Source organism: Numida meleagris, chromosome 1 (assembly GCF_002078875.1).
Source record: "Numida meleagris isolate 19003 breed g44 Domestic line chromosome 1, NumMel1.0, whole genome shotgun sequence".
Taxonomy (NCBI): Eukaryota; Metazoa; Chordata; class Aves; order Galliformes; family Numididae; genus Numida; species Numida meleagris.
The window spans coordinates 135,569,085-135,857,442 of record NC_034409.1 but is presented as its reverse complement, the minus strand read 5'-3'; the positions used below and the strand labels follow the sequence as shown (position 1 = coordinate 135,857,442).

Genomic DNA, 288,358 nt, shown 5'->3' with positions numbered 1-288,358 from the left:
TGAAAGGCGCTGAACATCATCATCACATCCTAGAAGGCTACCTAACACTGAGAGCAGTTCTTCACCCTTACAGGACTTATGCACTGTAATTAAAAAAGTAATTGCACTAATAAGGCGAAGCTTTATAAAACATGCATCGCAGCTTAATGAACCAGGATTGTATATTACATTTCTTGTGAGGATTTGTCCTACCTATTCCTGTTTCCAGTTCTGACTTTGCTCATCTTTATGCACTGCTGGAATGAATGCAAACATGAGCTCTTCCCACCTTTCTGATTTTCAAATTTTCTTTATGGAAAACCTGCTGGAAACTTACTTCCCCACTCCTCCTTCTCACCTTAAAACTGAGAAGTAAGAGAAGCACATTAAGACTCCAGGAAGCTAAAAACAGGCATCTCAGAGTGGAAAAAACAAGGCAGATATTACCACAACATCAGCAGCACCCACTTTAGTACTAGTAATTCTACATTTGGTTAGAGGAACATATTCTGGAAACAGCAAAAGGGCCAGGTACTCAAACAATAAATAAGAAAATTCTTGATAGTCCAAGACAACACAAATTAAAATATTCAAATGGAACAGCATTCCACAGCCAAATACCACAAGACAATTGGGAAAGCAAAAGAAATTCCCAAATTACTATTAGACTTCCCATTCTACAATATAGCATGCACAGAATAGGCATTAAATTAATTCATTTTAAATATGGCATGCAGCTGCCGTAACTTTTCTGAATATATAGAGATGCTTAATTAAGCAAATAAGAGTCTCCCCTCAGCAACTGCTGCTGCCAAGCTGATGTGCTGATTTTGGGGTGGTTTGCCAAACTTATAGGTTCAGATTTTCATATTTATTCCATTCACAATACCTGAGTACCCAGGAGAACACATATTTCTGGCCCTGCATACCCTGTGGTTTTTGCTAGGGGGAAGACAGTCAGAAATACATACATGGTCTGACACGGAGCAGATGATGACTGCTACTGATGCTAACTCTGGCCCATTGCTAGTGACACCTAAACAACCTGACATAAAACCTCCTTTACACAAATGCTAACACTGAGACAGCATGAGTTTGAAAACTAATCCTCAGCAAAATCGTATTTCTGCACTATCCCCAGTGCTGTCCTTGCATCTTTCTCGCTGCTGTTAAGTAAGCAAGCATTAACAAGAATTTAACAACTTCAGACCTAAGTCCTCTGTAGCCTTTTCACATCAGCTTGTTGACACTATTACCCAGCAGGACAACTAAGTAAGTATACTGTGGTTTGGGGTTTTCTTTGTTAAACTCCAATTGAAAATGTTCAGGTTAGCCATCAGAAGATCACGAATGTGAGTAGGTGAAGCTTTCACCATAGGAAGACTTTAAAATCACATTAATGTCTAGTTAAATCTTCACCCAGCACAAATCCATTCAGCTGGATCTGCATCTCAGGTAGTCCCAAACTGCACTGGCAGGGAGCAATGCAAGGATGTAAGTTCAGTCCCCCAGCTTCTCTCTGGGGTCTCTTAGTGGCTACGCTGGTTTCACTTGATCCATTTTTTCCAAAGCAGCATATGCAGTAGCTTTTAACCGTATTTGCAGTTTGCTTCACTGAGCTTCTGGTCTTGGATTTGGGCATTTGAGGTTCACAGCCTCCACACCATTAGATAAACACTATCCGAAATAGGAAGAAATAGAAAGAGATGACTTCTTCCTTGTCGGGGAGATGAACTGTAGAAGTTCACGTCTTCCAGCCCTATTTCTCTATTATTCTGTATTTGAGAGACTGGGGCTAGGACTGGGGCTAGTCCTGAAGCTAGGACTGTTCCCTCACATTTCTCCTCAGTAATCCATCCTGCAAGGAAGCAAACATTCAGCCAAGACACCGTCTTTCACAGCACACATCCTTACCAGCAGATACGCCAAATCAGGAGCTTGTGGTCTCCCTCCTGAGACGACAAGCACACAGCACACCACAGACACAAGCAGAGCTATGCAGCTGTAACAAAGAAACAAGACAAGGCTGGTCAAACCTAAGAAACAGGTTGATACTTAAAAATGGTCACCACTGGTCAGTTACCACATACTTCAGTCAAGCAAAAATGACTTTTTTTTTTTTTTTAAAAAGTCATTTCATTTTCCAGGAGGAAGAGTTGTCATTCTTTTTACTGTACTCTGTGCTCATGAGGCCTCACCTGGAGTACTGTCTCCAGATGCAGAGTCCTCAGTACAGGAGAGACACAGACCTATTGAAGAACATCCAGAGGAGGGCCACAAAAATGATCCAAGGGATAGAACACTTCTCCTGTGAGGACAGGCTGAGAGCTGGGGCTTTTCAGTCTGGAAAAAAAAGGCCTGACAGCAGCCTTTCCATATCTATAGGGGAGCAAGAAGAAAGAAAGGGACAGACTCTTTAGCTGGGTCCACAGTGACAGAACAAGGGGAGAAGGTTTCAAACAAAAAGAGGGAAGATTTAGGTTAGATATAAGGAAAAAAATCTTTTACAGTGAGGGTGATGAGGCACTGGAACAGGTTGCCCAGAGATGTGGTGGATGCCCCATCCCTGAAGACTTTCAAGGCCAGGCTGGATCAGGCCGTGGACAACCTGATCTAGCTGTGGATGTCCCTGTTCATTGCAGGGGAGCTGGAATAGATGACCTTCTATGGTCCCTTCCAACTCTAAGGATTCTATGGTTCTATGATTCTAATGACCACTAACATTGCATTACTGGATACAGCACCTTGTTCTGGGACAGATTTATTTCGGATTGAGTCTGCATCAGAACACACCCCATTTTCATGAGAGAACACAGTGCTGTAGCTTAACCCATAGCTGTTTGCCTGCCAGTTGAGCAGGAGGCACACACAAGGCAGCACATTGTGCTTTAAAGATTTCTTACCCCTTACCAGGCTAGGCATCATAAAATATTTATAGACTACTTTGGGTGGCGTTTCACTGCTTATACCATATGGTTAGTGAACTATTCAACGCTCAGAATGACAATAAAGAGGTTACATATGAACGCACTGTGTAGCAAATAGCCCACAATCTCCTAAAATAAGCACAGCTTGCTTGCTCCTTCAGCCTGGTTCTGCAGCACTAAGCACCTCTACATAATGCAAGGATGCAGGTGGGTCAAACGTCTACTCCCAGGTAATATTCCATTTCCATTCACAGATACTTGTGCACATACTTTCCTGCACACCAAGAGGAGAACAGAGCCTGAAGGGTGGGAGTTCTTTAATACAGTGTATACTGAAAGAGTAAGGGAAGCAAGGCAGCTACAGATCCTCTCCCCAGGCACTGTATCGTTCTTAGGTATAGGCATTACCATATGATGATGTGGCACTTAAAACCAGAAAATTCCTAGTAGTATACAAAGGAAAAAAATAAGAAGAGAGTCTGACCTCCGGAATAATTTAATTCATTCTGAAAGAAGACAGTCACCATTATGGAAAAATTCCCTTAAATAATTTTTACTAGTATACAATCACAAACTAGCAAGGAAACTTGAGAAAGATGTATAGGTTCAGGACACGCTGTAACTCATCTCTGCTGCACCACCATACATTCCTTCTTGCATATGTGGTCCAGCAAAGCAGGACAGCCATGTTGTACATAAGATTAGCTTTGCAGGGAAAGACAGGCAGCGCAGACAGACACAGGAGGACAGAAGAAAGTGCCAACTAGCAGAACAGACAAAGTCTTCTATCTTCCTTGTAGAAGAAACTGTCCACCATATTGAGCTCCTACTATGGGTAGCCAATCCAGAGAAAAGGATGATCTTTTAGGAGCTACTACAATATTTAGGATCCTAAAGCAGCTCATTGGATCAGCTATACAGGAGTAAACCATTTAGGATAATCCCATCTATATCCAACAATGAACTGCGGCCAAATGAGAGGGCTGTAAGTTTGCTTTGACTAAAGCTGGCCAGGCACCAGTTTTGCCCTACAGCTTCAGCATAAGCAGGGCAAGCAGTGCTCCAGATCATTCTCCCTACTTTTTCTTTGTATCACTTGACTAGAAATTCTGCAACCTATTCAGGTTTGACGGTTGTTTTACTTGATTGTTTGTTTTGCCTACACTTTCAACTATTAGTATGTAATTCTACATACAGAAGATCTGCATATTGTTCTTCTTGTTTCCCTTCCCACTTTCTGCCTGTTCAGAGCTTGAAGACAGCACCTTTTGCATTAAATCATGACCAGGCCCATTAACATTAGGAAACCATCCCCATTAAAGCAGCAATATATTGATATGCAAACGCTCCACTCCCAGAAGCTTTTTTCCAACACTTCATTACCATTTTTCACTGCTGAACCATTATATCCTCCCAAAGCGGGTTTTTATTGTTCAGTTTCCTCACTCTACCATTACTGACACAACAAAAGGAGGGGCAATTGCAGATAAATCAGCCAAACTTCCCATTGGGCTCCCTTCTGCACCACTGCCATCTGTGCCTGCCACCACGCGTGCTTCACCACAATAACGCACAGGTTGTTGGCAATGGTTTTGTGGCTGTCCCAGCCCGGTACCTCCACTGTCTGCCTTTGGATGCACATACGCAAGGGAGAGATTTGTTCCAAATAAGCTGAAGGTGCACAGCTGATGCCCTTCTCCTCGCTGCTCATCACCTGGTCCTTACCGTGCGATTTACAAACTACAGACTTCAAGACCTGAAAGGCAACGTGTCATGTTTTCAATAGTCTGCTTACTCCCAGAAATACTCCCCTGACATAAGATAATCAGATTAAACCATTTCTTTGGCAAAGAATAACATTTCCAAAGAAACAAAAAAGCAGGAAGCTTAAATCACAAACAAGGTTAGGAATATGTGATCGTTTCCTTGGACTAAATTAACGTTGGCAAAGGACAGAATGAAATATTGATCCATGTTTCTGAATTAGCTTTCTGAGCTTCGCAATCACCTTTTCATAGCTGTGAACACAGCACAGCAGAAAAAACTGATCATCACTCATTTCACAAGCTGAGCCACATGATCGTTAATGGTTGAGTTGTTAATTAAAAATGGTAGCAGAATCCCAGATTAGTCCCATCTTTATAAGAACACCATTAATAAACCTGTTTTTCAATTTAGGAAACATCATCTCTGCGTACAGTAGCCACTGTGATATTCCTACAGTACTTCATTCATTACCTTGACAGGTTGCATCACTTAGGCCATCCACAGGAATATATTTCAGCAGCTTACAAATGCTGTCTGTGTTTCCATACAGAAACCTCACATGCACAATGTCTCCTTTAAGTCTTACATCACCGTTTTTGTAAACCAGCGGGCACAAAAACAAACCCACGAACAACACACTCACAATAGGTTTTCTAATTTATTATTTGGCACCAAACAGACAGACTGTTTAGCTAAGGAATTCTCATCTTGTTATTCTATTTTTTTTACCAGTCAGATTTCAGTGCATGTAAAATGAAAAAAAAATTTTTCCACAAACATTCAACCGGAAAACAAATCAGGGTCCAGTACATCTGTGTCCTCAATCCTCCAAAATTCTATGTTACAATACAAACATAAGCATGTAGAACATAGTGCAATAGCTTATTTATTATTTTTGATTTACCATGCAATGCATCAGTAACATTGACATGACCTAGCCCTATCTTCTCTCAAGTATGGTATCCCAAGGTGAACACTTTCTCTTTCGAAACACAGACAGCCAGTGTCACTGGGAAGAATGCTCTCCTCAGAGAAGCCTCAGAAAACTGGTAGCTGAGAGGGGATTCCTTTTGAAAGTTTCCATATCTATTAATCAATGTGACCAGCACTCACGAACTATATACATATGCAAATGTATGCATACATATATACACACACACATACACACACACACCTCCCATCCTTCAAAATTAAAAAAAAATATTAACTCAGGGACAGAAACCACAAATGTACAATGAATAAATGACCAGCACACCAAAATGCTGACGTAGCAATACCGCTAAAATACGAGGGCTGCTCTGAAAGTAAAGCCTCCCATTTTATTATGTTATTCCATGGTGTCATCCCATGGCAGACCGTGGTGGTATAGCAGTAGAGGTTGAACCTCCCTGCCAATATCCCACTACAGATGGTAGCAGAGGGGCAGACTGACACAATGGTGCCTGATACTGAAGTGCATATGAAACAAATGTGTGTCATTGAATTCCTCCATGCAGAAAAAATGGCACCCACTGACATTCATCGACACTTGCTGAATGTTTATGCAGACCAAACAGTGGATGTGAGCACAGTGAGACGGTGAGTGGTCTGTTTCAGCAGCTCACCTTCACCGGTGCAGATTTCTATGAGCATGACTCTTGTTCATTACTAGTGAAAATGCATAGCTAAGGTGGTGACTACGCTGAAAAACAGCATTTTGTAGTTGAGAATTTGCTCTGTCAAATAATGTTACAATGCTCTTTGCATGTGTTATAATTTCCATGAAAATAAACAGGAGGCATTTCACTCAGAGCAACCTATTGAAACCTGCCTTCACTAGACAGAGTCATCAATGGAAGTGTAAAATAGTCTTTTTGGCTAATATTCAATCAGCCTTCAACTATGAATTGCTAATAACTGTGAATAATAAATTAATTCCAAGACTGAAGTATACAAACATAGAGAAGACTGATGGATGGTTGCTAAGAGGCCTGTTTCAGAAACAGGAAATAATCTTAAACATTTTTTTAATCCACTATTGCAAATCTTTAATGAAAACTTCACTATTTCCTATTTTAAGTATACAGAAAAGGAAGATTTAGCAAATAGTGACAAGAGCAAAGAGTGAGAACCAAGTGAAGAACAGACAAGATTCTTCTTCTGTACACTGTTTTTAAGGAGATGCAACTGATCTCCTTTCAGTGTTTGTCCGATGTGTATTCTTCACACAAACAAGTCAGTTATTTTACAGAAAGCCCTCGCTATTTTAAAATTTTTGCCTCCATTTCTGAGAACAAAATTTCTCATTCCCTCAAAAATATATGACCAAAATCCTGTCTTTAAGAACTTCTGGTATGACAGCTTTGGTCATGATGGGATATCTTATCTATAAAAAAAAATTCTTGTTTCTTCAGGACTCATAACATTTTACCACCCCTCCCCAAGCCTATCTCAATAAGTTACACATCAGTCCTCTTACACCACCAAAACACATCACAAGAGAAAAAGGTCTCTAAGCATTAATCAACAGTTCCCTCACACAGAGATCTAAACGTGAATTAAGTAAAACTAAAATGAGACACTTGGGAAGCAGAAGGAAGGAACCTGTCTTTATGCTATATGCGTACAATGCAGCGCTTCTGCTTTTAAAACAATCTTTACTGAACCCAATTTTAAACTAAATATAAGCTTTGGAAGTCTACGGGCAAGAAAATACACAAATTCAGTGTACTTCCACAGAATTTTCAACTATATGCATTAGAGAAAAAATGGAAAATCCACAGAAATAGTATTAGAGTAAATAGACTTTTGAGATCATCCCTTTGCTTCTAGAACTTGGTATAACAGCATTCATTTACAGTGGAGCTAAATCAAATTACACCAGGAACAGTGTACATCACTGTAATTTTGCTGACACTTGCATCCAACGTGAGAACGAATGGCTTAATCCCATCACGAACAGAATCCTGTACAGTTTTAAGTGCTGGCCAGAAAGCCTGGAAGAAATTGAGAGAGCTGTGACAACGAGCCAGAGCCATACAAGTTTGAAAGAGAGTTGTGTACGCTCTGTTTGTAATTGCTCACATGAATTTTGTCCATTCTTGTACCTATAGCAGCAAAAGGTCTCAGTAGAGCAGTAGTCTGAGTAGAGATCTAAGATAGTACAGGGCAATTTTTGTGTACACAATGGGGAAAAGGCTGGACCAGGGAGAGATTTGGCTATTTGGACATTAATGTCTGCAATCTGGAGTACTAATACCTGCATGAAAAGAAAAACTTTACTTCAGTTGCAAAGGTATTGCCACAGAATTCAATTCGGCAGTTCATTCTATTTTTAATGGATTTTGCTTGCTATTTTCTATCACGTAGTAGGTTATAAAACAGTTCACATGGTTGTTTTGCAAAAATTAACAGCATTATTATGTTTCAGTGCTTGCAATTAAAACAGGGAATATTTCCATACCACTACAATATATGCTATTAAATGATATACTAAAGTCTTCTTTGTGCTTAGAGAGGAGAATAACCAGGATACTGAAGAGACCTTATTTAAAGAGGGAAAGCCTTTGCTTCTTTTGAATTACTTTAAATATACAATTTTCTTTGTTAAGGAGATACTGAATAAATTATACCAGTTAATGTGTTTTTTAGAAGGATTCAATATCAGATATTCACAGACAACATAATAGAGTAAATCAAGATCAACGTGATGTCCCACAAAGGATTAACAATTAAGTCTAAGCTGCAATACGCACAAAAACAGCAGATTGCAGAAAAAATTCTGACTGCATAGCTGAGGTTCCCATTTGCTTTGAAACCATTAGAGAAAATGCCTCAAAAGGCAGAATGCATCAAGCAAAATGCATCTTGTTTTCCAAAATAATGTTTTAATGCTGTAATTTCTCACAAAATTGATATGTATAGTAACACATCAAAAGGATAAAGATGCATTAAACACACATCCATGGAGATACAAGAGTATTGCAGTTTGACTAGCTGTGATGCCATAGAAGACAGATACTAGTTCACCTATACAGGGTGCAATTAGGAAGGAAGATTCAGGATTATCTCCATTGCAAATACAGCCACTGTGCAACTTACGTTGCCAATCAATATAATTTTGTCCTCAATAAATGAAATTTTTATCACATAATTATATTTTTAAATACATTTAGTCTTACTATTCTCCAAGTACTTAAAATAATTTTATTCCATTTTGAATTAAGCATGATCACAAACTGGTAGAATTAATACTTTACAAGGAAAGTCCAAGAGTTTAATGACTGCATATTAGCATGGGCTCAGTGCTTCTAATACTGCCTGAAAAGGAGTAAAAGGAAAAATGTGTATTCATTTCAGTGTAGTGTTTTCTTAAATATTGCAGACCGTGAACCTTAACATTTAATAGATATTCTTCATCTGAAAGTTCATCTGTAGACTGTGGAATTTTATATTTATGTCTTGGTAGTCCGTAGATTATTGTCTACATTATTGTGGCAGGTTGACTTTGGCTAGCCGGCAGATGCCCACCCAGTTGCTCTGTCACTCCCACCGAACAGAGCATGGAGGGAGAATAAGGTGGAAAAAATCACAAGTCTAGATACAAGAAGACCTGTTACTATCACTGCCAAAACAGACTTGACTTACGGAAATGTAATTTGACTCATGGCCAATTTAGATGGAGCGGGATAGTGAGAAACAGTGACAAATCCAAACCATCTTCCTCTGACCTCTCCACTCTTCCCAGGCCCAGCATCACTCCTCCAGTTGCAGTTCTTCTACTTCCCCTGCTGCACTCCAAGCAGTGCAGGGGGATTGGGAACTGTGGTTGTGGTCAGTCCATAACAGTTCCCTGCTGCTGCTCCTTCCTGCTCGCACTGGGTACTGTACTGGGGTCACCAAAGCTGGTTGTAACTCACTGTGTCCCGCATGGGGCAGACTCCATCCTCATATCACAGATGCCACCCACACGGCCCCACTGCTACCAAACCTTGCCACCTACAACCAGTGTAATTATTTACTGACACACAGGTTGTTTCAATATAACATACCAAAGTATTCAATTCCTCAGTCTCCCATAGTAAGAACTTATAGTAAACTGCAGCTGTTTGGCTTTAAGAAATAAATTAAGTTCTTCCATGAAGAACCTCCAAGGAAATTCCCAGTGTGACTGTGTACAGGTTGTCCCAGGTGCAACAAAATTCACAAAGTTTTAAAAACAATAAAGAGTTCCACAAGCTTTGATGTTAGAGTGCATTCTAAGGCAACCGAGCTCTACACCATGCTTGAATGTAGTACAGAATTGAATAGTTCAGCTGGAAGGGACTTTCAGAGATCACTGAGCCCAACTGCCTGACCACTTCAGGGCTAACGAGAAGTTCCTGCATGTTACTGAGGTCGTTATCCAAATGTCTCTTGAATAACGGCAGGCACAGAGCATCAGCTACATCTGCAGGAAGCCTGTTCCACTGGCTGACCACCTTCATGGCAAAGAAATGTTTTCCAGTACCCAGTCTGACCCTACCTTGGCACGGCTTTGTGCCATTTCCATGTGTCTTGACATCAGTTCCCAGGAGCACAGCCCAGCACTTCCCTCTGCTTCCCCTCCTCAGGGAGCAATGAGATCATGTCTTGGCCTCCTCTTCTTCAGACTGTACAGCCCAATGTCCTCAGCCTCTTCCCACAGGCCATGCCTCCCAGCCCTTTTATGTTTACAGTCAATACACAAATTGGAATAAAGGCCTTGAAGAAACATTTTTATTTACACAGTAAACAAAATGCATATGAAATATAAAAATAGATTAACATATTCATTGTGGAGCTCTAAATTTGATACATAAATTCATTAGGGAAGCAATAAACACATTGTATAAATTAATTACTTTGTGGTTATCCTCATTAAATGCTACTTAATGAGTTAATAAGCTTGAAAAGCAATGACAAATTGCTAATGTAGAGGATTTTTCTTTTTTTTAAAAAGAAAAGCATCACATTGACGGAATGCTGCAGTTCTGGATAGAAACAAATAAAATTTAGGACAGCTGGTCATTTTATCTTATAAAATTCACTAACAAGTACATTTCCATACAGAATTTGGAAATGCAGACTTTACAAAATTCAACTGCAGAAGAGATTCTTGCTAAAGTTTAAGAACCACCTACTACTTTAAAAAATATATATTTGTAACACAGGATGACTTCAAGATTCTTTAGAAATGTTAGGTTCTGCTAAATAAAAATGATAGATACATACATACATACATACATGGTCACTCCAAAAGTAATGCCTTCTGTTTCCATGGAAACCACAACCACTACAAAGAGCGCAGTACCACTATCTGATAGAGCACATTCTCAGCCACAAAACACTATTTTTGAACATAGTCACCACCATTAGCACTGCATTTCACTAGCAACGAACAAGAGTCTGCATGCCACGCTCATGGAAATCCGTACCAGCAGAGGTGACCCACTGTTGCTGTCACCACTGCTGAAATACAACACCCACCACCTCACTGCGCTCACATCCACTGTTTGGTCTCCATAAACATTCAGCAAGCATCAATGCGTGTCAGTGGGTGCCATTTTTTTCTGCATGGAGGAATTCAGTGACACACCTTTGCTTCATACGCACTTCCATGTCAGACACCATTCTGTCATAGTGCCCCTCTGCTGCCATCTGTCACACAACAACAAAATGTAACGGAATACTGGCAGGGAGGTTCAGCCTCTACTGCCATACCACCAACATCTACCTTTGTAGATATGCATAGACAGACACACAAAAATATATAGCAATGCTTGATAATTATGAACAAGCTTTCGTGACTTTAATGTCTGAGTATGACAAACACGCAGGCACATTGTCAGAGTTAGGAATTGGGAAGTTACATCCCAGAGGCTGAGCAGCACTGGCGGAAGGCATACCCAGCACCAATAAATACTTTAATTTTTGTGATGGAGTATAAGCATCCCAGAATCGGCTAAGCTCTATCATTAGCATGCTACGGGAGACTGAAATGGTGGCCCTGCTTGTCATGTCACAGGTGTACACTGCTTACGCTTTCATCTTGTAGAGCACACAGGCTGAAAGAGGTGTTGGTCTCTGTTAAAATTTAAACACAGAAAAAAGCCACATAAATATGTTTTTCACTTGCTCTCTTTCCATGCCATAATATATATATATGCGATAGAAGATGGCATGCTGCATCCCACAGTACATTAGTCATACTGATATTACAAATACCTTCACTCTAAATTAAAATATAGCCCGAACACATCTTAAATACCAGCCACATCAGTGCATTAACTAAGCATGGTTCAGTGAATGCATCAATTTGCAGTTCTCTCACCTTCCCAGGACACATACAATTTGCAGTGAAACTACCAGTGTAACCTTGAATAAAATATTTAAGACAATCTTGGATTATTACACGCTCAAACAATTCCTTAGAAAAGCTCAGGATATTAATCCAAATTTCCACACCCCTTAATCTGACTGTTAACTCCTTAAAACTAATTTACACCAACAAAATCTAACTTTCCTTTGCAGGAACATATTAAAAAAAAAAAAAACCTGAAGCAGTTTCCAGCATCCTCCATCATGACCACTAAGATCTCTATATGAGCTGACAGCATGAGAACTCTTTTTAAACAAAATTCAGAAGAGGTCAGTTAAGTATCAAGGAATGCTACTGTGTTAATCTTGCATCACCTAAGCTGGGCTGCATTGCTACAACAGCAGTATTAAGTCCACCAATGAAAAAAATTCTTAAAGTACACAAGAAGGCACATGCTGATAGAGAACAGCTACCAGCAATTCTTTCTTTCAGATAAATAACCCCGCAGCTATTGTTTCATCAAACCTTGAGTTCTTTTAAAACCTAACTATTCTGTAAACGTAACCGTGTCCATCAATCACATAGTCTTTAGACATTTTCAATTGATTTTGATCACTTAAGGCAAACTCACAAAGGATTTGAAAGCCACAACACAACTAAATGCCATCTCTATGACTGGATCAAAACATCTATTAAACAAATGAAGACATCCTCATGTCCTCAGCACTTCTGTGCTGAGATTTTGCTAAGAAGACCGCTAATGAGAATAGCTCTACTCTACTCAACATTGTTCAAGAGGCAGTAACAAATTGTCCCTAGGTGGTTTGTAAAGTTACAGCAGGAAGAGTCACGTTGCTTAAGGGGGCTATGGAGAGGAGGAGAAAGAAAAAAAAAATCTTTGATCCCAGGCTAATTACTGAGATAACAGCAATAAACGACACTAGAAAAAAAATATTTAACGTGGAACAAGACTAACCATTTATCTCAGTTACTGTTATTCTCTGATAGGCACTCATTCATGCCCTAATTTTCAGTAGTCATTCTAATACTCTGAAAGAATCATTTTGAAAAGGAATTTAAGTGCAGTTTGAGGCAGAAGAGCCACAATCAGTCACTGCCTGCATTTTCAAAAAAACAGACAGGAGAGTCACAAAATGAAGGATGGGTGGTGCGGGCTGAGATTGGTTTTCTTTCTCTTTTCCTTTAATGCATCTTATCTTATTATCTCACTTCTGAACCATTATGCCTGTGGAAGGGAAGAGGAAAGGTCATCAGTAGCCAGTGGCAGCACCAGCTGGGAGCTCAAAATGGCACTTGCAGTTTTCAGCTGTCAGATGCTGCCTGAAATTTAACAAGTGCCAATAAGGAATGATCTGCAAGCAAATCTGTAGCTTTTTTTTAAGCTATCAAGGATAAATGAAGGGTTCTGAGAGCAATTTGAAGGCTATTATATTATTACACTTCTACACAAAGTATTTCAATTTATTCAGTTTCAGTGGTTTCCAGGTTAGCACAACTCCCACCTACATCCCATACTTAAATACCAAAGCGGAAGTGCATTGTATTATGCCTGATCTGCTCCCTGTTAAAATTCCCTGATCTCTTTTCCCTCTTTTTTTTTTTTTGTGAGTATACTTCATAGATAAAATGAAACCAAATAAGATTGGTCATTTTTATTTACTCTTACGAGTGGTAACGTGAATTGCTCTTATCTACTAACAATGATTAAGCAAAGAATGCTGCAACAATACAGTGAAGATGTAGAAAGCAACACAACTACACTAATGCTTTCTAGCCCCATCTACACAATGTTTTTGATTCAACCCCACGCTTTTTGTCTATGACTGTATTTTTGGTGACCTAGACCTGCCTTTCCCAAGCAGCAAGCTCCGCCCATGTCTAAACTCAGATGGAATTCACAGACATGCTCCCAGCCTATCAACAGGATGAAAAAAGGAAACAGCTTCGTCCACAGCTGCAAGTTCAGCAAATGCACTGCAACAGCAGCCACAACATTGCTGCCCTTCCTTTGGAAGATGATCAGCTAATATTTAAACACAGACATAGAAAGACATTTGGGCCCAACCCTTAGGCATTCCCAAATGCCAATCCATTTAAGAATACAAGTAACCTTTCAGAATACACAAAGCCAGCCTACCAGTGCCACAGGACTCTTCCACCATACACAAGATGTCCCTGGCCCCGGCACAAAAGGGGACAGCACATTAAATCAAGAGCAAAGGGACGTCTACCATGGAGATGAATGACCTGCAGTTTTCAACTGGGTGTACGTTTCTATGATTTCCAGACCAGATAAACCACTGCAAACAGCTCCAGCATACTGCCACAGCCCAACATCCTCACAAACCAGGGAGACCACATCTAACTGCCATGCCAGGTCACTGTTTCATGAAGGGCTGTGCTGTGCCCATACATGGTTTGACATATCCACAGACAACCTCAAGGGAGCAAGTGGCTTTATCCTGTAGACTAGCTTTACCCTTCCCTCCCTCTGCTCCCAGTTTGTCTTGAGTAAAATTCCTTCCCGCTCAATGGCACTGAACTGACTTCTCTAAAATCCTACGTATTTTATTTAAATCACAGTTTTTTTTAAATATTAAGATTAGCTAGTCTAATGACCACTTACTATATACAGCAGAAATCCAGAAACTGAATTATTCTTAGCTAATGAAACTCCTCTGACTTAAATTATATTTGCTATCTCATTTGTCCCTGTGGACACAGCCTAATTTCCCCCTGCTCTTCTCACATCTGATAGACGTAAAGCTTTTGTGGGGCAAGGACTGTCATTTATTATATGTCTAAATGAGACCTAGGCCACAGAAGCCTGAAGGCTTTGAAATGTTACTACAATAGCAAATAATGAGGACAGTTGACTGTTCTTTCTAGTGGATAAGACTTGCAGTAGCTATATTCTAAGCTAATAAGGAGAAAGTTTGAAAGTAGTATTCTCCATTCTTGGAAAACTGTATAAGAAAAATAGCAGAAAGAACAGAAATAGAAAGCCTAGATAGGAGTTACACTAACAAACAAGCACACGAATAAAAACCATTCAACCTATTAACCTATAAAAACTAAGTCTCTGGGGATGACAGTTGCCACAAATCAGCTTGGCTTCCTCAGCCTTTATTCACTGGGATGGGATCTCCCACCCTGATGAACAGCCTACTGTACACTAGAGCACTCTGCAGCTCCTGTGTGCTGTTCGTGCCAATATTTCCATTCACAGGCGGCTAAAGATTAAGTCCGTAATTGTAGAAAAGATCATTAAATACCAAAGCCTCACTTGATACAGAATTGGAGTCCGTGATGCCATCACCATCCCCTGACCCCTCTGCGCAGTAAGCTACAGCCACCATTGGGCTCTTCACAAGAATTGCTTGCACCAAAATCCAGCTAGGTTTGACACTTGGGAGCACTTCCAAGTTCTTTCTATCACAGGCATGAGGGGGCAGTTAAGGGCAGAAGACCTCCCAGGAGAGCACTAGAGAAATGTCACAAGCAGAGGAAGCCGGAGACTTGGCAGGGCCTGTATCCATACTGCTTGTCCAGAGCAGGCCTTGCAGCAAATTAGGCAGCCAACAATGCCTTTTTCTCCCCCGTCCCTCTTCAGAAGGAACTACTTCACTATCTCTAGTAGGGATACTGAATTAATTAGCATATGTGCACTGCAAACAATCAGGAAACTTGAACCCGATACTAAATGAAAACCAAAGTATTTGACACTAAAACATTCAGTGTGAAAGAGTGAAAGGGGTCAAGAAAGTACTGGGCCACTTGATGTCCAAAAGCAGTGTCTGTGGTAGGAAGTGGAAGCAGAGAAGAGTAGCTTGCAGTGTTTTTTGTATCCCTTCCTTTCTATGGCTGTGTTGGCACGCAGGGATGTAGACTAGCATGTCCTGCTGGGAAAGGAAGAGATGTGACAGGACTGAGGAATCACCAGCGCAGGGCAGGATCTTGCACTCTAGACTCCTACTGCCTTTTCGCTAAATGCACATCCACACTCAAGCATTCCCCAAGCACAAAGCGGGCCTGCTGAAAAGTGAACCCTTTTGTTGTACAAAAACAAGCAAAAGATTAGTTTAAAAGCCTGCTACAACTGTTGTGCATTGAAGACAAGTGACAAGGTTTTAGGCTTAATTGCTTTATCAGTCCAATAAGGGAATAAGATATTCTCAGCTTGTGAGCTTGTTTGTTTCTTTTTCAGCTACATCAATTAAATTAATAAACAGATCTCTCTCTACAGACCTTATTTATACTGTATTACTCCAGACTGGTTACAAAGCTCCCTGTCTCTAAACACATTAATACCTAGCATTTAAAGAAACAAAATGATTAGGTTTTAGTTCAGCAAAGTATGCATTGCCTTCCAGACCTAAGAATTCATCATATTTATGAATTTCTGACAAGGGCAAGCCTACTTACCGAAAGCAAGAGAACACCTGAGAGACCTTTTATGGAAGTGAAACTTCTAGGAGCACCTACTTGATGGCCAGGATATCTTTTGCCAGGTTCTCTGCCCATCTGAACCATACATCATAGACTAACTGGAATCCAGCTACAAGGACAGCTTTATCCTTCTAAGGCCACAGAACATTTTAGAGTAGGCTTACAGCTGCTCCAAGTTGCACCTTTCTATCTATATATATGAAAGGCTGCCTTGGCTGCTATAAACTATGAGAGCCCATGGCCAGTACATCTCGATTATACTCTGAGTTCTTCTCACACTTCAAAGGCCAAAGATAACTGTGGTAGAAAGCAATTCAAGAATGACTCCTGCACTAGTTATATCTGCATTATATCTGAATAGAATCTGATCCTATAAATGAGAACTTCAAAAGCCAGTCATTTGGGTTGTGGTGACTGACTGTATTAAGTTTCTGTAAACGTTTGGCTCATCTCTTTACCATTATGTAAAATTAGAACAAATATTACTATTTCCTTTTAGACATTACATTCAGAACCTTGTCACAGAAATAAAGCTCTCTAGAAACACTGGAAATTAGTGGTTCTGGTTTCCTTAAGGGTATATTTTCCATAAGATGTCTTACTCCAGTGCTAATTACAAAATTAGCAAGAAGCTTACGAGTAATTAGACTGGGGTGTTAAATCACTAATGTTCCTTAAATAAAACTCCTAATTAGGACATGGTGCATATATATCTACAAGCTAGATCTGACAAACTGCCCGAACTGTCCTTTTTTGCTAACGTCTAGGACACCGTGAGGGAAAGGAAAGGCACCCGCAGGACCCTACTCAGGAAGGAGTTCTCGTTTGACTCGTGCAGGTACAAGCAAGGATTCCTCTGCACACACACTCCGGCTCCAAAACAGACAGAAATGGCAGACAGCATCATGGCCATACACTCACATACCAGAGGGTCATTCATCTCTGTCTTTCAATTGCTTAGGAAGCCTGGGCACTTGGCTCTTATTACGTTTCCGTGATGGCATTTAGTTGCTGATACCATAAAGACATAGAACCATCAACACTACCTGGTCCTCTCTCCTCCTCCATGGTATTTCTCAGACTAAGATAAATCTAGTAGGATAGATGGGTTTTTTTATTACATCCAATAAAGCAGCACTTGATACAAAGGCATCTCACTTGAGAATTGATCCACAGTTAACTACCACAGTACAAACAGCAACAGTTGTAACTACTTTACAGTCTATTTAGCTGAGACATATTTAACTGCTTCCAAAAAAAACACCTGTATTGACATTCCACACATCCTGAAGACAGCCTTCCCAAACATTATGCATTTTATTCTAGTCTCAGATGAAATCATCTGTGATCACAGAAAAGCAGATGCACAGATTTTTTTTTTTAAGATATCAGAAGAAAAAAAAAAACAACTGTTCATTAAAAAAAGCTTTTCACCAATTTATTTCCACTTAACATCGCTGCGTGTGACAAATGAGCTTCTGATTCTATCGAACATTTTGCTCCTACTTTGACATCGACCATCATAAAACTAATTGTGTCTTCTGAACCATAAGCAGTATCTGTCACCTGGATTTTGCCATCTGATGTTGTACTAATTGCAATGTACAGTTGCATGCATCCCTTGCATCACACTTCTGGGACAGAGGGAGCTTCCAGTATCTCACTAGGACTGAAGTCACACTGCTCAACCACTTTTGGGCAAATTTCTGAGCAGCCACTCCTCACTGCCAGACACATCCACATGTCAAAGGCAGCTGCGCCATGGGCACCTAGCCATTGTCACTGCTGGGGAAAACAATGCTTGAAGTGAGGTGCGGAGCAACATCCAAACTAGATAACTGTCAGCTGTTTTTTGGAAAGATTTATATTTCCTCTTTCTCCAACCAGCTCCATTGAGAGCAGCCCAAAACCATCACCAAAATCAGCGTGGTTACCACAGTGCCTATATGCAAGTCAACACGGGTGTCAGCCCCACGCTGCTCCCCCTCTTTCTGAGGCCACTGAAGCTCTGATTTGAAATCATCACCACACATATGCAATTTCAGAAAGGGACAAGCCAGTGTCAGCCTAGCTGGAAACAAGCAGCTGCTTCCCTCTGTGTGACCCAAATCTCCCAGTTATTTCAACTACCCTGAAGATATTTACCTGCGAGACCGCATTGTTGGGATTTTTTTTTCAGTTTATAATTTAACATCCCTTTTTGTTTAACACTACAGTAATTAACCCAGCAAAAACTGAGTATTTGCTGCATCCACTAGAAATAAACCACAATCACACTCTTCCTACAGCCCTAAGAATTCATACAGCACAAAAGACTGCTGATGGTTTTAAACATTACTCTTCTCCTACCGCAACTTCTAGCAACCTCAATTATTTTCCAGTGGATACACCCAGCCCCCTCTACTCAAATATTCATTAACACTGGAGATGACCAGAGATATTCTGCCTGAAGCAGGGCACTTCGTCAGAAAGTGCAAGTTCTGCTGACACAAAAGCCTTTCTCAGAATGGTACGGCAAATCATTTTTGGGAAAAACAAAGCACAGTAACACAATGGCCACGTTTCAGCTAAATCACCTGGTAGCTGAGACAAAGGTTCGCCACAAGCAAAATTTGAATCCTGGTCCTGCAAAGCTTTCTAAGGCTGTTTCCCAGTCCCAAGAGGAACTACGGTCTCTAAAGGTGCACCACAGACCTTTCCAAGGTCTCAAATATTCCAGGGAAGAGAATATCATAACCAAACACATGTCACACTTACATTAACAGGTTTAGGGAGTAGGGGTAGCAGTATCTTACAGTAAAACATTTAGGGAGAAGGAGCAAAAATCAAAATGTGTAACCGAACCCTCCTCTTCTGTGTGCACAGTAAGACTGACCATGAATCAGAACACAATATATTAAAAATTACTTGACAAAAAGGCTGTGTCAATAGCAATATATATATTGCTGGGGATGTTTTTGTTTTTTTTTCTTTTTATTGTGTAGCATGTCTCTAAGGAGCTAAATGAATTAATAGCTAGACTTGGCAGCACATGAAACCTTAGGGAAAATTAACAGATCTAAGTGCAAGGGCTAAAGTTAACTGTTTGCCAGGAATGCTTTTGCATTGTATTGATAATTTTTATGTCTTCTCCTCCCCTCCCCCTTCAGGAAGATGCAGCAAACTGTACTTCATATGAAACTGGCAGAGTCTTAAACCAGCAGGCTTGGCCCACAAAATGGCAAGTGTCTCCAGCAGCTGTTATTGTTGACAACATGTGACAACATGGTATTTCCAGATACCATCAACAGCATCCCCAATTATTGCTAATTTTGTGCAGGATTACAGCATTTTCCTCTGTTCATTAGCTACAATTATCTTGGTAACAGCAGCAGAAAGAAGATGAAGTGGAAAAAAGAAAAGAATAAGTGGAAAAATGCTCACAAACACCTGGATGAAAAGATCATTCACATTTGAAGAACATTTTTTGCTACATCTTGCAATTAAACAAAAACTGTGGTGCACATCTGTTTTAAACTGGGTTTTTAAGCACATTTTCTATGAAATAACCGATCAAATCATACTCTGAAATAACCTGTTGGTTGAACAACCAGGTGAGACGAAACTGTAACCAACCTTGTTAGAGTGTCCCACTTATTACAGGCGCTCATTTCACGATCGTTTTGTTAGTTTCCATGTCAAAGCTCAGAGATCATTCCCCTCCAAAAGAGTTAAAATGTGGTTGAAGCTGTCATTCAGTCAAAAACGTTTTAAGATGGCTTTAACCTAGATGGTTATTTTCCTTGGTATGACACCCTACATAAGCATGGTATTTTATAGATACTTTCAAGCAAAGATCTGAATTTAGCACTCAAATGTTGTTTTACAGGAGTGCTTGCCAAGTGCTTTTCATCTCATTATGCTGGTTTGAAATAATGGCACTACTTAAAGTAACATCATGCTAGCATAAAACGCAAGAGTGATTTCAAAGCAGCACAATAAACCACTGTTCCATGATGGTCAGTTGCCTCAACCAACATTACAAATTCCAAACCACTCAAGCTCCATTTAATTCCTACTGTCCAATTTAAAAATATACTATGCCCAAGACACACTTACTGAAATCAATTTGTATGCTACACCCAGTTGGAAGTATTTTGATCTCTCAATTAGAAGATTTTGATCATTTCTCACTTTCCACATAAAACACATGTTCTGCGTACTGTACTTCAAACCCTATTGCTACTGCTTGCTACACTAGTCAATAATCAAGAGATTGAGCTCTCAATGAACAAACATTATAACAGACACAATATACAAAGCCAGTTTCAGCCTGGAAAGTTTCAGTTCTGGTATAACCTGTGTAACACCAGACAAATTGCTTCCCCTCTGTTCCTTCCTCTTACAAATTGCTTGCTGTACCTATGTCATCCCTCCAGGCCATGGACTGGCTTTCTCTTTGTATAATGTGATTTACAGCTGGGATTTCTTGAATGCTACTGTAACACAAAATCACTTTAACAGTTCAGAGCTCTGCTCCACCAATCACCCTAATCCCAGCCTTTACTGGTGCTGTTAATGGCATCCCTGCTGCTCCCCAACAATAGTCCAGCCAAGAGAACTTGTCCCATCGCTCTGAACCTTCTGTACATATGCACATTCTTCCTCCCCCTTGGGCCACATCTCATGCACTGGCAACAAAGTCTAAACTTATTTTATACTCAGCAAAGGTGATGGTTTTTCATCCAAAAAAAACATTCCTAAAGTAAAGTACTGCCTAAAAGGTTACTGCATCAGCACTGCCTGCTCCATTTTGGTTTAAAACACTGATGACAGTGAGTGTAGCCAGCACAACTCTTGGAGAGTGCTCCAGAGGAGAACATGGTCTCATAAAGATGAGGGAGTAGAAGAGAAGGGACCAGGTCCGCCTGAGCTTCCACCCAGAATCCAGCCCTGCCCAGAGTCCCAGGCTGGGGCCTCAATCACCTCTGCCCACTGCAAGGGCTGACACTGGCCTTGGCAGCACAGGTCTTCCTCTTAGAACAAGAAGTGCAAAAGTTTCCCACAGCAAAAAAATTCACAGCGCAAACATATAAATCACATCACCCTCCTCTTCTTCCTGGACGACCCTGACATGGCATCTTACAGAGGGAAGGAGGGTAGGGCCATTTTCCCTCAACGCAACCCCCCATAGCCAGCACTCCCCGCACCTTGAGGACGGGGCTCCAACGGATGCAGCCCCAACCCCCAGTGACCGCAGCTGGGGCGAGGGGCCCCAGCCCGGCACGGGACCTACCTGGTGGAAGCGAGCCCGGAACCCAGCACTGCCCCTAAACTCCCTTCGGAAGGCACGTTTCCTCAAATCCCTGCGATGGAACCGACTGACGCTACCGACGAGAATCGGTGTCGATGAAGAAACCCCCGCCCCACTGCCCGCCGGCCCCGACGCGCGAGGGAGGGCTCCCCCAGCCCGGGACCCCTCGCCCCCCGCCCGCACTGGGGCAGGGCTGGCGCCGGGCTGGCGGGGCGTGCGCGCACAGAAAATAAATACAGACACAAATAAATAAACGTTAAAAGAAAATAGGAAAAAAAAAAAAAAAGGAAGGGGAAAGAGAAAAAAAAAAAGAAAGAAATGAGGGGAAAAAAGAAAAAAAAAAAGGAGAAAAAAAAGAGCATGCACACACCAACCACACTCGCGCAAAATCACCTCCCCAGCCGTGCCTCCTTCACAGGGACTGTGCTCCCCAGCTTGGCACTCACCTCAGGGGAACGCAGCCGAGGCGCAACCGCCTCTCCTCCAACAGCGCTTCCACTTTCTCTCCGGGTCTTCCTTTGCAGCACCGTGTGCCCGGCCCCTCCCGTGCCGCTCCGTGCCCTCTCTCCCGGCTGCCACTCGCCGCCGCCTCCCCGCGGTGCTCGGCCACAGGAGCGGGCGGGAGCGGCCCCTCAGCGCCCCGCCCCGGTACCTGCCCGGAGCCCCCGCCCCTCTGAGCCCCTCTCTCTGTGCTCGGAATGGACCCGACTCAGCGTGTCGCGTCTCCGCTTTTTCCTTTTCGCTTCTTTAATTTTTTTTAATTATTTTCCCCAAGTTCATTGTCTGCCCGTCTCCGTCAGCACGCTGCCTGAGGGAGGGGGGCAGGGAGGCTGTTTGGGTTGGAGGAGCCCCGGTGGAGTTGAGCGCCAACAAAGAGCTGCTCGGATTCCCCGCTGGCACCTAATGCCCAACAAAAGGGAAACGCTGAGAATGTCGTAATTATCCCCCCGTGTGATGGAGGCAAAAACAACACTTGGTACGAGGTTTGGAGTTTGATGATAAATGGCAGCGGGCATGCGTCTGTTCCTGCCCCGGTGCTGTAAGCAGCTCACTCGCCCTGCTGCTTGTGTGCTGTGTGTGTGCTGGCACCAGAGGCAGAAAGCTTGCAAACAGCATAAAGGCAGCGCAGCCATAAGTCCCTGAGGACAGAGCAGCCTTTTGCTGGCTGGTGGAATGGTGAAACTGGTGTGAAGGTACGTCACCCACAGGTGAGAGCCCTGCTTAACTCCTGGCTAAAGTACCTATACATCTGTGCAGTCATTTTCCAGGGTTACCTAAAGCCCAGGTGTAAGTTTACTCTTCATTTGTCATAAACGGTGCTCACAGGGTGATGGCACGCCTGGAGGTGGGCAGTGTGAGCACCCTGTCCCCCTGTAAAGCTCAGTTGTGACCCTGCCTGCAGATTCACTCAAGATTTTTAGAGAAGCCTGATGTGCTGGTCACACACCTGACCACAGCTCAAGCTTCACACGGAGTTTTAGAGCCCCACCACCTGAATATTTGATGTCCCTGTAGTCAGGTTAAATACACAGTTCACATGAATCCTCATGGGGGGAGGGTGCTCTGCCCTGTGCCTGGGAGCTGGAGGCACTGCGCAGTGGGAGTCAAGGGGTCACAAGGCCTGAAAGAAGGAAACAAGGAGAGCCCAGTCTCTAGCTGCACGCTGGGAGGCTTGGTTAGGAAGTATGCTTCCAGGACAGTCTCTGTGTTGGTGGTGTTCATTACAGGCAGTAGAGCAGAGACCCACATCCAGCTGGATGTTCTACGTGGTGTCCTCTGGCTCCTTGACAGTACTTATGGCTACCTTTGTCCTAGCAGGCCTCAGTGGGACTTGGGACCACACCAAACATGGATTAGAATAGAATCCTAGAATCATTAAGATTGGAAAAGACCTCTGAGATCATTCAGTCCAACCGCCAGCCCATCCCCACCATGCCCACTAACCACGTCCCTCAGTGTCACACCCACACACAGTTCTTGGACACCTCCAGGGATGGTGACTCCACCCCTTCCCTGGGCAGCCTGTGCCAGTGCCTCACAGCTCTTTCTGAGAAGATATTTTTCCTAATATCCAGCCTGAACCTCCCCTGGCACAACTTGAGGCCATTCCCTCTTGTCCTGTCACTGGCACTTTCCCAGAGAGCAGACTGAAACCTTGGGCAGGGAGTGCTGAGGAAGGCCTGCAGTGGCTCTATGGCTTGTTGGGCAAACACTCTAAATAATCAGCTACTATGCAAAAGGCAGGTAACTTCCTTCCTGTGCTTGATAAGCAACTTTCAGGCATAAGATCTGTCATTTCCTATTGATTTCCACTCAGTCCAGAAAGACCGATGCCTTGGTGGAAAGGATCTCCTGGCAGCCTTTCATGGTGCCTCTTTCCTTTGGCTGGCCAAGTAATGTAGGCTTTCACTCTGAGGTCACCTTCCCTGCTTTGGGGGCTGGGCATCTAAAATGGAAACAAAGCAATAGCTGTATAAGCTCTCCAAGGTCAGGCACACCACCTCCGTATCTTTCTGTAGTTCATTTTATTTGACAGTACCCTGTCTGACCCATTAGATTATCACTTCAAAGCAGTCATATCAAGCCAAACAGAAAACATTCTTGGTGTTCCTGCAAACAGCAACTTTTTAAAGTTTATTTACCAAGCTAATTGTGCTGAAAGTCATGGAGGAGGCTCAGGTGAGACAAAGGGTAGAGGAAAATCCCTGCCGGCTGAAAGGCTTTCTCGCAAGTGAGAAAGCTGAAAAAGTTACAAAAAAATCAGAGCGAAATGAATGGGTAATTCACTTGTGGTTCTTGGGAGAATAGAAACTAGTACTGATAAGGAAAAAAAAAATACAACATACATGCATCTTGACACTTGCTGGTGTCTAGGAGCCTTGAGCAAAGCACGGAAAAGCTGAGATCATAATAGAGACCCCAGCGGAGAGCTGGCTTGCTGCTGTCACAAAGGGCTTGGAGCTACCTGCTGTCCTAAAGGTGGCAGTCCTGCTCCTGACGCTTCCTCTGTTGGAGCAAATAATGGAGCAAACCTGATAGAAAACCAACGTTTTTTCATGGCTACTTTTATCTTCTTGGACAGGGCCTGAGCGTCGGCACTGGGCAGCTGAGAAAGGAGCAGAGAGCAGCTGCAGTGCTGGGGCAGGGGCTGGGGACGGCTCTTTGGGCAGCCACAGGTCTGACTGAGCCATCCTGCAAAGTTCCCCTCTGGGGGAAGAGCTCAGGAGAGAGCATCTTAAATCTTGTTCCTCCTGTGTATGCTATGTAACTTGCACGGCAGAAATGGACTGTTAGAGGAGGAGGGACTCTGCTCCTAGTTAGGACACCAGCAGGCAGAGGGAAGACCTCATGCATGCCTGAGGAGCTGTAGAAAAGTTTTATATGACTTTAGAACAAAAGTATTAACTTGGAGTGAAAGCTTTGTAAGAGTGAGGCGAGATGAAGCAGTGGTGTTAAGCGCATTTTTTCAAGCTCCCGTCTGAAGAGACGTGAGGTGAGCACTATTCCCGGTCTGTGCGCAGTCTCCCGCGGAGGCGCTTTGGCGGAGTGGATGAAACCTTTAGAAGAACGTGGGGGTGGGGCTGAAGCAGTGGCGGGAGTGTGGGTGTTTCCGTAGTGTAGTGGTTATCACGTTCGCCTCACACGCGAAAGGTCCCTGGTTCGAAACCAGGCGGAAACATTATTTTAGCCTCAAGTGTTGTGGCTGAGCTTAGACAATCCTAGCTGTGTGTACAGACGGGGAGAACACTTTGCCAGCAGCCCTGCGGAAAAGGAGAAGGACTTGGGGGAATTAAAAACCGGACGGGAGCCCGGCGGTGTGCACTTGCAGCTGAGAGGGCCAACCATGTCCTGGGCTGCATCAGCAGAGGAGTGGCCAGCAGGGAGAGGGAGTTGATTCTGCCTGTCTGCTCTGTCCTTGTGAGGCCCCATCCGGAGTACTGTGTCTAGGGCTGGAGCACCCAGTGCAAGAAAGGTGTGGAGATGTACGAGCGGGTCCAGAGGAGGGCCATGAAGGCGATCAGAGGGATGGAGCACCTCTCCTATGAAGACAGACACGGCAGCTGGGCTTGTTCAGCCTGGAGAAGAAAAGGATTCAGGAAGACATAATTGTGGCCCTCCACTTCTTTAAGGGAGATTATAAATAGGAGGGAAACGAACTTTATACGTGATGATCTGATAGTGATCATACAAGGGAGAATGGCTTTGAACAAAAAGAGGGGAATTTTAGATTAGATGTTCAGAAAGAGTTTTTTACTCAGAGGGTGGTGAGGCCCTGGCACAGGCTGCCCAGAGAAGCTGTGGTGCCCCATCCCTGGAGGCATTCAAACCCAGGTTGGTTGGGGCCCTGGGCAGCCTGAGCTGGTGGGGGCAGCCCTGCCCACGGCAGGGGTTGGGGCTGGGTGGGCTTTGAGGCCCCTTCCAACCCAAACCATTCTGTGATTCTATGATTCTATGAAATGTATATTCCTTCTTTCATTTATAGTTATGAATCTAAATTACTATTATAACCTGCAAAGAAATTATTGCTGCTTGCCACTCTCTTCGAGCATGTCATTATATATCCATTCGGAATTAGAAGGAATTTGAAATTATTTTGAGCTGTCAATCAGCTCCTTTCTGTAACCTGCTACTAGTGGGAAATTCCAGTGTGGGTACACCAAGAAACTTTCCAAGTAAAAGAGTAGAGACTATCTAGAAGAAGCAATGGAAATCCCTATGGTATGAGCATTACCAAAATGCCAAGCATGCAATGGAATACTCTTCAATGCAGCTGAGATATTGTAGTGTGATGGGAAGAGGAACAGAAACTCTGCGGTTTTTCTGAGGCTGCCTCCTATGTTCAAGCGGATCATCTTTCAGTTCTTCACCCTTTTTTATTTTTATTTTCTCCAAATCAAGTCACATAAAGATGATGTCAACACTACACTATCCTCAGGATATGTTCAACCTGCATATTTCTTTTAGACTTTACATTTTTTTCTGGGGAAATATAGTTTCAACTACGAGAGCTGGAGAGAGAGGGTACAACATTGCCTCTTCTTGTCCCCAACTGCTATGGCACATACTATGTAGACGTGTTGGCTGCTTTTTAACAGAACAGTCACTTGTCGAAGAAAAACTTGTGTAGTTTGACAGCTTAAAGCTTAGGTAGGAGGTATGAATCATTGCCTGAAAGCTGGGAGACAGTAGGTTGTTATGAATTGCAAGGGGTGAAGTGAGGACAGCAACAGGTTTCTAGACAGAACTGCAGCAATGTCAGAAAGGAAAACTGGGGAAGCTGGGTCAGAGAAGACTGGAGTCAGGGAAAGGAAGGTGCCAAAAATACCTAGTTTTCTAATTTTTAAGGCATTTCACTTCAGCTTTATAGACACATAGGCTCAGGTTATGTCAAAGAAAATTATCTGATAGATAAGGAAGTCATCTACCATGGCCATGGAGATGTTAGGTGATGCAAAAATATGAGAAGAAAGTGACCTGGAATAAGTGCGTCAAAGGATTGCACTATACTGCTTGCTATAGAACACCCACATTAAAGACCTTTATTTTTTAAGAAGTTACAAAGCATCACAAAAATATCAGGAGAAAAGAGAACAGAGAAAAAGGAAAGGGAATGGAAAAGGAGCTTTCCTTTCAGAACGGAAAACATCTTTATACATAACCAGTACACAACGGCCCGACTTCCTTGGTTCTGGTGAATAAATGTCCTTGCTGAAGTTATCCACCAAGGTTAATGAAACATTATGAAAGGAAGTCAAGGAGGAAAAAAATTGTATCCATTCAAGTGTATATGAATTTCACAGTATTTTTGTGCCTGTCACTTCTAATTATCCTCATCAATGCTTATTTTTCAGATAAGACAATGAAGAGCTCACATTGCTTTCTTTCTCCAGCTCTGTTAGCTAAGTTCATCAATAAGAACTTGTTTTCTAGATAAAAATTCCATATGCTAATGCGGAGACTCATATATCATTTTCTATTCTGACAGTAAACTAATTACCTTTATTAGGTCTTTCTAATACTGGTACAAATAAGGCAAATTAAAAAGGAAGTATCAAAATTTATCTAATGTTATATTCAAAGGTTTCCTCTTTCACTGCTATGGATTTTCTGTTTGTCTAGGTGCATTCTGTACAGTGGATCAAATGCTAAGCTTGGGCAAATTGACAAAGCCATAGATTTCTATCCATGGGTTTGTATTAATCAAGGTCCATAGTGTTTTAATATGCCACATATCTTCATGACATTTAGTTTGGGGAAGTACGAGACTGGAAATACTGGAGCAGCTACTAACCTCTGAATAACACCACTACTGATGTAAATTTATGACTCCACAAGGGCCCATCACAACAATAAAACTACTGATTGTTGATGTGTTAATCGAGGATTGGATTACCAAGAGCTTCAGCTGCTTCATGATGGCTCAATTTTAAATAATGAATTAGTTGCCTTCAGCTTCTACAGAGGAAAATATGTTATGTCGGTAGAAGTAAACATTCAGAAAACTTATATTTAGGCATTCTATAAACTTGTGTCTGAAATACTCGTTTCAGGCAACTGTGCCATATATTCTTACAGTTTACTTCTCTGTGTGAGTGCTTTACGGACTGGGGTCAGACACACAAAATTCATTATTTTAGGATTAAAAACACTAGTTTCATGACTGTTGTACCAACATAAGGCAGGGGGATATCTGTATTTAGTTGTGTTTTGTATACCTATATTTTGTTCTGTTACATCTGAATAGAGTGAGGCTTCATTTATTTTAAATTCTTAATGAATCATTTTTATAAACTTGTATTTGGGGAAGGACTTTTTATTCATTGGAATCCCAACCAGTTCCTTAATACTGCCAGTTCAAAACCTACTTTTGACAGGAAAAGCTTTCTCAAAGGAAGAGTGTGCAGCAGCGCAATCAGATTATCGGAGCTTACACTTACTATGTATTCAGTAAACTATAGTAAATAAGAATGTCCTTATCCTACCAGAGTTTCTAAGTGGACATTGTCTTTAGTTAAAATGAGACGATCTATTCTGCATTATTCCAATGAGGACTAATCCCCAGCCTGAGTAAGGCAGAGCCCTAAGATGACTGTTTGTGATATGCCAAGCAAATGCCCCATATACTTCTTGTTCTCCGTGGGTCATCCATCTGATTTTTTACTTCAATTCTCCCACTCTACAAAGGTTTTACTTACATTCTGCTCAGAAAAGGGAGTGTTTTTTAGTGTCTTAAGAAGGCTGTGGGTTCAAATTGTGATTTCATGGGCCTCTCGGAAATGCTGAATCTTTAAAAATAATATTCTTTTCTTACATCCTCTAAGCAGTTTAATACTATCTATAAATGCTTTCAGACAAAAAATGTCATGATCCTTACTCATAGAAATTTAACTCTCATCACTTGCTACAGAACCTTTCATTTTATTACTGATAAGCATATTATTTTGTAATGAAAATATCGTACAGCATTGCAAACATGAGCCCCAATGAAGCAGTGTACTCAGCAAAAGAATCCATCTCAAATCATTGGCTGTATCTGTGCTCTCCTGCTGCATGGCATGTGGCAGCACTCTGTAGGTCACATTCCTCAAATGTTTACATTGCTTAGTTGGAGGCTTTTTCTGGGCCACGCTCTTGGAAAAACATGGCGGAAATGCCAAAAATTCATAACCCTTTCCATGCCCTGCATAGTTCAGGCAAACCACATCACTGCTGTGCCCCAAGTGCTCCAGCACGGATTCCCCAAAGCCATTTACAATGACTGTTCTGAGGCAAAGGAAGATAGCTGAGTCAATCGGTCAGATAAAACTGAATTAAGATACCTGCAACAAAACTAAAGATGGGAGAGAAAGTGTGATTGTCTCAACAAGAGATGGAAGAGGTGAGGATGTGTGGTACTTCAGAGGAACTTGACGCCTTGCATGCAATCAGAAGGGAAGGAGAAGAACAGAGGGGAGCAGGAGAAAGAAGGGAAGAGGGTGGAGGACAAAAACCTCTCCAGAGAAGGTAATGATGATTAAACATTCTATACCTCCATATAACTTAAGACTAACCCCTATTATCATGGATAAACAAATAAGGACCTCATTATTCAGGGCTACAGAATCAACCCTGCCATACCCCTCCTTTCTGCAAACAACCCACATCCTGGGGAGTCACATCTGAGCCATATCAGAATATCACAACAGTGATATTCTCCCACTCCACAGGAAAAATCAGCCTGGCTGTCTCTAACTTGTTGATCACTGTCCATAGGTACATTGCCTGAAAGTTGTCTGTAGTTTAGTCAATAGCTTAAGAGCTGCTAGACCTTCACAGTTTGGTAGCAGGGTGAAATTCCCAAGAGTTTCGTGGGGCTGATCATTTACTACATCCAACAAACAAAGATTTGATCTTTTGGATCCAGTGTCCTCTGGGTTAGGCTAAAGGACTGGAGATAAGGGTGTTTGTTTCTTAGACCAATCTGCTGATTCCATAACCTCAGAGGGTCTTTAGGTGTATCTAACTGAATAGGCTGACTCTCAAAAGTGTCAGTTATTATTTACTCAAGTGAATATCGGCCCATTTTATTTAAGAAAACTTTTTTTTAAATAGAGATCTAGCCCAATATTTATCCAATTGCTAAAGACAAATTTGTCCTAATTTCTGATAAATACTTTTTTCTAACTTTAATTGAAAACTTATTCTGAAAATAAATGATTTGCTAACCCCTTTTACATTCGTAAAAGCTGGAAATACTCCAGCTATCAATAACAAAATTGGTATTTTACCAGTTATTTTATGTAAGGGAATGCCTTTTACTTCATTTTTTACCTAGAAAATACAAATAGAACATATTCTCGTTTGAATTAACCTTTCACTACAGAAAAGTTTGAACTCAGGGAATTGGTGAATTCCTCAGATGACTTAGTAGCCATAATAAAATATAACCTTTCCATTAGTTTTTCTAGATCTCTGACTTGGCAAATAGCAAAATAATCCTTATTCAAATTGTTTAGTAGTGGAATTAAAACAGCAGTGACAAGGCTGGGAAGTTCATACATTGATTTATTTATATTTTTACACATTTACAAAATCCAGGATTTGTTTTAAAGTGATAAAGATATATACCAAACACCAGTGTAGCAGTGTTGAAATTTAAATTAGCAAATTAATATTCACTTGAAATGTATGGTTCAAATGAAATGACCTGAATTTACAAATTCAGAAGGAGTTATTGGAATCAGCAGAGAAACTATTAATGAAAAAATGATTTCTTGTCATTGTAGCTCAGACTAACTCATTTCAGCTTCCAAACTATGCTCAGGTGTTCACAGCCACCTATCTAAAAATCTCTTTACCAGTATGTTAAAAAGCTAGAGTTTAAACTGAGCAAGTTTGCTGTGCACCATTTTTCAATTCCTTTTAAATAAAAAGAAGAAGCTTTTGCCAGTGTTGCCAATCACCTGCTCATTATGATAGCCTTGACAAAATCACCCAGGAGCAGAGATCTCTTGCATTTCCCCTTGCACCAGCAGAGTAGAGGGTATCCATCTCAGACCATGCAGCATGTGTAGTAATCCTAATGAACTTTCTCATTCATTTCAGCAAGGTACTATTTCAAATACTTGATGCCATCATTATTGTTTCAATGAAACAGGCTGAGAAATTAATTCATTTATAGAGACATACGCAACACATGTGGTGTGTCACTCTTGTTGTTGATGAGTTTTGTCTGAGGAAGACTGAACAGTTTTTCATTCAACCTAAGAAGAGCCAAGCATTAATCAACCAGGGACGAAAGTGACTGCAGGGAGCTCAGGAGATACGTTCAAACTCTGTGAGATAGAAGTTAGCCCAAACAGTATGGTGTTGTGTTGAAAGCCTTCACTGTCCCTTACAAGGAGGTTATATCATATACAGAATTTTAGTTGTGGATGGAGCTTGGCAGAATGCTACCTCCTTCCAAGTTAGCTTCTGAAAAAAAGCTGTGTATTAACATGCTGTAGAGGACTTTCTTTGGAAATAATTTCAGCACAGATTTTTGAATTTTGCAACAAGACATTCTTAGCATACTTGACCCTGGCTGAAGAATCTAAACTGGCAAGTTCTCTGCTTCACGTGTAGAATAGAGTCTTAGAGCAGAAATACATGGAACAAAGCAGAAGACAGAACAGGTGAAACAATAGTGTGCCAGCCGGTGAGAAATGTGTATTTCAAATCCCACATCTATTTCAAGAAGACCTCTTGCAGGTAGGATTTCTTTGACTACAGAATATTTGTTAGACCTAATGCCCAATGTTCCAGGCCTAACAGGGTTCATAAAGAAAGACTGGGCTGTGGAATAAGGAAGATAGATTATAGAAGTTACTTTGAAAAACTTGTCCCTGAGTCAGAAGTAGACTCTGCTACTCTTTGCACTCTAGCATCATATTCTACTCTACTTAATGCCAGCTTGCACAAATGGCAATAGGACTAAAATAAGCTATAATAAAATAGAAAGACTAGTGCATCCACTGAATAAAATTTGCGTGGAAAATGGGAAGTTCAAGTGTCCACATCTAGACAAGTCTGTAAATTAGAAAATAAAGTAGGTCTGTGTATTTCAGTGGGTATTTTGAAAGACTCTGTTAAAAAAAATATAGCAGAAGTGTTTCATGGAATAGAGTCACAGCGTCCATCCTTTATTTTGTGATCTACTGGAAATTAGTTGAGGAGTATCCCAGATCCCACAGTTTAGATGTAATCAAGTACAAAGAGAAAGAAGACTCTCAGATTTCAATAGAAATAAGCTGTCTATTTCTGAATTTATTCTAAGGCCTAATTGGAACACCCTGGTTCATAGGATGTGTCCATTAGTGACACCATCTTATGCTCTCTGGATAGGTTAGGGTATGGACCAAAACACAAGGTCTGCTCCTTTTAAGTCTGACTAACGGTTAATACCAGCAGATTTAGTCTTAGAGGCGGAGACAGCAAACGTTACACAGACCTATATAGAAAAGTATGGTAAAATTTATGCAGCCTCTAGTAAGGCTATGCTGGGTGGGACTTCCACAAATACAGAAGAACCAATCTTTAGCAAGTTCATTTCCATGCCACTCCTTTCTCCCCTTATTTTAGTCATACTCTTTGTAGCAAGAGTAGTTTTCTTTTTCTTATCTGCCCCTTCAGGCCTTGGCGCAGATATTCTTCCTCTCCCATGTGTATGGATGTATGAAAACAGGATGGGAAAAGTTTTGAGATGAAGTCCTATTGCCTTCCCTTCCTTGACCTGGAACTGATGAAGAGCCCTTTGCTATCACACACACACCTCCCACTGCTGTACACAAGAAATTAAGCTCATAGACAAAGGAATTATAGAAGGTATAAAAGCTTCTAGGCTATATGTAACTCCAGGTAAGGTTTGCCTTCTACAGTTTGAAGCTATTCTGACTCCAATCAAAAGGAAATGCTCAGTTTTCATTGTGCAAGAGGAAAATGCCCAATTTTCTGCTACCACTTTAATAACAGAATATCAGTAGAATATGTACAATGAAAATCCTGTTCAAACTTTATGTAATAATCTTCATAAAGATACTTAAAAGACAAATGGTTAATATTGTACAATACTAATTATCAGCAATGATGAAGAATGGGTTAAATCCAAGAAAACATAAATATAAAAAAAGCTAAATTATTGTTCCTTAAATAAGGCAGGTTTAGCTGGAATGCTGAGGTTTAAAAAAAAGAAAGTGGTGGAGGCGCCTCCTCCAGCTTACTCTTTGTCAGAATTATTCTAGGCAAATATGATATTCTAGCTTTTTCTTTAGCAGTAGTAAATAAATTAAGTACATGTAGGTGTATATCTCAGATGTACTTACCTATGTATCTCCAGGGACCTGGTGAGATGAAGGGGTTAAATCATGTTTAACCAGAATGTATACTTGGTCTTCTTTAGCTCGCTGGAACTTGTTAGCACTTTGAGGACCAATTCACTAAGAATGAATAATGCCATGAATGACATCAGCTTCCGCCAACATGCAAAAGGTTACTATGGTAATGGAGAAAGTTTTTCACAGTACAAAACAAGCACCATACTTGATATATTAGCCAGCCAAAGAAAGCAGTCACATATAAGGTACAGCATCTTTCTAATGAATAGCCATTTATGCAGCATGCATGTTAGCAATTCTGCTGAGTTCCTCTGAACATCAAACTGTTGGCAGTTACATTGAAAAACTTGGCAGATTTACAAAAGTGTTAACATTTTGTTTTCAGCAGCTTGTTTTTTTTTACTCTTGGAGCTCATATCTTCAGCATATTCACAGAGTCTTTAGCCAATGCCAACTAGGACAGTCTCCGATGTGAGCTTAAATGTACTGTATACGCGCACTAAGAAGGCAGGATGTACAAACCATGCAAGTGACTCAAAATAGACTTTTTTTTTTGGTGGCAGAAGAGCAGATGGGTTCTTTGTTAGGTGGCCTTTTCTTTATTATTTGCTGAGCACCTTTTCCATAAGAGTCTAATCCACAAAACAATGCAGCATCTTTAGAACAATGCAAAGCCCAGAATATCTCAAAACCTTCAGATCATATCAGTGCACTGCACACAAACGAACACACACACATATATGAAGAAATATCCAACATAGATAGATAGATATATTTACTGGATCAAAGCCAACACAAAGCAAACTGCAATAGTATCTTCAAAAAAAAAAAAACCAAATCATTCAAAAGTGAAGCCAGATTTCCTTCTACTTACGCTTCTCAGAAGAAAAACAGTGATTTTTTGTTTTAGATATGGTCCCATCAACTCCTTTCTAATCGGCAAAGCAGTTGTTGCAGGGGATGGTGAGGGAATGGGGGAAAGGGAGGATCTGCAAGCAGCTACAGACCACTCATTCTCAGAGCCTGCTGACAGATAGCTCTGGGTTTGGCTTCTCTGGAGTTTTTTTGTACACCTTGTGCCAAGGGACTTGGATAACTACTGAACTGAACTTCTCCACAGCACTTCTCTGCTCCTTCACTGCGTTTCTCTTGCCAAGAGAGAAGGAACAAATGAAAAGCAAAGGAATATATTTAGAGTGAATGAACCTTCTTGAAGTACAACATCCCCACGTTCCAGAAGTAAGGGGTAATTTATCCTGGACTATGTTTTCTGTGTCACCTATGTAGTACATTTTGGCTGGAGATGCTGCCAGAAATATGTATTTAATATTCTGCCAAAATTAAATTTCACTGCCCAAGTCTTTCTTGGTACGATTGTCCCATCCTTCAGCCTGCCATCATTTTGATAGGCATGAGAGACTGTTCCAACTCCACACTTGCATTTCTCATCAATCTTTCAGGACGGATTTAAAAACTGATTTTAAACATAAAACACCACAGCTTTGATGATTTTTTTCAGTATAAATTATTTTCACCCTAATGTCAGAAACAGCAGAACATTTTTTTTGTTCTGAAATCTGAAACCTGTCAGCTCTGCATTTTCCGCTACAGAATTTTCTAAGGCATATTCTATACTGGATATCTGAGCTGCATATTTTGAGAGAGTATTTTTGGTAGTGTTTTTACAATGTAATTTCTCCTCTGTTTTCTCATCTGTTACAATGTTAGTTGATATGTTGATAGTGAGGGTTTTTTGCTTCAAATGTTGGCAAAATGGTAAACGGGAGGTGGGAAAAAAAAAGCAGAAAAACTTTCCTTTTTGTTTGAAATGCTGTTCCTATTTTTTTTATTTTTTATTTTTTTTACAGTTTTGCTCTATCCTTTCTAAGGTATTTAATGCTTAACTGCCATTCTGTAAATGCAAAGATGCAGCAGTTCCAAGAACAGATACCCAATTTACGACAAACTGTCAACCACAAGAATTTTTAAAAAAAATCATATCGTTTCTTCCTTTGTCTCTTCACAACATCACAGCTTTCGGTGTGTTTCTACCTTCTATCCACCCACTGAGCTTGCATGAATTTCTTAGAGCTGTTGTACTCTCATTACCCCAGTAATAAAAGGAAAGCACTTAACTTGTAGAACCTGTAGTCTAGATGAGCTCCATGCAGAGTTTTATCTTTCTCTACATAAAAGATTGGTATGTAAAAAAAACCAATCAAGTACACTGTGTTGCAATCTGAAAATGGAGGACATTGCAGCACAGCATACTTGTCAGCCTGAGAGAGGATCGTAGACTCACAGGATGGCTGAGGTTAGCAGAGACCTCTGGGTCCATCGGGTCCAAGCCCTGCTCCAGCAGGGACACCCAGAGCAGGGTGCTGGGTCTGTAGGGTCAGCAGGCTAGCAGCCCATTTTCCTCTTTCTTTATTGTATGCTAGAAGGCAAGGGCTAACTATATTGAAGCACTCCAGTAAAAATCAGAGATGATCATTTGGAAAGTACTGTTCCACACAGCTTATACAACTTGCTTGCATTTTGACTGCTATTATTATGTTTGGCCAGTCCTCTTGTGTCTCAGGCAGGGGCAAAACCAAGTTTCTTCTCTGTAGAAAACTATTTAATGCCTCTGTGTTAACACTATCTCCAAATCAGCTGTAGCTTTCCCTGAAGAAAACAGTGCCCTTTAACGTACTGCCACCACATAACATCGCTGAGGGGACCTGACTGGGCCTGTTAAGCTTGTTAGATGATGAACTGAGCACAACCTTTGATCTACAAATTCTTCACGTAGATTTCGGTTTCAGTGGAATCCCTGTTGAGCTGTAAATTGCGTTTTATGGGCAGACACAACAGAATCAAGATTCTAAATTTAATGCTTCCCAAGATCCAGTAGGTTAAGCATAAAGATCTAGGGAATTACAAATGCAGCATCTGGCACTGAAAATGCTTATCAGCCAAACACAGTATTGTGAAATATAAGTTATTTTATCATTTCTCTGTTATTCAGATAATGCTCACAATAATTTTAGTTTCACTCAGTCACTACTGCATTTTTCTATTTTATTTATACCAAAAGAAACAAGACAAAATAATAATTCAAGCTTAAGAAGCATTCAGATGATGAACACAGAGAACTCCTCGCACTCTCCATCATCCTTCCCTGCCATGTTGGTTACTGTCAGTACTATTTGCAATAGCTAGTTTTCTGGCTTAGTGCCTAAAATGCAGTTTTTCTTACCCTAATTCTAAACCTTGTTTTTTTTCAGTCTAATCTAAGTTAGGGTTGCTGCTAAAATGAAGGTGTTTCAGAATTTCATTACATTAGAACTCTTAGAACAATAAATCTTATAAAGAAAGCTGTGTTTTTAAAAAGATAAATTAAAATACTGTCTGATGTAGAAAGTTGTGAGTGTATTACCAAGAGCTGCTTTAACATCTTACAGCATTTAATAAGACAAGTTCAAAACAGCATGACTCCATCTCTACAGTAACAGAATTCAAATGAATGAGCAGAGGAAGTAATAGTACCAAATACCGCATCATTTCGACTTGTTCTCTCATCAGCTTTGCCAACATGAATTATTTATGTTGGCTGAGCAAGTAGAATCAGTCTCATTCACTGCTAAGCACAGGTGACAAAATGTAACAGTGATAATGATGATGATCTCTCATTGCCCTCAGCTATTTTTCTACCCCTTTCAGTCTCAAACACATATTTTTGAGTCTGTTCCTGCTTCATTTCCATAGCATAAGACATTAGAAAAAGTGGCTTAATAGATTTTTTGGGTGCTGGAAATCCTGGGACAGTTTAATTCAGCCAGCTGAGGCCACCACAGTTTTCTCAGCCCTCAGCTCTCTCATAGCTAAATAAACAGGCCTTTAATGATTGGAGAACTTGGTGTTAGGTAGCTTGGACACTGCTCTAAGCTAGCTAGGGAACTTACTATCTTAGGCCTGGAATTTTGGAATGACTTGAAGTTGTCTATTGACTTGGAGCTCTGTTATCATTCGCCTGCAAGCACATGCTTTACGTCTGCTATCCTGCTGCTTATGGCCTCGCCATTGTATTTAAGACCTCAATGTCACAAAGAAATTCACACACTTTCACTTACTCTTGTTATTGTATTTCTGCATCTCATTCCTTCTGCTCACAGTCTCATCTTTCCATCCTAACCCAACAAATGCAACTGCACCTTTGAGCCATACACACAAACACGTACAGACCTCAGGTGTGACTGCCCCACTTTTGAACCCACTTTTCTAGTTAAATCACTTCACAAATGAAATGACATTAGATGAACAAGATGTCATGTAAATGAATATCTGGAGAGAAGGAGAGACAACAGACACTGGCTGTGACATATCACAGTATTTCAGACAGTTTGTGCCTCCAGCAGGAGACAAATCATTGTATATTAGGGCATCAGAGAGCAAAGGAAAGATGAATGGGGGAATAAGTCTCTCCATGTGACCAGCTGTCACAAAACCATGACACCAGTCCTTGTCTTCTAAGTACTGCACAGTAGCTAATGGATGCACAATACACTTTGAGGGACAGCTAGGCAAGGAGCAGAACTTTGAATGAACTCAAGAAAGGAGAAATGAGAGATGCAGAACAGACAGTGAGACATAGGCTGGAGAAGAGCAGTGGTTGGGAAGGAGAATGGGACCTGTCCTTCTCACGAACCATCAGGAAGCAAATCCTGATCTTTCCATTAGATTCACAGAATCATTAAGGTTGGAAAAGATCTCTAAGATCATCTAGTCCAACCATCCACCTACCACCAATGTTGCCCACTAAACCATGTCCCTTAGTACCACATCTACGTGGTTTTTGAACACCTCCAGGGACAGTGACTCCACCACCTCTCTGGGCAGCCTGTGTCAGTGCCTGACCACTCTTTCAGAAGAGAAGGGTTAATGTAGCATTCCCTTTCATAAGATGATTGAGCTTCATTCACAGCATGGCTCACAAGATTTCACAGTCTGACTCCAGAACTTAATTAAGCACATAACAAACCGCTGCCAAATCTATGCCAGTTAGGGTTGCCTGCATTCACATCAGGACGTCTGTGTGTTCCCATCTGGAAGAGTTTCTTACACATTTGCACCCAATCCAGAAGAACCTCTGCAATGAGACTGGACTAAAATCAAAGGTGAATTTTAAAAACAGTATTAAAAACAGTAGTAAGCATTTTCCAAGGGTAGCTTCAGGAGTGTGCGATATACCAGAGGTAAAGGAAAGAAAAGGAGGAGGCCAAACTGAACATCTCCAGAGAGGGGGCAGAAGTGACAGGACAGAACATTTTTTGAGGGTGATGGTTAGTAGCTGGTTTAACATTCAGGACAGTCTGTGGTACAGCATGCAAGAACCTTAAAATGATAGCAGAACATTTTTTGTCTGTTAATATACTACTGAGCACTGCTACTAGGTGCATAGCCACTGTTATGTGCACATAAAAAGGGATATATTTGTCCTGGTAGAACATTAAGGTCTGATTAGACCCTCTGGGGCTACCGCATTCCAAACAGTTAATCAGATCTGTAGTACCCAAATTGGTGAGGAAGGCTACAGACAGTAAAACTGGGAGGTTTTTGGCCTGCAAGGAGGCGGAGGTCAACATGAACTCGGGAGACCTGTTAGCAGGCCACCCATTAACAAGGATTTCACCATTAATTATTTCCTCTCAATACAAGACTGATGCAAGCAATAAAGAGCAGCTAACAGGGTTTAATGAGTTTATTACATAAATGTAGATAAACTATTCGTGCTGTATTTGCATGTATTTAGAATAATTTAAAAAGTTGAACGCATCAGATTTGGAAAAGATAAGGGTAGATAGAAAAAAATAGTTTAAACATACAAAGATGTGACAGAATTAGCATCAGAGATTTAAGACTCTGACATTCCATATTAACACATCTTCATTGTATTAACACTGCTAAAATGAATAGCTATGCTATTTGCAGTGGCTTTAACTAAAAAGAATGATCATGTTAGCTCAGTCCCTGTGAATAATGTATGAGGCTGAATTCAACTTATTCACCTCATCTTGCATTCAGACTAAAAACCTACAAAATAAAGGGCTATATTTAGCATTAAGTAACAATTTCTTGTTTTAACTTCCACATCATTGCTTCTGTGCAGTTAGAGATTGGTTGGAAAATTGCATATAGAGTGGTTTTCCATTTGTTAGAATTTTCAGACTTGATCTCCATGTCAGATAGAGGCCAGTCTAGGATTTTTTCTATTTTTCCCATTTAAATCTTTTAGACTCTCAATGCATTTTTAATAGGCCATAGAAGAATCAATTAAATCTTGTTATTTGGATGCATTACAGGGTTATGCTCTTGTGGGTATCTAGCCAGTGTTAATTAACCAAGGAAGAAAGCATTTTGCACTTTAAAATTGTGTAAAATGCTATGTTCACAAATTAAGGATTTCACACAGCTGAAAATGAAAAGACATTAATGATAGCAGCACACTGGTGAGTTATGACTTCCAGCTGAAGAAAATTATGTGGAAAAGAAGACTTCATTATCAGCTCTATTTAAATCAACCTATTTTCATCATTTTATTCTCTAAAAGAAAATTATACTCCATAATCACTTTGAACACCTTAACAAACCGGGTCAGTAATGACCTTGAAGGAATAAAATCATCCCCTCTCCTGTAGCAGGTAGATAGGTTCCTAAGGAAAATACCATGAGGCTCTGAGGAATCTTCCTAGTTCTGTTGTTTACAAAATTAACTACTGCCTCTGTTCAGAATGGGCTTACAAAGCAACTATCCAAAAGGAAAGAACCGTAGAATCATTTGAGATGGAAGGGACCCTTAAAGGCCATCTAGTCCAACCCTCCTGCAATGAACAGGGACACCTACAGCTAGATCACATTGCTCAGAGCCGCGACCAGCCTGACCTTGAACACCTCCAGCGATGGGGCATTCACCACCTCTCTGAGCAACTCATGCCAGTGCCTCATCCCCCTTACTGTAAAAAACTTATATCCATCTAAAATCTCCCCTCTTTTAGTCTGGCACCATTTCCCGTTGTCCTATCACAACAGATCCTGCTAAAGTTTGAAGGTGGTCAGTACCAGAATAGAGGACAACAAGGTCATTTCATCCCTTTGCTCTTCACTATTTTCCCAGACAGCATTAAAGGGAGACAACAACAGAGTCCTGCAATCAGACAGCTTGGAGAAGATAGGGCTGACTGGAATAGCTGATAGTCACCTGTGTCTGCAAAGGTATTGGACAGTGGTAAAAGAACAGAAAGACATCCTCATAGCAACCCAGGAGGCACGGGGGCAGCCAGACAGCAATAAGCAGGGAGAATGGAGCTGGATGACAGAACAGACCTAAAGGCGGAGAATCAGTGGCAATGTAGACAGGTGTCAGCCCAGCAGAATCACAGCAGGACATCCTCACCCTCTCTGCTTTTCTACTGCTGAGGAACAGCAACTCCTGACTCATCTCTCCTGGAGAGGAATGAGAGGCTTACATGGTTTTCTGACTTTGTTTGCTCATTAACACTTTATGCAATTAATTACTTGCAGATTACTTTAGACAGGCTCCATTGTATCAAAAATCAGTTCATTCAAGGCGATGCTTAAGGCAGCAAATAGCTGTTAGAAGTGGAGTTTAGATCAGAAAACACTCAACAAATCTTGTTTTGCCTTTAAATTTATGTTTGAATTCAGTCCTCAGCAACCCTTGTTTCTCAGTGTAGCCTTTGAGAAAAGATCCTTTTGGGCAGAGCAGTATCGTGAAACAGCTCCCCTCTGCGCTAATATGACAGGTTTCTCCTTGTCCTGCAATTACCAAAGAACAACAGTATCTTCCTGGAACAACTGATGTTCATTAAGGGATCCTATCATTCATCGAGCACAAGCAGTTGGCTAAGGCAAGCCCTGTCTGAGGGAACAAATACATCCTCTGTATTCCTAAGGAGTCAAGGCACATGTTGTCACGTCTCAGTAAGGAGCTGGATAAATATTGTAAAATATTTTTTCAGTAGAGCAGATGTTCAGACTACACTGACACCTAGTAACAAACTCAGACCCCCTGAGGCAAGAATCTTTATTTACAGCGGAATTTAATTATTTCTGAAAGTGCAAGCAACGTGCTACCTGAGGCAAGGGATAATATTTCTTTACATTTGTTAAAAGCGCTAAACCAAAATCACATAGAGGCCCATCCTTCCCTCATATTTAGCTTCATTTTCCGAAAAACAGAAAATGGCAGCAAGTAGTTAACATCATTTATTTCATGAATAATAAGCTGATTTAGCACAGAAAAATATAAATTGCAAGCATTTTAAAAGTTTTTTTTTTTAAAGCTATCACTCTCATCTAGATCATCTCTGATAGTATTTTGTTTTGATTAGCACATAGACTTTCATCTGAAAAGAGCCTCCAAAATAGGCTGAGATAAGGCATTTAACTAAATGGCAGGTGTCTTGCTCTTTATTGGGGAACAACACAAAACAGCTCCAGGACAACTCCCAGGACTTTCCCTGATGATAATTTCCAAAGAACAATTACAGGATTGTTATGATCTTCATTGCAGCCTGCTATCTTTCAAGCACTGTTCACTGGAAAAAAGAATCCTTGAATCACTTTGAAATATTACTGGCATGAAACCACTTGGGTGGAGAAGGTGTTAAGCCTAACATCCCAAAGTTTTTATCAACTCTGAGCACTGAGCCTACACGCTGCTGTTGAGTCAAATTTTTGTGGCTTTCTTCTCCTAGCACAGAGATAACCTATGGATTGTAAGACTCTCTGTAAAATAGTGGTTTTCGTAAGAGTGATAGGGAGCGTGGGCATTAGTACACCATAAATACAGGATAATTCTTAGTGAGGTCAACTTACCAGAAAAAGCAGCAGAAAATGTGCATGAATTCGTGATCCTGAAAGTAATGAGGTGACAATCTGTAGGAGAATGTAACCTAAACCCCAGTCTAGAGAGCCAATACAGTAGATGCAACATTGTTTAAAAAAAAATGTGTAGGGGTTGCAAAGTTAATAAAGCCAAGTGAAGAATAAAGGATATGAAAAATGAAGTTTAAAGACATCAGTTCCCCATTAAAAGATTAAGGGCAGATTAAGCCAGCTCGTACACTGAACATTAATTTATTTTACTGGAAACTCTGCCCTTGCTTCCTATACTTTGCACACTGATCTGTTCATCCTAACAGGGAACTACCCACCACTACTACTCCAGCTAAGATCTTCTGGATTTTTACTTTTATTTATGTGTAGCAGGAAAAAAAATGCAAATTCACATCTTCCCAGTGACTAAGTGCACTATTTATACCTCCTTAATCTTACAGAGAAATTCCTGCAAGAGTTCAAATACAAGGCAGAAGCTGCCTTCATAGAAGATCTCGCCAGAAGCTGTATTAATATGCATTTTGGCACATTAGTTTCTACATTAAGAGCATTTACGCCATTCAAACAATCTCACTAGCATCAAGCCTTTGGCTGTCAAAGAAAAAGATCCTGCAGAAGGCAGATAAGCCCCACCAAGGCCCTTATTTGTAAACACAGTACAGCTGCCAAGTGCCTCCGAATACTCTTAGGTTACCTGGTCACGTAGCTGGGAGCAGAATGTAGAACAGACTTTGTCAGCTTGCAAACAGAATGCATGTCTCCCAGTCTGCAACAAATCTTGCAAATAGTATAAATGGATAAAGATAAGGTGCTATTCAAATCCTGCGGATTTCACATAACATGTTTACTGTTTTACAGCTATAAAAATCAAAATGTTGTTGAGGGCAACATTTTCTTTCCTACCTTCTCCACCCACTTATCTTTCATTTTGGACTATATATATTATTAATCAGGATTTTTTTTTTAATAAATTGAACAAATCCAAACATTTACAACCTCGGATATTGGTCAAACTCATTCTTGCAATTCACAATTTTTTCTAACTCAAAAATACAGAATTCAGGCAGCCAAGGAAGAAACAAATATATATATTAATGTATAATAAATATATATAATAAATATATTTATCACTATTGCCCTGTATAAAGGACAGAATACTGAGGAAAAGAGGACTAAAGCTAAGCATTTTCTGGATGTCAGAAAGGCAACATATCTTGGTAACATAAATCTATGTATTTTTCTCTTTAAAAGTGTATATATTAGGATGAGGTATGTGCTGATGATCAGGACATGTGAGCGAAAGGAGTGACAGAGCTCATGATAACTGCAGGAGAGAAGAACATCACCCTGGCTTTTCTATTCATTGCTCTACCTCTGACTAGCCTGATAGCTTTTAATATCACATCCTCTATACTCCAGCTTATTTTCTTTATCAGGAGTACAAATTCTGCTCTGTTAAACACATTTGTTGAAAGCATCTCATTTTCAGCGACTTCTTTCTCCCAAGTGTGACAGTAAATTTCACATCTTCAGTGAGTGTGATCATGCTTTCACACTAAGCCTTCACAAACTGCCCTCAGCGTGAGCCATTCTGCTCCAATTCTCTCAAGCTACCTCTCCAGGCACATTTTACTTTCTACAACAGTGCACCGTGTCATCCTGAAAGCTGTGCAACGAGTTTGTGGGAGGGACGGGCCCAGTGAAGAACCATATGGCATAACGTCCCATTCCTTCAGGATGGTTTTAAGCTCTGGCCCAGAAAAGATAAGTGGTGAAATAAACGTAAGCATTATTTTTGACACAGTTTCATGTTCCTACAGAGTACAGCAAATTGTATAAACATTGTGTAGCAAGGAAGATTTGTAACCTGTATATGTGGTTTGTGTGGTAGGTTCATCCTAGCCAATACCCGCTCAGAGACTCACTCCTCCCCTTCTCCTGCAGAATACAAAGGAGACAGAAGCAATGCAGCAGCCATAATAGTGACCATTTAATTGGGAAAGTAAAAGCTGTATGTGTAAGCCACAAATAATAAAGAATGAATTCACTATTTTCCATTGGCTGGCAAATGTCCAACCAATTCCTAGAAAGTAGGGCCTCAAGCACAAGTAGTGCTTCCCGCGCTCCATGCCCCCTCAGAACAGTGGATAGCTTGGTTGAGGTCCCTCAGGATAGGAAAAGCCATGTGTTGGATTGTTGGGTGTCAAGACTGGCTTTAGCTGGGTCCCTGCCTCAAGCTTAGAGTTCACCAACACAGAGACTCTTCTTCCCCTGCTCCTATGATGGTGCTGACAGAGACTTGATAGTCACAGGTCAAGTCCCAAAAACAGTGCTAGGAGCTGCTGGGTCTCATTGGGGTTGGGAAGGCATATTTTGTGTCAAGGGACACACCAGTTCAATGAGATGACATGCCATAAGGTTTTACCTTCAACCCCAATGGTCAAAACTGTCTCCCACTCAATTTCCAAAAGGCCAGTACACTGCATGTGGGGAAGTGGTTGGGAGGGGACATTGCCTTGACAGAGAACTCCGACTGACCAAAGTGATGCTGTGTGGCATCTGCTCAGCAGGAAAAGCTCAGGGAAAAGAGAAAGAAGAGGAGATGTTCATGGTTATGGCATGGAAGGAATGAAAGAAGGTAGTTTCATAATGAAGATGAATCAGCAACAGACTAGCACACTAAAGCATGCATTTCTCTGTTTAGGCCATAGGATTTTATTACATACCTTTTGCGTTCTTGACAGCTTTTAGGTCAGTGAAAAGTCCCTTTGATAAGTTTCATTAAAGCATCACCACAGGAGTATGAAAGGTTATGTTCTGCCATCAGAATGACAAATGTCTCTTCTCCCTCCTTAACCTTTGAATCAATCTGCGCAGCGCAAAATAAGCATGTCAGCTTTGTGCCTGTAAGCACTTCTTATCTTGCTGCTGTTTGTAGCTGGTGAAAGTCATGGCAGCTACCACATCTAATTTGGAAACCAATTCCAAAAGCTAATCTGTATCTTCTCTGCAAGAAAATATTTCTAACAGGTTGAAATCATTAAAATGTGTTTCTTAAAAGATAGATATTTCAGTTTCCTTCAACAAACTCATTTTCTGGTTCTTAACAATCTTCTTGGGTGAATGTGTGCTGGGAACAAGAAAATCAATATCCTTCTTGAATATTTTGAATGTTCTTAATTTTGATTTTAGTCAATTAATACATAAGGAGAAAATTAATGGAATTAAATACTTATTTCTAGGACAAATTAGAACAACTAAAGTGGCACGCAAGTCACCATGAGAAGATTTTAACACATAACCTCTGATAGCATGCTTCAGGCACCTTTGCAATACTCAAATTACTTTCCTTTTTTCCCCCCACCTGTTTTCTTTTTCATTTAACTAAAATCTCTTATGAGTAATCTTTACAGGGGTGGGGGGGGAACTCTTAATTCCCTTTCAGCAGGAGGCAAGGTCGAAGAGGTGTTCATGGGCCCTCACCATCTACCAGTGAAAGCCAGGATCTTGGGTTCATCTGTTCAGACACAAGTGAGCTGAGTAGAACTATTGGTGGACTACACAGAAAACGAGATCAGGAAACTTCACTGAAACACTCTAGCTTAGTGACTTGGCTCATGCCCCACGGAATATCTGCTGCTGGTTCCTAGCCCCATCCTTACCACCCTGCTGTTGCAGTCAGCACACCGGCTGCTGATTTTGCTGGTGTTGCAGCCTCCTGCTTTTTGCAGTTACAGCATCTCTAGTGCTCAGGAAGAAGTCGGAAGACTATCACAAGCCTGCAAACATTTGGGGCCTGGTTCCCTATTACCTTTGCCCGGTATCTCATGTGGAGTAGAAATCATTAAAATCACAAAAGCAGAACGAGTGTAAAGCCAGAATATATTGTTGTGAACGACTTGAACTAAAAACTGATCTTTCAGTTACACACGGAAACTCGCATTTCAAAAAGGAAAGGTGGCTCATCAGCAAAATCTCCTCATTAAAATAACTTTTAAACACTTGTAATCACAACATCTCATGAAAATCAAAACTGAATCCAATAAAGGAGTTTGTTGGGGTTTTTAAACATGAAATAATTAAATTGCTCTGAAGTAATTCAGATTGTATTATGTTCCGTAATCACCAGCAGGAAAGAACAAACCACAGACACTGAGTTATGGTCTGGAGGAGTTGGCAGGTCTTGTGGAGGAGAGCTAATATGGGGTGACACAAAGTCCTCTCCAGACTCTGCAATGGAAGTTTGTCACAACTCATCCAACATAGATCTCTTGGCATATCATCCTCTCTCACCCTTTAGATTTTTATCTGCTAATTTATTCCTTTAAAATGTCACCTGTTCATTCATGGAAACAGCAGGCACATGATCTATATTAATGATATTAATTAAATGGTTGTAGCATAAATAGGGAGAAACAAGTATTGCAAATATTTTTTCTACTTTTCTTTGGTAGGATTCAGTTTGACAGAGGGCAGATGGTGCTGGAAATGAGTGAAATATAATTTCCTTGTTATGTAGAATGAGATGAAGGGTAATAGACAGCCACAGATCTATGTCTTTCTTTTCACTGAAAGCACTCGTAAAACATTAAAATTTTCAATTTGCTGAAATATCAGCATTTTCTTAAAAGCATCTGTCATTTCAAAAGATATCTGGGGACTTCTCTGGTAGAGTCGCCAACTAATTCATTGTAACACATGGCTTTGTGTGTCACCTCAGTGCTCTCTCTGGGATTTCCTCTCTGATTACACCTTAGTTTCCTGCAGGGAAGAAAGACTTCCTGAGCTGTAGCCATAGGATTCTCATAGTTTTGAGATAATTGATTGGTTTTCACACAACATCTAACTATAAGAAATACAGAAGTATTTCTATTACAATTGATATTTTCAAATAGAAAAAAATCAGTGGTGCTCTATCTAGAGAAAAGTGTGCTTAAACACTGACACAAAATTCTAGATAAAGCCTTCCCATTGCTGTGTGATTTTTACTGAAAGCATTTTGTTCAACATAGCTGGGATTCACTTAAAATTTAAAAAAATAGGAAAAGGTTCCTCATAACATAAATTAACTAATTTTTGCATGCAAAACTCACTTTGTTCTTGGGTTTAAATAGGAGGACCTGTTAACCTGCTTCTCAGCAGTACAGAAAATTAATCCACCCGATTTAAATAAGGCAGTAGTAAATGAAAGGCTTTCCTGTAGATTCATCACCCTCCCACATCCCTTCAGCAGACAAACAGATACTTACATATAAATAGCAGAATGTGGAGGATGCTAATGCTGCCTGAGACCAGAATGCATTTAGAAACCTATTAACTACCAATCTATTTTTCTGTATTTAGTGAAAGCTGCTTAATCTTTTCCTTAAGTTTCAAATGAACAAACGACAGCATGAGCTTTGAGACAGTGTGGATTCCTTTTGCACCTCTTGACCAAATAAAAATATAGGTATTTAACAAGGAAAAAAAAGAAACAGGAAAAGATAGAGGTAAAGGGAAATACTTGAAAAGGGACTTGCAACCTACAACGGCAGTGAGAATGCTCTTGATAATGACCCATAGCACTACAACAACACTTAATCATACAGGTTGGAAACAACCTCTAAAGTCATCTAGTCCAACTGTCAGCTCATCACCCCCTCGCCCACTAACCATGTCCCTCAGTGTCACATCCACACATTTCCTGAACAGCTGTGCGGAGAGTCCTGAGAGAACAGGGACTGGGAAATCTGGCACAGCACTCTACCTACAGAAGAGAATGACAAAGCTGCTTTTAACTACACTGGAGCCAGGCTGTTGTCCTGGTGTCTTCCAGCACAGCTCTACTATAAGTCTCCCATGAGGCTGCAATTAATTTTTTTTTTTTTATCTGTGCCTGTTCTTTTATTTGTTGGAAATTTTTGACCAAGAAAAATAATTTGTGGAAGAGCATTTATTTTTACCCAGTCTTCAATCATTATCTAGCTATCTAGATCTCAACAGGCGTCTCATCTGGTCATGCTAAACAAATGGAGTCCTTCCTGCTGAGTTTTATTAATTTCCAGTGAAACAAAAGTAATGATACTTGCCTGCCTTTGTAATGCAATTTCAGATCTGCAAATGGAAGTTTAACATCAAAAGCTAGATAAAAGTTAAATATTCTGGCAACAAAAATCAATTAAGTATAAATGCGTGCAAGTCACATTACAAAATACAATTAAAGCATTTGCTATAATTAATTTACACGTATATTTAGATTCACTTTATAGATGTTTTGGCATATAAAGATTTTTCCACACCTAGCATTCACACAATAATTCACACAAACAATATAACTGATCAACAGTTTTAAACTGAAGAAGGAGAGATTTAGATTAGATGTTGGGAAGAAGCTCTTTACTCAGAGGGTGGTGAGGCGCTGGTACAGGCTGCCCAGAGAAGCTGTGGTGCCCCATCCCTGCAGGCATTCAAACCCAGGCTGGACGGGGCCCTGGGCATCCTGATCAGGCAGGCATTCAGGAGAGCTATCTTCAAGTCATGGGTGGCAACACTGGTGCCTATCAAGGATATGGACACAGAGCTGTAGATATATGAGGTGGATGCCACTGTGCTGGGCCTGTCTGACCGTGTTCTGAAGAAATGCATCACTGCTGCAGTGCAGCTCTGCGGCCACCTCATGCTGCTGCTAACAACAGCCTCTGTCTACTCACAGCTCAGGAAGGTGTCCAAGTCACCTTGCTACACCACAAACTATCTCAGCAGAGATGATGCACCCTTTTAGGGGAAATGGCCTACTCCTCTTCAAAAGTGAACTTGTACACTGAATACACACTAAGGCTACAGAGTACCTGCATACCAATACCTGGAGACTCTGTAATTACATGCAACAACTTTGAGTAGATGGCATGCCATTGAAGAATTAGAAGATAGAATACCTTCATGAGGGTTTTCATAGGCACTGACATCTAAAACTCTTTGCAAGAGTTAGGTCACAGGAAAAAAAGTGCTTTTAAATACCTATAGGAGTGACAGAAAAATGAAAAATAGTGTCAATGGTTTACAGGAGTTTGGCCCAGTTCTGTGACGAATAGGGCAGAGGACCCACAGACCCATGCCCCAGGAAAGGGAAAAGGGAAAAAGGGTAGGGAGATGGGCCTAAAAACAAAACAGTGGCAACAATCTGAGGAGAAACAAACTAATTTACTAAATAAGATACCCGAATGCAAAATAACACACTATAATACAATATAGTTACAATTTAAGCTGATAAATCCAATACATTGAGAGAGAATGTCCAAAAATCAAGGTAGGCCTTACTCTAATACCAACAATAAGACAGCTGGGGAGCAAGATGCTGCCAGGACAAGAGACAGGTGGAAAGAGAGCAAGGTCTTGTGATCTGCGAGTTTTTATCTTTCCCTCTGACCGGAAACAGTAACAGAGGAGCAAATTCCCCTGGAGAATGTAGTAGTCTCTCTCTTCTGAGAACCAGGTACATACACTACATGATGTTGTGATGTGGAATACCAATAACCGAAAGTCATAAAACCATGACAAATAGATTGCCACACTGACATTTGTCAGTTGGCTCAAACACCTGAAACTCAGTCTTTCACTAGCTGACCATATCATACTTTATATTTTCCTTCTCTGCTTCCTACTCCCACCATTTTCTTTGTTTTCAACAGCTTCTGAAGTTCAGTGCTTGACACACTCCTTTCATGCTATTTCCTGAAAAGCTCACTTTGACTTTAGGATCTTTAACTATAAGTCTTTATTATCAATAATATTAAAAAAAAAATCAGTGACTTGAAGCTTTACTTCAAAGATCGTTCTGTCACACACCAAGTAATCACCTTTGATTTCCCACATATTTTCTACACAGAGATTCTTTAACATCTAAGAAAGCAAAAGATTATACGACTTCCACTCTGCACGGCTAGTAATAACCCAGTAACTTGCTGCCTGTCTTCAACCAATGTGTTTGACATATCCGTACTTTTTTTGTCAAATCTGATTAAATTGGCCAACAGGTTAAAAATAAATACAAAGTGCACAGCTGTAAAAACCTCGCTTCCTTTAATGATTATACCTAACAAACTCCTCTAGCAGAACGACATTTTGTATTTGTTCTTGATTTCCAATGACAATTAAATCTTAGTTGCACAGATCAATTCTTATTTTTCTCTCCCATGCATACATGAGATTTCCACTCTGCATACACTGTGATTTTTTAAAAGAACTTTCCCATAAATCCACATCAATACAGTAACTCAATAAAAGTAGACAGATGATTCCCCCTTCAGGCAAAACAAATGCCTGAAGTTTCAGTCTTCCATAAATGCACACATCAAATCAATCCAGGAAAGTGGATTGCAGTAGATAAAACAGCACCATTACAAACTAATTTAGGAACTATGCAGTTTCTAGCAAATTATGTTCAGCATTTCAAATTCAATATTGTGTGTGATACAATACTTCAGACATAATGTGCATTGAATTGAAGATACCTGGGGCTCATTTTTCCTGGCAGATTTGCTGAGTCCTTACCAGCTTCATGAAGAAGAACATAAGTGAACACAGTAACATGATAATACGATCCAATTTAAAATCTAAACATTGCTTTTGTTTCCTCTATGGAACTTGCTTTGTATTTGTCAACACAAATCATATGCCATGGAGCATATGGCAGCACTAGTCTTTTTCCACATGTATATTTAAAAATGAGGAGCAAGTACCCAGTCAAGAATGTACCTTAAAAAAAATTATAATTCTCACAATGTAAACAGGGTCTTTTTTTTTTTTCCTTTTTGTGAGAGGCCAAGAATCTAATTTGTTAAGCCTGCTCTTGTCATATTAGTGTTAAATCCCAGTGTGACACTCCTGGAAAGTGTCAAGGAGAAAGTGGTTGAGAGCTTGACTCACAACATTAATGCTTACTTTGCCCTCAAAAAAGCCGAAGTCCTGCATACATTTCATTCCCACGCTTTAGACAAAGCGTGACTGATTATTTTGCTGGTCAAAATCCATCACTCTGCTGGATTTTATCTTTGTTGATCGAGTGCCACATGGTCTTCTTGTACTATATGGTGTGGAAGGGTTACACGACAAGCTCTGTAAGTGGAACTGGGGAAGGACAGCAGAGATGAAGAGAACTCGTTTAACACAGTATTCTATTTCCATCCGCACTGCCTTCTTAATGAAACCATGTATTTGGAGAAATATGTAGTTGGTGGAAATGCACATCATTGTTAGACGGCAAGCCAAAGCAAATGCTGTATTGCAGCCGTTCTTGAATGGAAGTTTTAAAGGTATATTATTAATTGGTACATACTTCTTCCATAGCATGTTGCTGTAACTACACATTTTAGGAGCTACTTCTTTCCCAGATCTCATATAGAAAGCCTTCCTGTATAGTCTGGCATCACAGATGATACTGAAACTTTGCCATGGATTTATTCTCAGCCTATATTTCTCTCAATGCTTCTGCAATATTTGCATCAATGTGAACTTGTTCTATATTGTGGGTGTGTCATAATGTCAATGTCTTATACGGGTGTGCAGAAGATGGTGAGGCTCTGGAGACTCATCTTAACATGAATTAATTGAAGATTTTTTTCAGTTCACTGGTCAGCTATGAGGCTAAGATCAAAATCTTTGTCTAATCTCAAATTTACAGGTCTGTCCTGGCAGAGCCTTGCAGCTCTACATGGCTCAGCTAAAGCTATCCACACAGCTTTCTCCTATCTCTCCTATGAAGATGTTGGGTCAGATTTCTATTTGTTATTGAATGGGGACCCTTTTTCTACCTAGGCAGGCTTACCTATCACTAACAATTGTCTATCCCACCAATAACAAAATTGATCTTGGTCAAGTTTTTCAGGTTACACTGTGGGTGGCCTGAAAAAGCCCTCAGGCCCACAGGAAAATGCCCTTTTAGATACCAGGACCACATTCAACTTGCCAGAACACCCAGATCCTTTTACATGGAGCTTCTTCTCATCCCCTGTCTGTTCATAGATCCAGGACTGCTCTGTACTGGGTGGAGATACTTAACTCAGTAGAGAACTACTTAGCCACTGCTTTAAGCGTACAACTTAGATGGTATTTTGAGCAGGAGAAGGAAAGCGTTTCCAGTTTTTCCTTACTAGAAGTAAGCCATCAAGTCAGCAGGACTCACAGGCACCCAGACATTCTTATACTCACTGCTCTTGTTTGTATGCCAGACATAAAAATGTTAATTTTTTCTTACACACGCTTCCTCTGTGCCCACATTCCTCAGCCCTGTAGTCACATTTTCCTAGGAGTTATAACTATCCTATCTTTCCAACACATGCACACACCAAATCATCACATTAAGCATTTTTCAGGAGTCCCCAGCTGTGGCCACTGAATTATGCCATCTTTGTGCTTACATCATCTAATTTACCACAGGACCACTCAGACCTGGTGCTGTATATTCCCTTCCATTCAGCAGTCACTGACTCCACGAGCCACTGCAACACAGCTGTCTCAGAAAGAAGAACAGCACCTTCTCTTCAGTATGTGGCATTTCTCACTACAGACATGGTCAGAAAGAGAAAACCACCAGATCCCACTAAAACTGCAGGGGCACTACTCATAATGTAACAATCACAGCAAAAATACTACTGAGGCACAGAGCTGACACACACACTTTTGCAAAGAACACCTTCAGTTCAGAACTCACCCCTAGCACTCAGTGTGTAGAAATACAGCATAACACTGTGTTCTCCAAAAACACTGTAATGCAAAGCTTGCTCTAAGTGGGAGAAACAAAATAAACTCATTTGAGACAATGAGAAGAGCAGAAGGACAACATACCATCTCAGAGTTCTTTAAAGTCTCCTACCTTAATTTTAACTGTCCCACCAGATAACCCTTTCTGAAGGACAACCACTGTGGCCTCAAAATAAGCACTTGTGTGTAGGGACTCGGGGGAAGTTTATGGGAGAGAAACAGATTGCTCTCTCGAGCTCTTCTACATAAAATGGCTGCAGAATCCCTCAATGTCTCTTGAAAACACTTTAATCAGAAAAACACTTTGGATGACTGAGCAGCACAAGGAGAAGGAAAGTAAGCTTTATTCCCAACCCGATGTCTGGGAAACTTTTTGTATGGGAGCAGCATGGGAATCACTCTCCTTCTTGTGCTGTACACCAAATTCATTGCTCAGACCACACAAGAAGCACTCAGTGAACCAGAAGCATCCAACATCTTGCAGTCCCTTGTGAGAATGGGCTGGAACCCCCAGGCAACTTCAGTACACAGAATTTGTGCGTGTGGGCACTTGTGAAAGTCATTTCCTATGGGGTTGACTGAAGAGGTGGCCTTTAGGACATATTGGCATTTAAAAAAGAGCTGATATTCACATAAAAAGGTAATGCTGAACTACCCACACACTGGTGTTAACCACATCTTCTCAGCCTCCAATATGATGGCACTATAAAAAAATGCTTTAGCGACAAATTTCTGGCAGCTAGAAGCCAGCATGAAAAGGTTACTTTTTTTTCCCCTCCTCTCTTTCTTAAGGGAAGTTGGAACATTTTAATAGAAAAATATAGCATTGGTTTTATCAGGTTTTTTTTTTTTCAGAAAGCTATTTATTAACCAGCTCATCAGTAAATAACCTCTGCTTCTAATGGAGATCTCCCTTACGGTTTCTTGCCCACAGTTCTCTAAACTAAACAAATTCACCTGTAAGTCACCTCTTGCAAGGATGCAATTCTCTGCTACTGTAAAACACAACAGAGCTGCTGTCCCATCATTTTTTCAGTGAAGCACTGGATATCCTATGCTACTCTGCTTTTATAAGACAGGCTCCCTGCTTAGGACAAAAATCAAACAGTTGGCTAAGCAAAGAAAAGGGCTGGAAATGAGTATTTCCAGGTATTAATAACTTTGACTATTTTATGAAATCAGAACAGGATCAGAGTCCTGGATGTGGCACTTAGTAACATGATTTAGCTGTTGACTTCTAGGGTTATGCAATTGGTTGGACATGGAAAGCTTGAAGGTCTTTTCCAACTGTAAAGAATGGAAACAGTTGATATAGTTGCCTTTAAGCAGTTTCAGATCACCCAAGAAAGGTAGTAGTCACAATTCAGTAATAAAGAAGGAATAGCTCACCCCTTTCCAAGGATAAGGACTTGCCAAAAACTCCCACAGGAGGCAACCTCCAAGTAAAGACACTTTCCTTTTGGCTGCCAGCTCTTAAATGAAGTTAGAGACCAGGGTCCACCCCTTCTGGTCACACAGGTGAATTGCTAGCACCTGTGCTCCCAGGGCTGGCCGTGCCCTTTCATCAGGTGCTCAATCACTGATTCAGGCCATGACCTAATGGTTCCCATACACCAACTTATAAGATTCTATGATTTTATGATTTTTCATTTAATAACAAAACACTTCATAGATGGAGAAATGGAGGAATAGGGCAAACTTTCCTTCTCACTCTGAATAGCTCAAATCACCACTGAAGGGTCAGGAACTTCACTCTATCAAAATGCAACACCTGCTCTAGTCCTGTGTCTGATGCTGCTTAAATTATGCGTCTGTGCTGCAGGGCAGTCAATAGAGCCAATGCACTGGGGAGAAGATTAGAGATTTCTGGGGTAGCATGGTTCTCATTTAAACATCAGATGCCTTGCACACTACCAGGAGAAAAGCCGGGTCATACAGCTGTTTTACCTTGGTCGTTTGTCTGTTGTTTTAACTGAGTCTTTGCGTGACAGGATTGTAAGAAATATACTCTATCAACTCAGCTTGACCTTAAATCTTGCAATTCTCAAGGTACAATAGGTGTGTTAAGGTTAGAAAGACAGACCAAAATAATTCTTCTTGGTTTTGACTTTTCAAGTGAAATGTCAAATAAAGCATTTGCAAAAGGACTGCCCAGAATTAGGGTTGCAAGCTCTTGAGAGACATTCATAGAGTAGGGTAAATGTTATTTAGTTTGATTCCTTTTCTCCCTCTATTTTATCCGTTTACATCAGATGTTTCTCAAGCTAATTCATTATTTAAGGTGGTACAAAAGAATTTCACTAGGAATACATACAAATAAGTATGAATTGTAACCTTTGACCAGGCCATTCTCTAGAGTTAGCGTTAGGTAAGTGTTGTGCAAGACAGAATACAAAGAGAGCTAGAGGTTATGGGGCTGTGAACGGGCTACTCAGGGAAGGGGAAGTCTGCTGAAAGCTTTCGATTTTGGTCAGTTTTTGGTGGGGGCCAGAGATGGGGCTATATCTTGGACCTGGCTACTCTCAAGATAGAGAGTTAGGGTTAAGATTTGGTAAGATGGAAAGGGAAGATACCTAGTCGTTATGGGGCTATGGACAAGCTGCTAAGGAATGGTGAAGTCCATAGCTCCATTTTTATTCCTAACCATGCAATTACAAGTTTGGAAGTACTTTGTATTCTGACTTTGATTTAAATATCAAAATTTTTAAGGAGAACCACTGCAGGCATTTGCCATCTTCCCAGCCTCTGTGACTCTGTCTGACTAATGGTGCTGCATTAGAAATTAGAAATGACTCCCCTTCAAATAGTGTATAAGTTCCTGTGCACTTTCCTCTACAAATGTTTGGGCTCACAGCATACTCCATTGTTTCTGTGGAGTTAGGCAACTCTAGCATTAAATTGCTTCTATAGAGTAATTATTTACAATGGATCAGTTCGGAAAAGAAGAGCTATTCTCAGGGATACAAATTAAGTATGATCAGATATTAGCCTCTACTTACTACGTATCCATCTCAAAACAGCTACTATGAGAACTGGGCAATGAGGTGCAACTCTACTTTGCTTAAGATTTCAAGTTTGCAAAGTATTTGTGTCTACATGAGTCTCCAGGAAGTAAATTAAGAATGAAGATTCAAAAATGTGCTGAAATTTGAGTCCTTGAGGCAATCCACCCATTATAACATCCACTAGTCCTTATTGGGCTGCCTGAAGATGGGGCTGTCTTCAGAGAAAGCGTATTTGTGCTCTTACCAACACTTTGAAAAAAGGACCGTATTTCCATAGATTAAACTGCTTCCTATGAGTTGGTATTTTCTGTGTGGAGAAGTTCACAGTTTGAGCATTGTGTTACTCAGCCACTGGCACCTCCTGCCTTCAGAGAAGCGGGTTACTTCAGCAGGCAAACGAGTTCATAGAAAGGATCACATACATTGGCAGGGAAACTCCAGCTTCTCCTGGTGCTATCCCATCATGGCAAGAAAGCATGAAGACAGAGCTGAGGGAGTCATGAGTTAGGGTTGGCAATTTTTGTGCATCACAACCTTCAAAGGCTAGGGGAAGAATCACAAGGAAACATCTGTATTTTGGGGGACATGGTGGATTTCAGTACCTATATTGCAGAGCAGCCCACAAAAACTGGTGAGACACAGTGATAAGATTTCCCTTTCTTTACATCTTTTTTTCAGAATATTTCCTAAATAATGAATGTGTCAGCAAATTAGGAATTGCCTCCAGCACTATACATAGAAAAAGCACACAGTCATGTGACTAAATCCTACCCTGCAGTACCAGGGTAGATAAGGTATGAACCTTTTCACCACAGCATTTGCTAGCGTTAGCACAGCAAGCCATGCTGTCTGGGCTGGGATGCGGAGATGGGGTCGATGAGGGCACAACCTCCCACTGCAAATTCTCACAGCTCTGGCAAATAATGAACTCATCAGGAAGTGTACCTTCTGCTGCAGACTCACTGTCTCTGTGCTGTAGCAAAATTTTTTATCAGGAACAAAGTTACTTGTAATAAGCTAATCCCTGCTTTCTGCTACCCCCATTCTCCTCCTCTCTGAATCTCATTTTGCTGATTTTGCTTCATTTCAGCTTCTGAGCCTTGCATCACAGGGACGGGCATACTGCCACAGCACTGCCAGTAGAACTTTCCTCATAAAAATCTTACTTTGCAAGCATCTACTCTCAAGAGAACATGGTTTAATTTATACACCAATTAACAGTGTAAATTAATGCTTTACTGTTCATCCTATCTCCAAAGATTTTAAGTGCCAGAGGAGGTTTTCATTTTGAACACAGATGAAAGACTTCAGAGCAGAGCGGGTGAGTCAACTTCATAAAAAAAAAAGGCATTTGAAATGTCTTGAGTGAAACTTGCTGTCGTGGGTTAAGATTCTTGCATGAATTGTCCCTGTGCGCACAGCTGTCAGACCAGGACAGAGCTAGCTAGAGGAGAGGATTTTCTTGTGGAAAAAAAGCTTCAGATTTCAATAGTTTTAAATCAGGAGGAAAAGCCACATCATTTCTGCCAGCCTGAGGTTTGATTTTGAATAGCTTAAACCATTCTGCCTGCTTTTTGGACCCAGAATGTGAAAATTTAAGGATGCATCTGCATGAATGCATTAGTTCAGGTAAGAAATGATATCGAAGCATATCTCCCTGCCATCCCCACTCACTGCGCTTTGATTCACACCAAAGAGCACTGAAACACAAAACGTCATTCCTTTTGGAATCCCGCTGTGGATCTCGGGAGCATTTTGCAACGCCAGAAGGGCAGGCAGGCACGGTGGCTTACAGGAACCAACAGGTAAAAGCCTTCTCCTGGCTGTGTCGGCCACCAGGTGTTAGGGAGGCTTCCGAATGACTGACACCTGAGCTGGCGCAGAACTCTCCTATTGCCAGCCCACAGCCAAGCAGACTGAATTGGTTAAGGTGGCAGCCAGAGGGTTCTGGTTAATGGCTCTATGTCCATGTGGAGGCAGGTGACAAATGAGATGAAGCAGTGGTGTTAAGCGCCTGTTTTCAGGCTCCCGTCTGAACAGATGTGAGGTGAGCACCGTTCCCGGTCTGTGTGCGGCCCACCAAGAGGGCCGTGGCCACTGGAACACTTTGGCGGAGTGGACTGAAACCACCAGAGGAATGTGGGGGCGGGGCTGAAGCCTTTCCACGACCGAGGGCGTTTCCGTAGTGTAGTGGTTATCACATTCGCCTAACACGCGAAAGGTCCCTGGTTCGAAACCAGGCGGAAACACTTGCTTTTTTCCAACAGCTAGGGCAATCCCAAATACGTGTGAAAGAGCAGGGTTTCAAAAAGAGGAGCAGTCAGCACGGCGATGGATTGTCCTCACCTCCGGAGGAGGGCCACGAGGATGCTCAGGGCTGGAGCACTTCCCCTTCAAAGGCGGAGGGCTGTGGCTGGCTTGTTCAGCCTGGAGAAGAGAAGTCTCTGCAGAGAGCTCATTTCGGCCTGCGGTACTTGAAGGGAGCTTCTGAAAGAGGGTGGGACCGACTTTTCACCAGCTGGTCCCTGACAGTGATCAGACAAGGGGGAAAATGGCATTAAACTAAAAAGGGGATATTTAGGTCAGATGTTAGGTGGAAATTCTTTAATCAGAGGGCGGTGAGGCGCTGGCACAGGCTGCCCAGAGAAGCTGTGGTGTCCTATCCCTGGAGGTGCTCAAGGCCAGGTTGGATGGGGCCCTGGGCAGCCTGAGCTGGTGGGGAGCAGCCCTGCCCACGGCAGGGGTTGGGGCTGGGTGGGCTGTGAGGTCCCTTCCAACCCACACACACCTTTCTGTGATTCTATGAAATGTTCAGTCCCACCATCTCACTTGAACTTTCAAGTGAGTTGAAATTTAGTGCAAAAGGTTTAGCTGTAATTAAATGTAGACATAACAGAACAGACTCTATGCACATTTATAACAGTAGGACATCTTGGTGTCTCACACTTTTGTAGAGTACTAAAACATGAGAAAGGATATACATACATTTTTGGAGTAATCCCCTTCTCAAAATGAAAGACCTGGAAAGTGCAAGAAAGAAGCGGAATAAAAACCCCAAATAGCGCAGATATTTCTTTGCAATAATTCAACAAGAAAACATACATAGACTTCATTCTTCCTTGAGTCATTGTGCTTCCTCCAATTGCTTTAAAACACTGATGAAAGCATAGTAAATATGGCAATCTGCTATGTTACCTTATCTAGTACATTGCCTTTAGGGTACGTACATGGATGTATCAGCAGCTGAACGAATCTAATGTTTGAAATAAATCACAGTGTGCGTGTTTATCTTTGGTAATGGGAGATTTAGATAAAGTTGTTCTATAATATCTATGTTAATCATTTAGTAAATCTTACATATTGATGGTTGAAGTGTTTTAAAGCTATTACTATAAATACTTTGCATTAGTATGTAGTCTCTTTTCCTGTAAATCAGCAACAAGTTGCTCCTGTTGGTTTATCAGCATATTTTGATCTGCATGACGCCATTTAGCTTTTGTGCTCTGACAGCTCTATGACAACGCACCCCCTCACTTTGCGTTTCCCAATCCAGCTTGAGAGAGACAGGTGGCAGAAGCTTCATCTCTTTCTCTCAAACATAATTTCTATTAACAACATGCCAGATTTACGTGAAAAAGTGTACTTACCAGATTGTCCTTGCAAAGGTTCCAGGTATAATTACCATTACCCTGAAATTATTTTGCAAAACAAACTTCCGTATATCAATATGAAAAGGACTGAAACATGCATTACGTGATACATGCTAAAGGAAACAAACGAACAGTGTTTTATGACCTAATTGTAGAGATGATGTATATTTCTTGGATGTTGAAGGCAAACAGATTTTCACCCATCTCCTAGCAGCCGTACCCAGCACACTGTTTCTCAGAATCTTCTCCATTTCTATAGAAATACAAATCTCTTTTGTTGTTTTTTTTCAGATGTCAATCTTTCAAAACATTTCCATATTCTCTGATGGATTTCTCAAGCATTCACTTAACAAAATGAATTTCTGTCAAAGAAGTCTTACTCTTGCATACAACTGTGTTTTCTTCTCCAAGATAGAGCGTTCAATGTACTGTATAGACTTTCAGTGTTGGAGTTATCAAAAACCATTTTTCTGGTCTATTGAACAAAGAAATACCAACATTAGCCACAACAAAAAACAAAGTTCAAAGTTGTATATGCTTTTAAATGATCTTAGAATCATAGAATCGTTTGAGTTGGGAGGGACCCATTTAATCCAACTCCCCTGCAATGAACAGGGTCACCCACAGCTCGATCAGGTGCTCAGAGCCCCATCCAGCCTGACCTTGAGTGTCTCCAGGGACGGGGCATCCACCACCTCTATGGGCAACATGTGCCAGTGCCTCACCACCCTTACTGTAAAAACGTCATCCTTATATCCAATCTAAACCTCCCTTATTTCAGTTTGAAACCATTTCCCCTTGTCCTGTCCTGTCCAGGCTCTGCTAAAGGGTCTGTCCCCTTCTTTCTCATAGTCCCCCTTTAGATACTGAAAGGATCTGAAAGGATGTTGATCTCCAGAAAGATAAACGAGGTCTCTTTCTTTTATAGTCTGCTTGCTTGAAGTGAAAACTGCCTCAGACACTGTCATGAAGTTCTGCAAATAAAAATGAAATATATCAGCAAATAATTGCATGTATCTATCATTGATCGCTATTCCACAAAATTCATCTTTTCTGCAATGGAAGATAAAAGGTTATTCATTTAATCAATAAATATTTCAAATTATTTTCTTCTACTTATATTATTATAGCTTGGAATTCAAAATTATACTCAGTTATAATATCCCACCTTGCCTTCAGCTATTGCCTCTCCATTTGACAAGGTGACATTTCTACCATCTATATTAAGATTCAGGTTTGAGCTGAGTGCACTCAGGAATATATATGCTGTGATGATTCACTTTTTGCCCCTGAAAAGTGTGTAGTTTTTTCTCTTCAATGTATTGTCATGGTTTAGTAGCATTTTTGACACATGAATCTACATTAAAAAAAAAAAAAGTTCTTCACTGGTTTGTTCCACTGGGGTAAAAATGTGGATATCATAGTACAGTGTTTGATTTAGGAAACCATACTTATTCTTTGCTATTCATGAGAGTGCCACAGTAGCCATACTAAATCAGTCCCCAAACAATCTTGCATTTAAAACCAGTTCTGTATTATTTGGTTCAAAAACAGGAGCTTTTTATATCCTTTTAAGAGTCCCCAAGGGTTTCAGAAATTAAGAAACATCGCACCTACATTAATATTTCCTGGTTCATGGCACAGCCTGAAGTCTGCATAAGAATCTCATTATAAATGAAATATTTGTAAGTATTTTCTAGTAAGCAGCTAATAAAGTAATTAATTTTGCTTTGCAACACCTACTGGAGACTGGCCTTCCTTGATTGGAAATCTTTTCTGCTATGCTCACTGAGGTTAGAGACAAGATTTTATTTAATCTAACGGATAGCAACATACAGTCCATATTTATTTGTTCAAGAATTTTAGTTTATTTCAGTCAATTTGAGTTTATTTTTATTTGTCTAACTTGACTGAAATGATTTCAACTCTATCGCGTATTAAGAAAGATACAGTTAGACTTCATGTAGTTTATCTGGAGACAAACTGTGAGCTTGGTGGAAATTCCTCTGGAAGGTAACCCCAGAGCACAGAATTCCTGCTTCTGCCAGAGTTTTCTTGTGGATGCTCTCCAGCCCCTTGTCTGGTTGCTCTTGTCATACCTCTGAAAAAAAAGTGGTGGGGAAAAGGGGTTTCAGACAGACCACGAGGATATCAAGAGGATAGATTTAGACTAGATAAAAGGAAGAAATTCTTCACTGTGAGGGTGGTTGAGACACTGGAACAGGTTGCCCACGTTGTGGATGCCCCCTCCCTGGAAGCATTCAAGGCCAGGCTGGATGGGGCCATGAGCAACCTGGTGTAGAGGGAGGTGTCCTTGCCTATAGCAGAGGGTTGGAGCTTGGTGATCTTAAAGGTCCTTTCCAACCCAAACCATTCCATTCCATTCTGTTCCATTCTATTCAATCCTTTTGAAGTTACCTAGAGCTCTTCAAGGAACAGGCTACCCAGAAGTACTTAAGATATAGGCTAACAAATAACACACAACACAATTTAACAAGATTCCCACTCTGCATAGAAATACAAGATATCATAGGTCCTCTGTTCTCAGACTGCCCAGCAGAGCATTTTTAAAAGGTATTTGGAATTGGTTAATATAAAGCCCCACATCCCCCACAGATAAATGAGATGGAATCGGAAAAGTGCCCATTGTTAAGGCTTCAGAACACAAATGCAGCTTTATAATCTTGGTGTGCACATCTCATATCTCTCTTCTTTCTGCTTTACTTCTATATTCCTCATGATTTCTCCTCTGTCATTCCAGATGAGCAGTCTGGCCCTGTTAGCATTCTTCAGGCCAGAAGTTGTTACATACAAATTGAACCTCGCACATAGAAATGGTGATTGAAACTTTGCTTTGAAAATATTTTAACTGGAATGAGAAAAAAAAAAATTTCTACTTTTCCACTGTTAAATTCTCCTAATCTTTAGTACAGGTAAAGCAATGTTGCTTGTGGCACCTGGAACACTTCTTATAATGGCAGATCTATAAAGCTGGTAGCAGAGGATCAGTTTCTTTGTCTCCATTTAGCACTGGTTTTGCAAAAGCTGTATGCATTTTATGGCATTTTTGTAACATCTGAGTATGGCTGTTTTTAGAATTATTGACCAACCCTTTGGGAAGGACCGCTGAAAAAAATGCTGGAAAATAAAATTAGTTGTTAAAGTTGTTTTTTTTCCTTCATCTTAACTCCTCTTAAAGACTTAAGAAATTGCCCACATTATAACTCCTCCAAATGCAAGAACTTTTTTTCTGCAAGATTGAAGTATTCACTGGAACCTCCAGTATGAGACCCAAACCATCCAATGCCTTTTACAAGTTTCTAAGAATAATTGTATCTGTTATACTTAAGAATACACAGAACAGTACTTACTTGTGTTTTCTTCCTTTTTGTGCACAGAATTGGCAAATGCTTGTGGGTTTCCCTTCAGGAAAGAATTGCTTAAATGATTCCATATTTTTAATCCAAAGGGTATAATTTATTTCTGCAATATGACTACTCTAGAAGAAATTGAAAGCTTGAAGTGAGTGAGAGCTTTTCCACAGCTCAACTGATCGTTCACGCATCCAATTGGAAAAGCAGCACCTCCAAGGGGAGCAGGAGATAAGATGAAAGCTTCTGTAAGCCCCCTCCAGTCTGTTTTTGTGGCTTAACCATTAAGTCAGAGTTCAGCCTTCCAGTAGGTGCCTGGACCTAGGACAAGGAACAGAAAAGTTTTTTAAAAGTCCAATCATTTAAATGCAGTTAATGGTACAAATGTGCTGTGCCACCTGAAAGGCCCATAAAGGTCCTCATAGTACAGAATGGGGCTGAGAGTGAACCGCTGAGCTAAGACAGCTTGCAGGGGTGTTGTCTGACCCATTTCTGATATTAATTATTCTAAATGTGAAGTTTCAAGTGATTCTGAGCTATGCTACCTAATGGAAGTTCCATTCTTCCCCATATTTATGCTGCATACACATTTTCTGTGAATGCTGGTACTGTAACTAATGAAGCATGGCAGTGAGAGACGCATAGTCAGAGTTGAAATTGCTTTTGCTGATGACTTTGATTTACTATGGAATTATGTTGGAAGCAGACTGACACAGTTGGACTGTTAAGTTTTAATTGTACAAGCAAAAAAGCAGCAATCCCTTGCTGATGCTGCAAAAATAAGTGGGCACATCTGAATATTTTTAAAGACCTCAAGGATTAAGCTAATGAACTGATGAGGTTCTGCAGAACAGAATCTGTAATGCTGCTCTAATAGGAACAAAAGCAACAACAAACCATTTCCTTCTCACATTCTAGGAAGTCCTGTATGAAGCCTTATGTATGCTGAACCTCTCTGATTATAGGGTCACAGATCTTTTTGTTGTCTACATCAAACAGAATGTTCAATTTACATCAGACACTATTCTACCGAAAAGGATGAAACAAAATGCAACTAACAGAGTTGCTTTGTTGCCTGAATTAATATTAAAAGGAAAAATTACAAAATATAATTGCAGAAAATCAGCAGAGGTAGAAACAGAATTAGAGCTGTCAGCTCATCTAGGAACAGCCCTAAAACGAAATGAGGTCAAGCTGGAGGTCTTCAGTGGGTTTCACTGCTTTTTGGATCACGGTTCCCAGTTTATTCCTCTCAGCAGTGCTTTTTCACATGTTCTGATTGACTAATCATCTTACTTTCAGCTCTCTGTACTTTGCTTCTCTGTACATAAAAATTCAAGGTCAGGTGACACCTGAACAGCATCTGCTGAAAGTTTCCTGCCAGATGTGAAAAGAGGCCATTTACTTCACTGAAAATTTATGATCCAGGAAAGTAATCTAATTTTATGTAATCTAATCTAATTTAATTATTCAGATTTTGAGGCAGGACCCATTTCTTGAAATTCTGCTTCTGGCAGCTCTGGAAGAATCAAGCAGTTGGGTGACTATATCACACTTTAATCTCTGTAGAATATCAGAAGTAAGGATGGGGTTTGTCCATAGACAACTGTAGGTGTCTATAAAGTAAATGGCTGAAACTCTCTCACATGCTAATGGAAAGAAATAGCTCTTTATAGGGATTATTTCATCTGACGCGCTTTCTGTGTCTACTTCAAGATTTGTTTCTACTTCACGTGATTCATCTGTTTTGGACTACTGAATGTTAGAGGAGCCTTAGGTGACCAGCTGATGAGCTATTACATTTAAATTTCAGAAAAATCAGTAGTGAGGGAAATGTCTTTCCCTCTTCCAGGATGAGAAATAAAACACAACAGGGTGCTCTGGAAATATCAGCCACCTGGATTCCATAAAACTTGCAGTAGTGGCCATGAAAGGGGAGTTCTGGAGGGAAAAGGAGGGTTTGTTCCTGTAGTCAGACACCTAGACTGCTTATCTAGTTTGTGGCACACATAAATCTATTTGTTATTCTTCTCAGAGGAGATTCAAACTCATCTTCTGCCTCTTAGAATAATATTTCAGCTAGGTATAAACATGATATGCTTCTCCTTTCAAAAAATTCCTTTTTGTGAAATAAAACTCACCAGAGAAAACATACAAACGAATCTCTCACCTAATAGGAGAGGGGTTTCCATTATTCTGGTCTGCAGCTTGAAAGTCTTTCATTTACATACAAGCAACAAATTCAAAGTTCATTACAAAACCCCACAGATTGTGGAGGACTTTGGGTAAGGTCTGCTGTAAACTTCCCCACTGTTGCTGCTTTGACGTTGTCAGCTGCACTGCAGAGAAAAGGCTTGCTATAATATCTACTTCCACCTGCTGGCACATGAGGAATGCTTCTACACAGAATGTTTGTGTGCTTTATCTCTCATTCTTTTGGCAGGAATATTTAAAAGACTAAAACATCTTCCTGCAGCTTAAAGCTTTGTATCATTCAGTTGCTTCTACTTTCAAACAGTGGCCTAGATTGTTCGTCTCCCTCAGAAGCCTTGAATTTAACATGTAGCTCATCATTACGTACATTACAATTTTCTCCTTTAATTACAGAATCACAGAATCATTTGAGTAGGAAGGGACCCTTAAAGGCCATCTAGTCCAGGAATTTGAGTTTAGTTTAGTCATAGATTTTCTTCACATAAGTTTGTAAACAGCCACTCAAGGTCACCGAATGCATACGTTCAAATGTGGCTTTGTATGAAGGAACAGGAGGAAGGTAGCCAGACTGCATATTTTTGAATATTTCTTATTTCCAGTTATATCTGGGAAAGAGAACATCACAGATTAAAAGTTTATTGTGGTTAACTTCTCTTATGAAGGGAGTAATTACAAAAATAGTAATTTATTTGCTGTGATGTGGGAGCTTTTGGAGGTGTATTTTCCAAAATTGCTTTGCACTGATTCAAGGCCACTGTGGAATGAGATGATGACCACTTAGATATTAAAAACTACTTAAAAGACATAAAGGAATGAATAAAATTAAAGGTCAGTTACTGCAGATGAATGTTAGTATGTTAACTCCTATCATCTTGAATATCTTAATGATGAAAATAAGCAAGCTTGTCGGAATATGTTGAAAATGTTACCTCTATTCAAGACTAAAAAGTATCACAGGAAATGCTAGAAAATAATGTAATTGGGCATCGTGATCAGAAGTAAAATGTATTCTAAACAAGAACAAAATAAATTGTCTCAGGTGAAAGGCGTGGTTAGTAACACTCCATAGAAAGAGTTACAAGTAACTTTCGTGTAAGAAGCAAAAGGCCCCCTCCACATAAAATTACAGTAAAACATAAAGATGTCCATCGATTAGAAACACATACAAAATGTGCTAGCAGGAGGAGTGAACCAGTAGCGTATTCTAAACTCTACAGGCAGTTCATAATAATAATTCAGGAAAAATAACCAACAAGAAGTAACTTCTGAGTCAATCTATTTAAGGATAATATTGCAAAGGGGGATCTTACTCTCAAAGGCAGCAAGCGGTCTGTTACTGTGAGATTCTTGCAATGCATGGCTTTATGCATTCTTAAACAGGCAAACATACAGATGTGTTTTTTACATTTCTACATTTACCCACACTTCCATGACAATAAGTAACCTCTTCTATCAGTGAATCTCCATTTATTGTAACTGAAGGTGGAACTATGAAATCTTCCTTGTAAACCTACTGAAAGTCACCCGAATTTCTCTGCCCCAGGTAAGTTCTAGCCAGGATGACTCACTGGGTCTCTTCCCAACTCCTTAATAAAGCCGGTTCCAGTTTTATTTCTGTGATGTTTTGAAATCTTTTAACTGTCAGCTAAATTCATCAAGGTCTGTTTTCTCAATTTACCTAACACTTGCCATTAATATGTTATTCTTTCCCTTTCTGCTAGCAGCATTTGTTAATTGAAAGAAAAATATATGAATCCTTGCAAACTGCAAGAATAATATCCACCCTTCTTTTCCTTCTTCCTCTTTTTTTTTTTTTAACCTTTAAATGTCTCTGCTTGTGGCAGTTGTGGTAACCCGGAATTCCAAATGGATTGTCAGCAGCAGTACTACAGGTGGTATGTAGCATAATATCAGACTAACACCTAAGATAAGGTATGAAAGAAGATCCAAATGTATGATGTATTCATGCACATTTAGCCATGAAGCCCTTGCCTTGCTGATCGATCTTTACGTGTAGCATCACTTAAATGAATGAGATCGCTAACAAGTACACATTTAGTTTCTACTTACGTTAATTTTGAATTTTAGGGGGCAAGTAATCAAAATGTATGAGTGGAAGACCGATCTGTTTGACAGGCTTTGCAAGTACCTTAAAGCTTTCTTAGTATGCACGAGTGCTCACATCTGCACGATGTGGGTGTGCAAGCAAGTGGAGCTGGAGGCTCTAAGTGTTTATGCCTCATCGAGATGTGCTGTGTGAAATGATGCTTGCTGCCAGTTTTTCCATCTGTGCTCATTACTTTACACTGCTGTGCTGTGGCCATTTTTGAATGCAGATCCCTGTCTGTAAAACACCTGATTGTGTACTTTAACTTGGCAAACAGGCTTATTTCCACTGAATGGTACAAAAGTGAAGTAAATGAAAACCTAAGAGTTAAGACTGGTTAGAATTACAATCTCCTTTAGATGACAAGCTTTATTTTGACCTGTAAGTCAAGAAATGGTATCCTGCTCCATTCCAGGTTACCTGCTAGTACAGCATACGAAACTGTTCTCTTTGGAAATAATGCAGTTGTGCACTATGATCTTGATAGTGCGTATCTTGAAATGTAAGAAAGGTAGGTAAGAAATACACAGAAGGAATAGTGCAACACTAATAATGTGATGCTGGCACGAGAACTAGTTAGAATTGAAGTGCAGTCAAAATAGCAAGAGGTAAGCATTACCACATGTGTGTATCATTTGTGCACAGTAAATAGCTTCGGAAGTTCAAAGATGCATACGCCAATAACTTCAATCAAATCTTTCTCTGTAGTGCTTGCCACGATAACAATCAGAATTGCGCTAGGCAGCTTATTATCCCAGGGCTGCTTTATAGAAACTGTACTACTAACAGAATGGATGATATTGAAGATTCGACTTCTCAAAGGAAAATTGCAGGATGAGAATGCTGTTTAGGGGGATGTCAATAGCATTAAGGGAAGATGACTACATTGATCACATAGAGGAATTACACCAGAGCGAAATCTTCAGCGCACACACACAGTGTCTTTATTTTCTATCTATCCTCATTGTGATGTCGGTAGAGCTCTTAACAGAAATACGCTATTATACTATAAATGCTCTGGAAATAAAGAGGAACACTTATCTGCTGTTAATCAAAGGTACTTTGGGATACAGCAGATAATAGGCGATGAACTGATTAAATATCACAGGTGGAAATATTCCACACATCACCTCAGAATGTATTTTCAAGACAGAAGGATATGGTATTTTAGAAAGCACATTTTCCCCAGTTACAGCATTAATTTCCTATTTCAAGACATTCTGTTGGGCTATCAATACCTCTGCCTGAGCATTTTGGAAAAGATGTGTATCAAACCATTTCAAAAATTGATGTCACCATCAAATTTTTATATAGAAAGAGTTATTTCAGATTTGCAATGGATAACATCTAACAGATTGCAATAGGTTAATCATAAGCTGACATTCATAATGATTTGGTGTATTTTTATCCCACTAGTTATATTTCCTATTACAATAAAATCTTCTCAGTGGAAGACCCTTGTGGATACACAGCCATCCTATTTAAGTGCTTGCCCCAATTAAGATCATTTCTAAGAGCATACAGACATACATTGATGCAGTATTATTCCCTACTTTCCATCCATCTTTTTTGCAGTGATTGCAGTGTAAAAAGTATGAAAGGCTGAAGCTTTAAAGTCTGCACTAATCTAAAAAGTAGCTTAATATCATTTCATCCACTCATTAGTACCCAAATGCAGCTCCACACAATCTCTGTTATGTTTTCATGACTGTTCAAGGTATTTTAGTTTACTGTTGACAATAATCGCATTGTTATGGGCAATACTAATGGGAGACTCACTGAAACAAAGGAGCGAGCAGGGAGTGCAAACAACTGAGAAACAAAGGAGAAAAACAGAACTCATAAATTCTCTCTTTTAATAACAGAATAGGATTTCAGATTGGCAAATAACATAGCTCAAGGGAAGTCACACTACCCAGGATGATTTAGGTTGGATATAAAGAAAAAATTGTTTACAGTGAGGGTGATGAGGCGCTGGAACAGGTTACCTAGCATTGTAGTTGATGCCCCATCCCTGGATACATTCAAGGAGAGGCTGAATCAGGCCCTGGGCAACCTGAGCTAGCTGTGGTGTCCCTGTTCACTGTAGGGGAGTTGGATCAGATGGCCTTCAGATGTTCCTTCCAACTCTAAGGATTCTATGATTCTATGTTCACTGGGACCAGATCCAAAAGAGCATTTATTTCCAAAGTACAATGGTAGAACTCCAAAATTGCTTGCTCAGCAGTCACTCACTGCTGAAACTGCTTTAAATTTGGGTTTTGGTTTTGAAGCTCTGTGAGTGTGAACATCTGTGGCACAACAGCTCTTGGGGCAGAGCAGTGCCTCAGTCCCACAGAGGGGCCCTTAGATCTCACACTGGGAAGAATGAGCATGCAGATCTCGGTTATCCTGACATCTCTTCCAAATGGAGTCACTGAAAACATGCTAACAAGATCAGGCCATTCACAGCTATTTTCGTATAGTTGCAGCTATTTTCCTATAAAAACATAGCAACTATAACAGGACCCACCTTTTCCATATATCCTGACAACACTGGGAAGACTGATAAACATTTATACTGGAAATTTGCCTGACATATGAAGTAAGGCTAACAGCTTTACTCTTGACTTGTTGGGGCACGGGGAAGAAGAGAGGAAGAAGGAAGTTTAGGAGTCTTCAATGCAAAATAGGGAACTTAAGGTTTGTCAGGCTCAAGATCCCCAAAAGGAGAAGAGTCCTATAAACCAGTGATTAAAGTACCACTGATGACAGAGGAAGGAGGGATTGTTATTCTCTCAACTCTTGTGATTACTTCTAAGGATCAACTGATAAGTGTAGAATGAATAAACAACTCTAGGCCACCTCCAGCTCAACACCCAAACGATACTGGGAATTGCCCAGACTTTGAATTTGGTTTCCACAGCCGAGATAGCGCTTGCAAGGTGCAGCATTGTGCCATGTGTCTTATCTCCTTCACAGAGCCTACATTTCACACCCTGAATTTTAAAGCTTTTGGGGTCAGCTCAGTATTACAGGCCCCAAGAGACTAAGATGGCCCATTTTCAGCTGTATGGATTAAAATACATCTCAAAAGTACCATGTTAAGAGAACTTTAAAGTTACAAAGTCAAGGACTTAAAAGATTGGGATAAGGTTCTGTAACCTTAATCAGTCCGCTTGTGAATGCACCTTAGCATGCTGTCCTTAATTGCATCTGTCCCAGTTGCCTCTATCCCTAATGTTTGGGGTTTTTTTTAGCTCTCTCAGGCCTTCCTGTGCCAATTCTCCAACTTTACTTCTCATCCAAAAATGTCTTGCTCCACTCAGCACAGCAGTTCTCTCCCTGCACTTCCCCACTCCCAGTCCTCCTGTGGATTGCTTGTCCTGTGGGTTTCAGGCTCATGTTCTCCACACAGCAGGGAAGCAAAGCAGCCCTCCTGCTTTGCTTGGGGTAGGAGCGGGTGGTGGGAGTTTTCAGGAGAGATTCCCACCACCTAGATTTTTAACCTTTCCTGAAGGAAAGAGTGTGTGGACTCACACATCTATCAGGCAGTCCTCTGCTCAGGTACAGCTGCATCTCTTTACTTGCTTTAACCAAATTCCTCAAAGGGGTAGAAGCCTCAAGTGGATCACGCTTCTACAAGTCTCATAAAAGCCCTTATACAGGAGAGAGATCTTAATGCAGATAAGGGAAAAAGGCTCAGTGCTCATTTAACACTTAGCAGAAACTGAAGAACCCGTCCACAGTACGAATGCGTCACACATCGTTTCAACAGCCCTATTGCTCACAGAGCAATGTATTTAACTTGGACAAAGCAACTCATTTTCCTCTTCTCTCATTCTTGGAAGCAATACTCAGCCTGGAGCAGACCATCACTATGGAAAATTTCAGCCTAGATGGTTAAGGTTTGGCAACTTCATAAACAACTCAGAACAGGGACTTAATAATAGGCCGCACTAATGTTCCACCTGGAATTATCCATTATGTTCCCAAGTGAGAAACCACAGAATGTTTCCTTGAGACGTAGGAAAAGTAGCTGCATCCAGACAGTTTAGGGTTTGAGCTGAATCCAGTATTAAGGTAGTGTTTACAGATGAGCGCTGATTGGAGGAGGATCTGAAAACTGCCCATGGTACAGCGAGGGAACGTGCTAGCCAAAAAGCTGCTGGCAGAAGTCCTTCATATTCAGCCTAGTAATAACATGAGCGCTATTTCTAATGTAATGGCATATGTTCCAAGGCCGGTTGAGTACAATTATATATGATTGTAACCAAGATTGCAATGAATAATACTTGACAAAAATAGAGGAGGGACCAATTCCTTCCTTGTGGAAAGCTAAGTTCCTGTAGTTTTCAGTAAAAGCAAGATGACCGTGGATTTCCCATAGTCTGACCTGACTGTCCACAACTTCACATACATCATGGATATATTTCAAAACCATGTTTTCTCACAGAGTCTGAATTGTGTTATATTGGCAAAATTTGATCTTCCGCTTCAGATTTCTGGGTATCATTATGGCACCAATCTTTTAAAATTTTGTAGGTTGTCTGTCTTCTCTTTTTCAATAAAAAATTTTCAGTGTTACTGAAGGAAGACTTTGTGCCATGCTCTACTAATCTTCTGCACACGTTCTTCTACTCATTGCAGTTACCTTTATGTCAGCATTACTTTTGTCCTCGTGGCTGCTATATAATCCACACACTGAAATACACGGAATCACAGAATCACTAAGGTTGGAAAAGACCACTAAGACCGTCTAGTCCATCCATCAGCCCATCACCACCATGCCCACTATGGCCACAGAAGGCGAACAATTGATCACAAATCCTCTTTATAGAGACTTTCTATGCCTAAAGCTATTTTTTTTTCAGTATTGATTGAATTTAATTCCTTCAAATTTACTTCATGGACTGCTTCTTCAAATCTATTTATCACTGCCAGTGACTTCCTCAATGCTTCTCCCAATGTCTCTCAGTATCTCTGCAGCTTCCTCACAAAGGAACAATATCTTGCACATTTCCTTGTAAGTGGACACAGTCCTCTTTGTCATCAAGGCCACATGATGGGGATGTAGCATCTATTCTTTGTGAGAAGATTTGGCAGGGAAAGCACAGCCCGCTCTCTTATCTACAGAGGAGTTTCTCTATCAATACAGGATTGATCCCAGAGCTGAACTAGCTGGAACAACACCACTGTCCCTGTGGCTGTAGTACTTCCCACAGCTTGCTGTCGCATTTGTATTTCCTTGTTTCCTCCTCCTGCTGCTCTCCTGGTGCAGGGCATAATTGGGCCTGGCACAGAGCAGTGCAGGGAACTCAGACTAACAGCAGGATCCAAGGTGGGTGCAATGGGCCCTCTGGTAAACCAGTGTCTGCAGTGAGCCAGATGATACTGCACAGCAAGGAGCTCTGTTTGGTGAAGGTACACTAAACATGTATTTTCTAGAATGTGGATTTTTTCCCTCATCTGCCCAGCATGTAAACAGAGGTAAAAGCTTGTATTCTTCCTGGTTGTAAATTATTTTAGAGGGTTTTTATGCTTGCTTCTAAGGAAGAGCTGGAGAAAGGAGAAAATCTGTGTCTTGTGGCTGTCAGTGAAATCTATCTTCCAGGGTTAGCAGGGTTTTGCAGATCCCATTCTCATTGAGAAGTAGGTGTCACATCGAGGGATGGTGGCAGGATAGAGATCCTCCTTATGAGAACATGCAGAACACCTGGTGCTAATGCTGTCTCTCTCACACAGCACTGCTATTTCATAAAAGATGACTGTGGATTATGTTTGGGATGGGTCCTTTTAACATGCATCTAAGTTAAAACTAGGTCTCATTAAGCAGTTTTACCAGTTGTAACGCATTCCCGTAGTTCCAAGTGGGACTGTCACTCTTTTCTTAAAGGACAGCATATCTTGTCCTAATGACTGCTTCATTCCTGCTGCTAAGAGGACTTAAGACTGGGCACAGGATGAAATGTCAGATTAAATATCCATATTCCCTTGTCCATCAGAATGCCATCAGAGCTGTTCTATCTGTTGCTGTGGGCGCATCTGAATAAAACAAGAGTCCCCATCTCTCTAGCACAGACAGATAACTTTCTGCTTTGTGTTAAACAAGGAAGCTTAGCAACTACGCATCTGTCTTGCTTTCTGCAGAGAGTTCAGAGTCTGTTCCGCCCACATGAAAAACATAAGCCGAGAAGGCTTTCACAAAGAATCATCTAAGAGGGGCTGATTAGTTTGGGTAGAGCACTGCACACAAACACACATTTTGCTGAGAAGTGACTGAGTGCAGCAGGCCCCGGCACTGCCGTGTGAAATGGGGTTGCAATACAAAAGACAGAACGGACACATCTGCACGTGCTCTACCTTCTCCAGATTGAACATATACTCGCTTTCTGTATTTTTTTGTTAAGCACCACATTGCACCTACACGGTCAGTAATGTACCACAATGATTTGCAGTCACCAGTCAGTGATCTGCCTCTAAACATATGCCTAGAAAAGAAAACTTCAGTAGATTTTCGCCTGCTATGGAAAGGCCTATGTAAAATCAATACAGGCTAAGAAACTGCAAAAGATCTAAGTCACTGTAGCGTGTTTTTGTTGAATTTCTCATTCTTTTCTGTTTTCAAAATATTCTTTAAATTTTCTCTGACAATCTACGTTTATTACTTCACATCTCTGACATTCACAACACGATACACACTTGCTTTGTCTCCCTCTGCAGCTGGCTTTGAATATTTGTGTGCAAGCACTGCTATTTTTCAGTATAGTTTCTATCCTTGAAATAAATAGGGCGCTGCGTGAGTATTTTATTTCATTCATTAGTGTCATTTGCGCCATCTCAGACGCAAGACCTGGATACAATTTCACAGACACCACAGAATTCTAGTGGCAAAAGCTGGAATGAGGGCAAGCTGGTCTCACTACATCAGTGCTATCAATCAGTTGTCCAGGGGACTGCACGAATGTCAGGGGAGGCTGCACTGCAGTCCTAGTAACGCTTCCCAGCGAAGCTGAAATGCTTCTAAATCCAGCATTGAAAAACCTATAGCAAAAATGTCTATTTCATTTTAAGATTAGCAAATACCTGATAATAAAAAAATAAAAAGCACACGCACGCCCCTTTCTTTACAGTCTATGCAGCCAGACAGCTATGTGGCCTTTCAGTCCATGTCTTGCGCTTCTTTGCTCACCACATGTGCCCCAGCAGCCCTGACTTACCTGCAAGGAAAAACAAGCAAGAAACACCCATGCTAGGCAAGCTGGGCCACTTTTATATGGAGGACAGCACATACATTTCCAAAAAGGTGTTTTCTTTATTGATGCACCAGCATCACTGTTGGTTCCTTGGGCTTGGAGTTCCCAGTGTATAGAAGCCATGAAAAGGTAATGCTTGTTCTGCTGTTCTTTCACTGTAAAAGCATAGACATGAGATCTATGTTATAAAATCTCTAGCCACAAAGAGGTCCATTTCAGCTCATCAGCCACTGACACTGAGAAGTAATAGCTCTCGTAATGCTGTTTGCCACACTGCACTTCCCCAGCAGAACAGTCTAAGAATAAGATAAGCTTTATAAATGAGGCCACTTATAAAGAGTGCTTTAACCATTCTAAAAAGTCATCAGAAAGGCTTAAAAATGAGTATTCTTATCCTCTGTCAGTCTATGAGGGATCCCCCATGGGTAGGAAGGAAGGAAGATATCACTGTATACCACTCAGATGAGCATACTGCAAAGGCATAATTTACTAGGTTTGAAAACTGATTCTTTTTTAAGACTGTACCATTTTATCAATAGCTGGAACAATTTGGATCAAAACTTTTCCATTTCAGTTCACTGTTTTTGCACAGAAAGCAAATTTTTTGTCCTTTTTACAGAATAAATGGCTTCAGACCTGATAGGTTTAATATAAGACTTCCAGCAAGGTCTACATCAAGGAACAGGAAACTAAGAAAAAGATACTTGGGTCCAAACATTTCAAATGTTTGATGAACAACATATGAAATATTAAAAGACATCCAAGAATGTAAAATCATTTCATCTGTTAAAGTCATTATATTCTCCTAATATTATTATTTTATAAGCATATTTCGATAAAATGACTTTATGTACAACTCCATTGAAATCAGAAGCAGAACATACCTGAAAATAGATACAGGCATGTGCTCATTCACAAATGATTTGTGTGAAATAGATGTATCACAAACTCCTTTGGATTTCACCTTAACTGATTTCATCTTGACTGTTGTTACATTATGAGAAGAGCCCGTACAGCACTGCCAACAGAATCCCTTCCTCGTGCTGCCTAAGGCACCATGCGGTGGAAGCACACCATCTTCTGGCAACACAAGATTACTTCTTAAAAGCTTGGAAAATAAAGTCTTTGGGAATCACTCAGGAAATCAAGAACACCCCCTCAGTTGATCAGGGAACAAAGTTATTGTTATTTTTTCCTCTCATGAAAACGTCCTAAATAATTTATTTTTCTTTTCTGTGGAAAAAAAAAAAATATATGGAGAAGGTAACCTGAGGATAACACAAGGCTTTCCAGCTAAGAGACACGAGAAGGTGACACCTCTCCTTGCTCTGGATGACTTGGATAGGATAGACAGGTGGTGCTTTTGTGATGAAAACTCCACTAGGAAACTAACAAGGCCGCATTTGGGGAGCTGCCAGGCCCCAGACAACAGCTCACCCAAACCCACCTGCAGAGCAAAGGAATCCAGACCTGCGTGCGGATCCTTCCAGTCACTGCAGATCCCTTATGATGATATACATAGCAACGTTATCAAGAAAGCTTTTCTCCTTTGTACTCCATTCCAGATGATCATGCTGGCAGTGCACGTCCAACTTCTCCCATGAAGACCGGTTCTGAGCCTTGTGGGAATCCCAGAGGTGAGTTGTCAATACTGACGTCCTTGGAAATCTGCCTGGCCCCCAGCCATGGCTCATTCAGGCCCCTCCACACGGGGCAGAAGCCACCCAAGCATTACATGATCCCCAGACAGCCCCTGTCATTCCCCTATAGAGAAGCCCGGCACTATTTGGAAAGAAAAACAGAGCTCTCAGGTCATACTCAGGAGGTCACCAGGCCCTGTGCAGCTGTTGCTGATGAAGAAACCCACCACATGAGGACATAACATTTTCCAACTGTGCTTTCTTACAGCTGTTCCCCTGGGGAGAGCTGAATGTCTGAATGTCTGAATGTCACTCTTGAGCAACCCAGAGGTATGCTGTCCATGTCAACTTCCTGAAAGCCATAAATATTTGCCTTTTGATATTTTGTTCCTCTCAACAGCTCAGCGTTGGCCCTTCTCTGGTGTGGGTATCTCCACTCACACACAAATCCCGTATCCTCCCATCATCCCCTTGCATCACCAGCAGTTCCTTTTTTGTGCAGCCTATTACAATATGGAAGGAAAAAAATTCTGCTCTGATTGCAGACGTGCCAGCAGGCTGTGCATATCCTGCATATTGGCAGAAGCCTGCTTACCCTGCCTCTCTGCTCAATCCATTCCCTGAGCCTCAGTGGAATCACAGAGGTGAGCAGTCACCGCTCATTCACCTCACAGAACACACATTTCATTCTTGCTTTTGTTCACATGGGATATAACTTGAGTGCTTCCAGCCGATGCTCTGCCATGCACAAGGGCAGAGGGGGACCTGCTGGCAGAAGACTGTGAGGCAGTAATTGTGTATCCAAAGTGCATCCCCTGCCATTCAAAGCTGAGGAGGGATACTGGAGTATTTCACAGCAGCCGTTCTCTTCTGCCTCTGGTTGCAGATGCAGCCACAGCTGTTGGCTTTGCAGCTGTGCAGCAGGATCCTGATTGTGAGCCACTGAGGGATCACTTGGGTATGTCAAGAACATGAAGTTCCTCCATCCAGGTCAGTCAGGTACAACTGCAGCCTTGGCTGTCTACATCTACTTATTTTCCCTGCTCCCCTTCCATGCACTTACCATAAAAGTACTTGGCAATGGGTGGAGAACTTCTCCCTGTGTGTTTACAGTTGTAGCTGTAGGCCATGTTTGTCCAGCTTGTGAGCTGAATGCCAGCTGGAGGCAGCAACAGTTCAGCCTTACACTTGCGAGTGCGTTCTCCTTCGTGGTTGACTGGACCTGATCATTCCTGTCCTCTGGTGCTGAGACAGGTGAATGAGGGACAGTCATCAAGTGCAGAAGATAATCACTTGGGTTTGTCAGCACACTGGGAGACAGTCAGCAGTGCAGAACTCACGAACACAGAGGATTGTCTCATTTCTTCTAGGTACTGGTGCTGAGAGAACTCCAGAGGTTATACATCATAAAGGTACAGAAAGGCACCGATGCAGCTGTGGTGCTGGCCATCCTGGGATGCCATGCTTGGCTGCTGAGAACACACCACCAAATAATAACTTTAATTGCATAGTCCTTCATTCACTAGAACTGTAGTCTCACCAAAATAATTAGAAGTCATCTGGAAAAAAGTGTGATCCACAAAGGATTGCAGAGAGATAAAAAAAAAATGAAAAACACAGTTTCCAAGTCCTGTTCCACAAACAATCCTGTTAATACAATTCTCTCCAAGCCCAAAGGATGACTGGAAGTAGGTACCGTTCAATAGAATGGATCAAAACTTGATGAGAATCTGGCCATAACAGTATAGGGCCAAAAGATGTTCAGAAGGTTCACATATCTTGTCATCCATATAAAATGAAACAACAAAAAAGTTATGTAGGTTGCTCTGAAAGTAATGCCTCCTGTTTATTTCCATGGAAACCACAACAGACACAAAGAGCACAATAACTATTTGATAGAGCAAATTCTCAGCTATAAAACACTATTTTCCAACACAGTCACCACCTTACCTATGCATTTTCACCAGCAATGAACAAGAGCCTGCATACCACACTCATAAAAATCTGCATGGCTGTCTAGAAAATGGCTTGTCCTTCATGTCGCTGTCGCCACTGCTGAAAGGTACCATCTATTGCTTCACTGTGCTCAGATCCATTGTTTGATCTCCATAAACATTCAGTAAGCATTGATGAATGTCAATGGGTGCAATGATTTCCACGTGGAGGAACTCAGTGACACACTTTGCTTCATACACACTTCCATGTCAGATGCCATTTTGTCAGGCTGCCCCTCTGCTGCCATCCGTCACATGGCAACAACGTGTAATGGGATATCAGTGGGAAGGTTCAGCCTCTACTGCCGTACCACCAACATCCGCCTCTGATGTTGTGGACCAACAGAATAAATTAGGATGCATTACTTTTGGAGCAGCCCTTGTACATGGCTTTCAAGGAAATGGCTAAGAGAATAGCCATGCAGATACAATTTTTTTCCGCAGTTCTGGGTGGAGGAGAGGAACTGGTCAAAACACAATCCCATAAACTTTTTAGTCCTTTCAGACATTGCAAGAACACTACGCTACCACCACACACACAAAACCAGAGCATTCCTACCTGTAAAGTTGTTTGTGGTGTTACGATGCCAAGCTCTGAAACCTTCAGCTTTCCCCGGGCACACAGATTATCATGCGCTTCACCGTCCAGATTTTCTTACAGCTGAAGTGCTGCCTGCAAATACTCCCATGAATTGAGGTGCATTGGCAGGTTAAGGGGCACGGGGTAAAAGGCTTACACGTTTTATTTAATAAAAGCAAGAACCCCACAGCCAGTGTTATAACATTTTTGGGAGCTCTGCAGCAGAATACTGGAAGGCAAACCTGCTAGTCCAGGGCTGCAAGTTTTATGCATCGTCCCCATAAGAGTTCCCATCCCTCATGATCACACCAGCTTTGCCTGAATGGCCTGGCCACCACTTCTGCTTCCCAGGGGATCAGACAGAGTAAAGGCAAAATGCAAAAAAGGCCAGAGGCTTGTTTCATTGGAGGGACGCTGTTAATTAATGGATTCCATACAACTGTAAGTATAGATAATACTAGTACCAAAAGCAGAGATCTGTAGGCCAATGCATTCCCAACTGTACGTTTCTCCTCTCTTACCCCATCAAAGAATCATACCTTTCCAATTACAAAAAGCAAAGCCAATGTTTGAAAGATAGTTGTTTTTATTTTTCTAAGCTTGTACCTGTGGAACATAATAAATGACCTGATATAGTGACAACTTTGCAAAAGAAGAATCCCTCCTCTCCCCAACATCTGGACAGCAATATATAAATATTTACAATGAAAAAATAGGCAAGGGAAGAGAATGAAATCAACGTTATCCAACTGAGATTGCTTCTACACATCAGATTTTGAACATCAATTATTTCATTCACTTTCATCTTAATTGACACTTTCACTTCTATAGTACTGAGTAACTTCAGTTCTTAGATCTTATGAGCAATAGATTTACTCCTGGCTCTGCTTCTATAGTTTTCTCCTGTACAGTAACTATAGAATTTGCCTACTATTTTTTTTTTTATTTCAAATTGTAAACTTTGAAAATGAAGAAAAAATTAAATAGAAGTTTATGTCTCCAGATACAAAGTTTCTTACACAGTCAAACACGTCACAAAACTGAAAATCAGCATAATGAAATGCTGGATAGCTTCATAATGAGGACATGAGGTCTGTGTCCTGATCTGTTGGCTTTAACAAAAGCTCTTCTCAAATAGAACAAGTACATATAGAAAAAATAACCTTTTTATTTTCTTGTTAAAAAAGGAAATGGTGCTTTCTAAAACAAAAGATGTTTTAGATTTTCTTGACACAAATATAAGTTACAGTGGAGAGAGCTTACAAAGCTTCAAATAAAAATGGCATTTGTTTTAAAGGATGACTTAAGGATGATTCTAAGAGGTTCAAGAAGCCCATTTACTCTGATAATTCTATAAACGTTAGTGTAAAAAAAAAAAAAAAAAAAAAACAACAACCAAAATCCACAAACCTACTTTTTTGCTTTCTGTTATATAGTGTCACACAATCACATGACTGAAAACATGTTGTCTGCAGAAATGGTGGACACCTATTACGCACAATTTGGTTTTATTATGTCAACACTGATTGCCTTGTCCAACAAGAGGTTTAACATCCTTCGGATACCGAGGTGCAGTCCTTAGCAGCTGTTTCACATATGTGAGCTTCTTCTACCTCTAGTGCCCAAAGACACACGAAGCCTTGGTTCTCTTGCTTTATAATGCTCATTGAAGTCCAGTCTAAAGCTAAGAAATCGAAGGCTTTCATCAGAACTGGTTGTCAGCAAGACCAAGAACTGCTGGACGATTCCCTGAATTGAGAGGGGAAAAAAAAGAAACAAACAAGAGACAGCTAAGAAGACAACAGTGGTGTGCTTCACACAGGCATTCTAGGTGGTGTCCAAGCTTGGCAACAGGCTAGAGGGAACCCAGGAAAGGACAAGCACAAGAATTTATATTCATCTGTTAGCAACTGAGTTATGTGGGATTTACTCTTTCTACAAAAAGCCCATAGCTTGGTTTCACCTTCAAATTTCTGCCATACACACTTCAAGATTTTCAGTGCATATAGCTCAGTCTTTCAAACAGACCGTCCCCTTACCCAGCAAGGCTATCCATCTGTCCTAAGGCTTCAAAGGCTGCAGGGGAGCACTCCTGTGTGCCTGCTCTCCCACGGCAGCCCCGCCATAGTTAGGCCAATTCAGGACAAGGTGACCTTAATGTTTGTTTCTATGCTGCATGTACAATACAGGCCAGAACCGTTAAAAAAACACTGCTTATTTCAAATATACGTATTTGATATTTGGTATGCCAACAGCATCAAGTAGCATCCCAGAACCGCAAAGCATCTGCAGAGTATGGCGGCCAGGGCTGCAGACTGTGTACTTGAAGTAGTTTTTATTTGGACTTGCACTTAGGAAGCTGGAGGCACGTTTCTAGCCAAGGGCCTGCAGGAGCCCCACAGTGTGCAGGAAAGCACACAGCTTTGGGAGGATGGAGTATCTCCACTAGATACTAATGTGGACATGCCTACAAGCAGGCATGTCTCATTTACTTCCTAAATACTTTCAAAGATGACCAGGGCTGGCCAGAGAGGTCCTTGCAGGAGAAATCCGTGGTAGGGCTGACAGGAATACAGTCCAAGTAGACAAAGGCTACACTGCCAACTCGTAGCAGTCCTGCAGAACACACAAACTACAATCTATTCACAGCTTACACCCCCTGAGGTATCTGACTATTTTTCTCTGAAAGGGAGAAGTGCAGTATTTGGAAGCAGGAGGCAAATTTCTCCCAGATTTCACGTCCTCCTAGCAAAGTCCAGGATCTCTACAGCCTTCAGAAAAAAAACAGACACCAATATTTCTAACCTGGGCATAGTATTCTGCTTTCCTTCAAACTTCTACATGAACTCAACACTTAGCAGCACTTCATCCAGGGCAGCTATAGCCTGGCAAAGCTATAGGCAGTACAGAAATTGAATTAGTGGAAACCATCAGGTAAAAGGGCTGGGAAATGCTGTGCACGTGCTTGTACAGATGCTAAGTCATGGCTACAACTGCTGCAAGGAACATAGTTTACTCTTACAAGGGAAAAAAAGAACAATTTCACCTCATTTATTTACCTAGGGAACCAATGCATCCTTACATGCTTACTACATGGAAATGTTTATTTACAGATGTTAAGTAATAGAGAAAAAAAAGATACAGAAAGTACCAACAAGTAGCAAACCCTGAAGCTTTAATTCAAACTTGGCATCAATATCATTAAAAAAAACCTATCTTCAGGTACGCCAAAGGTGATAGATAAGAGAAGTTAAGGGCATACTATACTACACTTCAAGAATTTCTCATGTGTGAAAGGCAAGAGTGGAGTTTGGGGTAGGGTTCTGGATTTCAGCTAACCTGGGCTCAGACTCAGAAAGGCTGCTGTGGCACATAGTGCTGCGCTCCCTTTTTCATTGCTTTCTGAACTCTCTCCCTGAAATGTATCAGCTCATTTTCCTGGGGAATGGGAGCTCTAGTAGGTGATATAACATAGTAAGACAAAGCCAGAATAAGTCACATCACATCTGTGCTGTCTACTGAGGAATGGTGAACACCAGGCACCTAAGTACAACAAAGAAATAAAGACCTAGATCCACAAACAGAAGTTACACCTACCCTGTATGTGAGATTGATTTCTACATACTGTAATTGATCATCCATATTAAAAATACATATTACATATCTAAAGGGTACCTGGTAAAAGTGAGTGAGTATTCGCAGCTGTGAGCACATTTTGGGTATTGAGTCTTGAAATTCTTTTATCCTTTTCTTCTCTTCTTCTTCTTCTGATGCAGTTACACCCCATTTGCCCTACAGAGACAAAATAAGTAAGAATTCAGCTGTCACGTGATAGAAATTGCTAGTTGTGTCCACCTTCTGCCAGGCTGAACTACCATGTTCACACAATCAAGCACTGCCAAAGAAAGCCAAACATGGATCTTCCAGTGCTGAAAGCATCAGTCCCCTCAGTGGTTGCACACAGCACACGAAAATATTCAAAATGTGTTACTAACATTTTTTACAATGGCAAGTTACAGAACTTGTTCTCATATTCTTCACAGACGGACTTTACTTGCAAGATAATCTGAGAGCAGCAAAGCAGTTGAGTATCACACCAGCGCTGCACATCTCACATGCTAGTATGCAGGCAGGCATGGAGCTATGGCATTCTTTGCAAGAAGGTTGGGAATATTCAAGCCTCTACCATTTCCTTCACCTAAAACATCCCTACACGTCTTGTCCTCCAAAGCCCAGTGCAAAATCTATCCGCTTAGAGGTTTTGAGTAAAACACAAATGAAAAATGTTGTTTTAGGGTTTTGTTTAAACTCACTACCTACTGCTGATTACTTTCACATGCTCCTCAATACATTTTTCATTTCTTTTGTAGCTGTAGATGAAATAAAAAACCTCCATGTTAGATATTAAATAGATATTGTTCAACTAATTTTCATATTTTAGTAATGTTCTGACTGTACCTCAAGCTCACGCTGCTTCTTCCTCTCTTCAAATTGCAACCTTAGTTGCAACTCTTCCAGAGCAGCTCTGTACATTGCATCTTGGGCATTCTGGAGCTCAATGATCTGATCAAAAACAGCTCGAAGCTGGTTGAGAAGTACCTGTGAGACAGTTAGGTAACAAAACAATGAAAGGGTACTACAGCAAAAGCATTTAATTTACTACCACTCTTGAGAACGTAAGTTGAGTAAGTTAAATCTTTCCATGTTCAGCTGAGGAGACTGCTTTGCAAAGTTGCAAGTCAGTTGCTGCATGACAACACTGCTTCTCAGGATTACAAGCAATTGGCTCACTTTGCAACAAGTTTTATAATCAGCATCTATCAGTGTGTGCAAGGAGCTGCCTACTATAACAAGGTCTTATGTGAGAGGGAGAAAACAGACTTTTCTCCATAGTGCTGGAACATAAGAGAAGAAGGTTCCAAATACATAAGCCAAGATCACAAAGCTACAGTTTAATGCAAAGGAGAAGACTTACCCTGGAATCACTATCCAGCAAGCACCGAGCTATGATTGTGTCCAGAAAAACTTCATGAGCTGCAATGATGTGATCCAAGTCCTGTGCTTGTTGGACTTTGTTCCAGAGCTCATCCCACGAGCATTCAAGCACCTGGAGTACAATGAGTCAGGATTGGGCTGTTTTGATTTGCTAGATGACAAGCTCTTTGAAACTTAAGACACACAACACATACAGAATATTAAAAGCACTTCATTTTTAAGCAACCAATTGGGTGGATAGAGTATACCTCAAATGTAATGTAATACTGCATTTGATGAATGAAATGGACCATTTCTGATGCCAGAACGTGACACTGATGCAGCACCCCAGAAAGCTCTGTAAAAAAAATTCAAAGAGATGGCATGTTAAAGACCACAAGGACAGGCACAGCCATCAAACCAGCTTGGTAATCTTTTTTCTACCGAACAGAATACCTCATAAAACAGCCACTAGTCTTGGATGGCAGTAGCAATACTGGAGAAAACAGCTGAACAAAGAACATTGCACAATTAACTCCTAGAAAATGTTAGCCAAAGACACCAACTGTGTGCTCAGAGAGCGCTGGAAATTTGCACAGTATCACAAGTGAAAGAGTCTCTTTTAGTCCTAAGAGACAAAAATACAACACGTGTTCCCTGCTTTCTTTTGGCTGAAAAATCTGTGGCCACAGATCTGCAGTTCTTCTGGGGCCTCTTATACACCTTTCCATTAGTCTTCGTACTACAGGCAGCATATTTGGTACTACCACACTGACAAGAGAAGAGAGGGGTGGTTGCAACAGTAGTAGAGAACCTGTGGCTCTGGTGATCCAGGCCTGTTCACCTGTAAGACAGAGCATCTCTGTCACAGAAGGGTATCATCAACATCACCATCAACTGCAAAAATCCTCTGGAACAGAGGATTCTTCCTTCTGCAATCAAGCAGATATACAAACAAAGGAAGTCACTTCTAAAATGCTGCTAAAGCTATGAAACTACTACACAAAAGGAATTCTGCATTTTCCTGTCTACAGTGTTACAGACCATCCAATGATCTCAGTGACAGTACAACAAGGAACTCTTTTTTTTGTTGTTGTTGTTTTTTTTGCCTTTGAAGGAGGACTCTAACATATTGCATCTCCTTTAAATAGGGTCAATTAAAAAAAAAAACAACTCTGGGACTGGTTAAACAACAGGAACTGCTCAAAATACCCATGTGAGTTGGATACATCTACATTTTTTATCCAATTTAATGATAAGAAAAGAGCAAGACTGGCACTACAGTTTGATAGTGCACCTTTAAAGCACTAAAAATCCTGGCTGTTAGGAAGTTTTGGGAATGGTGAACAAAGCTATCCTAGAAAGTCACATGGTGGCTGAAAAAGATCCTCCTACAGGTGCTTCTCCCATCAATTACTGTCTTCCAGTCGCTGCTCTGTGTCCAGAAGGGTAAGGTACTGTTCTGGAGGAAGAGTAAGAAAATGAAGCAGGGGGATTGGACTACATGATCTTTCAAGGTCCCTTCCAATTCCTGACATTCTGTGATTCTTCTTTGCAAATCAGTGCTGGGGCAGACTGTCCATATATTGCAGAAGAAAAATGTACACGCAGCTTCCAACTTAAACATATCAGAGAATGAGAAAGACTCCTGCCCCTTCAGGCAGAAGGGAGATATTTGTAAAACATATGCTCCTTTGTCAGAGGCATACACTCAAATGCAACACTGAGCTCCTCCTGCTAGCAATAGCTACAAGGTCTTGGCTAGCATTTTAAATGCGAAGCCTTACCTAAAAAGCAGCCAGACCTAAAGGTGACAGTCAGCTCTGATTTAATCTACAGAAGAGTGCTCCATATAAAAGCATATGAAAGGCCTCTCAAGAAGGTCTTCCGAAAATAAAAAACACCCTAGCCATAGGAGACGGTTTCAGACTGAAGACCTTCAAGTGATGAGAGTAAAACCGCACCCTAGTCTCAAAGGGAACATAAGGAGAGAACATAACTCACCACTGGCTTCGAGTCAAACAAGGACTTCTTTGGTACAGAGATTTACTTTACTGTTGTTTCTAAGATTTTCTCACAGAAAGGACACTTAGTCATCAGAGATCAGCCTTGCAAACTGGAGCATCTTTACAAGAGCTCCCAAGGCCAAGATGCCTGCTTCTACCCACCAAACAGTTCCCAATTATTAAAAAAAAAGTATTTTTGTAAACATTACTATGCCACAAAGAACTGTAACCCCCAACAGCTTTTTTTTTTTTTTTTTAACAGAGAAAATGTAGCTAGGTCAGAAAAGTCAGCATTGAGCCGGTATAGATACAAATAATTCTATACTCTCTACAGAAAAACATGATCAAAAATTCCTGCTCCATTAAGCATAAAGAGCCACTACACTTAAGAGCTTTCTTGTTTCTGCTCAAACACCTGCTTCTCTTATCTTAGTTTCTTCTGTTCTTAGCTAAACAAAAGACAAAGAAAATAATGATAAAACTAGTAAATTTGGAAGAGTGCATGTGGGAGATGTAGTACTCCCAGCGGAAGAAAAAGGGAAGCATAGGGTACAGATGGAAAGTCATCAAGGAAGATGAATAAAAGGGAATGAGAGAGTAATGGTCTCTTTCCGGAGACAAAGCATGTTCCATTTGCTCATTGCTACAAAAACTCATAATCAAAGACTAGGTCAAACAAGCAGGAAACTTCCATACACGATAAAGCTATATCATCTTCATTATCTACCATTAAACAGTCAATCAAAACCAGCATCAAAATATAAACTTCATTTGTCATAGTAGACTTTTTTGGCCATTTAGAAACCAGTTACAGTGATCTAAACCCAGTTTACAAGTATGTCATCCATTCAGACCCCTCACCTGGCATACTTTTCAAAAGCTTTGCATTGCACATGTGTCCTTTCCAGATATCAGTAAGAATGTACTCCATACGCTTTGCTCTCCAAAGGAAATTAAATACTCTCAGATAGTGGCTCATGCACTCACGTGTAAACACCTACAAAACAAGCAAAAGATCAGAATAAATATAATAGATCTCCCATGTTCCGAAGGACCAATAACATCTTCACAGTTCACCTATTCTGACCTATGCAGTTTATTGTTAAATATCAGCATAACAAAAAAAGCTCTTGGGAAAATCCTCCCTCAATAACTGAGCTAAGCTATCTCGCATTCAAGTAAGCACCAAGCACTGCTGACGGCAGAGCTGTGGCACTCTATGGTCGAGCACTCTGGAATATGATCCGCAGTACACTTCAACTGTGTCTTCTTGCAGCACTGTCATTCTTAATTTTTTTTTCTGGTTTAACACAAAAAAGATTCTCGCATCATCAGTATTTCCACACTGCATTCTTAAGAAGACTGAAGAAAAATGGAGTAGAAATGCATTAAAGTTTATTTGTTCTACATAAAAGAGTCTTCTATTTAAGTACATTGAAATAAATGTAAATAATCCTCAGAACTGCTCTAATGCTTTTCTCAGTTCCAACTTGCTGTATCAATGTATTTGCTGTTCTACCAGCTTAGCAACTGAAAAAGTTTGAACCCGTAATTGCTTCTTGAGAGGTTTTCTTCTCTTCCAGTCTCATATGAGTAGAAGTGTAAGAAATGGACATGTTCACAACCAGCAGTATACAACATTACCGTTGCTATTGGTCCGTCAACATGATAATCCAAGCTGAAGACATCCCATCCAGTGTCACCAGGAGATACCTGTATTGAAAAGATGTATTAATTTTAGTGGATAATCGAAGTATGTTAGTGCTGAAGAGTTGCTTCTTCTTCTATTCTCCATAACATATGAAAAAGCAAGAAACCACAACAATATGTGATACAGGAGTCCGTTGTCAAGAGTAGTAGATTAAGCCAAAATTAACCTATGTTTTACAAAACGGTGGGATTCACCTCACCCAGTTGCTGATGTCCATCCTGCCAATGTTTTTCCACTGAAACTAGTAAAATAAATGAATGGGAGACTTCTCAGGCAGGATTGTGCCTAAAGTATAGGCTTACTTCAGATGCCTGAGATCAGACAGTTCCCACCTCTGGGGCTGGAACTTCCTTATCAACTCAAGTTTTTTAGTAGAGGTCTCCTTCATGAAATGTGCTTTCATTTCTTCACTCTTTGTGACCGCTGGTGAGAAAAAAATACCACCCCAAGATTTTTTTAAGAGCAGTATCAGCAAGAGCTGCTTGCGGATCCCCAAATCAAGGCCATCTGCATCGATTACTGGTAGATCCCAAATATTTCACCTTATTTTGTCAGTTAAATGACTGTATAACCACAATTCAAAATATAAATAGACAACAGGCAGGAGATGGGAAGAGAAGGCTTAAGTGAGGTTTGCATGTTTCAGAGGAGACTTCAATGGAAGAAGGGGAGGACAAAATAATATTTACTATATGTATGTATGAAAATTTTGTTTCACGTAGGTGTCTACACTATATGTATTTTTATTCACTTATCTTTCAGGTCAGAGTCACCATGATACAACAAACCTCCAGAAGTCGAACATCCAATCGTTTGAGAATCTCAGGATTATCGAACTGCGCATTGGTTGCCCTCACTGCTGTTTCAAGAATTCCCGTCAGATTATGCTGGTACAAGGTTGTGGCTGGTCGTGCAAGCTCGGGTCTAGAAGTTATGAAACAAAAAAGTCATGGCAGACTTCTTAGGTAGTCTGCAGCAGCAATTGGTTCTAACTGCAGCACATAGTGAAATAGATTCCTGAAAATTCTAAACCTCTCATGTTACTCTTCCAGTCTTAACCACAAAGAAAATTAATGAGCAAAATATTTATAACTGTTTATATGTGTGCAGCTATACACCTGAACATCAGCATGAGTTTTAAGTTTCAATGCCAGTCATCTCAAGTTACCAGGACTGCTATCATAACTATTCTGAAATCTCAGTTGCATTTGTATCTAAAATGAGGCAGATTAACACATCAAACCACTGATGTTATTTCACAGTTTTGAGACACTGATAGTCATCTCCTGGGCTTAGAACTCCTGACAGAAACACACAAACTGACTCCTTCTATGCAGCTTTCCAAGGATAGCAACATGCAAGCAGATCCTCTCCCCCTTCATCAGTGCTGGAAAGCCCCTCTCTACTTCTGCCTCAAATGTAACAGTGACTTCTCTGTACCAATCCCGTTCTGCTTCACACTGTTTTTCACTTAAAAAAGCCAAGGTCATGTACAAACAAGTTGATGAAAGATTTATTAGAAAGCCTGCCTTTCAGAACAGAGGAAAGCTTTGTTAAGGACATTTCTGGTAGACTAAGTTTCATCGGTAGCACCAGTATGTAAAAGCAGCCAGCTTGCAAATACACTTTATGAACTTTTAGGTCCTCTTGAATGCTTAAAACAGAGATTGGTGAGGCATCAATTAAATTTAAAAAAAAAAAAAAAAAAAAGGAATTAAGGATTTTGACACAATGTTTTGGACCAAACACATACAAAATATAGAAAACTAACATTCAGAGCAATATTAACAAGAGGCATCAAGTGCTCCAGAAACTGAACTTTGCTGCTTAAACTTGCTGACAGGAGCAAGCAAAGTACAAACATCCCTGGGGCTCTCACAGGCTCCATGTAAAGGTACATCAGTGTAGTTTTTCAAGACACTATGAAATGGTACTGAATGTACTTCCTACCAAAAAGAACAAAATTTCAGCCCTCAGGGTCAAAGAAACTCAAGTCACAATAGGATTTAAAAGTTGTTCAGGTAAACCTTTGAGTAATAAGTGTCATCTTCCGACAGCAAAATGGTTCCTGCGCTGATCATACACACTTGGAGCATCAGAAATTCACCATAATTACCCTTCTTATTCTTACTTGAGCAAATCCATTAAATGTCTGATAAAGTCTCCTTGACCAAGTAGTAAGTAGCGCCTCATGGCCTGCATGTGTTCCAATAAATTGTACTTCTTATTGAGAACATCCAGCAAATATTTGCTGGTCTCAAAATAAGCTGCATCGATTTTCTCTTGAAATGCATTTTCCAGATCCGTGAACAAATCAGCAGCTAAAAAAAAAATTAGAATTAAATTTGTATTTTTCCAAAAAATGAAGCAAACAAGCTTTGAAATTGAAACGTACAAGCAGAGGAATTGCTGTTTATTTTGATCCACTATATATTACGCATTAGGCATAGCTAAAGTGAAAGCAAGTGTAAAGCAGCCCATACTTCAACAATATTACTTTTAATGTGTACCCAGCCTGTACCTTCCAATATGAGTTCATATTACATCATCACTATTACACAGAAAGTGAATTTTCCTTTAGTTTGCTGGAATACGGCAGTTTACAGAATGAAATCATTGGATGGAGATCAAAAGGTGCTGGAATGGGTTGCCCAGGGAGGTGGTAGAGTCACCAACTCTGGAGGCATTCAAGGAACGTTTAGATGCTGTGTTGAGGGACATGGTTAAGTGAGAACTACTGGTGACAGGCAGACAGTTGGACTGGATGATCTCATAGGTCTTTGCCAGCCTTGGTGATTCTATGAAAAAGTACAGTTGGGGAAAGTTGTTGTTGGGGATGGATCTAAATTTCAAGGGTGGAAGAAAAAATATTCAAAGAATCGGTCAAAACATTCAAAAGAAAAGAGTTCCCGCATATACGTCAGAACAAGAGACAAGGGAATATGCTTGCATTATCTGGGAGACAGACAGTAACCTTGTGCTTTCTTCTCCACATTCAATGTACGGCAATTTGGGACCAGAAAGTAGGAGACAGCTCTTTAGTAGGCACTGTACTTCACTCTTTTATACAACTATAAGCTTGTTAAGAAAGGGACTGCAATCAAGCTTCTATGAGATTTGTTCAGTTCTGGGGCACCCAACGTAAGAAGGACATGGAGTTGCTGGAGCAGGTCCAGAGGAAGGCCACGAAGATGATCAGAGGGCTGGAGCACCTCCCCTATGAGGACAGGCTGAGAGAGCTGGGGCTCTTCAGCCTAGACAAGAGAAGACTCCGGGAGGACCTTATAGAGGCCTTCCAGTACCTGAAGGGGGTCTACAGGAAAGCTGGGGAGGGACTTTTTATACGGGCAGGTAGCAAAAGGACAAGGGGAAATGCTTTTAAACTGGAAAAGGGTAGATTTAGACTAGATATCGGGAAGGAATTCTTTACTCTGAGGGTGAGACACTGGAACAGGTTTGCCCAGGAAGGTTGTGAATACCCCCTCCTTGGAAGCATTCAAGGCCAAGCTGGATGGGGCTTTGAGCAACCTGGTCTAGTGGGAAGTGTCTCTGCCTATAGCAGAGGGGTTGGAATTAGATGACCTTAAAGGTCCCTTCCAACCCAAACTATTCTATGATTCTGTGAGAGAGCAAAAATAATGTAGCTTCTTCAGGCAACACGGAGCAAAACTCCAAATACTGGATGGTCAACTATCGGGCCTTCCTCAGCATTAAAGGATACACTCCCACTTTCACCAGTTTTTCATTCTGCAACAGCTGCTCTAAAGGGAGAAAGCAGAGATCCAGGTACCAAAACGTTAAACAGTGCACTGTCCAAGTATTAGTTTCAACCTGCACTGCAGACGTGAAAAACTAGAACCAAGTTTCACATGTTGTTCTTAAACTGCTTTTAATCTTAGTAAATAAAAAATGATTCTAACAAAGAATTCATTCCATAACAAGGTAAACCTCGCAAAGTCCTATCACCTTTTACAAGGGTAGACAGTGATAGGACAAGGGGGAATGGTTTTAAGCTCAAGGAGGAAAGGTTTAGATTGGATGTCAGGGGGAAGTTCTTTACAGAGAGAGTGGTGAGGTGCTGGAACAGGCTGCCCAGAGAGACTGTGGATGCCCCATCCCTGGAGGTGTTCAAGGACAGGTTGGATGGGGACCTGGGCAACCTGGTAGTACCAGATCTGGAGGTTGGTGGCCCTGCCTGTGGCAGAGGGGTTGGAACTTGATCCTTGGGCCCATTCCAACCCAATCCATTCTTGATTCTAAGTCTGGTTCAATGGCACACTGAGGTTGCCAAACTCTCATTCAGTAACCTGTGAAGCTCTCCAAACGACACCAAGTACAACCATATGTAAAGAATTCACAGATATTTGCAAAAGACTTTGCTATGCTCAAAATCAAAATCTAACTGTAACCTTATTGAAATGAACAAAAAGCTACTAAAGAGTAACCATAAAGGGCATATGGGCTCTCACGCATTAAAACTGAAATCTCTTCTAAATTGTAAGAAATATTAAGAAATAATCTAAGAAATTCTGAAATTAACCTTAATTTGGTTTAATGGTCAATAGCTGGCAAACCAACTTTGAAGTCCTTCAAAAACAATTTTACTAGCATCCCACATATTCAATTTTCATTTAACATACTACAGTGGTAGAATGCATTTACAGACAAACTTCTGTCCTGTCTATTTTACTGCTCATTCTCTTACTTACAACTAATGGATTTTTAATTATCTTTTTTTCAATCACAGAACTAATTTATTATTATTATTATGGAATCACGTGCTGTGGATTTGATGAGAAGTCTCAAACTCTAAATTCACACAGCAACACTGAAGAATATCCCTGCTCTCATCCTACTTCTGCAACTTAAAGTCAGTTGAAAGCAGGCTGATCATGCCTGGATTCATTCAGAATCAGTCAGTACACAACCAACCATCCAGCAAACCCATCAAATTAAGAAAATTACACACTCACATCTCCATACATGCACTGTAAAATGCAATTATCCATTAAAAAAACAACCATGCATTTTAAAGGCAGATGGGACTTTTGTACTCCTTTCCACCTCCTTATCTAAAATGTCAGCTTAAGTGTAGTTTATAGTCAAAACCACATACTGCACAGAGCTCAGTTTAAAGGGAAGAAGTTGACCACCAGTGATACCCTACCACCTTTCGAAGATTCCGCAGATTTAGCCACAGCAATCATCTTTGTGGATGGAGTTTGATCATGACAAACTTGATGCAAGAAGTTTATGGATTTTCCTATTAGGAGGACCTGAAAACAAGAGATTTCTTTTTAAAAATTAATTCAATAGTCACTTGCATGTTAGGTAAATATTAACAAAAAATTCACCCACAACCACCAGGACAACATGTTATTTTATCATCTTTCTTCACTCCTAGCTTCACAGTCTCAACCACAGCAACCCAGAACTCCAGTGACAAAACAAAAGGGTGTTCAAACTCAAGATATCCTTAAACAATGACTATTAGTTAGAAAATGAAAAAAAAACAAAAACAACCCCCAAAACCAGTCCTTAGTCCTTCTCAGGGAATAATTCTATTAATTTAGTTATTTTTAAGATTAATACTTATTGTTAATTTTGGTCTCCATTTTCTTAATAAAAATCTAAGTAACAGCACAGGCCAAGAAATCATCACAAGATTCATTTTTAAATATATACCTTTTTCGATTGCTCCATTGTAATAAAGGAAGGGATCATTGATTTCCTCAGAGTGTACTTGTCATGCCACAACCGGTCAGTTTTAACTGTAGGATCTGAAGCTACAAAGAACTGCAGATTGAAATAAATATTAAAAACAAAAGAGGAATATGAGCCATAGAATAACTACAGGATTTCTAGAGTAACTCTGCAACCATTAACTGCCTATCCAACCTGACAAATTAAAGTTATTTACTAGGCTAGGGATAACAATAGGTACTAAAAGCAAAATATTCTCTCTCTGACTTTGGAAGAAATGAACTTTTAATCAAAAACACAAGACTTGCATTCTAAATAGTTACAAAGAACTCTGTATATGTTACTATTGCAACTAAGCTGGAAGATATGGAGATGACACTTCCATCAGAAGAGAGAATCTACCATTAGTTCATTATTCTGCCTCTATAAATAGACCCAGGATATGATTTGTTGAAGACAACACACTTTATCATTGCAACATCACACTAACCCTGAATTCATTAAGAGTAGTCACATCTCATGTTGTAACTGTATACATTACTTACTCATATTATATGTTTACAACACAATTTACTTCTTTGGTTCTCCTCTAGGCTTCCACAAAGCAAATGAACAAAGATAAAATATTTCTCATACATTAATTACCTCATGATATGTATCCTCCAGCTCTCCATCATAAATCCATCGATAAAGAAAATTCAGTACAGGATGGGATACCAGGCCAAGAATGTGCTGAACCAGAGACCTCATGTAGGGATCTCCTGTTTTAGTATAGGCATGAACGGCTGAAGCTAGTTCACCACCTTTTCTCCCTGTAAGTTCACAGGGGAGAGGAACAGAAATGTACGAAGGAAATAAAATACTCCACAATTAAATTCAGCAGCCATCAATTTTAATTAGTCAAATGTCACTGACAGCTTATTGAATGCACTTCTAAAATGTATAGAAAGTAAATTTTTTAGTGTTGACTGGGGATGCTTCAGTTTTAAGGCATGAATCATTAAACACACTGAAGTATTAAGCCTATTTTTGACACGGTATTCTGTTTGGTATATAGCAGCTTGCAGTAACGCAAAATTTACAGAATCAGATCACCCACAAATTCCCAACCACTCCAGTCAGTAGAGTGTTAGAGAAGCTATGGTATTAATTTTCTTTCTGTCCTGTGCTTGTCTCTCTCAGATGTTCTGTGTGCATATATAAACACAAACATATCTTTTCTGCTTCTCAGTTACAGTCTCCTCCGTAACTCCTTTATAGGTATCATCCCCTGTCATCTTCCAACTGAAAAGTAAGAAGTTGCCAAAAAAAAATAAAAAAATAAAAGATATCTAGCACTTGTTTTGCTGTTATGCTAGCAGTTTAAAATGTCCTAGCAGTACAGGCCTAGGTTGGTTAGTGACCAAAGTTTTGGTCAACTCCAGCACCACTCCTCAGCTCTTTCCTGTGGATCGCTACCACATACTTTTTTCAGATTTGGCAAGTTTTGCTGTTTCACATCAATCTGCAGACCTGTTGCAAATTGCTCCCATATGTCAGCTTGCACAGAATACTCATACTCAGAGAAAAGACTGAGCCAGTCATTTTGTAGTGTTAGTAGGGTTTACCACAGTATAATATTCTCTGAAAGATAACTAAAAGTGAAAAATTGAAAACAGTATGAAAGGTATGTCCCTAACATTTGAAGGATATTTTAAGCATGTCCAAGTTTAACAAAAACGTTTCAAATAAACAAAAAACCCACCAACACGTTTAAGTGTATCTACACAGTACTCTAATTCATCAGTTTTCTGCTTGAAGGAAGAAAAAGAGATACCTTAAAAGATGAGCTACTCAAAATTTTCAGAAAAATATAACAGTAATATTACTGATATCCACAGCTAGCAGGCACAACCACTCAGAAGTTAAATAACTTTCCCAAAAAAGTTAAATGAACATAAAACAGACCTTGACAGTGATCAACAAGTGCTGCAAGGGTCTTTAACCTTATTTTAGGATCATATGTCCAGACAAGAAGACGACGAAGTGTTAAGCTGCTCTCGAGTCCCAGATTTACACCCTGATCGTCTTCCAATTGGAGCTGATCAAATAAGAAATAGACAGACATATCACGGAACAAAACTGGAAGCACTGAAGCGTGAAATGGTGTTTCATAGTTTTTGTTCTGTAATTAGCATTTTACTAATAAAAGCTCAGAGAACAGAGTGGGGAAAGCAGAAAGAAGTTCATGGCATCTGTCTTCCCAAGCATACTGAGCCCTGCTTTCTAGGAAGGGGCTGGACATCTGCCTGCTAATGGAAAGTAGTGAATGAATTATTCTTTCTCCTTTGCTTGTGCATAAAGCTTTTGCTTTCCCTAGCAAACCATTATTAATTCAATTATGTTTTTGCCTTGCTTCTATTTCCTCCCCACCTCCCAAGAGACAGGATTGAGTGAGAAGCAGGGTAAGAGCTTGGCTATTCACTGTGGTCAACCCAAGTGAGTGGCACTAGAACCTTCCTTTTTCCATCATATGCACCTCCACCCACCAGAGTCATCTCTTATTTGAAAGCAGAATGGGTAAAGAGGTCTGAAAGGTTTTCTTTCAAAGAAATCAAATATTTTCACAGTGAAAAATTTTTGGAAGTTGTAATAAATCAAAGCTACAGTAAACCAAAAAATCAAACATTTTATGCACAGAACGGGAAATAATTACTAAAAGATTAACAGGATGGTAGCCAGGAAAAAATACAAGTGATAATGACAGGCATTCAAAAGCTATAAATGTTAAAGAACTGTTCTTGTTCCCAGCTGCTGAAATACGCATTGCTTGAAATACAGAGAACGTTTTTCTCCTTTCACAAAGATGCGTCATGCCATTTGGGATTTGAATGATAGAAACATCACATAAGATCAAACTGGCAAAAGTGAAGCAAAAAGGGACAGAGGATTAGGAACACCTGTTACATTTCCTGCTTATGAAAAACAGCAAATCTAAGAGAAAAATATTTATGAATATATACATCTAAAGAGTAAGTAATGCACAATTTACAGAGTATTGCATCCACTCTCAGTAGCATCTGTTGTACATCCTTCCTGCTCTAGGAGGATACCTACATGTACCTTAAGGAGTTGCTTTGCTTTACGTTGTCTGAATAAGAAAGTTAACTAAGAACCATCTAGTTTACCTGAGAATGCAAAACAGACAGAAGTCGGTAGTATTCTTTGAGTTCCTGATGTAAAGCTGCACAAAAACTCTGTAAGAGAAAGAAAAGGAAAAACTATCAGGAAAAGTCTTTCTGATTTAATGTAGAACAGCCCTTATTCTATCATCATACTGCGAAGGTAGTTAGAAGTGTCCTTAAAGGAAATGAGCTAAAAGTTTCATCATGTAAGCTAAAACCGGCCTACATGTAAGTGCTTCCACTAGAGATGTGCAGTCCTTTTCCAAGAACAAAGATAGACGACAATGTACATATATTACCATCACAATGACAACATTAATAATTTCCACAAGGAGTGCAAAACAAACCTTAATCCAGAAGATTTTTTTTAATTATGTAAGAGGCATTATGTAATAAAGAGTAGAACTTCAGTTTCAAAAAGGCCTCTAATAATGGAACGCAGCTACCATTATGTGTATAGCATAGAGTATGGCATAAACAAGAAAACACAACAGTCATAAAAGAAAACTCCCATTAAGTGCTGCTGTGTTGAGTAATCCAAGCTTCTGCCCTTTTACCCATTGGCAGCTTTAGATGATTTTTCACTTCACATAAAGGAAATGAATGACACTGAGTACACGCAAAGAAACTTGTACAATGTGCAAAAGTTAACGGGACAGAACTAAAGAAAAGATTGCTTTCTGTAAAACAGTTCTAACCATAGCTACTTTGTATGTTTATACTTCAGTAACCCAAAGATTATTTTAAGATAGTTCTGGAAGGAATACTTGTTTAGTAGTGGATGATGCCCAACAGTTTGGGAGTCCCAGGTATTTTCTTTGTTAGTTTTGTTCTTAACCCAGCATGCAGACTGAAAACATTAGTGTAACATTTTCTAAAATTGAAGTAAAAATACAACACCATTTTGGACCAAGTTGAAAATTTTGGACTTTAAACACTTCTTTCTATATTTTGTTTGTTTTAAGAGTGCTATTCTTCAGAAATTATTTCTTAATCCTTGGCTAATTACTTTGATATCTTAAAAAAAAAAAAAAGATGCTCTTGATATTTTAAGAATTATCCAGGCCCCTCTCTCCAACCCATTTTAAGTAATATGAAAAAAAAAAAAAGAAAACCACCTCACACGAACCCAAGAGCTTCAAGTAAAATATTTATTCATTAAAATATGTACAATGCATAAATCATTACTACAAGAACAAGAAAAAATATTTTTCCCCCCAACAAAACTACTTTCCTACTAACACACTAAGAATTTTAGTGAAAAAAAAAACACAACAACAAAAAACAACAAACATGAATCTCACTATTACATGCTTTATTGAAGAAAAAGCCTTCCTTTCTTCAATTATACTTTATCAGGTAGAAAGCAATATAAAATTGACTTTATTCCAAGGATACTGAAGGGCAAAATGAAACCCCCTTATGTGTAATTGCACTTTTCATTTCTTCTCACTTGCTTCTTCAGTACATTTTTAAACCTATTAAAGTAGCATTTGTCAAGACAGAGGGCAGAGTAGATCCTCCAGTGAAACATCTGAAGGCAATGCAAGTGCACACAAAAAGCGAAAACAGCATCACTGACTTTAAAGTTAAAATTTACATTCGGTGCCAATTCCAGCATTGTAAATTACAGATTTTTGTTTCCCAAAATGTCATGGAAAAGTGGACACTATCCTAGATTTCTGACTGAGTCTAAAGCAAGACAGCTCAGGAAAGAGAGAAAACATTTTAAATGCCCACTACTATATGGACATTTTTTTCAAATGGGCAAAATGTCAAAATACAAGGCAAATTTTATTTCATTGCCAATTATTTCTGAGGACAAGGTAAAACTTACATGCTAAGCAGCAAACATTGAAGTGCAGTATATAGGTATACCTCTACTTCAATAACTGTTATTCCTGATATTTTGCCTGGTAAAAACAGTCATCTCATCCTGCACACATCTTATCTTACATATTGTTTAAACACATGTTTAAACAAGCATTCTTTTGAAACAGTAAGCAAAAGAAGCTTTGGAATGCACAAAATATTCTTGTGCATAAATTCTTAAAGCACAGTGTGCAGCACCTGAAATTGTCAGCTATGAAAGCAATGAAGAGCAACAGAATATACTTTTTGCCCAGATACCGACAGTAGGAGTAGAAATGCTTTTATTTGTATGCTTATGCACTAAAGCAAGTATTTGCCTCAAGCAAAATTAACAGCATTAGAGCTATGCAGATTCATCTATCAGCACAGCCCTCTTCTGATTATCTGAAACCTATATGTGGTAGCCAAGATACTGAACGTTCACTGAAGAATTAAAGTTCTCCCCTTGCTGTAAGCTTGCAGATTAAAGGCAGAGACAGTAAAAATAAGTGTTAGTATGGAGCTACTAGATAAATAAGTAGAAACTTCACCCAGATAAAAGGTGGAGAGTCTGAAGAAAATGCATATACAGTAACACTACTTTATAAAGCATGGAAATCAGGACTGGATCACTAGAAAATATTTATTTGTAACTAAAAGGGTTACTTAGAATGAGAGAAAGAAGGGAACAGAATAAAACATTAGAAAAGTAGGAGCACTACAGTATCTCTACTGACCTCTTAAGAAAAAATAGATTGAAGGGAGAAGCACTTCAATTTCTTTGCAGATTAGGTAGGATGTAATGGCTAGAGGCAAGGACAACATTTCTGTCGACTCAGAAGGGATAATATCCAGTTTTACAGAGGAAGCAAGTGAGAGGAAACGAGAATGCCTTAGCAGTAAATGTGGTTTTGGGTATTACAGCAGCTGTGAAGTTACTGTAGACTACAAATCATGATGATGAAACCTATAAAAACAAAAATTGACATTCTTTTGATGTTGTATTCAAAAGAAAGGGCAGACAATAATGGGGTATTTGCATTTTTATGTAGAGTTAATTAGTATTAACACATGACCATCAACATTAGCTGACAAGACAAGAGTGTCTCCTGCATAGGTCACCTTAACAACTGAAAGAGTGATTAGTTCAGAAACATCATCATCTTGTTTAAGCAATATTTTTGTTTGTAAACATGCATAAGCACTTCAATTAAAAAGTGAGATAAAAAAAAAAAGGAATCTATGCAAGAAACCTTCCAGCACATGTCCCTTGCCTTTAGGCTTTGACCCACACCAACAGTGGCAGTCCATAAAATGAGTAAGTTGAAGGATGAATGCTCCAAGCCATGAATTCTCCAAAGTTTACCCATCGTTCTAGTTTTGCATTTTACTCAGTAGTTTCTAAGGAAACAAGACCAAAATTCTGCAGCAAAATCAATTCTTTTAGTGGACCTACCTGACCTACAAGTCCAAACGCACGATCCAAACTCCTTTGGTCTGTGTATTTCCTTATTTTATTATGTAGCCATCCCAACTCTGCAAGTCTGCTTGTGGTGTCTCTGAGAGATTTCGACAAGCTAACCTACAAAATTAACAGAAACAATATCTTGTAAGTTGAAGTCAAAGCATGCTAACCCCTGTTTCTTCCCTAAAGTCTTTCTCATAAAACAAGCCAATTCAGGAATCCATAGTTTTAACTTTTACAGAGGGGCAGCGCCAAAAAGTAGACAACTATATAATTAGCATTAAGCATATACACGTAACCCGAGGAAAGGCAACAGCAATAAATTACTGGCAACTTTGGGATCCTCCTTTTTGGGAATCTTAATCTTGCAGTATTCACACACTCTTTTTACATTCAGCAATTATGACAGTAACAAAAAAGTGATTTAGTATCACACTTCATCTTAACCTGAAAACGAAGACTGAAAATACTGGGTCTCCAAAAAAGTCATCAATGACTGAAACCAGTGAAGAAACCTAGAGAAAAAAAATAGCTACTACTACATGTGAGACAAATCTTTACTAGAATATAAACAAGTCAGTGCCAGAGTAGGTATCAGAAACCAAAACTTACAGAATCAAAATTCCAAGTTTAAGTTAGATCCACCAGTAACAGCTTTTACATGATATTTAATCATGTGCATCTGAGCTCTTCTAGCTTGTTTCTACTTTTCTTTTACCAAGTGTCTCACTTCATGCTGCAAACTTGCCCTAGTTCCCTGCAGCCTATTTAACTACTACTATTCTTTCCTGAAACAACAATTTCTTCCTTCCAATCATCAACACTAAAGGCATTGCCTTCACCTCTTACTCTTGCTTGAGATGTGCTTCTAACCCATTCTGTCACGTTACCCAAGAACACATGTAATCAAGTTTTTAAAATTTTGACAAATGAGAACAAAGAATATAACTTATCCGTCAGGCCAAGAGGCAGAGATTGACTTTCACCCACAACACACGGGCCCATCTTATCTTTATAGAGAATTTTGACTTGGAGAGCTATCTGGAACAGTCCAAATACAAGCAAGTAAGAGCACTACCAAACTAACAGACTGCTGAACATCTAGCTCACTCACTAAGCTTCTTAGGTAGTAGTACAGAAATATCCTCCAAAAGAAGAATCAACTACAGAATGAGATAGCTAGTGTGGACTTCAACTGGGTAGCACCACTTGGTAGTAAGACCAGAGTTGTCTTTAGCCCTCTTGTTTAGCCACACAAACACAGCTTTAACTGTTTGAACAATTTCTAAAGAATAAATTCCAGCCAAAACAAGTATGGCTCAACACAGAAATGCTGCCTGCAGCTACAACATGTGATAAGAACTATTTAGAATTCCACAGTTAGAGTGGTTGGCAAGCATTAAGCACAATTACACATCCACTGAAATCAAATGAGGAACAAGCAAAATTGGCTTAGTGTTATTATATTTGTATCTGTTAGCTCTAATCAGAAGCTTTCAGCTTATACAGTGCTGAATGTCATCAACAGATCTAGTATTAAGGCTGACATTAGAAAACATTCAAGTAAGAATCAACAGCTTAGCAAGCATGGTAGTTTCTGGAAAAAGACTGCATATTACAAACATTTTTAAATTGAAAACCGCTTCCATTTTCTGTTCTCTCAAACATGCCACAATATTAAAAACTTGAATTCCATGTCCTTGCCTCTGGATGTAGAAGAGAAAGTAGGCAAAAATCTACATGGTCTTCCATCTCAGTTTCCTCCTCCAATAAAAAAAATCCCAAAACAACAAACAAACAAACCAAAACCCAAAACGTTAATTTCACTCCATACTGCCCCTGCATTTGTTTAACGGTGACTTTCCTTCCATCCTTCTGAATGCATAAAAATTGGTTTGACTGAAAACAGAAGATTGCTTAATAATATTTGAAACTTAAAAAAAAAAAAAAAAAAAAAAAGGGAAGAGACAGGGCAAGAAGACTTATGTTAATGTTTTTAATTGCATGTTTTTCATGGCTATTCTTCCCTTAAACATCTGTCTTCTCACATACAAAATACAAGTCTCCATACAGTACCTTCCCTTCAACTTTATAGCAATTTTCAGAATTGCACATTTTGATGTTTTTCCCATCTATTCCCTGGAAGACATACAAAACATCTCTTACAAGGTTTGCTTCAGTTATCTCAACAGAGCCTAGAAAAGAAAAAAAAGAAAAAAGTGTTTACATTTGCTAGGAAAATTAAATTTGATCACAACTTCAAAAATCTATGTAGATTGTAAAGAATTTTTTAAAGACATTTAATCCAACAAAGTGAAAGAAAAGCCAAGAGTTCCCCAATACCTGGATCAGATCAGCTAGTGTGTTATATTTTAACAAACACTTCAGCAAAGTTTTAAACTTATCATTTCTGATCCAATCAACATTGCAAGTTCTGAGGTAAGCTTTATAATAACTTCACCTTTCTAAAACAGAACAGTTGGAAGTTTTTAACTAGGTCTTACAGAATAATCTCTTCTACACGCAGCTTGGAGAATATCAGAGTTAATTCAGAATAGAGAGTTGCTTGTTTAAAAGTGTCTTGCAGTGTTGAATGCCACTGTTCAGTATAAAAAGATCAACAGAAATCAGTCTGTAAGCTGCAGAACAGCTACAGAGCTGACCAACAGAAAACAGTATTGTTTCTCAATCTTTGATTTAGTAAAGCTCTTGCTATCCCAACATTCATTCTGCCTTCTGGCTCATATCTACGGTTGGAGGCTAGATTACATTTGAGATTTAAAGGAAATAAAAGATTGATGAAGATGTTATGCAGGCCACTGAAACTATTCCCACCTCTTCTGGGCTATAAAGCGTCATCTCTTTTCTTGACTTCACTTAAGACATCAAGAATGAAACAACTTCAGCCATCGCGACCATTCAGAAACTGAGATGTTACAACACACTTCTCCCAAATTTGACAGCACTCTTATCCTCATCAGTTTACCTCTCAAATAGGTCCACCCACCCAGAATAGAAACAACAACAAAAAAAAGGCATTCTTCCTTTGACAAAAGCAGCCATTGCCTTAAGGTGTTCTTTAAAACTCAGATTTCTCTCATAAGCTCAAGTGGTGCCCAAGTGTGGGTAATGCCTTTCAGGAACTCTTAGTGAAATCATAAAATAGTACAACAATGATCCTGACTATACTGTCTGTGTAGGTGTGGCAATGACCTACAGCAAACAACTTTAAAAGAAAACCCTTTAATTAGAAGAAATGATATTCACAGAAATATATTTTCTTGAAAATAGCCTTTCACATTCTGAGTGCAGTTCTACTACTTCAGCAAGTGAGTACATGTAAAAGAACTGTTGGTCTGTATACCTGTTCCACAATCAAGAGTTGCGGTCAACCAATTCAATGAAACAAGTGTCTACTGCTCTTTGTAGCAATCAGCACAGTAAGAATAAGAGGCAAGGCCAGATTTGAGAGAGAGGAAAAAGTGTGTCCATCCTCTTCCACATCAACAGTATACTGTTAATTTGGTTTCAGTTGCCAAATCTCACCCTCATCTACAACAGTGTAACTCTGTTCTGTTTGCTTTGTGTCCTGTTAGCAGTTAAGAATTCAGTTGTGTTTTAACGTACTTGACAAGTTCTGCAGAGGCTGGTAGACAGACAATTTTTTAGCTTGTAACTATTCATGATTTTTCACAGAAGAGTTATTAAACAAAACCAAAAAAACCCATCTTTTTTCTTTTTTGACAGCAACAGTAATGTAGGATGACGTCTACTATTAACTCTCAGAAAAGTCTCCTATTTTTATAGTAAAAATAGAGCAACTGCTGCAGAGATTATCTGCTAAACTGTTTATCCTTAGTTACACTTCTGTAAATTCAGAATACATCCTTTAAACATCAGTTTCAAGTTTACAGCCATTTAAAGGACTAAACTGGTAAAATTTATCTATTTTTATTTTTTTAATAATTTATGGTAACTTCTTTAAATACAACCACTATAAACATTGTAATAATTTAAAAGAAAAAAGGTTTAAACTTTCTGCACATTTCCAAGTTTGAAATGACAGAATCACAAGTGACTTAGTGTACTTCAGCAAGTTCTATTAGTTGATCTGTTGTTCCGACTTCCTAAAAGCATCCTAAATAGCATCTTTTCATCAACACTAGAATGACCAAGAATGCAGCCATAATCATTTGATTCTGACAAATACTGCAACAAAAACACAATCTTGTAAGAAGACCAAAACATGTTATCACTTCAAATACGGCAAAAACAAAATACAGAATGTCAGGGATTGGAAGGGACCTCAAACGATAGACTACTCTATTGCATATTTATTTCTATCCTTCTATAAAACACATTTTAGAAAAGCTTCTCGTAACATGCAATGTGCTATAGAACTATCTCAAAAAACATTTAAAAACGCTGGTGACTATTAATAACAGAACTATTTCAACTGTACAAAGTTAACCTTAGGAAACACATCTGTGCTTACCACTTGTATCTCCTTCTCGCCTTGACCTTGGTACACCACGTGAGACAGCATTTGAAAAGCCTTTTGAGGTAGTGCTTTGTAAAGAAGGCTGGCTTGCAGTTAGAGTCCATGCAAGACGCGACCCTAATTGCTGACGGAGGCAATCTCCAACACCTGGAGCTTGATAGGATTGTCTAAAAGGACAAAAGAGAGACATATCTTCAAAACTTTGACTCTATACCCATCGACTAGTTTGGGATATGCAGATTATAAAAGATGCCCTGAGCTTGAGGGCAAGGAATGCCTTTGCTCCCCCACTCATCACACCATAATTCATAGTATGGCCATGCATATTACTTGATTGTAACTAATGAATAAGAACAAAGCCCAATGAATAAGAACAAAGCCCGCAAAACACAGCAACTCTGGTGTGTTCAGCATTTATAATGCCTCAACAAGAGCACAATACTGAATTTAGCCTGTTATGGTTCAACAAGAACATACATCAAGAATCAGAGGGCAACAAGTATAAGGAGAAGTACAGGAGGAATTATGCTCACAGAACAATCTGATTTGGGTTGTCCAGCTACCAAGCTACAGGCATAAGGAGAGAACAGTGAAATGGCTGTGAAATGGTCAGACCAAGAATAGGTCAGGAAAAGCATAGCTTCTGATGATGTTCTTAAGCAGACATGTAGATGAAATAACCTCACTGACATACATTCCTACACTGCATCAGTATCACAGAATGGTGGAAGTTAGAAGGGACTTCTACACATCACCTACTCAAACCCTCCTGCTTAAAGCAGGGTCAAATAGAAGAAGCTGCCTGGGTCCTTGTCCAGTCAGATTTTAAATATTTTCAATTATGGAGATTACAAAACCACTCTGACAACCCTTGCCAGCATTTCACCATATATATTTCCACCCCCACCCAATTTCACAGTAAAAGAAGGTTTCTCCCTTATGCCTAATTGAGACTTCTTAAGTCATAAGTGTTGCCCTACTCAGAAAAGTTGGGCTCAGTCTTCTCTGCTCCCCTGGTAAGGTAATGACACACTGGTAAGAGCCCCCTGAATCCTTTCTTCTCCAGCCTGAAGTTACAACTCTCTCAGCCTCTCCTCACGCATCAAGTTCTCCTTTGTTTTGCAGTCTCTTCTCTGGACCCACTCTAATATGCCTTCTGTAATCGGGTGCCCAGAACTCAGCTCTCCACCTGCATCCTTGCCAATACCGAGCGGAGAAGATCAAACCACTCAGCCCACTGGTAATGCTCTTTCCAACGCAGCCGGGAAGTTGTTGGCCTTCTCTGCTACACACTGCACACATCTCAACTTTTTGTTTCACTAGGACCCCCAGGGCCATTGCTGCTAAGCAGCTTTGCAGCCAGTCAGCCCTCAGCAAGTCTTAATGTAGAACATCGTGTTTCCCTTTTTTGAACTTCAGGAGGATCTTGTCAGACTATTCCTGAAGCCATTCAGGTCCCTCTGAACGGTACTTGAATCACCTGTTTAATCATCTACTCCATTTTGTATCATCCTGCAATCTTTCTGAGGGTGCACTCCATCCCAGTCTTCCAAGTGGGAAGCTCCTGAGCTACACCATTAGTGACTGGGCTCCAGCTGGACTTCATATCTCCAACTCCAATCCTTTGAGATAAGCAGGTGAGACAGCTTTTAATTGACATAAACTACATTCATCACTCTCTTCTTGTTCACCAAATCAGTCATCTTATCACAAAAGGCTACGAGTTCAGTCCAGCATTATCTTCCCTTCACAAGACAGTGAAGACTACTGCCACTCCCCTTCTTGTCCTTCACATGTCTAGAAATGCTCTCCAGGATGAGTTACTCCATCATCTTCCCAGAGACTGATGTGAAGCTGACCAGCCTGTAGTTCCCAGGATCCTCCTTCCTGAAAAAAGGAGCAACATTTGCTTTCTTCCAGGAATCTCCCAATTCAAAGTTTACCAAGAATGGCCTTACAATGGTAGCAACCAGCTCCCTCAGCAATTGCTGATGCATCCTGTCAGGCCCCGTAGACTCTGATCATACCCTGCCAAAGGTAAATCTGGAGCAACGAAGACTTATGCAAGTGTCTCAGAATCCTGGTGTTACTGAAGGCCAATTTTACTAGCTTAGACCAAGGCAAAGAAAAGTCCACGTTTTCCCTAGCCACCTTCTACTGATTACGTACTTGTGAAATTCATTCTTCTTGCGCTATACAGCCCTCGATGTTGCACACAAGGTGAGCTTTGGCTTCCGCTGCACACTGAGGCAATGTTTTTAGATTGCTTTCAGGGTCACCTGCCACTGCTTCTACCTTCTGTGTGTTTCCTAAACTTTTTTTTTTGTGTGTGCGTGTGTTAGAGTTTTTTGCAGAAGCACCTTGTTGATCCATGCAGGGCTCCTGCCACCTCTGTTTGTTTCCTTCCTCCTTGATGGACCATTCTTGAGCTTTAAGGAAGTGATCCTCAAAAATCAATCAGTTCTATTGAATCTCTCTTTTCTCTAGGGCTATCTCCCATGCAATTCTTCCAAGCAGACTCCAGAAGAGGTAAGAGTCTCCTCTCCTGAAGTCCAGGGCTAGTATCCTGCTGTTTGCCCTAATTCCTCCCTCCAGGATCCTCAACTCCACTACTGCATGGTCACTGCAGCCAAGGCCACCCCCAACCTCTGCATCCCCAACCACTTCTTGTCTTCAAAAAAAATTAATCAGGTTCAGCAAAGCATCTCTTCCCATCAGCACCTTGATCTTCTGTGTCAGAAAGGTATCAGTGCACTCCAGAAGTTTTCTGGGTTGTCTGCTCCCCACAGAACACCCCCTCCATCAGAAATTGAGGTGGTTAAAGCCCTCCACGATCTACAAATTTAAGACCCTCTTCAGACATCTGGAAGAGCCTTATCTATTTTGTCCTGATGAGACTGTCTATAGAATACACCCAGCAGGCATGTCCTATCCGCAGCCCATCCTTTGCTGCCGCATCATCATGGTGGCAGTTCTGCCCAGCCACGTGGTCCAGTCCTGGGACACAGGGAGGGTACAGTACAGTGTTGACTCTGTCTCTCACACTCACAGCACACACACACAGTCACACTGAACACCATGCATATTAAACGTGGCCCGTGCTGGTGCTGATTAAAATGCAGTGACTGCCGATAATAATACTCCAACCTGCCTAACACTGTCTCGAAAGAAAACTGAACCCAAAAAAGAAACAGCATGGAAGAAAGAAGAGTGTTAAAAAATGAACAGACGAGGACTTTTTTTTTGTCAAGACAAGTAGTCTAGCATTATGCTTAACTGACATGATATCCTTGTGAATTTTCAAATATTATAACTCTAAAAGACAGTATATGCAGCAACATGCTGCCAAATTTGATGCATACCAAGCAATGCTTCGTAAAGACAAAATAGCAAAACTGAAAAAAGCCTGTCATGATAACAAAATTCTTCAAAAAAAAAAAAGAGTTAGAACTCAAAGAGGGTCTATTATAAAAGCTACTTATGAGGTAGCAAATCTGATTGCAAAAAAAAAAATCAAAGCCATTTACTGAAGATGAGTTTATTAAGCAAAGTATGAAAAGCATGGCAGATATGCATCCTGATTAAAAAAAAACAATAGATTTTTCTAAAATCAGATTGTCAGTAAAATTGGATTGTCCAATCAGATTGGATTTGACTGCTCCTTTAAGTAAGGAGCACCTTCATGGTGAAAATCAACTTATCTGTGCTATGTTTCAAACCATAACAGTATGTGAAATGAAACTTAAATTATGGCAACATCAAGTTACAGCAAATAATTTTATTCATTTTGATGCGTTGGCTAAACACAGTCCTGTGAATAGCCATGCTTTCCATTTTGATAAAGGAATTGAGAATAGGTTGCAAGATTTCAAAAAAAAAAACATCCTCTCTCTTTTTGTATATTTGCAACTCAATTTTCAGTCCACATAAATATATTACCTGTGAATTTTCAAATGAAATGTATAATAGAGTTGCAATCAGACATTCAACTCAACAAAAGGTTTGGTCATTTCTCTTAACCAGATTTTTATAAGACTTATCTTAAGAGAGAAAAATATCCCTAGCTTCACAGTCACGCCTTATTCATGTCATTGATTTTTGGCAGTAAGCACATTCGTGAACAATCATTGTCAAGGAAGAAGTATGAGAAGATTAAAATTTCATCAGAAGTCTGACAAACACCTTGAGAACTCATTATGACTTGCAACCAGTTCTAATGAACCAGGCATTGATGCATTAGTTTCACAGCATCAAATATTCCACCATAATATTTCGCTGGTACGAGCTGTCCTGCCGTGTCTTTGGGATGCCAATGAAACCACAGCCCTAGAACTGCACACAGACACTGTAAGTCCTGCTTCCTGTGCTGCATGTGTTAGCATGCAAGCAATCCAAAGTTATTCTGATGTCCCAGAAAAGATATAAGAACTTCCTTCATAAGACTAACCTCTCCACAGTTCCTTATTTATACACAGTCACTTGCTGTGGACCTCACTCTGTTCTGGTAGCTTAAAGGCCTGCCTTGGCTGCATCACCCTGTACCTTTTGCTTACCAACTTGGTCTACCACTTTCTTGACTGCATATCATTGCCAATCCCCCTGTTCCAAAATTCAAGTTACCCTCCACTGGTATATTGAAGATTTACCATACAGACCCAGTACTATCAAAAAATTGATTGTAGAGCACATTAATAACAGCAAAATCCAGTTGTCAGCACGCACTTCCATAATATGATAATATACTTCCGTAAGATCATCCTAAATACACTGTATTAAAAAATTCAAAATTAATCTGTTGCATCTTCTGAAAAATGCATCCATTCAGAGCGTGTTTTGGGACCATCTTGTGGTCACTGGAAGAAGAATTAAGAGATGAGAAGATAATGTTCTTATTCTCTGATTGCAAGAATGAAAAAAATAATACACTAGGATTTTAGTCAAATCATAACCAATGAGGCTTCCATTAAGAAAAATTAATAGGGCTTTGTTTTCATATCACTTTACATTCTTTTTATTATGTTCTTCTGTGTTTTATTGATGTGGACACAGTTTCTTGAAAGGTGATGTTCCCACAGCTTTTGGATGAAGGCTTTATTCCCAGGCTCTTCCATTCAATGTTGAAACAACTATGCAGATAAGAATGCCAAGGCCCTCACTTTCACAAGCTCCATAACATTCTGCTAACCTAAGATCAACTTTTACGAAGCAATGTATTTCCAGGTATATATTACAGAATCACTGTCCAATTACTCCCTTTCACAGACTATGAAGGCATGTTCATTTTCCCTCCACAAAACGCATGAAGCACATGTCAGGTACCAGTAACATAATAAAGTATCCCATGGTACAATACAGTCCCAGATTTTGAGTGTATTAAGTAATTCAACACAGAAAAGTCAATATTCAGGCAATCATTTTATGGCTTACAAAGGCTGGCCAACTTTTGCTTATTGACAAATATCTGAATTATTTGATTTTTTTTTTCAGTTGCAAATACAGATTCATCTTGGTATGAACAGACTATTGAACCACTGATGAACAGGAGGTTTCCTAGAATTTGTTCTTCTAGTAGGAAACCTTTAAAACAACTGTTGTATAGTCATGAGTCATTCCCCTAGCCCCTTCAGCCCCCTGAAATAATGTCTTCTTGAAAACCCTCTATCCAAGTATTTATGAATACTAAAAACTGTCTCAGACTTGATTCAATCTGCAGTGGACTTCAAATACTTGGCTCACTCAAGCCATTAGGAAATTTGTTTGAATACTGAGTTAGAATCATAGAAGTGTAAAACAGCCCAGGATGGAAGGGACCTCAAAAGATCAGTAGGTCCAACCTTTCATGAGAAAAGGGAGCCCAGATGAGATTACTAAGCATTGAAATCTAAGTGATGGGGATTCTACCATATCCCTAGGGAGGCTGTTCCAGTGATTGGTCATACTCCTCTTCAGTCAAGAAGAAATCTCCCCCAGTGCAATTTGAATCAGCAGCCCAGAGTCTTCTCCACATGGCTTCTTGTGAAGAGAGAGCCTCCATCCTCTTTGAAGCTATCTTTTAAGTACTAGAACACTGTGAAGAGGTCACCACCAAGCCCTCTCTTTTACAGGGTGAAGAGACCTCACTCCTTCAGTCTTTCCTCATAATAAGGCAGGTCCTCCAGCCCTTTGATCATCTTTGTGGCTCCTATCCAGTCTGTTCACATCCTTTTTGAACTCCGGGGACGAGAGCTGGACACAATACTCCGGGTGCAGCCTGACAAGCAGAGTAGAGTAGGATGATCACACCTCTGTCTCTGCTGGTAATATAACCCCAAAGAGACAGTCCAGGATCTGATTAGCCTTCATTGCTGCAGCAGCACACAGGTGACTCATATTCTTTCTTTTGTCTACCAGGACCCCATAGATACTTTTCAGAAAAGCTGCTTCCCAGCCACACACATCCTAGCCTGTACTGGGCTCTCTGGTTATGCCATCCCAGGTGCAGAACCTTGCATTCTAATTTGCTAAGTTTTATATGGTTCTTGTTTGCCTCCTCTTCCAAAACAAAGATGGTTCTCCATTCTGACGTGTTTATCTCAACATCCAGCTTAGCATCACCACCAGACCTGACAAGAGTGCTCTCAATCCCATCATCCATATCATTTCTGAAGATAATGAATCATAGGGGTCCCTATTTGTCCTGGGGAACCCTACTTGAGACAGGCTGCCAGCTTGAGTTATGAACAAAAAACCATCAAACAAACATTGTACACCACCACAGTGTTAGCTGACTTCTTATCAACCTCAGACTACTCATCTCACCTGTATCTTGGTAGACAAGATTACTTAACACCTTCTTTCCCTCCACACCTTTTCCAATATTTGGATAAGACTAATGAGCTACTGAGCACTCTAATGAATCACCTTTAACTACAGCCAAAAGACTGCAATTTAAAGATGCAAGTTTGGAAGTAGATTGACAACCAGGGAAAGTGAAGGAACCAGAACTGCTACAACTGATTATTAAAATGAAGTCTTCACTCTGATGTCTGTCATCTGTATTTACATACTTATGCAAAACCAAAGCCTGATTGTGAAGGCACTTGCCATCAGCCTGAGGAGATCCTTTAGAATATCTGTGGGCACTTGCCGTTCATGCCTGGTCACAACTAAATCTTCTGGCAAACATTTTCAACACCAGAATATCAACAGTGTTGCTAAACCATGGAAGAAGGCTAAAGACCTTAACAGTGGACTAACGTAAACACACCAATTTCAGAACTTAAGAGTGTGCCTGAATCAGGTCCTCTCTTGTTTACACAGAAGACTGTGTTCTCTGAAACCATACACATTAATTATAAATAAGCACTCAGAGGAGCTTGTACACTTAGTATATTGACTAGGAAAAACTAGGTTAATCTGTTTACTGTTGACTCTTGTTTTTTTTTTTTTCTCCTGTGTAGGTTAGCTCCTCAGCCCAACATTCATAAATCAACAAACAATATGGGGAAAGGTAAATTTTTAGTACAACTTACTGTTCTCCAAAAAGTTGTTTTTATGAACATTTGTATATTAATTAGAAACTAGAAGCAAACCCTGGCAACTCCCACTGGAACATGAGCCACACCTGCAAGTATGACCAGGTCTGGGTACAATAACTGTCCAAAAAAAAAAAGAGTGCCCTGCACTTAACTGATTCAATAGGAAGAGCAAACCACTGAAAATCCAGATGAAAAGCTGATTTTTGTCATCACAAAATCCCACACAGAGAATCTATTTTGACACCAATCTATACCATTTACCATATGTCCAAGGATGCTAAACTGATGCTAAAAGCAGTTAAAGTTAGTCCAAACCAGATGCTGACGTTGATCTAAATACAGAGGTTTTATTCTTATAAATAGGCCATCACTTCTAAGACCTTGTAAAAACCAATACTGCTCATTAGCATTGGGTAAAACTTTACATTAACAACAATCCTTGTCAGTTATAAGTACTTTTTTTTTTTAAGTAAACAATTTGTAATAGCAATGGGATTGTTACATAACCACCTAAAGATTAAAGTATATATTTCTCAAGATAGAAGACGACTTTTTCCACTCTCCTTTCATCTTACTAAGGAATCAAATAGAAACCCTTATTTGCAAGGGAAAATCCCTTCCCTATGTGACCCAGAGGAGGAGATATTTCAGCAGCCTCTAATTTCTTCTCCAGCTAGCTGTAGGAGTCATCAAAAGGGGTCTGAACGATTGCCTAGTCCAGGAAAACTTAAAACTGAACTGCACATCTTTAACAAATTCTCTAGAATTCTCCTGCCTTTCCAATCAAATGAAAAAACACTCCAATGAATTAAACCTTAAAAATGAAGCAAAAAAAAAAAAAAGGATGTGCAAACACCACTGGTGTCACACACAGAAGAAACACTGATAAATTTGGTCACTGGTCAAATTCTGTACAAGAGGAAGCAGTAATAATGCATGCATGGGAAAGAAGTATAAAGATCAAGGTTCCACTCAACACAGAAGGAACTAGCAAAGGACACTGGCACAGACATCTCAGTAAATGCAAAAATCAAATAAAACCTCACTTCTTTTGAACGGTTTTCCACAGCTATTTCTAGTAATCTTAAGTACCCAATGAACACTTTCTCTTTATTACGGAAAACATCTGAAATAAACATGCAATCGTAATAGTAATCAATATCTGCAAATCTGAACCTTTTAGAAAAGACTTCCTCCATCTATCAATGATGTATATTGTCTATTTACTCAGCTTAGTTTGCTGCACTCTAAAAGCAAATTTCACCTGAAATCCTGAGCTGACACGACAGAAAAGAATCCACCTATTTTACGTCTTTACCCAAAACTCTACAGGACTTCCCTTCTCAAGTCTCCTCACTAGCCTCCATAGCCAGTAGCCACTATGAATCAGAAATATTAAAAGCCATCTGAAAGGCTAAGAATTGCCTGCTGCTGAAGAGCTAACTGTTAGTTTTATCATCAGTAATCTTAAAACATCCGGTACATAAGGTGACTAACACACTATAACAAGATTTTAGTCTTGGAAGAAAAACCGTAAACTTCCCCCTCATTTATTTGCAAAGCATCCATGCTTACATTATGCAAAGCACAATACAGATCCCAACAGCAGTTGGGATGGCTCAATAGTGTATGACAACACTATTTCCAGCTTCACTAAGTGTGGTTGGGATGGAGTTTATATTCTTCATAGCAACACATGTGGTGCTATGTTATGGATTTATGACTAACATAAATCCATAACATAACACCAATTTTTTGACTGTTACTGAGCAGTGCTTGCACAGCATTAAGGGTTTGGGGACTTTTTTTTTTGCCCTCCTTCAACCCACTGTCTCCCTACCTCTCCTCTTTGTGTAGGCTAGGAGTGCATAAGAAGCTGGGAGGGGACACAGTGAAGATGATGAACCCAAACCAAAGGTTTCATACCACATGATATGCTGAGCAAGCAAATGTCAGGAGAAAGAAGAGGCAACATGCCTGGTTTTGCTGATTGTCTTCTCAAGGAACTGTTACTCACTTTGCAGAAAGTGGCTAAGTATCTGTCTCCCAGTGGGAGGTATTAAATAAATTCCTTATTTTGCTTTGCTTGCATGTACAGCTTTGATTCACAAGTTAAACTGCCTTTACTTCAACCCACAGCTTCTCTTCCGGTTGTCCTGCTATGAGGAGTGGGGGCTGTGAGTAAGCAACTGGGTGGGTCTTTAGCTGCTAGATCAAGTCAATCCAACACATTAGGATGAAAAGCTGAAAGAAGCTTTGTCTCCTTATGTTTCTCCATCACTTCCTGCTATGTATGTAACATATGCAAGAAGTCACCAAGCAGCTCAAATTCCTGCCCTGAGGTTCAGAGATGTAGACTGACTAAAAGGTTAGTCTACTTTTTAATATAACACATTAGATGAAACAGCCATAGCTTTTTCAGTACTATTTATTTGCTGTGTGCTACTTTCTCTGAAGAGATGCCAGTCTCACTGGCCTGTTCAGTAGTATGTTGGATGGTACAAGCGTAACTACCAGGAAAAATACCTGCACTTCAAGCTGGAGCTTTAGGCATGGGTAGACAAGAAAAAGCAAGGAAATCCATCCACTCAAGATGCAACATTGAGTTAGTATAGCATCCAAGTTCCTGAGAACATGCCTAAGAGTCAGATCAACCGCCTGAAAATGGTTGACATCAAGTTTATTATTTCAACAATGGTAGAGGAACACTTGCTTTATAAAAAGGAACTTGCCTGAGAAGAACTCCAAGAAGTTTGTTTTGCAGAAGAAAAATAAAGGTGGTTTTAAAGGGTTTCAGAAAACTAAGACATTTAGGACAAGATCTGGCATTAGAATCCAAGAGCAGATTCAGTAAGACATCAGCTGTGCAGCAGGCACGTAAGCTTATGAATAAATAGACTTGGCCAGCCAATTACAGTTTCAGCTGGTCATATGACAGCACCGGACATTCAGAATCATTCAGCTGAAGAACCCCTCCACCTACAGAGGAATTCCCAATGGCATATTACCAAAGAGAGTGGGGCAGGGGGGAGAAAAAAAAAAAAACTAAAAAAGGAAGAAAAAGCAGCTCATTGCCATTCCTCCCCAAGCCTATTTATCAAATAGAAAGGCTTGATTTACCCTGGAAGGAGCGACTGTGGAGTTGGTGTTGGGCCATTTAGGGCATACAAGTTGATACTGCTGATCCCACTGCTCCCCATGCTGCCAGAACTCTGGGCAGACTGAGCACTGCGGTCTTGGTAATTCAGTGGAAGGCTTTGAGGTCTCGCATAGTAATAGGGAGTTGAGTGAGCATCCCGTGGCAACGCTTGAGCAAAAAGTGTGGCATAACTTGACACCTGAAAAGAAAGTGATTTGGAAAAAGGAAAGCCATGTGAGTTGCTTTAAGTCATCTCTTAGTTGTACTGTAATATTTAAGAATACAAAAAAAAATAATTGAAGATCATGATTATGCAAAGAAAATAATTTTGTATGATTAAGACAAAAGAGCAAGTCTCTGACCGTAAGGGAAAGTCTCTTCAGAAATATAGCTTATTTTTGCCCGCAAATTGTCATTAGCAATAGCTGCAAAACACCTTTGGTACTAGCAGAGCTGCAAGAAGGAATTTTCCTCTTCTTGCTCCATTTCAAACTTACTAGCACACGAACAGACATTACTCCACCAACCAGAAAATAAAACCATCCAGCAAAGTAACAGCTTAGGCTACAAGTGATAAGCAGCTCATAATTTATAAAAATTGCAAACACTTGTGTGAGAGACTGAAAGGAAAAATACATTTGACACAACCACACACACAACCTAGTTTCCAGAAGTGTTGGTTAGGTCTGGATAGCAACTCTGTGACATCTGAACTAAGCAGTGTAGATTTACTGTTTCTCAAAACTAACATCTCCTCACTTACCTTGTTAGATTGTTTACGTGGGTCTTCACTGAGGCTAAGCAGGAGGTAGAGTATTGACCATTTATTTTTCAAAATGCCCTTTCAAAAACAAAAAATACAAGTTGGTCATAACTCTTGATAGCTTTTTTAAAATCATCCAATCAACTGAGTTGTGCACATTTAAATAAGTTTACTACACAAATAAGATCAACCCTGCATAAACTGGGAATGTGCAATGTAGATTCCATAACAGTATTATATGAACTTTCTCCACTGCGTTAAAATCATGAACTCTCTCACCTGCTCTAAGATCACCATGTATACTCAATTTAAAATTCATAGCTACCAAGACAGACAATTATACAGTGTTGAACTTCTACCAGCATTCCTATGCACTTCGCCATTTAAAATACCTTGGACTTGCACCTAACACCAAAAGTAAAGACAACAAACTTCCGGCCTGATTGCTAGAAAAGAACCTTTTCTCCAAAGGTTCTTTCAGCAAAGAAGTATTTTCTCCACTTTCCTCTTCACCCTTCTTCAGGGAGGCTTCAAAAGTTTGAAGGTAAAATCAAAATTAGGACAATTTGTCTGTTATATAGAAAAACATCAGGCCCGGCACTGCTAGCCGGGCAAGGCAAAGAATTGTCCTGCTCTGTCTTTCTCTGCTCTGAGGACCCTCGGTGTGCTCAGCCCAGAGCAGAGGAGCTGAGGGGCAGCGCTGAGCTCTGCTCTCTGGGACAGCGACAGGGCCTGAGGGAACGGCATGGAGCTGTCAGGGGAGGGACAGCTGGGGGTTAGGAAAAGGTTCTGCACCAGAGGGCGGTGGGCATGGAACAGCCTGCCCAGGGCAGTGGGCACAGCCCCAAGCATTCAAGGCATATTTGGACAACACTTTCAGACACAGCGTTTGAATTTTGGGTGCTCCTATGTGGAGCTAGGAGTCTGACATGAGGATCCTTGTGTATCCCTTACAGGTTAGGATGTTCTATGATTCATTTGTTTTTGTGGAAAAAAATACAAATCAAAAACCACAGGTGTACAAACATCAACTAGGTGCCTTATTTTATTAAGGCTCAGCATATTCTATTGTGCTCAACATTCAACTTTGTGAAGAATTCAGAACAGATCAGCAGTAGTCATTTTTCACCTCCCTCAGCTAAATTTCTCTCCTCACGTCTTTTCCTCCTTTAACTTAATATCCATTATTCTCAATCATGGGCTTCCTATACGCTAACATTTTGTCAGGAAGACAACAGACAGTATTCTCTGATAAACACTAGTTTTAGGACAGCCATCAAATTCAGCAAGCCCTTAACCTTTAATAGTAAGATCTGGAGCATTTAAAAATTCAGAAACATGAGGACTGTTCAAACCTTAGATTAACTAAAAAAGTAGAAACTTACAAAGCATTGTCATAAAATGAGAAAATTCTTCAATTTTACATATTAAACACTTCTATTTTTATAGAGTTAATTTCTTCCTATGAAGTGTCTTTTTTAACCTGTACTCAAAAAGCGTATCCTTTATTCTGTTCCAATTTGTAAAGTTTAATTAATAGCAAACAGCTCATATTTTACTTGTATATCTATTTCTATATAAAGATATACACACAAGTCTGTAACATCTGAACTTTTCACAAAAAAATTACAGAATGGTTGAGGTTGGAAGGGACCTCTGACAAATTATCTAGTTCAATAACTCTGCTCAAAAGCATGAGCATATATTGTAGACTACCCAGGGCTGTGCCTAGTCAAGTGTTGAATTCACCTCCGAGAACTGAGATTCCACACCTTTCTTAGGCAACCTGATGCAGTGTTCAATCAATCTCAGTTAAAAAGAAAAAAAGAAAAAAGGAAAATAAATAAGTTAATGATCTGAGCACTATCCAAAAAACTCTATAATATCAAAAGACTGCATCTGTGCTTTCAGTTTCTGTACATGTTTATTACGCTACCTGTGAACCAAGCTTTCTGTAGAGTTCTGAAAACAAAGCAGCGTCTGCTTCCCTTCTTTGTCGCACAACTGAGAGAGACAACAAATATAGATTAAAGAACTAGAACAAGAATAATAGTCATGTTAAAAGTTACATATTTTGTGGTAAATAGGAAAACATAACCAAGAAAGCATAATGACGCTTACCTGTTTTGCGTTACTTACTCTCAGACTTCTGAGTCTTTCATGTTATCCGCATTCCTACCCTTGAAAGTTCATGCAGGAGATATGACCCAACGTAAGCACTGTTTCTCTTACAGCAACAAAAACATTTTCTAAAGATATATTTTAAAAAGCCCTCTTAAAATCTGGTTTGTCTTTCTGAAGGCTTTGGGGCTTAACACATAACTTGAAGCAGATATGGGTTAAGAATGCTATAAAGCAATTTATAAAAAGTATCATTCATTTCTTGCTTTCACTGCCTAGTACAGAAAAAGTAGCAATGCCACTTGTTCCAAGTCAAGAAGAATTTCAAGGTTACAGAACTTTTATATAAAGGAAAGTAAGTTTTGATCACTGTATGTAACTGAAGCCTTTGCACAGAGGAGTATTTTTAAGCTTAAAGATATCTTCAGAAAGTCAACTTCACATCAGAAAGAGTCATTTTAAAAAGGTAAGACAAACATTAAAGAAACATTCATCATAAAACAGTTGGTACTAAACATTAGAAATGCTAATCAGTACTAAAAGGCACTACCAAGTACTTTTTTTCTTATCAAGTCACCTACTACATAATAACTCCAAAATAAATGTAAAGTTGAGGGATGTATCCAGCCAGTTACTCTATGACCACTAACAGCAATCTACAAGCTGAAGTTGGGGAGACAGAAGATGAGGGAGATAATTAGCTTCAACGGGGCAATAGGGCCCAACAGAACAAGCGTATATGCTGCTGTGCTGTCCAGTACTGGCCAAAAGATACAGAAACTCAACATGCAGGAAGTGTATACTGTGGAATATAGTGTTTTAGAGCTGTATCTAGAGAAATTCTTATGGGCTTACTTGTCTGTGAGTAAGTAATGGAAGCTCCACATTAGCAAAAAATACACAAGCACTTTAAAAGGTTACAACCACTGGCTTCAGCTATTCTAATTCAATCATCCTGACCAAATATTCAAAGTTCCTGAGCACAAATAGAAGCTTTAATTTAATCAGTAACTGCTTCTGAACATCCTACCATAGAGCTGAGAATCTGCTGAAAGCAGTACTTGGCTTTTTAAGAACACTTCACACTCCTATGGGATTAACAGCTCAACGCTTGACTCAGAGCAGCACAGAGCAGAGTGGAATGTAACTGCAATAGCTTACTGTCAATCTAATGTTTTGGCTTTGAGAAGGCTGTTGTAGATAAACTTGCAGAAAAACAGAAGGCAAGAAATATCAGGTAAACTGCACGAACAGTGACTCCATCCATTCCCAGCATACTCATTCATTAAATACTGCATATGTGCGAAGTTAATTGTGCCAAAGCGTACCTCAAAAAACATCAGTCTTCCAAAAATAAATATGAATTTATGAAGACTGAATAACATTAAAATGAAATAAATGTAATGTAAATTGTTTTTTATTTCCATGGTGGCTAAGATGCAAAGTCAAGGGTTTGTACTGAAGCAAGGGAAATTTAAACTGAGCACCTGAACTGTTAATAAAAGCAGCCACTCACAAGGAATAACTAGGGGATTCATGGAATCGCCATCATAAGATTTTCAGGGGTAGGCAATAAAGACAGTAGTCAGTATTAGGTAGGTGAGGCAAAACGTTTCCACCTTCAGAGGAATAAAAAGATGCACATACGTTCTTTCTTGATTTTCTCAGCTACAAGAAATTCATCCCGTTCGACGGTAGGAGCGAAGTTGCTTCCAATAACTCTTACTGCATACTGGAACTGTTGGGCTGCATCAGCTGAAAAAGAAGGAAAACTCACTCAAGTAAGCAGTCTGCTGAAGTAAAAGAAAAAAAGTAGTAATCTCATGTCTTAACTTTTTTACATAGCTGTGACTGAATTTCTCATAAACGTACTCAGATCGGACACTGTTGTTTTATGTTCCTCAGATACACTCCTAACCAGAGGCCAGTGAAGTCCAGCTTACCCAGGGGGAGATTAACAATAAACTTCAGACACACCTGTACACAGTCTGCAAACTAAATGTATGCAATTAAATACTTCCTATTCTGTGCTGGTTGAAGAGACGCTTAGGCCTGCTCAGCTATTACAGAGCACCAGCAAACTTCAGGAGGCTCTGCAGCACTCTACAGCCTGAAAAGCCATGCAGGACTTGCCACAGTCATGCAATTCAGCTTGCACACAGAAAACAAAGCTGTGATTGGTCTGAAGGAAAATAACGTTTGTAAATTAACTTCTACATCCACCTCCATTATCCTCTCTTATCACCCTTTAAATTAAAAAATAATAATATTAAAACAATTCCCTGAGGTCTCCATGAGGGGACTAGCAGAACAAATCTCCAAGGAACCTTGCCTGGGGGAGGGTCAGAGTACAGCATAAGCTCAGCAGTTAACAGTTCTCTTTGGTCTGCCAGCACGGCTTTAGCAACACCAGGCACCACCTCCTGCCCAGACTGCAGCCAGAGAGCATGAATGAACAGAGGTGGAGGATGAACAATTTGAGAAATTTCTCAAGAGAGCTACACGGGATGATAGCACAAGCTGGCAGTACTGCTGCTGAATAATTCTGAGGTTTTACAGAAGATACAATTTAAAACAAAACTCCACAGAAAAAAAGACATAACCTCAGTGGATGAACAGATTTCCTATATATTTAGGATCCTGCAGTATATCACAAAACATGTACCATAACACTTTTGTTTTATCTTCAAGTTTACAGCAAACAGCAATACACAGGTTTTACTTGTAAGCAATGCTGTATTTACTGTGTTTACTCACCTTTCTTCCCCCTTTACCTCAAGTAAAAAAAAAGTCAGCATTTCAATAAGGTTAAAGTGCTATGTTTCCTCTCCGCTGTTCCTTATGATTTTACAGTTTTAGGTTTAATTCAAATGAACCAAGATTCATACAATTGAGTTTACTATCTTCAGTCATCTGCTGCAGTGATTACAAAATCCAGCAAAGATGTGTACAGCCTCCAAAGGCTCTCTGGAACCTTATTTCTCCATAAGAACTGACTCAGGATGACAGCTAACACATGGCTGTAAGGCGCTTCTTTTTCTTGCTCTTGTTTGGTTGTGCATGTTTCTGTGAGAGACTGATATCAGAACTGGGACTTACCTCCAAACTAATGGAAAAGAAATGATCAACTTGGCTATTTACATGTTTTCCAATCTCCCTCTGACACTAGAATTTAAGACTACCTGTACTTCCAGTTTTGCGTTGCAATGGAATATTGATTGCAAGACAGAAGCAGAAATACATGTGAAGGTCTCCAGACAGAAGTTTTGGAGATTTAAAACTAAGTCCTCAGTCTAAGAAAAACACCATAGATATGTTATCAGCAGTAAGTAGCAGGAGATCTTTTTTTGTAATAGGAAAGCTTTAACAAAGCTCATAAATAACCTTCTATTTCAACATTAGCTATAGCAAGACTAGTTAAAAAACAGAAACCTAGCCGAGTTTTTCCATACTTCCTAACACGGCATCTGAGAAAGGTCTCAAGTGAAAAAACTACAATTCCATTAAAGAATGCTGCAGATTAAGCCTGCTACGTGACTAAAAGTATGGTCCAAAGTTATCCACTCTTACTACAATACTTTTGAATTTCCAGTTCCAATCTAGATGTATAAAGACTTTTTACATTATAATTTACACAGATTTTCTTGTTTCATTCATACAGAGTCCAGATTCTTACACAAGGAGAACACCTTGCTAAGGAAGGCTCCTCAGCAGCAGATTATTTCTTATGAGTCTATAACATAACTTCAGCACCTGTAGTGCTTAAACATAACTTAATCTGCATATCTGTCAGTTGAATACAGAATCACATCATTTACAACTACCAGATGTATCTAATTGCCTCAAAGAGCATTAAGACAGCAGGCAAGTTTAAAATACATAGCTGTGTATCTATATATGTGTACACACTTTCCCATCAGAAAGTGATTCAGTGCGACTCTCTCACCCTAGAGCAGAGCAAGCTATCAATAATTCAGTATCTACTATCTACCCAACCATTTACACTTTCCTACAGACAACACAGTATTCAAGATGAATTACTGCCAAGGGCAGATGACATTTTAAAGACACAAAGTACATGTGGAGGACAGAGAAGCAATGCATAAGAAGAATTTAGTGGAGAAATAGTACAAGATGAAATTCAAAGGAAGAGTTCAAGAAAAAAGTAAGATAACTTTGCCATTATATTTCCAAGAAGCCAGTAGTTCAAAGGAAAACACTGCAATTCAGAATGTTCTTTTGCTAAAAAGCAGCTTCAAACTTCACCTATAAACTCAAGAAGTGAACTGAAATTCAACTTACAGTCTTACACATTTCCCCCCCCCCCCGAAAGACCATTGGTTATGGGTATTGTGAAGTTCAAAGAGGGGGAAAAACAAGTCCTGGAAACAGAAGGAGCAAACAAAATATTTCAAAACAGTAATATACCATGATTGTGAGAAATTTGGCTTCCTGCATATAAGTCACTCAATTATTTTATCTTGCCTGCAAGCTAAAACTACAGGACAATTATTTTTTAAAAAAAGTTAAAATAGTTACTTTCTTGAAGAAAGCAAACTCCTTCCACTAGTACTTCTTCTAGCCAGCTGCCTCTTCCCATACAACACTTCACAAAATCATTGTGAAAAAAATTACACTCTGAATCACATGCAACAGCCCACGTGTGGTTGAATGACTACTGCTGGAAACTACTTAAACACTACCACTGTAATCTAAGGCATCCTGAAGGAAAAAAGCCTTTTTTCTCCTCGCTATAGCAATGTGTTTGCTGAACACCTAATGTGCTACTGCTGCAAATTCAAGAATCAAAGCTGTGAAACTTAACTGTCACACTCTCAACTGCTCTCTTATTTATGAATTTTAGCTGTATCAAAGTTTTGTCAATATGAATTACTACTAGAAAACTATTACATTAATATTATGCCATATAAAAATCTTAGTTGGCTTAGGTTGGAACTGACCTTAAAGATCATCACACTCCAATTCCTGCGGTGGGTAGGGCTGGCACCCACTGGATCAGGCTGATAAACTAATAGAAAATACTGATAAGCTAAAATACTAGTCTAGAATGCCATCACTGTTCCTATTTTAAGCTAGTTAGGTGTAACAAAAAAATCAAGTTATGAAGTGTAAATGTAAAAACATTCTCTTAACATTAATTTTAAACATTTTATGTTTATTTTTAATTAGCAGTCCTTCTAGTTATCCACATTCCTCTCATACAAAGGAAGGAACAGAAACAACCACTGCCATTTCCCCCCCCCCATGCCCATACTTCTCCTTAATTAAAACAAATGCATAAAATTTTAAGCACAGAACAGGAAACAGGAATATTCTTTAACTCTGCGCCATTGCCCATACACAGATTTGAGGACTGTGCCACTGACCTATCAGCAAATGTGGGCAGACAGTCAGCTTGGAACTCCTTGCTATGAATTTTTGTCTAACTTACCAACTTCTATTTGCTTCTGTTATTATATGCACTTCAATCTTGATTTCAATTTTTGAAGGAACTCTGTGTTCTCTCCACCGTGAAAATTAAATATTTATTCTAGTTCAGAGCTTAAAAAAATAAAAATGCAACAAGAAAACCACTGAGATTATACATACTAAACTAAGACCACAGTGCAGACTTTAGATAGCAAACTGCTGTCTGAAGACTCAAATACCACCTTCTAGAGCACGCACACCTCCAGAAACACTAAAGGAGTCTGGCATATAAAAATCTTTTTATGATTCAAAACCAAATAGACATAGCCCAACTATGAACAACAGTACCATCTGATGTACTAAGAGCTCTTACAACTGTCATGCTAGTACAGCAGTGTACAAAGTATGACTGCCCAAGACTTCTCAGAGGTTTCTGAAAGATAGCCAAGAACATGAAGCTTTGTCAGGAGCATTAAATTCACACTCACAGAGCAGCATGCAACCTTGTCTAACTGCTGGAGTCCTCAGGCAGGGAAAAATGAATGAAAACTGAATCCCTCAGTTTGCCCAAAAACAATAACAAGCCCTATGCAGGAAACTTCTGTCCTTTGGAAACTAAGGAAGCTATTCATGTAGCAGATGATCTCAAAAACAGACAGAGAAGACAGATCTGCTGCTGGGAACCTTGTGTGGTCACACTGCATCCTAACACAAATTCACTTTAACATGGATTTTCAATGAGTGGGCCTCACAGCACATCACACAGCCTCACCTTGAGTACTGGGTGCAGTTTGGGGTGCCACAGTACAAAAAGGACATACAACTATTAGACAGTGTCCAAAGGAGGGCTGCAAAGGTGGGGAAGGGTCTGTAGGGCAAGGTGTGTGAGGAGCAGCTGAGGCCCCTGGGTGTGCTCAGCCCAGGGCAGAGGAGCTGAGGGGAGGCCTCATGGCGGCTGCAGCTCCTCACAGGGAGCGGAGGGGCAGCGCTGAGCGCTGCTCTCTGGGACAGCGACAGGGCCCGAGGGAACGGCATGGAGCTGTCAGGGGAGGAGCAGCTGGGGGTTAGGGAAAGGTTCTGCACCAGAGGGCAGTGGGCATGCAACAGGCTGCCCAGGGCAGCGGGCACGGCCCCGAGCTGACAGAGTTCAAGGAGCATTTGGACAGTGCCCTGAGACACAGGGTTTGAATGCTGGGTGGTTCTGTGTGGAGCCAGGGGCTATACTCGATGATCCTTGTGAGTCCCTTCCAACTTGGAATATTGTGACTCTGTGGTCACAGGCAGGAGCTAGAGAACATCCAGCAGATAAGGGACTCAGACTTGAAGGCTTCAGACACAGCACTGCAGGCTGTACACACAGATGTCATCACCCACATCAGCTACAGCACACTCCCACAGATGTTACATGAATGAAATCCTTCAGCTCTTGCTGAAGCCATGGCTTCCACATAAATATAATAGCAAACAAGTGGTGAAAACAAACAGTCAAGCAGATGAAGCCTTCTAAACTACAAAAAGGCCTAGGTAATACACAGGCAGGAAGATCCATTAGATCATCTCAGCTCCTTTCTATTATTAATTCACAACATTTTACCTAATTATTTTGATACCTTGTTTTTCATTAGAGTGCTTATTCTAGGAGGGTACCAAAAGCAACGATTTCAAGGAGTTCACAGCAGGATGACTACAGAAGTGGATAAAGATGATTGTCTGCACTTAGCTTTTGCTTCTTGTTAACTGGTTTATTTAAAAAAAAACTTATTACAGGAATTTGAAGTTCAATCTCCTAAGTAGCTAAGCCTCTTTTCATAAGCTGAAAGGAATTCAGAGTTAAAAGCTAGAAGAACAACAAGAAGCTACTGGTTTTTCCCCTGCCACTAGGGCACACGCATGATACTCCAACACAGAGGATACTGGCAGCACCACAGTTCCTGTGTTGTCTCAATTAGTCCCTTGGACACAGAAAAAAAAAGGGAATTCAGGGGAAATGTACAAGAGGAGAAAAAGGAAAAAAACAACTTTGAACATCTTTCATGATTGGGATTTCTTCCACAGGGACTTTGTATTACAGTCCCCCTGAACTGTCTATCAAGAGCTGGGCTGACGGCCAACTAACAGACAACAGTTGACTGTTCCCTGAGAAACTTTATGCCAGAAGTGTTTGGGTCTCTTGTACCACAGGAATAAGGAGCAGGTAAGGATGGGCTTCTTATCTGCCAAATGCAAAGAGTTATAGCAACAGTAAACACAGTGGAGAGCCCACATGATTTCTAGTCAATATTTTAATAAATCCTTCCATCAGTTTAGTAAATCCAGTAGGAGCTGAAGGAGTCAAGCAAATCCTCAGATAAGTGAGCAGACACTGTGGACTTACAAGCGGCACATGGCAACCTAACACAACTTTGGGCAGAATTCCCCTTTTTCTTCATCAAGTACACAAGACATCTTAGTTATGTGAGTGGAACCCCAGCAGACTGGAATAAATTCAACACTTGCTCTTTTAGTAATTCCTGTGTTCTCTTCCATGCTTTCTGGAAGTACTACTTACAAATACAATTAACACTCCCATCAGAAGACAAGGAAACGTGTAGGAGCTAAGGCTTCAAGAAGGCTACATCCAAAGTCAGTAGAAGCATCCCACCCTTTCCCAAAACTCACACCATGAGTAGTAAGCATGGAGCTTTGTGCTCTTGTGCTCTATGTGTCATAGGCTTAAATAAGAAACTCATCACCCACAAACAATCCTAGACTAAGTTCAGGTTGCAGTTCTTCTCAAAACTAAGAAAAAGTCATCAGGAAAACAGGATCCAGCAACACAGTATCAACAGTATAGAAATAATGGCCTCAAAGAGAGCTCTGCTACCCCATTGAACTAAAAATAATAGTCTTCGGTAGAATTAGCACAGTAATTTCAGATTTTAGGCAGTGAAAAGTTTGAAGTGCTCTTGCATGTGAACATATATACCAATTGTATAATAAAACACTTTCCAAAGAATTTTAAAAGTGAAAAACAGCTCTCAAATAAAAGCTAAAATAGTATCTTTGAATCATACGTTGCTGTGAAATACCTTTTAATATATAACAAGATTAAAATAAATGTGATTACATAAAAGCACAAGAGGCGTTACACAGCTTGTAAGCTAACGTTGATTTGAAGGAGGCTGGAGAAGAGTAGGAGCTGAGAAAAGCTTCACACCAGAAATTCCTGACACTGAATTCTTACAGACTAGCAATTCTGGAAATTGGAATTTATGGCTTCGAAGACTCAAACATACAATGCAAAGGGTAACTGAATGCAGACCCCTGAAAGCATGGAGCGGGGAGAAAAGGGGTACACTTAGACCTTGTCACTTGTTTTCTGTACTTTAAGGAGCAGTAATTCAGTCACTTCAAAGTTGTTCACTGCTGTCATGCAAACACCTCAAGGTAACCTGGGGTGACTTTCCAGGAGACAGTGGCACGGAAGAGGAAAAGAACATACTGGACTTCACAGCTACTAGCAGGAGAGGAAGCCATCTCTCACACAAGGAAAAGGCTACCACGAAAGCTTGGTCACGCATCGGGAGCAGCACTCACAAAGAGAGCAACTCGAAGAGCATTAGAGCGGACGCACCTCTCCCTTTCCGCCTCCCCGCCACTGAGCGCGGAGCCACCGCCTGGGCTGCACCACGCACAACTTACGCAAGCGGCCAAGGCTCCCTCCCGCCGCACCAACACAGCGGCGGCGGCCCCGAGCTCAGGCCGGAGAGGAGACCACGGAACGCGGCCACCCTCACCCCGCGGCCCGGCGCTGGGAGGCGCGGGGGAAAGCCGTTACCTTCGCTTTTGCCCAGGATGCGGCAGCAGAGGTTCTGCAGGAGAACGTTGGGGGATTTTTGGTCCGGGGTCGCCATCGCCGCCCGGGAGGACGGAAAGGCGGGGCGGAGGCAGGCAGGCAGGGAGGCGAAGAGGCGGCGCCGGCCGCCCCGCGCAAGCAGCCGGCTGCACGCTGGGCCGCTGCCTACGGCGCCATTTTAACAGAACCGCCGAAAGCCGCAGCGGCATCCGCTCCGCACCCACAATGCCCTGTGCGGGGGGCGGCATCGCTGAGCGCCCGGCCCAACTCCCTCCGCCGCCCCACCGCCGCCGCCGTGCCGGGGTTCCGCCGGTCCGCCGTTCCGGGCCCGCTCCCCGTCCGCCCGGCGAGCCCTGCTGGACGCCGAGAAGAGGCCAGGTCAGAGATGGGCGACTGCTTCAGGCGTAGAGAGCGCCGTGAAAGTGTTGCTCTACACAGCAGGGCTACTCACGTGGAAAGAAAACAGCGGCAATATCGAGAAGTGGTGCGCTGTGGAATATTTAAGTCCTAAGGGAGTCAGACGCTGGCAAATACGCTGTTACAACTTGTAAATGGATGTTGTTAATTCTTTCTGGTGATTTTAGCTGTCATTTCTAAAATCAGAAGATTGTCTCTACTTTGGAGAGGTACAGATTTCATCATAGAATCATAGAAACATAGAATCATAGAATGGCCTGGGTTGAAAAGGACCTCAAAGATCATCGTGTTTCAACCCCCGTGCTGAGTGCAGGGTCGCCAACCACTAGACCAGGCTGCCCAGAGCCACATCCAGCCTGACCTTGAATGCCTCCAGGGACGGGGCATCCACAACCTCCTTGGGCAACCTGTTCCAGTGCGTCACCACCCTCTGTGTGAAAAACTTCCTCCTAACATCTAACCTACATCTCCCCTGTCTTAATTTAAAACCATTCCCCCGTGTCCTATCACTAACAACCCATGAGATCCGAAGGGTGTGTCGCCTGCAACAACGTACTAAGGCTTCCCTTCCGTCTGCACCTCTGTGTGCAGGGGCATTTCAGCGCTACATACCGTGTATGTGTCCCGTATGCCCCTGCACGCGGAGGTGCAGACGGAAGGGAAGCCTTAGTATGTTGTCGCAGGCGACAGGGTGGACAAGGAATTAGCTGGATGGCTGTGTCCAGAGTTGTGATCAACAGCTCCATGTCAAGGTGGAGGCCAGTGGTGAATGGTGTAGGGAGATGGGCCTAAAAGCAAAACAGTGGCAACGATCTGAGGAGAAACAAGCTAATTTACTAAATAAGATATCGGAATGCAAAATAACACAATATAATACAATATAATTACAATTTAAGCTAATAAATCCAATACAATGAGAGACAGTGTCCAAAATTAAAGTAGGCCTTACTCTAATACCAACGGTGAGACAGCTGGGGAGTGAGATGCTGCCGGGATGAGAGACGGGCAGAGAAGAAGGAACGTCTCATGATCTGCAAACAGTTTTATCTTTCCCTCTGAATGGAAATGAGCAGCAAAGTCCCTCAGGAAATGTAGTTCTTCTGAGGGCCAGGTACTGGGAACTATCCACGCTCCATGGAACTGGAGCATTAACTCTTTAACTCCCAGTACACTACATGATGTTATGATGTGGAATACCGACAACCAAAAATCATAAAACCATGACATCGTCCCTTTGCCTCTTGCACCTTAGATATGTATAAACATTAATCAGATCCCCTCTGAGTCTTATTTTCTCAAGGCTGAACAGACTCAGGTCGCTCAGCCTTTCCTCATAAGAGAGGTGCTCCAGGCCCTTTAACATCATTGTGGCCTTCCGCTGGACTCTTTCCAGGAGATCCCTGTCTTTATTGTACTGGGAAGCCCAGAACTGGACATAATACTCCAGGTGAGACCTCACCAGGGCAGAGTAGAGGGGGAGGATCACCTCCCTTGACCTGCTGGCCACACTGTTTTTAATGCACCCCAGGATGCCATTGGCCTTCTTGGCCACCTGGGCACACTGCTGGATGCAGTGACATGCAGAATAATATCTTAATTTATTTCATTTTTGAAAAGTGAGAATGAAAAAATACCTTCTATTTGTTCTTATCATATAGCTCACTTCACATTGCTGCTCAGCCTCCGAGCATTGCACAATTAAAAAAATTAAAGTTATTACCCTTCAGATTTGTTTAGTGTAGAAAATATGTCAGTTAATAGGACTGAGTGCATGCTTCTGAGAGACTGACAGTGACTAAACAAATAATTCATCCTCAGAAGCTTAAAGTGACTTGTGTTCAGGGTTCCTGTATAAGGAAGAGCTTTATGACAGAAGAATGTACAATGAAGTCCAGTGAAAGATGGAAGCTGAAGTCTGCCAAAGTAAGGCTAGAAAAATCTGTGTTTTAAATTCAATGAGCATATTTAATCAGTGGAAAGAGATGTTTAAGGTCATGATGATTTCTCCATATCCTGAAAGTTTTAAATCAGCCTTCTATTGCAAGCTTAGCGGTCAAACACTAACTGACACAGGAGCTACTACGTAAGCATTGAGTGTGTGCTGCCCACAAGATCAGACTGGAGGGTGTTATAGCCCCTTCTGATGTTAAGTTTTTAAAATTGAAGCTGCAATGCTAAGAAAAGATTCTTATTCTTATAAAAACACTGAGGCCTAATTGCTCTGGTTGTCTTAACTCCTTTATGGTTATGTCTGCAGGGCACAATATCGTACATAGCTCTAGCTGTTGGAGGGATACCAAAATCAGTAATGCTGACGCCTCCAGCATTTCACTGTGCCAGTTAGACATATTTTCAGTGTCATATAACAAATGTCAAAAATTATAGTGGCTGGAGACAATGGAGGATGTTATCTGTGCCTTAGCGTATGGAAGTCCCACAGGACTTGATCCAGCACCAGTTGGCTTCTGTATCTAAGCACATATTTTCCACATCAGCAACCCTATAATGCATAGAGCCCTAGTATGCTGCATCTGCAGTGTTAAGAGGCTCTTAAAGGTGTCTGCAGATCTAACTTTGGAAAGGCCATATGTTTTAGAGTGAGGCATTGTGACTGGATTTCAGTGGATCTTTTCCCTGTGCATGAGTAAGGCTCAGATGAAGAGAGAATTTGATCCAGTTTTACCCTCCTAAGCATATTAGTTCTGCTTTATAGCCTACTTGTTGCAACTTTAACAAAAGCATGGCCAGCTGTCTGCTTTCACACTCTTTGCTTTGACCATTCTGTTGATTGAAGAGCCTGAAATGTGTTCTGTAATGCCATGTCCCTACAGAAAGTCACAGAATTGAGATGTATATCCAAAAAGGAACTGGTTTTGAAATACGTAGGAGGTGCCAGAAACCTTGATGTAAGCTGTATGAAAGCAAAATTAAGGACGTTTTCATTTTTTATTTTGGAACTGGAAAAGAGTCTGGCTGCCTCCTCTGTGCACCCTTCCATCAGGTGTTTACAGACATTGATGAGATCGCCGGGGCCTTCTCTTCTTGTGGCTGAGCAACTCCATCTCTCTCAACCTCTCCTCATAGGAGAGGTGTTCTTAGTCATGAATGGAAATCCTTTCCAACATGAACATATGCAGGCACACACTGAAACCCACTCAATATTAAATGCTTATTTATTACACAGGGGCAGGCAGCATTATGTATCTTTCTAATAAATAGTGTAACTGCAGCCAGCAAACAGGCAGTTCAACAAGTTCAAACTACTTGATATTTTCTAAGTTCCTGTGCTTCCTATAGCATCAATAGCCTCAAGTTGGCCAGGGAAGGTTCAAGATGGACATACGAAAAATTTCTTCTCCAAAAGAGTGGTCAGGTGCCGGAACAGGCTGCCCAGGGATGTGATTCAGTCACCAACCCTAGAGATGATCGAGAAACATTTAGATGTTGTACTGAGGGAACATGGTTTAGTGAGAAATACTGGTATCCAGTTGGGCTGGATGATCTTGGAGGTCCTCTCCAACCTTGATGATTCTATGATTCTATGATCATAGCTATGCCTCATGTGTGGAGTGGTAGGAAAAAACAACACATGAAATCATCTTCCATCAGAAAGTAGTTTGGTGAAAGTGTTTTGCAAAACCACTTCTGTTTTGTTAAAACCTCTAAAAATACTGTCAAAATATTTTTTGAAGTTCGTGACAAGTATTTCATTTTTAAAAGCAGAATAATAATTTTGGAATGGAGCCTGGAGAATGAAACTGTAATAAAATTGGGCTAGTATTTCCAAATATATGTTTCATGTTGTATACAGCTTTTCAATAAGAGTTTTGACCATGTCTGGCTTCAGTATTTTAGAGGAAATGCTTTTGATTTTTCTCACACTGTATTCAGTGTTGGTGCAGCCTCACCTAGAGTATCACTGGATACAGTTCTGGGATCCAGAATTTTAAGAAGATGATAAGATACCAGAATGCATCCAGAGGAGGGCAACAAAGCTGGTACCAGCTTTGAAGGCATGTCTTGTGAGGAGAGGCTGAGGACACCTGGGCTGTCAAGTTTGCAGAAGGCTGAAATGTGACCTCACTGCTCTCTGCAACTTCCTGAGAAGGGGAAGTGGAGAGAGAGGTGCCGGGCTCTGCTCCCTGCTATCTAGCAATAGGATGTGTGAGAACAGCTCAGAGCTGTGCTGGAGAAGGGTCAGACCGGGCATTAGGACAAACCTCTTTACCCTGTGAGTGGACAAACACTGGAACAGGCTTCCTAGAGAGATGGTTGATGCTCCATGCCTGTCAGTGTTCTCGAGGCATTCGGGTGATGTCCCAAAGGAAATGCTTCAACTTTGGATCAGCCCCAAAGCAATCTGAAAGTTAGATTCAGTGATCGCTGAAGGTCTCTCCTAAGGGCATTGCCCTCTTCTATTCTCAGCCCTGCACAAAGGTGACGGGGGAAACTACCAAAATGAGATGCTGAATACAAAAATGCAGTGTAGCAGACCAATTCAAAAATGTGTAGTTATGCATTTGTAATGGGATTATTTCTATAAAAGCAGTAGTACCACTGGGCAAAAATAACTCATTAAATATAGCGTAAGTCAATAACAAAGCTCTACAAAGCCCTGAAATGCTTTGCGAGTAAGTGGTTGGAGGTTATTTTTTGGATCAATTTTCTCTTTTGTTGTTGTTGTTGTTGCTGTTTTAGCTAATTTCACTATAGAGCAAAAAGGTCAGAGATGATTTTTGTATTCTTTTAACCTTACTTTGTTTACTTATTTCCCCAGGTGCAAACGTCTCATGCCAGTGCCAACTCTTACATCTGTGTGAAAGCCTCAAGGTCAAGGTTTAGGTTTTTCCTCATGTCACAGGGACAAGAAAGAGCAACCAGTTGGCTGGCAGAAACCAGTTCTTCCTGTGCTTTTGTTTTAAATGTTGAAAATATTTGTAATTTTATAAGCAAGGGATATTTTTGATTGTATTAGAACCAGATTTATTTATGCATTTTTCTGACAGCGAACTCTTCAAGGGGTCAATCTGAAGATTCTGCTATGTAATGCTTTTAAAAATGTCTATTGATTTTTTTTTTTGCTTTCCTCTCGGTGTTCAGAGAGTTTTCCTCATACTGATTCTTTTTCTTTCTAATGAACTAGTCAGGAAAATGAGGAAACCAGCTATATCTATAGCTGTATTAAATGTACAAGGTAAATATTTGTTTAAAGAAGAGGAAAGAAGAATCATTTTCTTTCCCAAAGGTTTGTATCGACTATTGTAATTAGTCCCTTTAAAACAATACGTACCACATTTCTAGACAGAAATGATTGTCAAGGTAATAATATCTCCTGCAGAGCACATCCTGAGATTTATCGTCCTACAAATATTAAAAGAAAAAATGCTATTCACTTTAGTGAGACATTCATATCCATAAAGCTGATCACTCATCTCATAAAGTCCATCTCATACCAGACCGAGTTTTTTTTTTTTTTTTTTAATGAGAATTCTCGAAGATTACTGACTTCAGTCACAGTATGAGGAAGAACTTGTGAATACTCACAGATATTTGTAAGGAAAAATATAAACTAACTTCAATGCTCAGGCTTCTTAAGAGAATAAGAAGCATTCCTGGTTTCCTGCCGCATTCTGTCCTGGTGATTAATATCCTGTGTATCTGAATTTGTGAATTCTGTACTGTTCTCTCCTTCCTGTTATAAATTATTGAATTGTTTTTGCTATTCCTGGTTTTAAAAGCTACTGTATTTCATTAAATTAAGAGGTGCAATGAATGTGTCCAGCGAGGTGTCTTTTAAGACCTGGATTTACAAAACGATGTAGGAATACATCCCTTGGCTTCAACATGGCTTAAAACTTCTCTAGGTAACAGGTCTGTGGATGTGTTTGTGAATTGAAGCTTCGATCACATGCTCTCAGATGAGAGGATGATGCTAGAGGATATTGAAGTGCAAATTGTTATCACCACTGCTGAACAGCTATAGAAGAGCTGCAGGTACAAGGAGCAGTGCTGAAGCTACAAAGATTTGCCAATTTTTGAATGTATGTTTTAGCAAGGGAGCAATGTTCGGTTCCTAACTGCAGAACACTTCCCTCTCCTGTGGCAGGACAGTTTTTCTGTAGGTAACTTCCTTGCTGTTAAGAGGTTTCTTGAAGGCACTCATAGCCGGTGTGTTGGAAACAAATCTCAACACTTTCTCCCTCCTGAAAATCTGAGAAACAGATAAAAGCATATTCTAGGAGAGTCAGGCCCCAGGGACAGACATAAGAACACAGGAGCAGAAACATGCAGATATTAACTGGAGCCTCTGAGAATGAGGTTTGTTTCATGGGTTTCCTCTATGTAATTGGATCAGCTTTTAACTAAGAGCCCACGTAGCCATAACCCGTGTTTCCATTTAGAACAATAATCAGATAACAGCTTCCATCTCAGAGCATCCAGCCCTGCACAAACAATTTCAGCATTCTTGGAGGCAGACAAGAGCCAGAATCCCCATTTCATAGAGAATCAAATATGGAAATGTGACCAGGCACCAAAGAAGCATTTTGCCCAAGGTTATAAAGGAAATATCTATCCAGCCCAGGATTACAACCCCGCTCTGCTCTTTTTCTTATGCATTAACCACAGAACATTCTTTCCTTCCTACTTAGAATGCTTTTAGTGTTTTTAAATGCTGCAATTATCCTTTTACTGTTTTCTGTTTAAAGACAGGGATGTGTACTTGGCACATCTCAAGAAAGCAGAGCAGCAACATACGTTTAGTATGAACAGATTGTTCAGGTTTCCTAAACCTGAGCACATACGTAACTATCCATTTAACTCCATAAGCATTTTAAAAGTCAGGAAACCCTGTTCTCCTCAGTGTGAGAAGGAGCAGTGAGCACTAGATTCCAAATAATTTAGAATGAATCATTTTTCTTGTGAGGAGTGGAATTCACTGGATTACGATTATAGTTACCACTATTGCTTTATGAAGGAGAGAGTATAGTAACGGTGACATAATCTCTGTGTAAAAGTCTTCTGATAATCCTCTTTAGGAATATATTTTCTCCCACATGAGTTGCTGGTAATTTGAATAAATGAGATTTGCCTTCAATTGTTTCTGATTTCTTACAGATCTCAATAGCGAGGACTATCATCCTGCCTTATATGGGCACAATGATACAAATACGTGATTGAATAATCAAATAAAGCAGATTCTAGTCCAGGACACTGTGCAAATTCATTTTCTTTCCCAGTTGCTTCCTCTACTGCATAGAGACAGAGAGGAAAACAGATGGAACTGCTCATCAAAGAGCTAAGGCGAAGAGAGCACTATGCAGAGCAAGACCATCACTACTTTATTGAAAGAAGAAAGTATTTTAACAACAAAACTAGTGTGAGCCAACACCTGAAAATATTGGATGAAAGCCAGAAATGTTCCAGAATTGTCTAATACTGAGGCATCCGCACTGTGGGTATGGACACCTTTGGCTCCATGTGCCTAGGTCTATTTGACTAAAAGCAATGCTTATTGTGGGAGATCTTCACAGCATCTGAAGCTGCTGGAAAAAAAAAAAAGTGTTGTTCAAGAAAGTCTGTGACTGTGTAACAACAGACTAGCCTGCTTATGTGGGGCTGGAGTACTCTGGAGTACTGCCGCATGTCCAGCCTTGGCTTATGGCTTCCATTTTCCCTTCATTGTTGCTGTGTAAGGGCCTACATTACTGCAGGCCAAGTGGTGCTGGTGGGGATGCAGCACTGCTCCCCTCCAGTCCCTGCACTCCAGCTGCTCATCTACGCACAGGTAAAGTTGTCCCAAGAAAGCAAGCATTTTTAAAACTGCAGTTTTCAGCTGGAAATGATGGAAAGAGCAAATAATCAGCAAGCTCTGGATTTCTGATGTCTAAAACAGAGTTAGTCTTCTACCATGCAATTTAATAAGAGCAGGAGGCCGCTTGGCTGAATGATAAGCAGAGTTACAGAGAGCCGTCCTGCTTCTGTGCAGAGCAGCTAGCGAGAAGGTGCGGCTCAACCACTGCAACATGAGCCCACAGGGGTAACGGAGCTGATAAAGAAGTGGGACAAGCAGAACGCAAATGCTGAGATGTGGCTTTTGGTGAAACAAGCACCGGGATCCGAACCTAATATTGTCCTGCTGTAGAAAACAGAACAGCATCCAATCCTCGTGTTTGAAAGCTGTGCTTTGTTTGACATGGCAGCATATTGGTAAGCTGTGTTGCTAAACTGTTGCTGCTCGTCAGCACAAACCTCTGAAATTGGTAATGTTAATATTAGCGTTGGTATTAGATGGCATCAGAACTTAACAGCAGGTTTATTTTCTCTTCGATGGATCCCGTCCCCTTGGATGGAGACCCTGGGCAGCCTTGCCCATGGCAGGGGGATTGAGACTAGATGGTCATTAAGGTTCCCTCCAACCTAAGCCATTCTATGTTTCTATGATTATTTGGAGTCTGCAGCTGAAGTTACTGAGGGAGCAGAAAGGAGGAGAGTTGCAGTTGGTAGGACAGGTGCCTGGCCCCCGAGCACTGGAGATCGCTCGTTGGTTGTGCACCTGCAATAACAGGGAAAAGACGCTCGCGTACATGCAAAGATCGGGCTGGAAGCTTCAGAGTGCCTTGTGAAAAAAGCCCTGAAACTGAAATCCATCCTCATTCACAGAACCGACGCCAGGTGGCACTACAGAAGGCAGAGAAAAGGGAGCGGCTTTGAAAAGCGGCCGGTGCCGGCCCCACTGAGACCCAGTGCCATGGCCGCGCTGCCCTGCCAGCGGCCGCACTGTATCCGTGTCACTGAACCCAGGCGTCTGTGCAGACCCGCAAGGATGGAGAGAAGAGCACCTACTATCTAGTTAATAAATGGCCTGGGTGATTTATTTGTTTACTTATTTACATATTTTGAATGCAGACTGCGTCTGTCGCTTGGCAAAAGAGAGCTGCTCAGTTTTGCTTTGCTGTTACAGGATGCATTAGCTGCTGCTTACTGCAAAGTCCTGCTTTCTGCCCACTGTCTGAGACGCTGCTGTTTGTGTACATGCTAGAGACAGTCCAGCCACCAAACCAACCCCCTACGTACACACCAAGGCTTTGGATCTTCCCAAAGCTTTTCTGCTTCTGCTCAGGCAAATAACACAGCAGCAGCCTCACTGTCCAGACTGACGCATCATCTCAGCTGTTAAAGAAGATGTGTGGTGCAGCAGACAGAGGTCTTTATTTCCTTCCTACTGTTGTTCATGTAAGGGAGGAACATGAGCCATCCCCTCGTGACAAGCCAGGAGCTCAGTTCCCTCCTTTTCTCGCACCAAGTGATGCTAGAAATGCAGAGCAGATTGAAGACCAAGAAGCACTCCATTTACAATGAAGCTGCCTCAAAAGTTGGAGAAGAGGATACTGGAAGGGAAAAAGGCCTTCCACCCATACAGCTTGCTCAGGGTTCTGTGTTACCTTGTCTCACTGCTTTCCAACTTCATAAGAGAATAGAGAGTTTTCTTACACCAAAAGTGTGTCGCTTTTGTCCATGTGACTCTCATTCTTGGGGCTCTTGCTTCCTGCACTTAGGAGGGTTTGGCTTGAGCTTGACCACCCATGTGCTCCACACTTCTTTCTGTTCTGTTCCCCTGAAGGCATTAAATATGGAGCAGTCCCATCTGCCATTCAGTTCTTTGCCACATAGTCCACAATAACAGGACTGTGCAGCAGCGGGGGAGGAGAATAGGTTGTGAAAAGAGCAAACACAGAAATAAATTTGAATTTGATTAAGATTTGTTAGGTATCAAATGAACTGTCAGTGCTTTTTAGGTAGGTGTCTGAGATTTCAGCTTGTGACATCAGTGCTGGTCCAAAGAGACAGTAACATTCAGAATATAAATCTCAAGAGGATGCTCAGTTTCAGACTCTAATAAAGAGTTTGCAGAAATCAGATCTAACTGCACAAAATATAAAACCACACCTCCAACATTATTCCTTAGAAACCTGGTAAAATGACATGCTTCTTAGACTGTGTTGAGCCCCTCAGTCTATCAAAAGCATCATGTCCCAACACTGTGGGAATCTGTAGGGGAACTGCAGATGATCTTTTTTTTTTATCTCCTAGATTAACAAATTCCCCAAGTGCATGAGAAGACACAACACTGTCAGGCATGTCAGAGGAAATATATCAAATCAGAAAGGCATAATGTCACATTAGGGTGCATAAGACTTGGTATGCAGGACACCTGCTTTCACTGCTTTGGTGCATGAGAGCCTGAGGTTGAGTGGGTGACCTTCAGGACATTCTGCAAGCTTCACCTGCTTACCCGACTCTTTTCTGCAGGTGTGAGGAAGGGTCTTAAGATTTATTGCACATGTTTTGTTGAAGTTGTTAATTTTTTGCTGTGTACAGCTCACCCACATGACGAAATAGGTCTATCAAAAGTCAAAGTGTATCGCTGCTTTCAGATGATGAGTTCCACTTCGTTGTTTAGAGCAATTTGGTTTTGCAAAGAAAGATGATGTTAATCAGAAGCACATTTAATGGGTTTTAAGCTATTATTTCAAAATTTCTTTTGTCTCATGTCCTTTGTACCTATTTCCTAGAAACAGGAATAAAGTTGTGGAAAAGACTTGATAATATATTGGAAAAGAATGTGTAGGATACTTAAATCAATACATTTATGTTTTTACTAATAATAGAGGAGAGTTTGAATAAAAACTAAGGAAATTGGCTGCTTTTACATACATTCATCTGTAAGTACTCAAAAGTGGCTATAAATTCCAGAAAAAAAAACAAAAACAAAAAACAAAAACAGAGAGCTTAATACTAATAAGGAAATGCATAAAAGAACTCAGTAGGGAAATTATGATATGTTGTATTCTTCCTACTTCAAACTAGTGTCATCATGTCGGGAGGCAAAGTATATAGCTTATATGATTAATTACATATACCAGAGACTGGACACCATGATGCAGAGCATGAGAATATTCATACTCTGAAGTTTTTTTTTGTAGGGATACAACGTACAAATAGTACAGAGTGTTCCATATCACAGCGAGATGATCAGGAGTCATCAGGAGCTTCCAGAGCTCACTGCAGAAAAGCACCAACAAACAGTTAGCTTCATTAACTCCACAATGTAGAAAAATACCCTTAGTTTTGGAAATACATTTTTCACCATTATTCACTGAACCACATCATGTATTTTTGAAGGCACAAGCATATTTAACTGGAACATTTCATACAGAATTAAATGCACATGTCAATTAAGCAGTCCTTAAAACATCTTACGTCAGTATAATTGAGATCAATTTTAGGTACAGCTGTCAGCTAAATAAAGGAATCAAATTATTGACAGGGTTTACTTTCTAGCTCATGAAAGTTCATTTTCTTTTGATGTCGCTGTCATCTATGCATCATTGCTGCTACTCTTATCCAGAATAGGTCTGTTCTGTGCCATCCCTGCCTTTATAGATGCCATCGCAGAGCCTTGGTATTCTTTCCAGTAAACAAATTCCTCCAGCTCAATAACACTTTTCTCTTGGTGTGTTTGACGAGGCTGAGGTCAGGAAACAAAAGGATTTTGTTCTCCCGATACTGGATATTGCATGGCTGGAGCTGCTTTTAGCAGTCTATCATGTTCTCCTATTTCAAATTTAGATGAAATAAAAACATTCCCACTGTCATTTGCAGTTACATTCCCCTTACTGGTATCCTACAGCACTTTTCCATGGAAATTATGTTCTTCCCTGACGTTGATTTCTAGAAGTTCAGGAGGAGTTTTAATAATAAATGAAATGGGATCTATCTGGTCTATATCAGAGGAGAAACTTCAGAGCTCATCTGGTTTTCAGTTGCTTCTTCCCTTTTGTCTAGTGACACGTCTCACAAAAGAGTATATAGATCTCAACTGCCTTCTCTACCTTCAACCCATTCAATTTCAAATGTAATTTTAGGTACTTTACCTTCCCTTGTCGTGGAAGTACAATCTTTCAGGAAAGAAGTAGAACAGACAGATGGGGTGGAAACTATTTGGCCATCTTAACGTAATCTGCCCATGTTCAGTGGTATCTGAACTCAGAGCTACAGAGTCTGGGCACACACTTGAGACAGAGCCCAGACCATACCCCAGAGAGGCCCCAATATGTACTTGTTATCCCAGCTTTCTGTGCTATCTGGTTTGTCATGTACTTCTAAACAATTACACAACCAAAAGCAATTAGTTTCATAACATGAGTTTTTACCAACAAAATGCCAAATAGGAAAGATGGAACCAGACTTTCAGAACTGTGATGTGCAAAATGCAATTTATAATGGTTTTAAAGAACATTTTAACTATATTTCCTGCATATTTCTTAAAAGACAGAGATCAAGGCTGCCTTAAAACTAAAGCAACACCACCAATCACAACATTTATACTTTGGTTTAACCTTTTAAATTTTTGTCACTAAAGAACAATCACAATATAGGATTTAGTTTCTCTTCACAAAGACCATCTTCTTTTCCCATTACAAATTGACAATAGATTACTGTACTCTCTGCTGCAAATTGATTTTTGATTTTGATATTGATTTTATCTACCAGCTAATTGCAAGCAAACTCTTAAAATGCTTGCCAGGAATTATGTCCAGAGAAGGCTGTGTAGCTATAGCGCTAGGCTGAGCTCTATGCTAGGCAAAGTATGCATTGTTACCAGGAGCTGCAGGCAAATTTCCCACTAAATTACACCAAGCTAACTACAAATACAAAAAAGAATGTGGGAACAATTCCTTCATCTTCTTCAGTCTTGATGTTGTGTGTAAAGGTAGCAAAAGAGTAAAACTGGCCATTATGCAAAGCAGTGAGCTTTAGGGTATCTTCTTTTTATCCAAATCATAGAATGACTTGGGTTGGAAGAGACCTCAAGGATCATTAAATTCCAAAACACCTACCACAGGCAGGGCTGCCAGCCGCTGTATCAAGTACTGGATCAGGATGCCCAGGGACCCATCCAATCTGGCTTTGAACACCTCCAGAGATGGGGCATCCACAGCCTCTCTGAGCATCCCGTGCCAGTGCCTCACCACCTTCTCAGTAAAATATTTGAAGAACCGCTACACCCAGCATCTCAGTAGAGATCACAATATCATGAGCAGTCTGTTCATATCTAGACTGCATAGGCAACCCGATCCAGTGCCTGATTTAGTGGTTGACAACCCTGCCCACAGCAAGGGGTTGTAACTTGATGATCTTTGAAGTCCCTTCCAGCCCAAGCCATTCTGTGATTCTATGATTATTACGAGCATTGAGAAACAAATAACAGTAACACTTCTGCTTCACACAGGCTAAGTGGTAATTACAATCCCCAAACTGTCTTGATATGGCCTAGGACTCCGACAGCATGTTTCTTTTACATTCAGTAAGTCTGCTACACACCTGGCCAATCTGCCCTGTGTGTTTCTGTTGCAACATTCTAGCTCTTGCTATGACCAGAACAAAACAAATTTAAATGGATGGTTACAATAATCCATTACCTGCCCATTCAGCATTTATAGCAAAGATGCTTTCTTATAGATGTTCTATGACAAAATGGATTCACAATCTTACATTCCCCTGCAAACAAGAACTTTCTAGCTAAAACACCTACCTGGCTTCCAACAAGGGAAGCAGGCAGAGAGGACAGGAACATTCTAGTACCTTTTTATAACATACCATGTCCATGTAAGACCTGAACACCGCCAAGTAGTTGGAGAAAACGTCCAGTCATCAACTTTTCCATCACTAGATTTATACACTTTCCCCTTAATCACTATACTTGTAGTAGTGTTAACCTTTTACACACATCACTATATAAGAAGAGTAAATATGTTAAAAATACTTTTTTTCAGAAGTTATAATGCATGACAGCAATCTTCAGTCTTTCCTATATCTTTCTTTTGGTTTGCATGCTAACACATAGTATAATTATCTCAGCGTTCAGCATCCCTGCAGATGTACTTCTCATGCAGAATTTCAGACTCCTGTGTTGAATACAGTAGGTGAAATGGTCATGTTCAGAAGAGCAGTTGTGTGTACACATGAGAAAGAGAAAAAAAGCTGACTGATAACAGTACCATTGCAGATAAAAGCCTAAAAAGGAATTATTTTGTTAGATCTTCCCTGTAGATATAGAAAAATGTTTTTCTGGATCTGTATTATTTTATTATTTTAATGATTTATATATATTTGTTTGTTTCACTAATCAGAAGAATGTCTGATAATGAGGGCAAAATTTTGAAGGCCTCTTATTAGAGGTCACTGACAGACCAGTTTTGATGTCATCATCAAAATGCAAATGTCATCATCTTGGATGGAAGATGGAGCAAATTTATTTGCTCCTAGGAAAAGTTTCTCATCTATTCTGCATAGCTGAGAGCCATCCTTATAAACTCCTTGGCCATTTTCCTGGGAATCTCTGTCTGCTGCCAAAAAGACTCTAGGTACATACCACGCAATTCTATTTTAACTCTTTATGGCACCGGAACTTCATTTTGTTTCACTGTCTACATTCAGTTCTGATGCAATGACATGGATTTCAACATATGTTTTCTCATTTGTTCAAAAGATGAATATGGGTCATTCCATTTGACTGAAATTCTGCTGTGGCCTCATCCACCTCCGAATACTTCTGTGTCCTGAAGTCTACACTTTCCTTTTGGCCCCTACAGTTTCTCTTCTGCAGAATGCCCTGTCAGTGGCCAGGGTGCACTAATAGGCTATAACGGCCCTCACATGGAACCTCCACCCCAAGCCTCCATGTCGGTGTGCTCTCAGGGTTGAGCATTCAGGCTTAGCCTGGACTGTGTTGTAGTTTATACTTGTTTCCTGTTTGTGCCTACTTATAGACAGTTGATTCAGACCTTTGGACTTCCTAATCTGACCTTGGCCCTTCCCTATCATCATGGACCTGCTCAGTGAGCACTGGGTGGTATTTGACCCAGTTAGCCTTATTAAACTTCATCCCAATTCATGGATTGACTTCTTGACAAATTGCCTCAGCTGGAGGGCAGTGGGACGGGTCCCTTACTTGTGGGATCCCTACCCTACTGGCTATGTAATCATCTGTGAATCACTGCCCCTTAAGAAGCAGCTGTCTATTGCTGCTCTTTAGAGTCTCTGGTAGAACAACACTTGGAACATCACGGTTACTCCAAGGACAGAGAAAATGCTTCCATTTTCTGAATTTGCATATTCTGAATGATATGGCTGATTGTATTGGCTGAGAATGTGTTAGAAAGCAAGCAACCTTAGGGCATTCGGAAAGGCACACCCACATTCCTCCAGCATTATGAAAGCAGCATCAAACAATGTCAGCCTAACATAAGGCAGCTTACTTCTAAGATTCCTGCCAGCTGATTAGCTGATAAACTACAGTAATACTTTATGTCTTCTCAGAGTAAAGAATGATAGGGAAAAGCATCATCAGGTTTTAACAGAAAATTAGATGTGTTTTGAACAAATCAAGGCATTATTATGGTAGGCTTTAACTGTAATGATGTGGCTACAGGAGAAACCCTGTTGTACAGGTATTTTTTTTCACCATCACAATGACAACCGAGTGCTAATAGGGTAGGCTGTGAGGAGAGAAGAATGGACTTACAGTTCCTATAGCCAATCCCATTAAATCTGCCTCTGATAGATGATAAGTGTCTGATGCCAACCTTAAAGATTTAATGAAATACACATGAAAAATGATTGTGTATTTACAACATATCCTGCTTGCATCTGTAAAGTGACTGAAGTCAAATAATGACTCAAGATACCAGCAGAAGTCTCATTTTGAAGCACACCTTAAAACTGGCAGTAACAGCTAAGAGTTTTTCTCCCAGGGATGACTAGTATCTATTATTAATGGAAAATATGACTGTGGCAGAACCATCTCTTACTATGAAAATTCTGATCTATATTCCATTCATTTTGAATGAAAATTGCTCATGCAAAATGAAAACAGCCTGCTCTAGCTGCTACAGGTCTGAAAGTGGTAAGAATGAAACTGCATGACATAATTCTGATCACCTTCCCATGATTTAAATGATAGGATTTTGAAATCTATTAAAATACACATTATTTCCTGCCCAGGCCATGCAGTCATGCATACACGCACACATGCACACGTACTACTGTAGTACGTGTGCATGTTTCAATACTCAGTCTTGCCTTGAAAACACAAAACCCAAAACCTATTAGTAAGAATAACTGCAGTTTATGCTTAATAACAAGATTTTGGTCTTCTATGTTTAAATGTAAAAATATAAGTAGCAAAATAATAATGAATTTGAATATTTTGATATTGAAGTACACCAGGGTTAACACCAGTTCAAATACATTTTCTGAATGACATTATTTAACTTCACTGTAAATGTAGTGAAACTAATTGCCAATTAGTTGACCTTAAAGGTCCCTTCCAATCCAAACCATTCTATGATCCTATGATTAAATAGCAGTACAGTAGATGAGAACACAAGGTTCTTGCTCTCAGGTTTCACGTGAGTCTGTGGGATCCCAAAGGTACTGCCTTTTTGTAAGAGGTATAAGCCTACCTATTTCCACTTTTTCCACTACTACCTAAAAGCATTAGTTATTCACTATTGATATCCAAACGTATGCATGCCTGAAAAAGTTAGTGTGGAAAAGTTATCAAAGGAAAACACACAGTATATGGTAATTTTCTAGACCATTCTTCACTGTGTATCAGAAACAAGGTGAATCATATCAAGTTAATATTCAGATTCATCTGTTATATTGGTAGTGACTGTCACAACTAGTATGTATTATATTATTAAAAGCAGATATGTTTACTGAATGTGTACTTTGCTTCCTCTACAATATTACATTTATGTTTTCCTAATCACCTTCACACAAATGCATTACAAATGTCAATTGAGATGTTTCTTTGTCATGATGTATACGAAACAGATTTGTTATCGTAACTCTAACATTATTTATATTCCACTTTTAATCAAGATTTCACTAAATATTACAGTTATTAGCATTCCAGTGTGACTTAGCATTACCTCTAGAATTTAACGGTTTACAGAAATTTTCTTGTGCTTTTCTTAGTGCTTAAACTGACCAAGATTTGAAGAGTTTACCAGTGCCAAGAAATGAAAGTTGGACTGGGATTTTGAGAAGGAGCACTAATTTTGGCATCATAAGAAGAATGCCTTAAGGTGGAGCAATACAGTCTTTATACCTGAAGCTGTTTGACCTGTAAAACAACTCTTATGTATCTGACATACAACTATGCAGGCTATAAATCTGTATGATCATATGCAGCTCAGTGATACAGACCATACACCTCTGTGATAATATATTGGAAAATGAGATGTATATTAGGAAGCAAGCTAAAGTGTTAAATATCAGCTAAATCATTATGTAAGACACTAAAATTTAGCATGAGAGGTTGAGAATGTGATTGGGCACTTGAATGGCTCCCCAGGAAAGTAGTCATGACCCCAAGCCTGAAGGTGTTCGAGAAGAACTTGGACAACACTTTTAGACATATGGCTTATCTTTTAGGCCGCCCTTTTAGGAGTCCAGAGTTGGACTCAGTGATCCTCAGGGCTCCATTCCAACTCAGGATATCCTACGATTCTATGAATTAAAAAGCAAGGTAAAATTTTCTCATTAAAATATAGTTAAAGGCTGCTCTATATAGTGCTCTCATTTAAACATCTGAATGGATATTCATATAAAATTACAAGAATGAGCACACAATTAAAATGCGTGGTCAAACTGATATCTGCGATGGCATTATTACATAAAATTAATTAGCAGGCTACATTAGTTTCTCTGTCTTGGCATAGCTTTAGGAGTTCCTAGATTTTTTAAACTGCCACAGATGTCCACAGAATGTTATTCATGTGTGTCAGTTGTAGTCATTAGGGTAAAAGTATATAAAACTACACTGTATTAAAAAAGTAAATAGCATTAATTGTTTGTATTTTCCATTGTGTTGAATTCCAAGTCTTTTTCAGAGGTATGAACAGTTCTTAAAAATATATGCAATAGTAGAAAAATAATGCCACATTTTTCTCATAGATAAGGAATTTAATATTTTTGCCTTGAAATGTGGCTGGTTTCAGCCTTAATAATGCCCCAATTTACACATTCCTATAGCAATTATATAAATGTTCTCCCTTAAAAAAAATCATGATTAACATAGCTGAAAAAATCAAGATGCTTCAACCCATGACTCTGTAAGAAATACACTGTTATGCATATAATGGAGCTTCTATCATGTGATGCTGACATAATTCCAATCTCCAGTGATGTAGATACCAATTGTCTTCTGAAGGAAATAGAAAAATCAGTTCTGACAGCATGAAGTTACTTTGAAAAAGGATTTAACTTGAGCGTCTTCCAAGGCAATACCAGGGTAAATGCAGTAGACGTGGTCTGAAACCATGCTAGCAACCCAGGAAGTAACAGTTTTTACCTCTCTTTCTTCTGTAACTGAAGACGGGGAACTTTGTCCTCCTAGTGGTAAGGCAAGACAGTATTTCCTCCTGTACAAAAATCCCACAGTATTGCTTTGGCTAACCTCAAACCCTACCCCAGGCCCTAATGCATGTTTTTGTTTTTGTTTTTGTTTTTGTTTTTGTTTGTTTTTGTTTGTTTTTGTTTTTGTTTGTATACACAGCTGTCAGCACCGACAAAGGCTACAACTAACTGGTGGGAGATAGGGGAGCAAAGGAGTCAGTTTCGTCTAGTACAGGTTTCTCCCCAGGAGAACCCACCACAAACACAGCAGCAAGTTTGCGTGGTGAGGCTGTGGTTACAACAGTATGAGGGCGGCTTCAAAAGTAATGCCTCCTATTTTAGTATGTTGGCCCACCATTCAGAGGCAGGTATTGATGGTATGGCAATAGAAGCTGCATTTTCCTGCCAATATTCTGTTACGTTTTGTTGCCATGTGACAGATGGCAGCAGAAGGGTGGTCTGACAGAATGGCATCTGACATGGAAGTGCAGATGGAGCAAAGAGGTTTCAGTGAATTTCCCCATGCAGAAAAAATGGCACCCGCTGACATTCACTGACACTGAATGTTTGTAGAGACCAAACAGTGCTTGTGAGCACAGTGAGGCGGTAGGTGGTACGTTTCACTGCTGGTGACAGCAATGTGAAAGACAAGCCACTCCTAGATTTCATTCCATGTTATAGACTTGCACTTAAATAATGTGGGCAGTTGGGTCTAAAATCAGGACATACGATGACATGAAATATTCCATGGATGGTTTTTCTGTGGTTTCCTTTATCACATGAGGAGAAAAGGACTTTCTCAGCCTCACAGTGCTGTTCTGAGAAAAAATACATTGCTATTCTTAGCTACTACAGAACCTAATATCTGGTGTTCTTGCTTGCCACTGCTAGGAGACATAATGCTACCAGTCTAGCAAATTTCAGAACATACCCTCAAGTATTTTTAGTATAATATCCTGATTTAGTACTTGTCAAGCTCTTATTTATATCCTTTAGCCTATGCTCTGGTAACAACTACTCAAGAGAAAGCACTTTTTTTGCCTTCTGCTTTCAGCTGAGAATGCCAAGTGAGAGTCAGTAGGAGTTTAACAACTAAGGTTTTTAGATTTAATGAGGTAAGGTCTAACCCTGTTAGGAATTGAGTGCTGTTTCTCCCTCGAAACCATTCTACCTGTAAATCCAAAAATAGAAGAGTGTAATTCAAGTGGTTTGTTCATATAGAGACTAAATCTTGTCTTGTCTTGCCTTGTATGGAAGAAACAGTAAGTAAAACATACCTATTCTGAGCTCCATAACAACTGACTGTGTCATACCCAAAAAATTGGATAATTTATAACAAAAAAAGATTTTACTTCCCTGTAAATAGGTAGACTTTCAGTAGTGTATCGATTAAAAGTATTTTTGGCAACTTTCAGACTTACTCTTCTCATCTCCTCAGGCATCTAATATCAATCAAAAGAATGAAGTTTTGGCCTTAGGTGTCCAAAGATCCTTATATCCGCGTCCTTTTACTCTGTGAATAATCTTGAAGTTGACGTTGTTACAAACCTCATCAACATATGAAAGATGTCAATCACAGATTCTTCAGAATTCAGTAATGCAATGTTGATTCAGAGAGATCATTTAGGTCAGGAAAAAGATTTTTTTCTAGCTTTTTTTCTAATCATCATGTCTTTTGCGCCTTACAACATTCTCTACTCATCTCTCTACTCAGGTTCTTCTCTGCCCTTATATAAACTGGACAAATTTCCTAATTTTTCCTCTGTAGAGCCAAAAGTTTTAGGGGCCTCTCTGATCTTGCCCACACCTGGCTGAGCAAGAACAAGCAAATGTTTTGTATCCTGATTTGCATGTCAGCTGTTCCAGTACAACATTTTAGACAGTATCAATCTCACTCTGCCTTTGAAGCTACAAGATTTGAATTTTTTTCATAGTTTAACTAGATATGAACTAACAGACTAAAATCTGTCTGTCACAGCAGGCCAGTGGCTAGGATATAAACGTGCTCAACCTCTTCTTCTATGTGCTTACAGTGTCTGGACGGACTGGCTGTAAATATTTCTTCCAGCAGGGCCTTATCTGAATTATTATGCAGAGGTGTGTCTGACTTCTGTGTTAGGCCAGAACCTTGCTTGGAATAGCCATTCCTAGTCCTGCTTTTTCAATCATTCACAAAATTACTTATTCCCAAATTGTACGTGTGAGAGGGCAGAGATCAAGAAAACAAGCGACACTGGCTCTCACCAATATTAGGCTAATTACAGCTCTTGCCTCTCCTCATTCTTGTATCCTTCACTGAATCTGCAATTAGAATCCATAATTTTCCCTCCCTTTGCCTGGGCTTCAGGCTTCTGTGCCCCATACTAAACCCCACATACTTCAGCCTTTCATACACTTATTTAGGTCCTGCATTTTTCATTTTCTTGGAAAATAAGACAGTGGTGAACATCATTTTTAACATTTCTAAGTAATAGATAATAGTGGTAAAGGAAGTAAACATCAGATTTTTAACTAACAAAAATTTTACACAGATCTTAGAAGTCTTCCCACATGGAGATCCTTCTGGCCTGCATCTTTTCTACATCTTTCAGACCCTTAAGGGTCTGGGCATCAACAAGCAACTTTCTTAGCACCTAAGCCAATTGCCTCTCTAACAATGTAGACCAGCAGGGCATGGGAAAAGCATTAACTCATAACAAAGTCAGTAATTGCATTAGTAGTGCGTTTTTCTTCTGTTTCTTTATTAAAAACTATATGTATTTTGTTGTGGATTAAGACTAATTATTAATTTTTTTAAGTGTAAGTGCAAACAGACTTACAAATCTGATGAAATTTCATGCAATAACATTTATCTTGAGTTCCTTGAAACTAACTGCCTTCAGTGTCTCTGTTCTGTATGACATTATTTAAACCTGGTAAGCATTCAAAATCATGCCCATCTGAGAGAGGAATTACAGGATAAGGCCACAAATGTTTAAGTCACAGTCCAAAAAATGTTAAAGGAGAGGCTGGAATAGTATACAGAACAGTGGAGATATACTCATTTTGCTGGCATTACCAGCGTATTTTTGGATTAATTTCACTAAGCTCCAGTTTGGCTGAACAAGCAGAAATTTCTGAACGGAATTCAGCGATCTAATTTTAGTTAAGCATGGTTGAAGTCAAGCCATATGCACAAAACACAGCCAAAATGTGTGGATTTGATTTATCTGGATTCATGGGTTCAGCAGAAAGCACTACAAAGTAAGTTACATTGAAGGACATGGTCTCCTAATAATCCTTTTTTGAATCTTTATAGCTATGTTATTAGAGAGTAGAGAATATGTACAGAAAATTGCAGCTAATTACTTAGTTTGAGCCTGAAATCTGTAGAAACAGTAGCAGAACTGGATGTGACTATTTCCAGAACATTGCAATTCCTGACAGACAAACCAAGATGAGCAGAAATAGGTATATTTTCTGAAGTTGCGCAGAAAGGAAGAAAAAACATATGTCCTTTACACTCATTCATTCGTTACGTTCTTATCTAGAACAAATACTTTTTAAAATGAATAACTGATCACTTTAAGGATTGTTGTATCTAATCTTTAAAATCTTTCCTGACCTAGAGCTTTTCATGAAGGAAAGATCTCAAGTATGACAGCAGATAAAAACACTATAATAAAAGTGAATTCAGAGGCTGAAAAAAACATTTATATTTCTGATCCTCCTCTGATCTTCAGGAAGATTGACCACCTCCACTCTTCAGAGAAAAAGACACTTTCATCTCATTTTATCTCTAACTCCAATTACTAGAAAAATCATGGCAGCTTCAAGTATGGAAACAAGGTAAAATCCTGTAAAAAGCAAAGACATTTCCTTCTTGTCTCGTAACTGTATGCTAGACTATTCTTATCTGAAAGCCAATATGCTGTTTAATTGCTTATCATTACACCCGACTGTTCGGAACAGCACTACTGCATTCATTCTGGATGAAGCATAATATCATTTTACAGTGATCTTAGTGAACCAGTGAGTTCATACAGGATTAATAAAATTCAATTTGTATTCCTAAAAGTTTATCATAAAACTGAGTCTTTTTATTGGCTGTAATAAATGGCTTCATTTTTAATACGCATTTGGCCTCATCCTGTCAGGTAATAATTGTCACAACTTCAGTATTACATTTTCTAGCAGAAAGTATCAATTCTGATGGTACCCTATAAATCATATTAGCACAAATAACAATGTAATTTCTGGAAGCTTGAGTCCTTTGAGTAGCAAAGGGATTGTAGTGCATCCTAGATGACTGCAGACTATTTTGGCTCTTTAGTGTTTCCTTTTGTAAGAGATTTACTTTTAATGAGTGATCCTGTAAAGCTGGCCAAGTCCTTTAGTTTCTTTGAGCTTTTATTCCTGGCTGCATAATGCTTCTCAGGATTGTGACCTCAAGATAACAGCATCCTAGAAAGTCACTCTACTCCTTTTTAAAATAATCCTTTTTCAAAAATAGGATCAAAAGAGTATTTTGAAGCATTTCTGGTTTTTCCTTTCTCTTTAGCTTTCAATTTAGCTAATACAGAAGATGATTTGTACTGGCCAGATTTAGGGAAGTTAAACCACCCTGATATGTCTGATCTCCACTACTTCCTCTCTCCGCCCTTTCATTGTAGACTGAGACAGAACTTCACCTATTGAGTGGAAGCTAATAAATAACAGCACAGGATTGGACTTACTCTGCAAGCTGCAGTCTCCTGCCTCCTCCTCGCCAGCCAGGTTGGTGCTGAATCTTGCGTTGAAACAGATCACAAAAACTAATTTCAGCATGTCTGACATCAGATTATGACGTTGTTGATACCTACCTATCAGAAACAATACAACTCCAGTCTTTTAAATGCTACGTTTAAGTGTGAGAAGAGTGTGATTGTGCCACTTTCCAGTTATTTGTCCTTTACTATTAAACCTATCCTATGCAAATGAAGTCTGCAGGGACACACCTTCCTGGTTGCAATGAAGTGCCGTGGAATTCCAGGCTGCTTTGGTTTTAAGATACAAATGTCAAAGACACAAAACTCGAGCATGATAAATCAGTCACCTCACATGCGCCTGCATCGGATGTATGAATAATTCACAGACCTCTGAGAAGAAACCATGCCAAATTTTCTAGCTTCTACTAAATAATTCTTGGCAGCCTATCAGCTTGGCCAGTATAACATGCAAGCTTATTGAGAAAGGATGTTTTCTCAGAAAGCACTTTTTTTTTTAACCTTATTCGTGGAGGAAAGTTTGACATGTGTCATCACCTTTTCCTGGCAAATTTAGCAGGCTGTGCCAAATAAACACATGTTCAGTTTTGTCAGTAGTGGCTGCAACACCTGGAAAATGGACATAGTGCAGGAAGTTGTGCAGAATCATACCATTGTGTCGCAAAAGGGGGGAAAGGCTTGGCAAAAAAGAAGCACAGTTTATGCTTTTGTTGATGAAAATTATACCTCAGTAGAAGGGGTAATAAGTAGCACCTATTTCAAGTAAAAATGTCTGTGTATTTGGGATAGGAGCCTTTTTAAAAGAGTAACAGAAGTTTGGTGGTATCATGCAAACTACTCTTTGCTATTTTTTGCCCAATGTTTCATATAGAAATCCAGAGCAGACTAGGTTTTCTAATGCATTTGCATAAATGTATGTACAGCACCCTGAGTCTTCTTTAGGCCTTCGAACGTGACTGTGGTTTTTTTTTACTAAATGTTATTTTCTTGCACTATTCAATGAAGTTATTTTTACAGTATGTTGATTATGTAATGAACACAAGAATAAACCAATTTGATACTCATGCTTCTAGCAGTTTCCAATTTCATGCTGAAAAAACACCCAGGCATGCTTTCACTGTAAAATAAAAGGTTTCTTAAAAAATTCCCATCAGAGTACTTCACTGACTCTTGCTGCAGTCCCATTACCAGCTTGCTGTCTGTATAAACACTGCTAAATATGTCCTGCTGATACCAGCAGATGCATAGCTGTGAGATAAAATTTTGTTTGTTTGCTTTTTAAAATTTTTGAGTGTAACATAGTATTCCCACAGCCTTCACTTGCCTGCTGAGTATGAGTCTGAATAGAAAGTTCCGTGACTTAACAAATGCTTTTATTTTCCAGGGTTTCGGTGCCATTAAGAGTTTGTCTAAAAACTACAGAGCTGTACTAGGGCCAGTTCAAAATCTCTTTGCAGTCACTAGCTTGGGCTCTGGCAGACATCTAGTCATGGAACTCAGACAATGCATGCTGCTTCTGGATTAAAATTAGCTTATATATCCCATAACTCTCACACTTAGGGGATATACAACATAACGGAGCAATGCAATTCCAGCAATACTGTATTCAAACTCCTTTTCAGCACCAAGTTCTCTTAATGTACACACATATATATCTACACTTTGCATCATCCCATAGGCATGCTATGTGTATACATCTAATGCATCAGCCACTTAATGCATTATTAGACAGCTGCCAGGATTCTGTATCACTGTGTGTGTATATACAGTGACTAGTACTAAAGGACATTACTGTAATCAAAAACCTTAAACAGAAAAAAATGTAGTTTGCATGTAAGTGGCTGTGTATACATTTATAAATATTTAGGCCAGGAACTAAGTGATAAAATACAAAGCTATCAAATATCCATCCTTCCTCTATTCCATCTCATCCTTACGTCCCGTCTCCTTTCTTCTCTCCACCTAACAGTTCCCCAAGTCTTGCTCATGTTGTTTCTCTCTGTAGTGCCACCACCACTCACTCTTAAGGCAGTTCCTTGGAAATCCAAGAAGTCTTTCAGACTGATAACACGTGCTGAGTGTTATGAGCAAATTAATTCCAGCTACACTCATGCCAGTTCACTGACGTCAATGGGACTGCATGGTAGCAGGCAAAGACAGGAATGTAGCCTAAAGGCTATGAATTGCAAGGAAAGAATCCTGATTCATGGCCTCAAAGCGGGGAAGCCTTCATAAATCATTCTCCTACTGCTGGGTTCTTCCCTTAAGTTAGTAGCCTGAACCACTTCCTCTTTCCAAAGGAGGGGGAGTAGGAGGGGGTTCAGCAGGAAAGAGTGGAATGAGCTGACATTTCCCTTACTTCCTTCTCTAAGCAATATGGAAAATTAAGGCAGAAATTAGGAATTTCTGCAGCACATGCAATTGCTCACTGCTCATGAATTTCTCAGTACAGAGGAGGCAAAGTGATCTCTAATTGATCAAATTCAATTTCAACAGCGGCACAATGCCATGAATGAAACCTCCCACATCTAGTTATAAATCAATACCCATTATAAGGCTCATTTTGCCAGGATGATTAGTCCTGGAAATGTCACACATGCACACACAGTTCCTGGTTCAAACGAGTCAGGGCAGGCCTGTGCCATTCAGGACAGCACTCACAGTTCACATGGTTTCAAATCACTACTGTGTCTCCATGGATAGGAAATATCAGCTAAATTAAATTTCTGTGGTAACTTAAAAGATCCTTCTTGATGGTGACCTAATCCGAGGCAGTAACTTGCTAATAAACAGTTATTTTAGGAAACAAAATAAAGAAGCATACTCAAGAAAGTAGTTTGTGTTATCTCCTTTCACTTGAGGAGCTTAAAGCACTAGTCATAGAAGACACAAATCATGCTACAACATGCTTGTCACACTCCCATCCTTTCCAGCAACAGCCAGTTTTACTGAAGCAGCAGGATAAAAATGGGGCAAAGCAACAGTAGCCTTGACTTATTAAGATCAGTCAACAGTGAATGACTGCTGCAGGACTGCCCTAGTACACATCTCTGTTTATAGAGCATCAAGTGCTGTTGGTGGCATGTATTCATAGTATTTAGCTTACTAGCAGATACATTCCTCTTAAACACACCTGTAGTATTATCCACCTCCACTATTAGTTCTCTGCTATTAAGCATTAGTTCCCTGGAATAATTGTTAGCTGGGAATAATCCCAGCTATGTGTATTTCATTTTGTCCCACCTTTCTGGACATCAGGAAGTCAAATCTCCTTTTTCAGCAGTCTCTGCCTGGATCCAGAGGAGACTTTCAGCTACTGAAGGAGTGGTACCAATCTGACGTCCCTTGCCAAGACAGTCTATTCCAGCAAACAGGTTAGAATCCAGAGTATACCAAGTTAGAAAAAGCTTCGGTTTGCCTAACGGGACCATAAGCCCAGTTGCACAGAAGCAATAGCTCCCTCAGAAGCAGTCATCTTAGTCCGCACAGACTTAATGTCTCAGCAGAAAGTGGCACGTTGCAGAGCACTGCCTCTTGATAAAACCTCTCCCTTTCCAGGCATTTCATGCTGTGTTTCACACTCTTGGCTGGCTCTCCTTCCCACACAGCCATCAGTCGGGTGCTGGTTTCAGGACTGACAGACAGCTATTGGAAGTAGCATGGTGAGGCATGAATGTTGTCATCACAATTCATTAATCCTTTTCTAATTAGCATGAAATGCATACAGCTGTTACATGAAATAAAGACATAGAAAAACTAACTTCCACTACTATAACAGCAAAGATATTGCATGGGAGCAAGCTGCTTTCATAGTCATGCAACTCTACTTCCTCACTCTCAGCAAACTACACAAATGTCCTTTTGCTTGTAACTTCATGAAGAAGCTAGGAGATCTCAGGCACTTCCTTGATTTTCCAGTGAACACTTTTGTCCATACAGAACACCAGACTGTAACAGACTGGCTCCTCTTCCTGCTTCCCTCTGCTGGATTTCGGTGACTGGAAAATTATAGGAAAATATGGAACTCAAATTTCTGTAGATATATACTACAGAGGTATTTTATTACTCAATATGCAATATGATGGGGAAGAGAGATGAGACAACAGACATGTGAATACAATTTTTATGGTTTTTCTATGCAACTCTAATTTTTATTTTTATAAGTCTTTTTGTATGGATGTAAATACTTCTGCTAGTGCATCTCTGTCAGTAGGAATCCTTCTTCCTAGAATTATCATCTACTTAACTAAAACAATTTAAAAAACACAAATGACAAGTTGGAGCAAACTTGTAAGAGCAACTTTACTGCAGTTTCAGTCAAAGCCCTGCAGGAAAATAAAAGCAATGGCTGTGGCCATTACACATTTCACAGCAAGTGAGATGATGGAATTGAATGTTGTCATGGTTGAAAGCTCCAGGGATCTCATACACTTCATTGAGCCTGCCTACAAAATGCTAGGTCTCACCGTGTTTCCTCACAGCAAGATTCCCAGTACACACAATGTGCATCATGCCAAGCCTCTGCAGTGCTCAAGAAGATCAGCCAGACCTAGCTGCAGTAAAGGAAAACATAGCAGCATCTTAAAGAACCACTTCCCAGTCAAATAAACTGTGGTCTTAGCAGCAGGGTTCATTACTTGCTACACACACGGAAAAGCCACGTGTAGAGCATCAAGACCGAAAATATTGGCAAAAATGCATTTGGAAACATTTATTTGAATACTGGTATATTTGCTCATCTGTGAGAAAATACCGATGCCTTTTGGACAAAGGAAATGAAAGAGGTGGGGTCTGTGCCACTGTCATCTAGGATTTACCTACGGGAAACAAAGTAATATGGAATGCAGCCATCCCAATTCCAGTCCCACTGCCTGTGAGGGGCCATCAGGAAGCCTGCAGGGGTTAAAAAGGATCATTCCCTGAACATCCTCCTCCCACCACCACCCCAGCCCTGCTGTGTCTGCTCCCAGCACGTGAGAATGCAGCGTCTAATAATAACCAGGAGTGATGGGAAGAGCAGGATGATGCAAAGGTATCGCAGGCAGCTCTATGTGGGACAAGTCAGCTTGCCCTAGACTGCAGTGCTGAGTGCCTTTCTTAGGAATTTGTCCTCCAAGTGGTCTAACTTTCAAACGGGAAAATCTGATGACTGAATGCTCAGTCATTTTTATCTAAGCAAAAAGTTCATTTTTGTAGTGTTTAATATTTCTGGTACTGTGTGTATTGATTTGTAACTATTCATGTTTCCTAAATAAACAGTTATAAAACAAATTGAACACAGTCAGGAGAAAATGCAGACGTTCTTGAGAAGCCTAAACCACATCTTTCTTGAAGCCCAGAATGCTGATACTGCTATATTTAGTGCCTTATTTGGTGGGAAAGAACAAACCACTGAAAGATTTCTTCCAGCTTTGATTGAATGATACATCAGAACAAAGGTAATTTTACAGATGACATTAAAGTGGCCAGAAAGTGATAACCTTATTATTTACTGTTCTTTTGGAAGATCACCTATGTGATTCTATTGCTAGAAATTGTTGTCCAAAACTATTTCCTAACCTGGAAATATGTTATGATGAATGCTAATTGTACTAACTACTCTGTCTGGTTATTATCACGGAATGTAACAGGAATTTTCATATGCTTTATGAACAGTAGTCTCTTGTTTCTTGATTCCTGAGGGAAAAAAAGCCCCAGGATACGTAATTTATTTGGAATTTGACAGTTTAACAGTGTAGAACTCATTAAATAGTAGAGATAGGCTCATCAGAGCAATGAAAAAGGTGAAAAAAAAAATTGTATGCAGCGAAGGGAGTCGGAACAGTGAGGTGCTACCAAAAATAAAAGCAAAATAATATCCTGTCCCTTTAAGAAACCAAAAATAAAACAGAATACTTTCCTCATCTAGATCCCGATACTGCGCTCAGCTCTACAGTCACAGGACTCTGACTGTGGGGAGTTTATTGCCGGATCAACGCACTGAAGTGTAAAATGCAGACATAAGGCAAGACTAATGTTAATGCAAGCCCAAAGTGAAGAGAAAACAGAGTTCACACAGCAAGGTCAGAACATTATTCACAATACCTATAGATTCCAGCACATTCCTTTCTTCAGTTTATTCCCCGCTCGCTTATACCATTTTTTCCCCCCACTTCGGTTATGCACAGCTGCGACTAATGAGATTTGTCTCAATTCCAAAACCAAATATGTATGAAGGTACTTCTGTATGGTGTTTGAATGGGAAAGCAGGTGAGCGGAGAAGGAATTAAACGGAACATCACATTAGTAACCATAGCAGCCAACAGCATTTCATCCCATGAGAAGCTTTCTCTGGTGGAGGCTGGTTTCCCTTTTAACGAGTTTACTACACTGTTTCCCAGCAATGGATGAGTCTTGCAAATGGTCCATGTGACCAGACTGCCTACTGTTCAGTGTCACTAGAAAGATCTTCCTGAATGCTGTGCCTTTTCTGATGATGAGGATCACTTTGTGACAGCCAGGGACTGGATCTCTTGCAAAGATATACTTGCTAATGACCAAGATTTCTCTGTAATTTATTAAGTAACACATACAGAGGTAACAGAGATGGACAAATCTTGGTTGTAATTGCAGAGAACTGCAGAGAACTGGCAGTCAAATTATTTTAATGAACATCCATTCATTTGATTGTGTGTGGTACTCAGAAGTTAAACTATATTCTTTCAGATGATTTTGTAAAGAAATTACGTAACAAAGGTCGCCTTTGTTAGCAAGGATGTGGGAATTTTATATCGCCATAATGACTGCACTTAGCATTTGAGAATACCAGAAGATATGCATTATTGCCAGAGGTTGGGAACAGAGTGATCAAAAAGTCAGAAATATTTCTCATTTTCACATGAACTTTCTGGAAGAAGACAGATCTAGACAAAGAATGTCACAGGAGAGTGACGTGATCTTCAATCCTTTGTCCTTTGGGCCACTCTACTGATCATCAGACAACGGCTTGACGCTGGCCACTTTACTCTCTTTAGCTTTACACTTTTCGTTGCTTCATCTTCAATTTGTCAACTGTTCTGCACAGTTACTGCATGCTGAGAATACTGCCATAACCATTGATCACATTCTTCTTCAAGAGACATACACCCATCAATCCATCAAAACCACCTGGAAGTAAATTTTTTTTAACATGAGACAAAGACTCCTGAAAATTAGTGTCATTTTCACAAAGAATTTGTAGAAGGATGTGGAAAATAATATTTGCGTTAGATGAATTTGCAAACATCTGTTCCATGGAGAGAGTAATTTTTCTTATTAACACAAATTAACTAGTTTAAATATATGATGTAGACATAAGAAAGATAAGAAGTTGTTCCTCTGATCAGCTTCTCAGAAATGTAGTAGAGGGAGGGACACAAGAAGTGAAGTATTTGTAGGGAAAAGCCAAAAACACTCCAGGATGAGTAATTTCACTCTGAGTGCACAGAAATTGCTCAGGCAGGTGAGATGCATACAATAATGGTTTTTCAGTCTCTGTTGTTTCTCTCTTCTCACGATGTTCTCACATATGGCCAAGACAACTCCTACCATTTACAACATTTTCAAAAAGTATTTAGCCACTTTGCCTAGGACTAAAAGAGGTGTGTAGTCATTATCATAATAGGAAGCAGGAATCTAAACAGATGCTAAACACAGTATTTAGAAATCTAGTGCCTCTGATACCTACCATATTTTCAGTGTGCAGTATATCACTATACCTGTGAAAACTGTGGAACTTTATGGGGGCCTGGCAGCTATGTAATGTTTTAAAACCTCACTTTCCCACCTTCCAAGACTGAGACATTAAACCAGAGTTTCAGAGCATCGCTGCCTCAAGGAAAGAATTTAGTACAAAGTGAGCTGCTGCTGTTGGACCAGTTTACCAGCATTTTCAGTGCAATTATAAAACAAGGTTAACCAAAGAAGGATTGCAAAGCAGCAGAGAATACAGCTGTACATGAGAAAAGTAAATATTTTGCATGTTAAAATATTCACCTTGGTGTCTGATGCTATTTAAACAATGAGCAGAATGTTTCAAGCAGAGATGTATTGATAAGTAAATCAAAAGGGATGTGAGATTCTGTAGTAAGTAGTAAAATCTAGAGCATTTAGTAATTCAGCTGGCCAGATAGGAGGAGGCTGAGAGGCAAGTAATAGATCAGGAAGAGTCATTTGGTAAGAACAAGAAAGAGAAATGAAGAGCAACAGAACAGAAGGACTAATCTACAGCCAGAAAAGCAAGACACTTAGAAAGAACAGCTAGGTTGTACAAGGTAGAGAACACATACAACTAATTTTAGAAATAAATCTGTTTTTTAAAATATTAGGAGTGAAAAAATGTAATGGCATATTCAAAGACAAAGACTAATTGTTTAATAAATTGCTTACAAGTACAACATTGCATAATAAGTAAAACAGATCCATGACTGATATGATCAAGGCTCCTGCGTTGGCTTGACTGTAAAGTCACAATGTGACCTTCCACTTGTCACTCCGGGCTAGATCCAATAAAGGACTCAGGGATCTTAAGCCTGACTTAGGCAGATTTGAGGTGCCTAAGTGCCAAAGTATGACCTAAACACCCTGCTCTGTGACTTATTAACCCCGGAGGAACTTGTCACCCCAGAAAAGAACATGCATTTGCTGCTCAGCTCTGTGCACACAGGCAGTTCAGTCAGCAAGGGCATGCTGTGCTAACTTCCAGTGGGCTACCACTGCTCTCTCTGGGCTGCACTCGTAAGTTTGCTTTCTGTGGAAATGCGGTAAAAAGGACAACTAATGCAGGCTGGAACTTCAGTACGTGCTCAGGATTCATCTGTCCTCTTTTTCTTAAGAGCAGTGTCACAGCTTCAACAGGAAGGTCGCAATAATGCCTCAGCTTAGCTTGAGCAGTAGCCTGGAAATGGCAAATGTATATCCACGCATGTTTCCCTGTCCTTGATTGAGGGGGAAAGTGAGAATGGGAGCACTGGTCCCACTTTCACTGTAGAGAACATGGCAAACATTTGTCTCCTGGTGAGACCTACCACCTGTGAGTGAGTTCCAGGTTCTGGATCTGAGGAAAATATTTCTCACAGCCCCAGTCTAGATACCTAAGATGAAAAGACATGGAGTTCTAGGCCAGTCTTCAATAGAAAAAATGTACAGATACTCCAGTTTTTAGGAGGGCTACAGATCCTTAACCTCACTTTGCCAACATTGCTGCCTGATGCAAAATGGGGAAAGAGTTAATAACTGAAATTCAATTTCACTCAAAATCTAGGCAAGAAGTAAAGTCATTAAAGATATTGGGATAACTAAAGGCAAGGTTCCATTAAAAATGGAATAACTTGTGAAAATATTACAAAATACAAACTCTCCATAGCAACTCCTGTATGAGAAAAGGCTGAGAGACCTAGGACTCTACAGCCTGGAGAAGGCTGAGAGGAATCTCACCACTGTTTATAAATATCTGAAGTGCAGGAGTCAAGTGGGTGGGGGTGGGCTATTTTTAGTGGTGTGCAGCAACAGAACAAGGGGCAATGGAGAGAAACTTGAACACAGGAAGTTCCATACAAACACAAGGAAAAACTTTACACTTAGGGTGACAGAGCAGTGGAACAGGCTGCCCGGAGAGACTGTGGAGTCTCTTCCTGAGTTACTCAAGACCTGGAAGCTTTCCTGTGCGACCTATTGAGAGGAACCTGCTTTAGCCGTGGGGTTGGATTCAACGATCTCCAGAGGTCCCTTCCAACCTCTACAGTTCTGTGGTTCTTGGAAAATGGAATGGCCAGAGAGAAAAGTATCATAAAAACAATGACATTCTCTGCTTCAGTTTAGCACTCCGAACATTTGACATTGTCAATGAAACCTAATTCATAAATTAGGTTTTTATATCATTTTTGCAAAAAACTAGTTTCCTAAAGAGGGATGATATAATCATGGAGTATTATTTTGATATTAATAGTTCACGTTAAAAAAAAACAGATAAAATATTTTTGGGTTAACTTACACAGAACTGCTCATTCTAAGAAAAAATCCTGTTGTTTCACGGCTCTTTTAATTCTTCTTTTCCCTTTCATTTTCTGTGATAACTTCTTGAAAGCAAAATAGAGGAACAGAAACCTATGTTGCAGAAGCGTTAGGACTACAAATAGGAGCATGAAAAAGACAGGTGCTGCAAAAGGAATATAAATTATTAGTAGTAGCTGAGCTGAAAAACATTGGGTTGTAGACCAGAACCACTCTGGAGTCTGAATAGCAACATTAGCTCGACCGCACTGCACTTACTGCACATTATACATTTTGCAGTCTAAAAAATGCTGAACATATATAACGCATCTAAATTAAAGGTGACCTGGAAAGACTCAGTCATATGCCCTTCTTAATACCAAAGGATAATCTCAAATTCTGTAATCTCTGGTTTTTTGTTTTTTTTTTTTTTCCCTTACATATGTAAGTTGTATTAAAAGTTTGGGTTCTCTTTGGTCTGGAAGGATTATGCAGTGCCTGCAGAGTGACTGAATGCTGACAACTCAGGAACCAAAGGAGTGACAATTGACCAGCTTCGGGCACAAGCTTGGTGACACAGACCAGCTGGCATGACTGCTGCCCGAAGGAGTGGATTTTCAGTCTGACTGTACAAAGCGATATGTTTGCTTTATTTAAAGTTGACTTTTTAGTCACGTCTTGCATTTTATGACAGCATGAAGTTCCAATTAATTTTAGAGGAAGCATTTAGCTTAAAGCCTGATTTTTGTTATATTGAATCACAGAAAGCAGTACTCAATTTGTTTGAGACTACGTACAAGACTTCAGCAAAGCTGAGTGAATCCCTAGGTATCCCTAAATCTACGATGGACATGAAAACACAATAGCCGAGGGAAACTTCTACACATCCCCTCACTTAAGTCACTTAAGAAAGAGATGTCTTTCTACCGGCTCTAAGCCCCAGGACCGCCCTCCCTCAACTGCCGGTGAGCGAAGGGCTGCGCTCCGCCAGTTCTGCCTCAAACACGGCTGCAGCTCGCCCCACCACACCGGCAGAAGCTGCTTCCCTGCGGCGTAAGGCGGAGGGGTCCCGGCGGGAGGGTGCTCCCTACCACTCTCTGCCTCCTTCCCACGGCCGGTACGGCCGTTGCAAACGCTGAGGGGAGGAGGGAGGGGCGCCGCGCCGCGCATGCCCGCCCGCCCCGCGTGACGTGCGCGGCCGGGGCAGCCCGGCCGGGATCAAAGCGGGCGCGGGGCGAGCCGGGCCGGGCGGTGGCAGTGGGGGGAGCGGCGCGGGGCCCGCCCGCCAGATAGAGCCGTGGGGCGGGCGCAGCGAGGGGCGGGAGCGCGGCCAGCCGGGCGGGCCGTCGGCGGCGTTGTTCCTCTGCGTCTCCTCCTCACCTGGAAAGCGTCGCGGCAGCCGCGCTGCGGGGCATGAGGGGCCGCGGGGTGCCGCGCCGCAGCGGCGGCGGTCAGCGCACGGCTTAGCCGGGACGGCGAGGAGCGGGGGAACGGGCGCGGCTCCCTGCATGTGGCACGTGAGGAGAGCCGGGCAGCCCGGCGGCAGCAGAGAGCAGCCGGCCGCGCGGTCCTGAGTGCCGGGCAGCCATGGATTGCAGCTTGCTCCGGACCCTCGTGAGCCGATACGTGAGTACCGCCGCCCGGACACGGAGCTTCCGACGGAACCCCACCTCGGGGCGCCCCTTCCCAGCGCGGCATCGCGGGGGTCGGGGCGGCCCTTTGCCGTCGGTGTGAGCGGCTGCACGCAGCCCGGCCCCCAGCGGGAGCGGCTCTCGGCGCGGGGAGACGTCCCGAGCAGGGTCGCAGCTCTGCTGCTTGTTCCGTTCGGTCCTGGTGGCTCAGTCCGTTTGCGGAGCTGGCCGGCTTATATAGGCAGGCGAGTGCTCGGGGTAATCCTCTCTGTCTGTAGGTGTGCGCGGTGGGATTCGAGTCCTCCAAACTTGCTTCGGGGACAGAGAGTTAGCAAACCAGTAGTGCGTTAGAGTGGGTCCAGGCGTAGAACGAGGTGTGTAATGCACAGACCGCTGTGATCGAAGGGCTGTGGACAGCCAGCGAACAGGAGGATGCGGGCTGCTGCTTTTGAGTGCAGGAGAAACTTAAAAACAATTGGGAAGTGATATTGTAAAGAGGCTATGGAGATTTCTGTACACACATAGCTCTTCCTCCCGTGCAGGAAATGCTGTAAGTCCTGAAACTTTCATGCTCTGACCGTACTTGTGTTTGGTCAGAACGCTCTTAGTTTTGGGTGTGTTGAGTTCTGTTCACCTAATGCACGCTGAGCTTTCTCATTTACATACAAATGGAAAAAAAAATCAGTTGAAAAAAAAGATTGGAGTTTGTTTATTGCTTGCATTATTCTGTGGGACGGGGAGAGAGTAGAGAGGTGAGTACTGAAAGCAGCCATGTGTGTAGGGATCCTTAGAAAGTAACCCTGAGGGGAGGAGGAAGTACTGTAAAAATGATGTGTGGGAGAAGAAGTCTCTGTGGATGTGCTGCGCTCAGGTGAGCTGTGCTGGGCTCTGCTTAGAAACAAGATCAGTCTGAGTACACTGAGCTGGCACTGCTGATCGTACTGTGGGTTTTAGTTGAAGATTTTTTGTGTTCTTGCAGCTGGAGCCTGTACAGATACTCCAAAAATCATACCGCATTCGTTGTGTGTAGAGCGAGCTGTGGTCTCCAGGTATTTTCTGCAGAACTTTAGTGCTAACCTCTCTTTCAAACTGAGCATCAAGTGTGATTGAAACAAACTTAAGATTAGCTACAATATTTATTTTAGAATGCTGAGATGTATCGAAGAGGACAGCATGTTGGAAACAGTAAGGCACTTGCAGAACATCATCATGCTCCTGCATTGCTGATGAGGGTTATTCAGTGGTCTAAAAACCTGATGAAACACTTAGCCTTTACAAGGAAAAACTTCCTAGATCACACTGCTTTCTGCGTTATGTCTATGCTGTGTAGGATATGCCTGCATAACTGCCTGGCTCTTCCAAGCTGCCTTGTATATTCTCACCTGTTGCTTCATGTTCTTTTTGCGCTACTTTTTCTCGGTCATCTAGTCAGTTTCTTGATTTTTATTTTATTTTTTGTTTAATTTTTTTAATTCTTCTTTCAAGGAAAGAACACTCTGGAAAAAGCTGTTGTCAGGAAACTTGGGATCATTATTTCAGTAAGGCCATTAAATCTGGCAAGCTGATTACTGTATTGTTTTTTTTCCTCTTCTCCGTGGTTCAACTATTTTTGTACAGCTACAGCAGTGAAAATGAAAATTAATAGTTTGAATGCTGTGCCTGAAACTGAGTGCTGTAACTGAGGAGCAGATGCACATGTCAGCGGTGTTGCTTGACAGTAGTTCACTCGAGCTGTGTACAAAACAGTTATGGTTCAGAAGTGTGGATGTGCTTGTCTTTTTCCAGGCTACTTTTTAATGAGGGAGAGCAAGCAGTGGCACTTTTGCAGGAGTCAAAGAGAAAGATACAATGCCAAAATGTACCAGAGTAAGCTCATGCTTGGGATTATTTCAAATCTATACAGAGACTCATCAGCAATTGATGGCCTAGAGCTATGAATTGTCATTCTCCAAGCTGCGCCTGGGACTTGGTTAGCTGTGGATCTTCTCTGGAGCAGAGCAATCGCTGCTTGAAGGAAACTGGAGATGCTGTTGGGGTAGTTGCACTGTACTGCTGGAAGCTTCTAATGCTGTAGTCTCTGAGTCCTGTGCAACTGCTTTCCTTTCTCCCTGACAGATGTCGTAGGGCACAAGTTAAATACCATTCAGAGCATGCTGAAAGTGCTGGAAGGTTTTTCTTCACCCCCCCCCCACCCCATTTCCCTTGTTATTGCAGTCACTGTCCTGAAGCGATGCAAAATAGTGCATATCTCAAAGGCTGTAGGGAAGCATAGTGATGGCTGGGTGCTGTCAGGTCAAGCTGACGTCAGTTTCCTGATTAGCATTTTCTAGTATGTATGCTGTTCACCTGCGCTGAATGTCTTTTATTTGTTTGTATCTTCTAGACATTGGAACCCTGCAGTGACATGGGTTGAGTCAGACCCGTGTTCAGCATGCTGGTCATACCATAGCTTGCATCTCTTTACTGAGAGGTGGAATAGACTCCTAGAAGGACAGAGGCAGTGGTAATGTTGTCTTACTCAATTCCAAAATGGATTTTGTGGTGTTCTGCCTCTTTATATCCATACTGCAAATTTCTTTGCTTTTGCTCTAGTCCTTTCTGCATTCCATGGCTGCAGCCATACAAAATTTATAGGGCTGTTGAGGAAGAATAACTTGCGGAGCAGAGGGTGTCTGTTTCACTGCAGTGCAGCTGATCTAATGTTCAGAGTAGCTTTCTAAATGCTTCTTGATCCTTCAGTCTGAAATAGAACAGTGCAACTTCTTACTTGCATTTGAGAATAGTCCATATATTTTGCTGCTTCAAATTGTATCCACCATACTGGAGGCATCTTTGAGTAATGAGATAGAAACACCTTTATATACAGCTTTCCACCACATGGAGCAACAGAATCTGAATAAAGCTTTCTGTAATTAAGACAGATTTTGGCAATTGTTTAATTTACTTTTCCAAAGAAGGGAAATAAAGACCCTGTGAAGACAGTGTGAAAATCCCCTTTGGGAGTAGAGGTGGGGGTAAAATGTTTGACATTATAATATAATCTTTATTTCTGAATGGTGCTTTTGCATCAGCTGTTGTGCTGCTCTCATACCTTTTGGTTGTCTTCCCCAGAAGACACATGCTAACCCAGAGTGTCTGTAGATGATTCATGACCTTCAGTTTTAGTTTAGATTATTTGGAATACTCGCTAGGCATTATTAAGCAATATGTTTTGTCCCTGTAACTGGTGTTATATTATCTTGTCTGGTAACTTGTGCTGTAGGGGCAAAGGGCTTTGCTGATCTCAGGACTTCTGGAGCTCTGCAGAAGAGATAAGTTGAGAGACAGCTAATATTCTTAAAACAAGCCTTGATGCAATCATCTCTCCCATAAAATAAACACTGTTCTTCATTTGCTTAATGAAACGTGTGAGTGCCTTGTGCATTTGCAATAGCTGTTTATGGCCAACTGTGGATTTGCATATGCGTGAATATTGTTGACTTGAATATGTCTGGGCAACCTGGAAAACATCGCTCTTAGCATACATTTCTTTGCACACTAGATGGTCACTCACCATCTTGCAGCAGAAGGTAATGATCTGTTCTGTATCTGTATGACAGCTGGCCCTTCATCAGTAAATGCTCCTGCCCAGGTCGATTGCTTTGAATTGTGTGATAAATATTATTGGGTCGGGGCTGCATTACTGAGCGCTTTTGCCTCTATTATGTAGTATACTTGGAAATCCTGCCACAGTATTGCTTCCCCTCTTGTTCTCCTGTTACTCTAGGAGTACAAACCTGGATGTTAAGTATTTGTTGCCTGTGTAAGCATCTCTAAACATGTATAGCAGTGTATAAAGATTCACTGCCAAAAGAAAGAATGATTTACTACAGCTCTGGCCTCTGGGAGCCTTCTGGTCTATTAGTTCTGGAGGTGTTTCTGAAAAATCTTCTTTTGGGAGGATGTGGTAAATGAATTCACAGAAGGATGCTTTATTTTTCACTTCTAAAGAAGAAGTGGGTTGACTTTGATTCTAGTTTGAGGAGGTGATTGGCTAATCTGGCCAGGAAGTTACACGAGGATTTTCTTTTTCCTAGCATGTTCACTGCTAAATTTTGTCAGCCTGTGAATGTTGGTTAATAGTTCAGATAATTATGTTGTTTCTATTTTCAATATAAATCCAAAACTGTTTTCTAATTAGATTCCCAAAGTATTTTACTTGTACACATAATCTTAATATAAATGATTACAGAGCTTCAGGATTTTCTTTTTTTTGTGTAATGTTGATAGAAAGTGAATGGAACTATTTTAACCTGAAAGTTTGAAAACTATAAGCTTCGGTGTTCTGGAATGATTTGTCTAACAGGACAGTACGTTTCTCAAGCAGTTGAGATGATCTGCAGTTTTCTGAGCTTCACTAACACATCTGAGAGCAGCCCTGTGTTCCACTTCTTGCTTTTCCTCACAGTCACTCAGCTTTCCCCTAGACTGTACAGACTGGTGTCAAGAAGCAATGGCTACATGTTTCTTACTCAGGGTGCCTCTTAAAATGAACACTTTTTTTTTTCCCCCTAGCTGTCACTTTCAGTAAGTCAAAAGGGTTACTTTTTTTCCTCCAGTGATAGAATTTGACAGAATTTTAAGCTGTCTGTTTGAAATGTCATATAAATGTGTTTATATCCTGATTCTGTCTGCAAGCAGTCTGAACTGTACAAGACATTCTCATTAGGGGTTAGGCATGTATTTACAGGCCAGTAATTAGTACCTTGCATTTCTTAAGCGTTTGTGTCTATCACTGGCATGGAATGCATTTTTTTATATCTCTTGGATGTCAGTGTGTCACAGTTCTTCCTGGTGCTTCCCATCTCGCCTTTCTGCTCTGCTGTGTGTGGGTGCCAGTTGTTCCTGGTGCGGAAGGTGTGACACAGTGCATTTAAGCAGCATGGGTAGCTTCTGAATTCCTGTCTCCCCCAAGCATCCTTGCTTTGTTATTCTCCTAACTGCATGGGGTTTTTTTTGTTTGTTTGTTTTTTTCACTGGGTAATGAGCCCTGGACCGTGTTCTGACTTCATGCTTTTCAGCCCTTCAACTGTAAAGAGACAAAGATTGAAAGCTTTACTTCCTTCAGAAGTTGATTCCAGTGAACATAGAGTGTGGCTGGTGGGTGTTGGCACTTCTGCAAATCTAACTAGCTCACACACACTAGTAGTGACTTCTGTTGCATGCTCTTTCTGGCTTTGTAATGTGTTTTTCAGATGCTTCACTATAATCCAAAGCTCCCCAAGCCCCAGCATTCCCTTCACTCCCTGTGATAAATCAAACTTAAAAACAATCACAAACAACCAGAGGGACAGTATCAAGAAGAATTGTGGGTGCTAATTAGTTAATTTCTATGAGAAAGACACGATTTCTTTATCTTCTGAGATGAACGAAAGTAAGACACTATGTATGTAAGTAAAACACTTCGGTTGCAAGATGCTAGGGAATGTATTACAAAGCTGGTTGCTATTGACTACAAGATATTGCTCACCTATATGCGATGGATACTTCTGCAATTCATACCCTTCCAAATGCATTCTCTACTATTAGATTGTACTTAAGTGACTTAAAGTAGATCAAGAACTCCTAAACTTGCCATTTTTAGCATCAGAAATACTGGCATTTTTTTTTGAGTTGAGAACTGCGTAATTGCTTTTGTCAACTTCTTTATTGCAATGTAGTTTTGCTCTTGTACTTCTTCTAGGGTGCCACAGGATCCTTACTGAAAGTAGGAAGCCTCTTCAAAATCATCATTGGGAATGGGAGAAGGCACAATACGACGTAGCACACTCACATCTTGACATCCCTGTCCACTGTTTCTCATTCATTCTTTGTTCCTGTCACACAGCAGTAATTGAAACAAGACAAGTGGCAAGGTGAAATGGGATTTTCTAACGAGTCTGCCTTTTTAAATCTGAAACACTTAAAGAGCAATAACTGGGCTGACAAGTAAAACTTTCCACAGGTATCATACCAGGCTGCTGCTTGTGCTGTCAAGGTGGTGATATAGGCTCTTTTAATTTAACAAGACTTAAATGCAATGAGGGAACAGTTGTGTTTTGGAAGAGCTGCAGTGTGATTGACAGTGGGATGCCACCTCCATGTCATGTGCATACTGGCAGGGAGAGGAAACCAAGAGAAAGCTCTGCCACAGAAAAGACAGCAGATGTTTTAGCACCTGTTATGTAACTGGATTTGACTTTACTGGTTTTGGTGGTTGTTTTTTTTCTTAAACAAAATAGCCTGCCTCTCCTCATTTTAAGTCTTTTAGTTGGATTATGTTTTTCCGGAGTAGTGCTGCTTATTCTACTGGTTTACCATTATACAGCATGATATTGTATTTCTATTCATGTAATTGTCAAGGGATGTTTCAGTTGAAGTTCATCCTGAACTGAGGCGGAATGACACTGGAATGCTATTATCTTCTCTGTTATAATTGCCATGGCAACAACTGCAGGTAGACAAGGCAAACCAAGAATCCTTTATATCACAGATACCAGGTCTGTGTTTTTCTTCCCTCTTGGTAATGACTCTGAGATGGTTGTGGCACAAACACGCCCCTAGTCAGCATGAAAAGTGTTTTCTTAGCTTTTGTTTCATTTAACATTGACTTCATTAAAAAAAAATTATTACTATTTGTGATACTATATTAAAATTGCATGCTTTGTAGGGAGGAAGTGGCAGCCTAGCCCAAATTATTCTAGGAGATGGATGGGATAAGACAGGGTTTAGGAGTTTGGAACTTCACAGCCCATGGGCTATTAAAGCACTTGGATATCTCCTGTGGATTTGGATGTTAATTTCTATGCTCTTCCTTCATCTGTTTTTACAACAAGGATGAGAGTATTGCCTGGCTGTTAAGGGTAGCTGAAAGCTTTGAGATTATTAAATACTAGATCACAGGAAGAAAACTAGTTCACAGTGCAGGCCTATAAGAAGTATATCTAGTGTTTTTTTCCTCACTATTTAACTGTTCTACGTGTCTTATGCTACCCCTCATTATAACTCCACTCTCATTCCTCCAATTACACACACTCCCTTGCAGATGTGTGCACGTGAGCTCTGTGAAATTGTATGCAATTCCTTTGGCAACATCAAGAATTATGCCAAGTTATGTCTAGGTACTCAGGTGTACCGTGAAATTATGTTCTGGGTTGCTTGTTTTTATGATAGTTGCTTACAAGCAAGAAAACAAGAATTGGGAGTTTTCATAGGAAAACTTTCCTATCTATTCTGTTCCTTGTAGATTAATTTTCCTTTTTGAAATACGAGACTGGTTAATTTGTTTCCTTCATTAATCATTAAAATCATCTAGATAGAGGGTAGGGTGGGGGGGGCAGGGAATAGTGTTTCTTTTTCTTAGTGGTGCTGACTAATCTCTCTGCTTCAGTCAAAAGAGGATTTCATATAACCTATTTTAAATAGAGGATTAAGGACAATTAGGTTCTTCGTCTACATCGCTACTAAGATAGGATGCTGTGAGATCCTCTGAAAAGAGCATCTGTTGAAGCACCAGTGAAGTTTTGCAAAGTTAATGATCAAAACAGTTATACAAAGGGCTTTTTTGCTTGTGTGAAGCTCTCGTCCAGGGTGAAAAGTGGTTGAAGAGAGAGGAACTGAGCTATTTACCCAGTAGTGTTTTGTTTCTAAGGCTTCTAATTTGTGTTGTAAAGTGGATGCGTAGAAGAACTGAAATGGAATTCTTTTTGTCTGAATTGCATTGGGAACTTGCATTTCATGCTTAGCATTTTACATAGCCCTTCATATCTTCTCGAAGTATTAAGTTGCTCTCACAAGTTATCATTATGCTTAAATACAAACACTAATGCCATTCATTTCTTCCATTTCGTATTCCTTCATTTATGCCATTCATAATGATTATGTGGCCTTTCTTGAAATGGATCTGAATTGAAAGTGGTATTTAATAACTAACGTTAGACTACTGTGCTTTTGGGGAGGTCATTAGAAAATAAAACCAAGAAAAATACTGCCATTGTTGGAAAGCAAGATGTGCGCAACGATTAATGCAAAGGAAAATTTTGTTTGTATATTTTGAAGGAGGTTTGCTTACTAGATGGACATTTAGTAAGTGATAGAAATGACTTTCATGGGATGCGGACAGTAAGCTGCAAAGCTGTAAAGATATTACTGGAATGATGCCTCGGAGAAATTGCTCTTGTAATCTTAACACTAACAGTTTCAAGTAGGATACTGATAATTGCTGCTGCTCTAGTTTTGTTTCCTAAAGAACACTTGTCTAGAGGGTACAATCTACTTTTGAATGATAATACACTTGCAGGATGATACACTGCCTTAAACCAGAATCATTCTAAGGGTTCTGGGTGAATCCAGTCTTTTTGTTGACTTAAAGCTCTTTGCAGGCACGTGTATTCTCTGTGCAAAAGATACGTAACAGCTTAAATATGTGCATGGTCTCCGGCATTTGTGGAGAGTCAAGGCTGTGATAATGAGTTGGTTCTTAAAACTTTTGTTTGTCTGAACACAGCTGCTGAATTTTTTTTTTTGTTTTCTAAGATGAAGAAACTGACAGGGCTATCTTAGTTTCACCTGCAAATGCTGCAGTGTTGTTAATCTTCTAAACAGCATTAACTGGCTGTTTACTACTTAGAGTAGTCAGGTGACCAGATGGCCTAATTAATTCAGCAGGAGATGCATGTGTATTGGTACTGGGAGGGAAGAGAGGAGAGGAAAATGGATGGGAGGTATTGGCATGGGGAAAGCTACGCCCTGAGCACTAAACTGCTCCACCACTTGAATGTGACGTGTGAATATGCTGACTTCTAGATTCTGTGTGTTTTTGTCTGACATCAGGAGTCTAAGCCTTGATGCCTAAGTGGCTATAGCATGTAGAAATAAAAGGAAACCTTCAGGTGCTCTTAGGAAGCAATGTATAGTGAGTACAAGCAGGTATAAACAGAGCTTTATATAGGACTGCCTGGATTCTTCTGTCTTTTTCAACTTTTGAGGTCTCAAATTTGAAACACCTGTCCCAGAGGTTCCAGCCTAGGACTTCCTCTCTAGGAAGCAGAAAGGCCACCATGAACATTTTTACTTACAATACTAATGGTATCTGCTGTAACTTGTTCAGAGCATTTTTATGTCTGTGTGTGTGTATATATATAAACATGTAAATTAAGTAACTCAAGGCTAGCTGTGTAGAATTAAAATCTTTGTATTCCTTTGCCATTTTCTGGTTTATAATTAAGGTTGGAGTGTTGAAAACTGAAACTAATAATGCTTTTACCCATCCTTTTTTGTGCGTGTTTAAAACGGCAACAAAAGCCAGACAAGGTTTGGTTCAGTCAGGGCTGTAGTTGAGTAGTGAAGCAATTGTGAGTACTTCCAGTGCTTTAAAACTAATAAGACTGTAGCATTGGTTTTCCTACTTGTTTATTTCAGCTCCTGCTCAGACTCCTTAGTTCTACTTACAAGGTCCTGTCTTGCTGTAGAATAGCAGTTGCTTGGTTATGCGGCTTCTAGTTGACTTCAGTGTTAAGATGGGAAACAGTGCCTCTGAAGTCACCTTCAGTTTGCACCTGCGTCTTGGTCCAGGAGAAAAGCAGAGAGCTTCAGAGCCTTGGGCAGAGCCTGGGGAACTTCCTGCATGGTGCTGGGCAGGGGGAGATCAGCCGAGGAGTGGACAGGCATGGCTCTGCTCCTGACTGCAGGCAGCCACATGTTGCCTCTTCCTTGAACTGCCCAAAACTGTGATCTGGACTTCTCAGTTTCTCACGGTTGTAGAAGAAATGAGAGTGGAGCTATGCACATAGCTCTTCTAACCTTTGAAGAGCTGTCAGAAGGCGCTTTAGCAGTGGAGATTGGTTTACTCATTCTTTTCCCTTCTATTTTGGATGTGCTGTTGGCTTGCTGATAGTGATATCTCTTTCACTTCACTTGGAGTGGCAGACCATTGGACGTTTTGTAGAAGGGTGCATTTCTGTAAAGGTAACTCTGCTTTGGGTTTGAAGCTGAAGTGAGTTCAGTAAGAGAAAGTTTCTTTGTAAAAGAAAGGGTGCTGCTCAACACTGAGGTTCTGGGTAGTGCTTTAAATTGGGATGTAATGACATATTGAGGAGATGACCTGGGAGTCAGGGCTGCTGACAAATGTGAAACACTGCATTGCCTTGTTGGTAGCTGCTGCCATCGGGAAAGGAGTAACTGGGAAAGATAACACCTCATTCAAATGACAAGGATCATTAAGGAATTAGAAGTCTGAATACTGCCTGTTAGAAAGGGGATTACTTAAAACCAAACCAACTTCCCCAACTTAACTGTATGATATGTGCTGTCATATAGCGCTCTTGTGCCATGTGGCTTGGCCTTTCTGAAGTTCTAAGTGCAATCAAGGTGTAATGGCTTTGGGGAAAATGGAATAGACATAAGCTTAGCACATCCTACTGTCTGTATATTAGAACATGCTTTATTGAAATAGGGATGCTAGCCAGCACAGGAATTTTCTGTTGGGATTGTGAAAGCCCAGAGCACCTTTAACCCTTTCACAGGCAGCTGTGGAAGACTGGTAAAGAACGCTTTATGGTTATGTGAAGGCCAGCATCAAAAACTTAAAAATCAAGGTTTTCTTTGTGTGGAGACAAAATGGACACAATCCCTTTCACTAAGGATGTTTCAAATTCATTTATTTTTTATTCTGAAAATAATTCTCTCCAAAACTTCTTTGGGTGGGGAGTTGAGGGGAAGAACAAGCCCATCACAGAATAAGATACGCAGGATTTCAGAAGCCGTAAGCGGCTGTAGTTCTTAAGAGCCCTCTTAGTGGAATATAGCCAGTATCATAGTTTGAATGTTTTGTTCTCAGTTCTTGTCTCAATGGCTGAGAGCAGCAAAGTGGTTTAGAAATGCAGAGATGCTGTTTGGGAGAGCCTGTGAGGGTCATCCTATCCAGCCTGCTTGAGGCAGAGCAACTGCTGCCGACAGTAGGTTGGATTGTTCATCACTTTGCCTAGTAGGTTGTGTGTGTAGTATGTATGAGTAGGTTCTTTGCAGATACAAGAAGGGTAAAGGGGAGAGTCCACGCCTTCTAACAACAAAAATCCCTTTCTTTTCTGTGCTAGTAAAACAGTTATTATAATTTACCTGCTTTCCATTCTTTCTTCAGATGCTTGTTTCTCAGAAAATGTGTGTATTGAAACAATGAATCCCTTGAGCTGGATTCTTTTTCAACCCATTTTGCTTTCAGGGTTGATTCCGTTCAAGGACTAAGTATGCTAAATCTGGCACTGTTTGCTATGTAGTTGTGTTCCCTAGACCAAGATAAGCTATTTTATTTCTCAGACTGTGACTGTAGTTCTTAAGTGTTTCCAAACTGACTATAGAATATCCTGTTTTCTTTTAAAGAATTGGTATTGGCTTCCTAATGTACAGTGTAGCTTTTTTTAGCTTTGAAAACTGTTCACCTTGTGAAATCTAGCAGCTGCTGATGTATAGTTTGAATCACATATATAGGCAGGGGCTGTTTGGGATTCTCTGGTGTGAAAACCAATATAAAGCTTTTCAGACAGTTTTCCCAGGGGACAGAGACAGTAAAACACTTGTTGATGTCAGATAAATCTGAAAATACTTTTTAACTCTTTCCATAAACGGTGTCCAGATGATCTGGAGAAATCCTTTCCAGCCTCCATAATTCTGATTGTGAAATCAGAACTGTCAACTTGCTTAACGTTAAAGAAAATATTTTTTTGTCTTTTGCAGCCATACTGTTTTCTTCTATGATGAGGTGGCATTAAAACATCATAGTTTAAAACAGGCTCTGTGGATGAAGCTGTGTAAGGTGGTAGTGATAACCTACAGACTTCACAAGTTGTTATTCTGAACAGTAATTGCACCGTGTAGTGTATTTGTTCATTCATGCATTAAGATTGCCATGATAGAGGTTCACAGAACTTCCCTGTGTACTAGCTCAGTAAAAATTGCTGTAGGTGGAGTTGAGGCTTTAATAGCAATGGACCTGACCAAGTCGAAGTATTTCTTGTGGCTCTTGTTGTTCCGGTTCAAACAAACAAAAAAAAAGTCGTTGGTATAAATGCAGTTACTGTCTACTACCTGAAGACACTGTTCTTTGTGGAAGAGGATGTTAGCAAGGAAGGGAACTGTGGATGGGAAACTCTTCTCCTGGAGCCAAAACAGGCTACATGCCTGTAACTTTTCCATAGAGTACTTAATTTGGAAGCTGCAGATGACCTCGGCAGCTGGAAGAAAAAAGCCACTAGACTTTAATTAGTAACAAATGGTGAGAAAATGCCTGTGCTCTTGAGACTTAGGCTTGCTGGTCTCAACTTTCATGACAAGATAGCTGTGTCACCATGGAGCACTAGCTGTGGATTCTTGTGCTCTGAGAAGTTTTTCCAGAGCTGCATGTAAGTTTTGAAACTAAATGCATATGCAGTTTAAGGAGTATGGGAGCAAGAGGAAGGAGGGTGAGCTCTGGGTGTCCACGTAGAGATTTGATTCATTTGGTCCTATTTACCATAAAAATGTTTGTTCAAAATAGCAGACTGTGAGCTATTTCTGAAAGGCTTATTGCTAGATTAGGAGCTTGACAAGCTTCTGGAAAAGTTCTGAGGCTTAGTCTGGTTAAAAGGCAGCAAAGATGATTTTCCTATTTAGAAGGAAAGTTTGAAAATGGAAACTGCTTATCTCGGTATACCTGCCTTACATTTTTGTAAACTAGCTTGGGGCATGTTAATGAAGTGGATTTCTGTCGCCATTTTAAAATCTCAAAGACGAGGAATGTCAAAGAGTATTCTGTAGAACAGAGGAAGTTTTTGGCTGAAGGAGAATCTTGAACAATTGATATCATGTGCTTGAGGTCATGTGTTGCGGTATGTCCTTCCGTGGTTTCTGAGCTGGTGGCTGAGGGACAAAAAGCGATAAATGCATCTCTGTCCTCCACTTATGTGGTCAGTTGAAGCTGGCTGGAACTCTTAGTGGTCAAGTTGTAAATAAATCGGCAAATTAGGTTGGCATTGATGCTACTGATTGGAGTTTGCTTTTTCATTAAAGTGCTATTAGATTCCCTTTGCTTAGTTGGTTTAAACTGTGGAATGCCCTCTTATAATATCTGGGCCCTAAAAGAGGGTCTGGAAGCTTTATGACAGACTACCCTAGAACGTAGATCCTGCTTCGTCTTTTTTTTGAAAAGAATTCTGAGGGACCAATATTCATTCCGTACTGAGTTCAGCCTTTCCATTTAGTTATTTTGAACAAGCTTTTGCTATTTGCTAATAGAAATAAAACAAATGTGCTTAAAATTCTGATCTCACCTTGTGAAGTACATGAGTGTACACACTGTTTTCAGGAATGTCATTAGTGTTTTAAAGGCTTAAATTCTGAACTTGGGCTTTAGCTAGAATCTTTACCATAAAGGATACAACTCCTCGTCTGGATCTAAGAGCCTCATGCATCTTGCTGAAGTGCTGTTTGTTCTGTTCCTCTTTCTTTCCAGATGATTCAGGATGTTCTGTTCTCCTGTGCTCTGTCTCTAAGTAATCTATTGATCTTTAAGCCCAAATGCATCTTATTTCAGTGCCTCAGTTTCTCTTTAGTGCTACCTCAGCTAATCTTACTATGATTCCTATTTCTTCTGAAAAGCCTTTCTTGTAGGTCTCCTGCTCAGTTATCTCCCTGGAGCCTATATTGGGTCCATAGTTTTCTCTGTATCTTTTGTCCTAGCTTGTCTATGTCTCATATGCATCCCTTTTGAGCATTTATAGGAAACAGGGTAGTTAACGCCAGAAGAGCACTCCATGCCTCGTAGAGAAGTTGCCTCTCTCTTCCTGAGAAGTATGAATCATAGAATCACCAAGGTTGGAAAAGATCTCTAAGATCATCCAGTCCAACTGTCCACCTATTGCCAATGTTTCCCACTACACCATGTCCCTCAGTACAATATCTAAATGTTTCTTGAACATCTCCAGGGATGGTGACCCCACCACCACCCTGGGCAGCCCATTCCAGCACCTGCCCACTCTCTCAGAAGAATTGTTTCTGAACATCCAACCTGAATCTGCCCTGGCACAACTTGAGGCCATTCCCTCTAGTCCAATCACTAGTTACATGGGAGAAGAGACTGACCCCCACCTCACCACAACCTCCCTTCAGGTAGTTGTAGAGAGTGATAAGGTCACCCCTGAGCCTTGTCTTTTCCAGACTGAACAATCCCAGCTCTCTCAGCTGCTCCTCATAAGGTTTATGCTCCAAGCCTTGAATCTGGTCTAGGTCATCTGACACCCAGCTGATACAAATCAGCTGTTTGTGTGGTGGACCTTTTGTGGGAGGGGTAAATTGGATCTCATTTCCTGTGAAGATACAACTGTCTTTGGTGCTTGGAAAACTACAGCCAACAAAATGTGCTTTTGTTATCCCTCAAATTGAGCTGAAGCATATGATTGAGTGGATTATGCCACACGAAGTTACTAAATATATTTTTGAATGACACTTCTGTACTAATAGGAGAGCACAATGATAGCCATCTCCAGTAATGCTATGAGTACCTTCTGTTGGTGGACATCACTGCCAAAACTTCTAGTACCTTCTCAAGTCATTAGTACAGAAGGCAGTGCAGCTGTCTTGGCAGGCTGTGCTAGGAAGAAATGTAGATCCCGATTTCTGTCTGATGTATATCAAAGTGGCAATTGAGACTGGCAGCAAAACAGGATGGAAAGCTGGTACTGAGCACAGTAGTGACTAGCTTGCAGCCATTAAGGGCTACTTCATTCTTTAGAGTGTGGAAGTCTTGGTGTTTTTACCTCCTGCCCTGAGAGAATCATAGAATATCCTGGGTTGAAAAGGACCATGATGATCATCTAGTTTCAACCCCCCTGCTGTGTGCAGGGTTGCCAACCACTAGACCAGGCTGCCCAGAGCCACATCCAGCCTGGCCTTGAATGTGGCCAGAAGCGGACTGCAGGATGGACAGCCTGGCACCATGGTTTCCTGTTGTTAGGTGGTTGGAGGGGGGTGGGGGGCGGGGGGGGGTCGTGGTGGTGCGGGTTAGCTCTGTCAGAAGACAAGTGTTTTGAAATAGATGCCTTGACTTGAAGTTGAATGCCTTGAAATTTTGGCCTGGACAGCTCACTGGAAAGCAAGATTTTTTTTTTTTCTTGAGATAGTCATCTGAAAATGCTACCAACCAATGTGACTTTCATCTAATCCTGGTCTGCACTGGAAGACTTTTGTTTTTCTAACTATTAATCTGATGCTTGGTCTTGGACATTTTTGTGAGTGCACCAGTTCCTAATGCTTCACTTCAAGTGAAACTTAACATCTGAAGGCTCACAGGTACACAGCTTATAGAGGAGTTCATGGTGCATTGTAACATCCTCTGACAATTTCCCAATGAATGGGGGTGGGAGGGAAAGAATCTTCCTTTGTCCTCTTACTGCAGAATCTCTTAGGAAAAATTGCTGCAGTACTGTGTGTGAGAAGTCCAACTAGAAACCAGCGGTTGTGCTGGCATTGTTGTAGTGCAAGCCAGAGGGGTTGCTTAGGGTATGCAGTTGTACTCTCACATCTGAAAGTTGCAATGAGATTACTAAATCTCTTCATTATGTATAGCTGTTGCATTGATATGGCTGTACAACCACTGGCAGGAATATGATGTAAAAGCTTCATGAAACAATCTAAAGAAATAAGTAATGTAATGTTGGAACTTTCCTTCTGTCACTGGGAATGGGATACTGAAGATGGCATGTTCTTTAAGGCTTTCGTGTTGGTGTTATCCTTCTGATTTAGCTTAGTTGGACTTGTTAGGTTTGCATTTTTGAAAATGTTTATGGTGGGATGGGGATATGGTAAATCTGCTCTTATGTATACACGAAGTTGATAAAAACTTGTGACTTCTGGGATAACATGCCATAATGGCAAGCTATATGGGAAAATGAGCTGATTGTTCAGGTAGCAACAAATGTCTGCTTTATGGAAGACTACCTAATGCATGTTGACCTCAAAGCAAAGGAAGAAGCTGTCTTGGGTGGCTGCTGCTTGTCCTGGAAAGAAACAGCAGTGAAAGTAAGGTTGTCAGCTTTATTTGTGTTTCCCTGCCATTGTCCACTTGCCAGGATCTTCTAAGTGTTTTAAAGGTAGCTTTCATATTTTTCTAATGCATAGCTTTTGTATGTGGCATTTCTTGTGAAGATGCCAGAACAGCCATATAGTAAATATTTAATAAGAACAGTAAAGATTTCTTGTTCTTAACAGGCTAAAGCCCCGATCTAAAGGAAGTAAAATTGCCACTTTAAATTTTTTATGAAGTGCTGCACATAATGAGATTGGGTTTCTTTGGTTTATGATTGATAGATGGCAAGAGCAATGTTCTCAGTTTAGTTAAGACATAAATGGTGTGAGTTTTAAGCATGATGTAAGGGTCTCTTTTTTGTTTTTGTTTTAATAATCCTATTTTATGGCTGAGGGTGACCTTCATCCAAGATGGTAGCTGTAGTACCAGCCGGGTGTTGGAAGTTTTCTTGTTGCTCCTTGCTGCTGACTGAATGTTACAACGACTTGCTTTTTCTGAAAAGCATGAATTATTTGCTTAAAACCCTTAACTATGGAACTGGCACTTTTTTTCAAATTTTTAAGATGGTGGATATAGCTATCAGCTGTCCCGAACCTGCATTTTGCTTTTGATTTACTAGCATTTAAAGATCACAATGATTACTGGTATAGCTACAGCTTAAATGGGAAGGGAAAATGCATGAAGTATGTATGTTGATGCTTTAATCATATAAAATGAGCATGGGGAAAATGCTTTTCCGTGTTCAAATGCAAGAGGAAAATAGGCAGATGAATTGAGACTAGGGTAGGAGTGAACAGAAGTAATCTGTAGTGTAAGGTAAAGGAGACCAAGGTTGTTAAAAACCACAAAACTGGTAGGGTACTCCTCTGCCCTGAGAGTTCAGACTTTGAAGCAGCTGCTTGCAGATGTTTAAACAGCTCAGACACTCCTTACCCACTCGCTTTCCCATTCCTTCCTATCACTACTCAGTTGCGTGGAGTGAGAAATGCTAAAACTGAGGAGATGCGTAATGACCTATGGAAGAGGTAGGAGCTTACCTACTTCTAACAGCAAAGAGCCAGCCATATGAGTGGTAGTCATCTGCTGAGAATGTGCTTTCTTTCAGCATCACTATTTTCAAAGTGGTCTCTTCCTGGTGTCTTGCTCCAATTCGTAGGAGGGAGAGGAGGTTCTTTTAATATATGTCTACCCAACGGCAAGATTAAGACACAACAGGTCAAATGTTAGCCCGACCAGTTTATTACAAATCCTAGTTGCTTAGGGATAAGGGGAAGGGAAGGTGGGCGACAGAAAAGGGGTAGGAAAAAGCAAGGAGTCCTTGTAGAAAGCAAGAGGGAGAATAGTCACCACCGTGGGTCCAGCGTTGTTTGTAGTGCCTCCGCTGATCTCAGGAACTCGTCCAATCACTGCAGGGGATGGGAGAAAGCCAGGAAGCTTCGCAGCAAGCAGGCCCTGGGGGGTTCTTCCCACCGTCAAAGGTTTCCTTTCTTTTGGGAGTTCTTCTCCCCCAAAGGTTTCGTTTCTCTGGGATTTCTTCTCCTCCAAAGTTCTTAGTTTAGTGGGGACCTTTTATCCCCCGTTTCACAGTCTTTTTTTTTTCTTCTTTTCTCTCTGTTTGTGTGACACATCTGGCCCAACACATAAGCCAGCAGGGAGTGGTGCCTTCGTTGCCATGCACAAGCATTATCACCTTTTGCAGTGGCCAGCTCCTTCAAGCCGTACTCCCGAAAAAGGCTGCTTGTCCCACTTCTGCTTAGCTTTACAATTGTAAGCAGAAGCACCCTGGCACGGTGACACCCGCCACTCACCCCCCTCAATAATTCACATTTGTCAGTTAGTCTTATCACAAAAAAAGACCTCATGAAGCTGGCTTTGAGCAAAAGAAAAAACAGTTCTTGTCTTCCACACCTGGGGACCTGAATTCTTGTTGCAAAGCAGAGCCTGTGCTGAAGATGGGAGATAGCCTTTACCCAACTCACTGTAGGTCTGGTGTGAAGTCACTGTAGTTCTTTAAGTATTAAAAAGAATGAGCAGGATTATTTTGTGAGGTTTTTCTGTAGTAAATAGCTCAAATATGCTTTCTTTCATGCCTCTACACTACAGTTTACCTTTGAAGTTGAGGTTTACTTTTATTTGCTAGCATCAATTTCCTTTCTTGTTTATTATATTCAGAGCAAGAGTAAAAATTGTATTTTATAGATTCAAACATGTCTGAAGTGAAAGTACATTATCCTCTTTAAAAATACATGAGCGTGTCCAACAACTCTTAGGTGGATTTGGAGAATGCCTGTTTTTTGTAAATATGGAAAGATGAGAGATTCCAAGGACACCCAAAAAAGTGTAGAACAATAAAAAATGGAGTTTCTGCTTTATATCGCATGGGATATGGGATCACAGTACTGTTGTCATTTTTTTTCCTTTAAAATAAAGCCATTCTAAAGCCATTAGAGTGCGTGTGTGTGTTTGGCAATCAGCTTTCCACTTCTGCATAAGTGAGCTTTCAAAAGTAGTTCTAGGCACAAATGTTATATTACTCTGAGTAATACTACTCCTGAAAATGCTGGTAGCTATTTATGTTTTAGGAGCCTGATACTGTCCTATTTTGGGCAGGACAGAGAGAAAAATCTTTGAGGTTTTTCTAACATTTTAGGGTACAACCTGGTCTCAATAAGTACATTAGAATACTATGAAATACTTTGACAACGTTAAAGCATTTCTAATGATTTTTTTTAATTTGTAAATAGAGCTGATTGGCTTCAGAATGTGGTGGTGGGGGAAGGGAGAGTGTACAAGTGGTAGATATTAGGTGCAAAAAAAAGGTGAGTTCAGTTTCATCCTTTGTCACAGTGATAATCCTTCAGGAGAGGCATGGAAGCAGTTTTGTCGATAGCACACAACCTTTCTCCAACTCTTGATCTCTGTTGGGACACCAAAATAGATCCTTGCTAGTTAGCTTTCAAACAGTTGTTGTGTATAGTATAGCCTTAATGAAAGGATACAGCAGATGTGTGCATGTTAGTATTGCTTGACCTGGAAAAAGTTACAGGGCATGGCGTTTAGGATTCTAAAACATCGAACCATTTGGAAACTTATTTTAAGCTGTCTATGTTTGGGTAAGTGAAAGTACAGCTATATATTGTTTGTGTATACATAAGCACATACATATAAAGCTGTTTTTTTGGAAACAAATTATGTTATAGATGTTCAGAGGAGAAAATTAAATGTGACCAAAACACACTCCAATTCTCTGTACTTCTCTGAGACTTGCAGCTCTTGCTGCCTCCCTTATTTGGTTGCATCAGTTCTTGTGCTTCTAAAATAACTTGGCTTGCTACCAAATAACTTTTTTTTAAATGCTGCCTTCCATGTTTTTTGCAGAAAAGGCAAATGATGTAAACCAAATAGCCAATTTCTAACTCATGTCTGATTGAATCCATAGTTTGGTTTACGTGTCACCTTCTGAGAAACCTGTTTCTTCCTCAGGTTTTGTTCTCGAGCCTCTTTATCAATGCTTTTAATTCTTTGCTGTGTTTTCCTGTCTGCATTTTGAGACCTCCTCTAGAATTGTTTCTAGCATGCTCTGCCAAAGCCTTGCTGTTTTGTGGAAAGGCTCACTAGTTCCCTCAGGTCAGAGGAAAATCCTGTGTCTTACGTAGAAGCCTTCCTATCCTGAGCTGCCTTTGAAGCCCATTTGCCACTCAGTAAACTAATGGCAGATTTGGTTGGAGTTCAGCTCTAAATGGTCTGCGCTCCTTTGCCAATATGCAGGTGTGAACCTTGAGTATGCCTGTGATTCTTTGAATTACTGAAAATAAAGTTGCTTGTAGGAAACAGGATGTTGAAACTCATTAGACTGAGGCAAAAATTATGTTGTTGTTTAGCAGAACTGCAATTCAGAGTAAAAATGTGAAGGATGAGGAAGAGAGTTAAACCTACAGAATGATACAAAGCACTTGTTTGTGGGAACATATCATGTGGACTGGGACTTTATCTCCAAGCATCAACTATTAAAAGGTTTGAAGAATGATGTACTTGTTAATATTTGAGTTTAAACTGATTAGTCCCAAATTACTTCTTATACTCAGTTCCATGGTTTGTTTGATAGGACTCTTAGCAAAAGATACTGTTCCCTGTGTGAAGAGAAGCCTTTCTGATGTGTAGGAATTTGGAAGGTATCATGAGTCAAGAAGCATAAGACCAAGAGTATTGCTTCTCTGATCTTTTCTGCAGAAGCCCCTAAAGGCTGCTGTTGCAGCAGAGCTTGTTTGAAAGATGCCTCCCTGATGAATGCATTCTCTTGATTAGCAATATTACTGTGTAACACAGTCCTGGGATTACTCATCTATTACTACAGAGATGTTGATAAAAGCCTAATCAGTAGAGACTGCTCGGATAATAACGACTCTTGCCTACAGTGCTGTATTTCTAACATTCATGACCTAGAATTATGTGACTCTTGGTCTGATGTTGCTGCAGTAGAGAGGAAAACAAACAGAGGAGGAGGAAGGTGTGTTGCCTGTGTAAAGAATTACAAAATATTTTTAAAAATTTCAGACTTCCTTTTTTTTCTTTGGAACCTGTTGATAGTACATCCTGTTACATCTTCCCAAATGATGTAAGAGATAATTCAGAACCGTACTATTTGAACATACAGTGAAACTATTTTTCATGTTCTTGCAGCTGCTGCCTCTTATCCAGTATTGCACTTGTCGAAAAGTTGGCATTAATCTTAAAGGATAAATCTTTCACGGTGTATTGTGGTATTGTAAGTAGACATAACCCTACTTATGTGTATTTAAAAAAAAAAGTAAATCACTTCTTACTGTAGAGGTACTTCAGGATGGACCTCTAATGTAATCTGTATTCCTTGTGTGTGCATGTTAGAAGCTTTTGTATTATAGCGCATACTGTATCAAAGCCACCAAAGATGAATGGATCTCACTTGGTTCTGGCATGCAGCTTAGAGTTATCAAAAACAGGTTTGTACCAGCTTAAGCCCTAAAGTGTAAATGGCAAAATCAAAGATGAAGTATCACATCAGGTATCTGAGCATCTCGAAGCTGAAAGGTGGCCTGCAACTGATAGCTTTACATTCTCAAGAAAATGCGATAAATGGGATGACTAAAAAAAAGTGACAGATGTTTAGCTTGTAGTGATGAAATGGTAGTTTTCTTAAGAAACAAGACTTCTAAGTATTTTTATCTCAATATTCTTGCTGTATTGCAGTTTGTGGACTGGTCTGTAAAGAAGATAGCTATTCATGTGCCTGTATGTGGTGTTTTGTTTTGTGTTTTAAACCAGATAAGTCTAATACTTATTTAATCTGTTCAAGAATTCTTGTAATTTTGACCTTGGGTAAGTAGCAAGGTGAGTACTGGGCTTGCTTTTAGACTTGACAAGGAGGAGTTCTTTTAGTGCTTGTGAATTGTTGCCCAGATTTGGGAGGTCCTTTGCAGCAGTAGTGAAACTCTTGTGACACTAGAAGTGCTTTTCACTCTTTATTTCATAAGTAATCTGAAAGTTGAGTTCTAGATGAGAAAAGCAACTTGGCCAGGTTGCTACCAGGTTTGCAACCCAAACTTATTGGCAACTGTGAAAGCTAGAATTGATCTACTGAATGCTCTTGATAGACTGGGCCTTCAGATGAAATTGGTCATATTAGTTCTTAAAAACCAACGAAAAGGCTCCAAACTCTTGGGGGGGGAAAAAAAAATCATTGCACCTGAAAAGCAAGACAGAGATTTCTAATTCTGTCCTTCTAGAAGCAATAACTATATACTTGGGGGCTGGAGGGGGAGGGTGTTCTGTAATCTAATATGTCATTATTACTATAATTATAAAGCTATTCCCTGCTCTGTTTGTTTTCATGCCATTAACAAAATGCTGCCACATCGTATTACTTAGGTTTTTGAGCTGTGACTTAAATTTTTTTGCCCTTCAAGCAGGCTGAATTCAGTGATCTGATGCCCATTACTTTCTTTCATACACAAAGACAGATGAAGTGACAGAGTAGCTGCAGGTCGTAAAACTTTGACATTTCAAGACAATGCAGCAGAAGGCATGAAGAGACTGACAGCTAGTGAACTACTTCAAAAAGGCCTAATAGAAATCTTAAATGTTTTGCTGCATTTGTTTGACCTGATAATAAACAGAAAGCTAGTATTTTGCTGTATGCTAACATATATTTTTTACAAGTATACTTCAAAATGTGTAGAATCCAATCCTGAGAGAAACGGATCTGAAATTAGTTAGATATTGCAAGCAGAAATTAATTTGTCAGGTTCTCACTCTTTGTTAGGCATTTGTTAACAACTGCTGTTGGCTGGCTAGTTAGATCTGCTGGTTTTTGGCAAGGTCTGGTTTTCTCTAGGCTGTTAAGCTGAGACATATTAAGTGATTATACTAATACCATGATATTTCTAATATTCAAACCCTGAAAAGTTTAAGCAGACCTTAAATATAACAGACCAGCGTGCAATCAAGTGTCTCAGCTTGCCAGTGAGAAGTGGTTAAGAAATGATGATAGAAATGGAGAATTAAAAAGAAAAGTCTTAAACCGGCATTAACGTCCAAAGTAAAAGACATGTCTCAGGTAAGAAAAATAAGCTTTTAGATATCCTCAGGAACAGTCTAATAGTGTTGGAGAATATGAATTTAGAGTGCTGGTATGTTGTGTGCTGGTGGAGATGCTGATGTATTTACTGAAAAATGTTTGTCTGAGAAGGAGCTGTCATAGGCAGTGTCTGGGAAACAGTGTTGCTAGATGAAGGTGGGCTGTGCTGTTCGATTTCCTAAAGCTTGCAGAACTAAAATTTAAGTGGAGAACTGCTGGGAAATGTTGGGCGGGGGGGGGGGGCAGTTAAATGGGTAGGTGTATGAAAAATGTCAGCATTCCTTACTAGTCCTGGGGATAGCATATGCATTCTACCTGTTGTCAAAATCTACTGTGATAAAATGTGTAAGTGTTGTAGCTTCATTGTAATAATCCTTTTTTCACATGTCTGAAAGTGAAGACAGAAAATTGAGAACCGTACAAGAAAAGTGTTTTTAGATGTTTTGGGAGTGATGAAAGCCAAAGAAAAGGGGCAAAAGAGTTTTTTCCTTGATGCTTCTTTCTTCAATTTTGATGCTTCAGCAAATAAAGTCCTCCTAAGTGGTGCATATAAAAATAGAAAAGCTGATTAAGAACAGTGTCTTGTGTGCTTTTATCAAAATGCTGTGTGCCTTTAAAAAAAAAAAGTAGAATGGAATATGTGTTTAAAATAAGCGTACTGATGTTATAAGCATTTTGAGAAACTTGATGGAAGGAAGATAATCAATGAGACACTGCAGTATCTGGGTGCAAATAGGTAGAAATTGCATTACTCATAGACGAGTTGCTTCAGTAGAAGACTGCTGTATGATTGAGGAGAATTGGGTAGTGTAAGACATGTTAATTGGTGTGGATCAAAATATGCCTTAAAAGGAGAGGGATGGGGTATAAACATGTAGCTGTGCCTAATCGTCAGTATTCTGATTATTTTCAAAATGTCAGAAGATATGAAAGCAGAACATAGTGGGGAAAAAATTTATAGTGATAGCAGGAAATTACTTGGTTTCAAGGTGGGGGAGAAGAAGGAACAAATCTCACAACTCAGTGTACTGTAGAGACAAAGTTCAACCAGCATGCGTGTTTTTGAATCATCTAACTCAATATGAAAAGAGGTTGTATTAGTTTTAAACAGGGCAAGAAGTCTTTTTTAAGAGTAATCAACAATCATCTTGTAGTTGTGACTGGTATTGTACTATTATATGGCATCCTTGTAGGGACAACACCCTGATTTTTTTTTTTGTATTAGAATTACACTGCCCCCAAAATCTAATCAAGCCTCATAGATGCAATAAAGAGGGGTAGTTGTGGAGCTGAGAGCCTTGTGTATATGTCATAAAGACTGGATAAAGACAATTGGAGACCTGGAAGTAACATGTATCAAAAAAATAAAGCAAAAGAAATTTAAAACAAACAAACCTGATCACCTTCTGATTAAATAGTGAAGAAATCTGATGGTAGTAATCCTTCAAAGAGTAGAACTCTTACCTAGGAAAAGAGGAGGATGTGAGTTGCAGAGTTGAAATTAAAGCTGTAAAATAATATTCTGAACTGGGGCAATGGAAGCATGCTAGGAAGACTAGTCGGTCAAGTGAACAGAGAGTGAGAGAGCTCCCAGGATCAGTATTGTTACAGCAGACAAGCTGTCTGAGTTCTTTGCAGTGGGGACTGTACAGAAATTCCCAGACTGAAGGTATTTCTTACAGGATATGAGTAAGAGGAACTGTCTTTAAATAGTGTTGGAATTAATCAATAAAACAAAGAGGGGGACACCATGCAGACCTTATTCTATTCATCGTAGAATTATAGAGTGGTTTAAGATCACCTAGTTCCAATAAGAAGTCCTTCCCCAGCTTTCCTGTAGGCCCCTTCAGGTACTGGAAGGCTGCTATAGAGTTCTCCTGGAGCCTTCTCTTCTCCAGGCTGAAGAGCCCCAGGTCTCTGCCTTTCCCAATAGGAGAGGTGTTCCAGCTTTCTGGTCATCTTCGTGGCCCTCTTCCGGACCTGCTCCAACAGCTCCATGTCCTCCTTGTGTTGAGGGACCCAGAACGGGACGCAGTACTCTAGATGGGGGTCTCACAAGAGCAGAGTAGAGGGACAGAATCACCTCCCTCGACCTGCTGGCCATGCTTCTCTTGGTGCAACCCAGGATACAGTTGGTCTTCTGGGCTGTAAGTGCATGCTGCCAGCTCGTGTTGAGTCTTTCATCAACCAATACCCCCAAATCCTTCTCAGATCTGCTCCATTCTCTGCCCAACTTGTATCTGTGCTTGGGATTGCCCCAACCCAGATGCAGGACCTTGCACTTGGCCTTGTTTAATTTCATGAGGTTGGCATTGGCACACCTCTCAAGCCTGTCCAGGTTGCTCTGGATGGCATCCTTACCCTATACTGTCTCACTTGCAGCACTCAGCTTGGTGCCTTCTGCAGACTTGCTGAGGGTGCACTTAATCCTCGCTCAGAGGGTGGTGACACTGGAACAGGTTGCCCAGTGAGGTTGTGGGTGCCTCTGCTTTTTAAGGCAGTCAGCTGTTGTGGATTAAGAAGAAATGCCTTCTGTTGTATTAATAAGTGGATAAAAGATGACAAGAGAGTTAAGCTAAATGGTCACTTTTCAAAATGTGCTCCCATTGTAATCTGCAGGGATATGTGATGTCAGAAAATCCACACATCTTGTAGAGGGAACAAAATATGCTGACATTCAGCTAGTAGTACAAAATTAGATAATCCAAAGGGATTGTGAGAACAAGAGGGATTTAAAAATACAGAGAAACTGGACAAGTAGCTGCTGGAATTCAGTATTGATAAATGCAAAGTAACTCATGTTGAATGAAGGTGATGAAAACATTCTACTGATGTCTGAAGTAAGATAGAGCTAGTTAGCTGTGGTCCTTTGCAAGAAGCTGCATTGTAGCTATAGGTAGTTCTTCAAAAGCATATTCTGTGCTCAGTAGTTATAATGGAAACAGTGGCAGGAGTGCTTAGGGGCTGGAATAGAAAGTGGAACAGAAAACATCCTTACTGTGATACATTGGTGCACTGGATACTGTATGATTCTTTGGTCACTGCCTCAGACGTGAGTAAATCTAGTAGGGATGACTGGGATAATCACTGTGGTGTGACTTCCATTTGAGGGAAAGCTAAAGAGGATTGAGTGGTGAGAGGAAAGTTTGTGGCTAAAGCATAAGCCAGGAGGCTTTTCTGGAAAGTAGGCCTGAAGTGTGGTTTTTTTCTTCTTCTCTTCCCTCCTCATTCACACATGTCCCGTCACTTTAATATAGTATCAATTACACTAATTACTGTATGGGAAGATTCCTGATCAGCGAAGTTTAAGAATTAGTGCTCTAAGAAAATGAAGCACTGCAGAAATACCCAGTTTTTTTTCAGGAGTGTCATGTAAAGAATCATTAATTCCAAGAATAATTGTCTCCTGTGTAAAACTGAGATAATAGACACCAACATTCTACATACAGGGATACAACTGTGGGCTAGCTTGGGCATGTGAACTTTAAAACCTGATTAACAGCATTCTTACTAGAAGTATTAATAACTTACAGCACTGATCTACAACAGGAGAAGCTTTAAAATCAGGGCAGATTTAATTTGGTCATCTTCCTTCAGGCCTGAAAATGTGAGAGTTTTGGCCATAACTTTCACTCTCATGAAGGAGGATCTTGCTTTGTGCTTAGAAGACCTTTGTGAGTTTTTGGGTCAGGTTGCTGGCTAATCACTGTGTTGTTTTTGTAAAGAGAAATAGAGGTGTTACAACTGGTTATGGAAACCATCTGTGTGTCACCTTGAGTGATTCATCAAATAGATGAGCTGAACAGCTTCCACCTTGGTGGTGGTTGGTGAGCACCTACAGTAGAATGCAGTCAGACATTATGAGTAGTAGAAGAAGCTGATAATTACTGTAAGCTGTCAGAAACTAATTTACACTTTTAATTTGATGTAAGGAATTAAGACTGTTAACCCTTTCACTGCCACAAAAACTAGCAGAAATCTAAAAACATTTTCTGAGTAACATTTTTTTCACCTCAAGCTGAAAGCATAACTTCAGGTAAATTTTCTTACATGGAGTGGATAGATCTAGAAAACAGTTCTGTTTAAAGCTTTGTAGTTCAGAGCTGTCTGTACTTAAGAGCTGTGAAACAAAATAAATTGTACCTTATGCATTACAAAATGTGGCATATGGATCTCCCAATTTTTTATAAGTGCAAAGAGGTTTGATTTAGGTTAGATATAAGGAAAAAATCTTTTACAGTGAGAGTGGTGAGGCCCTGGAAAAGGCTGCCCAGGGATGTGGTTGATGCCCTGTCCCTGGAGACTATCACAAGGCCAGGCTGGATCAGGCCCTGGGCAGCCTGATCTAGCTGTGGTGTCCCTGTTCATTACAGGGGAGCTGGACTAGATGGCCTTCAGAGATCTCTTCCAACTCTAAGGGTTCTATGATTCTATGATAATATCCCTAACAAAAAAAGTAAAATAAATTATCTCGTCATGTAAATGATTGAGCAAATGTTACGAGGTACTAAAAAAAAAAGTTCATTGTAGTTTTACCCATCCCAAGATGCTTTACTTTATCTTTAAAGATGATTTGTTAAACTTGTCTCCATCATATGCGTATTCAAACTGGAATAGAATGGAAAGGAGTTTTTCTCTACTGATTTTTGTAAATGGGCACATTAAACTTATTTTCTGTACTAGTAGATCTGGTCGTCTTCTAAGCAGAATGCAATGCATGGTAACAGTAGTTTTGTAACCTAACAATATTATTCCAAGTTTGGAAGTAGTATGGGCTAGTTTTTCCTCAAATTTCCCCCCAGAAAACAAAAACCAGCCAACCAAAACAACAACAGCAATGCAAAAACAATCAAACACACAACTCACAGACAAAAACCCCAGACCAAATAAAACCACCGCAGCTCTGAAATTACAAGTGTCAAGTTTTTCGGTTTGGTTTTTACTTAAATCATTCTTTATTATTGTACTATTCCTCTCTGATGCAACCTATTCCATTTCAGATGTCATTTAACTGAGCTTTTCTCTTCCTTTGTCTGATCTCTTTGTGTCACATGTACAAGCTCTTCTGTTCATCATCTTTTCCCAACCTCAGCTGGAGTCTGAAGTGGAGGCTGAGGTGCAGGTTTTGAAATAACTTGCTGGGTAGATGCTAACTGGTGAGAAAAGGATATACTTCTGAGGGGGAGGGAGATAAAAACAGTATGAATGTGTGTTAGCAGAAGAATGGATCTTTCTGCTGACATGTTCTTTGACTCTATCATGTGCTGATTGAGAGTAACTGCTTCTAGCAAACAAGCCAACCTTAGACCAGTAAGCATAAAAATAAATATTTCCATTGCATCTCTCTCCCTGTTTTCTAATTTATTTAGAATTGAAGAAAAACACATTTTGGAGACTGAGAACAAGGTAAAGCACAAGGGCAGAGGAATACAAGCAAAAGAAGTTATTAGATAACTGCAGTACCTAAATATCAAAACCCATGCCACAGTATAATCATAGAATCATGGAATGGTTTGAGCTGGAAGGGACTTTTAAGATCACTTTATTACAACCCCCTGCTGTAGGCAGGGACAGCTCCCTCTAGACCAAGTTGCTCAAAGCCCCATCCAGCCTGGCCTCGAATGCCTCCAGGGAGGGGGCATCCACAGCCTCTCTGGGCAAAGCCATAAGCCATTGTAGAGAGACACCTGGAAACAGTTGCCATTAGGCGCTATGGCTTGGGGTATCTTGCTTCTTTGTTTTCACTGATTATTTGAAGCCGCTCCACTGAAGTAGTTATTCGAAGAAATTTCTGAATGCTCTTCATTGAAATGTGTGAAACAATGGAGGTCACTTTTTTTAGTGTGACGAACTCTTAAGTTTTACATAATTAGAGAGAGTCTGATTAAAACACTGTGCTATATTTAGAACTATGTACTGCCAACTCAGAAAGGGAGATTGATACAAATTGAGGATTTTGCTTTATGGCGTTAGAAATGGTATCCTGAGAGGACTGCTTCTGAAAGCTTATGTGTTCTCCCTCTAATTAAAATCTATGAAAAGAAATTAAAACTATAGTTGAAACTTCAGGTATGCTTAAATCTGTTAGAGCTGAGGATAATCTGCAATTTTATGGAAAAAAAAAAACAGCTTTTCTTCATATGGAATAATTTACTGAGGAATAAAATGTACGTATCAAGCAGGATTTTTGATCTTGCATTTTTAATCATTATAGAATATCCTAGTTTAGCTTTTTTTGAATTAGATGTCCACTTAATAGTAGGAAGATAACCTTACCACTTAATTTTTGATAAACTGAAACAATCATTTTTGTTTAATATGGAGATTAGGAGTCCCTAACATCTTGATATCTGAAATAGTGAACTTTTTCCTTAATAGTGGGAAGTTACCTAATATTCAGGTCACTAGATATGGCTGTCTCCATAGATAACATTTTTATGGGCCCTTCTGGACATTATTCTGTTCTGCTTTTTAAAGAAAACAAAAGGCTGCAAAACACTTCTGGTAGTACTCATTATTTCTCTAATGGCTCTGAAAGTTTAGTGCTTGTACAGCATTACTGTTAGACCTTTGAATGTGTGGAGTTTCTTCAAGGTTCTTAAGGGTTTTCTCTTAGAGGGGGATTAAACTGCAGTTTTAACAGACCAACCCATGCTAAGTCTAAGTATTTTTTTAATAAAAATGAGGTTTTGCAGTCCTTGTACTGATTGTTCTCTCCAGAAATGATTTACAAACTGGAGATAAACTGCTTCTGTTCAAATATTCATTATTATTCTGCTGTCATAACTTAAAATATTTTTTCCTATATGAAAATTGTTTGTGCAGGAATACTCATGGAAGTCAGCTATGACAGGATTAAGATTGCAGACAGCTGGAACAGGTTTGCCTTTAGGGACTATGGCTGTGGGAAATGATTTATTTAAAGGTAAAAGGAAAAAAAATGTTTGGTTTCATTTGCAGTTTGTTTGTGTGCTAGTCTTATCTCTGGGCAAAAAGCTTCATGAAACCGACACCTGGTAATTCCTCATTTGTTAGAGATGCCAGCATTTATTGGCTTAAATAATTAGAAACCCTGTTGTTTTTTTTTGTCTCCCTCATTCCACGAAGAGATGGCCACTAAATTGCTTCTGTTCTTGGTGGTTTACCATTTACACAGTAAATTGCTTGATCTCTTTTCTTACTGTCAAAGCAGTCACTGCTTTGTAGTGTGGATCACTGGCTAAAATGATATATACATCTCAAATATTATCTGAACAGAGGAAACAGGTTAAGACATGTATTCTTTTGAAAGGTAGGTTATCAGTAGTTTTTGTTTTTCCCATGCTTTTTTTTTTTACCTCTTTCCATACCTTAAGGCTTTGGATGCACTCAACACAAAATTGAACACAGAATAATTTCCTTTAGATTCAGGGTTCCAACTGTTATCATCTTTTCAGCTCGAAATGAATCTTGGCAATTCTGTCATTTGATGTATTATTGTTGGGGAAAGTAAGCTTGCGTGACTTCCTGCCCATGCCAGTGCAGTGGAAATTATTTGCAGAATTGTGTGGTTCACGGGATTCTCATCTCAGTTAAAGAATATCCTCTCAAAGCTGAAGTCCACGTTGTTCTTTCACTTATGTGTGAAGAATAAAGCTTTACACTGAGATAGCTTGTAGGTCCACTTTTAAAAATCAACGCATGGAGGTATCATTGCAACTGGATTGCAGTATTTGTAGAAGTGCTTACAAAAGAAAAATCCAGCAATATTACTGTCTCGGTTTACAGCATGACAGATAATTTAGTAAGTACTTACAGAGTGTGAAGTAAAACCCTTATCTAAGTATTGTTTGAGTGTCAGTGCTACTTAATAATTTGCCAGTAGGGAACATCTTTCTTAAATGACTGTCAGGAATAGAATAGTTGTGTTTTGTGCATCAATTCTTGTTTTAAGGTGGCATTGTATTTCCCAAGAGTTTAGTTCAGTAATGTCTAAATGTGCCAGACCTACATCAGAAGAAATAACAATTCCATTTAATTCGCATTTTCATGTTCCCAACCCTCTTCTTTCCTTCAGGAAACTTTTCTTTATTCCAGCCTCTCTTGCTCCTGGTATCCAGCAGTGTGGTGCTGTTTTGCAGACAGTACTGTTGCCCAAAAGGGCTCAGGAATTGCATCAACAATGAGACTGAGGCCTAGTGTTCTTCACAGTGTGCTTGTTCAAGGCACTTCATCTTTTGAGATGATTCTCTTCCTCAATACTCATTCTTTTGTCACTGCACCCTTGAAGTCTTTTTGTTTCTATGCCCTTCCTAAACTATTCTTTTTAAGAATGTTCTTTTTCTGGATCTTGATTTGAATGCCTCTTTCTTTTTGTGCTGGAAAAGCAAAAGCCTTATGTTTGACTCTGGTGAGTAGTCATATCTGGGAAGTGCTTAGCAGCACTGATAAACTTAGGCAGTGTTCTCAGCTTTCTCAGTTGAGTGCCAAATAAGTTTTTGTGGAAACTTTTAAAGAGAATTCTATATTTATTTGTTTCTTTACTATAATATTTTTAATTGGCTTCCCAGCTTCCTTTGTCCTACACCTTGTTCCTATGCCTGGGTTTCTGAGTGCTGCACGTGTAGTTAGGATAATTTAAAGCCTCTGTTTTTGGCTTTATGGCAAGCTCATTTTCAGTGTAACCAAGCTCATGTTGACAAACCTTTGTAAATCCACAGTTATGAATCTTCTGGCCCTTTTACTCACTCACTCTACGTGAACCAGGAGTTGTCTGCCTTTAAGTGTTGAGCACAGTTGAATTTCTCTAGTGTGTGGCTCGCTTTATTCAGGGAGCCATCAAAGATGCCTATTAGTAATGCCATTAACAGTACCATTCTTGGTAACTTATAAAAGCTTAGGCGGCACCAAAACTTTAATTGCTGTTGCCTGCAGCCACTAGGTAAACAAGGGCTTGGTGAATCAAGTACTGTTGGAGGCCAGCTATTAGAAACACACTGGTTTCGTCTCTCCAGGCACACAGGCCATTCTTACAGTGGAGACTTGCAGTGGATAAAAACATGTTGCTCTTAATATAGCAGCCCCCAAAAATGCTATCTGTAGGTCTTTTTGAAACTCTCATAAGTGGTTCTCCACTAGCCATAGCTTGCCAAGCTTAGACAGGTATGCCAGTGCTGTTTTGCTTGTTTCCTTCACCAGAACAACCTGTTGCACATAAACTAGTGACTGTTGCACAAGCGAAATATCTCTTCTAGAGAAGAACCATCAGCTGAGACAGAAAAAATTTCTGTAGGCTTGCTCTTGTTGTCTTGTTCCTTATCTGTATCTTTCTGCAATAGCTGTGTTGTCCATCTAGCTGTACTGAATCTGTGCATAACAGTGTTGACTTGTTCTTGCATGTATCCGTATGATCAAAAGTTGCTTCATTTGTCTGTGTGACAGGCTAAGTATGGCCCAACAGGAAACCAGGAGGGGAAGACAGATTACCTTACGTGATCGTTATCAGAGTGCTTCTAGTTTGTTACCTTTTTAACCCTGAAACGTTCTGTAGAAATACTCTTGCAAAACTACTGTAATTACAAGTATAATTATGGGAAGGTGTTTGAGATATCTGATTTCATACATTATCCCCGTATGATGCTGTTAGGATACTCCCAGTCTTGGGCACTGTTTTCTTGGGCAGGAATCCACTGATACCATATGGATAGGTTTTTCTTTAAGCAAAGAAAGGCCATGTTAATTTCATTTGTTTTGAATCCTGTGTTCTGTGTTTTGTTTTAATACTGCTGCTCATCCAAGAACTGGCTCTGCTGACTGCATACTATGTACATCCAAGAAATACAGATGTAGTCTTCTGTCTAGTTATATTTGTTAGCATGTTTAAACAAAAGTCATATGGGATGGAAGAGTATTTAAAGTATAGACTAGATGAGCAATTTGAGATATTAGGTTTGACTGAAATCTTACAGTAAAGTACATGTTAGGTGATTATTCTAAACTGTTTTCTGAAATATTCTTCAGGGACTCATAAAATAAAATGATATCATTTCTATTGTTATAGTAATGAAAAATATTTTAGGAGGTTAACATTGATCTACTGAGAACATGTATGCAGATCAGTGGTAGCTTTCTCTGTGAGACAAGTTTGGTGTTTTAGACAGCCAGTATTTGTGAATCTTCCAGTCTTTTTTTTGTCATCAACTTAAGTTCATGCTAAAGAACTGCTGCAACATCCCCACCCTTCCAAAGCTGTGGCCCTTTTCCCCCTTCACTTCTTTGCTTGGAAGCCTTTTAACTTCCAGCCTGACTTCACATACATACAACTTATCTGTTTATAAGGCAACATTATACTAGTACTTTTCATTGTTTCCATCTTATTCTGGTGTGATTTGGAGGACAACCATATCTCATTTTAGACTTTAATTTCCTAGATTTCTGGATGTCTTAAAGCTTCCTAGACCAAGATAGAGAGTCTTGTAATGAAAAGAAATGAAGTTATTGATACAGCCCAGTTCTGTGCAATTCCATGCCTTTCTTAGTAGGAGTAAATATCACTTGAATGAAGAGGACCAGTGTCGGATGTTTTCCACAACTCACCCATGTCTTGTACAGAGACATCATTACAGTAATTTCTTTACAGGCTGCAACTCATCCTCTTGCAAGTTGCAGTGAATAACCACAATTCTTGCTGTTAATCATCAGAAGTGTTTCATTTTGTACTCTGTACAATTATATTTTGTTATTTCTTCTACTACAGTTTCGAGGTGTTCTGGTACAATTAACCAGTCCTCTTTTGGTGTCCAGCTTTGTTGCCATCAAAATTTACCGCTACTCTATATTGAACATTGCCATAATTATTTGTGAAAATAGCTTGTAATACTAATCCCAGATTTTTTTCACTTATTGCCTCCCCAATAAGTTCTTTGTTTTACATAGTCAGCTGCTTTGTGGTACTTTATATAATGCTGTGTCAGTTGTCCAGACAAGCCAAATCTCTTCATCACATGAGTACTTAAAATCAGGAAAAAAAAGCCAGTGTGAGTCTGGTCTACTTCCTGTAAGGTAAATCCATACTGCATTTTATACTGTCTTCCCTTCTGCTTCTACCTTCAATTATTCTTCTCTTCAAAACTTGCTAAATACATTATTTACCGCGGCGGTCTAGTATACATACCAGTTCCCAGCCCCTGAAATTAATGCTTGCACTTGTTCAGGTACATGGCAGCATCTGGACTTGGTTGATTTGCATATAAGACTATCGGCCTAGTTTGCTTCCTTATAAGTCATTGCTTTCTGAATTTTGGAGAGGTCATCTTCCAATTTCATTCTGAAGGTATCAGAAGGGGAAGTAATCCCATATGTATGCAAATATACTCTAAATATGATACTTTTGCCCAAAGGAAGTGGGTAGTTTGTTTTTCTTTGTGTCACAGAACCACAGCATGGCTGATGTTGAAAGGAACCTCTGGAGGTTTTCTTCTTCAATCTCCATGTAGAACCTTGTTCCACAAGTATGGTCATCAACTCCACTGTAATGGAAGGAGTGGGTGCCTCCTGTTTGCTGGACATAGAGATTGAGATATTGGGACCCACAGTAATTGCAGATCTAAGAAGGGCTTTATTGTTCGGAAGGGATCACACTTTATGGATTCTGTGGTCATTTTTGTACTAGTAAATGAAGCAGTCTGGGGAGTGTATTTGACCCAAAGGTTTTCCTTACAAAAGAGGGTAAACTCATCCATACCATCTGGTGGGGAGATGTCTTAGTCTTCTGCTGTTGCCACCTTTGTTTTGCTGGCCAGAATGCTGTTTGCCAGCTGAATATCTACCAGTTCATCTATTTGCTTGTTTTTTTGTTTTTTTTTTTTTGCCTGGCATTGTAAGAGGTCAGTATAAGGATCTGGGCATCTGGTTCTATACCACCGAAGTCCACTTGGCAGACTGCAGCTTCCAGGTTGTTGTTTCAAGGCACTTACCCACAAAAAAAAAAGATTTATTCTATTCTGAATTTCATTTGGTTTTGCGGTAATAAAAGTTACAGGATGTATTTCTCTCCTGTTTAGAAGAAAAGATGATACTAGCCTTGAGATTTTCTATTTATAGAATAGGGTTAAAAGAAACTCAAACAAAACAGTTCATGTAGAACTCCTAATCATTTTTTGGGACTGATACAAAATTAGAACATAGTGCTACTACTTGCTCAAGGTTCTGTTGCTCTTTAGTAAAATGATACCATAAAGGCTGCTGGCTTGTGTTGATTCACTCTAATCTCTAGTGGGAAGATTAATGATGTAAAACCATTCTGATGGCCAGGTTTTTGGTCTTTTGTGTTACAGCTGTATATCAGCAAAGAACAGGATGAGCCCACTTGGTTACAAGAACATAGTGCGAGACTGACTTTGATGGAAGCCTTTCTTCAGTGTGGATGTAGAAAAACACTTTAACAGAGGAACACAGTAGAAGGGGACTTTAATAAATGAAATGAGTAATATAAATAGTGAAAGAGCAGAGGAGGATTTTATTAAAATGCTTGTATGTAAGGAAAAAACTCATGCATGACTGCCTTGAGAGAATAAAAATGTAGGAATAAAACTGCAAGTAGTGTTTAGAGGTCCTTTCATGTGTCGTACAAAAGAAACTTTCTTTTTTTGTTCAGCTTGTGTTTTATGCTTTGTTTCACTTTCCATGCATCTAGGTTATGGCAATTGAAAATATATTAAATATTGAGCAAGTGACACGTTGCATAAGAGGATGCCTCTTATTGTATTATGTGTGGGTGACTTAAGTAAGCTGTAGCATAAGCTGTTTTCCCTCATGAAAGAGGAACCATTTTTATTAATAAAAGCTTTTTCTTCTAGAATAATCCTAAATAATTCCTATCACAGCTGCTTAGATCATATTGCTTTGAACACAATTAGGAAAGAAGCTGTACAGGATACTTGAAACCCTAAATTTCTTTTTAAATTGACACTGTGTAGCACACTATAATGATATTCTGATAGAAGAGTCTTCCTTTCTGATGCATACAATAAAACCTGGAATGTCTGTGCTTAGTTCTTGCAGATATACTTTCTCTTTGTAAACTCTTTGTTATGAATTTATGCATTAATATTAGTAGTTATCTTGTTTGTTCCAACAAGTAGGTCTTGTTATCTGTAACAGCTGGTGTGCTGCTAACTTGTAATCTTTATTATGTGATTACTAACAGCACAGAAACTGAAGTTTGAAATTCCAAGTAATTTGCTTTTTCAAGAAAAAACAGCATAACAGTCCTACAATAAGGAGTATTATTATTGTCATTGACTTCCTCTATAGTCCTTCTCACTGAAGGATGCTATGAGGTTTAATTTTATCCAGTGGTATATAGATCCCTGGTGGAGAGATCCTTGTAAGGATGAGAACCTTCAGAAGAGTGAGGTGCTTTATGTGTGCTTGAGGCTGTTGATGTTCTGGGCTGCTTGTTTTTGCTGTTTCTGGATTTTGGTAATATGCCAAACGCCACGACCTTATGGAAGCATGAACTAATGCATCCTTCCTTTTCTGGTAGGTCTTTATTTCTGATGCATCATGTAGAAAGTTATCCATGCTTCATCAGCTACAGCTACGTTTGTTATCATGCCTAACTTGCAGCAGAACCTTCAAAAACTTCAGTAGCAGTAATAGTTACTGCACAGAAAGGATTTGTGTGACAACATCATGCTTAGGTGCAGCTGTCTGATAAATGGCTTAATTAATACAGTTAGTTGCATTTTTTCATAAATAAAAATCTATGACCAAAGAACCTTTTCCCTTAGATGCTGTATACTGCTATGTGCTAGGGCTTCTCTTCAACTTGTTCTTGGAGGTCAGGTATAAAAATTTCTCTGACCTTGGAAGTGGATCCATCTGAGTTCTTTAGAGCCTGGGATCATGCTCTGAGGTTTGTTTGCTCAGGAAGTCTAGTTCTTTTTGTGCTTAATTTGACTTCTCATTTCTCCTTAGCTAGTTGGCTGCTTGGTTTGATAGTGTATACAGCTAAAGAAGCGTACAGACTGAGCAGATCAAGTGTTCTAGGAGATGATCCTCATGGGTCCTTTCCCACTTGGAAGATTCTATGATTCAAGTCAGTTTTCATGTGCTAGGCTATCAGCCTAGCATTCTTTGACACAAACTAGGTGAGTTTTCCAGAAAAAAAAAAATCAAAACTGTAATTCCAACCAAACAGAAGTACTTTTAGTATGGCTTTTTTTCCCTTCATTTCTTTTTTTGTTGGGAAGAAGCAGTGAGCTTGCATATGGAAGCTTCTGTGTTGTCATGTTTTGCCTGGAAGACACAGTGTTGGCTTGTAGATTTGGTTCACATAGTATTAAATGTCAATAGCAATATTCAAAGAAAAAAATTGAGTGTTTCTAGAGAGTTCAACCAGGGAAAACAAAATGTCTGGAGAGGGAATGATTTCCAGAATGCCCCAAAATGAACATCTGCTATTCACTTTTTTGTTTCTTATTTTCATCACTTGAAGTGGTTGTTGTAATTGGAGGTAACTTGAAGAAGCTGAATTCTACTATTTTAATAAAGGAGAATTGGGAGAGCAATAACAGTAGTAACAATTGGATGTGTTGTTTTATACTACTTGTGACTTAAGATTATATGAGCTTAATATTGGCTTTCTCACTCATTTATTTATTTTAAGGAATCACTAGGGTGATTTCTACTCTTACTCTAGTATTGTTCTGTAACCTAGAGAATTTTTGAACTAAGGTGACTGGACAATCCAATAAATTTCATTGTTTGTCTGAATTTAATGTGAACTTACTGGAGCGGAACTTCTTGAATCAATAGGTTTTAGTGCTACTTCATTTTGAAGGAAATGGCACCAACCAATAATGACAAGCTAGCAATAAAAGAAGAATAGCCTTTTTGGAGAGATTTCAAAACGGTGTTCTTAAATCTTTTACCACGTGATTGTTTCAGGTACACTGGAACTACTTAACGGATGTCGGAGAGCCCAAAAAGGAAAACTGACTAAATATTGGTTCTCTATATAAAATGGGAAAGGTGTAAGATTTTGCCAGGGTGATCAAACATGCCATCTGCAGTTTAAATGTGTAATACTTTAAAGTGAAATACAATATTGGAAGACCTTCAAACTTTGTTTTATAGTTAGGGAGTTCATTAGCGTGTGGCTATTTCAGTACCAGTGCAGAAGACAAAGGCAATCTAAGAGGAGTGTAAATGAGTTTTAGAAGCCCCTTAACACAGGTTAAATATGTTTTTAATTTAAAAACATCAACAACAAAACTCACTATCCAATTTTCAGTTGACTTAACTGTGATGCTTCCCGAAGGAAAGGGCTTTCAAAGACGAATAATTACTGAATTTTCTTCAGGTTTACTCTTTGAAGCAAAGTGATTAAATCAGTGCAATATCTGGTATTGACATACTGTCTTTTTGATGCTGAGAAAGGCTGTGTTGTTCCATGTTATCAGTTGCAGTAATGATAGTTTAACTGTTTGGTGGCATATGCGGGTCCACAGTGTTTAGAAAGCTCAGACTTGAAGACACTAGTAAAAAAAAATTGAGGTTGAACAGAATAGCACTATGAGACCAGGTCATGTTCTCACACTTGTGGGTAACTCTATACTAACTCAGTTGTAACCGAGTATGTCATTTAGAGCAACTAGTGGTCCATTAAGTGCAAGTCTTATCAGAGAACAAAAAATAAACATTGCAGCTAACTTGAGGCTGCATTGAGGAAGGTCTATGATTACTTTGCATTAGCTGCTTCATGACTTCAATTACTGTATGACTTCTCCTCAACCTTAGTTACTTTTTTAAAAATGACATACTTTTTATTTCTGCTAAGACATGTTTGATTTGTTTTCAACTTTATGTATACTTTTGTGTTCAAGGTAGAAGGGGAAATTATATTCTCTATGACAAGAGAAAATATCTGTGTCATCAGAATTTTACAGTAGTGAAAGACCCTTATTAAGTCTAACCTCTTCTAATATATGACCCTCTGCTTGCTGGCTTTTCACTTCTTTTGCCAGCCAGTCTTCAATTTAATCTATTCAGCAAAGTCCCATCATGATTAAATTAGGAAAAAAAAAGAGCCTATGTAATTCCCTTTTTTTTTGGACTGGAAAGGCTGTAAAACTTAACTGAATGAGTGGTTCACGTATATGGCTGTATCTTTGAGGTATGCCAAGACTGGTTGTGAGAGTATTCTTAAATATTGAATATTTGGCAAATCTAGCACTGCGTTCTTTAAAATAGTTAGAAATGCTTAGACTGACATCTCAACTCCGAGATGGTAGTAAGAAGGTTTATACTAAAGGATAAAAACGGGGAAACATGTTCAATTTCATCTTGAAACCAAAGCATTTATTAACAGATGGAGTTTTGTTTTGTGTTTTTTTTACCCATATGCTTTCTAGCTAGCATTACATTGGAGGAAAATCCTTTCCCATCTGTCCAGCTTCATATCTCTGCAGATACATAAATGAGGCATAAAAGGATTTCTAAATACTCCACTTACCTCAAATAAGTATGTAATGCTAAAAATGGAAACATTAGGAGTAAGCAGACTTCTATACCATTAAGAACAATGCTGGTGTATACTCTTTCTTGCTTTTTTTGGTACTTACACTAAGTTAGTTGTTTAAATATTAGAGAGAATACAGTGAAAAGCCCAAGGTACTGTCTGAGAATTAGAGACCAAGTTTATGTGAATTAAATGGGGAGAAAAAGAAACATTCTGGGCTCTTTGATGTATTATGACCTGAGATTTAAATACTTTATGGGTTGAAATTGATCTTACTAATATTTGTAATTTTTTAAGATGTGATAGCCTGTTTATACACTTGAAAACATGTTGTATATGTGAATATTCAACAGTGTAATAGTTTCAGGCTTCAATTATCAAATATTTTTGCCCTTGAAATTACTTTTGTCTTTTAAGCAGATAAAACTTTCATTTGTTCTACTACATATTCAGGTGTGCATTTTCCCTTTATTTTTTTTCTGTGTTCTTGATAGTAGGCAACATTTCTTGCTTGAGCATTAATTGGAAGGTGTGGGCATCTGTGAGATGAGGCAAGTTCCTCAGCATGAGTTGCTTCATGTTGCCTTGTCCTTTCAGTATCTGTTGCATAGCTCGCTTGCTTTTAGGTATGTGCACGAAAAGAAAATTCTTTCTTCTGAAGTTCTTCCTATTTCAGCTTCCTGAGCAAAAGAACAAGAGCTTTTCTGAAACTGATCCTGCTTTTTTTTATTTGCTGCCATGCACCCAAAGAAAAAGAATATGGCTGTAATCTCTGCGTATTTTCAAATAAGAAAAATGTTCCTTTTGTTGTTGATCTGAATGAAACATTCTTAGCCATTTAATAAATACTCAAAACTTGAATATTGTTCTAAAGCATCAAATTTTTAAGGTAAGTTTGAGGATGTGGTGAAGTGACTTAAGATTGTTTAGTTCTGTAGAAAGGTAAGCAGCTTTTGAAGAAATACTGCAATTTGTAGAGGGCCATTGGGTCAATATATTTCACGCTTGGTGCGTAGCAAGCCTTTCTTCTTGCAGCATTTTCCTAGACTTTCTACTGTGATGCTATGGAGTACATGAAAGCGCGCAGCTCAGTGTTTTGTATTGGTTCTTTTTTAACAATCTAATGTCAGCATTGTTATGTACAGGGACAAACTTTTGCATTGATCTAGTGCTGACACTTCATTTTATAGCTTTTTGTAGGGCAAATGTAATGGAAAGATACAGGTTCTGATGCAGACAATTTAACTTGTGACTTACTCGAGCTTATTAGTTCTTGTTTCTTATCAAGCTGATTCATACCAGAGAAATCATAGTTATTTGTTATTTTTACGCTACTTACAATGGACAGCGTTTCAGGGAAGGATCCTGTGTATGATGTGTATATGCCTGCAAACAATATCTGTCTTGAACTTGTCTCCATGGAGTGTTTTTATAGCACACTGAAATTATATGATTCTAGAGGCATAGGCCTTTGATATGGATGGTTGTTGTAGGACTTCCACACTTTTTATGTGGAAGGATTTATGTTAAGGCCAAACACATTTTGGTGTATCTTCTGTGCTCTCCTCTTTTTGCAAATGTTAAAAAATAGCAAAAAGCAGAAACAAAAAACCCTATAAGAAAGATTACTCTGCAGATAAGTCGTTATATGCTTCAAGTTTCCATCAGTGTCCTCTCAAAAACATCCAGAGGTTTTGTCTCTAGAAATTTTCTAGTCTCTAGAAAGGACTAGGTGTTCTTGTAGGTCTTTTCCAATCTAGCTAATTCTATGATTCTATGAAATTTACATCTGAAATCAGTTTTATTCCTTCTCAGTGGATGGCAAATATATATAAATCTATGTTCTAGATTGTTTTAATTGTCTACTGACTACACGTGTCATCAAGAGTTGTACTTTTTTCTTTTAATTCAGAACATTTAACTCACTGGTGATAGAACTTGCCTTATAATATCCTTATTTTCTGTACGTGCCAGAACTTGTCAAGCTGGCGTGAGTGTGACTTTGTCTGCCACTGAAAGGAAATTCGAGTTGCATTTCCACTACACAGTGCTGCCTTGGCTATGGGCAATGGCTCAGCCTGAGTAAGATGTTCCAGCTGCCACCGGATAGCCTCTTACATAAGCACTTAATCAACTTACGTTAAGAAACAAAGTAAGTAATTATCTCTTACAACCAGAATACTTACTTCATTTGAATTCAACTTATAAGGAATAATTGACTCCTTGGGTGTGTGCTAGGAAAAACAAAAAAACAGGATAACTGGTAATCTCCTGACCTTTCTTTGCACTAGTCTTGAACCAGCTATTTAATTCTGAGGCATGGTTGTTGTATATGGTAACTGTTTTTGCTAGCTGTGCCAAGGCATCAAAAGCAGTCAGGTTCTATAGAGTAAAATAAGAAAGTATTTTCTCCTTTCCTTGTTTTTAGTCATACCTGTTTGTTTATGAGACAGAATTACAGGCTGACATTTTTATTTGTACTATGCATGATAAGAAAATAGTAGTCAGGATCTGTGTATAGAAATTCCACCTGCTTTTATTAAATGCAGTTGTTTTATTTCCAAGGGGTTTTCCAATAGAATGCCTCTTAAAAAACAGAGAATAATTGATTATAATAGGCAAAAGTAAATTACTTTTCCACCTGAAATTGCCTTTATTGTTTTTGGATCAAATCTTATACTGGGGATGGGGAGGAATAAGTATTAGGAGAAATAAATCAGGTAAGACACTTTACTACCAAGCTGGCACTGGCAAGGATTAGTTTATCTTATTTGTAGTAATACCCCTTGGAGTATCACCTGAAGTTTTATTTGTGGTAGTAGAGGTTGGGTATCTTGCTCCGTCTTCTCTGCCTGCAGCATTGTGCTGTGGGATGCATGTTTGGAATTGTGCAGCATTTAGTCCAAATCCTTTGTAAACATGCAGATAGTACAAGACTGATCATGTACTCGTATGCAGAAGCCAAGCATGCCTCGTTCATTCAGATTATATGTTTGTAATGTGATTACAGTAGGATTTTTCACACCTTCTCGGCTTTTTTCTCTAAAAATGGGTACAGAAAATTGATTTCTGATGGAATTTGAGCTTTGCCTTTTGTTTCCAATTTTTTTTTTCAGAGGCTTGAGGTTTAAAAAAGAATAAATAACAGGATCAGGTCTTGAATATTTAGGCTTTACAAATGGCTGTTAACGAAAGTGATCTGGTATTCTATTAACTCCTGGTGTCCGGTTTTAGACACAGTGTTCAATTTCCTTTCCTAAAATCACCTTAATTGTATGTTTTTGTCTGGAATTTTGTGCAACAAGTTAAACTTCTATCTGAAAGCTGTTTGATCTAAACTTCTGCTTAGAGTATCACTAGTTTGAAGTTTGATTAACTTTGAAGTCATGCCATATTGCTCAGTGAATCTGTAATGATTTGAGAGGATCTATGAATATGAAAGTGAGACTCAAGGTACAGAATTACAATGAATTACTATGGCCATATGTTTTCTAAATAAGAAATAGTTGGAATACATATTATATACGTATAATAGAGTATTTGACACACTATTTCCTAGATGTAGGAATGCAAAAATAAATGAAAAGCATGACAAGCTAGTTTTAAATTCCTCATTGCCAGTTCTAGCCCAGTTGTGCAGCAGCTGAGCATTTGCAACTTTGTTTTCTGTTCCTTGGACTGGTTCCAGGAATTCCTGGCCGAATGGGAAGAGACAGACTAGGGGAGGAGCATGCACAACTCTTTTCTGGGAACAGATGAGTTATATTGAGCATAACAACTAAATATTTAAAAAGAAAATTAGTCTGAGATGTTTTCAAAATGACAGCACTAAGAAAACAACAAAAAAAAATTTTCTGTTGCAATAACTATTTCTGAAGTGTATATATGTTGTAAGAAAAACAAATGTTGTTGTAGGAGAAAAACGTGCTAAATATGTTATTTTCCCCTTTTCATGATTACTTGTTTTAGTCTGTGATTTCTTTAAAATAGATAATATCGATGATTTTGATTTATTCTTCAACTGAAGTAACACATCTCAAGTATCTTCTTTTGTATTTTTTTTTTTGCCCCTAAGATAGTTAGAATATCTGTAAGCTGAGAATATCATCTCTAGACTTGGTTCTTTAAGGGCCTGTAGAGGCTGTCACATCCTCAAGTACATCTGTGCTTTTTCAGGTTCACTAAAGAAAGGTCTTTTGTGTCAGCACGTACTTTCTGCTGGGAATTTACTTATGTTAAGTGTTCTTAACACATGGGATTTTAGAGACTGCCAACCTTCTGTAAGATACTCTTGGCCAATGTTGGTTTTCTTGAGTCTTGTGCTGAGAAGATAATGAATTTTTGTGTTTTTTTTCCTTCTTGTTGACCAACAGAAGCAATGGCAAATGGAAATACCACCCTTCAAAGTCTGAGGGTGAATTAACGTTGTGGGGTATGCTTACTAGGGGTGAACAGGAGGCATTTCTCAGATTGCTAGAGCCTCTAGAGATTTTCATAGTGGAGGATGTCTAACCACAAGCTTTTTTTTTACAGTGTAATGTATTTAAACAGCTCTCCTCTACCCCTCCCCACATCAAAGAAATTGCAGCAGTAAATCAAGGCCTAGAAGTAGATGTCTTCTCTTGTTTGTATGTATGTTTTTTTTTCCTGCTGAATAGAAACCTCAGAAGGTTGCAACATCAAAAGGATTGTTTAACCTTTTCTGTATCACAAAATGTCAGACATGTGGAGGCTGAGATTACACTTATCTTCTCATCCCAGACAAAGCTATATAACCTCTTTTGCCTTCATTGTCAAAATCATTGCAGCTCAGAATACATTAATCTCAGTGTACGGTTCCAGACTTGCTAGAGAAGTCTTTCTTTAGAAATATCTTGATTGTCCTGCATGAAGGACACAGAACAGTCTTGATGTATTGAAGTTGAATGCAGACATTTCTTCTACCATGGATGAATTAAATGAAATACTGGAACTATCAAAGGCTTGCTTCCCATGTTCTCCAATTATATTGACATCAAACCTTATGGCATTATTTAGAAGCGTGCCTGCTGAGCTACAGATAAAATGTTGCAGTGTGAGACTTGCATTTTAAAATGAGATGTGGCCACAGTTCTTCTGTAAAAATAATCATTTGTATCTCATGGTCTTTAGGGTGGCCTTATCCTTCATGCTTTGAATGCCTGTCCACAGATCAGGCCAATCTCTTGGCTTCAGGAATGGACCTCTGGAGAGTCTCTAGTCAAACACTTCTGCAGGTTGAGCAGATTGCTTGGGGTTTTGTCCTGTGGAGTTCTGAGTATCTCTAAGGACGGAGACTCCTCAGCCACTCTAGACAGTCTATTTCAGTGTTTAACCACCCTCATAGTATGACAGTATAAATCATACACTTGAGATTTTAGTACTTCAGTAAAACCTGACTACAGGTTAAAAATAGAGTTTCATTTTCCTGTTGATCATAGTGTTTAGTCATTTTTTAACGAAATTAAAGATGTGCAGGTGATAAGCAGTATTAAAAATTAGACCAAGCCTTAATTTTTAAGCAGTTTAATTTTCCTTTTTCTCCTACAAATAAAACCCAACTAAAACAGAAAATGCTTTACTTCATAAAACACGAGCTCAGGAAGAGAATAATAAACACATGTTCATTTTCTTTTAGTAATATAGTAGCAAGCTGTACATCAGATTTGGGGGAAATATCTTAGGACCAAAAGATGAAAATGTTCTTTGTGAATAAATCAATGCCATACACCTGCTACATGTATTAAAAATGAATGCTGAAGCTGTGTCTGGCATTAAGCTTGGGAATCTCTGTGATCTTTACAGCAGTTTTTCAGTGTTGAGTAGAATATTTATTGGCAACCTTACGTCATCCGCTTCTGTACTTTATTTCAGGAGATGGTCGTTGACACAGGACTGAATGTACTGGAACCTTACATCAGATTTGTTGGGCATACCATACTGATCTTGATATAAATTTCTTGGCTATCATTAATGCTTTTATTAATAGGTATTTTGTAAGTATGGTTTATCTACATAGGCTTACCAGTCATTGAGAATCAACTTATAGTGCTGTACATATCACCAAAAAAATGCGTTGGAAAAGTGTTTTACTTGAGTGTTACTCACCTTTAGGATCATAGAATCATTTGAGGTGGAAGGAACCCTTAAAGGTCATCTAGTCCCTGTTCATTGCAGGGGAGTTGGCCATCCACAACTAGATAGAGTTGCTCACATCGCAGTCCAGCCTGACAACTTCTTTGCTATATCAGAAGTTCCCTCTGAGTTATTTATGATATTTTATTTTAAACCTCGCCTAGCTTTCACAGACCTATTTAAGACATTTAAAACTGCAAGTCTGTGCTTGACTTCCTGTGTCCTGTCTTAATGTATTGTAATGTTCACTGGTCAGTCAGGTATCGGAGTTTGAGTTACCAAATCAGTGACTGAACTTGTTTTCTATAAGTCTGGCTGTTAAGTGACTTACACTAGGTTCTGTCTAGTCAGATTAATATTTTTATTTGGTATTGTAGGCTAGTTTTTTTGGGATTGTGTTTACATTTTTCTGGCTATATATATGGCAAAGTAAAAAAAACCAAAAAAAAAAAACAAAAAAAACCCCCAAAAAACTGGAATTTAAAATACTCATTTTACAGGAATGTTTAACTTAAAATACTGTGAATAGTAGAAAACAGTTTACTTTAAAAAATGTGACTGGTTACCGCAGGAGTGTCAGTCCTTGAAATAAGTCTTTTGATGTCTGTAAATGTAATAAGTTGTGAAACCTCATTGTACTCAACGTTGGTCAGTTGCAAATCCTTAAGGCTGTTCCCTGAATAAGTGTAAATATTTAAAAATTCAGTGCATCAAAGGAACTTTTAAGAAATATTTAATCTTAATGGAATTCACGTTCCTCAAGTGCAGTGAAAACAAAGTATTCTAAAAATCTCATGATTATTGGTGGCAAAGGTTTTTATATGTTACAAGTAGATTTACTCATGATCCTCATGGAATTCCTTCAGTGCCATCAGTTACTGGTGGAAAAACAAGAACACTACATTTTTTATTAGATTTATTATCTTTATGCCTACTTGTTTAGGAAAACTTCAAAAACTTCACATTTATGCATAGGGGTTTTACTAGATATTATTTCATCAGCAGCATCTAAATGATGGTAGGAAAAAATGTAAAATAAAACTTTTGAGCTTGTACTTGAATCAATGTGTCACCTTTTCTCTACAATAGTTCAACACAGGACCTTGCTTGGCAGTATTATGAGGCGTGATTAATATTTTATATCGCTTTAGTGTGCTAGAGTTGTACTGAAATACAATTGCATAACTGCATTTGAGTTTGAAGCTTGTCGAAACTCAAATAGCTCCAAGTAAATGTTTCACTAATGTTTTTAACCATTTGTATTTAGTATTCTTTCTCATATCCAAGTAGGTTGTGTGCTTTGTTGTTCAGTAAAATCTACCTAACGTGGGATTTGATGCTGGGACACAGAACTTCTTAAAATATATATATATAAGGAAAAAAAGGAGAGTACTAAGCAGCTTCTAATGATAAATAATTAACCACTTGTCATTCTGAACAGTCATTTTTGTGCTATAAATACAAGACTTATTCAAAATGGAGTCATTCTGGGATTATGATGTGACTTTAAATAGCTTGCAAAACCAATTACACATGTGAGAAAGTGAGGTAAATAATTTGCAATGTATACCACAGAGGATATGGAAAGTACAGTTGCCCATACTAAAAACTTCTCTAATATTGACATTTTAACTAATGCCAAGGTTTCCAGGCTATCAATAAACATACCAGTAATGGGGAGAGAGAGAGAGAGGATGCCATTTGTTTCTTACCTGTTTACTTCTGTGGGTGTTATTTAGTGTTATTTAGGCATTATTTAGAGGCGGTACATTTGGGACTGAATTAAGTGAGCAGGATCTTCATTCTAAACTTAGCAGAATTAGCAAGTGTCATGTTTTGACTAAAGGTTTAGGTTTTTCTGTATAGGTGTGGAAAAATCTAACTTGTACTAACAGCACCGATGTAATGTTTTTTCCCCCCCCTTTTTTTTTAACCTTTGGAAATTTGCTTCTGGTGAATTTGCACCCCAGGTAAGAATACAGGCCTATGCTGAGAGGCTGAAATGCAGATAAATACTTACAAAAAAGTAACCTTTGGTGGTATGTTGCAACAAGCAGTACTTAATGGGGGAAGGAAAAAAGACAACTTTACCAGTATAGCAAGCCTTCAGCAACTTAAACATTTTTGTGGGAATTCATCTCTGCATACGTGATGCTCAATGTAACAAGAACATCGTGTTTAGGTATTTGTTCTAGTTGCATATAATACTTCAAATGTATATAATTCAATAAATGCTGACAAAATGATGTTCCAAAACAGGTAATGTTTCATAAACTGGACTATGATAGTGATTTAGTAGGATAAAACAGCATTTGCAAAGAAATCATTAGATGAAGTAAACAATGTATTGTCAGCTGTCTTAGAGGACTAAGAATTGAATGTGCTTTCCCATAATTAGTCTGTGTGTAGCAAAGTAAACAAAACATGTAGTTCAGAATTTACTAAATAAGTATGTTAAGATGCATTAAGATGTAAGTAAGTTTACAACAAATATTTTGGTACATTGCCAGTGCAACGAAGTAACATAAGCACTAAAGCTTCAGAATGTAAGGGACGGAAGAGTTTATGTAATGATGTTTGGATGTTCTATCACCACTAGCTACCTCAGTGGCCTGGAAGTGGCTGTCATTTTAAGTTATTAAACTTACTAGAACATACAGTGATACCACAAAATATCCCACCTTCTCTCTGCCAGAGTCAAAGTTTCACTAGTAGTGTATACACAAAGGAATGAAAATCCCTTTTAACTACCAGAACTGCCCATTCACAACAGAGGGTGGCTGCTACTTGCAATTAGCGGGTGTTTTAGGTTTAAGTATAGGTGAATGATACCTTACAATACTTTTTAATTAAAAAAAAAAAATCAGTTTCAGCCTATTTACAAAGTAACTATGGAGAGAAAAAAAAAAAGAATGAATTGCTGTAACCTGGATTGGAGGGAAACTTCAATGTGTCAAGCTACATCACTCAGCTGCATGAGTCTTACAAGCTCGTGGTCTCATGTCTTAACTAGCTTTGCTCTGAAATGTGGACCAGAAATCTGAGTCTTCCCTTCTTATTCTCTTTATTCTTTTTCTGAATTTAGGTGTAGTCATGGTGAGATTTTGGCTTGAGAGTCTGGCAAGACTACCATCATGTTGCAAGTAGTATAGGTATTGTACAAAAAGAGTGTTTCCTTTTGTGCTCACTTAAAGGAGAGTGGCACTTCTGTGAGTGTTTGAACAAAGAACTGGCAGATAAATTGGTTTACTGTTTGCTAAAATCCTTTCAAAGAATTTTGTCATTCTGGCTAGTTCTGATTATATCCAAGTGAAGGCTGATGGTAAAGTAATTTACTCCTAAATTTAAACTGTATTTTTATAATATGTCCTCCTTGAGTAACTCAAAACTACTCTAAGAACATCACTTAATGACTTTTAGTTGCATCTGATCTTATTGATATTGTCCCTGTATGTATTGTGATTTTGGAAAGGTGTATAGCAGGTACTTCAGCTAATTTCTTCTTTTTTTATTAATCATTTTATCTCAATGTAAAAGAAAACAGTTTATCTGTGAATTTTATTTTTACTCATTCAAAATTAAGTAAGAACTGCCACTTTCCTCCCTCCCTCTTTCTGTTTCTTTATAATCTGTGTTCATCAGTTAACATTCTATTCAACATTATACGTATCTACAAAGAGGGAATGAGAGAAGACCCAGGAGACTACAGACCTATTAGCCTAACCTCACTCCCTGGGAAAGTTATGGAGAAGATTGTCCTGAGTGATATTGAAAGGCACTTAAAGAACGAAGCTGTTACTGGGCATAGTCAACATGGTTTCATGGAGGGAAAGTGCTGCTTTAGTAATTTAACCTCCTTCTATGATAAGGTCACATGCTTGATGGAGGAAGGGAAGATGGTGGACATGATCTTTCTGGATTTCATTAAGGTCTTCCCTCTTGGCATCCTTCCAGGGAAATTGCCCAGCTGTGAGATAAACAGGTTCACAATATGCTGGATGGTGAACTGGCTCCATGGGTTGAAGTGAATGGGCTTACATCTGGCTAGGAATCATCACCAGTGATGTTTTCCAGGGCTCAATTTTGAGGCCAGTCCTGTTCAACACTTTTATCAATGATCTGGATGCAAGACTGGAGCGCATCCTCAATTTTGTAGATGTTACTAAACCAGAATGCTAAGTTTCTGACTCCCTGGAGAGGCTTTGCAGAGGGATCTAGATGGATTGTAATGCTGGGAGCTCAGCAGCGCCATGAACTTCAAAGGAAAATGCTGGGTGCTGCTGGAGATCAGTTTGGCTTAAAGGGACCTTAAAAGGTGCTGATGACAGCTGTGTGCCCTGGCAGCCAAGGAGACAAACTGCTTTTTAAGGTGCATTAAACACAGCACAGACTGCTGGTGAAAAGAGGTGATTCTTCCACTATGTTTTGTGTTGGTGTGGTCTCACCTTGAATATCGCATGTAGTTCTTGGGCTCCACAGTATAAAAAGAATTCTAAGGTCCTTGAAAGCCTCCAGAGGTGGGCAGGCAGCAAAGCTGGTGATAGGGCTGGAAAGCTTGTCCTGTGAGGAGAGGCTGAGGATGCTTCTCTTGTCCAGTCTGGAGAACAGAAAGCTGAGAGGCAACCTCAGCTCCCTGAGAAGGGGAAGCAGGGGTAGGAGCTGGGCTCTGCTCCTGGGAACCGATGGCAGGACAGGAATGGCACAGAGCTGCACTAAGGGAGGGTCAGGCTGGCCATTGGGAAACATTTCTTTACCACAGAGGTGAACAAACACTAAAACAGGCTTCCTGGAGAGGTGGCTGATGCTTGCCCCATGCCTCTCAGTATTCAAAAGGCTTTTGGATGATGCCCTCAACAACGTGCTGTAAGTTTTGGTCACTCCTTAAGTGGTCAGGTGGTTGGATTTAAAAGGTCAGCTTTAAAGGCCCCTTCCAAGAGAACTGTTCTGTTCTATTCTGACCTAAGATTTTTGATCCATCTCAAATGTTTCTTGATGAATTACTGGAAATAGTTCTATTTCTTGGCAACCAAGATGGTAAAATAACCCATATTCTCAAGTATCTATGAAGTGCTCTCTTTAGAAGTATCTTTACGGACACTGTGAGTTTGGCTGGCAGGGCATGTGTATCTTTGTGGTGTTCAGTTACCCAACAGGAAATAAGATTGCTCTTGTTTTGCAGCTTTTGATAGCAACAAAAGGACCTGTGAGATTTCAGCACAATGCTGAATTTGTTGGTGTGGAACTACTCTAGATATAAACTTAATTTATAATTAAAGTGACAAAGCTACAAAGTATGGTATCTTATGTGACACTTTCCCTTCTGGCTTCTCTTGTGGTTCTACTTAGTATAGTTTTTCTCATTTGCCTTTCTAATTGCAATTGAGACACTCTTGAAAGGATTTCCATGTAGCAGCTTTTCCTGAATGGGGTCAGGGGGATGTACAGAGAGGCACAGCGTTTCTCTCTCCCGTTGTATCTTACTGATATACAGACGGCAAGGAGAAAAAAAGTCAGAACTGTTACAGTGAGAGGAAGGAAAACAAATGAAGCAAAAGCATCCACTAATTCATGCATTTTATAGGTCTTTTTGCCATCATCCCAATAACTTCTTGAAGCATATTGAAGATCATGTGTGAAAAAGACAAGAATTCTGACTCTATTCTGTCTGCTATTTGTATTGCTATTGTTGCAATATTGTTTCTCTTCCATCATAGGCATCACAAATAATTACACCTAGTGGTCAGCATATAAAAAAAAATTTGGAATTCAAATTGAGCAGTTGTGAAAGATCTTACTCTTGCTTGGATTTGATATTATATATATCCCTGTATTTTATATATATATTTTTTTCTGATCCAAGTATATATTTTATATTTGAAACAGAATTACTGTAATTTTAAGGGGATCATAATATGATATGTGATATGTGTCCAAGTTGCACTGTCCTGCACCTGGGTTGGGGCAATCCCAAGCACAGATACAAGTTGGGCAGAGAATGGCTTGAGAGCAGATCTGAGGAGAAGTATTTGGGAATGCTGTCTGGGGAAAGATTCAACATGAGCCAGTAACATGCACTTACAGCCCAGAAGACCAACTGTATCCTGGGTTGCACCAAGAGAAGCATGGCCAGCAGGTCAAGGGAGGTGATTCTGCCCCTCTACTCTGCTCTTGTGAGACCCCCATCTAGAGTACTGTGTCCCATTCTGGGTCCCTCAACACAAGGAGGACATGGAGCTGTTGGAGCAGGTCCAGAGGAGGGCCACGAGGATGATCAGAAGGATTGAGCACCTCTCCTATGGGGAAAGGCTGAGAGAATTGGGGCTCATCAGCCTGGAGAAGTGAAAGCTCCAGGAGAACCTTATAGCGGCATTCCAGTACCTGAAGGGGGCCTCTGGGAAAGCTGGGGAGGGACTCTTTATAAGGGCAGGTAGTGACATGATGAGGGGAAATGGCTTTAAACTGGAAGAGGGTAAGTTTAGACTAGGTATTAGGAGGAAATTCTTTACTGTGAGGGTGGTGAGACGCTGGAACGGGTTGCCCAGTGTGATGGTGTGGATGCCCCCTCCCTGGAAGCATTCAAGGCCAGGCTGGATGGGGCTGTGGGCAACCTGGTCTAGAGGGAGGTGTCCCTGCATATTGCAGGGGAGTTGGAACTAGATGGTCTTAAAGGTCCCTTCCAACCTAAACCATTCTGTGATTCTATGTTGTCATCTGTTAAGTACGGGTGGTGTTCAGTTAAATGTGGCGTTCTAAACTGAAAATGATTTTCTACAAAGTGCTATGTTGAAGTATCATTGTGCAAACTAGTATGACATCATTTGAGTATAACTGTATTAGAATATTCTCAGAAGCCTTTTATTCTGAGTACGGTGCTCAGGGAGGCATGATCTGGAAGGCTGAGATAAATTTTTATTAAGATGTTCATACTCTGTAGAAGCTGGAATGTTTCCTTTGGTGTCAAAACACTTGTTCTAACTAGTGAGGAACTTGGAGGAAATGTAAACTGTTTTCTTTAGTAGTAGTCTGCTTTGTAATATTTACAAAAGGATTCTGCTTTTTAGGATTTATAGATGAGATCTACCTTTAAAATGTGGCAGATTTGACTGGATCTGGAATGGTTAGGTAGGAATCTGCGCTCTACAGCATTGTTTCCAGAGGGAGATGGTTGACATTTACCTGCAGTATGGTGCTGAGTCGAGTGAAAATGAGTAGGTACTTCATGTACTTGATAGGACAAGAAATAGATGAGATTGGTCACCAAGCCAGGAGATCTTACAGTCTACATTAAAGAAGTTAGTATGCTTAAGAAAATAGAAATGAGAATAAAATCTTTTTTTCACTTCAGTGAGAAACTAAAATTGTTGTTTCTCTTCACTAAATAAAAAATTGGAATCTTTTTCATCTTTTTTTCTGTGTTTACCTGATGGAATGTATCCGACTATATTAGAGCAAAATATTCTACCTGTGAAAATTTTCTTCAGCTTTTTGCCATTATTCTTCATGCAAATTTTAAGTTACTTTTCATCTAATACTTAATACTCTACAGTGATGAACAGTTGTAGGTTTGGTGTGCAATTTTAACAATAGCAATTTTAACAATGGCATTATCGAGATAAAATAGTATCATTTTATTGAAGTACCCTAAGTGATGCCGAACTAGCTTCCACGAATGCTAAGTGTGTAAAATAACTTCTAGTTATAGCCTGAGTGAACAAGGTTACAAGTGATGCATGGAATTCATTGCTAGCAAATCTATAGATAGTCTGCAGTCTGTTTATAACTCCTACTGAGAAAGCATTTAGCAAAAAAGTATGAGAGTGTTGTCCAACACAATATATTTACATCCTGAGCAGTGGAGATGCGTTTTCAGCTGTGCTTAATGCATTATTAACCTATTTTAGTAGCGTTTGTATGTAACCTATTTGGAGAATGAATATAGTTTTGAATCTGTTTGTTTTTTTCCAATTATACCCAAATTAGTAGCTCAAGCGGAGTGTCAGGAAGTGTCATTCAGTGCTACCGTTGATTACCAAACTGTAAGTTGAATGTTTTTACTAAAAAATACTTGGAAAGACCTAGAATTTCTCAAGGTCAGTTGCTTTCCCAGGGTCTACCCACTGCAGTGACAACCCTGGTATACTCAGTTTTAGCTAATGAGCTAAAACTATCTTTGGAAGGAGCTAAAATAAAATAATAATTAAAAAAACGATGACTGGATGATCATCTGTACTTCATTGCTTTTATTTTTATTTTTTTCTGTGAGAAGTTAGAGGGACATTTTCAAATTAACCACAGAGAGCTTGTTTGGTAGAGACCAAACAACTGCCAGTGTCTTTCTGTATTCTTTTCACCATCGAATATTAACCCCTTGTATTTACAGGTAATGCATTTCTGTAGAAGTTTAGATATGAGTAGCATGAACATGAATCTTAAGCTAGCCTCAGCTTGATTTGTTTGTTTTTTAAATTCAGAGAACTGAATATCTGGTGTTTTCTTCCAGTTTGTATAGGTATTAGGGTATAACCCTGTTAACGTCTCTGCTTAGCATTACATAAGGATGACTTGGTCTGTTGCTGGTCTTTGCTTTCTTTATTGCTGACCTTGCTTGAAAGCATAAAAGCTAAGTAATGCTTCTTCATTGATGTGCCAATGAAACTTGGTCTCACTATGCTGAGCTTTATGCTATTAATAGAAGCAGATAATGCTAAGGTTTATTTCTGATTTCTTCCCCATATCCTTAATGGGCTTAAGTAATAGAACTCAAAATAATAATAGTAAAAAGAGTATATTTCATTGCACTGACAGCAGCATCTGATTGTTTTTTTTTTTTGAATTACCCTGGTGTAATTCAGCAAATGATCTCGTGTGGAGTACATGAACAATAAAATAATTTTTGATTCAAAGTGTTCAACATTGTAGATTAGCATTACTAGATGTTAAAATGTTAAAAATGTTGTGATTTGATTTCTGAGTCATGTGCTTTGTGACACACATCGCAGATTTCCCCAAAACATCTTCTTCTGCTTCATCAAAGTGAGGTACCTTGTGATCTTACTGAATAAAGCGTTTTACTTTATGTATTGGAACCTGCTTTAGCAGGAGGTTGGACTCAATGATCTCTAGAGGTCCTTCCAACTCCTGTGATTCTGTATAATATTGTCTCTCTTCCCACAAAATTTTGTATATGGACTTCGAATGTTTTAGAGTTTTGAAGTTTGTGTCATCTTGTTGAACTGGGTTAGTACAGTATGTTTGTTGTCCATTTCCTGTCAACATGTTGAAATAGAAAAATGTTCTGTGCTAGGAGATAGATCTAACTTTAAAATTAAGCTGTGTTGTACTTTGTGGTGGCTTTATCACTTCAAAATAGAAAGTAGATCCAATTACGCTAACAGAAGAGTTTGTCTAAATTTTTACGTACGTGTTTAAAGTAAATTTTACAGAACCTTTCTTTTTGAATGCAAATTCTGGTCTGTGACATTAAGCTAGTTTACTTAATGATACCAATACAGAGAGGATATCAAACCTTTGCAAACTGATGGTAGTGCAGAAGAATACAGTTTAAAGAAATCTATCTTTTGTGCTTCCTAGCTTTTAAGTAATTTCTCAGGGGACTATTTTAAGTCAGGATAATGATCAGCTTACACTGTAAAATAAAAATAATTGTAATAAATAAAACCCCAGAATATTTGGACTAAGATCTTTGTCAAGCTGATGTAAATTGATGAGCAGGGTCTGTGTAGAGAGAAGGAGAAGCTGAGGAGGGATTTATTCTTGATGTTCAAAGATTCTTGAATTGTATTCCCACTACCCCTTAACACAATCATCTGTGAACTCAGCCACTTAACTGTATTAACAATAATCTGTGTTTCTTTGATGTCTGGAATGTTCTTAATGAAAAATTAATGAACGTTGTACAATTTGGTCTACTTCTTAAGAATATCTTGCACTCCTACATTTCCAGAAGTATTGCTTGTCCTAAGAGTCAAAAAATCATTTGCATACATTGCACATTCAGGTGTATTGAAAAAGTAAAAATATCATTTAATAAAATGATAAAAGATGCTGATTTTTTGCTCTTGGCAAAGAAGTGAGGTGGATTGTGGAAAGTTTTTTACTGCTTTACTTCTAAAATGTTTTGACATGCTGAAAGAATAGTCTTCAGGAGTGGTATGAACGTTTAGAATGGCAGTCTGCTTTTGTGATTGTGACAAGCCAAATTAGAGATGTGGGAGTTGTCTGGCTGGAAGATTAGTGTAATTTTCAGAATAACACACATTCTAATTTCAGGATCCCACTGCAAGGATCTAGCGCGTGAAACATGTGTGCCCTCCCTCTAAAGTCAGTGATAGTGGAGCGCAGGTTGTGACGAGGCCTTTGTGTCTTAAGAGTGGCTATTGTTCTTCCTTTCTGTAACTTGCACTCATATGATATGATTAACTAACTCTTTAAAATCACTGAGTAAGACAAAAATGTACATATTAAAAGAGCTAACAAAAGCAAATGTCTTTTCTGTTTAATTCTTAATTCTGTAATTAAGACCCTTCAGTAGCTTCTAAACATAATTCCTTTGTTTTCCATCAGAAATAAGAATCAGTATGATTTAGGTTTTTTTTCTAACTGGTTCAAGTATAAAGGTGTGGGGCGGTCGATGTTGCTTTTGATTAAGCCTCCTTGTTTTGTCTCTTGCATCACCTTACAGTTTGCTTCATGGCTAGTCAGCTATTCTTTGGTTAATAGCCTGAGTTCTGAAGCTCTTCTCCCTATACTTTTATTTTGCATTTTCTTTTTCTTTCATATCACACAGCATTCATGTCACATAGGTGACTGCTGTAAAAGCATAGCTGCTTCAGGTTTTCAGGGGATCGTAAGAGTTTTATATGTACATCTGAACAATTTTTATTGAAAGTTTGTTCTTCACATGTGTTGCGCTTAAAGCAGTGGAATTATCACATAGAAGACAGCCAGTGAAAGAAAAGCTGTAGTGTATGTTTTTGGTTAAGCTTAAAAAAAAAAAAAAAAAAAAAAAATTATTTTAGACTTACCATCCATGTCTGCGCTAGTAAAGTAAATCTGCCCAGAGCTATTGTCAGTAAGACTACGTGGAAGAGAAGAGACTATGTTGCCATGATTAAACTCTATTGCCAACTATTGTGTGACTTCACCCAGCTGCTTTGGGGAGCGATGCTTTGGCTATGCTGACTACTAAACTGCTTCTGGTAACTTCGGTGGTTACTTTCCCTGGGTACTGGTGCTGTTTGGCACGCTTTGGAGAATTATTTACTATACTGCGCCGATATTGCAGAAAAGGAGCTTCCATCTAATTTACTGCTGTGGTTTAATCCCAGTGGGCAGCTAAGCACCACATGGCCACTTGCTCAGTCCTCCACAGCAGGATGGGGAGGAGAATCAGAAAGGTAAAATTGCAAGAACTCATGAGTTGAGATTAGACGTTTTAATAGCACAAAATCTGTACATGCAAGCAAAGCAATTTGCTAATTCCCATTGGCAGGCAGATGTTCAGTCATTTCCAGGAAAATGAGAGTGAATCACACATAAGTTACTTGAGAACATTTGCTGTACTTGAACATAACTCTGATCCTGTCCATCCCAGCCACCCCAACCCTCCTTTGCTGTGCTCCTCCTTCCCTACCAACCTTTATTGCAGAGGATGTTGTCCTATGATACAGGGATAGCCTTTGTTCAACTGGAGTTAGCTGTCCTTGGCTGTGTCCCCTCCCAGCTCCTTGTGCACCCCCAGGCTGTTCACTGGCAGGGCAGCACGAGAAGCAGAAAAGTCCTGGAGTCAGGGTACACCACCTTGCTCAGCACCAACTAAAACATAGGTGTGTTGTCAACACTATTTTCATTGCAAATTCAAAAGGTAGCACCATATCAGTTACTATGAAGAAAATAAACGGTATCGCAGCCAAAACCAGGACGTACAAAGTATACATATACGCATAATTACAGCATAAAACATATTTTAATTTCAAATTGGTTATGTATTTAAACATTTAATTTACTCATCTCTTGACCTAGTGATGTTTTCAAAATAGGTGATGCCTGGTTTCTCTGTATGGATCAAGACTGTATAAATGTATTCTGTACTAGAAGCATTTTTCATATGTTAGATGGGAATTAGTGAAACTGTAGGCTAAGGAATTAATTTGCTTATTTACAGCAAATTGTACATTTCTACGCATAGTATAGAAGTACTAATTAAAATATAAATGTGGTGGAGTTTCATGAAGCAATTTTGAGCATTTTGCTTCGGCTCATCTTCTTGCAGACACAGCTTTCATTAAAGAGCAAGGAATCTGAGCTGGCAAGCTGAGTTCTTTCCTGGCAATCTAAGATTCTCTACAATTGTTGTATGTCTCAGGGTATCATTATTGCTGGTATTTTGGAGAAGACAGGGCTTCTCGCTTAAAGCAAAGATATTGGTCTGCAAATAAATTACCAAGTTACCATTCTTTTTTCAGTTATAAAACTAAAAAGTCAATATAGTAACTTTCATATTTTCTCTTTAAGGAAAAGTGGTGTTTGGTGCAGATAGGGAGTTCTGACAATTGACTTAGACATGCCTTTTAGTGGTCTTGAGTTTATACAGAGAAATGCAAGGAGTTATACGTTGATGACTGCGTATGTACTGATTAGATGTGTTTAGTTACTTGAGTCTGCAGCTCATCTTACTGCAGAAATACTGAGTGAAGTGACATAATGACTTCTTTTTTTTTCCCACTCTTGTAGTGTGCTGGAGAAGAGAATTGGGTGGACAGTCGGACTATTTACGTTGGGCATCGTGAACCACCTCCAGGCACTGAAGCATACATTCCTCAGAGATTTCCAGATAACAGAATAGTCTCATCGAAGGTAGTATTCTTTCACTCATCATTTGCATAAATCAGTTTTAGTTATGCTTTGTGTGCTTATTTTGTTCCTCCAAGATGATCTTTCTGTACTTCCTGTGTTTCTCCTTTACGATGTTTGGCAAAGGTAAGTGAAAATCTCAAGTTTCTTCCACAAAAACGAGTGGTCATATTGCCTCTGGAATGAGTAGGAATAAAATAACTCATCCAATGTTTAATGTAGTACGTAGCAAAGTCTTAGAAGGAGACAGTGCTTTTCCATGAAGGAATGAGAAAGTAATTTTCATTTGGATTGATGCAGGAGTTAAGAATATCTTCCCAAGGCAAGACTTTGTAATTGTACATCTTCCTTTTTAATCGAGAGCATTACCTCAGAGTACTAGAAGTATTGTAATTGATATATGTGATCTCCACAACAACAGCGCTGTTTCCTTCAAAAGCTCATACTGAAAAGAAAACTCTTAGAAATAATAGGATATTATTACCCGTATAATGAGCGAATCAGTCTTAAATGTGTCACAGATACTAAGAGTTTATACCCTTTAGAAACCTTATAGTTTATTGCTCACTATAACTTCTAAACTTCTTCCTTCTTCAGCTGTATTGTGTGAGCAAATAAGTTTCTGGTTTAGATAGACTGGGTTGCTTTAAAGGTTTGTGCTCCAATAGCATAGAAAACTGAACACTTGCAGCTTTTTATGTTGCAGATTCCTCTGGAGCTTCATGTTTTTAATGTGCTCAGATATTAAACTTAATGAGTGCCCATCTGCAACCCAGTTATGAAATAACAACAAGGAGAAATGGTTTTAAACTGAAGGAGGGAAGATTTAGATTAGATGTCAGGAGGAAGTTTTCCACTGAGAGAATGGTGAGGTACTGGTACTGATACAGACTGCCCAGAGAGGTTGTAGCTGTCCTGTCCCTGGCGGTGATGTTCCAGGCCGGGTTTGATGGGGCCCTAGTCAATCTGAACTAGTGCTTGATCTAGCAGTTGGCAACTCTGCCCATGGCAGGGAGGTTGGAAGTTAAATGATCTTTGATGTTACTTCCAACCCAAGCTGTTCTATGATTCTGTGAATGATTTTAAAGAATAGCTTTTACTAGAAAAAGTTACTTTTAAACGGTAACTTAGATTCACTGACTTGCTTTGAGAACCTTACTAACACTGTAATCTCAGAACTGTATGCTTGCATACCTTAGTGGATCTGAACGCTTGCCTTCCATTAATATATGGCAGAGCTGTAATAAAAGCTGCGCTTCTTAAACTGTCTCATTTCTTACATAAAACTTCTTATTTTACTACCTTCCTTCACTACAATTTTTACTATCTTCTTTCTATGTCTCTTTCAAAGACAATATGCCTAGAAAAACAGCCTAGTTTCTAGGCATCTTTCCTTAGATAGAATATTCAAAAGGTAAAGCAGTAAGTAATCCAGGTGGAATATCATCAAACCAGTACAATAGGAAATCCTGTACTCTGCACATCACTTTGTGAATTATTGCAGCATAAACACATTTTATGCAAATCTTTGTACTTGTGTGATACTTTCTCTTGTACATTTCATCCTGAACTTACATACATAAAGCCATTGAAGTAAGTTACTGCCACCACTTTTTGAAGTAATAAACATTCTACTCAGTTCTACAAGATGCTTGACATCTTTTTTTGAAAGTGAAATTAGAAGTTTTGAGTTACTATGCTTTGTAGAGTGAGATCTTAAATATGTTTTAGTGTGAGAATGTGCCGATGCTCCTTGCCAGCAGTTATTAAATATGTAGAATTTTAACTAGCTCAAGGAAATGATTTCACTGTATTTTGATATATTTTCAGTTAAATGTTTGAAATATTAGACTTTTTGGTTGTTAGCTGACACATGTAAGAGCTTTTCCATAAACAAAAGGTTTTTAGTAGAAATATTTTTATACGCATACCTCAGACTTGTGGTTTATATGTTAAACTTGTTACACTTTAAATAAGTAATTTAGGTCTTCACTGTGAAAGTAAATACAGTGATGATTATGTAGGTAACTCCAAAAGTAATACCTCCTATTTATTTCCATGGAAACTACAACAGATACAAAGAGCACAATAGCACTATTTGATGTAGTAGCTGAGAATTTGCTCTCATACACTGTTTCCAGCATGGTCACCACCATTTAGCCATGAATTTTTGCCAGCGATGAACAAGAGCCTGCATGTTGCGCTTATTTAAAAAAAAAAAAAAATCTGCACCGGCAGAGGTGACCCTCTGTCACCACTGCTGAAGCGTACCACCTCACTGTGCTGACATCCACTGTTCAGTTTCCATAAATGTTCAGTAAGTATTGATGAATGTCAATTGATGCAATATTTTCCACATGGAGGAATTCAATTACAACCCCTTGCTTCACCTGCGCTTCCATGTCAGACTGCCCCTCTGTTGCCATCTGTCATACAGAACGTAACAGAATATTGGTGGAAAGGTTCAATCTCTGCTGCTATATCAGCACCATCTGCCTCTGATGTTGTGAGCCAACATCATATAATGGGAGATGTTACTTTTGGAGCAGCCCTTGTTTTTTAGGAGGGAGTAGAGTTTGCAGAAGTCCTTTATATGGTTACATACTTTTTACAATACATTTTTTAAGAGTGCAGAAAGTTCAACTTGATACAAGGAACTTCTCATGCTATCTTGCCTATCCTGTCCTTTGCAAGTAAGCTTGATTATCCATGTGTTCTATCCCAGATATTTTGAGTAAAGCACTATTGTGATTTTGCTTGCATTGATTCTTGTTCTGTAAGCTGGCTAGCTCACATCCTTTCACTCTGTCCTTCTTACCTGCTCCCTTAGAAGCTCTCTGAAGCAGTACCTACCACAGCATAACAAAGACAGCCTGAAACTTACTGAAAAATGATGAAATACACAAAACTATAATCAGAAATTCATAGTTGTTAGAGTAAAATACATACATGCAAGCATGCTATACAATGTTACCTCAACCATGAAGGGTATGTCCTTAGTTTTTCTTCAGAGGGACAGACAGTAACTTTCTGCTATGGTTTTATAGGTTTTTAATGCTTATACAGGAAAGGTGATGATTGCTCTTCAAGGATGAGAAACCCTGAACTTCTGAGTACAAATTCTACCAATTTAAGACTAATTGAATTTCTAAAAAGAGTAGCTTAAAACCATGAGGAAACCTCATCAATTAGACTGTATGCTGCTGTATTAACAAATGTCCTGTCATAAAACCCTGAAAAAATATAGCCACTTGAAGTAATTGGGGAAGTCTAAGATTTTTTTTCTTCCAAAGGTAAACTTCACTGTGCTGCACAAGAGGTTTCCTGGTGTCAGCAAGATGATAATTTGATTCCGGTACTGGGGGATATTTCTTGTATATTGCATTGTCACTGTAGAATGTGGTTAATGCTCTGTCTTTTTAATGGCATATTCCTGCTCATGAAAAAGCTGATCTAGACAGACCTTGGGCAGACAAAAATGCTTCTTTGATTTCATGTGTTAGCTCAATTATGACTTTTAACAGTGTATTACAAAAAGTCTGTGTCAGATGAATAAAAAGCAAAATGTTTGTTTTAGCTTGTGCATGCAGTTAGCTTATGTTCAAAGGTAGTGAGTGACCTTTGTAAGGTCAATTCTTACATGGTTCTAGTTTTTAGCTTCTTCACCTGCGTGGACTGTTAGTCTTTAATGTAGCTGTTTTGTGCCCTTTATTGAACTTATACGGCAGTGATGCAACATGGCAAAATAACAGCTAGTAGAATATCCTGCTGTTTCAAATGAGGAGTGGAAAAAAAAAACAACACCATGTAAATGAGTTGGCAGGAGCTGTTTGCTTTTTTTAAGAATATTCACATTTTGAAAGAATGTGCTGATCATTAAAACTACTATTTTAAGAAGAATTTTACTACGGTGATGGTTAAAAGAATTTGATAGGAAACACCTTTTTTTCCTATTTCTTAATTGGGAGGACATCAAGTTTTTATCGATTCCTCTTCTAAAGAGCGATTAATCACAAGGTAACTAATATGAAACTTCCTTACGGTCCATACTTCATACTTTGTGCTCAGAGTATCCCAGGCACTATGCCAATGGGAATATATATGCATACATCTCAGCATGTGGAAGTGCCAAACTGCTTAATGTACTGTCATGGAAATTGCTGAAGCTCCACCTAGCACAGTATGTTGTCACCAGCGGTAGATGCTTGAGGAAGGAAACAAGAAGTAGGCACACAGTGATACTTATCAATAGGATGTTACTATTACAGAACGTTAGGGTTGGAAGGGACCTTAAAGCCTATCCAGTTTCAGCACTGGGCAGGGACACCACCCTCTAGATCAGGTTACCCAAAGGCCCCTGCAGCCTGAGCCTGAACACTTCCAGTGCAGGTGCATCCTCAGCTGCTCTGGGCAGCCTGTTCCAGTGCTTTGCCACTGTCAGTGTTTGTTGATTTGTGATTTAGCCAAAACTGATGACTTCATACTTAATACATGAGGTTTTTGGTCTGAATTTCTTCAGTATTTTTTGAACCCACATGAATTTTTAGAATACTTAATGCACAGTGAAACTTTAGAAGTGTTTCATAAAGTAAAACTATAAACTTTCATTTTGAAATTCCTACTTCCTAATTTTGTATTATAATTACAAGTCCTTGAATCTGAGCAACCATTATTGTTTTTATGTTCTTTATTCTGTTAGTGATCTTCTGCCATACTCTTTCCAGGATGAACAATCTTAGCCTGTTCAACAATTCTGTGCAGAAGTAGTTCATACCTCTGGTCAGATTTGTCTGTATCTTTTCCCAAGCTCTTTCAGTGTTTAAGACTGTGAAATGTACAGGCCATTGAGTGTATAGGCTAGCTATGGATTTACACAGTGCAATACGTTTCATTCTTTAGTAATTTCCAGTGTTCCACTTCCTTTCTGTTGATTAGATACCTTCTGTATCTTCATAGAACTGCTGCATTTCAAGGATTTTGTTCATTTGTAGACAAAATAGGGATTTGCAATTCCAATTCTAGTTGAATCAATGAACTAAAGACTAATTGTATGTATATATTTGCCTCCCTTGAACAAAGGAGAAGGTACATAGAAAAAAATTGTGGGAGCAGTATGGAATTCTCAGAGAACGTGCTTAATTACAGCTGCTTACTGGTTTAGAGAGAACGTGGAGAATGAACCACAAGGAGTAAAAACTTCAGAGATTCCAAGATAGATATAATCTGAGTGAAGGATCATCAGCGTTTCAGACTAACAGAAATACTGGGAACGCACTGCAGGGAGATGACACTTTTTCTGTACCACCCATAGAAAAAAACTAGGTTGGAGAGATTTACAGGAACTTTGGGTGAACATTTTATTCTTGTTTTCAGTCTGTGGGTAATCAATAGGTAGCATTTTGCCTTCGTGAATCTGTCTAGCTTTCAACGTTGCAGTTTCATGAAGGGAAATTTGTACAGCTACAGAAGACACTTGTGCATCCATCACTGGCATAACTGGAAGCAGTGGAGTTTAAGCCTCCGAAAGGTTGATGCTGAAAGCAGTAGGATGAGATTCGCTGAAATGCACAACTAATTCTACAATGGAAGCAGAACTGTTACTTGAAGAGTTTGTCCTTGCATAAAGATTTCATTTAAGTTATGATGTGAAATTATGAAATGCAGACTTATAGCATAGCTTTATTTCCTGTTGTTGCTTTCTAAGAAGCTACTCAGTGAATTTTAGATGGAAAAATAATACTATCACTTGCTGCTTTGAAATGCTATATGGTTATATTCACTGACCAGAAGTGCTCCCATTTCTGTTTCACAAATAATACTGTTGTCTGTTATTTGCTTGCTTCCTTGGGGCTTCTTTTCAAATACTGATCCAAATGCTGATTTGTATGAGAATAGCCTGAAACAATAATATTGCATGCTGAGAGTCCTCTGAACTGAAAGCAAAATCTTAGTTCCTTTCAGTGCTAATCTGATTAATTGTGAGTCATCTCAATCTCAATGACTAATGGTTAAATAAAATTGAGTAATTCTGGCATTTTTCAGAGGATGCTGTTGAAATTTTTCCTTTTTTCAGCAGAAATTTGTGCTCACTTTCATGCAGCACTCGCTTCTAGCATCCTGTTATAAAACCACAAAGACTGGAGGCAATGAGGCTCTAAGTTCTTATTGTTGTGCTACATTTGGAAGAAATGTTAATTCTGAAGCTTAGGAAAGTATTCAAGTACCTCCACCACTACTTGAAACTCAGAGGAGACCTTGGCTGTCCCAGACCTCTCCAAGATCATGGTCTTTAACTGTAAGGATTTGTTTGATCTCTGTGAGAACATGACACAACGACTTTTATTTGAGGAGTTCAAACACAGCCCTAAGCATTGATATTTGAAAGTCAAAAAAGCATCTCAAGCCCACAGTGGAAACTGGCATGGTCATGTGTGCACAAATATTTGTATAGTGTCCCTTGTGGGGCAGAAAAGACTGGTAGACTTAAGTGCATATAGGAAAGGGACCAGTGCAAGGAGTGTTTTGTGTGCCTGTTAGCATGGGCATACTGGTATGCTCTAAAAGCAGCTGTAATGTGGAGCTCCCACCGTGTTCCCAGGCACTTCACTGACTTGTTGCTATGCAATCTGAAGCAGAAGACCAGATCTGATGCTGCAGGGGTTAAAATAGCAAGGTTTACCCAGCTGTATCTAAGAGTGAGTGGGGGAGGTGCTTTTAGCAATGAAGAGTAAATGGGCTTGATTTGAGTCAATTGCAAATGCTTCCTCATCAATGGATTTGTCTTGGTGCCAGCTAATGGGAAGCAGTACCTTTAGTATAAAGTGATGGGATGCAATGCATCATGCAGTTTTCCTTACAGGCATGGTAATACAGTTTCCTTCTGTGGATAAATCCCCCAGTATCTTGAGAGAGCTTGGAGTAGCTGTTAGTTCCTGATGATCCTCTTCTGGGTAGGATTTCCAGGCTAGTGGCTCTCTTCAACCTCTCTTGTGCTCCCAAGAGAAGTCATTTGCCACACCCCTCACTCAGCCCATGATTAAGTCATTTTTTATTCTCTGTTGGTACAGAGTAAAGTTTGTCATTTTTATATGGAGTCTGCTCATTAGTAGGGGTAGCGGGGGGGAGAGGGGGGTTAGGGGGGAGTGGTTAGAAAAAAGGAAGGAAAGGAAACAGGCCCAAAACTGATAGTATTCCACTAACTACAAAACTTGTTTCAACTTGTTTTCACTTTGCATATGAAAAAGTGAAGCATGTTTGATCTCATACATGCTCTTGTATCTCTTGTGCTAACATTCTCTGAGACTGTAAGTTTCTTTAACTGGTAATTTAATAATCTTTAAGATGCTGGGGGATGCCTTTGTCAGAGGAGTTCCTGGAGATACAGCCTCAATCTGATGAAACTGAGAATTGTTAAGTTAACAAAGGACTAGGAACGATATTGTTCTTTGGGTAGTAGTAGAAATCTGGTTTTACAAGAAACTATTTTTAAGGAACCTTATGACAAAATACGTTTGTCCATTCATGGTCCTGTGTTCTATTTTAAGCAGATAAAAGACTGAACTTAGGAATACTGTGATTTATGTGTGTCTCACTGGGAATTAGTCTTAGATTTCATGCTTGCTGCCCTTGACCTGAAACCCCAAATGTATACTCACTATTTGAACTAATTTCCCCAGATCAGTTTCATTTTTGCACTCTTGCTGAGTGTATGTTATGGCTTTTAGTCACATGCAAAAGCCCTACATTTAACAGAGCTTACTGTGATCAATGTGTTGTGAATTACCCTAGATCATCTGGTATGGAGAAACAAGGGTGTCTCTCTCAATGAAGTAACAAACAGAATGCAGATGAAGTGTAAGGTAATACTTTTCCTAAAGTGTAGTGAACTTCTGTGTTCATTTCAAGCTGTTCTCAATACATTGTAAAGTGCTTTCCAAAATTTCATGGGTATTACAATTCTATTTTCATTGAACCTTATGTAAGTATAGATGTCTGAAACTTCTTTCTTTGTAGAAACTAAAGACGTGAAGCTGACTTAGCACACAAATATCATGAATCACTTCTGCTACAAATTTCCTGTGTGATTATAAGCAAGTCACTTGACATGAGTGGGCTTAGTGCTGTAGGATCTCAGCTAACTATTCACTGTCTTTTACATTTGTTACTATAGGTTTTCTTTGAATTCCCTTACCTATTAAACCTGGACAATTTTTTTTAAATTATATAATAAAACTAATTTTAAAAAAATTCAAACTTTTGATCAGAAATTTTTCATCTGTTGAATGAGGATAGCTATGTGTATGTGTTTGTAATATATTGTTGTTATGAGTATGTAAGTGTTACATATATCGTGTTATCATATATAAAGTGTTACATGCATATTTATATTCACACAAGGCCGATTGTTAAGCTAGCAGCTTTAAGAATGTGTTGTCTCCAAATTATTAATAGATACTATAAAAATCTGTATATTAATAACACTGAAGTCACTATGGACATGTTTATGTCTTGTGCACATTTATTCATTTGTTAAAAGGAAGACATTGAAAAAATGGAAGTGACTGCAAGTGCCCACCTCTCTGGGCAGCCCCTTCTAGCACCTCACCACTCTCTTGTAAAAGAATTATTTCCTAACATCCAACCTGAATCTACCATGGCACAACTTGAGGCCATTCCCTCTAGTCCTATCACTAGTTACATGGGAGAGGAGGCTGACCCCCACCTCATCACAGTCTCCCTTCACGTAGTTGTAGAGAGTGATGAGCACTCCCCTGAGCCTCCTCTTCTCCAGGCTGAACTATCCCAGCTCCCTCAGCTGCTCCTCATCAGGCTTGTGCTCCAAGCCTTGAATCTGGTCTAAGTCATCTGGCTCTTGCTAGCAACACTATTTCTGATAAGCCAGGATGCTACTGGTCTTCTTGGCCACCTGGGCACACCACTGGCTCACGTTCAGCTGAGCATCAACCAACACCCCTAACTCTGTTTCCTCTACACAGTCTTCCACCCACTCTGCCCTAAGCCTGTAGCATTGCCTGGGGTTGTTGTGGCCGAAGTGCAGCACCTGGCACTTTGACTTGTTGAATGTTCTCCCATTGGCCTCAGCCCAGAGATCCAGCCTGTCCAGATCTCTCTGTAGGGCCTTGCTACCCCCAGGCAGATCAACCACTTCCCACCAACTTGGTGTAATCATCACTCTTACTGACGGCACACTCAATGCCCTCATCCAGGTCATCAGTAAAGATATTTCACAAGACAGGCCCCAGTACTGATCCCAGGGAAACACCACTTGTGACCGGCCGCCAGCTGGATTTAGCTCCTGTCAGCACCACTCTCTGGGGCTGGCCCTCCAGCCAGTTCTTTATCCAGCAAAGAGCTTAGCTGTCAAAGCCTTGGGCTACCAGCTTCTCCAGGGGAATACTGGGGGAGACAGTGTTGAAGGCTTTGCTAAAGTCTAGGTAGACTATGTCACCAGCCTTCTCCTCATTCACTAGGCTGGCCACTCAATCATAGATGGAGATCAAGTTGATCAAGCAGGACCTGCCTTTCATGAACCGATGCTGGCTGGGCCTGATTTCCCCCCTGGTTGTCCTGTACATGCTGTGTGATCTCCCTCAAGATGATCTGCTCCATAACCTTTCCTGGCTGACGGGCCTGTAGTTCCTCAAATCCTCTTTATGATCCTTCTTGTAGATGAGAGTCGTGTTGGCAGGCATGGCTAGAAAATAGCCAAAGAAGATAAATGATGTTAGCTCTCTACCTGGGAACCCTATTCTGATGTATTTTAATGTATTCATTTTTAAAGTCTTTTTTTCTAAGGTTTTTATTTTGCCTTGAAGACAGTCATGAGATAAATCTTGTTCTGAGTGGCAGCCTCTCTGTTTTTCCTGGGAGTGGTTATGATGGCTAAATGTTAGTTATGTATTTGTAGATACTGCGCTGAACTAATGGTGGTTGGGAGAGCGAGGGAGGGAAATATCTGTCTAGGCATCTTAGTGATCTTTCTTGCCTAAAATCCTTCAAAAATTGTTACTTCCCCTTTGAGGAAGAATAGGCAGAATAAAGATGTACTTGGTATGTTTGAAATCCAGTATAATAAAGTTCTAAAATTTGTCTGTTTGTATATCACTGTCACCATTTAAGCTTCTCATTAATGCGTATGTCTCTAAGATTATAAACAACATGATACTTTGTTGCCGATTCTGCTCTCTGACACTAACTACTAAGGAGAAATCGTGTGGTGGACTTCCCTTCTCTGTATTCACATCACATCTCTCTTGTTGCTTGTCACAACAGGAGCTTTACATGATTGGGACTTTTGTACAAGGAAAACTCCTAATCCAGTCTATCCACTTCTATTTTGAAATTGTGCAGCCAAAACAAGTAGCTGGGTAGTGGGCAGTGTGAATAGGATTCCAGTGCAATGCAAGTATTCTGACTGCAAGATGAGAATACTTAACTTTCCAGCTCTTATGAGTACGCTTGCATGGGTTTTGGCTAACAGGTGATACAATATTGAAATGACTTATTAAATAGAGTAGTGTTTACTTCGGAAATATTTTTGACACAGCATAAAAAGTAACATTTTGTTCACGTCTTACACGTGTATAGGCTTTAGCCCCAAATAAATAAAAGCATTAGGCAGGGGTCCCTCATGGGTCTGTACTGGGAGTGGTATTGAATATTTTTGTCTGTGACATGGGCAGTGGGATTAAGTGTGCCCTCAGTGAGTTTGCAGATAACACAAAGCCATGTGCTGCAATAGACACACTGAAATGAAGAGTTGCCACCCAGAGGGACCTTGAGAAGTGGGCCCATGCAAGCCTTATGCAGTTCAGCAAGGCCTGTGCCTGTATCAGAACAATCCCAAGCACAAATACTGACTGGGTGGAGAATGGATTGAGAACAGCCCTGAGAAGAAGGACTTTAGGTGTTGGGTGATGAAAGGCAACATGAGCTGGCAACGTGTGTTTACAGCTTGGAAGGCTGACTGTGTCCTGGGAACCATCAAAAAAAGAGGTGGCTACCAGGGCAAGGGAGCTGATTGTCTCCCTCTACTCCACATTCTTGTGTGACCCCACCTGCAGAGCTGTGTTCAGTTCTAGGACCCCAAGCATAAGAATTCTTGAGAACAGAAGGCTTTAGAGAGATGTTATAGTGGCCGTTCAGTACCAAGAGAGCTGACAAGAAAGCTGGAGAGGGCTGTTTTACCACGGAGTGTAGTGTTAGAACAAGGGGTAGTGTTTTTAAATGAAAGAGAGTAGATTTAAATTAGATCCCTGGAAGTGTTTAGGTCCAAGTTAGATGGGGCTTTGAGCGACATATTCTTGTAAGGAATGTCCCTGTTCATTGTAAGGGGCTTGGAACTAGATGGTCTTTAGGGTCCCTTCCAACCTAAGCAGTTCTGAGATTCTATAATATAGATAATAGTGTTTTTGTGTACAAAGAAGACATACTTCTTGGAGTTCTTTTTCATCTGCATGTGGAACAGAGCTACATTTCTTCTATAACTCTGGTTCCATTTTCTTTCAAGGCCAAGTTTAGAAGATTTGTAGCTCATGGTATAATTTGCATATCAGTATGCATCAGTGCAATCTGAGCAAATAATTAGTAGAAGCTTCTTAGCTTGTCTTCTTTGAAATGAAAGTTACATTGAAGTTGACATTTTATGATGTGTCAAATGATAATTTGGATAATAAGACGATGCATTATTAGTTTTCTTAAGCAATTTTTCACATTTGTCACACAGTTCTAGATGACATTTTTCACATGCCTTCCAAAAAGTAATGCTCTGATCCAATTTTTGGAGCTACAGAATGATTTGCATAAGAAGAGTAAGGTTGAACTTGCTGCAGGGCAGGGGAAGGGACTAGATGTCACAAGCTCCTTTCTCACTCACTTTTATGCTTTCTTTTCCTTTGAATTTTTATATATTCTGCTTGCACTTCTCTATGCTGTATTTCATTTTATTAAAGGCCAGGTTGGATGGGGCTTTGAGCAACGTACTCTAGTGGAAGGTGTCCTCGCCTATGGCAGGAGGGTGGGAGCTCAATGGTCTTTAAGATCTCTTTCAGCCCAAGCCATTCTGTGAAATTTTAGCTATTTTAAAGGTTAGTAGAGAAATATGCAGTCACGTACTCTCATTCAGAACTGTAGTTTATTTTGAGAACTGTGTTTGCATCAAAGCCAAAGTACAGAGGCTGGCAGCTTTTGTTTGGTCCTTGATTTGCTATGATTTCATAGTTGATGCTCAGAGTGCCACCTACCTCCTCAAGTCACATGTACAAAATGGAAGTGAATTAAAAGCGGTGTTAAGCTTCCTAGATGTTTTTTTAAATCTTTTGATTGCTTTAAATGAACTGTTCTGTAACTGAATCTCTGAGCATTGTTACTGTTGAGAAGGTCCTTGGTACCAAGATTATTACAGCTCAGAAAATCATAATGCAAATGATATGATTTCAGGAATATATTATTGCCAATTAAAATTCCATTTCAGTAAGCTATTAAATAAAGTAACAAAAATAATACAATTTTTAGTTGAAATTAATTTTGGATTGTGAATTATGCATTTGTCTGATTCTTAGAATGAAGAATAGGAATGATATTTCTCTCATAAGCAGTGATAATCTGTGCATTTGTTTTCAGTACACATTTTGGAACTTTATACCGAAGAACTTGTTTGAGCAGTTCAGAAGAATAGCTAACTTCTATTTTCTCATCATTTTTCTTGTTCAGGTAAGCTACCTCCATTTTGTAATAAATTTCTGAATTGTTCCTAAAAAAAAACCCGAGGAGTTTAGAGAGGTTAAATAAACCACTGGTTTTGATGAATGGAGAAGTAAATAGTTGAGCTGGGTTAGGCTTTTACACTGATGATGTGCCAAAAGGGGTTTTGTTTCATTCCCAGGTTGTAAACGTGAATCTAACCTGAAGACAAATCGACACTATCGCTGGTTTGATGGCATCTGCTGATTAAATTGAACAGAACGAGAGTTATTTTTTAATCTTTATTTTGTAGTAAATAAGCATCCAGATGAGTAAAACCATTCTTGTAATTATGTTGATGATTAAATTATGTTAGTGATGCTAAAAGTTATATTTTTAATAAGAGAATGATCCCGTTACAGAAATTCTCAAAGTGCCTGTCATCAAGGCCTATAGAGAAATCGAAGTATGGATGCTTCTTCAATGCTTGCTTGGCATGATACATAAATACTTGTTTTTGTAATTTTTACCTCCAGTAATTAGTTTGCTGCTTTCTAGATGTCTTCATTCTGAAACTCTCACTTAAATGCATTAAAAAATAACAGTATATTAAATGAAAGGCTCTATCATTTGGCATGCCGGACAGCACAGAAAGAAAAGCTATTCGGATTCTCAGAATAATTTAATTTTCTTGCAGACTGAACTCTCCCTTGGATTCTACCTCTTTCTCATATAGTTGCAGAAGTCACAGCTCAGTATTTCAGAATTTACTCCTTGTGTGCATAAGAACATCTGCACTGTATAACATGAAAACAGCACTAGGCTGATTTCAAATTCTGTTCAGCTTTGTCTCCAAAGCTGCATCTTTCCAATTTCTCTCATACTTAAGCTCTTGCAAGTAAATAAAATTTATTTCTAGGCATTCATATCTGAATGTGATCTAAATATATGTAGCTTGCTCTGAAAGTGCCTCCTATTTATTTCAGTGGAAACAACAACAGATACAAAGAGTGCAACAACACTGTTTGATAGAGCAAATTCTCAACTATAAAATGTTAGTTTTCAGCATAGTCACCACCATTAGCTCTGCATTTTTGCCAGTGATGAGCACAAGCCTGCATGTTGCACTTATAAAAAATCTCTGGTGGTGCACCAGCATGGAGAAATTCAGTTCCACATCTTTGCTTCAGATGCTTTTCCATGTCAGACGCCATTGTGTCAGAGTGCTGCTCTGCTGCCATCTGTTGCGTGGCAAGAGCATGTAACAGAATATTGATTGGAAGGTTCAACTGCTACTGCCATACCACCAACACCCGCCTCTGACATCGTGGGCCAACACAATACAGCAGAATGCATTATTTTCAGGGCAGCCATCATAGTATTTTTTTTTTTTTTTAGCCTGTAATTATTTTTTTTCTTGGTATTGCATATGTTCTTAAAGTCTTATTCAAGTACTGTTCTTTTTAGTTTAAGTTCCTTGGTACTTTGTAACACATCAGTGAAGAGAGTACTTGAAACATCTTAATTGCATAATTCACTGCTTACATCAGTATAACCAGAAATATTTGTTCCTTTTGTTGCAGTTGATCATTGATACACCTACTAGTCCAGTTACAAGTGGACTTCCACTTTTATTTGTCATTACTGTAACAGCTATCAAACAGGTGAGAAGTTTTCTGAGAAAAAGTATGGCATTTCATTTTTCCCTGTCTTTTTGTGTTAGGCTGTCTTAGGGCAATGCCGATTGTGATGAACTTGGAAAGAGTAATGTTTTTGTTTGTTTGTTTGTTTTTTGTGGCTATTGTAGAAGTTGGTTGCTGTATGTCTCATGAATTGAACACAAGCTTATAAATTATTTAAAAACTTTAATGTTCTTGTATCCAAAGGAATCATCTACATTCTTGTGTTTACTCAGCACAGTTTGACTTTTGTCTGTTACCACATCCTATTACATTTTTCCATAAAGACTGAAAATGAGCTTAGTAGGAATGAGAAAAACTTGTAAGATGAAACTGCTGATACTTTTGAGATTTCTGTAGCCTCTGCAGAATGAAGAGATAACAAAAAATATTTTGGCTGAAGTCTTCAGTATATGTTGATGATAATGCACTGTTCATAATGATAGCTGCAGTGCTATCAGTAGATGTTACAGTAGTCTCTCATTTTTAGTATGAAAATGAATCCGTAAAATGGAAGTAATTTTTAGAAATCAGTTCTTGCTCCATCATTGAGTATAAAAGACAGTAATGAAAGTTGCTTTGACGAAACCAAATTGCATAACACAGGTTTATATTATTGTACAGGTTTGTAATTTCATTTTCAAGCTAGTACTACCAAAAGGAAAATGTTTTGGTAGTTTTTCACATGGTACCCTAATGCTGCAGTGTTCCAGTTAGCATGAGCGCTTAAATGTAGATGGAATCTCATGGAAATTAGTGGAATCCCAGATGAATGTTGAATATTATAACTGATTAATATTAATACTTTATTATGATTATCAGATCTGTACATTCTCAGAGCTTCTGATACTATAAATTTGTCTGGATCAGGATTTAATCAGGAATGAGACATTGCACTTTGATTTGGCTAGAGCTGAATTTGTTGTCATTGGCAGTTTCAGGCCCCTTGAAGGAGTGCAAACAATAACTAATCTGGCATAAACCTTAGTTAAGTCATCAAAAATTTTACTAGATTTGAACTAGAATGTGAGTTTATAAAAGGCGCACTTAGTGGTTGTAATACTCTTCATCTTTGTTTACTGTACCATCTCACTGCAGCCACAAAATAGTTTCTAAAACTGTAAGCTCCTAAAGAAATAGTCACAAATATTGGGTAGAATGGTTTTATTATTTATTTGACTTTTTGCCCTTAGTCCAACCTAATGACAGTTGCTCTTTCAGGACAGCCATCAGTATGAGAACACAGTGGCACAGTGAGTTTGATTTCATGGGTATCTTTGGGTTCGGGCACCAACAATTTCTCTCCTACATAGCAGGGATATTGCTTCAAGCATCTTTTACTAGGCCGCTCAAAGGAATTAGTACTTTTCATGAGCACTAAAAAGGTTTCTTATTTTATTAATATTCTTTGTTTTGGGAAAAAAAAGTTTCATGAGGAAGCTGGACATCAAGACACTGTCTAGGTCAAAATGTTCCCCATTTTAGCTCAAAACTTCTGTGTGGGTATTCTGTATTACCTACCTTTCATCATGCTCTAGGGCTATGATGATTAAAAAACAAAACCAAAACAAACAATAAAATGAGGGTGTTGTGAGTGACCCTGGCCAGCAACCACCCAGCATCTAGGTAACGTCTTTCTCCCATGGGATGAGGAGAAAATGGAAGGCAAAAAGACACAACAATTGAGTTAATGATGGTTTGATAGGGAAAGCAAAAACTGTGTGTGCAAGCAAAGCAAAAAAAAAAAAAAAAAAAAAAAAAAAAGGAATCAATTCACTACTTCTTATCAGCAGGGAGATGTCCAGCCACTTTCTGGAAAGCAGGGCTTTGGCATGCTCAGTGCTTGCTTGGGAAGACAAAATACCATCACCACAAATGTACTCTCTTCCTTTCCCTGAGCTTTTCTTGCTGGGCATGACACCATGTTGGTATGGAATATCCGTTTGGTCAGTTTGGGGTCTGTTTTCCAGGTAACGTCAACTCCCGCCCACTTGCCCATCCTCAGCCTACTGGCTTCCTGGGGAGGGGAGAAATTGTAAAGAAAGCCTTGATGCTCTACATCCCTTGATCAGCAGTCACAGAAACATTGGGTGTTACTAACATCATTTAACCCAAAATGTAAAGCACAGTAGCATATGAGGTACTGTGAAGAAAGTTCACTTCATTCCAGCCAGACCCAGTACAGAAGGTAGTTTTGATTGTCTCTTAATATGATAACTGATTACTTTCATTGTCTTTATGCTAAGTACAGATTTTTCCTGTATTAGTTCTCCATGAATCTATAACATGTCATGTTTTCATGCCTTTCAGTGCTAAGTACGTGTAGTTGAGTATTGTCTGTAGTGGGATTCAGCTGTTGATTATGAGCAAAAGTTATGATAAATACAATGGCTAGTAATTTAAGGTGTGGCTTCCTACCATTAAGATTTGAAGTGTTGTATGTAGTTAAACAGTGGTCTATCCAAGTCTGGATTATGACATGCTGTGCATAGTACAGCAGTTTCATCTTCCTGAGTCAGGTGCTGAAGTGAACACCAGTTGTCTAGAGACAGATTGAGCAGCTACACCAGCTTCTATATTCCACTAGAGTTATAAAGACTCTGAGTTTCCAAATTATCTCTGAGAGCACCCGAAGTAGTGATAGTGATATAGACATCCCTATTTATCAAAAAGTCTTCATTAACATATATAATTTTATTGACTAATTTTAACTGTGAGTCCTCTTTCTCATATATGCGCAACATGACTGTACCACAATTTCATTTACTCTAGTGAAAATCTTTTCTTTTTTCCTTATTTTGGTTAAGAACTTTTTTTTTTAATGTTTGCAAGGTAAGTCTGTTCTGTGTCTTTATAGCGAAATGTGCATCACTGCATCATTCCATTTCACTGTTTTTTAGGGTTATGAAGATTGGCTTCGACATAAAGCTGACAATGCAATGAACCAATGCCCTGTTCATTTCATTCAACATGGTAAACTGGTTAGAAAACAAAGCCGAAAATTAAGAGTAAGTAGCTATGTAAGCAGTCAGACTTTACTTTGCACTTCTTGTAAAAAGAATTACACAAAAATGTAGTGCTGAAAATGTATTTATTACATTTCATGATGAGCTCCATGAAGTGGACCTTAAATAAACTAATTTCTAATTATGTGCCTCTGAATTAAGTATTTTAAGAAGCTACACATTTCTGCTGTATCTGTTAAGTCTTCTCTCATAACTGTTGCTTTTGTTTTTCATTTTTAAACTTGAAATGTTTCACTCATTATTTGTTTTTTGTCATTTCTCCATTTGTGGTTCTCTGTGGGTATGCACATTAATAACTTACTTAAGCCCAATTATGACAGTCAACCCTATCAATTTGTCCTATTTCTTATAGAGAAAAACAACACATTCAGAATACTTTCTTCATTTCCCATCAAATCACAGCTCTTTTATTGAACTTCTGAATGTTTCTACATTCCTTTCCTGATAATTTGAGGGTTATTTTCATAAGTTGTCTCTTTTTTTCTTTTTTATGAGCAGATGAAGTTGTCATTGTTATGATCTTTAACATTTAACAGATCTGACAGATGCTTGTTTGGAATCCCCGTTTTTTGGATAACTTTGTTAGGAGTATCGTTTTCTGCTCAGCTCCTTTTGGGCATTAATAGATCTACAAGGTTCACTGCCTTCCTGGTGTGACTATTCATTTGAATGTGATAGCTTCTCCCTAGAACTTCCAGATAATTAAATAAATAAATAAATAAAACTAAGACATGATGTGCTCAATATTCCATGTACTTTAACAGTTATCCATTCTATGTAAAATGGGTGAAGTGGCGTAGAACTGGAATTTGTATTACAGTAATGAATCCATTGTGTATATTTTCTCAATTTCTCCCCAAATCTTTGCCTTTCAGAGACTAGTTCAAGGAACTGAAGGGTAGGAGAGACAGGCATAGCAAATACTTGTGTGGAGAGGGTATCTGTGGGTGACAGAGTAAAATTCTCGGGCCTGTATTATGCAAGAAAACAGACTAGATCATATAAAGGCAGATCCTTCTGCCCCTAAAAGCCTGGACATTTGATTAAGGGAAGGAAAAAGAACTTAAAGATGAGATTTCTTTTTAACTGACACATTGGCAGATATTGTCACAAGAGCACTTTGTTAGTATTTTGTTCACTGTTTTTTTTTCTTGACTCCTGCCCTTTTTTTTCTACTGCAAACTGTTTAGGTTTTTAATTTATTTTTTAATAGACTGTTTTACTGTAATTTGCTCCTGGTTTGCGGACTGATTTGTACACCATAGCTTACAGAGTCAATCTTGCTAGATAAATTAGTAAATAATAAGGACCACTCAACACTATGACCTGTGGAAATCAGAATGAAGAGAACTTGTCTTTGAGCTGTATCTGAAAATTCACTTTCTGATGGGTAGATTTTTTCAGTGGCAACCTGAAAAACTCCAGGTGCAGTTTTTTCTCCTGCACGTTCTTACAGTGACACTTGACTGCCAGGAGGGCTTGGATTGCTAAACCAGCCTCCTGGCTTTCTTTCTATCTAGATTAAAAGTTCTGAACAGTTTGGGATTTTCCTGTAGCATCTGTAGTGATGATTAAATTTGTCGTAATGTCACTGTGTTTTAGATAGCTGACAGTTAAATTAATGTTTTCAGTGGTAAAGAGGGTTAGTAAATCCAATCTAATTATTTGATCTTCTCAAAGTTTCCTCTTGTAATAGTTGGATTCTCAGTCTGTTCACAGTTTTTTCAAGATAATGCCCTAACAGTGTTTTATCTGCTTTTGATAAAGTTCCCATTTGAGTGTTTTGTTATAATTTACCACATTGCTGTCCTTTACAAATAATGATTTTGTGGCAAATTGGCAAATTCTCTGAGAGATACTTTGTTAGAGTATGACAACTTAAGCAACAGTCTGGTCAGACAAACTCCACTGCTCTTCACGATGAATGCTCCGTGTTGTTCAGGCTGGCTCCAGCCAAGATGTTCACTGCCTCTGGTTCCAAACCTACCACTTCACTGTCTCACTACATACCTTCACTTGGCTGAGTCTGCAGAATGAAATATGAAAAATCATTTGGTAAGAAGGAGGTACATGAGAAAATTAATGCTTTCCTATATTTGAACATCCCAAGACTTAACTTGTTGGTAAAAGTTTTTCCCTAGATGTAAAGTACCCCATTGTCCTTATGCATGTTGTAAGGTCTTTAATTAAGCCTTATGCTTATCTACAAGTTAAATCTTTTTTCATCATTTTTCAATAGTTCTTCAACACATTTTAGTAAACCATATCAATGCTATCACAATTTCATTTTTAACTGCTGATAGCAGACAATTTTGCTTAACTAGAATTAGCCAACTCCTGGCAGATTGTTAGGGATACTGGAATTCAGCTTGATTACTATATTGTGAGAATAGCGATTAAGCTGAATCTTATGATAATGGCTTATGACATAAAGCTGTCTCTATTAGATGTTTAATGATGATTTTTTCAAATTGAAGCTGATATTCTTAAAACATACACTGTATTTTTACCATTTGTTCGTTTTTTAATTTTTCCTTTGTAAAATATGAGCTCCAACAATTTATAAAAGGCTGCTTCTCTCAGGGGGATGCTTTACAGTAATCTCTTGAATTTGTAGTTAATTGGCTGTACAGTTGCACTGTTTAACAGACTGTAAGATGCTTACTTATATTTACATTAATGACGATTAATTTGTTCACCTGTAAACATGGATAAAGAGTAGGATGGACTTATAACGGCAGATCCTGCTGAAAATATGCCCTGTTTTCATTGGCAGACTTGGAATTCTTAGGTTTCTTTCAACTGTCTCTAATTACAATATTCTGAGATGCTTATCCTCAAGAGCACAAGAAAGTAGCCCACATCTCCAGCTGTTTTTGAAATAATATTTTGTTGTAATTATTGTTGAAGCAAGGATATATCTTCCATCTCTCAAATAAGGTTGCAAAGCTTAATAAGACAGTACTTGCACAATGATTTGAAATCTTGAAAGGTAGCACTCAGTAAACCTGATTCATTCCACAAGGTGTAATTCAGTTTTTCTTTTGAAAAAGAGAAAATAGTTCTGTAGTTCTTTACTCCTGTGGTTACATCTTGGTCTGAATAAAATTTATAAATTTTCAAGATATTTGAATGATCCTAAGTTTTTGATTTGAATGATCCTAAGTTTTTGAGCTGCCACGTGATACATTTTTTTTTTTTTTCCCCCTAGGTTGGTGATATTGTGATGGTAAAAGAAGATGAAACATTCCCATGTGACTTAATATTTCTGTCAAGTAGTAGAGGAGATGGAACGTGTTTTGTTACAACAGCTAGTTTGGATGGTGAATCCAGTCATAAAGTAATAAAATGTTCTACATTTCCTTTTTAAGGCAAAATTTGCATTTAGGGTTTTTTGTTTGTTTGTTTGTTTGTTACACAGAACAATATATAACCATGCATATATTTGTGACCAGATACACTGACTTGTACAAGTTTCTGCCAGTTGACTTCTTTTTTCTTGATGTTACATTTATTTATGAAAATATTTAAAGCACATTTATTTGCAGTCTGTGTATAGTATAGGCATACAGATTACTGAGACGATTGCCAAGCATTTTTGTACTTAAATGCTTTCATGTTAACCTGATTTATGAATGCACTGCAAGGTACCTGCATATAATGTATACAGATACCCAATAAGGAACATTTAAAGGTGCATCTTATTTTAAGTATTAGTTCCTATGTAAAAAGCTAGTAAGTCTTTTTCACGGTGAACCGGAGTATATCTACAGGTAAACACCTTGTATCTCTGTTCTTACTTTTTTCAACTTTTATACCGTTTTTTATTCATTCCGGACTTTTTTATATACACTTTTTTTTCATTCCAGACTCACTATGCTGTTCAAGATACAAAGGCATTTGACAGTGAACAAGAAATCGATGCACTACATGCTACCATTGAATGTGAACAACCTCAGCCTGACCTTTATAAGTAAGAAAATAATTCTTATCTCTTTCATTTAATGTATTCTACCAATATAAGAATATCATCATTAAAAAATCCTGGCTGCATCTGCACAGTTAGAGTGGGCCCCAAAATGAGCCTAAAGTCAGTTTAGTCTTCCGTCCGTGCTCCTCTCATGCAGGTAGGTCAGAGGTCTCCACTAGGGCAGTGGTCTCCAAAGTGGAGTGCACACAGCCCAGGGGATGTGCAAGACTGAGGTGTGCGAAAGAAATGTTAGAACTTCTACTTGGATTTATTTTTTAATCCAAGAAGAAGTATGTTTTACTAATATTTAATGTACATATGGATGCTAGCATCCTCCCACAGTCTGTATGTCAGAGGGTCCACAGTTTTGAAAGTATCCCTGGGGAGGAGTGAGTGTTCTGCAATGTGGAGAGTTTGACACTGGCACCCTAACTTGATGGTTTATTTTCAGTGTATTGAGAAGTATGGCAGTTTGTTTGTACCTGGTTATGGGGAGTTATGGGTTATATTACCTAGTTCTTACTAAACTAACCTTCACAAAATAAGCAAGTGGCTTACAAAGATTCCTACAAAGAAACTGCAGATTAATAATCTGAGCACAAGCAAACAACAAGAAAATGACAGAGCAAACATTTCTCCTACCCCTACTATGAGCTCTTAATCAGCATTTGGCCTAAAGATTTCAGAATTGTCAAGAAGGCTATCTGAAAGATGGATTTACATTTGCTATTGTTAACAATGAACCTGCAGTATGTGTGCTTATGTTGCATCTTTGCAGACTCCTTGTAGATCCGCTTATGGTGGTAGGACTCTGTCCAATCCATTGTTCATTAACTATTTTTACTTTTAAGTACAAATGTGTGTTTCATTCACCCCAAGGATACAAGAAAAATGTGAACGATCACAAAACATTAAAAGAAAATTTTCTCAGATAATCCATTCTCATACATACTTTTTAAAGATTTTACAAGTGAGAGTTATTTGCTCTGCTTTTTGTATATTTGTGTGGCATGTATATATCCGTATATAAAGAGAATTACATGTCCTTGTACATTAAGAAAATGGAAATGTTGAGACGTATACGCACCAACTGCTATTAGTCATAGCACTGCTATTAAGCTACTTGTATATTTCCCTTGCAGATTTGTTGGTCGAATAAATGTTTACCATGATAGGAATGAGCCTACAGCAAGGTAAGGAAAATCCAGCGTTTCTATACACTTAATCATTGTTAGGGCTGAGTATGTATCAATAATTCAAATTACATTTGTTTCACCAACACAGGGCTGTCTTTTCTTATTGATAAAATATTTTTCTCTTCAAGGTTTATAGTCTGTAATTTTGTGTATCTTAAATATGTCATCTTTTAACTTGAATTTTTATTTGATCTATATTTGGTTTGTAAATGATGTTGATAAGTATTTTGTCAGAGCTTTCATAAGAGTGCCCCATCAGCATGGGGTCTCTGTAGTGTACACAAACAGCGTGCATAGAATCATGTGTGAATTTCTCTCATTGTTCTTCTTCCTTCTTCTCTCCTTTCTTCTTTGAGACTGAACATGCTAAATATCATGTTTAGTTTTACTGAGGGAAGGATCTGTATATTTATCTAAACTGTCTGCAGTGTCACGTGCGATCAAGAAGGCAACATCCAAGGAAATTGATTTTGTATGAGGTGTAGGAAATGATCTGTTATCTTGGGCCTGTCACCTAGGGGGGTCTGCCTCCTGTGCAAATAAGTTTCATCCTGAAGTGAGTGACGTGCATTCTGTTCAGGGAGCAGTCTGTAGCCCAGGCCATTCTTTGTCCAGCAAAGAGAAAAGAAAAAACAAAGCAGTACAAAGGCGTCATGAGTCTTCATGTCTCTTCTGCCTAGGAGCTTCTGTGTACAAGCAAGGAAAAGACTTTGCATACCTTATTTTGATCAGGTCTGTGCCACAAAGAGGCAAAGCGAGAGAAAGAAGTCTTCTCACTTCTTACATCTAAGGTCTCTGCATGTGAGAATTTACTGCATTCTGGCGAAGTGCCTTCTTAAGCTCATGTGTCTGTAGATAGGTAATTTTCTATCAGTAAACAAAGAGGAAAGAATATCTGGCTGCTGAGTCTGTCAGTGTCAAAGGTTCCTCAGGAAACATATGTATGCTTGCACTGTAAAGTAGTGAAAATTTGCCACCATCCAGAGCAGTTCACGCCTCTCCTGGCAGTTCTGGGCTGAATTCTTGCTTGGGGATCCCTCAGATCAGAGGGCCTGGCAGAGCACTGGCCTCACAAACTGTCCTAGTGACAGCTTCCCACTTCCAGGTAGTGGGCATCCTTATCCCCCCCAGAATCCTCCTGTCCTTTCCATGCCAAGTGATGTATCACTTAAAAGCAGGTTGTCACAGTCTGCTGTGAAAACTTTTGTCTTCTTTCAATCGAAGATTGTCAATAGGTGGGAGGGAAAAGGAAAATATGCAGAAAATACCATTTCAAAGATCACTCTCCTTTTAAATCAAAACAGCAATAGCGTGTGTCTAACAGTGGGAACAAGAAGAAAATTTGTGGCATGAAGGCATGTATTCCTGGAACAGCACCGTTAGAACTGTTGGGATTTTTTTTACTGTATGGGATACAATGTCTTATAGCCCAAATTGTTCATATAACATCACACTGCTAGTTTAAATGGAACTAGTTGCATGTTCTGCATCAGAGTTAGTAGCCCTGGAGTTTTCATTTATTTCTTTAGAGTTTCTTTATTTGTTGGTTGTTGTTTTTTTGGTTTTTTTTTTGTACCACAGGAACACTTTGAATAACATCCAAAAATACTGAGGTTACTTCTGGGCTGTTTTGTTGTTGTTGGTTGGTTGGTTGGTTTTAACTCCATGGCTATATAAATAGAGCCTGGCAGTAGTTTAAAATGTCATCCATGCAATTCTGCATGCTGTCTGCCAATAAAGTAGCCCTTGGTTTTGCATTCTTATAGTGGTTTGTGTTACATATGCTCCAAAATGGCATCTTTAAACAGCATGGGAAGAAGTAGGTAATTCTACCTGCTTCTCAGTAAATTATTTTGCCTATATTAATCTTTATGCTTTGAAAAGTATGTAGTAAATTTCAAGCAATACCGGGTATTGCTTTTATAATTGAAATACAGTCGCAGAATGTGTTGTCTTTAACAAGTAATTCTAACATGCAGGAAACTCTAGTTTATACAAACCTAAAAAAAGACTTGATGTTTTTAAAAATAATCACCTTATAATTAGGATAATTAATCTTTATTTAGAAATCTTGAGATGTGGTTTTTAGATGCACTGACTTTGAGGATTGGAAAGAAATGAAAAATACTGTATTCTCTACAAGTTTCAAAATGAGATTGCTAATGCTTGCTTTGGATTGCTAGGTTATGAGCTTAATTTTAGGCATCTGTGTATTTTTTAGTCTTCACTTAAAAGCTTTAAATACTATTTATTAGTTTTGTTATACAAAATAAATTTAATTGAGTAAAACTATTTTCCTGTCTTTGGTGGCTTCCATTAAAGCCTGCTGCCTTTTTCTAAATACTTACCTTTTGTAATGTTTATCTTTTGCAGGCCGTTAGGATCCGAAAATCTGCTCCTTAGAGGAGCCACTTTGAAGAATACAGAAAAAATCTTTGGTAAATATTTGTATTAATTATTTCGGAGGATGCCGAAGTAATAAGCAAACATTGAACAGGGTTGCAATCGTGGAATTACAACTATGTGTATGATTTCTATTGAAAGACTTGATCTGCAACTTTTTAATAAGGTTTACTGTTGCTATAATTGTAGTAAAAGAAGTATTAATGATGTGTAATGACTATAGAGATTCTTGGGAGGAGTTCAGTCTTCAAGGATGAGTGAAGATGACGTACGTTCTTCCTGTGAATATAGGGGTTTTGAACAGGCGCTGTGGATTAATATTGTTGTCCCAAAGAAGTCAATGAGCCTTTTGAAAAAAGTTAAATCTGTTTTGCTCAATCGTCAGAATAGACAGACACTCTGTTCAAATATAAATATGGCTGATAAAAATCAGTTTTAAAAGTTCTTGACTCAAAATTAGTCTTTCCACTAGCCCGTGTATTTTGTGTGCATGAATTGCCTTGATTACAAGGAATTTCTGTAATATTTTAGCAGAAATAGGAAGCACAGAATGAAATAATTTTTTTGGACATTCTTCAAGGAGGACAAGGAGGAGGAGTGGTTGCATTGTTACAAGTGTCTGCCTGCTGATATTGAAAGGGACAAGGCTCCAAATCATCCACTATTGTGTACAACTCCATGCTCTAAGAAAGAAGATCATAAATAACAATGAACTACTCAGCCTCAAATATCAAAATCTGACAACTTTTTCTGGCAAAAAGGATAAAAAGTATATGTTGATTTGGACTTGCCCTCTTTGCTTTTAATAAGTATCTGAAATAGATGAACTACTATAATTAGATTGTAGTATTTCTTTAAACTTCAGGGCATTTTAAGACCTCATTCAACTTGTGTATCAGGCAGAGATGTGTGAGTGGTTGTTTCTGGTCTCTGTAATGCATGCGATGTTTCCCATTACCACAGAATGATCCATATCCAAAACTGTATTATTTTAGCATTGTACTGATTTACTCTGCACTTCAAATCCATTTTTCTTGTTTACATTTTCTTTAAGTTGTTGTATTTAATATTCTGAGGGTTAGTAACTCAAAATGCAGTTTTAACAGGAATTCAGTAATATCAGAAGATCCCTCTTTTCACGAGTTATTAGTATTTCCTGAAGAAAACTAAATCAGTAGCCTTCTTCTGTTCTTCTTGGATTTCTTTTCAAGGAACAGTTAGGCGTTGTGTTGAGGGACATGGTTTAGTGAGAACTATTGGTGATAGGCAGACAGTTGGACTGGATGATCTTGGAGGTCTTTTCCAGCCTTGGTGATTCTTTGATTCTATTATCCTGTAGTTTAGCCGTAGTTGGATTGTCTTGCACAACGTTTTCCTTATGTTTTAAAATTAAAGCCAAAAAAAAAACCTCACTGAACATAAAAGTGCAAGGAAATGGGAACTATGATTCTAGAGTGAGATGTAAATGCTTCTTAAAATTTTTGCCAAAATATTAAAGCCATGTTTAGTTTTGAGTATCATCTCAATCTGTATCCTTTTTCTTCAGACTATAGGAACTATGTACATGGGGGTATAATAACGGTTGGGGTATAATAATCTAGAAAATTGTGTTCTTATTCAAGTAAGTTATTGTGTTGTGTAATCTTTAGTAAAAAAAGTTGTCTAATTTCAGGTGTTGCTATCTACACTGGCATGGAAACAAAAATGGCATTAAATTACCAGTCAAAATCACAGAAACGATCTGCTGTAGAAAAGTAAAATTTCAAACATTTATTTTGGGGGTGGAAAACTGCATGTTTGAATAGTGTATAAAAGGGAATATTTTCATTTTGCTAAAAGTATGTGATTTATTAATTTTAAACAAAGGAAAGAAGTAGAGGAACTTAAAATTTGCATTCTTTGCATGCTTCATTTTTTGAATTATGAAATGAGTCATATAACCCCAGATAGATGAGATTCTCATTACTTAACAATTACTATGTATTAGAAAGAAACCATCATAATGCAGTGCTTACACTTTTGAGATAGGGTATGCTTTGCTGTTCCTTAGACTTTTCTTTTATTGGTTAGAGTATACCTACTGACTTTTATTCCAAGATTATGTGCTTCAATATCCTAATACTCTCTTGCCATATAATCCTAATACTCTCTTGCCATATAATTAAATTGAATTCAGTAGAATTAACTCCTTTAGTATGGACCAACTGTAGTAATGCAAAGCTTGTTTGTGACAAGTTTTCCATGTTTAATCTAAAATTGTATGTTCCATATAGGCATGCATAGAATTTATAATCCTTATCTTCAAGGGAAGTCATTTAACATCATGGCAAATGTTAGGCTGAAACACAAGTAGGCTTTTTTTTTTAATAAACTCTGTAGTTTGTATACTAGTGGAATTTTTATTTATTTTTAATTTTTTTTATTATTTTTTAGATCAATGAATGTATTCCTTATTGTATACCTCTGTATTCTCATCAGTAAAGCGCTAATAAATACTGTCCTGAAGTATGTCTGGCAGAGTGAACCATTTCGTGATGAGCCATGGTATAATCAGAAAACAGAGCCGGAAAGGAAAAGAAATCAGGTATGGAAATAAATTAAAATACCAAAAAAAGCTTCATTAAACTCTAAACTTATGAGACTCCTACTGAAAAGTATATGCACCCTATGTATTTACTAAGAATGATGATAGTGTATTTGTGGAAAGCCTGTTAGTGGTATTTTTTTGAACGTTAACTGAAGACTCATCAAGGATATAAAAGTTCTTTGTTTTAGTATAAAAATCCACCTATAAATGTGGAGTTTCCTGCCATTGAGTTACTAAAGAAAAAAACTGAACTCTTGGAGAGAAACATAGGACAGAAAGGAATGGACCAACTAGTGGCAATCATGTAACAGGCAGCCAAAGATTCAAAGGAATCTGCTGCAGGAATCGCTGTACAAGTACCTCTCAGAAGCTCAGTTTTATATAGTCTTGTAGCTCTGTTATGAGTGCTAGAGACCAACAGGGTTGCCAGTGTCCAGTGTCTTTATGAGAGCAAGGACACTGTCAAGCAAGAATACCTTATAATGAACTCAGCCCTGCATTACAGAAGGCGGAATATTACTTTAGCAAATCGTCCCGATGCAGGGAAAACTTCTTTACGCTAAATGCCTGAAGGTTGCTGCCTGAAGGTTGTGTAATCTGTTAATCCTCAGATAACTTACTGTGATTTTATGATATTCTGCTAATTTATGAATATACATTTTGTTGTTTTTCTTGTTCACATGGAGTTGTAGGAGTTGTTACCATTCACACGCAGTCACTCTCCTTAGCTGATCTAGAACTTTGCAGCAATAATGTGTAACTGTATTGTCCACCTGTGTGTCTGCAAAGAAAAATACACAGTTAAAACTTGAAAAAAAACCTTCATGCAAAAATAATTGTGACGTAAATCATGAAAGTGTACATTCCGTGCCAAACTAGGAGATGTGAATGGAGTTGCTTAATGTTGAAAGCTAAAAAAGACTTGCAAATGCAAGTAGCCACCTTTCGGTCTTTGATAGTACATGAAGAATTATTATTCTCATTCTCATCTTGTTTCTTTGGCAGTTTCTTCAAGCATTTACAGACTTCCTTGCATTCATGGTTCTCTTCAACTACATTATTCCTGTATCCATGTATGTCACCGTGGAAATGCAGAAATTTCTTGGTTCTTATTTCCTTACGTGGGATGAGGAAATGTTTGATGAAGACACAGGTGAAGGACCACTGGTGAATACTTCTGACCTCAATGAAGAGTTGGGACAGGTAAGTTTCATTGAATGAATTTAATCACAATCACAAGAATGAGACTCTCATCAGTATTTAGTATATCATTACAAATCCAATGAACTTGTCTTTGCTTCCACATTTTTAAAATGTATTATATCATATTTCTAATGAAGGTATTGAATGCTAATCACTATTGGTGATTGGTAAATTTTGTTAGTGATACACGTGCCTTATTCCTTTTTTTTCTGGAAAGGATGTTGCACACTGAATGAAGCTTTGCTTAATAGCATTTTGTATCTTGTATAGATATAATATGAAATCTGAATATAGCAATTTAGATAGGAGAACACTAAACCTTGAAAAACATGGAATAAAAGTGTTCTCTCTGCAGTTAACAAACCCTTGGAAAATCTGGAAAGTTACCTTTTCAGATCAGTGAACATTAGGAAAGTTAATCTAGGAGGAAAGTTCAAATAATAACTTCTGACTACTGAGAGAAAAAGTAGTTGTTTTGTTTGAAGTATTTGCTAAATATTGAAGTTTGTTAAACAATCTGATGAATACTAAATAATTGCCTTACTTTCATTGTTTAAATCCAAAATTGTTACAGTTCACTTTTCAGTTTTGTTTTTGCTGTTGTTAGCCTTTAATACTGCATCTCATTGTAAAAGAAAATGAATTAAAAATACAATTTTGAGACAGAAAGAATGTTTTCAGGGCAATAACAATGCTCATGCATATAACTGTATGTGATAGTTAGTCCAGAGTCTTCATTTACACAAAAGTCATTGCAGTGGGCAATTCTGACACTAGCTCAAGTACTGTTCTGAAAGTAACTGATCTTAATCCAGGTATGTACATTAAATAATCATTCCTGCCAAATGAAATCTGTGTGCATTTTGTTTCCGTAAATATCTGTTTTGCAGCAAGCAAGACATTAAAAACCAAAAAGGAGCTTAAGAGAAGAGTGAAAGTAGGCTAAATATTATTTGTGTTATCAGGAAGAAGATAGCTTTACTGGTACTCTTGTATGATAAAATCTTTTAGTGGAAGATGTATCCAAAAATGAACTTTTTGTCTTCCTTTTCTGAAAGAGCTTGCATTAAGGAAGCTGAAGCACAGTAATTATTGCACTTATGTGAACAGAACTTGGAAGATCTCTATTCATATTCCTGCTGGTTTTAATTTGTGTTCATTTGCAGATTGAGTATGTCTTCACGGATAAAACAGGAACCCTAACTGAGAACAACATGGAATTTGTAGAATGTTGCATTGAGGGACATGTTTATATACCACATGTTATCTGCAATGGCCAAATTCTCCATGATTGTACAGGCATTGATATGATAGATTCTTCCCCAGGAGGAAGTGGAAAGGTATGGTGACTCTTTCTAGGTCCTCGTTTTTTACCGTGAAATGTGAATTATGCTGATGAAGGGAACTGCAGAAATATAACATCCTTGAATTTAGGTAATCAAAGTACATATCTACAGGAAATGTATGACGGCATAAACATTTTCCTTTCCTAGTTTAGAGTGAGATTTTGATGCTTAATCAGAAATTTCCCAACGTAATAAAGCTGTAAGAGTGAGTTAAATAAAACCCCAAAATACAGAACTTTCTCTGGTTAATAGCTGAAGATATGTAATAGCTGGTTTCCATTTTATATTATCTACAATAAGGAAATCAAGGCAGGAAACTCATGAAGGGGAAAAGTGAGTGTTCAGTGCAAACACTTACTCAGTCATCACTGAGTCAAGGTGGCCATAGAATGGCTTATGATCAAACTAATTGACTTTTAAATGTGACAACGTAGCCACATCTGAAACATATTACACACAGCATTTATGTGCTTTGGCTTTTTTCTATGAAAAACAAAATAGGTTACATGAAAGTTAAGGCAGCTTCATGTCAGTAGATGAGCATTGTGTAAATGGGCAGGATAACCACTGGACAGTGTATTTTAAAGTGTATATATCAATACAATCTCAGATCATACTTTGTCCATACCTTTCACTGTGGCAGGGTAAGGTGTCTTAAAATATGTTTTTGTAAATCAGCAGCCTTGTAGTTTTCACTTATCTGAACATGTTCCCAGAGTATTTCTGTTTTTGTGTTAGAATCACAATGACACAGACACAGTATGTGTTGATCAGCACAGAAGAATAAGATTCAGATGCAAAGATACAGTTATAACACAGCCAGTTATCCATTAAATACGTAGAAGTCTCTTTCTGGTGTGACTCTTGAACCAGAATCAAGAAATGGATAAGCTGCTATTGCCAAACCATCTGAAACTTTATAGAAATTGTTGGTTCCAGCTGCCAAAATGTACACACTCTTCTTATTTTATGTAGATGAGAGGTGTTCAAGCTGCATAAGAAACTGAAATCTCTAAACCGTGTTAAAACTTGTACTGCAGATGCATTGTCCCTGTCTGGATTCAGGAGTCCAAAAATTGTAGTTTGATTGTTGTTTAATATATGTTGTTAAAGTTTAAACAAAAGTAAAGAAAAGAAAGCCTTTGGCCACACCTATCAACTCAGATGAGCACTGGAGTTCTTTTATATGTCAGCAACTTGATGACTTCCATGGCAATGTTAGTAGTACTAGCAGCTATTAACCAGGTGTGTGGCCACCACGGGTATAGACTTGGATCCCTTTAAAGGGCAGGTGACATATGACACTGCCTGCATGTGTTAATAGTAATAATCAATGAATTGCTAGCCTCCTAAAGAAAAAAAAATAATTCCAGAGAATACTTGAAAATGATGACACATAATGACAATATTTTCTTTTATTTATTAGGAGAGAGAGGAGCTATTTTTCCGAGCTCTTTGTCTTTGCCACACTGTTCAGGTAAAAGATGATGACAGTGTGGATGGATTGAAGAAGAGCCAATTCTCAAGAAGATCTCGCATATATATATCTTCATCACCTGATGAAGTAGCTTTAGTTGAAGGAATACAGAGGTATGGATGTAACTAGATGTTGTAATTTTTTAATCTGGAGAATTAATCACTGAAGTTCAAAGTTGTTTTCAGCACAAAACTCCTAATCACCTATTGCTTATGATTTTCTTAATATGCAGTCATGATTATGCGTATTCATGAACTAAAACCACTTGGGTTTTTCTGAGAAGCTCAGTCTTAACTCTGTCTGACATGTTAAACCGGATAATTACACACTTCTTGTATGGATACTCTTAGTGTGTTTTTCATTTCACAGACTCGGCTACACGTACCTATGCCTGAAGGACAATTATATGGAGATCTTAAACCGGGAAAATAACAGAGAGAAGTGAGTGCTTAATATATACCAAAATGGGTCTGAGGAAAGAAATTTTTATTGATAAGCTTAATAATTTATTCTTTCCCTGTATATTAATTTTATATTCAGGAAAGCCACAAACTGTACGTTTTAGTAGGAAAATAAGTGCTCTAGTAATATTTATAATTTTATATATAGCCTGTAGTTTTATGTTTTTGCTTAGTCCATTAATTTGACAGTATATGCAATAAGGAAAATGAAAATATCAACAGAAGTGTGACACGGTGGTTCATAACCTAATCTAATAGCTACTAACAGTTTTAGGAAATACGGATATTTTTCTTTTGTTATATGGTAATTATTTCTTAATAGAAAATGGTACTTGCCCAAAATCATCACTGTTCATAGGCATAGGTATCACTGTTCATAGGCATAGACCTGATCCAGTTCTTTGTTAGAAACTGCTCTTGCTTTTACTGATAAAACCATTGCGGTCCTGCACAGGTTTGAATTCCAGGCTGTTGTAAGGACTTGTAATTGAATGAACTAATAAACCACCAGATCTCTTTTATAACCAGACTATTTATATATATATGTTAGTTGACAGCTGGCTGAACATGAGCCAGGAGTGTGCCCAGGTGGCCAAGAAGGCCAATGGCATCCTAGCTTATCAGAAATAGAACTGGCATTGTTCAGTCTGGAGAAGAGGAGGCTCAGGGGTGACCTTATCACCTTAGCACCGCCTGAAAGGAAGTTGTGGTGAGGTGGGGGTCAGCCTCTTCTCCCAGGTAACAGCAACAGGACAAGAAGGAATGAATGGCCTCAAGTTGCACCAGAGGAGGTTCAGGTTGGAGGTTTAGAAAAAAATTTTCTCAGAAATCTGAGTGATGAAGCATTGGCACAGGCTGCCCAGGGAGGGGGTGGAGTCACCAGCCTTGGAGGTGTTCAAGAACTGTGTGGATGTGGCACTGAGGGACGTGGTCAGTGGGCATGGTGGGGATGGGTTGGTGGTAGGACTAGATGATCTTAGCGGTCATTTCCAACCTTAAGGATTCTATTATTCTGTATGAATCCTGAAGAGACTGGAAATAATGATAAAATTTATATTTGTGCTGGAAAAGACAAGAATTGATTAATGTATACAAACTAATGAATGATATAAAGACAGCACAACAGGAGCTTGTGTTCACTTTTCTTCCTAGGAAAAAAGGAAGATAGGATCAAATAAAATCATAAAAGCAATGATCAATATAATACTGGTAAAAAGAAGTGTTTTTTTCATTTGATTAAATTGTCAGTCTACACTTTAAGAAAAATTGTGAAATTAGGTTGATGCATTTATTAATAGTCAGAATTAGTGGAATATTAACAAAAGACCTCTATGCATTTTAAGTTCTAAGGCTATGCCTTAGAACGACTATCACTAGTGGTTTAGTTACACTTTAAGCAGTATAGTGTTCTACTACAAGGTTTCTAGTCTTTTGCTAAAAGAAATTATATTGAACATTACCAGGAACTGGATACTGAAGAACGTCACACAACCTTATGCAGACAGATTCTGTTTCAAGTAATTAGGAGCTGAGTGTCCCCCCCACAATTATTATTTGTGACCTGCTATTTCATTCTTTGGCAGTTCCATACTTCGTACTACTTAATACTACTTAATATAACCTTCCATGTTAGGAGCAATTGTATTCCGTATGCTCAAAGGTGAAATAACCAGATTAGGTTTCATGAAAAAGCTGAGTTGTTTAACAAATACTCTTTCTTTTTCAGGTTTGAATTATTAGAAGTTTTGAGTTTTGATTCTGTAAGACGCCGAATGAGTGTAATTGTCAAATCTTCAACGGGTAGGACTACCGCATTCTGTTTCCTGTTAGATGTGTTTGTCTCACTTAAATTTAGTTCAAGTTTATCAAAGTGTTAATCATTCATCTTGTCCCTTTCTTTATAAAAGTGGGGAATGGGTACCAGCATGCGTGCAAAAGTTATTAAAACTATTACAAGAAATATTACATTATATTATATACAAATATATTACAAGAAGGGTATTTCTGGCCATTGTGCATTACATATGCTGTTTCTTTTAGGTGATATATTTCTGTTTTGCAAGGGAGCAGATTCTTCCATATTTCCTAGAGTTAAAGAAGGCAAAATTGACCAAATACGATCCAGAGTTGAACGCAACGCAGTGGTAAGATTCCAGTGGGCATTAAACTTTTATTGAACTGTTCATGTGCAATTGGTGTCAAAAATTTTAGTTCTCCTGACCTCTTGATTGATACCGTAAGAGATTTGTCTTCCCGGGCACAGAGATTATTCTATACCAAAGTAAACACGAGCAGTATGTATAGCAATCTATGTTACTGCTTTATTTGAGTTTTTCCTCCATCTCATCTTCCAAATAGCAGTTCTGGTGAGATAGAAATGAATTAAGTATGTTATACCAGGGGCCATCGATTAACATTTTAGAATGTCATTTTCACAACTGCAGAAGTTTGAATTAACTTCTGAATGAAACAAAATAAAACTTCACTGAAAATCTCATATGTGCTTTCAGACTTCAGCTTTAGCAATTTTGATTTCCTGCCTTTGCTTTATGAGCTCTGAAAAGAGAAAATCCATTTGAGCACAATTTAGCAATAAACGTAGTTCTTACAGGGAAACAGGTCATCCTTCTACTTATGTTTTTGCTGTCTTAAAATGAATTATGTGCTGTTTGATCACCTTTAGAAGAAATTCAGAACTTGGTTTTATTTAAAAGGTAATACTTGGAGTTGTAGAGTATTGAATTTTGGTGTATGGCCAAAAATACACAAAACTCATTTAAATGAAATGTTACTGCTAGACTTAGAAATAGGGTAACATTTTCTGGCATCCTGTATGCAAACTGAAGACAAAGTACTATTGCAGATATATGAAAAAAATGCATACAGCATTACTTGTTTTTGTTATGAAGAGAAACTTCAAAACTATTAGCCAAAGTGTTTTACTAAGCTTTGTTATACAAAAGAGTTGCCTTATAATTAGAAGTGAAGGAGGCTAATGAAACTGAAAGAAGTGTTCATGTGTCTAAGCAATCCAATGTCTGTCAGAAATCCAGCTGTCTCTTCGCTCTAGATAATCGGACATAAGGCTGATTCCTGCATACAGACGCTTCTGAAAGAAGATATAGGCAGGCAGCTGGCATCTGCCCTTATCAGTAGCAAGAGTCCTGAAACTTTTGAATTCTTCTCCTTCTTGCATTTGTAATAAGTAACTATTAATCCTACAGGATTAATATTTACTAAGACAAAGTGCCAGTTAAATGGTGTTAGGAGAAGTAATATATTTGAGATTGCAAAACTTCCTTTTTTGTTATGGCAACTTTTTTTCCCTTACACAGTCTGTATACTCCTTTTTTTACTTATCACCCAATGTGAAAGTTTGATCTAGTCTGAAGCACCCACAACTGAATTCTAGTCTTCACATGACTGAAATGACACAGTTGGATTTTCACTTTCAGCCCTTACTGTGATGTGTTGTTCCTGTTCTTGTCCCTATTTCTGCTGAAACAGAGCATCAAAATCAGATTCTGCACAGCTACTATTTATATCATTATTATTTCTTCTGACTCATCCTGCCTCATTATAGAGATAGGAAAGCTTCAGCGTGACCCTCTTTTCCCTGCTAATCCCATACACAGAGTTGGGTGGCTGAGCTGTTTCTTGTCTAGAGGACTGAAGTTTGTCCCTCGGGTTGTAACTGCTTCCAGGGCAGCACAGAATCAAGCTGACCCTTCTTTTCTAGTCTATATTATCCTATACCTGTTTACTATAAAAGTAAGCAGTTGAACTCTTCCTGTTAATAGAAAATCATACGCTTTTTCAAATATTACAGTCTAAACAGCAGCAGGAAACCTAGGAAGAGTTTTATGAAATGCATACTGTTTCTTCTGATTACATTCTTTAGGAGGGACTGCGAACGCTGTGTGTTGCATATAAAAAGCTCACAGCGGAAGAGTATAGCAACGCACAGAAGATGCTTCAGAATGCAAAGTTGGCCCTCCAGGACCGGGAAAAGAAGTTGGCAGAAGTGTACGAGAAGATAGAAAGAGATTTTATTTTACTTGGTGCTACAGCTGTTGAAGATCGGTTAGTACTTTTCTTAGACTGCGTTTAGCGATATTTCCTTAGTCCAGTGTTTATAAATAAGGAAATGTCTGCTAGTGGAAATTGTGGAAAGCTGTCTTGTAATTCTTTTTCTGTATTAGAGATACACCTCTCTATCTGAATGAAGTTTATATCCTTATCTTATTAAAGTTAGACATGGTGACTTTATAATTTAGCAATTTAGTAAGAATAGGTGAGCACACAAAGATCAGTGTGTTCAAGCAATTTGCACGCAGTTAGTGTAATGCCATGTTGAGCAAACTGTAGGGAAAACCTCTGGAAGAAATAACTATGACATGGGCATTGAGGAAATAAAGGAAGAATCTTTTCTATGTCTTAAATTAAAAAATTGTCTATTAAAAATGGGAGGTGACTTTAATAATTCAGTATACTTCATTATTTGATGTCATTACCTGAAAGCGCTAAAAATGTTTTAAGTGAAGTACTTACTGGGGAGTGAAGCATCATGTCCTTTTGGCTATATAAACCAAAGTTGAAACTTTGAGTGTTTAGAAGGTGTCAAAATGAATCAGTCATAATGTTCTTCTCCCCTAAGCATTTTCAGATTCACACCTTGGGGAAAGTTCTTGGATCTGATAAATCTTATAGAATACTTTTATTATTTGTTAATGAAAAGCTTTCAAAAAGAACCTCTCCATTTCGCATTTTCAAGTAATCCATCAATATATGTTGTCCATTGACTTCCACAGGCTACAAGAAAAAGCTGCTGACACAATTGAAGCACTCCAGAAAGCTGGAATTAAAGTTTGGGTCCTGACAGGAGACAAAATGGAGACTGCTGCAGCTACTTGCTATGCTTGCAAACTGTTCCGGAGAAATACACAAATACTTGAGCTGACCACGAAGAAAATTGAGGAGCAGAGTTTACACGATGTGCTTTTTGACCTAAGCAAAACTGTCCTAAGACACAGTGGCAGCTTAACCAGGGATAGCTTGTCAGGGTAAGAAAAAAGTTGAATTTTCAAACCAGGATTTCTGTGTGTTTCATAAATAATTAAATTGATCCAGTAACTGAAGGCTACCAATATACTGTTTCAGTTTCTGTTAGTGTGAATTATTGTACAGCAGCTAAGTTTACTCCATATAGGGTTAATTTTCTTCAGTCAGGGTTGTCTCTCTATCTCATTACTGGTACTGATGTACTGTTTAAAATTCTGCAAACGGATTATTGGTAAAACTGATAACAACATACTGTTTCTAACTTTTAGAAAGGAAGCAGACATGGTTTATTTCTGTAATCAGAGAAAGTATATGATATGACTTTGTTGATAAAACCAATTCCTCAGGGAGCTATGCTATGTGACACTACTGTGCTATTTCGAGGGAAGATTGTGCTGTATTTACAGACTAGTGACAGGCAACAGCATAGTACCAAGTCTTCTTTGTGCATGAAAATACTTAATGTGCCCTAGATAGAAAGGCAAATTGTACAGAAATCATCGACTTCTCTGTTTTGTGAATGTCAAAAGAAGGAGAAGAATTGTGTGCAGAAATTATTTTCTTGAATCATTATGTAAAAGAAGATGGAAAATGGCATTAAAAAGCAAAAACACTGGTATAATACAAAATAAGTTAGGCTACTTGAAGCTGAGTAGCAGATACACATTAAATAGTCTTTTATGAAACTTCTTTTCATATCCTGTAAATACATAGGAATTAGACTCAAAAGTATACATATCATCATAAAAAGTTGCTATTGGCCTTTCAGATGTAATGGTATGTATTTGCTTTGTTTTTCTTTTCAATATGGAACCAGCTAGCGAGTACATTTTATATGCATTTGAATAATAATGAATTTGTAGTAAAGGAGCAACAAGCTAATGCGTGTTTGTGATACATTAACAGAGAGGTTCTAAAACTCTTAGCCTTATGGCTTGAAACTGAGGGCCAGAATATTTGTATATTCAATTAAATATATCTTTTAAATTTCATATTTAAAAATAACTTACTAATTATCTCTGTATCATCCATTCCACTTTCAGCTTACATTCTGCAAGTTTTACAAGTTACGTTTAAACATGTTTAACTTCTCGTGCAATACCAATTTGGCAGACATAAATACTCATGAGAATCTCCTATGTTTGGCTCCAGAGGCGGAGAATGTGCAAAGATATTAATAGCAAGATTTTACCTAGGTGTTCAAATTCAAGTTGAAAACCTTTCACTGTAATATGTCCGACAATCAGTACATTGTCTAGACTTCAAAGTAATATATTTTTATTAGATGTCATGTTATACTAATGGTGTTGCCCTATTTGTGCCAATGGTAACAAAGTGCTGGAAAGTATCTGTAGCCTATTTTAAAATATAGCTTGCAGTACTTTACAGTATTTGTCAAAAATAGCTTATGTTTTAGTAGGGAAGATGGAGATGCTTAAAATATGTTGAAGACTATTAATAGGCGCAGTGTTTTTTGTCGGTCATGGTGAAATCATTTGTTGAAAAACCACAGAGCAGTATTACCTTGGAGCACAGAAACTAGAGCCCAAATAAAAGGGAGTGTGTGTTTATACTGCACTCACTGGTGGGCTTGAGCCTGAGGCTACTATGTGATTTCGGCAAGTGAAAGGGAGCTCTGAAATATTTAGGATGCTGCAGAAGTCTGTAGTGCGGCACTCAGTGTACAGCATCTCCCCCTACTGTTCATCATAGTTTTCTGTGCTAAACTGTGCTTCATGCAGCCATGGCTACACTTCTAGCAGTGCCCGAATTAGCTATCTTAAAGTTTACCCAGGTCTACTTGTATCAGGCTTAGTCATTGTACTTAAGGCAAAGCGTACATCCTGTAAATGAGAACAGTGGCCTTAACTCTTCAGGTCAGCTCTTCAGTGTTACCTTTGAAGGGTGGTTTAAATGTGGTTGAAAATCTTTAAACATAGAGCTTTGAAAAACAATGCTCATCAAAGTAGATCAAAACAGGAGCACCTGAGGCCTTTCTTTTTAACTTTCTTCCCTGTCTTATGGAATAATGATGTTCTTTCTGCAATTCAGTTTACCTTACAGCAGTTCGTGAAGCCCTTTCAGACCAAACTGAAAGGTCATTTTTTAGAAACTCACATTCACTGTTGAAGTCACTGAGGTTTCAGATTGCTGTGATCAAATGGGTGAAGCGCTGAATGCCTTCAACATAAGCTCGAGTTTTAAAATGTCGTAAATAGCAGTCCAATTCGAGGAATTTCCTTTTGAAATGTATTAATTATGGACTGTTCTCTACTCATTATTTTTTCATTAGTTAATTTTCACAAAATAACTGTTGCCAAAATTAAAACATGTCTGAGAATTTTACAGTGACTCTTAGTTTATATTTTATCCCTGAACAGACTTTCTACTGATATGCAAGATTATGGTTTAATTATTGATGGAGCAGCATTGTCATTAATAATGAAACCAAGACAAGATGGGAGCTCTGGTAACTACAGAGAGCTCTTTCTTGAAATTTGCAGGAACTGCAGTGCAGTGTTATGCTGTCGAATGGCACCTCTGCAAAAAGCACAGGTTTGTATTTCTTTTCTGGTGTAACATATGTTTGTAAATATTGAAAATTAAAACTTTGTATGGTTTATAATAACTTTAAATGTTAACATTTACATTTGTATCTTCTAATATGGAAAAAGCGGTAAAAAAAAAAACAACAAAGAAAATGAGCAGGGGAAATTTCTTCTGGCAAGCAATTTAGATAATGGTACACTAAAATGGCACCCAACTGCGTGCCTGCATTTGATTTATGTACATATTGTGCAAATTTTATTGTTGGTACACGCTGATGAATGGACATATTTAATGAATGGAACTAATTTCTTCCATCCTAACCTTAAAAGCCTTGAATTGTATGCTGCCTCTCGATGCTACAAGAACCTGGGTTATTTATTGCTGTGGAGTGATAGTAATTTTTTATTTTTAGTATGAGTGGGAAGCCACAAAAGAAGAATCCAGGTAGAAAAACATGTGTTATATAATTAAGTACTTGCAGACTATTTAATACTAATTTTTATGAAATAAAATATGTTTGTAGGAAATATTTTTAATACAAAGACCCTCCTATGATCTTAATGCCTAGTTGCTGGGTTGGGTAATAGTGCTTTTTTGTCACTTCAGAGAATTTCTTACATAACCGTGTTGGTCATTTTTATTTCATTATACACGCATGGAAAATTACCAACCCACTGTAGACAAGAGTTTTTAACACTGATTTTTTTTCCAGATTGTAAAATTGATTAAGCTATCAAAGGAGCATCCTATCACATTAGCAATCGGTGACGGAGCAAATGATGTCAGTATGATTCTAGAAGCACATGTTGGTATAGGTAAGTGTGCTTTTTAGAAAATCCCTTTACTTCTTAAAAATAGATGATCTCAATCAGATTCTTGTTTTTATAGCCAATTTTTAGTTCATTTACCTTGGGAATTTTATGAGGTACGGTAGTGATTTCATAGAATATCAATGTCATAGCATTATTTTAAAGTTTTTCAAACAATCTTATCTTTTAAATAGTTCTTCCATTATTAAACAGCTCCATCTCTGTTTTTTTTTTTAAGGAATCATTGGCAAAGAAGGTCGTCAAGCAGCAAGAAACAGTGACTATGCAATACCTAAGTTTAAACATTTGAAAAAAATGTTGCTTGTTCATGGGCATTTCTATTATGTTAGGATATCTGAACTTGTGCAATACTTCTTTTATAAGGTAGGAGAATGCTTATTGTAGTTATCTCAGTCTCAAAAATTCACTTGGCAATACCTAACCGTATACAGTGTAGTACATATAGTAGTCAATGGTACAAAAAAAAGCAGTAATTCCGTAAAGGGATTTTCCCAACTGCCAACTGCAAAGTTGAAATAGGATTATTGTTGTTAATCAGGTCATGAAGGGGAATATCTTTTATATAAGTGTATTCTGTAATCTATGGTATGATTAAATGTGAAATTTGCCTTTCTCTTACAAATTCCAACACAGACTGTTCTATAGATGTTCATTAACTTCTGGATTTTCCCTACAGTGCCCTTTTAAATCAAGTTGCAAGTAGCACCTGAGAACTTAGTAGAACTAAATTTATATTAGTTTCTAAATCCTGTGGAGTAGTATGAGTGGAGGAAATTTATAATTTGCATTCTCTTTTTTAGGCAGTTTTGTTAGGTCTAAATGTTGGAATGCAGTCAAAGTTCTTTCAGTAAGCAGTGGAACACTACAGACAGTAACTGTCAGGGGATTATTCAAAGTCTTATTGTTTGACTGTATGTATAGCTAGGAGAGGATGAAGTTTAGGGTCCCGGGTAGAAACATCTTAAAAACTACTTTGCTGGAAAGTACTAAGCAGAACATAAATATCCTTCCTTATCACAATTTGTGTCCTCCTGTGGATTGCATCTTATTATCCCTTCTCTTAACTGAGCTGCGCTCCTGGATCACAGATTCATTGCCCTTGAATTTTGAAACTGTAATCCTATAAATTTTCTGTCAAAATATTGTAAGTATTTTTCTTAGCAGTACTACTGATAAGATGGTGTTGATACATAATGTATGCAGTTCTTTCTATTGTTCCTGCAGTGTTTACAGCTACTAACGTTATAAAACTGTAATATGAGTAACTTTAACATTGAACAGCATATGTATTAGTGCTTGTATTTCACTTCTGACTGTGTCACTTGGTTTTTCAGAATGTCTGCTTCATTTTTCCTCAGTTTTTATATCAGTTCTTCTGTGGGTTTTCACAACAGGTTAGTTATTTCTTTTTTTCCTCGCTGCCAAATTTTCTCTTTCTCATTTTTTAAACAAATGGAGCCTTTAAAACTGTGCCTGTTCAGGTGATAAAATGTCTAGATTAGTTTACACACTGTAGGAAGAGGAGCATTACTTCTGCTTTGTATGATTTTTAGTGGCAATTGAAATTACAGAAATTAATGTGATGAATTATCATAAAAACAATGTTATTTTCAAAGTTAAAAAAAATGTCAAGAAAACAAAAACAGCAATTGAAAGTGACATTTCTGTGGAACACACAGGGTCCATTAGATTTTAGCTTGTCAAGCGTGGACAGTGGCAATCCTGAAAGACAAGTATTTGAACTGGCAGTTCATTTTTAGATTTCAGAATGAAAATGGAAGAATATAATCTTCTCTGGTGTGTACAGCTATGAACTGCTAATTTGGGACAAATAGCATCATTCAGAAAGTTGAAAAAGGAAATTAAATGCATAAAGATAGGGGAAAAGGGAACTGTTGCTCACCAGAGGATTACCATCTTCTTGGAGAGAATCCAGCCTTCTCCTTTATAAATTTTTGCTTGTTTACTTCCCTCTTATAGCTCTCTTGTTTCGTTTGTGCAGAAAAATTTACCTCTTCTTCCTTCTGAATTGAGGGAATAAAACACAGAAGAGCAGGTAACTGAAATTAGGCAAAAAGAGAATTAAATTTTCAAGATTAAATTGATAAAGAGGTTGATTTAATTGGAAGAAAGGAGTATTATTGCTCTGAGTTTGTGGAAAGTCTAATAGGAAAGTTCCAAGAAAAATAGAAATGTCAAAACTTTTTTTTTTCCTTTTTTTTATTTTCAAATGTTGTCTGAACTTTAATGCACTGTTAGGATTTAGTTAGTTATTAAAACATCTGTTGTTGAAAATTTAGTTGTAAGATTTCCTGTTTTTAAGTACAAAGTACAATTCTGAATCAAACCAAGTAGGTTTTGCATAATTAAACAGCCCTTTTAAGGGGTTAATGTAATAAGTTTAAATTCTAGTTACAATGGTGCATGAAAAAATAGTTCAGAGAGATGAAGAAACAACAACAACATTGGGGTGTTTCTTTGTACAACTCATTTCAGTCACCTTCAGCTGAAGAATCTCTGAAATATTCTTCTCTCTTTTAGCTGATCTTTTCTCCTCCAGATGAATGGAGTACTAGTGCATGGTTATGTCTCAAATCAGTAAGCTTATGTTATGGGGTATTTGCCTCCGTTGTGAAAGGATATACTTATGTTTTCCTGAAATGACTCATGCATTTTAAATCAAGTGCAGTGCAGTGGATTGTTTTAAAATTATAACTGATTCAGTTCTTTTCCATCTACAGCCTTTGTATGATACTGCGTATCTAACACTGTACAATATCAGCTTCACTTCCCTTCCTATCCTCTTGTACAGTCTAATGGAACAACATGTCAGTGCAGACACACTCAAGAGAGAGCCTTCCCTGTACAGGTAAAATTAATACATTAGTCCCTAGAGTTTGACTGTTCAGTTGTGGAATCTGACCATGTTATTGCCAGTCTTCAGGATTTCTCCACCACAAGACACAGTAGAACATCACGTACTATACTATACTGCAGTATGAGTGTTGAAGACCACATGCATGGCATATGAACTACTGCAGTACGCGTGTATTTTAACATGTATATTTACATACTGCAATTCACTCTATTCACTTGCTACATTATTGAGAGCACAATAGAAATTATTGTTCTACAAATCAAATTACGATTTATTTTGGTTCTGTTTATTTCCTCCAACCACGAGGAATAGAGGTTTTTTATATAAAATAAAGAGGAATCATAGCATATACATTTTTATACTATTCTGAAAGAAAAGAAGACAGAGTGTTAGTATGTTATATCTTAGGTTATATTCTGTGTTGTGTCCAAGATGGTCCTCTGCATATTGTTTACTCCCTTCTGGGCATTAAAACTGTGACTGTTTTAGATTCTTAGCCACTTGAAATACACTCCCTGCCAATAAACTGCATGTAATTATCTAAATCTTCCAGAAATGCTGCCAGTTTTTTATTCTCGTAGCTGTAAAACCAGTACATTTTAGAGAGTGGTAATAGTAGGTGATCAAAGAGGAAGTGTTTCTGGAGAAAGGCAATAGGTGCCCAAAAGGTGATCAGTGCATAGATGCTGTTTAGCTGTGAAATGGAAGAGGAACACTCGATACTACTGTTGAAACTAAACCCCTCCATTTTTCTTTTCTCTTTCATATTTTAAATGTTTTCAGTTTAGAAATGGTCATTCAGAAGATCTTTCATTTTGGTTTTTGCAAGTTAACAGGTTATTTGGTCAAAAACACTGTTTTTTGATATCTAACAGAGTCTGTGGCCAAGCTGTTTCAGGCATAGCGCAGTTTTTGGGCCAGATAAGGCTAGAGTTAGCTATGTATGGGTTTGGACCATATATTTCTAATCTACTAGGTCAGCGTACAGTGACAAATGACTTAATCTGGTCATCAGATATGGTTTTTAAACCTATGTGGTGAAATTGTTGGTTAATAGTACGTATTGCTAGCTACTGTGTGAGATGCCTGTAATTCTGGGTTTTCATGTAAATGATTTATTTATATATTAGAACTATGTTCTGATGTGTCTTGTGGTAAATGGCAAGTTGACGTACAGTCTTTCTGTGTGCAAGAACTAATTTGAACTATTTAAGTTTTTCTGCAATAAGAAAATAAACAGCAGTGAACAGTTCTATTTTTGCCCAATCCATGTAATTTTCATGGGAAAACATCTAAGAAATGCAATTTGACCTGAAGGTTCAACCTAATTGCAAAATCATTCTTTTGCACGTTCCACATAAAATTAGTATTTTGTTTTGTTGCAACATTCTGGGTACAAGTACCCCATGGGAAACAAAGCAGTCTTCAGAAACTTCTAGTGCAATCCAGGCTGGATTGTCATATGCACAGCAGATACTTTAAAAAAAATGATACCTTCTGTAAAAAAAAAAATGGGAAAAGTAAAAGGGTGCAGCCCAGGAGAGTTTACCATGCAGCTGGAATAAGCAAACTACAGGCAGCAGTTAAAAGGGTTCTGTAAAAAATAAAGAGGAGATAATTCAGGAAGGATTTGGATGTGGAGAGATAGGTAGTTGTCGTACAGAGGTGACAGTTTTTGTGAGATCTCTTATAGTTCTTTGAAGGATTAACAATTTTGACATCATTTGTGTAAGCATTTAATAACATTCTAATGTGAATGCATATATCTTGTTTTACACAGAGATGTTGCCAAGAATGCATTGCTGCGCTGGCGTGCATTTATTTATTGGACATTCCTAGGAGTGTTTGATGCTGTGGTATTTTTCTTTGGTGCCTATTTCTTGTTTGACAACACAATTGTGACCAGCAATGGACAGGTTAGTGTATGACAGTCAGTAACAGGTAATTTTTTAATATCAAGTGTGTTCTGTCGCCATGAACAGTCTTAATTGTTCTCTTTAAGATTTCCCACGCAGATGATAGCTGTTTTATGAATTATGATGAGTTATCTGTTTAGCAAAATCTGTATTATTTAATAGGAATTATGTATATCAGTAAGCAGAGGCATAGGACGAGATGCAGCTTAGGAAAAATATGTATCATAAAGTTGAAGAATTTCTTCAGAATTTACATAGTAACCTTTCTGTTTTATGCTTAACGTGCATCTGATGATTATCCGATTAACGTATCAAAAGACTCTCGGTAAAGCAGTTATGAATGGTCAGAAAAGAACTTAGATAGACCAAGCTTTTTAATATTTTAATTGATTTTTACATACGGCAGTTTAAAATAATCTCTCTATACTTGCTTTGCTGTCACATGAATTCAAGTTTTAAGAACCTTTTTGCATTTTATTTATTTTACCCACTGATATGTTGGTCTATTTTATTTGTGTGCTTTTTTTTTCTTTTTGCTACTTGCTTCTCTTCCTATCCTCAGCTAATGACAACCAACACTCACATGGTAAGACTATTGTGGATTTGTCATGATATCCATTTCTTTCACTGTTCTTTAATTAAACTGTTAATTAAAGAGCAGTTAAATATTTCCTTTGACTTTTACAATATTACTTAAATAGAAATGCTCTTTTTATCTCTACTTTATAAGTATTTAAAATACAAAGAAATTCTGTGGAGTACAAGGTATATTGAAGTATACAACATATAGTAAAGAGCCAAGAGCCAAGTAGGTTTTTTGCTTCCTTGTGTTTTGTTATTTTGTTCTGTACTTTTCTGTAGCCTACATTTTGTTGCTGACTCTCTGCTATAGAAAATTTATTACAGTTTGTGCTATAAAATGTTTGAAGAGTTTTAGGAAAGATCCTCAAACTGAGAGAGAAGATAAACTGCGATTTTGTTGCCTATGTATGACATATGCATTTGCTAGAAAGCAATATTCAAATACTATTATATAGCATCTTTGTGGCATTTATCAGTGAAAGGAACTTTCAGTGTGTGGGAGAACATTTGTTAAGGAACATAGCTCTTGTAAGGACTGGATGGCTTTCCATTAGACATAGCTGTACCCTGCAGAGCTTCTCTTTCTGATTCCATTACGTTCAGTTAGTTCTTCAAATCTATATCCGCTCATATTTGAAGTCCTTAAAATTACTCTTCTCATACGTGTACCAAATTTTGTAAGTGGTCTTTATTCCAAATGTTCTGATTGGGTTCCTTTTTGGAATTTTAATCTATTTCTGTTGTGTGTAGTAAATCAAATTCTTCTCGATGAAGAAGCACTAACACTTAATTTGCAAATTTTCAATGTGTATGTCTAGAACTAGATGACAGTGTTTATATTTGATGGCAAAATGAATTGCTTGATGAGAGATTCTGACTCCTGAGTGTCAGAGTGGATTAGAAAATTTGATACCATTCAGCATGCATGTTTGCGTCCACAGAATGTAGAGATCTTCAGTTGTAGTTTTAGATTTAAAGGCTCCAAAATTTTAATGTTCAGGATTAGTCAGAGATACAATATGAGTTCATATGTACATTAATGCTATTTGATGGTTATTTCCAAGTATTTAAATTGTGCTCGTGTCTGGAAGAAGTCAGTACAACATTGGGAGATTTGAAATGTTTATTGAAATAATATGTTATTGTGAAACTGGCAAAGGAAGTAAATATGAAAGAGAATAAAAAGGGCAGAAAACACTAATATCATAAATGATACCAGATGATTCAAGTTAGATTCCAAATTGTTAAAATGGTTATTGAAGTAAAAAAAATTTGTCTTCTTTCCCTCCAAAAGTGAATTACACCATTTTTGCAAAGCTAGTAAAAAGTTACTGTCTTTTACTTGAATTGCCCCATGTCACAGTAAAATTTAAATACTCTTCAGTGTGCTTCCAAACATCATTCCCCTAGAATGTTTCTCAATAAAAGTGTGTTTGAAATTGTTTGCAATCTGTACAGTGATGTTGCTAGAATACTGAAAAGTGTGCTTTTAATCACTGAAATTTACTTCATAAATGCATTCCACAGTTATTTCTTGGTCAACAAAACTAAGATGCCAGAGATTTATCTCCTTTTTAGCTCGTGACAACACATTTCGTATGAAGTTCCAATTTGGATTTGATATTGTTGGTGCTGCAAAACCACATAGTCAGAGACCAACTAAACAAGGAAAGTAAGAAGAAAAGAAGGGCACCGTAGCAGTGATTGCAGATTATGAATGTCATCTTAGTTTTACTTGTATAAAAATATTTGCTGTGTGATTTTTTTTTTTCATTTTATCGTTTGATGTAGATGGGTTTAAATGTAATTGTTAAATTGGCTTCAGAGATAGGGATAGTTCAAAGGATTAACAGAATGGGAAAAAAACAGGAAGGGAGATGAGAAGAGTGATGAACTGGAATGTGGAAGATACAACAAATACAGTTGCAGAAGGAGGGGGAAGTCTTGGATAGGCTGGGAGCAGAGCACACAAAGTGTTTGTTAATAAACTGCAAGTTAACAGACAGACTTACGAAAGAATGATTGACAACCTGAAGTCACAAATGTTATCTTGAGATATTCAGTGCTGAAAATGCTGTCATTTTGGAGGCTCACTCTATCCCATATTGTTCTGCTTACTTTTTCTCTGTGCCAAATTAGCCGACTGTTGGTATCTGCTGTGCCTGTGCTATGGCCTCATTTCCTTAGCCAAAAACATGGGTAGATGAGGTGTTAGGTTGCAGCCCAGTGCTTCCTATGTAGCCTGACAAACAGAGACAAGGAAGGCTTTCCCATGATTTTCCTGATCTATCAGCTTTTACTGGAAATACGGACACATCTGTTCAGTGTGCAGAAACTCAGACTGACACTATGCACTCCAAGAGATGCCAGATACAGCATGAGAGTATTGTAAAGTTTAACTGCAAGAGAAATCCAGTAAATGTTGGTGTAATTTCAATTTCCTGAAACAGATTCCTGCCTGGTATTAACGACACATATTTTTTTAGGGTACACATAATTATGTACCATGGACGTGACCCTACTAAAACACTGTATTAGATATCGTAGTAAAACTCAGTTTAAAACACTGAAAGTTTTCTGCTCTGTACACTTGGTTATGCATTCAGTAATTTTGAAGTAATTAATGGTTGTTCAGGATAATGAATATTTAGGTCAGTTATTTGTTTGTTTTTTAAATGATTTTTTGTTCCCACTGGATCAGATTATCTCAGTCAAGTTTCCTATAGATTTCTGTCATATGGTTGGCTGTGATATCTAGTCAGAGTTTTCCCAAGGCAGGACACTCATATGATTGTTTACCGTGCGGATCTCCTGTCATCTAATGTTGAGTGAGCTCGTATATAATAATGTAGGTGGAAAGGGACCCAGAATTGATCCAGTTCGGCTCCCTACTATATGTGGAACTAACTAGAATGAAATTGCTAAAGGTCTTGTCCATTGTTTTTCAAGTTTTGAATATCCCTCAGGATGGAGATTTCATAATCTTCCAGGGCAGGCTGATCTAATGTTTTTCTGCCTTCATGCTGAAAACATTTCTCTTAATACCTAAGCAGGACTTTTCTTGTTACTGAAGAGAGGGCAGTTGTGTCCTGAGTAGACAGGAAGAATCACTTCCCTTTACCTGCTAACAGCATCCTTGTCAATATTTTATGGGGTTGGCCTTTATCCCTGCAACAGCACACTTGACTCAGGTTCAACTTATTCACCCCAACTAAGTCTCCTAAGTCCTTTCCAGTAAAGTTGCTTTCTAGGCAGTTGGCCTCAGTCTGCACTGGTGCATAGAATTATTCTGTTCCCAGTGCGGGATCCTGCATTTGCTGAACTTTTTGACATTAGTCAGCCTATTTCACCAAACAGTTGAGGTTCATCTGAATAGAATCCCTGCTTTCAGGTGTATCAGCTGCTTCTCAATAGGATATCATTTACAAATTTGTTGAGGATATGTTCAGCTCCATTGCTCAGACTGTTCATGAAGTTATTAAACAGTTTTGGTCTCTGTGACAACTCCTGAAGAACATCACCGGTAACTAGGCACCAGTTAGTTACTCTTCACACTGTTGCTGACATCTCTTTTGAGTCCGGTCGTCCAGCCAGTTTTCTGTTCGTACAGCCTCATAAACTTTCGCTCTTACTGCTCTCCAAACAACTACCTGTCCAGTCATTTTTTCACAGAAAACAATCAGCTTGATCAGGTGTGATTTGTTCATGGTAAATCATGCTGAGGATTCACAATATATATATATTTTGTACTTCACATGCGTGGAATGGATTCTAACAGTACATTATCTTTACAGGGATCAAGGTGATCCTGACAGGCATGTAATGTCCCAGGTCCTCCTTCTTGCCCTCTTCTTAAAGGTGGGCTTTTGGGCCTTTTTCCTGTACTCATTTACCTCCTCCAGTCACAGGGATTTTTCATGGATGATAGACAGCTACCTTGCAGTCACACGTACGTTTCGGCAAATCCCACACAGATGTGTGAAATAGGAAGTATGTATACATGAGGACAAGAAAAAAGAACAATTTTCATTGGATTTTCATTTAAGAATTGCATTTTCTTTTAAGAATTCAGTGTTGCTTAAGTGTCAGTTCCTGGTACCGTTGTAATAAGTAATACATAGCTTTAAGATGTTTATTCTGGACAATTCATGCAGTAATGGAAGGTATTACCTATTATAACTGCCTTGGACCATTTTTTTTAGATGTTTGGAAACTGGACCTTTGGAACACTGGTGTTCACTGTGCTTGTATTCACTGTTACGCTGAAGGTAAGAAATGCTCTATTTTATCCACTGAAACTTTCTTAGAGCTTGTTTTCTCACTGCTGCTTGCTAATACCACATTCTCTCTACAACTGTACATTGTAGGGTATTAGTTTAAATACAGTTTTTGCAATCTGTATCTTCTTAACTGTGCTTAAAATTAAAAAAAAAATCTTTTTTCCAACTAATTCTTTGTAGAATCCTTACCTTTTTTCAAAAGGTATAATTTTAGTTTGACTTCTACTGAGTATTCTGTTGCTTCTAGACAGTAATAACACAATATAATGTTTTGTTCTTTTCAGCTTGCACTAGATACACACTATTGGACGTGGATAAATCACTTCATGATCTGGGGATCACTGCTATTCTACATTATCTTTTCTCTGCTCTGGGGAGGAATTATTTGGTATGAATCCTAGTATGAATTGCATTGCAAATGTTATTTCAGAAACATAAACCTGTTATACATTTCATGTTTTTCCCCAAAAGAATTCAGTTTAGCTTTTATATATTGCAGAACTCCCAGTTGCCGTCACATTTTAAATGCGTCAGTAATCATAATTACAGAATGCTCAGCTCTTCTTTCACTGTAAAGCTTTTAAAAATATTACAGTATCAAGAGAAGAATATCAGACCTCAGGCTGTGAGTAAAGCTGTCTCAACAGTATCAGCCAAAAATAGTCCAAGGATTTATTCATGTAGCTGAGGCTGTCTGTCTGAGGCAAAATTTCAGAGTAGGGCAGGTCTGTGTTGCTTGGGGTTAGCCACCTGCATAGCGGGCTTGTCTTGGAGGGAGGTAGCCATAGCAGTCTAAGCTAGAGCCAGGGACTGGAACTAATGCTGAAGTTGTGTGGACCATCAGGAGTCCTGTGTTTGAGCAAAGACTCAGACTTTTTTTTTAACTTAGGAAGGGAGAGGCAGCTTGGGAGAGAGGACAGCCTGGTATTTCCTACACCCTGACAGACAAGAGGAAAGCAACTTTGTAGTCAGTGAATGTTTAGATGTCCTTTTGGGAATACTGGCATGGATAAAACTTAACAAACTGGGAAGTTGAACCTTCAGTATTTTATTACTTCCATAACTTTTATATTTAACAGTGCCAGTCTTTTCTGTCTCGTGTATTGAAGTGTAATATCTATTTAATCTTTTTCTTGCCAGGCCTTTTCTCAATTATCAGAGGATGTATTATGTGTTCATGCAAATGCTGTCTAGTGGTCCCGCGTGGCTGGGTATAATTCTGCTCATAACTGTCAGCCTTCTTCCAGATGTTCTCAAGAAGGTCTTATGTAGACAGTTGTGGCCTACAGCAACAGAAAGAATCCAGGTAAAAATATTTTTCTATGTAATTAGTTTTTGATATCACAAGTCTCTAATAATTAGTCCTCTCTCGAGTTTAGAGATAAGATTAGAATGGAGGTTCCACATCTTTGGTGTATATCATTTTGTATACCAGTCGCTTCTTTCACCTGCCAGCTATATGGTTCAACATGATTCTTGATTTGAGGAAATAAGAAGAGTAAGGAGTGAGCATAGGCAAGAGGCACTTATATCAGCCTTATATCAGCAGAGCATTTATTCCTGCTGTCATGGAGTTGTATTCAGAGGTAGTGCCCACACGCCTGAGTTGAGGTGATTATATTTTATAGCAAGGAAATAAATCTGTAGTCATTTTACTGCATTAAGGAAACTCTAATACAGGCATTCTAGCATTTACTATGCAAGCTGAGTGTAGTTATCTAAAATGGAAAAGCAGCTAAAATAGGCTATGTTCAGAACCTGTAGGAAGGGAGCATTCCATTTTGTTGAAGCCCCCTTTAAAGTGGGGTTTGCACAAGCCCTTACAGATCTATACCAATGGACTCTACAACTGCCTATGTGTTCGTTGTTGAATAAACCTGTAATTCATACGCTGAAAATAAATGTGATGAATATATAATATGTTGAGAGGGAATATGTCATGAATTCATGCCAGTATTCATGTTACATTATTTGTAGAATGTCTTAGCAAACTATTTAATACTTAAGCAGGGCCTATTACAAAACAAACAAGTGTATTAAAACCTTGTCTATTAATCCTTTTTTCCTCTTTTACATATCAGCTTACATTTTATCTGTTTTGATACGTTATATACATGTGCTTTCCTGTGCCAATGGGAAAAGTATTTTTAAATCTATTGTCACCTTTCTTCTGATCAGCACAAAAGCAGAAATTGCTGTGTAAATGCAGGCCTGCTCTGCTGAGGCTTACAGGGAAGCCATCTTCTGGGGTAAACATGGTGTTATTCTAAGGCCATCAAACCAACCCTAACTGAAGATTTTGGCTGTATTTTTGACTCCAAAAAACATTCACATATTACAAATGTTAGAAGGTGAAGGACGATAGAGGTTTTGAAACTGAAACTTAATGTTGTTGCCCTCACCCTTTTCAGCATATCGACTGTCTCTGTTAGGTTAAACTAATGAGTTATTAGTGACTGTGTGTGTAGGGATCAGGTAACATTTTAATGTTTATTGGAGAAAATACTTTGCGTTAAGAATAAAGGAACTTCCAAGGGACATAAAATTTCCCTTTTGGCAAAGGTAAAAAATTCTTCTTATACCTGAAAAGTAAACCCATTTGCTATTGTTTTCCTTAAACGTACCTTGGTGTGAAAATGCCTCATCTGAGGGGGACAGGAAAGAATGCAGAAAGCAAAGAAGTATTTCTAGGCAGATCAGCATTTAGCATTTTTCTTTCTCAATATCTTTAACAGATCTGTCTGTCATATCTGCTATTTGTGGACGGAGTTGGTTTTGGTGTAGGTTCTGCATGCTTAAGTCTAAAGAGAGAGAATGAGGCTGGGTTAATGCAAATATACAGTCCTAAATAAAGGAATTTCACCAACATCATATGTTAGTGCTGAAAAATGAATCGATTTCAAGGCAAACTTTGGGCTAACACTGGCAATATTCATTTTTTAATATTTACTACAAAATCTTTGACTTTTAACCAGGTATATCCCTTGTGTTTCTTCTTCCCTCTCTTTGTTTCCTCCTGTCTTCCAATCCGCTTTGCCTAAATAACTGCTACCTTGCTTTAAACATAAACGATGTGCACGGTTACTTCCTACAACCTACTGGGGAAATCAGACTAAACATCAGTGCCTATCTGTTGAGCAGTCCACCATCTTTATGCTTTCTCAGACTTCGAGCAGTCTAAGTTTCTAACGGAACAAAAGGTGACTTTTTTCCTGCCTTTCTGCATGCTTGGCCATTTCATTTAAAGGACAGTAAAAAGTTTGTCATCAGAAGTTATTTACTGTACTCATTATCTCCATTTCTGATTCACATCAACTGTACTTCGCAAAATACTTTAAGATTTTTCCTACTTCTGTTTATTTATTGCGAGGATTCTATGAGTCATTGTCACAGTCTGTCACTGTCACCATCATTTTTGTCACGTTGCTACTGAATTTTGCAAAATGTTTCTGACTCAAGAATCTAAGATTCTTAGACCCCATTTTAATCATTTGTGTTTCTATAGGTGAATGCATGTCTTGCTTGCGTTGTAAATCACCAAGAGGAATAGTTGCCACATAGAGCAATAATTGTGATTATGCTGACATTCTGGCTTGATATGGGAAATCTGGTACTGAAAGCCCTTTCAGAAATCTTAGAAATATATTAAAATATCCACTCTGCTGAAAATGCAATTTTTTTGCACTAAGTTATTTCTAGCATGCATTTTCAAATCAAGCTTTTCTGTGCTTCTTTCTAAAAAGAAAACAGCTCAAGATTCAGAAGTCTACAACATATGATTTAATACAAAAGTAGAAGAAAAGCGGATAAATCTTGGCTTCACTGCAGTCTGCAAGAAAGCTCCTTTTGACTTAACACTAGGAAGCTCTTAGTTTGGTTTCCATTACAGATTTTGTATCCTTAATTTTTAACTGATTAAGATGAAAAATACATCTCTTTCTTTCTTCCTTCAAAATGTATAGTCAGCAAAAATGACTGTAATTGTAGAAGTCACAGGGAAGATATAAAAAGTTGCTTTCACTATTGCAAATTTTACTAAAATTGCCTTTTAAGAGCTTTCAGATTGGTTTGAAGTGAGCTTGAAACTAATACTATTTTTAAATTTAGTGCATTCCTCTAAACTGTATCACCTTTTTAATAAAGGGCTTCTGAAACAGTTGGCAAGACTAACACAGGGCTAGCGGTCACCTTCCGGGTCACTAACTTAGTTCTGCTCAGGCAATCAGATGGCACACAGCCTTTGAAGTAATTCTTGTGCTTCTTACCTATTCTGTTACTTGGGGGTCACTCAAGAGTATGGTAGGTCACTGTTTACCATCGTCACCATTCAGAGTTTTTTAAACACTTCCTGTCTAGTTCTGGATTTTCTGAAAGATCTTTTCATATATACATGCAGGTATACATTCATGTATGTATACGTCTATATATACATACATATATGTCCATATATGTATGTGTGTGTATATATGTATATACACAACCTGTTGACTTTCTTGTGCTAAAATAGTAATTCTGCAAAAGCTTTGGAGGAATCAGTTGTCTTTGGTAATTTAAATCAAAACTTGTTCATGTCTGCCACACGCTTAGTCCCAGTCACTTTGGCTCAGTGAAACAAGCTGAATTTTGTACTTCAACTGGAAAATATGCAGCTGTAATGTTTCTTTCAGCCTTAACTTTGAATAGGCAATAGGTGTTTTTTAATATCCTGCTTATATTAATTGATGATATTTCCTTTTTCTTTATTCTCTCATTGAGAGAAGAAGCTAAGCAGTTTTGTTATGGAATCTATAAATTCACTTTAAATTATTCTCCTTTCATTTTCAGTTGTCACTTTGATTGACAATGTTTCTGTATTCCCAACTATTTCTAGCTGAAATACCCGGCATTTTGGTTGTGAGCTGTAAATAACTTCTACGTTTTCATCCCTTTTTAAGAAATATTTTTCTTTTTCCTTTTGCTTCTGACTGATGGTTTTTATACTTTGCTTTCACTTCAGTCACCAGATCAGCCCATCCGGCTTGGCATGGAATCTCTGCCCTTCGCTGCTCCCACCGTACTGCTTTTGCCTGGGGAAGCCTCTCTGGGGACTCATCACCTTTCTGTTCCTCAGTGGGCTTGGCTGCTGCTGCACACAAAACAGCACAGGCCTGTTAGAGAGGCCAGCTGTTGCCTTTGTCATGTGTCGGGCTCCTCTTCTACAGAAAAGAAAGAAATGGTCCTGCTGTTGAAATATTTGAATCCCATACATGAAGTTACCATGATAACTGCCTTCCCTCTTTCACCAGGTGGTAATGACTAGGTTGTAAGCCTTCATCAACACTGACACCATCGCCTTCCATGTAGTGCTCCCTGCAGTGCCCCAGTAACTCTTGGAAGAAGCAGGACACCTGCTCCTTAATTTGGAGTGCCTGGACTGGCCAGGAGCGATGTCCCTAAGGAAACACTGGGCAAGCAGGGCTGCCTGATGCCCTACAGGGCACTGCTGCAGGTGTAGCTACATGGCATCGTATCAAGGGGGATGTCTTTCATTCATTACAGGTTATTGTCAGCAGGGAGCCCATGGTACTTAGTCATGGTACTGTTTAAATTGATAGTAATTAAGTATTTTTAATGGTTCAAAATTGAATTTGGAAAGCGCGGCTTAAACAAATAGACCTCAGGATCAAGAAATAGAAACTTTGTTTTACTCTGGATAACCTTTCCCTTTTAAACCTACCAGAAAATCTGTCACTTTATAGGACCTTGCTACAGTAGTTACACTTGTACCAAATGGTACAATTGGTTCATATTTCCCTCCTGTGTTCAGCAAGTCTCATTGTTTTTCCTCATCCTTGCAGAAGAGTATGAGACATAAAACAGCCCTAAATGCACTGGTGAACAGCGATGGGCCACTTCTTGAAGGAACTCTTTCAGCTTCGAGCCATAATTAGATCAAAGCTAGGTAACAGTACTGTACGTGTTGCCAGTTTCGATGGATTTCTATTGGTGAACCGTGCTATTTACGAATCAGCTGTTTCCTCCAGAGTTTTTCCTGTATTTTATCAATATTACAAAATAATTATGTTTTACTTGGAGAGCCTAGTTGTTGCAAAAGATGTTCTGTGTCACAGGTAAGCTCTTTTTGTCTCAGACACTTAGTCGTGTAAGGAGAACAGTGTGTCTGTGTGAGTGGATATACCCAATTTAAAGTCCAGTTAATACGTGGTGTTATGTACAGGTGTTGTATAACATCTGTTTTGTAAGAACAGCAGTTATTACTGAGGGGTGTACTCGCATTACGCTGTGGTGTCAAGTACACGAAGTCAGAAGCAGGTCTCACACATTAGCTGTTTATCTATTGTCTCTCATGTTTTTGGATACACGCATAGACCAAATGCAGACAGTAAAACAGAGAGATTGTCATACAAAAGGAAGTGATTTACTTGTGAGTAGGACCCTGGGTCAGGAGACTGGGGCTGTGCATCTGCCAGTATCTACTGTCTTTAGTGACTGCTGAACAATTAGCAGTAGAAGGCCCCAGCTTTCTGGAGTAGTGTCAGGCACAGCACAGCATATTGAAAGAGCTTGCCTTGAAACCCACCATTTTATGTGTAGAAAAAATACCATTTTATTTTTAGAAAGAGTGACTAAAATGCTTCACTTTCTAGCTGGAGGAATAGGAAAAAGAAGTTACACAGCGTAGGACTACATTACCCACTGACATTTCCAGAAGAAAGCCAGCCTCTCTATTTTCTGATTCCCTAGTTTTTCTGTACTAATGTTGGTATTTGGTCTATATGTGTGTTTAGAAGAATCCAGGCCTCACTGCTAGTGAGCAGTTTGGTACAGTTCACTGACTCTCTTCCAGGAGAAACTGTTTTAAGGGAGCTTTCTACATACTTTTGGTTATGTTAGTGTAGCAGTTCAAGTTTGTGATTGGCATTGAAAGTAGGCAAACTCTGTTAAGCTACAGTATTATCTTGGGATTTTGTCCCTCTTGCTACTGTGTTAAAATTAACAGGGAGGGAGGGAATCCATGATCAAGAGCAGAGTATTAACTGGCTCTCTCATGGAGAGAATCATAGATAACACTCGTCCTAATCATGGTTAGAATGCATTAGTATCTTAAATATGGTCATGTAACCTCCATAGTTCTATGTCTGGAAATTGAAAGTACATTTAATGAGGAGAAAAGATAATCTCACTGGGGAAAGTGCTGTGCTACCTTCCTTTTAGTCTTGTCATGTACCATGTTATTACCATGGTCCTGAGTATTTCCTGAGTTGAGGTGCCAGTTGTGCCACATGTGCAGTGATTGTGTGGTACTGATGAATTTAATGGACAATTAGACTAAGATAGACCAGGTATTGTCATTGCCTACAGGTACTTTATGCTACATGTAAACCTAAGCAATTCCAAAGACTGGCATTGCTTAGAAGTACAAAACAAGACAGTTAAACCTCTGGAAATTCTATCTATTGTCACAAACCAACTGTAAAGAATTCCCTCTCTTTGGAAGTGCAGGGCAAAGTAGTTGAATCTGTTCTATCTCAAAATTCCCCCTAAGAATTCCTGACTAAAAAAGTTTGGAGATAAAAAGAGGTACTAAAAGAGATTGCAGATTGAAGTATAAACCAGATTTTTAAAAAAAAAATCAACTTGAAAGCAGTCCTGTGTCTTCATTTCTTCTCTGGAGAGCCCATTATCAGGCTTAGAGATGATATGTAAAATTCTGCCTAATTCTTTAGGTCTTAATATAAAACCAATCTTGTTGAAAGAAGGATTTTACCTTCACGTGAAGCAAATAGCCAAAGTGGTGATTTAGTGAAAGGCAGAAAGAATGCAAGATTAGGCTTTTAGCTCTGAAATCACCTATTTACTTGCTTTTCTTTTTCTCAACAGAACGCATCAAGGCACTGTCGGGACCACATCTCGGAATTCACACCTCTTGCCTGCCTCAAAAGCCCAAGATACAGGAGCAATGACTGCAGCGATTCCCCAGCAAGAAGGTCTCATTCTCGTTCTAAAAAAACGATGTTTACGCACTGGAGAGGCATTGATTATTCAGTACTTCCATCTGTCTTTGGCTATTCAAATAAGCATTGTCGTTCCAGTGCAGGCTACCGCTACAGTGGGTCAGGTTTGGAAACATCTGTATGACAGAACACCAATTCAAGCCTTTAAAAACTGTACCTTTGTTTAATTTCTTTTTTCAGGAAACAAACATGTCACAGAAATATATCAAACTATACGTGGCTTTTGCTGTCTGAGGTAACGCTCAGACAAACAGGATCAAGAGCTAGAAGTATGAAACCTTCCAGGCCGATAGGCCTCTTTCTATGTTTTGAACTACTGGGGCAATGAACAATCTGCACAGTCTGGTACTGTGAGACTGGTAGCACTAAAATTTACTCATCGTCCAGTGTCAAGACTCTTGTGCATTTATTGTTTCTGTCATCTTTAGTCATTTTGTTACTTGAAGTGTATAGTTTCTCTACATTCTGAGATCAACAGTTTTAATTTTCAGCCAGAAGCGATGACCTCAGTTATCTCCGATGAAAGTTTCCTAAAGCATATTTAATAAGTGCTATTTCTGATTTTCCTCTATCCTTTTTCTTTCTTTGCTTTTTCTGTAGAACAAACTGGTGTTTCCTCTGTGCAAATCTGCTTTCAAGAAACACTCTCTAATGTTCACTTCCTTGTAAGTGGCCAAATCAGGGCCCCGTATGGTTTTCAGTTAGTGTTTCCCTGTAGAAAAATAGGCAAAACAATCCTTGCGTAGAGTACGTGCACATTATATGAAGTCAAGTTGGCTGTTCAGTAGGTATCATCGGTGTTGATATCTACAGAAAAACTGAATGTAAGCATTTTGCCTCCAGTGTCTTCGTGAATTCGTCAAGGATGCAGGTACTCAGTGTTCCCACTTCTTGACTATCTTCATGGTTTTAAAATATGCATAGTAGTAAGTTTTATACAGAAAACCTTTTTGTCCTATTTTTTTCCCCTCAAAAAAGGCTATTTTTCCAAATAAGCATCTTTTATTATCTGTATTAATCCTTTTAGTTTTGACTTTTTATTTCTTTAGGGTTTTTTACCGATATAAGCTAATTGGCTCAGTAGATGCATTACGAAGCAAGGAATACCCAACTATTAACTTTTGCAAGCAAACCAGTAGGTGGCACACAGCTACTGCTAACAGCTGAAACGTAGTTACAATAGAAATTAGTTTGACTGCAAAGATTCTGTTTGAATTACTTCAAGTATGACAGCCAACTTTTACTTCTATTTTCTCTGCTACGTTTATGTTACCTTGCACTAATTCAACTATTAGCTGCGTTCTTGTCTCGTTTCTTTAGTCCAGTGTTTTATTTTGGGGTGCAAAACTACCTGAAGGAATAATCCGATTTCAGTCTAGTTTAGCCTGGTGTTTTTAACTCGTTAATAACCACAGTCTTTAAATACTTCGGGGAGGATATTAGCTAAAAATGTGTTGCAATGTGAAAACAAAATATTTGGAATCAGAGCTGCAGCCTTTATTGGAAGACTTGACCAAGACATTAGTTATCTGTTTAATGGATGAGTGGTGGAGAAAAATGATTTCCCAGAGAGACAAAATAATTTACTTAATAATTTACTTTTTAATAAAAGAAAAGTCAACTTAGTAGGAAATGTTCCTTGCAATATTCCAAGTGACTTTCCTGTTCAACAAGTAGTGAATATTGAATATGCCCTGGGACAAACGGATTGTAAAGTCAGCAGTGACATTTTCATTATACCAAAGATAAGGGAAGAGAATTTTAAAAGGCTGATGGTGAGCACCACAAATGAAGGTATCTTTACCATTTAACATGTAGCACTTTTGAGTTTCAAAGAATGTCCTCATAGCAGAAACATTTTGAAATACACAAATATGTATATGAGTGTGGGAGCGTGTACATATATATGCCATTGCATACTTGAATGTTGGTCAGTTCTAACCATCCCCTACATAAAACACTGGTGTATATATTTTTTAAACAAAGTTATTATGCGTATAAATTTTATACTAGTAGCAGTGACAAATTTCTTGTGTGTAGTTAACAAATTATTTGTAATGTATTTTTTAGAAATCTTAAAATTGCCTTTGCACTGAAATATTTTTCATACTGTAGCTATTTATAAATCTGTTTTACGCATACATTTGTTAACACACCATTTCTATTTTTTTTAAGTATATATGTTTTGAAGGCTTTTTTTATACTTATGAGTTTGGGCCACTTAAATTTAGCTTAGAGTGGAGTTGTGGCTGAATGTTCAAATTTTAATGAATGTTAAATTAGAAATATAGGTCAGTTGCTCTGTCAGTGTCACCCAAACTGTTAATGATTTGCTGGCAATTAGAGCGATACACTTTCTGTGCTGTACTGTTACTGCTAGCTTTTCTATTCTATAAACCCTTCTGCTTTTTTACTTCTTGAGTTCCATCTTTTAGCCTTAAGTAAGGAGATTTTTGCTCAATGATTTTGAAAGTGCTGCATTTCCATTCAGCCTATTAACAAAGCAGTTCGTTGCAAACTTCGTGTAGACCAGCACTTGGAATATCAACAATATTATTCATGCTGAAACACCTCTTTAAATGTTTGGGAAACTTTAGTTGAACATGTCATTTTTGGAGGAGGAAAAATGCTTGAATTTAAGTGGAAATTTCTGCTTTGATTTAGCAATACTTTTACCTTTAAAGGTTGGTACTGTATGTTAAAATAGACCATTTGATGGAAAACCCATAGAACATCAACGTTTCACTTGATAGGTTTTTGTTTCTGTCCCTGTTACTATTGCCATGCAAACTTAGCCCACTGCAGCAGGTGGCAACTTGGAGTTGATCTGTACACAGATCAGGCAATACCAAGACGAAAATGTAGAAGTTAGAGCAAAATGAATTTGAATGTTTTATTATGGATGTGGCACTGAAAGGAGACTGATTTCTATATATTATAAGAATGGGGAAAAGTATAAAAATCTATATAACTTCCTAACTCGCCTTGTTTAAATCGTTGCAGCTTTAACAGCATAATGTCTCCATAACTGCTTCTATAAATGTCTTGAAACTGGTAAGCGCTAACCAAATGTATCTGAAGACTTAGAAAGTATTTCAAGCTTTTCAGCCACTGAAGTTCATATATTCCTGCAGTGGCTTGTGGCAAAAGATGTGGATCTTTTTTGTTTTACACTGTACAATAATTGTTTGTTCAGCCACTTAATATAAAAGCTTACAGTTTACTTTCTTGCTTGCATTAGCCTGTCTTGTCCCAACTGGCTTGCAAATATAAAAGGAAAAAAATAGCTGAATTGAGCACTGCACTACTTTTCTTTTTGGAAGCCAGTGGGATCATTGTGCTCATGCTACTGTCTCTGTTAAAAAAGCTTTAATGGAAATTTGTGAAAGCATTACGAAAGTTAACAAGTACGCGATTCTACTTTGCAGAATAATCAAAAAATCAATTTATAAAGCTTTAATTTTTTACCTTAGGAAAATTCACAAGATTTTAATGTGCGTTCTCTCTAACAAATTCTGTGCTACATACACACTCCATTTTAAATATCCTTCCATGACTTAACGTAAAGTAGAATCTGCGGAAGTGCTGTCTGGGGGCTGGGGGTAGTTATCTGTGCATTAAACATTGAAGATGTCTGTAGTCATCAGCACCAAATACTAACTTATTTTTATTGTACAGTTATAGGTGCATTTATTTGAAAATAAAACAGCCTTCAAATCTAATGTTTAGATTATCCTATACCACTTCATTTATTTGATTTGAAGAGTCAGTGTGTGAGTACATTACTGTAAAGTTTCTTTTCAGTGCTATTTTTAACTTTAATTTCTGTAGATAACCAAATATAACTTGTTTATATTCAGTCATTTTTTGGGTCCTTACGTAGAACATATAAGCAGGAGACATGGATCTGCTTGCAATAAATATAAACATTCAGAACTTGTTTAAGTTTGCTCACAAGTAATTAAAACCAAGTATGATTATGAAATGATTTCATATTAGACTGTAATAAAATGTAAGTCGATAACAGCAAATGGATTGAGTGTTTGATTCTGCTGCTGAATATGCTTGTAGTCACGTCTGCTCTCAGACAGTATTGCAGCCAGTTAAAAAAGCAACTGGAAAATTCAAAGATGGGCCAAAAGGTGAGTGATGTGAGGGGTGCAGCAGAGCTGATCCAAATCAGTGCTGGACCAGGAGAGCTTCATTATTCCCACACTGATTGGATAAGTGCTAAAGTTCTTTACAATCTAAGCTAGGTAAGCTGCGTGTAAGAAGATCTGTACTTCCTTACGCTCCTGCTGGCCTGGGTACCCAGAGCTAGTTCACCTTTTTCTGCGTTGTCGGCAGTTTAAAGGAACTGAATTAAAGCCAAAGCCAATGTGCTTTGCCATCTGAGTTGGCAGCAGTGTTTCTTACAAAGCAGGCTGATTGCACAAAAGTCCATCATGTTCTTTTGTTTGGTGGTACAACGTTATGGGACATCCTGTACTTGTGACACCATTACAGAGCATGCCAACAAATGTCTTGACACCATCCAACTGAAGCTACCCCAGACAGCTTCCACAAGGCAGGCCAGAGCACTAGGTGAGGTGCCTCCCTCTTTCTTCAGTCTGATCTAATACTTGATCTAGCAGCTGGCAGCCCTGCCTGTGGCAGGCGGGTTGGAGCTTGATGATCCTTGAGGTCCCTTCCAACCCAAGCCATTCTATGATTCTTGATGAGGCTACATAGAATGCTTAGGCACCTTGTTTGTATATTGACTTATCTCTTCCCATAATAAAAATGTTAGAGTAACAGATTTCTGCTTGTAACAACTATTTAACCAAATAATGCAAGCGTGTTTACCCGTCGTATCCCATTTGTTCATCAAGAAGTGTTGGGTTTTCTACTGAATGAGCTTGTGACGTAGGTGGTTGAGGGAAAAGGGTACATCTGGAAGATGCTTTCCCCTTTCTTCATTTAATGAAGAAAAAATGCACAAATTGCATCTAGATAAAAAATGGAAAAAGGAATGTGATGCATATGGATTTCAGGAGGAACACAGTAGCACAAGGAACAAATCACCTTGTAAGTAGGCAACTTTCTATTTTGCATGTAAAAATGTGAAACTGTTCAAAGGAAAAAGGGCAGAAAGGCCGTGATTTCTCGTTATTAATTCTAAACTGAATGCCGTGTTTTCCTCGAGTTCTTTAAATTACGCTTTTCTAGTAAGTTGCATTGTAAATTAATTGAAAGCTGTTTCTTCTATAATGAGACTACTTTTTTTCTGCAATATATACGGTGCTGCTCTATAAACTATTTCAAGAGGTCAATTTTGATATGAATTGAAATAGGTTGGAGGCAGACTGAAATTTCATGTTTTGGCTTTTTGCGCATTCTGATTTCCTCAGCTGATACTCAAAGGGAAGTTAAGAATAATTTTTCAGCATTCTAATAAAGCTTTGTTGCTGTGTCTTTCCATTATGTATACCTAGAGGTCCTTCCATTTTAATTTCATTTAAATGCTAAAGCAAAGTCAAGTCCATTCGTAGGTTTCATTTACACTCTGAAATGGTAGGATGGATATAAGAACAAATGCAGCCACTAAATCCTTTCGTTATACAGAGCAGTTTAAAAGATGCCTAACATCCTCTGCATACGTTTATTTGCATTTTATCAGAAAATTATTGTGTTTGATCAGTTATTTTTGAAAGTGGTGAGTCTGCAGTAAAGTCATAGTGGTGAGTTTTAATAATTGAAGTCTTTATTTTCCAGTTACAGGAGACAAATAGGAGTAGCATTCAATTTTCAGCCACCAAAAGGTTTGTCGTTGTTTTCTATTATTCATTTCAGTTAAAAAAATCTCCTGGCACGTGAAGCTTTTAGAAATACATATGATGCAGCGTCCTCCTAGATTTGCGGGCCCACTATTCAGGTTATTTCAGGGAGAGCTGTTAACACCCAGTCTCATCCATTACTTCATGGGTGAGAAACAGGACATGCTTCTTGTTCCTAACAAGGAAAGCAATCCTAATAATTGTCCAAAGAGCACGTCAAAACTTACCTTGAGATTTTAAATGTATTTTGAAAAGATGCTTGACACTGAAATGCTGGTGTCAGAACCAGTGCTAAATCTGAAATCTGATCTGATCTTGCAAGCTAATAGATGCTGAGCATTAAAAAAGAAGGGAAATAAGCCCTGGATTCATGTACCACCAACGAGTGGTATGTTGACTTTCATGTCAGTAAATGCTTCCATCCCTATAGCAGTAATATTCTTCCAGGAATATTCTTGTACAATTCTATAGAGATCATAAATGCATAGCTAGTGAAAGTTGTCAATATTAATTAGGTTGAATTGTATCTGTGTATTCCCAGCTATGAAGAGGGATCGTGTTCCCTTCTATTCTAATAGAATTAGAGCTCAGAAAGAGAAACTTTGCCTAGTCTGGGACTATACGCAAGACTGAAGCTTAACACCGACGCAGAGATACAGCTCAGTAACAGTAGAGATTCAGTTGGCTTTAAATTGACTCTTCTTAGAAAGTAAATTAGTTTGATCCAGAGGAACAGAGGCGTCTTGAAAACTAAGGCTGTGGTTTGTAAAATAACTTCCCAGACTAACGGTCCTTGGGCACATCCCACTGCTGTTCATAAAGTTCATTTCAGTCTCAACTATTAGCATCCCTCCTTCAATTTCCTTCTCCCTGAGTAGGTCTCCCCAGGCTACCACAGCAACACAAATAAACAATCAATGCATTTCTCAGCTGAAATCAAACACACCAATGCTTAGTTAACATTGTGGTGGCTAATTTGCCATGGTCTGTACCTACGTTGATCTGAACTATGTGCTGTAACACTACAAAATTACAGGACCCAGAATATACAGTATGAAACATGGCTAGGAATTCATTCTTTAGCTTTAGGGTTATATATCTGCATTTACAGATATGTTTCCTCAAACTTAACTCCATCTGGACACAGATAAACTATAATTACGATACATACATACACTCATCCAAAACTGCAGAGCAGTTCCCAAACAGGAAAGGATATCATTTTGATACTGACATTTTTAATTTACATTTTTTTTTATTCTTTCCCCTGGAAATCTGTTCTCGCACTCCGTTTTCCTTCTCAAGAAGGAAACCATTCCTTCCCTATGTGAGCAAAGCACAGTCCAACACAGGGTAAGGAGAAAGATCTTTCATTTGTGCTACCTCACAGCTCATTGAACAGGCAAAGCAGAAGGTCTGACGTGGTACAATCACCACCACTGGTTACAGCCCTGGTCACTTCTATCCAGAAAATACGGGCATCCCACACACAGCACCAAGAGAGAGGCTCCTTTCCCCATGTGCTCTGTCTTTCTCTTCACAGCCTCTCCAGCATGATGAATCTCTGTTACAAACCCTGGTTTCACACCCATTTATGCTAGTTGTTCAGAAAGGATACATGATCTGATGAAACTTCTTCAATTGCTTTCACCATAAAAAGTTGTGATTTGAAGACATTGGGAAAAAAAATGAATTTTTAACCCATTAAATTTATGACAAACTACCTGTCTCCTAGAATTTTGCTTGACTAACACGTTACCTGACCACTCTCCTGTCTGAGTATCTCCAGGGAGAAATTCTTTAAGATTGACAGTATTTGCAAGACAAGGGAAAGTATCATTTTTCATATTTACCCAGGGATTTGATGGTAACATGGAAAGGCAATGGATATTTAGGTTCTGCCACACACACGCGCCAAGGAAATTAATATCCATATCTGAAAGCTACATTTCCCTCGTAGCGTTCTTCTTCTGCATCAGTTGTGATGACAGCCTTCAGCAAGCTTTTGGCAACGTGCCGCCCTCCTTAGCCTATCCGAATATTACTCATGCAGTCAACTTTGGCGTCTTTTATTTCCAGATGCAGCTCATGAGAACCATCTGCCAATTCTTTATTTCCAAATATGCGTGAACACAAAAATACAAAAAGCTGTGAGAATATCTTAATTTTACTGGCAACTCATCCGTTCATCCACGAAATCTCCCCCTCACCCACTGTTTAAGAGTTATTGCTTTTTTAGACCACTAAATGATTGTTTTTCAGAAGGTACTCATGCTTCTCATAAGTTTAATATCTAATCACCCTATCAACTTTTTAACTGTTTCACTCTATGAAGATTTGTATCCCCCTTGCTTTTCCCAGAGGAGCACACCTGACAATCCTGATTTATCCTAACAGTTTTATATCCAGGTATTGAGCTCAGGCTCGTTTGGAGTTCTACTGGTTCCTAGTAAGGAGGAAAGTGGATGCTGTGCAAAAAGCCCCAAGCAATGCTGCTGGGCACTATCCCATGATACTTCTGTCACTCATCTGTTTTCTCATTGTCTATGTGCAGACACTGCCAGTTCAATATTCAAATATGTTGTCTAGGACATATATTGTACTAGCATGAAAATAAATTTATCTTAGAATTCACTCACATGGATTGATACAACATACTGTTAATCAATCAGGACATTCAACCCAAGCCCTTTACTAAGTATTTTTTTGTTTTGTTTTTTAGACATTAAAAATGTTTTTACTTCTCAAGTGTAAGTAACAGTACCTAATGTAAGCACAGTGAACTCCATTGACGATTTCAGTTCTTTCTTAAACACTTGGAAAGCCAGGAAAAATATTAACTAAGAGAAAAAACATGCAGCAAAGGAGGTTTCACACCCATATCCAAGCAAAAAAAGAGACAAAATATTCTCAGTGCTTTCTGTCACTCTGACAGCATAGAAATAGAAGCATGCAAAGTTCAAGCATGCAGGGGTAGGACTGGGGACTCCTGCACAAGCCAGTAGTAGGATGGCTTTGCAGCTGTCCTCCCGCATGACTTTTGTTCTTTGTGGCCATGTCCCCAATATGCTGATTAGGGCTAATCTTATTTAGGTGGCAAGGTTTGGATGCTGCATGAAGCTGCAGGGTTTTACAGGACCTAAGCACATTTGGAGTGCCAGCCCAAGAAACTCCTTGCTTCCCTTCGGATGTATTTGGCACGCAGGTTGCAGACAGACCTCTCAGCACCTTTAATGGATGGGGGATAGCTAACGAGGCCTGGCCTGACTCTTGTAACACTGAAAGGAAGGAAGGGAGGAAAGGGAAGGGAATCATTTGCTCCACGCGTCACAGATACTTTGCACCAAAAGTTGGAAGATTCTGATTCTGTGCCAGCTACAGAGGAAAACAACAGGACAGATTTTCCATGGTCACTTCAGCATGAACTTGCTTGAAATGTCACATATTTGCTAAACCAAGGTTCAGGGAGATGCTTGCCCTGTAGATTCCACCGTGCCTGTGGGGAACCATTTCCTGCTGTGGGATTGTGGAGCTCGTGGAAAGCACCACCTGCCTCTGCCAGGCTGCTCCTGGAAGCTCTGCTGTGCCAGGTGGTGATGGCAAACATCAGCCCCACATCACTGCCTGCTGCTGAGTGCTGCCAGCACTGTCCCCACGTTGGTTTGGTTAGAGC

General features: G+C 39.1%; 3 protein-coding genes, 1 long non-coding RNA gene and 2 other non-coding genes across 9 annotated transcripts in view; 3 read left to right on the top strand and 3 right to left on the bottom strand.

Annotated features, from left to right (window-relative positions):
- Positions 1–22,441, bottom strand: part of MYO16 (myosin XVI) — a 363,109-nt gene extending 340,668 nt beyond the window's left edge. The window contains exon 1 of the mRNA XM_021415119.1: positions 22,201–22,441. The gene's annotated coding sequence lies outside the window, so the exon portion shown is untranslated. The remainder of the gene's footprint in view (positions 1–22,200) is intronic.
- On the top strand, positions 25,361–25,433 carry TRNAV-CAC. The gene has a single exon. It is a non-coding gene; the product is annotated as a tRNA-Val (tRNA).
- Positions 58,426–58,498, top strand: TRNAV-AAC. The gene has a single exon. It is a non-coding gene; the product is annotated as a tRNA-Val (tRNA).
- LOC110392862 lies at positions 74,801–78,233 on the bottom strand. The gene is made up of 3 exons (XR_002434659.1): positions 77,530–78,233; positions 76,274–76,445; positions 74,801–74,981 (listed from the first exon to the last, which is right to left on the bottom strand). It is a non-coding gene; the product is annotated as an uncharacterized LOC110392862 (long non-coding RNA).
- Positions 79,609–127,429, bottom strand: TUBGCP3 (tubulin gamma complex associated protein 3). Of its 2 annotated transcripts, none has more exons than XM_021415095.1 (22): positions 127,203–127,429; positions 119,603–119,710; positions 117,771–117,838; positions 115,835–115,912; positions 115,053–115,270; positions 104,410–104,582; positions 101,991–102,109; positions 99,906–100,031; positions 96,602–96,670; positions 95,382–95,514; positions 94,080–94,246; positions 93,417–93,527; positions 92,899–93,007; positions 89,863–90,052; positions 88,520–88,655; positions 87,665–87,733; positions 86,882–87,017; positions 84,284–84,372; positions 84,016–84,147; positions 83,499–83,639; positions 82,716–82,832; positions 79,609–80,789 (listed from the first exon to the last, which is right to left on the bottom strand). In XM_021415095.1, exons 1-22 carry the CDS (start codon positions 127,276–127,278, stop codon positions 80,631–80,633), a joined length of 2,724 nt encoding a protein of 907 aa, XP_021270770.1. In that variant the 5' UTR covers positions 127,279–127,429; the 3' UTR covers positions 79,609–80,630. The 2 variants fall into 2 exon arrangements, with proteins under 2 accessions (XP_021270770.1, XP_021270780.1); XM_021415105.1 differs by having other exon boundaries at positions 92,902–93,007.
- ATP11A (ATPase phospholipid transporting 11A) lies at positions 162,157–282,900 on the top strand. Of its 3 annotated transcripts, none has more exons than XM_021415082.1 (30): positions 162,157–162,487; positions 220,588–220,710; positions 233,350–233,439; positions 234,993–235,073; positions 237,989–238,096; positions 241,326–241,454; positions 241,984–242,087; positions 243,227–243,277; positions 245,654–245,718; positions 247,356–247,437; positions 248,117–248,267; positions 249,276–249,473; positions 250,640–250,813; positions 252,246–252,409; positions 252,666–252,737; positions 254,484–254,557; positions 254,798–254,901; positions 256,659–256,840; positions 257,569–257,820; positions 260,200–260,374; positions 261,081–261,183; positions 261,416–261,561; positions 262,533–262,592; positions 263,940–264,067; positions 265,857–265,992; positions 270,777–270,842; positions 271,139–271,242; positions 271,995–272,160; positions 276,692–276,795; positions 278,736–278,872. In XM_021415082.1, exons 1-29 carry the CDS (start codon positions 162,449–162,451, stop codon positions 276,782–276,784), a joined length of 3,420 nt encoding a protein of 1,139 aa, XP_021270757.1. In that variant the 5' UTR covers positions 162,157–162,448; the 3' UTR covers positions 276,785–276,795; positions 278,736–278,872. The 3 variants fall into 3 exon arrangements, with proteins under 3 accessions (XP_021270757.1, XP_021270747.1, XP_021270741.1); XM_021415072.1 differs by having other exon boundaries at positions 162,158–162,487; positions 276,692–276,806; positions 278,736–278,874; XM_021415066.1 differs by lacking the exon at positions 276,692–276,795 and having other exon boundaries at positions 162,159–162,487; positions 278,736–282,900.

Excerpts from the sequence above, each read along its gene's own strand:
- ATP11A (XM_021415066.1), top strand. The coding sequence starts at position 162,449 with ATGGATTGCAGCTTGCTCCGGACCCTCGTGAGCCGATAC. Across the intron at positions 256,841-257,568 it reads GCTACAGCTGTTGAAGATCG|GCTACAAGAAAAAGCTGCTG; the intron begins GTTAGTACTTTT and ends TGACTTCCACAG. Across the intron at positions 257,821-260,199 it reads ACCAGGGATAGCTTGTCAGG|ACTTTCTACTGATATGCAAG; the intron begins GTAAGAAAAAAG and ends ATCCCTGAACAG.
- TUBGCP3 (XM_021415095.1), bottom strand. The coding sequence starts at position 127,278 with ATGGCGACCCCGGACCAAAAATCCCCCAACGTTCTCCTGCAGAACCTC. Across the intron at positions 117,839-119,602 it reads TGAGAAAATCAAGAAAGAAC|TTGTGCGACAAAGAAGGGAA; the intron begins GTATGTGCATCT and ends TGTCTCTCTCAG. Across the intron at positions 84,148-84,283 it reads AGTATTACATTACATTTGAG|GTGCTTGAATGCTCGTGGGA; the intron begins GTATACTCTATC and ends ATTGTACTCCAG.